The sequence below is a fragment of the Ambystoma mexicanum genome, chromosome 2p, assembly GCF_040938575.1.
Source record: "Ambystoma mexicanum isolate Mex_15411 chromosome 2p, UKY_AmexF1_1, whole genome shotgun sequence".
Classification (NCBI taxonomy): domain Eukaryota; kingdom Metazoa; phylum Chordata; class Amphibia; order Caudata; family Ambystomatidae; genus Ambystoma; species Ambystoma mexicanum.
Genome location: NC_090923.1, coordinates 906,001,891 through 906,290,248, shown reverse-complemented (window position 1 = coordinate 906,290,248; position 288,358 = coordinate 906,001,891). Strand labels below are relative to the sequence as shown.

General features: G+C 46.2%; 1 protein-coding gene across 1 annotated transcript; it reads right to left on the bottom strand.

Moving 5' to 3' along the window:
• Nucleotides 1–53,325: 53,325 nt before the first annotated feature.
• On the bottom strand, nt 53,326–271,905 carry LOC138566895 (NTPase KAP family P-loop domain-containing protein 1-like). Its single transcript, XM_069644622.1, has 5 exons — nt 271,528–271,905; nt 153,610–153,681; nt 115,348–115,482; nt 100,531–102,251; nt 53,326–53,987 (listed from the first exon to the last, which is right to left on the bottom strand). The coding sequence occupies exons 2-5, from the start codon at nt 153,644–153,646 to the stop codon at nt 53,670–53,672; spliced, it is 2,211 nt and encodes a 736-aa protein (XP_069500723.1). The 5' UTR covers nt 153,647–153,681; nt 271,528–271,905; the 3' UTR covers nt 53,326–53,669.
• Nucleotides 271,906–288,358: the final 16,453 nt, after the last annotated feature.

Genomic DNA, 288,358 nt, shown 5'->3' with positions numbered 1-288,358 from the left:
AGCAAAATAACTAAATGTCGCTTTCCGTCATGTAATGAGCCCATGGAAACTATGAAGCATTTGATTCTTGAATGTCCTCATTTTAAAGTAATTAGAACGAATCGTTTGATGAAATTTGTTAATATTAAATTTGAGGAGTGCTTGGAATTCCTTTGGGCTCGCATGATGCAAGGCACTCATAAACCGTTGGTCTTTGAGTTTGTTACCTTGTGCAACTACATAGAAAATGAACTGCTTAGTTTTAATAATTAGATGTCTGCTTTTATTTGATATGATTCCTTTTATCTGTAAATGTAAATAGATGAAATTGAATAATTTCACCTACCTAAATGGAAAAAAATGTAAATTGTGAATGCAAAATCTGTAAATTTTATATGTTGTTTTTAAATTATTTTGTAAAGGTTCTACTCTTTTGTAATTGAACCAAAAACAAATAAAAAAATAAAAAATAAAAAAAAGAAGCGTTTGTCACTGCTTGATGGGCAGGTTGGGCTAACAAAATAGGGTTTGAAATTGCCAAAGAAGGATACAGTGCTAGATGGGGTGGTGGAAGAGTCTAGGCCTTTAGAGGGAGCCATCCAAGGAGTCCTTCTGCCAGGGGTGGTGGAAGGTGCAGGTAAGGTTTCTGTTGAACGGGGTGGCCCCCACTGACTTAATGCAAAAGGACATTATAGCTGTGGGTAAACTAAAGTTTTTGGGTGGAAATTACCAAGTCAGTTTAGCAGCTGGAGATGCAACTCAGCAGGAAGAGGGTACAGCAGAGGTGTGCAGCTGAAGAGAATAGAGATGGACAAGGAGAGGGTGCAGTTGCATGAGATGGAATAACAACAGATGGAGGAGACAGACGTGATCCTGCAGCAGATGTCCCAGGAAGAGGAAGGGACAGAGGCCAATGCACTGTGCCTAGCTTTGGAAATGGGGTTGGGTTTCTATTGGAAAGTTTCAGGTGGCGCAGAGGATATCTCAAACCCTGGGCCCCGGCAGTAAAATACTCGACATGGGTCTGGGCCCATTTTATTTTGCTGGGGGCGGAATTGTGAAGAGGGGAGGCACTATGATATTTCCATTATGCAAGGTGCCAGTGAAGCAGGGTGAACCAAAGAAGTATTGCTCCTTGGGAATTACAGCATTGCATAAGGAGACAGGAAGCTGCAGGGGATGCCCAGGAGGCTGGACAAAGGTAAACCTTGGAAGTGGGGAATTAAGAGATGCAGAGGAATGGGAAACCATTAAATAGGAGACTGCGGAGAGACAAGCTCAGAATGTCAGGAGAAGAGAGGGCTGGAAGTACACCGATCCCGACGTTGGGAGGAAAAAGTCCAAAGATCTGGGAGGAGAAATATCCAGAGGGCTGGGAGGACAAGCCCCAGTGAGCTAGGATGAGAAAGACCTAGAGCACTTGGGAAAGAAAGATCCTGAGAAACCAGGGTAAGAAAGATCAAAGATCTACAAAGAGAAAGACCCAGACGGCTGCCATGAGTTATCTCACTATGAGGGGTGAACAAGAAAACATAAGGAGACCGAGGAAAGAGATAAGAAGTTGGTAGAAGTGTTGTTAAAAGAAGGGAGGAATGGAGAAATAAGGCCAAGGAGGAGGTACTTGCGAGAAGTACAGGGAAAACATGGAGGGAGTAAAGGAGGAGATATAGAAACTAATAAGGGAAAAAGAAAATCCATCGAGGAGGTGAAGAAGGTGGTTACAGAAATAAATGCAGAGTGGGAGTGAAATATTCCTAAGGTGGTGGAGGGGGACATTACACCAGTAGAGAGCAGAAGAACTGTATTGTAGAGGAGAATCCAAGGCGTAGAACTAGGATGGACCGATGACTAATTTTGTGTCGCGGCATCCTCCAGGAGCAAGAGAATCTCAGAACAAAGAGAGAGGAAGGCCTTGGGCAGGACTCTGTCAAAATAGGACTTCTGGAGCAATTCCCAGGGCAGGAGAGGGACTGGAGAAGGGGGCAGCAGAACCAAGACCCTGAAGGGAGGGAGGTGTGAAGGTGCATAAGGAGTACCTTCTGAGGAGTTTAGGATGGCCTCCAGTCTCTCTGTAACATGGGGGTTGGTGGAAGGCCACCGTCACCACAGCACATCAGCCAGAGCTGGCCAACAGGCTCCCATCCGAAGATGGGACTCGGGAGGAGGCCCCTCCTCCTGGAAGCCATGAGAAGGTTACTGCAACACCTTAAACCTCAGATTAAGAATTCAGGAAGAGACCCCAAGAGGTAGATAAAAATAAGTGTGCCTGAACCCATGAAACCATAGACTACAAACGCACTGGTTATTGGGTAAATGTACTGACAGAAACCAGGCCCCACATGCACTGAGAACAGATAAAACATTTTCTTTGGACAATCTTTACTTCCTTGGGAGACACTTTCCTTTTCTAAGTTGTCCCAAAGTACTACCCACAACCTGAACAATAAACACCCTGACAACTTTGCTTTAGCTTAATTCCCCGTGTTTATTATTTTGGCCCCAATTCATACCAGGTCCCTAATAAGCAGTTATTTGTTTCTGAAACTTTGGGTCCGGCTGTGATTATCCCTGACACTGAAGTGACAACATTCAATGTTAATGAGAAATATTGTGCAAAAGATTATGAAATATTATTGATTATTGGATAGTATGAGATGATAATCAGGGCTTGGTAAATGGATGTAATATTTCCAGGAAAAGTTCACAGCAATTGATCCCAAGCTTTAGGAGAACATGTACAATGATCACTGAATGTATTCTTGAAATAATCAAACGAAATTACTAATTTTATTTATCTACTTGTGTCTTCTGATACACTTTTAATTCTATGCCAATCTGGCAAATATAAAGTTGTTTTGTTTTGTTTTATTAGTTATTTACCTCCAGGCTAGCCCGTAGGCATCGGGGTGCTAACAAAACATAATAGACAATAAATGATAACAGAGGTACAAAAGCAATGTAAAGCATATGCAAAAAGCAAAACATGTGCATTATTAGGCAATGTTTAACATGATAAACCAAAGACAATGCGCTGATCCAAAAAACGTGTTGTACCCAATTGTAATGTAGCCATCCAGTTGGTGTCAGTATTATATCACTAGTCTAACAGAGTAGATCAATGCTCTAGCCAAGCCTATCACTCAATTTTAATATGACTAATCAATTGGTATCAATATTTTATCATGAGTCTAACAAAGTAGAGCTGTGCCATAGCGAAGCCGACACATGTTTCGACCATTTCTGGTCTTTTTCAAGGCTGTATAGTGACAAAGGGGTAAATACAAAAATGTTCACAGATTCATCAATTTCAAATCTTTAGTATAGCCATCAAAAGAACATACAAAGTATCATATTCATCATGAAACAAATAGAGGGGAGTAGTACAAAATACCAAGCCATCATGAGAGAATTCCGGTGAAATTGAACAGTTTGGAGAAAAAAAATGAAATAAGGTAGAGAAACAAGAAAAGTTACAAGATTAATAGTATGCACTTAAACATTACTGAGTCTATACATTTGTCAAAACTAAACTAGATTGGTGATGACTGAGTGCAACAGCGCAAAGTGCATCTTGCTTAATAAAACTGCAATTTATTAGGTGATAGCCACCTCTATGTCATTTGATGGTGTGCTGCCATGGTGTATATTTAATGTGTCCGTGTTATGGTGGTCTGGTGAGTGTAATTAGTTGAAGGCCGGTTGTTGTCTGAATACCGAGTCGGTGTGAGTACCAATCATAATCTGGTTGATGCAGTTATATTCAGAATTAGATAGACTTGACAATTGTCTCCAGTTCTATCTTACCAGTGCCAAATCTGTCTTCCAGTTTGTGCAATTCTTATGCTGGCGATTATATTAAAGGTCATTAAGACCAAAACCTGTGAAGCCAGTTTTGAATATTGCTAATGTTCTCTGTAAGGAAAAAATAATAATTTGTGAATTGCTAGTAATTAGCAAGATTCTCACCTGTTAGGTTTCTGGATGTTGAAAATAGTTCTGTGGTTGTATATTAGAATGGCAGTTCTGTTGTCATGAGTCTAAATAAAGACCGTTACATTGTACATTTTTATGAAGCTACTTCCATAGTTTATCTACGTCATCAGAAATGTATGAGCAGATTGGTATCTTGCTATGTACAAAATCTAATTTGTGTGTCCTGTAAAGTCCACTGCGCCGTATTCGGCGTCGCGGGTGTAGGCACAGCGGACACCATCTTGTGTATGTTTATAAATAAGGACCTAACCCCTTTGTTCAGATGATGAGGGTAGGAAGACAAAGTCTGGATAGCAGCCGGAAAATGACAATGTTTCTTCTGAATGTATATGGGACTGTGAATGTGTGTCAGGCAGAAGTTTTTATTGATTCAATAATGGCATTGTTGGAAGTGGCACTTACCTCTGTGGAGAACCCCCACATTATTATATGTGGAGATTTGAACATGTATCTCCTGAATAGGGAGGGAGAGCTGTTTATCGATTCACTGCTGGAAAATAGGGCTCTGCCATGGCTACATGAGGCAAGAGCTGGAGAACTGGCTATGTCAAATGGTCAGACCCTGGGGGATATTCTGGGACGGTGCACATGATCTAGGGGAGCCCAGAGGGCTTGTTTGGATCACAGTTTCATTTCAGCAAATGTCTCAAGGGCAGTTGGGTAGTTTGAGGTTATAGAGATGCCAACAAGTGATCACGACGTCCTGGCAATAAGCTGGATAGTGACTCAACAAGCGAGAAATATGGCTGTCCTGAAACCAGTGGAACCTTCCTGGGGAAAAAATAGGCTGAGAATTAAACCAGCAGAGGTCCCTAAAATAACATCCCAGCTGGAGCGTTTTATAGATGATAATCCGGGCAAAACAGATTACGCTTGGATCCTATTGGGAAGAGAGTGACAGGAGACAAACTTCGCACTGGTTCACTCCGATAACCATGATGTAATATTGGCGAGGAAATTATTTAGCGCTGACATCAGGAAATTTAAAAGGATATAGAGACAATCTAGCTGATATAAAAATAAGAAAAAGGAAGCAGACATACCGCAATTGGCTGTGAGCAACCAAAGCAGCAAGGTTACAACAAGATGCAGAACTAATGCTGAGGGCAGTCTGTAAAAGTAATACAAAGAATTTATGGGAACTAATTAATAATGGGGGTAGTTTCCAGCCTGCACGTATAGTTGGCCAAGTGTCAGAGGAAAGATGGGTGGACCACTATACGAAACTGTTTGCACTCGGTGGAGAAGTTACAAACAAGTGGAATTTGAAGGTGGGGGATAGGTGGTCATTTGCGTTTGATAAAGAGAAAAGTGGAATAATGATAGTGAAACTAAGCTCATCGAGGGCAGCCGGACCAGATGGTCTAGCGAACCATATCCTGAAGGGAAATGCAGATGTCTGGGGGTATTTTGTGATTAAGCTTTTTAATCAGGTCATGGTGACAAAGCAGATTACTGCTACATGGCGTGAGGTGGTCTTGCTTCCAATTTTCAAGAGAGATGATCGTGGCAATCCAGAAAACTATCGCCCAATCACCCTTTTAGATACCTCGGTCAAGCTATTAGCATCAGTTCTGCTAAGAGATCTAAACTCATGGGTGGTGGGATCCGGTCGGTTAGGCCCAGGGCAGACAGGTTTTGTGAAGGGAGTCAGCACTTCCCTAAACCTCTCTCTGCTGTATCTTCTGACGCGGAGGGCCTTGGAGTCCAAGACCAGTATCTACTTGGCTTTCATGGACCTGGAACAGGCTTTTGATGTGGTTAATAGGGAATGGCTATGGTCCTAATTGGTGGAGTGGAATTTCCCCCATGAACTGATTGAGGCAATCCAAGCATTATATTCTAGTACATCGATCCAGATAAAATTATCAGCAAATTGGATGTTATCAAGGAAAATGTATACGTATGGAGGGCAGAAGCAGGGGCGTTCCTTGGCCCCTTTTCTATTTAATCTCTATATGTCTGATTTGGGGGAGTCTCAAAGAATGACACAAGCCTCCCCTCCTAAAATCAATTCCACCGACTTGCCTTAGGTCCTGTATGCTGATGACCTGGTCTTTATTGACCAGACACTGATCGGACTGTAGCGCAGGCTAAGTGCCTTTATGATATATCTGAAGGAGAATGCCATGCGAGTAAACGTTAAAAAATCTAAAGTCCTCATTATGTCATCGGCTCACCGGAAACACAAAGATATCCATTCATGGAGGGTGGAGGATAAAAGATTGGAGACGGTGGAATCTATAACCTACTTAGGCATTAGAGTTAATAAAAATCTGGATGACAATGCTCACCTCACAATGTTGCGAGTTAAGGTGGAAGATTAGCAGCTCCAGGAACAGCTTTGCATCAGATGTATGGGGTCTTTTCAGCTCTACCCCTTATTAAGTTCTACATGCAGTAGGTGGTGGAGATTCTAACTTATGGTGCAGAATCGCTGTTGAATTTGACATGGAAAGTATGGGGACTGCTGGAGGGGCTATTTTGGAGGAAGGTTCTGAGACTCCCCAATTCATTGCCAGTGGGTTCTATCCGATTTGAGCTGTGATTGCAGTCCATGCAGTCGATAGCAATATGGAAAACCATATCTTTATTTAGGATATGTATTGCACCGGATACATCCTTTTGATATTCTGAAACAAAGTGAAGGAAATTCCATAGATAAAGGTTTGAAGATCTAGAAGGATAAATTTGAGAACTAGCTGAAAGGAAATTATATCATAATAGACCTGCTCATCACAAATCCAGCAAAAGTGAAAACAAAACTGCAATATTTAGATTGGATTGCTACAATGGAGATGAGTAATGACAGATTGAGGCTAACTTCGGGATGGGACATAAGAGGTTTAAATGAAACACCCATATATGTGCAAAGGTTTCCTTCAGCCCAGTATAGAGATTTGTTTATGCACTGTTGATTAAATATACTCCCCACAAGAGAAGTGCAATTGGCAAGGAGGCAGATTGCGGAGGCTGACTCACAGTGCAGATATTGTGGGAATGATAAGAACAAAGAGTCTTTATTTCATTAATCTAGAACTAGATATTTGGAGGGGCATTTGGAGCAAATACACTCATTAACAACAGTGGAATGGTGGGATAGATTCCTAATTGGAGGGAAAATAAGTCTGGTTTTAGCGGTAATGACATTTGTGGAATATTTTTGAAAGGAGGGTGAATAACCTGATGTTTAATGAAATGAAAGGGAATTGGTTAGTTGTTTTTCTTTTTTTTCTTTTTTACTATGAACGGGTTTATTGGGCTTCTTTTGTATTTTAAATGGTATGAAATGTGGAGTAATAAATGATGATGTAATTAGGAGTGAATATGTAAAAGGTTTATCTGATAAACCAAAAACATAAATAAAAAATAAATAAAAAAATAATGACGTGACGTCACACGTTCTCCGCGTGTGATGTCACGGTCGCGATCGGCATGTCCCTGCTCTTATAGTTTAACCTCCTTTGCTTGGAGTGCGGAACTTGCATCCGCTGAAAGCACTTGTGTGTGTTGATCCTCAAATTCTTACATATATGAGGTTCTGTAGTGTTGAATACATTGTTAGGTTCCTCAATCATACTGTTCTGTACATAAATGCAATATTTGTGACCCACAATATTCAGAAGGCTACTGGTAATTGAACATTGATTGTTGAACAGTGCTGTCTCACATTTGCAAATTAGGCACACAATACTGGTTATTAGTGGTAACATAATAAACAATATAAGTGTGTGCACATAATTATGCACACAGTAAAATGGATAATATATTGCATAGTGTTGTTCTAGTTATCTCGGATAAAAAGATTAATATCAAGGAGTGTATAACCAGAACGATTATTGGCTGTTGCGATAAGAATTATTCTGAAACAATTACATAAATCCTATACTCAGTCACGTTGTGCCTTCACATATAAGCACTGGCTTCTTATTAACAGTTAAGATTGATCTAATAGACCAAATTGAAGAGAAATTGTCAGTCAATATCAGCCCTAACTTTGCCAAGCAAATGCTAAAACAAGAAATGGTATAGCTAAAAAAGGTAGAATATCCATCATTGTATCCTATATTTCTGCCCTTTGACACGATAGAAGAAATAATAAGCTGCATTGTGACTTTATGGCATTCTTGTTAAATGTATACATCTCGTCAGTCAAAACAGCCTCAAGATAAATCTTTTTTTCAACACTTGTACACATATAACATAAGCTAGTAGTGTTGCATCATTATTACGAACCAGTATGTTCGATATATTCTAGCTACATTGTACAGCTTGTCAAAACCGTAAATCTTCAGAGATATTATAAGAATCTACAGAAACACATTAATCTCATGTTCTTTGTTTAAACCGGTGTAAGTACTTTGTAGTTTACAAATCAACCTGCATTCCATTTGGCATAACATCAATCTGCGGTCCCCTCCCCTTTTGCTGCAATCCAATGAATCTGTTGTCCTTTTCATCCAGCTGATGACTTTCCTGCCAGTGTTGAGCAAGTGGTAATGTCGGGTCAGACTGTCGAGGGAGGAGAGATGTTCTCGAATACGAATCCTCAACTCACAGATTGTGCTCCCAATGTATATTTTCTTGCAGACACATACAATTGCATATACTACAAATTATGTGTGACAGTTGATAATCGTATTATTGTGCACTTGATCTTGAAAGGATTATCAAATACTTCAGTATTGCTGTGAACATATCTACACATACTGCAAAATCTGCATTTATGAAACCCTTTACACAGCTGTTTAACTATTCTTTTCCAGTTGCTACCTTCTCATTAATATATTTGTGAAAATAAAACCCAGTTTTAGCTCTAAAACTTCCCAAAGTCCTGGTTTCATCAATAAAAGGAGAACAATGTTTGCACACCAATTGGTACAGGACATTGGTATCTTCAGTGTATCGTGTAATGATTCTAATATTTGGTTTGGTTGTTGTTTTGTTCTTCATAATAAGTGTTGCTTGCCTGCTTATGTTACTAATCGTATTCCGTGCTTTGGTGACTGATTGCATGGGGTACCCTCTGTCTCTAAATCGCACACCCCTGTTTGAATACTCTATCATCACTACAATTCCTTCTGGTCCTGTGGAACTCAACCACAGGAATGTTGCCTATTGATGATTTTGTGTGACAGCTTGTTCCAAATAGAGTGGAGTTCAGCTCTGTAGGCTTCCTGAATGCCTGAGTTTGCAGCTTCCCTTTTTCCACATTAATGAGGAGATCCAAAAAATGAATGGCTGCACCATCGCTCTACCGTTTCAGTTCCAGACAAAAAGAGTTACTGTTAAGAAAGTTCACATATTGGTCAAAACGTTGTACAGTGCTTTTCCAAACCATTATCACATCATCAATAAATCTACGCCATGTGATGACATTTGAAGTGAATTCATTGTTGGTCAAGGCAAAGGACTCCTCAGACTGACCCATAAAATATTAGACAAAACTAATTAAGAAAAGTATTAAGAAAAGCAACTATATATTGCAGAAGGGCAAAGAGTTCAAATGTAAAGAATAGATCACATCTACTCATCCAAGAACCTAATATCATTGCAAAAACCTGAATAACTTATAAAAAAATCAAAAATAAAAGACAACCAGGTGCAAAAGGAACAGCCTACCAATAATCAGCATAAGGCCACCCCAAATAATGATAATCAATCATAAAAACGATAGGGACAATAAACAACTAAGAGACAGCACAAGCAGATGATCTATGCATTCTCAAACATCATCCAGCACAATGAATAGATTTGAGTTAGCTGAACCCTTAGCCAACCTTTCACAAATATTAAGAAACCTGGGCAAGTTGCTTCTCCCTCAACCTCCAACAATACAATCTGTGTTTTCATTAAGACTCCATTCTGCAATCTGAGTTCTGAAAACATGTTTCCAATCTTGCGGTCTAAGATAGCGTGGGCCTGTTTTGTGATGAAGGCACAGTAGCACTTTATTTCTCAATGCGTCTTTAGGCTCTCTCCTCTTGGGTTTATCAACATTGCAGATGACAAAGTTCCTCTTGTCTTGAATTAGATTGTTAGTTCTACTTTTGCAATTGTTAGCATTTGGTTTTTCTTTATGCAAAGCAGTTCTCTGGGGACCTGAGATGATGTAACATTATTTTCCTTTGCCCAGTTATTATTAGTTGAGCTTTGCAAGGGCTTTAGGCCACTGCCTGGGGGGCTTCTGTGATTACCCATCTCCTTATGGACCCCAATGGATCTGTCTGGAAATATTTATCCACAGTAACTAGCTCAGACTTGTCCATACTCTCATTCGATAATTGGGTAGTGACCTCAGTCCAAATCGATTTCAAGGATATGCCACTCAAAGGATCTGCTGATGCTGAAGATGAGACAGGGCCAGCAACAAAACCTGTCAGCTGAGTCTGGAGTTTTTCCTTATTAAAAACCACCACCATTTGTTGCATTCTGATCTGTTTGGCAAGATTGTTCCACACGCTCAACATTCCAGGAAGTTTGGGGAGTTGAAAAGTGGGAAGTTTGACAAAACTTGTCAGCCTTATCCGGGCAAAACTGCAGTGCACATTTATCTAAAGATTCTACCCGTAAGCAGAAGTCAACAAATTGAGTGCATTGCTTGAGATCCTGCATGATGTTTTCTTTCACACAATACTATTGTTCAGGACTGATTCGCTCAAATTGCTTCTCTTGCAACCCTGCATGTTCTAAGGGTTCTCTTGTAACTTATTTTCATTAACTTGTTTATGAATCATCAGGCTTCAGCTATAGGCAATGATGTGATGTTACTTTTCCCCAGCAGCTGGACATCATCAGGCCTGTTCCCTCGAGGAACAGGCCTGATGATGTACAAAGCTGAGCATCTGGGTGTGGAAACAGAGAAATAATATGAGGCCGGGAAGCCCAAAAAGAAACACACCAACACAGCTTACAAAGAACATACAAGTGCTTTATTTAAAAGCTACAACAGTTACCAAAGTCAATTGACAAACGGATAGCTATTCGGCTCTCAGAGTAACATAACGAACTTCAACGAGGGTTCGATGCGTCAGTGAGAGAGAGAGCACATTGGAATACCTGGGTCTTTTATACAGTTTATCCAGCCCTTGGCCAACCCTCTCGCGGGTTAACCATTCTGTGAGCCGGGCCTATGGGTTCCTTGCCAGGTCAATCCTTTAATATATGCATTTTGATTAGTTTCACTGATATAGTTGTACATTTACATATAGGTCAACGGTAGGACAAGGTCTCAGTTCGCGACCCCGACAAGTGGCCTGCAGGCATATTAATTATTCATGTGTACGGAGGTCACAACGGCCAGAATCTTACTCAGAATGTCATTCGGCCTCCATTTTGATGTTCAGGGTGACTTCCATATAACAAGAGAACCTAAAAATGGCGGCTTAATCTAAGATGGCGACTTACATTACTTTCTCTAAGGTCAAGACCTTGCCGTGGAGTTTGGCATATGATGTTTAGACAACTTGGCGTAGGCCAATACACATATAATTGTGGCGATAGGAGGCATAATATTGTTTCAATTCCGATATGGGTACTGAGAGTTTTGAGAACAAAATATGTGGAACTAGGAGGGTGGTGAAACCCAGAGAGTTCTCCCTACAGGTTCCTTAGCATTAATATTGGCTAAAAGTTGGCAAAGCCATCAATGTCAGCGAAAGTAGTCCTACGTTATGTTATGCTAATTATACCACATGCCACCACCAGTTGCATGGTCTCCAGACACTCTGGTAGATCTGAAAGATAGAGGGAAAATGCAGGATAGCTTTGTGGTGTTGATATGCACAGACCCAGAAGTAACCCGAGGTCTGTGTGTGTGTGTCTGTTTCTAAGTTCCTGTGTCATGAGCATAGAAGCACTTGTGTCCAGAGGGGAGGCTTCCATGCTCACTGTGGTAGGATTAATTGGCTTGGGCTTTGATGTGTAAGTTGATTGTAGACCTGTAACATTTTTTTGTTTGATGTTTGTTGGAAAGGTTATTGAATTGCTGTGTGTGAGTGGCTTGGTTGGCATCCATACAGTATATTTTAGTGTAGAAATGATAGTGCAGCGAAGTTAGTGAAGAGGCAGATGGGCAACTTGGATCATCCACCTGTTTCCCCCATGGCAATGTCTCGTTAGTGGAGCTCTTTGGGTAAGGAACCAGTGAGGAGATGACCTGGGGCACCCTAGAGTGGGCTGCTATCTCTGCCAGTGGACAGTGGACAGTGGCAGGTCCTTTAAGAAGCAGAGTAACACCAGAAGGAGTGGAAGACACAGAGAACATGTAGCAGTCTGTGCCAAGTAGACAGAGGGGGAGATTAATTCCTGAGGGAAGTTCTGAGTAGGCATTCCAGAGAAGGGAAAGTCCTAGTGGGGTTCTTAGGAACTTCTCAGCATGCTATGAGGTTAAGGTGCAATGTCCAACAGCCTGTAACATGAATGGTATTGGGCTTCAAAGAGCAAAACACAGTAGGGCACTCGCTGCATTAGGGAACAGGGGGGTCAAATCAGTGGGATATCAGGAAGAAAAACTCAGATGGGCAAAATCACTGTAGGACACAAAGGAGCTAAACTAAAATGAGACACATGGGAACATACCTTTGCGTGTCTAATCACACTGGAGCACCTGGAAGCAGTATATTATAAGGTAGAAGTAAAATGGTGAGCCCTTCCCTGCACTCCTAGCACTGGTGTATGCAGGCAGCTGCCATTTGCATTTATCACTTTTCCACTGTCGACCTTACTCTCAATCTCTGTCTGTCTACGGGCTTTCACATTTTTTAAAGATACAAAGTGGTTTGTCTTGCTGTTTCCTTTATAGTATGCATCAAATCAAGTTTCTGCCCGACCCTTCCCTGACAATGTCAGGCACACTCTGATTGGATGAATACTCTTCTCGCATCATGTCTAAAACTGCCTCTGGTCCCTCCTCCACGTAGACATTTTTCTAAAGTTTGATGACAATCAAATATACAATATTTTGTTGCGGAGGAACAGCTCCATTAGTATTCCAAATATATATTTTGTTACCAAATGAGTTTAGCCGTGCACCCGGAGAGATGTCGACTAGCCCACTCTCTGTATGCACAGCTTGGAGCTATCCTTTTGGCCCTTCGTCCTACCCTTGGATGACATTTCTCAGGGGCCAGCGTAGGCTCTCTGATATCGGTGTGAGGAGATTGCCACAATAGCTGAGGAGTTGTCCTCTGGCTTTTGGTGACCAACGTCCAGGTGAGGATGATGCAGCAGTTGGTCGCTGTGGGTGGTAGGTCTGGACTCCCCTGGGCTCCTTGGATCCAGGCTTGATATCCAGTTGGAGAGAGGATGCCAATGGAATGCATGTCACCAGGTTTGAATGTAAGGTTTTAAAAAATAAAGTGAATGTATGGTATTCTGAATAGTTTGCAGAGTGTGTGTTGTGTGTGTGTGTATGTGTGTGTGTGTGTGTGTGTGCGCGCACACAAGAGAGTAGGAATGAGTATGCCTGCATGTGGTTGAAAGTTTGAATGAGTGTGGGTGTGTGTGTGAGTTTGAATGAGTTTGCGTACGACAGGGGTTGGAGTTTGTATGAGTGTGTGCATGTGTGAGTGAGGCTGTGAGTGCAATATGTATGTGTATATGAATTAGTGTTTTTCTTTGTGTAAGTGTGACACATGCATGAGTATGATCGTGTGTTTTACAGGGGCTAGGTCACCCCTAATAATATGAATGTTTATGTTCAGTTGCTTTGTAAATTCGAATTCTGCAGCTCTGCTCAAGGGCGCCGGCTTGTGATGACAACTGTTCCTTTTAATTATGGGGCTAATGACTATACAATTACACTATGATAGCAAGCTATCTTTAAAGTGGTGGTTTTAAAAATAAAGTGTATGTATGCATAGCTGTGTATTCTGAATAGTTTGTAGTGTGTGTGTGTGTGTATGTGTGTATGTGTGTTTTTGCCCACAGGACAGTGTGAATGAGTGTGCCTGCATGTGGGTGAAAGTTTGAATGAGTGTGTGTGTGTGTGTGTGTGTGCGTGTGCGTGTGGTGTGTGTGTGGGTGTGTGTGAGAGAGTTTTAATGAGTTTGTGTAGGCCAGGTTATATGAATGTGTGCATGTTTGAGTGAGGCTATGAGTGCGATATGTATGTGTATATGAATGAGTGTTTTTCTTTGCGTGAGTGTGACAAATGCATGAGCATGATTGTGTGTTTTACAGTAGCCAGGACCCCCTTGAGAATGTGAATGCTTATGTTCATTTGCTTTGTAAATTTTATTTATGCAGCTATGCTCACAGTGCAGGCTTCTGATGACAACTGTTGCTTTTAATTATATGGCAAATGAATATGCAATTACACTATTATAGGAAGCTATCTTTAAAGTGATGGTCCTCCGCGTATCCCCCTCTAAAGCTAAAAGAATACTCACTCCACCCGACATTGTAACCTGGGACCTGCAGACAACAACAGAGATCAACCCAGGGACCTATGCCCCGCCCACAGTATCTGCACATGAGCATTCTGTGGTTCTAGCGTTTTCCAATAAAGGGCCCAGCACGTACTTCTCTTTTGTGATGGGCAGTGTGGGCTACTGAAAGCAACAGGGCTTGCAGGCATACATAGTGTCAGTCAGGAAAAACCTTTTCGGGGGAGTTATCAGTAAATCACTGCAGACACCTGGTACATCATCTACTATTGAAGTGACTTTCTGATATGTGTGGCTACTCCTTTCTGGCATATGACCTGCAACTAATGTAGAGATGTTTGGCCAGACACTAACAGGGTAATTCATAGAATCCAGCGCACAAGTGTCGCACGCGGCTGGCGCACAGCGTGCGCGTGCGACAGTCTGCGCCAGCCGCGTGCTCTAAAATCCATTTCCATGCACAGCGTATTCATGGATTTCAACATCCAAAACCAGCCGTGTCGCAGAGTGGCGCAGCGACCCTGCAGCAGTGCTAGTTATGCCCCCAAGCCCTCCCCATGCGCCATGCACAGCGCACAAATCCCGTACATGGCGCACAGGCCCCCAACCACGAAAACGCCTGTAAAACTCCCCGCGCACCCCTCCGAATACATGTACACCCCGTCGCAGGAAGTTTCACACGTGATTGGCCCTGTGCGAGTGGGGTACGTGTATAACTTGGGTTCGAAGGAAATTTCACACACGATTGGCCCTGTGCAAGCGGGTTACGTGTATTACTGGGGTTCGCGGGAAGTTTCACACGCGATTGGCCCTGTGCGAGCGGGTTACGTGTATTACTGGGATTCGCGGGACGTTTCACACACGAATGGCCCTGTGCGAGCGGGTTACGTGTATTACTGGGGTTCGCGGGAAGTTTCACACGCGATTGGCCCTGTGCGAGCGGGTTACGTGTATTACTGGGGTTCGCGGGAAGTTTCACACGCGATTGGCCGTGTGCGAGCGGGTTAGTGTATTACTGTGGTTCGCGGGAAGTTTCACACGCGATTGGCCCTGTGCGAGCGGGTTACGTGTATTACTGGGTTCGCGGGAGGTTTTACACGCGATTGGCCCTGTGCGAGCAGGTTACGTGTATTACTGGGGTTTGCGGGAAGTTTCCCACGCGATTGGCCCTGTGCGAGCGGGTTACGTGTATTACTGGGGTTCGCGGGAAGTTTCACACGCGATTTCGCTGTCAGAAGTTTCACACGCGATTTCGCGGTCAGAGCGGTGTACGTGTATCCAGTGGGGTGCGCTGGGAGTCCCACACGTGAATTGGCAGTGTGGGTCCTCCCAGGTGTCCCCTCTACCCCCTCCACATCCCCTGCAGGCAGCCCACACCACAGGGGACTACCCTGCACCCCTGGCCATGTCCCGCAGGCAGCCCATCCACCATGGGCATGCCCCCCAGCCAAGCCACATGTCACGTTGCAATATGATCACCAACCTATGTCCCCCAGCACCCCCACCCCCCAGCAGTGAGGGGCACCTGCCAGCAGGCCCCCACTCATGTCCCCCAGCACCCCCACCCCCCAGCAGGCCCCCACTCAAGTCTCACTCATGTCCCCCTGCACCCCCACCCTCCAGCAGTGAGGGGCACCTGCCAGCAGGCCCCCACTCATGTCCCCCAGCACCCCCACCCCCCAGCAGTGAGGGGCACCTGTCAGCAGGCCCCCACTCATGTCCCCCTGCACCCCCACCCCCCAGCAGTGAGGGGCACCTGCCAACAGGCCCCCACTCATGTCCCCCTGTACCCCCATGCCCCAGCAGTGAGGGGCACCTGCCAGCAGGCCCCCACTCATGTCCCACTCATGTCCCCCTGCACCCCCACCCCCCAGCAGTGAGGGGCACCTGCCAGCAGGCCCCCTCTCATGTCCCACTCATGACCCCCTGCACCCCCATGCCCCAGCAGTGAGGGGCACCTGCCAGCAGGCCCCCATTCATGTCCCCCTGCACCCCCACCCCTCAGCAGTGAGGGGCACCTGCCAGCAGGCCCCCATTCATGTCCCCCCCTACATGAAATAAAGATGCACAATCATGGCCCACTTCCACACCAAAATACCACAGCATGCCACCCCATTCTTGAGACGCAATGATTTCCCAATCCACCACACACTGACATGCCTATCTCAAGACACAAACCAAAAGTCAACTATGGACATCAACACATGTCCGTCACACACACACACTGGTTGCCATTGATTGAGTAAACCCACATGTCGGCATGCATGAACCCAATGAGAGAATCCCACACATTGAAGTAAAACATCAAAATGTATTAACATGAAAATCAATGTAAAGTAATTAAAGCATGAAATAATTGCAAACATGAAATGAAATGCATGTCCAAATGAAAAAAAAAAAATCCTCAAGAAATCCCAAGTAATCCAAAAGAAAAATGGCCAAAACTCTCTGTCCACCAAACCAAATTCAAATGAAACGCAAAAAGGTAAATCCATTGATCCATGGTGAAATGAAATTAAAATGTCCAAATAAATCCAACGTCCAACTATGTACAATCCAATTTTGAAGGGTCCATGAGCCCAACAAAATAAATGAAACCTATCTAATAACCTACCCAACAAAAAAACTATATACAAAAGTGTGGGGCATAGACCAAAAAAAAGAAAAGGAAACCTAACACTATAAACTATTTACAATGGCGGCGGGCAAGTCCTGCGGCTCACTCAGTGATGTTGTCGGCCAGGGCATCATCGAACTCCATGTCTATTTGCTGGAGGCGGGCCTCTGTCCTGGCCCCGAGGTCTTGCAGAGAGGCACTCATGGCCTGTTCCAACTCCCTGCGAGTTGCCTCGAGGCACTCTGCCAGCCTCAACGCCCGACGCATGGAGAACTCCGCCCTGACCATGGTGAGCCACGCCTCTTCCGCCCGCCGCCGCACCTCACCTATACGCTGGCCCAACCACAGCCACATGGAAGACACACCCATTCCAGGGTCCTCCTGCCCTCTGGCCGATGCCTGCCCCCCTGATGTCGATGGCCCCAAGCCATCATTGCTCCCACCTAGAGCCTGCTCCTGCTGCTGCTGTCCATGTGCCCTGTCCGATGGTGCCTGCACATCCTCCATCATCTGGTCTCCAGTTGTGGTGTCCTCCCCTGCTGGACCGCGGACTCCCGACTGTGGCAGCGATGGGATCTCCACCAAGCTGGCTGTGTTGGTCAGGCCAAGTCCACAGGGGGCCCTGATGGAATCTGGGCCGGAAGACGGCAGGGAGAATGACTGGTGCATAGTCTCCACAGAGGAGGAGAGGTCCACCAGAGTGCGCGTCACATGTAGGAACCCACGGACCAGGGCCCCTCCCAACAGTGCCACGTCGCAACGCTGCTGTTTGTGATGGCGTGCGTTGTCCACCCAGGAAGAACGCACGTCATCACGAATGTCACGCGTGCGCAACGCGACACCAATCAGGACAGAGCCCATACGTTCATGGGACCCCTCGTCCGCAGGTAGTGGAGAGGCAGATAACATGGCACTCTCCCCTACCTGCGGACGTGCCTGGGACGGGGCATCCCTGCTGGTGCATGGTGGTGCAGTCACAGGGTCAAGGACAGCGACCTGCACAGGCCCCTCCGTGGTGACCTGTGATGCCTCCTGACCCTGGCCCTGGACTGCACCACTTGCACCAGTGGTACTACCCCCACCAGCCCCCACGTGCGGCTCAGTAGCGGGCTCCTCCTCCTCTGTGGAGACCACCAACCTGGATGTCTCTGCACCGTCTTCTGCTATTGCAAGCCCCTGTGGAGGTTCACCCGGCCCTTCCGCCACAGCCGTAGTGGCAGACGTGGCACCAGCCCCCTCGCTCCCGGATGATGGCAAGTCCTGGAAGGGTTGCTGGGCCTTGCGTTGCCGCCCGGTGGAGGCATCCCCACCGCTTGGCTCCACAGCGCTGTCTCCGCCCTCTTCTTCACTTGACGCTGCGTAGAGGGAGACATAGAACACAAACATCAGGGTACAGTACAATATTCCCCTGGACAAGAAGCAATAACACATGAGCGGCAGTGTCAAACGTCACTTCCATCCTGTCCCTCCAAAACACATGGGTGAATGCACGCAACACACATGCAGAAACAGGCACGGCGCCTGCAATCAACATCAGCATCCATGTACAAGGGCCTCTATTAACCAAAATGTTGCCTTCAAACTCACATGCATCATGGCTCACACTGATCCCATGCACACACATTACCGGAGGGTCATGCATCATGGCTTGTACACCACAGACACAGTGGATAGACACAGTGCATACAACGGTGACCGCACTGCATGAGTGAATCTGCACATCATCACGGACATGTGTCATGCATCCATGGCGTTTCAAAGTCACACACACACTTCTCAGACACACACACATGTGCACCATACATGTACATGACAGCAGCACCCATCCCTCACACCCCCTCCATGTCCAAGAACAGAGACTGGCATGCTTTCATGTATGCATTTGGCATAGAGCTCCCCATGTTGCGTTGTAACACATGCACCAACTATGTGGTTCACGCATTACTGGTCTCACATGCATGACCATGATGTCCCTGCACACACACATCCATACATGGCCTATGTCACACATACAGGCAAGTATCAGACTACCAGCACACTGCAACATGCCCTGTCTCACACACCAATGCTTGGCCAATCACCGCTCAACTCCAGACGGGTCTTCCTCCGAAGGATCTGGGCATGGAGCGCTGGGCATACGTGTTCCAGGACCATCATCTGGATGTCACTCATGCTGACCCGGCCCCCCTCCGCGAGGCGCTGGGTCTTGTAGAGGGTCCTGGACCTGAAGTCCTCCCAGCGCTTCTTGACGTGCTTGATGTCGCGGGTTGCCACCACCTCCGTGTTGAAGGCAACCACTACGTTGTCCCAGATCCTCTCCCGTCCTTCCTTGTTGGCACATGATGTTCCGAAGAGGGCATCAAAATGCCCCAGGACATGCTCCACCAGGACACCAACTTCCTTCACACTGAAGCTGGTGGCCCTCTGCCTCTCTGGCTGGGGGTCGCCAGTGGTCTCAGATGGTGTTTGCCCTGACATGGCGACCCCCGAGGCAGGCGTGGGTGGGCAACTGGGTCCTGGGGCTGGGCTGTGGAGCGATGGTATCCCAGTCAGGAGTCTTCTGTTCCAGCAGGGGTGGACACAGCAACTGGAACCCTGGCTGACGTGCAGGCACCAAATACCAGGGCCTGTGGGCAGCAGGCAGGCAGGCAGCAGCAGATGGCAGGGGGGAGCATGCTCGGGGCTCTGCGGGGCAGTAATTCGGCCTTCTGGGCAGGAGCGTGGTCTTCCATGTGTTGTTGCGTGGCCAGCTTGATACGGAGTGATTTGGCACGTGAAAATCTTGCACGTCTGCGTGTAATTCGAGGAAAGGACCTTAGCGCGTAAGCTCGTCTGTGACGTTATGTGCACGGGTGTTTCCCTCGTGACGTGGGCATAGTGGTTCAGCGCGCGTGAAAAAACTGCACATCCGCGTGTGAATGTGTGTAATCCGAGGAAAGGGCCTACGCGTAAGTGACGTGACGCGCGCGTGCGTTTCCCTCAGCACGGGTTGAAGGTGAATGGGGCCAGCAGTTCGCTGTACGTGCCTTTCGTGGAGACCGACGTGTGTTGCTGCTTCATGTTGTTTCGCGCGCCATCACAACTTCACAGCAGATCGAGGACGTATCTCTTCTTTTGGCGGGGTTTTTGGATACGCGTGTTTTTCATTATCACGCTAGTCAGACGGTGAGTCGCACATGCTATTTTTCCCCCTGCGGGTGCCCCTGTATATCGCACCCATTTTCAAGGTCATAGTAGCCTGCGTGTCCCACGCGTACGCGTTTTGTGTGTTACTGGGTGCCACTGCGTACTGCGAGAGGTTGATTCCACGCACGTAGGCTGCAGGGTTGCGTGCACGGTTTTACTGCAGTTTTGGGGTGCCGGAGCGTTGCGTGACCCATCACTACATCACCGGGGTCACATACAGCCTTGCAGTTGCAGGGGGGCTGTTAACATCTTGCATCCCACCCCCTTCACCCCATTTACCCAGGACAATTGTGGTCTACACCTCCCATTGGCACTCCTCCATCTGTGCCGGCACTACTCCATCTGTGCCATGGTTGGGAGGCCACCAAAGGTGAGGGGCGCCTCAGCTGGGCGTCCTCGTCGTGGAAGGCGAGGTCAGGGACATGGACGGGGTAACCAGGGAGTAGGGGGACTCCAGGGTGTCCAAGGTGGCCGCAGAGGGGGAAGAGGCAGGGGTACGCCACTTGAGCACGATGTTGTGCCATGTGTCGGTGCAGTCTTGCCACCACCCCCTGTGGTTCCGCGAGATGCAGCTTCTGCATCTGACACTTGTGCCTGTGTGACCTGGCAGTCTGTTTCATCGACTGCCACGGGCTCAAGGGTAGTGGTAGCTGCAGGTGCAGCTGTGGACACCACCACCCACCCTCATGGTTTGACAGCGCAGGCTGCGTTGGCACTTGAAGAGCCCTTGGACGATTTCCAACAGGCCAGGAGGGAAACCGTAGGTGCACGCAGGGCTGCCTTGACTAAGACACGTGTCCCTGGGGCAGTAATGTCATCTGCTGCCTCGACCAGCCAGGTGTTGGCAAGTGCAGGGGCAGCTGCAGCCAACAACACCCCGGTTGTGAGTCTGCCAACCAGGACAGTAGCAGTCAATGACCCTGCCACAGCGGGTGTTGCTGCGCAGGGCCCATTAGAGGGCACCCAGCTGCCACTGACGCAAGCCAGGCCTTTGGTCGACCCTCCACCTGCCACTCCCTTGGCTCAATCCACCAGTGCTACTGGCCATAGTGATCAGGGCGGCATTTGCCAGACAGGGTCTGCACCACAATCCAAAAGGAGGAAGGTTGCACCTGCAGCACAGGCTGGCACCCCACAGACAGCCACGACCTCTAGCACGTCGAGGAAGAAGCCTTTCTGCAACCAGGAACTGGACTGCCTCGTGGACTACATTCTGGGCCACAGCCGTGACATGCTAGTGCGTCCTAATTGTCAGACTACGGCTGCCCACCGTGATACCCGCTGGAAGCAAGTTGCGGAACATGTGAGTGCATTCGGCCAAGAGGTGCGCACGGCGCAAGAGTGCAAAAAGCATTGGAATGACCTCAAACGCAGCGCTAAGGCTAAACGTGCATCAAATTACAACTTGAGTCTCGTGACTGGCAGTGGGCCTGCACCTGAGGAGGAAGACCTCACTCCGCATGAGTCTCTTGTTGCAGAGTTCATTCCATCCTAATCGGTCGAAGGAGTGGGAGAGATGTCGGACTTTGATGCCCAGTCCAGTGAGTGTTGCTGCGTGTCTGTTGTGGACATGTGTGTTTCACTTGTGTGATGTGTTGTGCATGACTGCCACTACATGTCACGTGTACATGGTTCTGATGTGCAAGTAATGCAATGCTTCCCTGATGCATGTCTGCTCTGCTTTATGATGGACATGTGGAGTGGATGGGAAGTGTCCGCATCACCACTATTGCACCCTACTCACATGCTGGTCACCAGGATGCCCCTCAAGTCCATGTTCCAGCTCACTGGCCCTTCATCATGTAGCGTCGGGTGACGTTCCTCTCTGCCCAGGGACTATGTCATAGCATGACTGATGTGCATGTGTCCTGTGCCTGCATGCGGGTACTCCATGTAGGCATGCTCCCTTGCCCCTCCACCCCCCCTCTGCACCCCAATTCCACCTTAACACTGGTATGCTTCAATTTTGTCGTTGAGTACTTCCCTGTTCATGCGTCCTGTGTACATGCTGACTTCCAGCAGCCAATCTGTCAGACATATGCTGTGTGGTACATCCTTTGTACTTGATGAAGGGTGTCTCACTTGGACTGTGCAGAGGTCAGATGCCCAGCAGGGACATGAGTGCCCATTCATGCTCCATGTGTATTCCACTCATGCCCCTATGTGTCCTTGACTGGATGATCATTGTGGTAGGAGTCCAGGGCATTTCATCAGCCTTCCCATTTCCACTGTGGCTCAGTCCTGCGTCACACACATGTTTAGGGTGTGACGGTCTGTGTGGGTCACAGGCCTCAGCCTGTTTAATGGCCAATAACTCTGTCCAACTGGTGTAGTGTCTTCTTCACACGTGGGTGTACTCCAAAGGTTTCATCATGTGTCCTGCTTAGTGCCCCATCATCATTTGCTCTGTTGTCACTTGACTCACATGATTCAGTTGATGCTAGTCAACACTGTCTGTCAATACACAGGCCTATGTTCAGCCTTTTGATACCATGCTAGGCATCCCTGCATTTGCACTTGGGGGGAGGGATGGTTTACTTGTAAACATGCTACCCATTGAATGCTCATTGCACGTGATGCCTGAAGTTGACCTTGCACTGCCTTCACATTTTCTGACACACATCATGAAGTTCTTGTACATGTAGATAGTGAGTAACGTACATATTTTCTGCACTGCATCGACCCACTTCAGTGCAAACTGACACCTTTCGACATGCCTAATCACAGAAGCAATTTCAAGTTGACCCAGCATGCATGGCAGGTTCTATTTTGTGTGTGACATGTCTGCTTGATGTGTTTGGTGTCTGTGTGTGTGTTGTGTGCTTCTAACATGTGTAGTGACCTTTTTTCTCTCTACTTTTCAGAGGATGACGCAATGGAGCCAGAGGATGGTGTTGTCATGCCAGGCACAGGGTTGTCATCACTACAGCAACCAGACACAAGTGAGGGTCGTGAGGTGGTAGGCCACGAAAACCCACATGTGCTACAGTCCATCTTGTCTCTGGCTGGCAATGTGTCCAGCCCTGATGACCACTCTGACGTCCATGTCGAGTTGGATGAGCATCAGGTCCATATGTCAGGGGTGAGTGATTCTGATGTGGACACTCCTCTGTCTGCGACACATGCACTGAGGGGTCAGACAGTCTTCGAACCTCTGCCTGTGGTGGATCGGGATGCAGGGTCACCCTCCACACCAGTCACTGATGTGCCTGGGCCATCACGTCGACGGGGGCATGTAGTCGTGCAGCCGCAGGCGGTGCCAACACAATGAGGATACCCAGTCCTTGGGTCCCGCAGGGGTCAAGCCCAGCAACGCGGTCGCCGCGCGCAACCGCTGTATACTGAGTGAGAGCAAGACATGACTGCCAATTCTGAACGGCAGGGGGCAGCAATGGAGAACATCGCTGAGAGCATGGAGCGTGTAGCCCAATCCGTGCTCCCCCCTGCTAGGCAGGTGCTTCTCCAGCAGCAGGCGGCACGGTCCACGGCCCGCTCGCTCAGGCTGGGCATGGCGGCCTCAGACAGGGCACGCCAGGCTGAAATGTCGTCTCTGCGTAAAGCAATTGCTGCTCACGCAGAGGCACACATGGAGGCCCTGAGGCAAGAGTATGCTTCCCTCAGACCCACTCTGGGTGTCCTTCTGATGTCCCAGAGGGAGCGGGCAGAGGAGAGGTTTGCGCAGCTTGAGTTTACCATCTCGGCTGAGCTACATGCTTGCCGGGAGGTGCAGCAGCTGTCCAGCCAGGCCTTGCAGGATGAACTCCGTGTTACACGTGCTACCTTGCAAGAGGAAGCACGTGTATCACGGGAGGTTCTGCATGCAGACCTACGTGTGATCGCCGCACAGAACCAGGCTCACCCGTCCGGCAGACTTGCTGCCGATGAGGGGCAAGCTGCGTCTAGGCGTGGTCAAGCTCCTGTGCCACGTCCTCCTTTCCAGGAAGAGACTCGGACAACAATCTATCTCTCACATAGGTCGGGCTGTGCAGGCGTTGAGCCCATGGAGGTTTTTTTTTTTCCTCAACATCATCGCATGTGGGTGTTGAACAGCACCCTATATCTCCACCCTCCTGAGTGCCTCCCCCCCCCCCGGGTCCTATGTGGCCATTTTTTATTTTTATTTTAGTTGAGTTAGTTTAGTTTCATTTTGATAGTTAGTTTAAATAGGTAATGTAGGTTTTTCATAGTTAGTGTAATTAGTTAATATAGTTTGAAATTGTTTGTCTATTGTGCTTTCATGTGACAGTGTGGTGCTTTGTGTCTTTTGAGAGCATACACTGCTGTTCCAGCTGGGCCCTTCAAGCTTGTCTTGTGTATGTGTTTGCAGCTTGGGGTCCTTGACTCACATATGCCGCTCCTGCTTCCCTTATCCATGGGCTCGCAAGGATGTTTCGGTGTAACAACCTATTACACAAGGGCTCTGGACTGTCATATCTGTGGCCTGTCTGATGCTGTGAAACTTGTGTTAACACCCCTAGTGGGGATGATAGGGGTGTTATTGACCACTGTTCTTCATTCGCTAGATGGGGGTTTCATGATTGATGTGTACATTCATTGATACTCATTGAGTAGTATGTTTATTATCTACACTGTTCATGTGCTTGTTGCAATTCATGGCGTAGATGGTGTGTTCAACAGTTTGCCTGTGAAAGACGGACTGATGGTGTGATTTGTGTTGTACGTCTCTGACATGGTCCAGTCATGTAATGCCTGAAGAGACACACACAGATGATATTAAAGCATTAATCATGTGTTTCACGCCCTTTCTGCAGGGGGATGAGCCTCCAGACCCTCTTTGCCAGCAGAAATGGGCCATTGGATGTCTGGAAGCTGGACACGTTTGGTGGTGCCGACATGCGCATGTGTGCGCAAGCGGAGGCACAGGGATTGCGCTCATACATCCGAAAACAGCTGGCGTATTTCAAGGGACTCCAGGCAAGGTGAGCAGGACAAGGGGGCCACAACGCAGCAGACCTTCCACCTGGCCAGTTGCACATGCATGCTTAGTAGCAGCACTGACGGTGAGCTTGGACAAATATTGGTGTTGAAGCACACAATACAGCTGAGATGCGTTGGTGGACTAATGGCTAGTTGATGGGAAAGTTGTCTGGGGCACCTGCAGGGCCAGTGGCACATACCCTCCCGTCCACCATGGTCCATTGAGGCACTTGTATTAGCCATGTAGCATTCCGAGACATGGAAAGAAGCAGCTCACAGGGACAGAAAGCAAGGGGCAGACTCATGCTCAGTGCATTTCATTACCATGTAGAATTTGACACATGCATTACCTACTTTTTTGGGTCATGGTGGAACACGACTTGTTCTGAAGTCATTCCTTGCTATATGCGTCTGGCTGCTTACCCACAGAACATTGCATGTTGTGTGATTCGTGACACATTGGTCTTCCATTTGCAATGCACACAGCGGCGCATGACTTACCGCATTGACTGTGTATGAACCATCACAGGGGTAATGTTACGTATGGGTGCAAAGCATCCACACCAGATTGTTTGTTTGTAGAGTATTTTGTTACTTTGGGGCATATATGGTGGTGTGTTTGTGTGTTATAGGCACGCACAGATTAGTAACTGTGGCTCTCTTTGCAGCATTAAACTGCTCCTGTTACCGGACCTGAGAGTGCGCAGGCAGGAGGCCAGCACTCACCCCAGAGATAAGTTTCTGTTTGTCTTCCATTTGAGTAATTTGTTACTATGTGCATGATGATCAGGTTTGGTGTACTTGTGTATGTGTTAATGTGAGTGGTACAGTTTTGTGCATTTCCTACTTTCCCATGTGAATCCTACTCCCCTCTCCTGGACTTCATTCCGGTTATCCAGTATAGCAATGCCTGTCCCGACTGCATATCCCTAACCCTCCTTCCCCACCAGGGTCTTTGAGGCCTGTGTGAGTTTGACCTTGCAGGCACCCAGCCACGGTGGGGGTGGTTGGTTCGTGCCACTCCTGCACCTGTACACGGGAGCAGTGAAAGTACACATCAGTTCATGGTGCATTATTCTGTTATGTACCACACATGGTACACATCCTGTTGTGAAATTGTTTTACTGTGCTACCTTGGTTGTTACGTCATTGTGGTAGTACTTTGGCTTTGTGATGTACTGCTATTTCAAGTCATCTACTGGAGGGTCTTCTGGTTTGTTTTGCTGCCTGCAGGCTTTTTGCTTGGCTTCTGTGTTGGCCTGCTTTTAGTTCTCTTTGATGTGGTGTTTTTGCAAGTCAAGGTGGCCTCTGAGGGTGCTGGACACTTTTTGCACACAAGGTGGGAGATGGTGACAAAGGGGAAGGGTAATCCGGTGGCCAGGTGAACTTCAAGGATGAAGGCTAGATAACCCAGGTGCAGTTGTTCAGTGGGTCATGGTGATTTGTGAGGGGGGGGGTTTGTTGTTGACAGTTGCCTTGCCCTACAGTGTGATGCACACCCTGACATTGTAATTGCAGTATCCTATGTACATGATGTATTCTGCTGATCAATGCCTGTTCATGTGTTGTGTTTACCTTTCAGGGGTGAGGGAATAGTTGTGGCTTGACATGCTGGGGTGTACACATGGTGAATGTTCACATGTGATGTGTAGAGGAAACTGATGGTCACTTGATTGTACATGCATATATTGAGTGCATGTCCATACTGACCCACACACTCGCTTTATGATCCACTACATGTACAACCACCCTTCCATGTCCACATGTACACTCTGTTTGCCTTCTGGTGCCCACTGTGGCCCTGCAGCACATGATCTATGACCAATTGTGGAACCTGTAAATGCGTAATTTGCTTTTTGATGTATTTTGTCGCTTGGATGTGATGCTCAGGGTGTGCGTCACATACAATGGCTGTTCACTATGCTGTGCGCTGAGCAGTGTGTTGCATGAGGTGGGCATGGCACACAGAGCTGCAGTGTTGATTTTGCAATGCACAATCATGCAATTCATTGTTATGTTACAACTACAACTGTTGGAATGTATTTTGGTATGACTTCTTTTGGGTGGGAGGTTGTTGGTCAGTCATTTCATCTGATTCCATGTCAGGCATCATTGTGTGATGCCACTTTACATTTTTCACATGTCAATGTGTACCTTATTGGTACTGTGTTGGTGTATAGCTATTGCTTGCCATGTCATGTTGTGGTTTGGGAGGGTTTAGGTGACATAGCAGTGATAGTCATGGCCTGTTTTGCAGGTCTGTGTGATTCACACCTTGCATGTGTGCCTTTTGGTCACACAGGATTGCTTATGTTTAAGGAGCTAGGGATGCACACAATGTGGCACTTGCATGGCAACATTCTCAGGGTGGTAAGGTTGTGACAGTTCACTGTCTCTTTGTCATCATCGATTGTCACCTGTTATGTGCCAGGCCTGTGTGCACTCTGCAGGGGTGGGAGTTTAGGTGAAAAATGTGGCCACAAGCTGGGTCCGGGCTGCCTCGCCATGTGCCCTGTCCCCTCCCATGGGCAGCGCCTGTGCCTGTGGTTGGGCATGTGAGGGCACCACCATGTCCACCGGTACGCCCTGCCGTGTTGCAACATTGTGCAGGACACATGCTGCCACAATGATCCTGCACACTACTGGGGGTGCATAGAGTAGCTGCCCGCCAGAGCGGTCAAGGGAGCGGAAGCGTGACTTGAGCACTCTGAATGTGCGCTCCACTATGGCCCTGGTTGCAATATGGGCAACGTATCTTACCTGGGGTGGTGTGGTGGGGTTCCGGATTGGCGTCATCATGTGGTTGCACAGAGGCACTGTCCCCTGTAGAGGTGATGATGGTTGTGATTATTGGGCTTTGTGTATTTGTGTGTGTGTGTGACATGCATGCATGTGCACAGGCATTTGTACTCACCTAGGAGCCATGTGTCGCCATGCTGCCCAGCTTCCAGGGCCCGGCTCAGGGTGGACATTCTGTATATGAAACTGTCATGGGTGGAGTCAGGGTAGTTTGCATAGACAGAGGTGATGATTCCCTTTGCATCGCATACCACCTGCACGTTGATGGAATGCCAGTGTTTGCGGTTTTGGTAGATGTGCTCAGTGGCCCTAGGTGGACGTAGGGCCACATGGGTGCAATCTATGCCACTGAGCACTTTGGGGAAGTGTGCCACCCTGCAAAAGTCCTGGACAACGGCCTGCCTTTCTGCGGGTGTTCTGGGCATGTATATGTGCCTGCGGACTGAGGGGCGTGCTGTCATGATTGCCAAGACCTGGTGTAGGCAGCGTGACTGCGTGGCCTGTGAGACCTCTCCCCACTATGGCAGTAGTCCGACGAAATGACCCAGTGGCCAAAAAATGCAGGACATTGAGCACCTTCTCCAAGGGGCTCAATGCTTGGGAGCAGAGGGTGGGGGATGTAAGGTCATCTTCCCACTCCCTGACCAGATCTAGGATGATACGAGGTGGAAACCTATACCTGCCGTAGACCTGGTCATCAGGCATCCCTAAAAGGCTTGTCCGGGGTGAAAAAATGCGTGCCCTGGCTATTCTCCTCCTCCTGCTGTGTCCCACGATCAGTGCTGCGACAAATGGGTCATTCATCGTAGCGGTATATACGTGTTTGTTGTTTGCGCACACGTTTATACTGTGCGCTGGGACGCTTCCGCCTGCCTTCCTGTGGCGGATGCGTTGACGCCTGTGCGCGTCTTTTGCCGTGCGCAGGTTGCCCGTATTCGCATCCATGAATACGGGTTGTTCGTGTGCGTGTGTGCGTTCCGTGTAGTTCCCTGCAGTACTTCCCCAGTGACGCCTTCTTTTTCACATGTTATTCCCCATTCCGCGTGTTACGCCCACTGTTCCACCCACTTTTGTTGTGTGCGCCGCGCAATGTGCACTTTCGCTGTGCACGTAGCGCATGCCGTTTGATGGCGTGTGGGCCCGCGTGCGCCACGCACGGATTTGGCGCACAACCAGTGGTATACACGTGCAGCGCCTTGCTTGAATCGCACGCGTGCGCATGCGCTTGCTTTCTCACGCTTGCGCCACCTTGCGCATGCTTGCGCTGGGATTTTCGGCACACGTTTGTTCCATGAATCGGCCTCTATGTCTTTTGGGGGTTACGTGTCATCCACAAAGATTGCCCTCATTCTTGTGCACATCACCTGAAATGAGAAGAAGTACATTTGACAGTTAGCAGACTTTACAGTTATGTTAAGTTTCATACTTTGGTGTGGTCATATGCTACATACGGTGGGTGCTTGAGCAAATGATAAACATTACTTTTTCCACTCCAGGCATTCAACACATCTAAAAAGACACAGCTCTGTCACCACGTTCACCTTTGTTTGCTACAGAAACTGAATTCTACTGCTAGACTAAATTCAAAGACATTGGGCCTCATTATGACATCGGCAGTAGCCAGACAGGTAATAGCCCATTTGCGGGCCCCGGAAAAAGGATGCTCCCCATTCCCTTTCGGCCCCCTAGGGCTGAATGGGAATGGGGAGGTCGGATACACCGGCAACGTTTATAATGGTGCCGGTTCATCCGACATGCTGTGCTCGCAGGTGCCTTTCTGCCCGCCAGAAAGGCACCCACGAGCACAACTCGTAGTTTGCCGGTCTGGGAACTACGGTACCGTCATGCTTACTGGTACCGTAGTTCCCAGACCGGCAAACTTATAATGAGGCTCATTCTCTCACTCAGGATTTACCCAATGTTGTACATTCCGACCTACTGTGCTCCATCACTTCTTCAAATGTTTAGAAAACAGTTTAACAATGTTTTCACAAAATGAAAAGTGCCACCAGTTATTCGTTAAGTGTCTCCCACGTCCCAATCATTGGCTGAAGGATACACTGGTGCAGAGTTGCCAGCCAGACCATTGCCCTACTGATGAGCAAGTCCTGGCTTTTTAGCCAGCTACATTTGAGTTTCTCCAGGATAAATGTTGGCCTCCAAGCATCAGCAGCCACTGTTCAGCTGGCTTAAAATAAAACAGGACTGCCTGAAGGTGACACACATGAGTGCCAAGCAATAACTGGGTGCATGTTTCATACACATATTGTAAAATGCTCCTGTGTACTGTTGATGACATGGCATCTATTGGATGTTTTTAATGTGTCACCCTCCTGAACCAATTGTAAATTGGGTGGCTTTTTGGCCCATTTTTCAAACATATTGTGCTATAAAGTGCACTATTTCAGCCCTCTATTTGTACTCCCTAAAACCCGCCATATTATTGGTACTTGCTCGATGAGTCACTCTGTGTTGGACACATGTCGGGCATGAGCTATAATGAAAAATAAGAAGTGAAGAGACACACACGCTGAACCAGGCTGAGTGATGAACAAGTGTATTCTTAGGCACACATGACAGCTGAGATTTGGAGAGAGTGTCATAGCAAGTCTCTCAGCATTGCCAGAACCATCTCTGCAGATTACACAGAGGGATCAGTTTATATGAACAGATCAAAAATATGAAATGCCATTGACCCGATTCCAGGTATTGCTTTGCATAATGGCAACGGTTCCTTACAACAAATGGCGTCAGAAGGGCAGTTAGCCTTGCAGTTGCTGCCTTTTCGTAGCTGTGTGGTTGGCTGGCATAGCATCTGCATCACTTCTCTGCAAAATAACATACTAGCAGCGGTACACCAAATAAGGTAACGGTAGAAGAAGAAGAAGAGTGAAGTGTGACGTCAGGCTGCTGGGGCTTCAGAAAGGTCTGCCAGGGCTGCAGTTTTGTGTGCATTGTGTAAAGATGGTTATACATGGCTACACAGAATGGGCCTAGTAAAAGCAATTGGCAGAATGTGGATATTCTGCCACAAAATAAATTCAGGAGAAATATGAAGGCCCCTCCACTGAAAATGTTCACCAGCCGCCAATGACATGGAATCATCTAAAATTCTCCTGCCTACCAAGGAGCCACCTCCCGCCTCGGGTGACCAGACGTCCGGGTTTTCGACCCGGGAGTTTTTTCATTTTTAAAACCCTGACCGGGGTTTGCATGTTTGGGGGGCTATGGTAATTAAAACCATAATTATTTTTCACAACACTTTCAGAATTTTGAAGGTGGAGGTTTGGCTCGAACCCCAACCTCTCAGGTACAAGTCAGAACACTTACTGACTGTGCCACAGAGACTGGCTTGGAAAGTATTGTACGGCAAGCCATGTAATATCAATTAGTACTCACGATCATTTTGAATTAACATGCCACGATTCACAGACAAAACTGCACAAATGAGATTATATACAGTTTATAGAAAGGAGAGGTGCTGGAAATATGGTTGGGGGGTGGTTGTGGGGGCGTGTTGGGGGAGGGGTGGTAATTGGTGGGCTGCAATGGGGTAGTCCCTCTTTTATGTTGTTGGCCGTCCCGGTTTTTTGTTTTGAAAATCTGGTCTCCCTACTCCCGCCCCATCACTCACCACTAAAAGTTGCCTCTGCCCCTGTTTGGGTAGGATACAGGAGTGTCATACAACTTTAATTCATCTTCTAATACTTCTATGCCTCCATCACCAGACCCTTACGTATTCAAATTCATTCATCCACATCCCCTGCACATTCTCTCCACTCAGTCTACGTTCCCCTTGGCATATTCCTCATCTGCCTAAGTGCGTCTATGTGCAAGAACTCAGAACATGTTTTTAACCACACAACAGCAACATCTATTGGCTTGTAAATATCTGTTCCTATAGTGGCAACATTATGTTTCAAGTGAACAATTTGTTTATTTTGCTTTTTCTAAGGAACTGTGAAGGGAATCATTCTTAGGCCTTCCATTACATCCAACTTCTTCACACTCCCCGCTTCACGGGAAGCACAAAGCTCACAATTCGATTTTTCTCCCTGTTCAGGACATCAAAATCACCCTTCATTGGGGCTGAGGAAATAGAATGGTGTTTATTCTGGATGACAAAAGCAGTTTTGCACAGCTGGGCGCAGCACTGTTGCCCTGCTGCCCTGTAACTTGTGTTAAATCAACAAGCAGTGGCATTCAGGTTGGTGGTCTCAAAATTATCCAAGGGAGGTTTTGAAAACGTGCTTAACAAGTATCATATGATATGACATGATATGATATGTCATTTATAACCCACCTGTACACAAGTGGTTCTAGGTGCGACAAGACAAGGGAGGGAAGACAGAGGGAGGACAACACAAACAATCTTACTAGGCCTTGTGTCATTCAAATTGTGCAAGTGCGACAACGCAAAGTGCAGGGGGAAGGGAGAGGGGGAGTGCCAGGGAAAGGGGAGTGTAATCAGGGCAGCGTTGCTCAGAGTAAGTGCAGCCAGGACAACAGAGCTCTGGGTAATTGCAGGGAGGCAGGGGACTGTAGAGGTTACAGTTACAGCCCCTAAGTGCGCGGTAGGCCCGGAGACAGTGCAGAGGAGACTGATCATGGAGGAGCCTGGTACCCAGTGAGACTCTGAGGGTAGCCAAGCAACCAGTCGGTGCAGCAGGCAGGATGGTCAGCAGGGGAGGGAGAGATAGAAAACAGAGGAGAAAAGGAAGGTCTTGAGCTGCTTCCTGAACTTCTGGTGGTCCAGCTCAAGTTTGAGAGGGGCATGGCGGCCATTCCAGAGGGAGGCAGCTGCAGAAGAGAGAGATCTACTCCCCACTCTCTGCCTGGGGAAGCGTCTGAACCTTAGTGAGTTAGAGGTCGCTGAACGAAGGGCTCGAGAAGGAAGGTATTTAGGAAGAGAGAGTTGGACGTATTGGCAAAGCCAGCAGTTTAAGCTCCTGTATAGGTATTAGATAGGCATTTTCCAAGCACTGAGATCATATGCCCAGGTAAAAACACAATTTTTCAGGCGTTTCCATCTTATGAACAGGTAGCACTGATAGGCAGTGCCTGGCAAATGTTTAGCCAATGCCTACAGAAAAGCTAAAACTGTTGTTTTTCGCAAATCTTGTTTTTCATTTTATGTCTGCTTCACAATTACCCCAAATGCAGGGAAACTGCATTTCAAAGGTCTCAAGAGAAAAAAGACCTTTACAATGCTGGTTTTCCGATCAAAAGAAAATCGGTCAAAGAGAATCGGCCTTTTTCTCTTGAGATATAACCGCTGCCCCAGCACATATCCATTGAAAATATTAGATGCTTGCATTGACAATACAGGCCCTTCACTTTTGGAGCCTCACAAGGCCTTCCAAGTACATTGCCTTTGCCCTGATCAGGAGTTGTGTACAATTTTAAAACATGCTAGCAATTAGAAGCTGCCTTTATTAGCTGTAAACACTATACAAATAGGAACTTGTCTGTATACCACAATTGTTAACAAAAAAGAAGCACGAAGATATCAGTTTCCTGTTGCGGTGCTCACTGCATGATTAGTAAAACCAGGATTCTGTCCCAGGTGATGTAATAAACTTGACCACATATCTTCCCAGGTATACTTCATATCAGTATTTATAAGACGTGGTAATCAAAACGGTAAATCATTATTTGTCCAGCAATGCCTTGGAAAGTGCACAAATCACATAATAAATTAACCTGACAATATATATACATTATAAAAACAGGATAATCAAAACAATTTGATTATACATTTATTTATTTGCATTTTTAAAGTGCACACACATCCCGGGGACAATGTTTCTTAGTTGCATATTTAAAACGCACATAATACCGAGAGGTTTCTAAGCACAGACTGGAAATCAAACCTGTGTTGCTTCATGTCATCTTGTTTCCAAGGCAAGCACGTTGCCGCTGAGCTACCCTCCAGGGACATTATTTTCCCCATCCGGGATGCCAGGTTTTCCTGTGTAAATCAAGAGAATTTTGTGGTGTGCAATATATGAAAGGACACTTTATTATTGACGTCTTCTCATTGCATTATTTTATGAAGCTTAGCTGTCAATTGTGTTTTTACTTCATTTATTGCACAAGAATGTCTATAAAGGAACTGTTTTTATTTTTTGCGCAATACTGAATTTAATACACTGTGACGTGTACTTTTTAAATACATCTTTCGACAAGATTTTGTACTTTTGTTAAGCATTTCCACAGTTGTAATTACAAACATTGGATCCAACTAGCTTTCTTGGAGACATTTTTCTAGGAAATTGTGTAGTCTTCATAAGCTTTCATTCTCTTTCGCCCTTAGCCTTGAAACATGTTCATTTCCAACACTGGTTTCAGGTTTGATCCTCCAATATTAACATTGATAGCAAAGCCTGCAGAGGAGGCCCAGCTGTTTCCAGTTAGTCAGACCCTTAGACACAGGTAACTGTAATAAAGACAACTTTATAAAAAATTGCTTTTGTCCCTAAAGTTCGCCATTGTGCACTCGTGACCACAATTGACTACGCCCACCCTAAGCTCCACCTCCTTGACCCGCCCACCTAGGGCCCTGTGTCAGGTGCTGCCCACGGGGCCCTTTGCCTTAAATCTGCCACTGAGTTACGCCTATGTAGTATTGAGAGATATCACAGCTGTTTTCTTTAACGATTCGCAGCTCGCGCTCCAAAAGGCTCCCTTTAACTTCAGTGCGTGTCCCTTGCAGAATTCGCTTTAATATACAAGCCATTCTACTACATATAAATGATGATTCCAGGGCTGGAAAACAGTTCATTTCAGCACTGACTGATGGAAAGTAATTATTTGGAAAGATATACGTTTATGTTAAAGCGACATTAACACAGCCTTTTCACAGCGACCTTTGTCATGGCCACTTTATTTCAGGGACATTTTAACATAGAACCATCAGATGTCATCTTTCTCATAGCTGTACAGCAACTAATAGTTAAAGCATATAGGTGGCACTTTATTTTGCCACCTAATAGCCAAAACTAAAAATAAATGTATCTTGCCCTGAATCAAATTCAAAAACCTTCCATTTAGTATTTCAGATATGTGATTTGCATATGTAAGTCCCCTGGACCAGCGCCTCGATGCCTCTGGGCTGCTAGTGTCAATTTGCATAATTAAGTAACTTTGGGTCTCACCCTAAGTTACTAGGGGAATCCAGACGTGGACCCCTTGCTCACTATTCTTAGAGAGGCACAGCTCCTCCCTACTGATGTGGTCCAACCAGACTGAAATACGTGTCTTGGGATGCTGTTGGTACTCTTGTTCAGAGGAGAATTGCCTAGTATTTCGGTGATGGACTACCCCAGGGCAGGACAAAGACTGATATGTTTGGGATATTTCTTCTCTGTGAAAGATAGTGAGCTAAAGACTCTGGGTAAGTCCCTCGTAACCAGGACTAATGTCTGGCAGAGGGACTCCCAGGACCCCCTTGTCAATTTGCATAATTAAGTAACTTTGGATCTCACCCTAAGTTATTAGGGGAATCCAAACGTGGACCCCATGCTCACTATTCTTAGAGAGGCACAGCTGCTCCCTACTGATGAGGTCCAACCAGACCGAAACACGTGTCTGTGGATGCTGTTGGTACTCTTGTTCAGAGGAGAATTGCCTAGCATTTCGGTGATGGACTGAACCAGGGCAGAAAAAAGACTGATATGTTTGGGATATTTCTTCTCTGTGAAAGATAGTGAGCTAAAGACTCTGGGTAAGTCGCTCGTAACCAGGACTAATGTCTGGCAGAGGGACTCCCAGGATCCCCCTTGTCAATTAGTGTTTTTATACATTCACATAAATAAATAAATACATTTTACTTGGCTTCAACACCACAGGGAAAAACAATTCTCCCAACGCCCACTTGTACCCCTACCACAGCAATGTTTTCCTGAGGTTTCACAGATATTGTTACCGTTTTTCCAAGCGCCTGAACACACCATGTCTTGCCTATTCTTCCGCTGGCACTTCAAGGTTTACCTTACAAGGTCAGTAGCTTCCCAAAATCAGCTAAAAATGTAGTATTTAAATTAGCCCAGTGCTCATCAGTGTGTCATTCGGACCAACAGGAGATTTTCTGCTGCATCTTGGTCCTCTTGGACTTCGTACCAGATTCCACCTCAGGAGCTGGCAATTTGAATGTGTCGCCGCACAGGGACTGGCCATTTACAGGGTTGCGTGGGCATCATTGTAAAGACTGGTAGGGGGTGTCTGTACTTGCGCTCTCTATATGGTAGAGGAGAGGCACAGGAGACCCCAGCCAAGATTCTCTATTACGGTAGCAATGGACGAGCAATCAAGGCCTAGCTTCTCAGGAGGTGATGCAGGCTGGTTCTTAAGTACAGTGTAGTCCCCGAACCCCCACAAAGGAATGTCCACACACTGTATCACTGAAAACACAGTCTATATATAATTAATATTCAAAGGTATGTACACATTCACAATAATGCACTTTGTACTCGGAAGTCAATAATGATAAATATATACAATTCTAAAGTGGTACCACCAATGTTATCGAATCTCATTAAAGTGCATCAACTGTACAGTTAAAATGTCACACAGATCAATAACGAGTAAACCAGCAATAGAGATAGGAAGTAATGCAAGATGGTTGAAACAATAGGCAGAATGCTGACCCCTACCACTAGGCACAGTTCTGTGTGGAGATCCCCCCCACCTGGGCAACCTGTAAAATAAGGATATATCGCACAAGCCCAGTCCATATGTTCAATAGTCTCACTTCTTCCTATTAAGGTTTTACCCCCCCAATGTACCTGGTGGAGTAGAGTTCTCCGACGATGCGTCGACCGATCCTTCTTGAGTGCCTCCCTTTCAGGCGGGAGCCACGGATGGTCGAGAGGTGTCGGGGAACTTGGCGTTCGGTGTCGGGGAATCGACGGCCCTTCTTGAGTGCCCTCCCTTTAAGGCGGGAGTCACGGGTCGTCGAACATGCGACGGTGAACAGGTTGAACTACGGCAGGGAAGTGGCAGCTTCGTTCCTAGCGGTGCTCGTCGACGACAGAGCGTTGGTGTCCTGCAAGGAAGAGGCGTGCGGGGCACCTCAGTGACGATAGTTCTGGACCGCAAAGAGATGATGAAGAACTGTGGCCCAGCAAGGGCGTCGAGTCGTCGGCGTCTTTGTGGTCTTTAGGTGGCGGGAAACCCACCGATGGATGCTCCTCGGCGTGCCGACGGTCGGGCCTTCTCCAGCGGGAGACAAGTGGGTGACGATGCAGAAGAGAGCGTCCGATGATCAATTGAAGTTCTCAGGCAAACGGGAGAACAGCGGCTCCGGTCGACGACGGCGGTCATCGACAGTGGCAGACAACAGTCCGAGTGCTTCCCCTTGGAGTTCCGCAGCAGTCCCCGTATCGGGTCGGCAACCTGTCGGAGGTCTGTCTACCAGGGAGTGTTGGCAAAGATCAGCAGTGCACGATGGTCCCTCGTAGCTCGGGAAGAGGGCGCCTTACCAGGTCCTCTCTGGGTCAGTCCTTGGAGGCACAGCAGCTTTCAGATTGTGAAGAAGAGCCACAGCAATTCTTCTCGTCCAGCAGGGCTTCAAGGTCAAGCGTCAGTTACTCCAGTTACTCGTCGTAGTGGACTTCAGCTTCTGAACACGATTCCTAGCAGTGAGAGGTCCCCAGATATACTGTTGATCTCCCATTCATTCCGGTGGGTCACACTCAAGCATCCAATCACGACTACGGGCATTCATGCAGGCAGGCCGCCAATCAGGCACACGAGGTATTCAGGCCATTCACTTCTCTCCAGACACTCACAACAAGTTATGTGTATTGGGACAAGTACCGAGCCATTCAACACTCCAAGCTGCATTCAAACCGGTTTCGGGCAGGGTTGTCTCAGTCATTGTGTCAACCACCAGATACTAGACACCCACAACACAGAATGCATATTCGTCACACACTCTATTCACCCAGGTCCCACCCACAGGAGGTACCCACAACATACATCACCGGGAAGGCTCCAGCTAGTCTGGCCGGGCCTTCACAACAACACCATATATGGCATTTCCACCCAACAGCCAGTCAGGGGGAAGGGACAGAGTCAGGGCTTCCCAGGACTTTGGGAAAACAAGGTAATGGGTAATAGAAAGCAAGAGGCCACCGGGGCCATCTTGTTTTCCATCAGGAATCAACGGATCCCAATGGCAGGGCCGGGGTATCCCAAAATGGAGGATACTCCGTGCACCTGTCAATTTCAGCATGGAGCTGCCATCAGCCCATACCCTGCTCTGCGGGCCACCCACAGGTGCCCAAAAACATACACTAGGGGCACAGGGTTGCACCCCCACCCATGAGTGCCATAAGGGTATCCCACGGGTCAGTTCACCAAACCAAAAGAGAGAGAGCTGCACCGCCAGGAGTCCCACATGAACTCCTGCGCGGAAAACACAACAGAACACACGATAAAAAGCAGTAAAGGACAAGGATACGGAGGCCCTGTCCCTCCGATGCATTTCCAGCATCACAGTCGCCCCCCAGACTGAGGTGGAGGGTGCCTAATCTCCCACGGGATAGACACCCTTATCCAGACGGTCAACATACCTTCTGGAAAGGCCATCTGCATTATCGTGACTCTTCCCTGGTCTGTGCTCTATGGTGAAGTCTAGCCCTTGCAGGCTAATGGACCAACTGAGCAGTTTCGGGTTTTCACCCTTCATCTGCATAAACCACTTCAGGGGCTTATGATCTGTTTGGACCTTAAAGGTAGACCCCGTAAGGTAGGGCCTAAAACGCCTAAGGCTCCAAACTATACTAAAACATTCCTTTTCAACAGTAGCCCACAGAAGTTCTCTACCCTTGAGTTGTCTACTGATGAATATGATAGGATGTTCGCTCCCTTTGTCATCTAACTGGGACAAGACAGCTCCAATTCCGGTGTCGCAGGCATCCGTCTGGACGATAAAGGGTCGGCTGTAGTCAGGCGCACACAACACGGGTGCCCGACACAGACTTTCTTTCAAGCCATCAAAGGCCCTCTGACAGTCTTCAGTCCAATTAACCTTCCTAGGCTGCTTGGGTGAAGTCAGAGCTGTCAGTGGTGCAGCTATGGTTCCATAGTCCGCCATGAAATTGCGATAGTACCCGGTGAGGCCCAAAAAGGCTCTCACCTGGGTTTGAGTAGTGGGAGTCTCCCAGTCCTGTACATCCTGTACCTTACTGGGGAGAGGTTGGATTTGACCCCCTCCTACCTCATGACCAAGATACGTGACTTTCCCCTGAGCTATCTGGCACTTGGTGGCCTTGATAGAGAGGTTAGCCTTTTTTAAGGCCTGCAACACTCTACCCAGATGTGTCAAGTGCTCTTCCCAGGTGGAACTGTGGACGGCAATGTCGTCTAGATAAGCCACACAAAAGGCTTCCAGCCCACTGAGAGCATGATTGACCAATCACTGGAAGGTGGCAGGGGCATTCTTCAACCCAAAAGGCATGACCCTAAACTGGTAGAGTCCCTCTGGTGTTGAGAACGCCGTCTTTTTCTTGGCATGGTCCGTCAGAGCTATTTGCCAATAGCCTGAGGTGAGGTCAAAGGAGCTCACAAATTTGGCAGCACCTATGGTGTCCACAAGCTCATCAGCCCGTGGCAATGGGTGCGCGTCAGTTTTGGTGACGGCATTGACTCCTCGGTAGTCCACACAGAACCTCCAATCCTTGGTACCTACCTGGGAACTTGCCTTGGTGACAAGGACCACGGGACTGGACCAGGGACTGGTTGAGGGTTCAATAACACCCAGATCCAACATCTTGGCGACCTCAGCCGGGATGTGGTTCTTAACCGTATCTGCCATTCGGTAGCTCCTGCTCTTGAGAGGCACGCTGTCACCAGTGTCAATCTCGTGTTTACACCACGGTGTAAGGCCTGGCGTCAGCGAAAACAGAGAGGCATACTGCTGGTGCAAAGTCCTGCAGGCCCTCTGCTGCTCGGTTGTCAAATCTGGAGAGAGATGCACTCCCTCCACTGAGCCATCCTGAGGGTTGCTATGCAGCAAATCAGGAAGGGGCTCGCTCTCATCCTCTTCTTGCTCTGAAGCTAGCAAGAGACATGAGACTTCTGCTCGCCTGTGAAAGGCTTGAGCCTATTAACATGGAATACCTGAGGTGCTACCCCTGGGATTCCCATGTCAACCAGGTAATTGACCTCGCCCATCTTGGAGATTATCCTGAAGGGTCCAGTCCATTTATCTGCTAATGCCCGAGGCTTGGTAGGCTCTATCACGAGGACCTCCTGTCCCGGTGTCCAATCCACTTGCAACGCTTTAAGGTCATGCCAGTATTTGTTCAATTCCTGGCTGGCCTTGAGATTCGCCGTTGCTTGACCCATCATCTGTGTCATCCTCCGTCTGAGGCCTAACACATAGTCCCCCACTTGCTTGGCGGGCCCGGGAGGTGTGGCTTCTAAACCTTCTCAGATCAAGGCGAGGGGCCCCCTCACGGGGTTCCAAAGAGTAACTCAAAGGGGCTGAAACCAATGCCTTCTTGAGGTACCTCTCTGTAAGCAAACAGCAGGCATGGCAGGAGGAGATCCCATTTCCTCCTTAGGGGCTCTTCCAAAGCACCTAGCATGCCCTTGAGAGTTTTATTAAATCTCTCAACCAGACCATTGGTCTGGGGGTGGTAAGAAGTGGAGAACTTGTAGGTTACCCTGCACTCTTTCCACATGGTTTTCATGTAACTAGACATGAAGTTGGATCCTCGGTCAGAGACAACCTCCTTGGGGAATCCAACACGGGTGAAAAGGCCCAGGAGAGCCCGGGCAACCACTTTGGCCGTAACAGTCCGAAGGGGTATAGCCTCAGGGTACCTGGTGGCATGATCTACCAAAACCAGGATGAACCGATGTCCACCTGACGTGGGAGGGTCAAGGGGACCGACGATGTTGATGCCCACCCTCTCAAACAGTGTGCCAACCACTGGCAATGGCTCCAGTGGGGCAATGACACTGCCTCCAGTCTTGCCAGACAACTGACAAGTTGGGCAGGTCCTGCAGTGGGACTCCACTTCTACTCCCATCCGAGGCCAGTAGAAATGGGCAGAGAGCCTCTGCTTAGTCTTCTTGGTACCAAGATGACCAGCCAAGGGCACCTCATGCGCCAACTGCAGTAGGAAGGGCCTGTAAACCTGGGGTACCACCAACCTCTTGAGGGCACCAGGTTCAGGCTTAGTGGGCTCACTAACAAGGAGCTCACCCTCCCAATAAATCCGGAAAGTCCTAGGCACTTCTCCTTGTGCCTGGGACAGGGCCTGTTTCCTCAGACCTTCGAGAGAGGGACACTCTCTCTGTCCTTTACAGAAGTCTGCCCGGGAGGGTCCCCCTTCAGCTAACAAGCATTGAAGATCGGGATGATCCTCTGGGTTGAGAACCTCTCCCACAGGAGAGTCTTCTGGCTCTTCTCTCACAGGAGTTGAGACAGGGTTTACCACTGGACCCAGCCCGTCCGGAGCATGGATCCCAATGGGTGCTGTAGGAACAGCAGGAAGAGAAGGAGCTCTCTCCACAGAGGTGGCCTTCTTGCTCTTCCTTCGTCGTGCCTTAGGCCGCGCCTTCGGCTCGGGTACCTGACTTCCAGCCAGACCCGGTGTCACCTGTGATCTAGTTACCGCGGCAGCAGTCATGGGAAGACCATCCGCGATCAATCCCAACTCGACTAGATCGTTACCTAACAGAATGTTAGCAGGGACATTGCCCTGAACCAGGACAGGAAGCTTTGCTGTCTTGTCTCCAATTACGAGTGTGACTCGGGCTACAGGCGGTAATTTGGGAAGCCCACCAGCTAACCTGGTGGTTCTCAGAGGAGCATCTACATAGTCCTCTGGCTTGAGCAGGGTCCTGTCCACCACTGTCATGCTTGCCCCAGAGTCTCTCAAACCAGTAGAAGGCTGGTCATTCAGGAGGACACTTCTCAAAAATCTACGGGTGTTCTGTGGGATAGTCGCCAGTACTTCCACGTACTGGTAACAGGCCCCAAAGGACACTAAGAAAATCTCTACGGGAGCACCAAAGGTGATCCCTGTAGAGGAGGGGAGGACAGTGGCCTCCACCTCAGACATGGGGTAAGGGTAGGTCAGGCTGACAGCCTGTACTCCAAGTGCCTTACCTTTACACTTGGAGTCACCCTTTTTGTGATCCAGAGCCCCACAGTCCCAACAAGTGCCGGGAGTGCGGGGTACGGTACTGGAACCACCGGGAGCCTGCTTTGCAGCAGGTGGACCACTACTCTTATTCCCGCCCACAGATGACTTATCCCCACTAGATTTTTGGGTCTTAAGAGAGGAGGGTTTAGGTGTATTCGACTGTGACTGCTTTTGGGACTCCTCTGCTTTCTGAGAGGCCCCTTTTTCTTTGTCCTTGTCCTTCACACTGGAGTCCTTAGGGGACACCCGGCGGGAGACCCACTTGTCAGCCAACCTAGCCAGCTTAAAGGGATCCAAAATGTTCTGGTTAGCAACATACTTACGCAGCTCCGGTGAACAGGCTTCAGAAAAATGCTCAAAAAACAATAGGTGGGACAATTCAACTAAAGTTTTCACCTTGTAACCATCAATCCACCCCATCATATTCATGTGCGCAGCACTCACCCAGTCAACCCAAGACACATTCTCTCTTTTCTTAAAATCGCTGAACCTTTTAAGGTATTGGGTAGGCGTCTTGCCAAACTTGGCAATCAAAGCAGATTTCATACACTCATACTGACCCCTTTCTTCCACACTCAGCTTCAGAATACAGTCATATCCAGTTTGAGGCACTCTGCTTAGCAAACACTTAGCCCAATCTCTTTTGTCAACATCATGAATTGCACAAACCATTTCAAACGCTTCAATCCATTGGAGGATATCAGAACCCTCCGAAAACACACCAACCAAATCCTTCATAAATTTAGTTGCTGGGGACTTGACACTCTCACTGGATTTCGCTGAAGTCTCCACTGGAGCTTTCTCTAGCTGGATTCTCTGACATTCAGTGTCCTTGTCTTTGAGTTCAAGACCCCTATTCTTGAGTTCAACTTGTTGAGCCAGCTCCTCCTTCTTAAGCTCAACATCTATTTCCAACTTGCGATATTCAAAGACCAATTTCATCCTTAATAACTCAAGTTCCAAGGAATTGCTGGGGTTCGGAACAGAGGCAGCAGGAATGGCGGCATTCCCAGAAACAGATTCAGTAGAACCCCCAGGGGCAGAGTCCTCATTGGTTGCATTCCCCCCCTCATCAAGAGTTTCACCATCGGTCTGGTAGTCCACCAGGGCAGCTATCAGCTCAGCCCTAGACTTATCCACAAAGTCTAACTCCCTGGCTTCACAAGCACTCTGGAGAGCCTCTAAGCTCATCCAAGTCAATTTACCATCCGCAATAGACTCCATTGCTTGTAATGCAGTTATTTTGTACACACCCAAACCTTAATCTAATAAAGTGCAGATATTTTGTAAGTGGCACGGTTATACACTGATTCTTAAAACCATAAGCATCCCACCGCTGCCACCAGTGTAAAGACTGGTAGGGGGTGTCTGTACTTCCGCTCTCTATATGGTAGAGGAGAGGCACAGGAGACCCCAGCCAAGATTCTCTATAACGGTAGCAATGGACGAGCAATCAAGGCCTAGCTTCTCAGGAGGTGATGCAGGCTGGTTCTTAAGTACAGATTAGCCCTCGAACCCTCACAAAGGAATGTCCACACACTGTATTACTGAAAACACAGTCTTTATATAATTAATAATTCAAAGGTATGTACACGATCACTATAAAGCACTTTGTACTCGGAAGTCAATAATGATAAATATATACAATTCTAAAGTTGTACCACCAATGTTATCGAATCTCATTAAAGTGCATCAACTGTACGGTTAAAATGTCACACAGATCAATAACGAGTAAACCAGCAATAGAAATAGGAAGGAATGCAAGATGGTTGAAACAATAGGCAGAATGCTGACCCCTACCACTAGGCACAGTTCTGTGTGGAGATCCCCCCACCTGGGCAACCTGTAAAATAAGGATATATCGCACAAGCCCAGTCCATATGTTCAATAGTCTCACTTCTTCCTATTAAGGTTTTACCCCCCCAATGTACCTGGTGGAGTAGAGTTCTCCGATGATGCGTCGACTGATCCTTCTTGAGTGCCTCCCTTTCAGGCGGGAGCCACGGATCGTCGAGAGGTGTCGGGGAACTTGGCGTTCGGTGTCGGGGAATCGACGGCCCTTCTTGAGTGCCCTCCCTTTAAGGCGGGAGTCACGGGTCGTCGAACGTCCGACGGTGAACAGGTTGAACTATGGCAGGGAAGTGGCAGCTTCGTTCCGAGCGGTGCTCGTAAACGACAGAGCGTTGGCATCCTGCAAGGAAGAGGCGTGCGGGGCACCTCGGTGACGATAGTTCTGGACCGCAAAGAGATGATGAAGAACTGTGGCCCAGCAAAGGAGTCGAGTCGTCGGCGTCAATGTGGTCTTTAGGTGGCGGGAAACCCACCGGTGGATGCTCCTCAGTGCGTCGACGGTCAGGCCTTCTCCAGCGGGAGACAAGCGGGTGACGATGCAAACGAGAGTGTCCGATGATCAATTGAAGTTCTTAGGCAAACGGGAGCACGGCGGCTCCGGTCGGCGATGGCAGTCGTCGACAGTGGCAGACAACAGTCCGAGTGCTTCTCCTTGGAGTTCCACAGCAGTCCCCGTATCGGGTCGGCAGCCTGTCGAAGGTCTGTCTACCAGGGAGCGTTGGCAAAGATCAGCGGTGCACAATGGTCCCTCTTAGCTCGGGAAGAGGGCGCCTTACCAGGTCCTCCCTGGGTCAGTCCTTGGAGGGACAGCAGCTTTCAGATTGTGAAGAAGAGCCACAGCAATTCTTCTCGTCCAGCAGGGCTTCAAGGTCAAGCGTCAGTTACTCCAGTTACTCGTCGTAGTGGACTTCAGCTTCTGAACACGATTCCTAGCAGTGAGAGGTCCCCAGATATACTGTTGATCTCCCATTCATTCCGCTGGGTCACACTCAAGCATCCAATCACGACTACGGGCATTCATGCAGGCAGGCCGCCAATCAGGCACACAAGGTATTCAGGCCATTCACTTCTCTCCAGACACTCACAACAAGTTATGTGTATTGGGACAAGTACCGAGCCATTCAACACTCCAAGCTGCATTCATACCGGTTTCGGGCAGGGTTGTCTCAGTCATTGTGTCAACCACCAGATACTAGACACCCACAACACAAAATGCATATTCGTCACACACTCTATTCACCCAGGTCCCACCCACAGGAGGTACCCACAACATACATCACCGGGAAGGCTCCAGCTAGTCTGGCCGGGCCTTCACAATAACACCATATATGGCATTTCCACCCAACAGCCAGTCAGGGGGAAGGTACAGAGCCAGGGCTTCCCAGGACTTTGGGAAAACAAGGTAATGGGTAATAGAAGGCAAGAGGGCACCGGGGCCATCTTGTTTTCCATCAGGAATCAACGAATCCCAATGGCAGGGCCGGGGTATCCCAAAATGGAGGATGCTCCGTGCACCTGTCAAGTTCAGCATGGAGCTGCCACCAGCCCATACCCTGCTCTGCGGGCCACCCACAGGTGCCCAAAAACATACACTAGGGGCACAGGGTTGTACCCCCACCCATGGGTGCCATAAGGGTATCCCACGGGTCAGTTCACCAAACCAAAAGAGAGAGAGCTGCACCGCCAGGAGTCCTACATGAACTCCTGCGCGGAAAACACACGATAATAATCAGTAAAGGACAAGGATACGGAGGCCCTGTCCCTCCGATGCATTTCCAGCATCACAATCATCCATTTTGTTTCTTTTTCCTCTAGGACGGCCACTGAGAAAGTATAAAAACACAGAGGTTCCCTCAATCATCCTTATGCTAAAGAGCAGCTGGCTCCTTTATTTCTCACCCCACAAGCTAGTGTGTGTGTAAATGAAGCAGGCATGGAAGCACTTCTCACAATTAGGAGTAATGTACGACAAGGATGCTCCACTAGCTTGGGCCAGCCCCCGTTGGTCCCGCCTTCCTGCCTATGTTCAGCTGTTTTCGGGGGAGAGATCGGAGGAGGTTCCCCACTGATACGTCCCCAAGGGGAGCACAAACACCTACTAAAGTTCCATGAATGTCTGTGGAACACGGTTTCCCCCCTGACGATCTATCATCGCCCTTTTACTCCTTCTTCGACATCCCACGAGGGTCTTTTAACGCCATCCCACCAGGTGAGGCAAAGGTCACTAGTGCCCAGGAATTTTTCCTGTAAACAACATTGCAGAAAGCAACTGGTGTTACCGGAAAACAGCCACAACTGAAAAATGTGAATGCACTGGGAAGAACTCGATTTGTTTTCATGGATTTTGGAAAGCCCATATGAGGTCAGATTTAACAATGGATATGTTTTGTTAAAGCTATTTACAGGAAAACACTAGACACTTTTTTTTTACACTTTTGTTTTACTTTTTCAAAAATAAATAATGCTGCCATACGTTGATCATATTCTTGCACTCCTCAAAAGAAAATCACCAGTCTCGGGTATCAATGGAAGAGTCATCTAATGGTAGGAAAGGGTGCAGGTTCGGCCTGGTTATCATTTATAATTAAAAGTTATGAATGCTTGAAGAAGGACATGCCTAAATGCAAACAAGCATTGCCAGTGGCAGTAGTTTTGGCGTTTTTTACTGCTGTTCTTTGAATTTTGCATTTATAGGCACCAGGGTGCAAGGGGGAGATTGAAAAGTTTCAAAGGATGCAAAAAAGGGTGCAGGTGTGCAATAACACGACACGGGAGTAGACCAAGGGAGGAAGCCATTGATTGAGGGTGCCCATTGATAGAGGGTCCCATTGACGATTACCAAGAGGAAATATGAGCGAGAAAGCGTCAGAGTGAGATTGTGAGAAAGTGAGAGCGTGAGAGGAAAGATGAGAGGGGGATTAGAGGGGGTAAGGTGGGTGGGTGAGAAAACAGAGGGGGTTTGGTGGGGTAGGGTGAGTGAGTGGAGGAGTAAAGGGCGTATCATAGGTGGGGGTAAAGATATAGGGGGTAGGGTTGTATAGAGAAAGAGGGGGTAGGATGCGTGGTGGTAGAGAGAGGTTGTAGGGTGGGTGTATGGGGTAGAGGGAGACAGGAGTGGACTGGGGACCAAAAAGTGTCTCTGGAAATAATTTTCAAAGTGGCCCCATTTTCAGCAAGCCCAACACATTTCCTATGAGAACACATGGAAATAAAATAGATTACCACACCAAAGGGACCCAGGGTGCAGAAGCCTACCTGGAAGTCTCCAGAGTTTCCTATAGACCAGTCCACCCCTGGGGAGAGAGGGAGTAGGGTGGGTAGAGAGAGAGGGGGTTGGGTAGGTTGGTGGGGTAGAGAGGCTGAGTGTAAGGTAGGGTCGGGGGTGGTAGAGAGAGTTGGTAGAGTGGGTGGACTGGGGTAGAGAGTGTTGGTAAGGCGGATGGATAGGGTAGAGAGAGTTGGTGGGCCTGGTGGGTGAGGGTAGAGAGAGTTGAGTAAGGTGCCTGAGGTCGAGATAGTGTGTGTAGGGTGGGTGGGGGTAGAGACAGTATGAGTAGGTTGGGTGGGTGGGGCTAGACATAGGGGCTAGGGTGGGTGGACAGTGGAGCTAGGTTGGGTGAGGGTAGGGAAAGTGGGGGTAGGTTGGATGGGTGGGTGTAGACAGAGTGGGGTTGGGTTGGTTGAGATATAGAGTGTCTGGGTAGGGCAGGGTGGGTGGGGTAGAGAGCATGGGGATAGGGTGGTTGAGGGTAGAGAGAGTGGAGGTAAGATGGGGGTTGTGAATGTGGGGCTAGGTTTGGTTGGTGGTGGTAGACAGAGTGGGGGTATGGTTTGGTGGGAATTAGAGAGAGTGGGGATAGGGTGGGTGGGGTAGAGAGAGTGGGGGGATTGGTGGGTGGGATAGAGAGAGTGGGGTTAATGTGGTAGGGTAAAGAGAGTGCGAGTTGGGTGGGTGGGTGTAGAGAGAGTGGCAGTAGGTTGGGTGGGTGACAGTAGAGAGATTGAGGGTAGGGTGGGTGGGGGTAGAATGAGTAGGGATACGGTGGGTGAGTGGGTGGGGTATAGGGAGTAGGGTGGGTGAGTAGGGGTAGAGAGAGTGGGGGTAGGGTTGGTAGGTAGGGATATAGAGAGTGGGTGGGTGGGGATAGAGAGACTGTGGATGGGGTAAAGAAAGCGGGGGTAGGGAGGGTGGGGTTGAGAGAGCAGTGTTGGGTGGGTAAGGGCATGTGGGTTGACAGAGTGTGGGTCGGGTAGGTGTGGCTATGGTTGGTGGGTATAGAGAGAGTGGAGGGTGGGTTGCCTGAGTGTATGAGGGTGGAAAGTGGGGCGGTGGGGTGGCTGAGGAGTAGTAGGTCGTTGGGGCAGGAAACATGAACAACAAAGAAGCCTCAGGAGGACTTACCAAATGTAGCCCGAAATAGCCCAGTGGGGTAGAGAGAGTGGGGAAGGGGGTAGAGAGAGTGGGCATAGGGTGGGTGGGGTGATAGTAGAGAGACAGTCTCGGGGGGAATTAAATAGATTGCTGCCAAAAGTAGCCCAAAATAACCCAATTGAACCAGAAACAGCCCAAATTAGCCCAGCAAGGCAAATCACTACGCAGCTGGGAAATGGAAAGGCTGGCTGACTTGCTTCTTACAGTGCTGCTAATTGGAGCAAAATAGTGTTAGGGAGCTCCGCAAAGGGTCAAACCGCAGAGTAGTTTGAATAAATAAATGGTATTCTGTTGCTATGCCATTCAGATATTCTCAGTTCAGAACCTCAATTCCCTCTCGCTCTCTTTTGTAACAATGGTTTGGGAAAATTTGTGGCTTCCGCCACAAAAATTCGCAAAAACCAAAAAGGGCTTTGGATTGGGGCTGTTAAGTAAGTACCTCAAGAAAAAACACCAAACAAGATCTACAGATGTGTATCATTTTTCAAATCAAAGAAAGCCACTTCACTGGTCAAGCTGCAAATACGACCATATTTAAAAAAAAATGCTCAACCAGCGCAATTCTAAATGAAACCTGTTTCTGATGCGATACTGCATTGCTTCTTTTTGTGCATCACATAACATATTTCGGTCCTTTAGAAGTAGATCAATTCCATAGAATCCACAGAAAACGTGGTCCTTCAAGCATCCCCTATGGGCGGTGATTTATGGCCTTTTCACCTAAAAGGGCTGCAATGGTTTCACCTCCACCATTTTTAAAGTGGACTGTGTGATCCTGGCAATTATATTGCCAGGCATGATAGACCTATACTTTGATAGTGAGTTGGTTTTATACAGGGGTGAGACAAAGTGGGGAGTGGATGGGAACCCACATAAACCAAGGCATTGGCACCAGTTAAAAATGAAATGTGTTATTTAGTGCCCTAACTGCCTATGTTATGGTCACTTGTCCCCTTGCTACTTATTGCTCTTCGTCGGCTAAACCAAATGTTTGGTCGTGTTACCCGTGAGTGTCGGGAGGATAGCTCAGGGGAAACGTGCTCTCCTTGGAAACAAGACGACACAGAGCAAACGTGCTCTCCTTGGAAACAAGACGACACAGAGCAACACAGGTTTGATCCCCGTGTCCGCGCTTAGAAACCTCTGGGTATTAAGCGCGTGATAAATAACCTATCATATCATACCCCTACACTTGGGCCACATCACTTTGCAAAAAGGGCAGTAAATGAGAAAATGTAATGATAGCAAGAAAAGCACCATGCCACAATTGATTTTTTTACATGTGGAAATGCCACTGAGAAAATAGGCAGAAACTGGCATCTCATGTCCGCTACATCATAGAGGTGAACCCCAAACAAGACAAAACGTACCTGTGATTACAATATCATATGTGAATGCACCGCAGTGCTTGTCTGCGGTCCCCGGCGCCCCCACGTCTGCCTCCATTTGCTCTCTGCTCGACCTATTCAACGAGAGTCAGGGAGCCATGTCTAGCTGCAGTTCACCCCATTTTCCAGATGTGTGCCATGCTCACTTATGTGGTCATTTTTTGAACACAACCTTTATTTCCATACTACTTTACCAGTTCCTTCCGAAGACACTAGCGTAGTGGGGGGCGGGGGGGCTGCAACTCTTGCAGTCTGGGGTCCCGCCACTAAATGTCCTGGAGGGGCTTAATTATTCCTAGTCCTACTTTTCCTCGACCCAGTACTTGTGTATCGGGCACCTCGTCACATCCACAAGTACTGGGACGAGAAAAGTGGACGTGGGGGTAATAACTGGCTTAGTTGCTGGTAATCTTCATTACTCCTGGTCCTACTCTTCCTTGTCCCAGTACTCACATATGAGGCAAGTGCACCAACCGCGGCCCCGCCCACCCCACTGATCCCCTCACCCTATCACCCACCTACCGCAACCCCCAAAATCAGCTCCTCAGCCAGGCACTACCTCCACCTGCCTCTTCCTCATCCTAGTTCTTATCTCTTGTTGGCTTTGCCACTACTGCCAGTAAAAATCTCCTGCCAGAGGAAGAAAGCATGCTATTGCTGGCTGCACCAATGCCTGCTCAACTCCCACACCACCATGTAAGGATGCTTTTCAAGTTGAATTTGCCCGCAACAATAGTAAAACCTGCAATGCTACAGTAAGGAAACATTTTGCTATACACTATTAACCTATTAACTATTATCTAAGATAAGAACTAGGATGAGGAAGAGGCAGGTGGAGGTAGTGCCTGGCTGAGGAGCTGATTTTGGGGGTTGCGGTAGGTGGGTGATAGGGTGAGGGGATCAGTGGGGTGGGCGGGGCCGCGGTTGGTGCGTTAAATTGTAATGGACATCCATGATAAAGCAGGCATGATATTTGTTATTAGTGGCTGGACTGGCATTTGGGTGCAGCCAGTCTAGGTATGTCTTACTGTGGTGACTTACATATATTGGATTTTTGGTTTGGAGTTACCCTACAAAAACAATTGCAAACAGTCTGGCTTTTTACCAAATTTTGCCAGAAAGTGTGCTGAATAATGCATCATTTTAAACCATTATTCAAACATTTATCTTTGGAGGATTAGGGGTACGCCCTGCCCCTCCCTTGCATGGTATGGGCTCCTTGCTATGCTTGGTTCCTCTGGTCACTGTGGTATATTTATGGGAAATATTTATGCCCCTTCAATTAAAGAATTCACCAGCCACCACTGGGTGAGTGACTGAATTATGGGTGAATGGGTATAAATGTGAACATGCAAGCTTGGGGCCTGTGCAAGGGGCATTGGACCATGTTTTACTGGAATTTTTGGGCAGTCAAATGTATAAATGTTATTAAATGGAGTGGTTAATAGTGTATAGCAAAATGTTTCCTTACTGTAGCATTGCAGGTTTTACTATTGTTGCGGGCAAATTCAACTTGAAAAGCATCCTTACATGGTGGTGTGGGAGTTGAGCAGGCATTGGTGCAGCCAGCAATAGCATGCTTTCTTCCTCTGGCAGGAGATTATTACTGGCAGTAGTGGCAAAGCCAACAAGAGAATGTTTGTATATGGGGATCCTGGCAGAGGCAGCATAAACATATTTACTTATTATATCAATATTTTGCGTAATATTACTGGACAAGCACAGAGTTGACTGGTAGATTTGGGTGCCCGGAGCCAGGCACAGCCCCCTTGTTTCTACACTAGGTGAAAGATTTAAGATTTGATTAAAACACAGATTTATATATCTCCCCTAGTGCAGCGCACAGCGTACCCCTGCAGCAGCATGATCATCCTGCGTATTGCGCATGCGTGTAGGTTCAGTCATGGCCAGATTGTGGCATTATCCATGCTTTGTTGCTGAGCTTGGAGCACCCCCTCAGCATGGCTTGCAGGAGGCCCATGCATTGTGTTCTATGCCATTGTCTTAAGAATCTACAGTTCTCGAAGCAAACTCCCTATCACAGCCACCATGCTTGAAACAAGGCAGATGTGGGGGATGCTATGGTCAAGTTTCCTGTTTCACTTCTTGGCATTGTGGTCTCCTCTGCTCTACGCCATTGCCCCTCATCACGGCCAATGTTGCAAGATGGAAGGGACAGTATGGGTGGCAGTGGTGACAAAGGAGCCTGGGAAGGCATGTCCCACTCTTGCCAGAGCAGTTGCTTTCAGTGGTGCACACAGCATCCCTGCACCGACAGTTCACATGTGCGGGAGGAGAAGCGCACATGTAAGAGGCCACTCTATATAAGGTGCAGGCCCTAACATCTCGCAATTCGGGGCTGCATCATAGAATGCGGTATGATGACGTGTAAGCAGGCAAAGTCAGAATACTGAGGTGAGCCCTTTCTTCTCACAGGGGCAATGTGAAGAGAAAGGCTTGACCAGGCCTGTGCACAATGGCGAGAGTAGGCCAAAGACATGGCGTGTGAACAATTAGAGGGAAAGACTGTTTTAGGAACAGCTACAATTTAAATTGCCCATTGAAATGCATTAGACTGCAGAAATAATGTAGCAGGTCAAATTAGACATTTCTCGAATTAAACTGTATCTAACATGCTAGTCAGTCCCTACAAATGACACTTACTCGAGAATGCCATTATAAAATGCAAGGTCACAGCAGAAAAAAGGTCATTATTGACTGTAAAAACAAAGAGAAAACTGCTGTCCAGACCCACCAAACAAGGGTCACTTGACAGCATGTCTTTTGGGGAGACCAATCTCTGAGGTTGAAGGTAAACTGGAGAAAGTCCAGAATGCCCAGGAGGAGGGCCTAGGTGATAAAAGGCAGCAATGGAGATTATGGAAATGAAGTAATGGCAGCCACCAAAATAAAGGCAAAAAGGACATGGACATTCGGGGGAAATTTAAGGCAATGAAGAGGAATGGATTTGGTAACAGGATGTAGGTGAGAAGATAGGAGCGTTGAGTCAGTAGCACTACACATGGAGGGGACAGGTCATACGGCTGCCCACTCCCCTGCAGAGATAAGAGTAATGTCTGGTAGAATGGAATCTAGAGTCCCTCCCCCAGAAGTGCATCCAATTTCAGTAGAAAGCTTGCACGCTGGGCTTGGTATGGCACTGCCATCCCGGTCAATGGAAGAAGCATAGGGGAATAATTATTATTGATTGATTAGAGGAGAATGTGAACAAGAATGCCAGGAAGCCAACCATGCATTTGTTTCACAGGGTTGACTGGGGAGTGGTCAATCAGGAAATATGGCTGTGAGGTCAACATGAGTGTGACCTTGAGTCTTGATGGAGGATGGAGGAGGATTGTGAGGTTAACGAGCAGGACTTTCGTCCTGATGCTTGGCTGGGTACTGTGTGCTCCGGTAGTGGGAAAATAGGGAGGAAGACCATGAGGCCAGAAGGAAGAGGTTGTGAAGTCAATGAGGGATGGTTGATGTTGTTCTTAGGGGGGTTGAGCTGGTGAAGGAATCTTTAGGTTTGAAGGCTCTTTCACAAGTATACAGTAATAATGGCAACATCTTTACAGTATATGCTACGGACACTTTAGAAAAATCTTTTAATATTGGCCATCCTTGGCTAGAAAAATCACACGTGCCACTGCATTTAGAGTATTATCACCATTGCTTTGAGTCATCAGTGTTCTATACTGAGGGTGTTTTCTTCATGTGGCGTGCTAGAGTGAAAGTGTATTCCTCAAGTAATTGTTGCCATTATGATGAAATTGCAAAATAAAAAACAGATCTTAATCAATGTGTTTAACATAAAAAAAAACGCAATACTTCTTTCAAACTTGTTGCTTCAGAAAGTTCTAGTGGATTTGTAATGGGTGGATTTCTGTATGATGAAATGTGTTTGCCATTCTTTCAGAGTCGGTAACTTGTTCATTCGTTCCTATCGAGGACTTCCATTGAGCGTGTCAGGGACATGCTCCTTTTCAGAAGATTCTCTCTTGAGCAAGCTCCAGACATCAAGTTCTCTGGCCTTCCATGGGGGATGGAAGCTGTGGCTGAGGAGCCCACTTGGGGTGTAACCCCCAGGAAGTAAATGCTGAAGATGGTCCATTCTCCAAGTCCCATGCCCAAAACCTCCTTAATTTCACAGTTGTCGCTGTAGACAAGAGCCCGACCATTCAAGTTATGTTGCCTTAACTTGTCCTTGTAAGCGGGCACATTTTCTTTTATGAAGTCCAGCTTGTCCATCTGAAAAAAGAAAAGAACTTGTTTATGCCACCACAGTCCTCCAGCACCATCATTAACATGCATAGACAAATCCAATAACTGTGGCTTTCTTATAAGTGTTTGCCAGTAAATCAACAATTGGCCGAGTATTGGTAAACTGGGATGGGAAGTAAAAAAACAAATGTACAGTACAGCTGCAGCACACCTCCATCTTAAGTGTTGTACAACCATTCCTGCTCTCCCCATGCATTTGGGAACACGTACTCCTCAGCAATCCATTCTGCTTAGTATGCGTTTGCAGCACATTACTGTGGGCGTGGAATGAAATGTTTTGCATGTAGTGGATTTCCTACGCCCTCTACCAAGTACATAAACACTGTTGGAAATTGGTGGTTGTGCCACCAAAACGCCATAAATTGACCAACTGTAAAAAATCAAGGACAGGTTGACTTTCAGACACTTTGCAAAGTTAAGAGCTTGCCTCTCTGAAGGTCCCTCGGAAATGCCAGAGAAAGATTCACTAGAATGTAGGATTGCAACAGAGCATCCCCAAAAGCCTGGAGACATTGCTGCTTGGTCACATGGCTCTGCCATAAAGGACATCAAGGACTGGATGGGTTTTACAAGATATTTCTTGAAACAAAGAAGGACAAACATCGGTTTAAAGACTGAGGATTGTATTCAATCTTTATAAGACACTAAAACGCGTAGTATGTCGGGGGGGGCTCTCATCCACCCCCAAATATGGTTTGCCAAAACGTGATTCTGAGATTTGAAAGTACGTGTAGCACAAATGTTTTATTAGAATATTAAGGTAACCGTTATGGGACACTGGTTTTTACAAACTGAAGGCAAAACATTGAATGATGCAAGCACCTAGTTTTTTGGTGGAAACAGAATATCATGTTTTTCTTTGAGCTGTTTCATGTATTACTGCATTCCGCGTCGGAGCACTGGCAGAGCACTGGCAGTGCCATAGCTGGAATGTAAGAGAAAGTCACGAGCTGCAGGAAAGCGTCATTTAAATAAAGGAGCAGGTGCATAGGAAGCAAATCAAATGCAACTGGGTTGCATATTCAGTGGAATAAGGGCAAGGATTTGAAAGTGTGATTGATGCCATGTGCAACACAGGCAAAGCTAATTCCTGGAAAAGGAGTAGCATTTACATCTGTAACACTGCATCCCAATACTGTAGCATTTCATACCTACACATTTGGAGGGCATGCAAAAAACAATATGTTCAAGTGTTGTTTGATTTCACTTTCTCTAAAGCCTGCTCTTTCCTACAAACATGTTGACATGATCCCTCCAATGGCTGCATTGTCCTATTAATACTAGGCCGGGTGCCAGTTGATCAATGATGTGGAAGTTGGGTAGGCCTGTAGATAAGGGAGATGCATAAGAGAATGTCAGTAGCCCCCCCAAGTGAGGGATGTGTGGGGGCACACCTACATTTCCCTTGCCTTCCGTAAGTCTCAAAACCGCCCTGAGACGGGCCACCTATGCAGGCGTGATAGAAAGGAAATGTGCATAACGTATCCATTAGCCACTCAGCTAGATTGACGTGATTCGCAAAAATAAGTACTGGAAAAAACCATGAGATGCATGTGAGTATCTAAAATGTGCACCGCATGTGAGTTTATACCCAATTCTCAATGCCGAAAAGTGGAGCAAATATGGAGCTGTCTGGAGCATTGCTCAGGTATCCTTGAGCAACTCTATGGGACTCACATTTGCATGGTATCACCTCAAAGAGGTTCCAGACATATCCAGATTTCCTCCTGGTAGAGGTTTTAAGAAGCACCCCCTCATTTGCACCATGGACATTTTATTTCAGAAAATTCACCATGAGTGAATCATTCCGAATTTATGTACGTGGAGATGTCGACACTTAAACCTAGGAATGTTTTTCCTGATCGACCCCATACGCTTTACAATTACCTTAAAGACAATGGGCCTTATTATAAGTGTGCGGGTCTGGAAACAACAGTGCCGGTACACCTACCGGTACCGTTGTTTCCCAACCGGCACACTAAGACTCTGGTCAGACCTGGCGGGCAGAACAGCACCCACGGAAACACCATCACCGTTGTTAATGGTGCCGGTGTTTCCATGGGAATGGGGACTTACAAAATTACCGGGACTCAGGCACCGGTAATTCATTACGGGTCTGGCGGCAACCTGCTGGTTTTACCAGCATGGTTACCGTCAGATCCGTAATGAGGCCCAATGTTATAGGAGTTAGAATTTGCCACAAAGAAGGCTTAAACATTTATATTAAAATAGACTTCAGCCGTGATTCACAAACGTTTGCACTGGAGCAAATCAGCGATGCATGTGAGGATCTATGATCTGCTCCTGCCCTCTTTTACCAACTCACAAAGCCTACAACTGAAGCACATCTGCAGATGCCTGGGCATCTCTGAGGTGCCATAGGGACAATCCTAGTGAAACCCATTTGTACGTGAACATCACATAGATGTTTCCAGGCACATCAAGATATGCTCCGGTGGTAGCCTTTGTGTATCAGGTATGAGGTATCAGGTGCAAACCAGTGATGCTCATGGGCATCGTTGTTTTGCCCCAGTGCAAAGCTTTGAGCATCCGCCCCGTAGGTTTAGCGCTTCTCTGGCTTAGACAATTGGCCTCTTTAGTTAAAAATGATGAAAGGTAGTGCAAGAGTGGTGAGGGAGCAGTCTTCAAAAAAGAGGAATATTGGCATATACAGTCCAGATATTCGAAATTAAGAACCAAAATGACAATTAAATAAAGTACATTTTCATTTTTTTTTTTTACGAGGTAGTTTATTTATAAACTTTTTCATTTATTTTACAGTAAGCATAATAGATTTAAAAGCATTTAGGTTTTTTTCAGTGAGACTGAAGTTCAAGGATGTTTTGAAGAAACAGGGCAATTGTATAGATGTATTTGTTATTTTGCCCATTCAATAAAGTAGTCCATCTTTCTTCAGGGTCTATTTGTCGGGATGAAAGATCGAAAAAGGCACCGAAGCATTCTCTTTGGTTTGAGAGTAGGGTGCATTCCAAGACGAGATGGTATAAAGTTTCCGATTTATCTTTGTCTTTGCAGAATCGACAGAACTGTTCGGTTGAAGGTTGTGATGCTGGAAATGCATCGGAGGGACAGGGCCTCCGTATCCTTGTCCTTTACTGCTTTTTATCGTGTGTTCTGTCGTGTGTTCCACGCAGGAGTTCATGTGGGACTCCTGGCGGTGCAGCTCTCTCTCTTTTGGTTTGGTGAATGGACCCGTGGGATACCCTTATGGCACCCATGGGTGGGGGTACAACCCTGTGCCCCTAGTGTATGTTTTTGGGCACCTGTGGGTGGCCCACAGAGCAGGATATGGGCTGGTGGCAGCTCCATGCTGAAATTGACAGGTGCGCGGAGTATCCTCCATTTTGGGATACCCCGGCCCTGCCATTGGGATCAGTTGATTCCTGATGGAAAACAAGATGGCCCCTGTGGCCTCTTGGTTTCTATTATCCATTACCTTGTTTTCCCAAGCCCTGACTCTGTCTCTTCCCCCTGTCTGGCTGTTGGGTGGAAATGCCATATATGGTGTTGTTGTGAAGGCCCGGCCAGACTAGCTGGAGCCTTCCCAGCGATGTATGTTGTAGGTACCTCCTGTGGGTGGGACCTGGGTGAATAGAGTGTGTGACGAATATGCATTCTGTGTTGTGGATGTCTCGTATCTGGTGGTTGACACAATGACTGAGACAGCCCTGCCCGAAACCGGTATGAATGCAGCTTGGAGTGTTGAATGGCTTGGTACTTGTCCCAATACACATAACTTGTTGTGAGTGTCTGAGAGAAGTAAATGGCCTGAATACCTCGTGTGCCTGATTGGCTGCCTGCCTGCATTAATGCCCTTAGTCGTGATTGGATGCTTGAGTGTGACCCAGCGGAATGGGAGATCAACAGTATATCTGGGGACCTCTCACTGCTAGGAATCGTGTTCAGAATCTGAAGTCCACTACGACGAGTAACTGGTGTAACTGAAGCTTGACCTTGAAGCCCCGCTGGACGAGAAGAAGTGCTGTTGCTCTCCTTCTCAATCTGAAAGCTGCTGTGCCTCCAAGGACTGACCCAGAGAGGACCTGGTAAGGCGCCCTCTTCCCAAGCTATGAGGGACCATCATGCACAGCTGATCTTTGCCAAAGCTCCCTGGTAGACAGACCTTCGACAGGCTGCCGACCCGAGACGGGGACTGCCGCGGAATCTCAAAGAGAAGCACTCAGACTGTTGTCCGCTACTGTCGACGACCGCCGTCGCTGACCGGAGCCGCCGTGCTCCTGTTTGCCTAAGAACTTCAATTGATCATCGGACGCTCTCGTCTGCATCATCGCCTGCTTTTCTCCCGCTGGAGAAGGCCCGACCGTCGACGCACCGAGGAGCATCCGCCGGTGGGTTTCCCGCCACCTAAAGACCACAGAGACGCCGACGACTCGACGCCCTTGCTGGGCCACAGTTCTTCATCATCTCTTTGCGGTCCAGAACTATCATCACCGAGGTGCCTGGCACGCCTCTTCCTTGCAGGACACCAACGCTCTGTCGTCGACGAGCACCGCTAGGAACGAAGCTGCCACTTCACGGCCGTAGTTCAACCTGTTCGCCGTCAGACGTTCGACGACCCGTGACTCCTGCCTTAAAGGGAGGGCACTCAAGAAGGGCTGTCGATTCCCCGACACCGAACGCCGAGTTCCTTGACGCCTCTCGACGATCCGTGGCTCCTGCCTTAAAGGGAGTCACTCAAGAGGGATCGGTCGACACATCTTCGGAGAACTCTACTCCACCAGGTACATTGGGGGGTTAAAACCTTAATAGGAGGAAATAAGACTACTGTTTCAACCATTTTACGTTCCTGCCTATCTCTATTGCTGGTTTCCTCGTTATTGATCTGTGTGACATTTTAACCGTACAGTTGATGCACTTTAATGAGATTCAATAACATTGGTGGTACCACTTTAGAATTGTATATATTTATCATTATTGACGTCCGAGTACAAAGTGCGTTATTGTGATCGTGTACATACCTTTGAATATTAATTATATAAAGACTGTGTTTTCAGTAATATAGTGTGTGGACATTCCTTTGTGGGGGTTCGGGGACTACACTGTACTTAAGAACCAGCCTGCATCACCTCCTGAGAAGCTAGACCTTGATTGCTCGTCCATTGCTACCGTAATAGAGAATCTTGGCTGGGGTCTTCTGTGCCTCTCCTCTACCATATAGAGAGCGGAAGTACAGACACCCCCTACCAGTCTTTACAAAGGTATCAATCTGGCAGTGGCGGGATTAACTCTAGTTGGAATTCTATTTAGTCGTATTTTTAAGAAAATTGTCCTGATGTTGGTATCAGGAAAGGTGCTCAAATATTTGGGTAGTTCATTATTTGCTTGGATGTCTGTGATGCAATCGAGATTCTGTCGATAGGTTTTTTTGAGTTGGATCGTCTTTAGCCATCGTTGCACATTAGTTTGATTTTGGCGTGCTGCGGACGCAGACTTAAGAGTTCCTCTGAGATGTCTACTTTGACCATTTCTTGTAGAAGTTCGAGATTCCAGTCTTGCAAAACAGCATTGTTAAATGTGTCTGTATGGGCCCTCAGGATTTGTATGGCCGGAGTTCTGTGATCTGTAAGAATTTTGCAAAATATGTCCAGTCGCTTCCACAGTACAATGGACTCCAGTGATTGTGTAGCCATCTCATGTCTTATTCTCAGCATGGGGTATGATGGAGGCAGATGTAGAATTTTGCGCCAAAATAGTGTCTCGTACTTTGCCCCGTTTAGAGTTGCTGCATTGATCATTGCCTCTGTTCCATAGGTAACAATGAATTTGGGTATGAATTTGTGTCTGTAGTAGTCTATGATAGATTTGAAAGAGAATTTTCCATATTTTCGATGGAGTACACAGCCTTGCCTGGCCAGGGTTTGTGATTTCTGTAGGATTTTTTCGAGCCATTGGGTTTCCGGCTTAGACTGGTTTATTGGGATTCCAAGATATTTGAAGGTTGCAACAATTTCTAGTGGAGTACCATCGAGGCTGAGTGCTAGATCTTTTTCCTTTTTGAATGGAATCTTATTAAGTGACATTACCTTCGTTTTGTTGATGTTAATGGACAGTTCATTTATTTTTATGTATCCACTTAAAGAAGCAAGGCTGGATTGTAGTCCTGTTGTTGTCTTGTCTAGGAGGATAATCTCATCTGCGTAGAGCATCACTTGAAGAGAAATGGAATTGATCTTGTAAGGGTTTGTTGCAGTGCTAAATAGATGTTCATCGATGTCAGCCGTGAATAGGTTATACAAGGCTGTGTTGAGAGGGCAGCCTTGTTTTAGACCATTTGTTGTCTGGATGGGTGAAGTTGTTGCACCTGCTTTTGTTAGTCTGACTGCAATCGATGTTCTGGAGTAGAGAAGTTGATTGGTTCTAAGATGTTTTTTGGACATTTCCATGCCTGTAATTTCATCCACAGTTTGTGCCTTGATATGGCATCAAAGGCCATGTGTAGGTCAATGAAAGCCGCATGGACTGTGGTATGGTTTCTGATGGCTTTGTGTTTGATTAAGTTAGTTAGGAGGAGATTGATGTTAGTTCCAATGTTTGGCATAAATCCTGTTTGTCTGACGGAAAATCTGCTGGCTATTGTTGCCCAATTTGTTAGTTGTTTGAGTAGATTTGAGGCAAATAGTTTTCCAAGAGGGTCTAGGAGAGCGATGGGCCGGAAGTTGGCTGGATCGTCGCGGGGGCCTTGTTTGTATATAGGCACTATGATGTATGTCCGCCATAAGTTTGGAATCTGTTTTAAGGTGTTAATCAGATGGAGGAGATTGCACATGATTGTTGCCCAGGTTGGAGGGTCCTGCTTGATAGTTGCATTGGAGGTTCCGTCAGGACCGGGGGCCCTTGAGGCATTTAGTTGTTGGATTATCAGGATTATGTCGTCGTAGTTTGCCTTTACTTGCCTTTTTTTTTTGTTTCCTGTGAGTTTGTGGCTGGTGGATCAGTAATGCACGCTTTGTAAATGTCGGAGAAGTGGAGGATCCATCTTTCTTGCGTTACATTGGCAGTGAGTTTATTTTGGGTCTCAGCATTATTGTTTAATAGATTCCATAGTTCTCTCGTATTGTGAGATTTGTAACTTTTCATGATATCTTTGGCGTCAAACTGCTGGATTATTTTTTGTTGGGATTTTCTCCAGTTTGAGTAGTTTTGTTTTATGTTCCTTGCTTTCATATCATTCTCTGTGTTTTTTGTTTTTCCTAGTTGGCAAAGTGTTTTCCGTAGTTGTTGTTTTCATTACATTTGTTACATTTTCATTTGACATATTACTGATGTACATTGTGAATTTTCCAAGACCCTTGAAAGAGCATGAAAAACATATATCAATTCTATAAGGGCCTGCAATGTTTTTTATTTTCAAATTGTACGCACATTTCAACAGAATTAAAAAAGATTTCGGTCTTTGTCACTACGTGTAATGAACATGGGTACACACAGTACCTGTCCAGATATGCTCAGGGATTCTTTCCCCTGAAATTTCCTTTTCATTCTTTTTTTTTTAATACAAATAATCTACAGTGTTTTCTTGCATTTCAGGAAGGTTTCCGGTTCATCGGATGGTTTCCTGGATTTCAGAAGCGCAAAATATTTCCAGTTTCAAAGTAAGAGAGGAATGGAGGTGAGCGAGTAAGGGCCATTATAGGACACTGGAGTTGCACTCTACTAAATGTTATTTCATCCCTTTGCACTTCATAAAACAAATAGGACATTGCAAATCACACACATCTACCATTTCATCCACATTCTGTGCTTCATTTAATCACCATTTTTCATTGACAATTACAAACAAGCATTCTTCTGTTTATAAAAACCTGCCGTAGTCGTGCACGTTCTCCCACAATGTTAGATCTTTAATGTCAAGGTGGACTAATTTGATAAGACCATATCCTCCTTCCATTTGCTCAGAATACATCATACATTCATCAGGGAATACTTAAAATATCGCTTTTCGTAATAGAATTTGAATCCCACATGATGAAACACTGATGCGCCTTAGTTATGCTATAAATGGGAGTTTCCCCAGACAATGAAATACCCATTCACCTCTCCTGGCAGAGGAAGCAAGTAACACCTGCTCTTCTGATGATAGGATCTGGCCTCAAAGTCTACACGCCCCCTCAATCTATTGTATTGTGCACCCAAGCCTCCCTCCAAAATCTTGCTTTCAATTATCCTCACCCAGATTCAGAGACATGCTTATTTTGATTTTTAGAGGGATAATCTATTGTATAGATGTGTAAACAATCACCCCATTACACCCAATAGAAAGCGTGATCACCCTTACATAAGCACTCGGCTGCAATTCAGACTTTGCACTCCATTATCCTTGCACATGTTTCCATGTTTTCTTCAAGCAGAGCTTAAACATCAGGGATCAAGAGAGCAAATTCTACAGCCCAGGGATTGTGGACACTCTTAGGATCATCTAAATAAACTAGCCTTCTCTTGGTCAGGCACACCTAATACCCCATCGCAGAGATCCCACACGAGAGATCCATCTATGGTTTGAATCAAAAGAGAAGTGTTATCCTTGTAACCATGATTTAAAAAAAGCATTTCTTTTTATGAAAGACAGGTCAATTTCTAACCTGATGGAGTCAATGCTGGAGGTTCTACCAAGTTCGATGTGATTTGGTCGAGGTTTTTTTGTCAAATTTGATTTTATCAATGTTTTCGTTTTTGTTTTACATTTGGCTGCAAATATATGCAGGGGGAGACCACCCGCCCCGCGGCCCGACCTCCTCCTTTCTTTATTATCACTATTACCCACAGCCTGACATATTTTTGCTGCCAAATTCATCTAATAAAATTAGACGAATTCGATTAATTCTGCCGCAATGTAATCTCCCTATCGCGTTGTCTAATGCGCTAGGCATCTTTATATCTCTAGTACAACAGTAAATCATTCCTGCTTGGTTCATCCGTCTCCAGCCTGCTTTTTCTTTTAGTTCTACAGTAATATACACCTGATCAATTCTTAATTTATTTATGAAAAAGCTTCACCTTTGCCAAGATCTCAGGTAAATCCTCTGTGTAGAGAATAAATAAACATGGGGCCAACATGCATCCCCTTTGCGTAACCCATTTGTCTCCATTTTGATTAATCGGTCCCCATTTTTCCCCAACTTGGTGCTCACCTCAATTGGTGAGTGAAATTCAATTAGAATATTGAGTATAACACAGTCTGGGTTTTCTTCACAGAGTGTCGCTCTTAACCGAGTCAAACATGGATCAGTCTTCAGAGTCCAAAATAATGTCGATGTTTTCCTGCCAATTACTTCACTCTTGTTATATCTAATATCAATCAAACATAACTGGTGGAGTATCACTTTCAAAAGTGAAATTAATGCCACGGAATAGGTGAACCACTCTTTGCCCATTTTTTTTAACAAATATCCAAATATGATTTAAGCAAATATTGAATAGCACATAAGCCTATAGTTTTCAGTTGCATCCCCTGGGCCATTTTTAGTTTGGGGTATTAAGAGGTGCTTTAGCGCCACTTATAAGCCAAAACGATTGCATTAGAGTACAGATAGAGAGAAATGGCATATGAAGAGGGTCACAAAGCGTGCAGGTGTTGTTTGGTTATTTGCCCACCCATTGACAGCCCATGCGCAATGCTCATCCCTATGGCAATTCCCACCCAGTTCCTGCCCCTCCCTGCCCAACCCACCTCCTCATGGGAACTCTTTGAACTTGCTTTATTCAAGCCTTACCATCAAACGGTGCACTCAAAGTGCCTGCCAAGTGTTTTTTGTTTAAATAAAGCAGTCTTCTGAGGGTTAATTACGTAATTGGAGTTGTAAATGCGCTACTGGTATATTAAAATGTCTTAACCACGGCTGCCTTTAACCACTCAATTTATAAGACACCTGAAGTCCTGCTAAAATCAAGCATTGGCAAAAGCCAACCGTTTTGGCTTGTGTATAAGTATTAGGTATTTGCCAGGCACTGCAATTACATGCCCAGGTGCTTGCACCATTTTGCAGCTCCCACCATTGATGACTAGTTAATACCACTACAGCAGTGCCTGGTAAGTGCCTTTCCTGTCCCTGCACAAAAACCCAAACTGTTGGCATTGCCAATGCTTGTTGTATATTAGTACTGCTATAAGGCCCTTCAAGATAGTGGTAAGGGAGCTATCTTCCCTCCCTAAAATAGCCTTTATGGTAGGTGCACTTGATGTGGCTACAAAATAAGGCTTTGCAAGTATTTTACCCATACCTGTTCTTCAATTGTCCTGTCAGAATTCTTTTGTTAATCATAGTCCAGATCCTATAGTTTTCCAAAACTTCTTTTAATTATGTTTCTTTGCTGCCCGATACAGGTTTTCCTAATAGGGGTTTCAAGTTCTCTCTGTGATTGGTGTGCGGGTATTGACCACGTGCACCACACACCGCTGTGATTACGCACTGCAGACCCATTACACCACAGGCTGAGCTTATAAAATGAGGAGGCACACTGCTGAAGTCTGGCAGCGCAGTCATGCCGGTCACCTGACTACGCCATGGCTCTCCTGTCCTCGTGTACATGTGTGCCAGTCCACCTGCACCTCCTTCATTGTTAGCATGCAGTTTTCCTTCTACCTCCTCCTGCCCAGGAAACCTGCTAAGTCTGTGAGAGGACCCCCAGTCCTGTCTGTGGATCTTGCGCACCTGCGTCGGTCTCACGTCATGATCCTTACTGTGTTCCCACGCTTGCCCCCATGAGCAGCTAAGTCTGTATAGACTGTGTGTGTATGTGTACTGTGTCAGCAGGTTGGGCAGAGACAGAGGCAGAGGCTGGGCTGGATCCCCCCTGTACCAACTCCAGGGGCAGCATTACAGAGTGGGCGGCCTCCCCACTGCCCAGGGTCTCTCCTACAGCTTTCCCCTGTTGGTCCGACCGCATCAAACTCAAATACGCCTGACTTCTTTAAGCTTAATACTTGGACTAGGTACCCTGAGGAGTTCATCAGTATTATCAGAATACCGAAAAGTTGCATCCAACCATCCTTTCCAAGGGCAATGCTCATCTGGGGCAAATATGCCCACGAATCCATAAAACAGCATCTTATCAAAAATCAAAATGATGGGGTGTGTGTGTTTGTGTGTCCTGAAAATAATTTATTCCCAATCAAGTCAACTTTAATCAATGATAACAAAAATTAAAAAAACATATTTTCACTCATTTTTGATATTTGTGTACTTCGGCGTGTCCTTTTCGAGAAAAGCACTTAGAACAAAATATGGTGCATTGTTAAAGGACTTTGGACCAGAACGTTGATGAAAATAGTCCAACGTGAAATACCGCTCCATAATGTACACTCATAGCCAGAAGCTGACGCTATACCGGATTTAAAAGGGTACAGGTGTGAGTCAATGACCTTAGGGAAGTGAGGGTGGCTAACAAGGACTCGAGAAACTAAACACGCCAGTATAAACCGCAGCTGCAGACTGCAAGGCCTACCCGCGTACCAAATGCCCAGAAGGGGGCACGCAAGCATGTTTCCTGGAATCTAACAAACTATGTTTTATACAAAGGCCAAATACTGAACCAATAACAAGATGTCTGTCATCAAAAAAAGAGGGAAAAGTAAGTGTTCACGAAGATCTCACTTTCCGTTTCCTGAAAGCGAAAGAAGCGTGAGAGTTGTGGCACGTGAGGGAGACAGGAAGGACAGCAACACTGGGACTGGCACGGAAGAGCCACCGCCCGAAGAGGAGAAGCAGCTGCACACCACCGAGAGTGAGGAGTGAAAGTAGCTCTATCGCCGGAGTGCTCTCACCACCCCCCCTCAACCCCCCCCTACAGAGGAAAAACAGCAGTAAACACCCTCAAATTGGTAGGTCAGAACCGGCCGTTGGTGTTCACATTCCGAGCAATCTGATTGGTCAAGACGCTGGCCCTCCTGCCAGTTTACATTAATTGATTCTCGAAATACTTGTTACATTTCTGTAAAAGTAGAATAAATTGGCCATTCATGTTATGACAGGACCCAGGGCACAGGGTTCAGGCACTCGGTTGGTGGAGGCACCCAACCGACAACGCTGCCGGAGTTGCTCAGCAGGGATGCCGGCACGCAGCCGCAGGGTTGCCCAGCAGGAGCCCTGCAACCCACAGTGGGCATCGAGGACAGCGTTGCCGAGCAGGGGCACTGTCCTATTGGAGGGCCATGCAGGAAAGGCCCACCTGCTCATGCACTGCATACAAAATGACACAGCAGGCAGGAGTCAGTTGGTCTCCACGACTAGCTGAAAACCGCCCGTCCTTTTATTGGTTTAGTCACATGGTGCACAGACATGTGACACCAGCACGAGCCCTTAGAGAGGACTAGTTATTACTTAAAGGGGAAGCACACCACACTCCTCCTTTTCCATAACAAAATGAAACAATGACAAACATCACTGGATACAAAATGAATTGACAGTCACGAACAGGAATACTTGGAAACATTGGTGCAAACAATAATCACCTACATTGAGACTATGGTGGGACAATCACTACCTACAAGCATACTTCCATAGTTTCACACACAGCACATATAGTGAACCTTGGTACACATTTGAGGGTGACAGTCAGAGTTGGAAGACTGTTGGTGGTTCCACAACATTATAAAAGGACCCTTTATTAACCTGGGTGAGTGGAACCTAAACCACTGAATGACACGACTGTAAGCTGCTGGCAACATATAAAGCATGTCGACATCTGCAGGAGCACAGCTTCACATAATCATTTTAACTGGGACCACTTTCAGCATATATGTGACATGCATATATGCCTGTCGGCGACACCACCCTGATGCTCCGTTGCTAACGCTCCATTACTCATTCCTTATGCTCCCTTTCATCCTCTCTCGATACTGGCCTGCTTTGAGTGACGTCTCCACAGTTGCTCATATCTAGTCGAATGTACTGCCCGGACCTCCCCCTCCCTGAAACCCCAGGAGTCTACACCATCGATCACCAGTTCTCCAACCACAGACCACCGCGCAGTCTCGAATGTCACCTCCTCCGTCTGGTCAATGTCCAGATACCACGACAGGTCTCTCGATGCACGGCACTCTCCTTTTTCAACAACCATTCACGTTCCCGACCGAGCGTGACACTATGGAGGCCTCTATCCGCACGGATGACAATAAACAGTACACTCTTATCCACTACTTCTCGCATCATCCGTTAAGATTTCCTCACATGATTATTGTGTTGTATCATCTTATAATGCAAGCCGCCGCTATAATTTCTATGCCCCGCTTACCTGCGGCACTATATCTATCTATGTACACTTGTCCACTGTAGCTGTCTCTATCCCAGAGGGTGCACCTCTCCATTCTATGTACTGCATGTATCTTATGTACTTCGCCTTATAACGTAACGAGTCCGCAAAAATATTCACTTCATGCACATGCTATATATCCCTCATACATACTATGATGCAGTTCCCCGCACCAAGAGGTGAGCTTTCCAAAGTATGTTTCCGTTGTACCTCATATGACCTGATTTGTACTATGATGCAGCTCCCCGTAGCAAGAGGCAAGCTTTCCTAAATATGTATCTCATGCACATTTCCAGGCACCATGTCTGCCTGTTCTGTAATTTTGTATTTGTATGCTACTAGCACTTTCTGTAACCATATCATTAAGCTAAAGCGCCTAGTTACCCCAGGACTTTGTGCGCTATACAAGAACCATAAATAAATGCAGGCGCACAGCAACAAAATGTATGTTACTGAGTCCACTTTAAGCACTTGCGGGGCTGCAGGAAACCAGTTCATAGTTGCACGAGCATCAGTTTAAGACATTCAACACCACAGTTCAGGGGCCGGCAAAGCCGCACCGGAGGCCACATTAGCCTGGTCCATTTATGGTGGGGCAAACAACGGCACAAGTGGCAGGGTGACAGGCCACTAATTTCACATCCCCTTCCAGGCAGGGGCTGTTGGTACAGCAAGGGGCACAAGCCCTTGTGGGAGCTGCAACCCTCATTGCTATTCCCTTTTCTCAAAAGTTCTTCTGGCAAGGCACACACCTTTTTCTTCCCTCTTCGTGCGAATGGGGATGATGAAAAATAAAATTGTGGCTAATGCCATGACGTAGCTCTCCTCTAGTCAGGAGCTTTATGAAGGGCAATGCAGCAGCAGCATGGGCTGTGCCACGTGTGCATTCTGGCGTCCGTTGGCGCATACCTCATCTGTCCTCCATATTTCACTCACCACCAGCTGGACTGGGATTTTCGGAGGACCCATACATTTTATTGTCCTGGTGCGGACATGGAGCGCAACATTTTATTTCATCACCGGGCGGCCCGGGATGTCCTCTGTACAGCGGGTCCTTTACTTTCAAAGGCTCCAACATGGATCGCTATACTTTTCCCAATTGCTCCGACACCTGCCCGTCTGATTACTTTCATCGCTGGTGGGCCGGGCTATGCCGCAGGCGGCCACTTTCCTTTTTCCCTTAGCTCCAACACATAGCACATTGGGCAATCACTACGTCAGCGAGGGATCGGCCACTTCCTTATCCTTTTATTTTTCATCCCGCCGAGCAGGGGCAGCCGCATCACGGCCCGCAGCGGCATCACCCACCTAGTGGGAGGCTGCTGACACGGCACACCTTCCTCATGTTCCTTTCTTCTGCAGGTGGAAACATGCCATCCACTATGTGGCATCGAACGCCACGCCACCCACTCTCCTCCAGGCGGGAGTTTATTCTCCCTGATGGTGGCAGAGGATGTCTTGCTTAGCCTTTTCGCTCAGCACAGAGCACTTTCCTTCATCTAGCACATGGGTGCACAACATGCGGCCCGCCATGCCTTTTTGACAGGCCCGCGAGGCACAAAGACTTTCCTAATGGAGGGGCGGCCCATTAGGAAAGTCTTTGTTGTCTTCCGGGCCGGTGAAAACACTGGCCCTCATTGGCTCAGCACACACACGCATCACGTCGCTCCTACGAACCACGTAATGCGTGTGTGCTGCACCAATGGAGGGCCAGCACTACAGCTGGCGTGGCCCATAAGGCTTGATGTCGGAAGGCATTTCAGCCTTGGACCAGGCCAGCCGTAGTGCGATTCCAGCGACTTCCAGTTTACCTGCCTGCCTGCCTTCCAGCACGTCTCCGGTAAGTGGTCTGTTTGTGTTTGTGTGTCGGGTTTGTTTTGCTTTATGTTTGTGTGTATGAATGTTTGTGTTTGAATGTATTTTGAGTGTATGTTGAGATGCGGGGGTGGGGGGGTGTGTCGGATGTGTATGAATGTTTGTGTTTGAATGTATTTTGAGTGTATGTTGAGATGCGGGGGTGGGGGGGGTGTCGGATGTGTATGAATGTTTGTGTTTGAATGTATTTGAGTGTATGTTGAGATGCGGGGGTGAGGGGGTGTGTCGGATGTGTATGAATGTTTGTGTTTGAATGTATTTGAGTGTATGTTGAGATGCGGGGGTGAGGGGGTGTGTCGGATGTGTATGAATGTTTGTGTTTGAATGTATTTTGAGTGTATGTTGAGATGCGGGGGTGGGGGGGGGTGTCGGATGTGTATGAATGTTTGTGTTTGAATGTATTTTGTGTATATGTTGAGATGCGGGGGTGAGGGGGTGTGTCGGATGTGTATGAATGTTTGTGTTTGAATGTATTTTGTGTATATGTTGAGATGCGGGGGTGAGGGGGTGTGTCGGATGTGTATGAATGTTTGTGTTTGAATGTATTTTGAGTGTATGTTGAGATGCAGGGGTGGGGGGGTGTGTCGGATGTGTATGAATGTTTGTATTTGAATGTATTTTGTGTGTATGTTGAGATGCGGGGGTCGGGGGGTGTCGGATGTGTATGAATGTATTTGAATGTATTTTGAGTATGTTGAGATGCGGGGGTGGGGGGTGTGTCGGATGTGTATGAATGTATTTGAATGTATTTTGTGTGTATGTTGAGATGCGGGGGTGGGGGGGTGTCGGATGTGTATGAATGTTTGTGTTTGAATGTATTTTGAGTGTATGTTGAGATGCGGGGGTGGGGGGGTGTGTCGGATGTGTATGAATGTTTGTGTTTGAATGTATTTTGTGTGTATGTTGAGATGTGGGGGGTGTGAATGTTTGTATTTGAATGTATTTTGTGTGTATGTTGAGATGCGGGGGTCGGGGGGTGTCGGATGTGTATGAATGTTTTGATTTGAATGTTTTTTGTGTGCTGAGTTGGGGGGTGGGGGTTCGGGTCTGTATGGGTGCTTGTTTGAGAGTTTGCTGATTTGGGGGGTGGGGGGTTCGGGTCTGTATGGGTGCATGTTTGTGTGTGTGTGCTGAGTTGGGGGGTGGGGGTTCGGGTCTGTATGGGTGCTTGTTTGAGAGTTTGCTGATTTGGGGGGGTGGGGGGTTTGGGTCTGTATGGGTGCATGTTTGTGTGTGTGTGCTGAGTTGGGGGGGTGGGGGGTTCGGGTCTGTATGGGTGCATGCTTGAGTGTGTGTGTGTGCTGAGTTGGGGGTGGGGGGTTCAGGTCTGTATGGGTGCATGTTTGTGTGTTGATTTGGGGGTTGGGGGGTTCGGGTCTGTACGGGTGCATGTTTGTGTGTGTGCTGATTTGGGGGGGTGGGGGGTTCAGGTCTGTATGGGTGCATGCTTGAGTGTGTTTGTGGCAAAGTGTTTGGTTGGGGGTGAGGGGGCCATGTGGCATAGTGTTTGGTTGGGGGTGAGGGGGCCATGGGGCATAGTGTTTGGTTGGGGGTGAGGGGGCCATGGGGCATAGTGTTTGGTTGGCGGTGAGGGACAGGGGGCATAGTGTTTGGTTGGGGGTGAGGGGGCCATGGGGCATAGTGTTTGGTTGGGGGTGAGGGGGCCATGGGGCATAGTGTTTGGTTGGGGGTGAGGGACAGGGGGCATAGTGTTTGGTTTGGGGTTGGGGGCCATGGGGCATAGTGTTTGGTTGGGGTGGGAGCCATGGGGCATAGTGTTTGGTTGGGGGTGAGGGGGCCATGGGGCATAGTGTTTGTTTGGGGTTGGGAGCCATGGGGCATAGTGTTTGGGTGGGGTGGGAGCCATGGGGCATAGTGTTTCGTTGGGGGTGAGGGGGCCATGGGGCATAGTGTTTGTTTGGGGTTGGGAGCCATGGGGCATAGTGTTTGGTTGGCGGTGAGGGACAGGGGGCATAGTGTTTGGTTGGGGGTGGGGGGGCCATGGGGCATAGTGTTTGGTTGGGGGTGAGGGGGCCATGGGGCATAGTGTTTGGTTGGGGGTGAGGGGGCCATGGGGCATAGTGTTTGGTTGGGGGTGAGGGGGCCATGGGGCATAGTGTTTGGTTGGGGGTGAGTGGGCCACGGGGCATAGTGTTTGTTTGGGGTTGGGATCCATGGGGCATAGTGTTTGGGTGGGGTGGGAGCCATGGGGCATAGTGTTTGGTTGAGGGTGAGGGGGCCATGGGGCATAGTGTTTGTTTGGGGTTGGGAGCCATGGGGAATAGTGTTTGGTTGGCGGTGAGGGACAGGGGGCATAGTATTTGGTTGGGGGTGAGGGGGCTATGGGGCATAGTGTTTGGTTGGGGGTGAGGGGGCCATGGGGCATAGTGTTTGGTTGGGGGTGAGGGACAGGGGGCATAGTGTTTGCTTGGGGGGTGAGGGACAGGGGGCATAGTGTTTGGTTGGGGGTGGGGGCCATGGGGCATAGTGTTTGGTTGGGGTGGGAGCCATGGGGCATAGTGTTTGGTTGGGGGTGAGGGGCCCATGGGGCATAGTGGTTGGTTGGAGGTGAGGGGGCCATGGGGCATAGTGTTTGGTTGGGGGTGAGGGGGCCATGGGGCATAGTGTTTGGTTGGGGATGGGAGCCATGGGGCATAGTGTTTGGTTGGGGGTGAGGGGACCATGGGGCATAGTGTTTGGTTGGGGATGGGAGCCATGGGGCATAGTGTTGCACTCCAAGAGTGAACTCAATAATAAAGCTAAAACAGGCACAGTTAGGAGATGTACATCCTTTGCTTTTTGAGTAAACCTGACTCAACGAAGGCCATACTCCTCTTGGGTAACCCAAACAGCAAACTATAGCAGTCCAAAATAACGGAATGTCCAATCAAGGGTCAATAAAATATATATAATTTAATTAAACAGACGGTATACAATAACTAAATCGAAAAATAAATGATAGCAATGGAAAATGTGTAGTACAAAATGTAAGTTTGAAATGCAATAAAAATCGTTACCCCTCAAAAACATATCTTTTTCCATGTGTTTAATACAAATTGGGGGTTGAAAAAGCCTCCTGACATGTCCCGCCTACCGTCCCGCCCACTTTTACTTTTCGGCTCACTATAGCCCTCATGTAAGGTACTTTCGGCCCTCTGTCAAAATCAGTTGTGCACCCCTGATCTAGCACACTGTGTCGGGATTGGAACCCGGGCAGCTGCACTCACATCGTGTGGGTGTCTGCTTTCCTTCATCGCCAAAGGTGTGACTGGCACTCGGTTACTCGGGGCGACCAGCCGACACACAAGGGCAGGGAGGACCCTGTCAACCCGTGGTCATACATGCACTTCCATGGCCTGGGGGCACCCAGGCCGGCACGGCCAACGCCGTCAGAGTTGCCAAGCAGGGGCACCAGCACACAGCCGCAGGGTTGCCCAGCAGGGGCCCTGTGACACACAGGGAAAATCACGGACAGAGATGCCAGGCCGGGGCACTGTCCTATTGGAGGGCCATGCAGGGAAGGCCCATCTGCCCACTACGCAGCGCCATCATCGCGGCATACAAAATGACACAGCAGGCAAGAGTCAGTTGGTCTCGACCGACTAGCGGGAACCACCCTGTCCCTTTTATTGGTTTAGTCACATAGTGCACAGACATGTGACACCAGCACGAGCCCATAGCAGGGACTTGTTCTTTCTTAAAGGAGAAGCACACAATTCATACAAAAATAAATATCTGCAGTTGGCTTGATTCTTCTATTTTGTGGATTGCTTTGTGTTGTCCACGGCTTCCACTTAAGGGCTAGGTGCATACAAAATAAACCTTTCACATTTTTGTTGCAGCACCAACACCACATATCTAAATCTCAGGTCGCAAAGTGGCTGTTGGATGCCAAATCCTGAGTGTGGATCAGCCAGTCGCATTCATGGATCGAGATTTGAATTGGGCCTTCAAACTTAAAAAAAAAAAAAAATGAACTTCCTAATGAAAGATAGTTTTCATACTTGCTGTATCTATAGGTCAGCTGCAGTCACTAAGCTTCAATGTGAAATCAGCAACAGCCGGAAGTGCTCCAAAACTGAATGTGGTCCTTTGGCCATGACTAATATAGATTAATCACTAACAGTGTGATTGAATTACTTGTCCATAAAGTGAATGACAAGAAGTGTACATGCTTGATTGGTGGGACGGGTGGCATTGACACTTTCTTCCGCCATATATCAACCTGTTTGATTTACATAAGACCGTACCTGGTTGGGGCTAGACTAAAGAATAGACCAGCTGATCAGCGATGTTCCTCCCGAAAGTGAGTAATCTCAAATGTACATATTCAAAAATGTCTTTCAAGAGCAGGTGAAATTGTGCTGCTCTTTCCGAAAGCCTTCTAATGTGCACATAGGTCATATGCCTGGACTGCCGCTTTGGGGGTGGGACCAAGCCTGATTTGCATATTGTCTTTCCCCTTTCTGTAACGGCTTGGATGGCTGAAGAGTGATGGTCTGAAGGGTTGCCCAGAGCTACACTATAGGTTAAGATAAATTCTATTTCAAGACCAGAGGCTCGGATTATGCTTTCTCCAAACTTTACTTCTCGAGCAGCAATTTAAAAGAGTTTGGTAGTCCATTTATCATTGGTGTGCATAAAAACATGTGACTTCATTAACCAGACCCTGTTCATCCAGTCCCATAAACTGTGTATTTCCTGTAACCATGTCCTCTTTCTTTGCTGCCCGAGTAGCAGATAAGTATTCAATTTTGTTATCCGATGTGTGTTTGGGTTCACAGTTCAACATTTATATTGTAAGCACTGCGCTCGTGTTAGGATGTTATTTTGTTAAGGGTGCAAGCGCAGAAAAGGCAGAACGTTTCCACAGTGGGACACGGTGTGGCTGCAACACTAGTGCCCGCGAGAGTCAAGCTCCCAGTAGGGGGCAGATCGGATCACAAAGCGTTTCTCTCAGAGTGACGGGATACAGAGTTTCTGGCTCTGAGCAGAAATGTTTCTGTGGAGAGTGAAAGCGGCCTGAATGATATATTTATATTGACAATCCGCCTATTATAACAACGGAGCATTAAACGCAGTGCACAGAGATCTTACTATCAGATCTGGGAGCTGGAAACTGCTGAATATTACGACCCCTGCTGGTGGAAAGTGATATTTATTTTGACAGGCACAGTCCCAGGTAAAAACTGTGAAGCTGATAAAACAATGTTACCCTGACCCATTGTGTACATTCTGACTGAACTAATCTGATGGGAACAGGCCCACAATTCCTGTGAATTGTACCTCCAGAGATCACTGAGTGCATTGCGAGATGAGCAGCTCCAGTGAGGAGGGAAGAGCACATGTAAGCCACAAATGGTTGCAGCCCAGTATTGGGCAGGTCATTCAAAAGGCATTCGGTGCTAGCCTGGGGCATGGATCACAGTATCAATGCGTCATGGAGGATTGGTTGAGATTCTCCTGAGGCATGGCTGAGATGTTGGGTGTCCTGACCCACGTTTGGACTATTATGCTGCAATATTTTGGTGCTGTGGGCTTAGAAAATCCAAGATGGCCGAAAAATCCCACATTGTGCCAGAATCCAGGAAAACCGCGCAGTTTTGGCACACACCAAAATGTTCCCCTGACATGACACCCACTAGTGCGAGCGTGATGGGCCAGGAGTGCCATGAGTGAAATGTGTGCCAAAGGAAAAACAGCAGTGCCGGTTGGCTCAAAAAACGCTTTGAAATCACCTTTGTTTCTCTGAAATGCAAGCTAAAAATGCCTATTTGAAACAATCCAAGATATTCAAAAATCTCACTGAACACCAGCAGACATTTGGCAGAATGTATTCTTGTGTGCATACAAAATCTGGAAAGATGAAGAGCCCAAAACAATGTTTATAACAAAACTGGCTGAGCTGTGGATGTCAGCAGCTGAAGTGAAATTGGACTGAAAGACACTAAAATCTAAATGTTTAAAATAAATGAGTGACCTACTGTTGAGTGTCACATAGTTTGCAACTGTTAAATGTCATAGTTTTGAACTTAGAATCAGCGTTCTAGCTGCATGTGTAAAAATTGTAAGTTTGATTTGGATGAAGAAAAACTGGGAACAAAAGTGACATTTGGCTGAAGCCTGGCTTGAAGAGAGTGAATTCTGCCCGGCAACTACCCCCGACAGGAGTTGAAACTTGCTCAGCCACTCTTCCCAGGCCTGGCTGCATTCTGCTGCCCCCACCAAAAGGAGATGACACCTCCCTGATTGGATTAGGGGGGGAGCAGCTGGGGACTGCAGGAAACTGAACAATGAGCCTTCCTTGGCTCAGGCAAATGTTAAATTAGGGGGGGGTCATAAATAGCTTCCTCTTGAGAGAAACGGGGAGGGGCAGTGCCTCTGTGAGCAACTTGAGTTGGAGGAAGTGGACAAACCAGAAATTCCACCATGTGCTTTGGAATACCACACCCCTGTGGGCCAGAGCATAATTTTAAAAAGATGGATAATTCATAGTACGGACTTGTCAAAATTATATAATTAATATAATTATTCTTGTGATTTTTCGGTGCACATTTTAAGAGGTGTTAGAACTCTGTAACACGTTCTGAGGCAAAACCCCATGAATTATGGAGATTGCAGACACGGAGTTCACGCTAGAAAAATGAAAATTTACTGGAGTATGTGTAGAAAGGCGGTGTACATTTGTGTAATTTTTGGTAAAAATCCAATATTGGAAAACCAACTAAAAAGCGCAAAATGTTGTCATTTCTTAATCCAAGCTCTTAGAAACATCAGAGTTGGAACAGAGACTACCTTATGTGATATGATATGTACATGTAATGTCAACGAGGTGTGTATCTGGGAAACCTGTTAGTTATGAAAAATTCATTTTCTAAGTAAAAGCAAAGGGGCGTTTCTTCAATAGACTGTAAGATGCTGACTCACTCTGACTCACTGCTCCCTTCTCAAATCAGGTCAAAGAGAAATCCTTGACCTATCAAATCGTGAGTGGGTTAGGCATAGAAAGATAGCCTTCACACCCACTTCCCAAAAGACATAAAAAGAGCCACTGGAAGCCAGACAGGAACATTAATTTTCCAACCTTCAACTGAATTCCTGCGCAGCACTCTGACGGAGAACTCCAGAATCCAGAACTCCAGAGATCCAGACTAACTCCAGAACAAAAACTCCAAAGGGCTGAACTCTTCAGCAGGCCTCAAAATCTTTTGCAAACTATTCAACCGCCGGGCTGTGCGGTTTGCTGTTTGCTAAGAGTCCGGTGTATCCAGAACAGAACCAGTACCCAGAACGCAGTGCGGTATCCAGAATCCACTTGATCCAGACCAGCAGACCAGACCCAGACCGCTGTGAGCAGAACCGGTGCCTGATTGACCCGCCGAGCAGAGCGAACCGCAGCTAAACCTATTGACCAGATCCGTGACAAGGCCATTCCGTTTAAATTTATAGTGTGAGTATCTCGCCAGAACTGTGCAGAACCATCTGTTAGTTTAAAAAAATCTAATTCAAACTATTGTAACCTATTGAGAACTGCATCATAGGAATCGTATGCGAATTCTGTCATTACAAAGCTGCAAAACTGTCATCTGTCATTCTGAGCTTGACTTTTATTTTGAGGATCTATCTTCACAAAATCGTCCGTATCTCTTGAACCGTTTGTGCTAGAAGCGAGATTTAACTTTCATTTTAAAAATAAGATTCTAGGCTTTCAGAACCGACTTCCTATTCATTATACTTTTTCCGTAATCGCGTTCGTCGCACTCGGAAAAAGTGCCACAATTTGGCTCAAATTTCTTCACTTGTCAAAATAGCAGCTTCTTGCTTTCCTTTGCTGAAATTCGTTTGCAACCTGACAATCATTCATAGAGCATTGCTAAAGTGATCCTGAACTAATTTAAAGTAGCTGTCACCCACCCTGAATCTCTTATAGGGAATTAGCATATTTTTCCCTTCTTTGCATACCACATTTAAAGTACTTTGCCTGTGTTTAAAATCATCCCTGTTTCTCTAAGCTTGCTGGGGGGAACGGGAACTGAATTGCATGTTGATTGTATTCCTGAAAACTGTGTGCTTGACTTCCATCTCCTTATATTGCATAAAGGGGGGGAGTGAATTGCCACAAGGGGAAAAGTGAACATATTAGCTCTTGTTGAACCCATATCAGTTTATTCCTGTTCTGCATTTTTCCATCACTGCATTCCTTGAAATCATAAAAGCATTCTCAGTTACCTTTTCCTCCCTATACTAACTCTTAAGTAATTAAATCAGTGTGCTAGTGTAACATCACCCAGTGTTGATCACTGTCATATTCTTAAGTGTGATATCAAATATTAATTTATTATAAAAGTGTAATATATACATATATTGTTTAATTTTTCCAATACATCTTTTAAATTGCAAAACAAACCTACTTCTCGGCTCAGTGAGGTCAGGGGGATTCAAAGAGAGGGGCGTTATATAAGGGTTTATCATCCAGAGTATAACTTGTCATAAAAATATATAAATAAGGGCTTCCCTTGGGCATCCCAGACGAGGCACTGACTTAGTGGGATTGCTGAATTGAAGTCATTTAACAGAGATCAGAGGTACAGGTGAGCCTGGGAGAGAGAAAGTGGGAAGAAAGAAAGCCCATAGGTCATATGATGCCCAGATCCCCACCCCCCTCCCGGGCATGCCTCAGAAGGAGAAAGGTGGTAAGAGAAAGACAGTCAGGTTGAGGGTGAAAGAAAGCAGGTGGCTGGACAATCTCCTCAGACAGCTCTGACAAGGAAGACAAGAGCTGGTGGGAGCAGTCCAGTGAAGAGGAGATGGAAATGCTTTCATCTTCCAGTGAGGATAAAAATGAAAGAGCTCCCAAGAAAAGCAAGACCAAGGAGAATCGGGAGGATAATGGGGACGACCTTGACCCAGATTCTCTCATTGACCCCGGTCTTCAGAATGGGAACCGCCAGCTAAAATAGTAGCGTACCTGATGAAGAGATTGAGAACACTACTGGCCAAAGAAGACAGAAACAAACTAAGGGCTGAGTGTCCCAGACCACATCTGCCAGAAGGAATTGCTGAAATGCCTGAAATAGACGAAAGAATGCTCACCTTCATGGGCAGATACACTAAAGAAATCTTGAAAGGGCTTGATAGACCTTGGAGATCATGCCAAGATAAATTGCTGGATGTGTTGGGACCCATTGCGAAGATAATCCAGCTGGCAGATGAGGCAAAAGGGGAGAGAATAGATCCTTTGGTACTAACGGCCCAAAGAGCCATATGCCTGCTTGTTAATGCCAACAGTACGATCACAACGGAAAGGAGGAGGTCCATACTGGTACAAATTGATCCCAAACTGAGCAAGCTAGCAACATCTGAAGCAGCAGTGGCAGCCAAAGGCAAATTATTTGGCGATTCATTAATTAAGGAAATGTCCAGGTTCGCTAATACTTACGCTACTTTAGACAAGGCCCAATCATCCCTTAAGAGGGTATTCGGCAGACAGGTTTTTGGATGGGCTGGCAGAGTGTGGTGCCGCTCAGCCAGCCGCTATGCTTATGGCCGGTCCTATGGCAACAGAGGCCAATGGAAGGAGCAAGACGACCAAAAGCCAAACCCATTCTTCCCCTCAAGGGGAAGAGGCAGAGGAAGGGGCTGGCATCACATGGAGCATCAGCAGCATGCTAACACAGGCTTCATCGGACCTATATTTAACCAGGGTCACACTTATTTATTGTCTTCATGCCTGATGGTATTTTTCTACCTTCTCATGTATCTAACCTTAAGCTTTCAAGCGCCCAGCTACCTCAGGGTTTGGTACGCAATATAAATATTAAACAAATACAAATCATGCACAGTATAGCGCATGCCAGCAAAAAGCAAAGACATTGCCGCAGTAGGCGGGAAAGTAGCTCGTCACATAGAAAGTTGGAGGGTGATATCCGTCGATGCTTGGGTCCTGGATATAGTCCAAGATTTCCATTTAGAGTTTTATCACCATCCAGTACAAGCAGGATTCTGAGGCCTATTATAGTCAGAGAAGGAGACCAGCAATTACTGGACACTGAGATAAGAAATCTAGCGTGAAAGTCAGCTATTATTCAATTAACAAACAATGAAGATAAGTTCATAAGCAACATGTTTCTGGTGAAAGGCAAGCACAAGCTGAGGCCACTGGCCAACCTCAGGGAGTTGAGCACTTCAAAATGGAGGGTATACACCTTCTAATAGGCATTTTACAACAGAAGTATTGGCTTGCCAGGATAGATCTCAGGATGCATATATAACATTGCAGCGAATTATCGGAAGTTCTTGCAGTTCCGCTGGAGAGGGCAGACTTGGGAATGAACCTGCCTGCCCTTTGGTCTGGTGTCTGCGCCTTGGTGCTTCACCAAACTGATGGACCCTGTGGTAAACTGACTATGAGAACGGGGCATCTGTTTGATTATTTACCTGGGTGACATAAGTATATTGTGGCAGGATAAGGAACTGCTTCAGGAGCAGGTGGCATTTACAATCGACCTGCCTTGGCGTCTATGCTTCCTAGTGAATTGGGTGAAATCTCAGATTCAGCCAGAACAATCCATGGAGTTTTTAGGGAACATGGTAGACATGACCCACGGAACCCTACTTTTACTGCTTGAGAAGGTAAACAGCATCAAACAACAGATAAAGGCCACACTGGCGAAAGAGACGATATCACTGAGGGATTCAGTCAGAATAGTGAGGCGTCTGGCATCATCCATTCAGGCTATTTTCCTGGGTCCACTCCACTACAGGGCCATGCAGAGAATGAAGTATCAGCATCTCATGAAAGGGCTATCAAACAAACAGAAAGTTCCAATATTGCAGGAAGTGAGAGTGGAATTAGAGTGGTGGTTCCATCATATGGGGTCCTGGAATGGGAGAGCAATATTTGGCTCCTCCCTGGACCTTGTAATAGAGTCTGATGCCAGCCAATGGGGTTGGGGCCTGTTGCAGAGAAATGGCGACGGGGTGGATGGTCGAGTAGGGCTCTCAATCTATGCATCAACTGTCTACAGTTGCCAGCGCGGTCCTTTGAAGTGAGGCATTGGACCCAGGAGAGGGTGCAATGCTGTGTTCTACTCAAGATGGACACCGTATCTATGGTCAGGTATATCTACCGTCTGAGCGGAACGAAATCCAGAAAGCTAGCAGAATTGGCAAAGAACCATGACAGCAGAGTATTTGCCAGCCCGGCAGAACGAAGTTGCAGACTGGAACTCCAGATACAGTGTTTTGGAATCTGAATGTGAATGTGTTTCGGGATCTAATGGCACAATGAGGTCCGTGTCGATGCAATTTGTTTGCTATGAGAGTGAACAACCAGTTACCTCGATTTTTAAGTTGGAGACCGGATCCAGAAGCGCTAGTGACGGATGTGTTTCTCCAGTCTGGAAGCCCAGCCAGGGAGTATGCATTCCCACCATTCTCAATGATTTCGAGGACTCTAGCACAAGCAAAGAGGCACAAGGCCTTGTTAGTGTTAGTAACTTCAGATGTAAAGGGACAAGCGTGGTACCCCACAATACTCGGCATGGATTTTGACACTCCTATAGTAATCCTGAGATGGTACACAATTATACGAGGATGCACAGGAAACAGTCACCCGTTGGTACAAGGGGGCAACCTCAATCTGAGAGCATGGGCAATTTCTGGGGATCCTGGGCTAGGCCAGGGCTTTCGTGAGAGGCTGAACGCATCAGCGAGGAGTCATGGGCCCTAGGAAGAAGGAAGGCTTATAGATCAGCATGGACACAGTGGCATAGCTGGTGTATGGAGAGGAACATGCATTCCTCTGGATCAGATGTGGTACACGTAGCAAACTTCATTGCCCAATTGGCAGCGCAAGGGAAAGGCTGTAGTTCAATCAATACAGCTCATTCGGCAATTTCAGCGCGTCATCTGCATGTCGAAGGGATAGCTTTAGGGGAACATCCATTAATATGTAGATTGTTGAGAGGTTTAAAGTTGATGAAGCCTCCAACTCCAAAGCACACCCAACTATGGGATGTCGATAGAGTGTTGAGGATGTTTGTAGAATGGCCGGACAATGCCAAACTATGCAGAAAAGCACTTGCTGCCAAGGTGACAATTCTATTACGCCGCATATCTTGCAAGAGGGTGTCAGATGTGAGAGCATTAGAGGTTACCAGAAAGTCAGTGTCTCCGATGGGAGTGACCTCTGCTATCACAAGAAGAACTAAGACAGGTTTGAGGTCAGTTCATATGACGCTTTTCCAGACCAGCCGAAGCTTTGTCCGGTTCGATGCCTGACAGTTTATGAGAACAAGACAGAGAAACTGAGGCCCGCAGGAGTGACACAATTGCTCGTAGCGTTGTGTAAGCCTTTTAGGGCGGTAACCCCAGCAACCCAGTCGAGATTGGTGAGATGGGTGACGCAACAGTTGGATATTGACGTGGTGTATGACGTTGCACACGGTGAGGGGGGCAATGGTCTCTAAAGTGTTCAATGTAAAAGCACGGCTGGAGGATATCCTTTAGGCAGCAGATTGATCAAATTAATCAACTTTTAAAAGTTTCTATTTTTAACCTATTGAAAAGATTGTGACATTGGTGGTAGGTAAGCTTTCAACAAGCATAATCAGAGCCTCCGGTCTTGACATAGAATTCAGATTTTCAACACTGACGTTATAGACAGTCATAATTCTATTAAAGACACAGAGGCAAAGGATTGTCCCACCCTATGTATCGTGACTGTATAGATCTCATATGCAATGATGACATATGTTAATAAAATGTATGTATCAATGGTGTATAATATTTATATTCAATGTGATGTCACAATTGCCCACCCCAAGTAGATCCGAATTTTGCGATGTGTAGCATTTTGTAGGTTCTATTGTGGATAGCAAGCCATAAGGTACCTGAGGCAGTGCATGGAAGTCAGTCAGTTAGCGTCAACATGTTGGGGCACGAAAGTTGAGAGTTATGTCCAGTGAAAGAAAGAGGACGAAGTTCCAGGAAATACACAGTTTATGGGACTGGATGAGCTGGGATTGGTTAATGAAGTCACATGTTTTTATACGCACAAATGATATATGGACGACCAAAGACTCAAACTATATTGGGATTTGTAGTTTTTCACTTTGTTATACATATTTATTATTGTTCTTTTAAATTGCTGCTCGAGAAGTAAAGTTTGGAGAAAGCATAATCCTTCTCCTCCGTGTCTTTAACAGAATTCTGACTTTCTATAACGTTAGTGTTGAAAATCTGAATTCTACACCTTCCAGCCATCTCCTTTTTTGTTGTCCTGAGGCGAACTACAAGATCACACCTGTGGTGGTTTAGTGCTTTTCATATACCTGAGCAGCATAACATGTCATATAATGGTCTATTGTGTCTTTAATATTGTCATTAATATCCAATGGATTATTCTGCTCATATTGTTCTTTTCTCATTTGAAAGATAGCTGTGGGCTAGGAGCCCAAAGCTGTGCTGATCACATATTCACAACAAGTCCAGCTCTGCCTTTACTCACCCACAGATCTATAAAATATGGACCATTGAATTTGGTAGCGATTAATATGTTTATATGAGCCCCTACAGACATTTCTTTTTGAGGAAAATGCAATGTAAATGGTGACTGAGTAAGGAACAAGTTACTTACCTGTAACTGTTGTTCTCCAGCATGGGTCTGGCATGGATTCACATGCTCATGAATATTCCCCGTCGTCAGGCCGGGAATCCTCGGTATAGAAAAAAATCAGTATCAGTTTCGTTTCTGATCTGTCTTTCTTAGTAGTAACCAATCACTGGTCTCTGGGTCATACTGCCCCCAGCCAATGACTGCCCTCTCCCTAAGCCCCGCCTCTGGCAGCCATCCTCAGATTTGGTAGCACGTAAAGTGGCAGTATGACCAAGTGAAGAGCCGCAGAGGGGTAGGCTGGAGGGTTCGCATGTGAATCCAGGCCAGACCCATGCTGGAGAACAACAGTTACAGGTAAGCAACTTGTTCCTTCTCCAGCATGGGGTCTAGCATGGATTCACATGCTCATGAATAAGAGAATACATAGCAGTACAAACATGCACAACCACGGGAGGTGGCAACAGGCTCAACATTAAGCAATACAACAACTCAACATTAAGCATCTCTTACCTCCTCACCAGGCTCACCTTAAGCGCACAGGTGGCGCAGCACTGCTTGGCCGACCCTGGACTCCTCCCTGGAGTCCCGATCGACGCAGTAGAATCTTGTGAAGGTGTGCGTCGACCTCCACGTCGCAGCCCTGCAGATGTCCAGCAGGGGCACACCAGACAGGAACGCCGTGGTAGCAGCGATCGCTCTGGTCGAATGGGCTCTCGGACGGCCGGGCAGCGATCAGTTTGCCAACCGGTGACAGTGCATGATGCAGCCGGAGAGCCATCTGGAAATGGAAGTCTTCGAGAGAGCCTTCCCTTGATTCACAGTCCCAACGTTCACAAACAGCTGTGATGTCTTCCGAAAACTCTTCGTGCGGTCCACGTAGAACTTCAGCGCTCTGGCTACGTCCAGCGAGTGCAGAGTCCTTTCAGCCGGCGACGAAGGAGACGGGAAGAAAACTGGCAATACCAAGGGTTCGTTGAGGTGGAAGTCTGACGGCACCTTGGGCTTGAAGGAGGGATGCGTCCTCAGCACCACCCTCGTGTTGTGAAACGTCAAGTATGGCGGCTTGCAAGATAGGGCCTGGATCTCTCCCACTCGTCGTGCGGAGGTGATGGCCACGAGAAACGCTGTCTTCCACGACAGAAACTTCAACGGTGCTGAATGCATAGGCTCAAATGGGGCCCCCATGAGCCTGGTCAGCACCACGTTGTGCTCCCACGCCGGGGCAGGGGCCTTCACCGGCGGGAATGATCGGAACAATCCTTTCATAAATTTCTTCACCAGTCGATGAGACCACAAGGACGCCCGTCCTGTAGTTCTGGTGTATCGTGAGATGGCGGCCAGATGTATCTTGATGGAAGCGTGAGCTAGTCCAGCCTTGGCCAATGACAGTAGGTACGGCAATACTTGAGGGGCCGTAATCCGCAGAGGGTTAATCTTCTGTGCACGGCACCAGACAGAGAACCTCTTCCATTTATGTCCGTAGCACTTGAGAGTTGAGGACGCCCTGTTCTTTGCAAGAACCTCTCTGCAGTCCGCCGGGATGTCGTACCCTCCAAACTCTAGTGCTGCAGGAGCCAGGCTTGCAAGTTCAGCAACTACGGGTTGTGGTGAAGAATGGCGCCTCCTTCTCTGGAGAGAAGATCTGCGTCCGTCGGCAGCTTGACTGGTGTGGACGTTGACAAGTCCAGAAGGTCCGGGAACCAGATCTGTCTCAGCCACGCCGGTGCGACTTGGATCATCCTGCACCGGGACCTCTTGTGCTGGTTGATGAGCCGGAGCAGCAATGGCAGCGGAGGGAACGCATAAAGAAATAGGCCGTCCCAGGGGAACGAGAAAGCATCGCCCATGCTCCTCAGCTGGGGGAACCTGCTGGCGAACCTCGGACACTTGGGATTCATCGCCGTCGCAAAGAGATCGATTTGGGGTTCGCCCCATCGTCGGAAGAGTCGATCCACTTGATCCTGGTGTAGTTCCCACTCGTGGCACGAGCGCAGCTCTCTGCTGAGTGAGTCGGCGATGGTGTTTTGTATTCCTGCCAGATGAAAAGGCACCAGAAACATCCCTTGGGCGACGGCCCAATGCCACAGATCCTGGGCTTCCTTGGATAGGGCAGGGGATCTGGTTCCGCCCTGCTTCCAGATGTAGAACATCGTGGTGGTGTTGTCGGTGAAGATCCTCACCACCTTGCCCTTGAGGGACGGAAGAAAAGGCCTGAGGGCCCAGAACTCTGCGCGGAGCTCCAAGATGTTGATGTGGAGTGACTTCTCCTCCGGGAGCCAAAGGCCTCTCGCGTGAAGATCTCCGGAGTGCGCTCCCCAACCTTCCAGGGAGGCATCCGTCGTCACCGTCACCTGGTGAGCTGGGGTCTGAAAGTCCGTGCCCGCTGACAGATGAGAGCGGGTACCCCACCACCGGATCGCCTGACGGAACGTCTCGTTGAGAGGGATCCTGTCCTCGAAGCTGCCCGTCGACTGGACCCAGCGGCCGTCGAGGAACTCTTGTAAGGGGCGCATCCGAAGCCTGCAAAGGCGCACCAGATAAATGCAGGAGGACATCATCCCGAGGAGGGACTTGATAGATCTTACCCTGGCCATGTCCGTGGCCAGCAGATGCTGCACCTTTCCCATAATGGTCCTGGTCCTTTCCTCCGACGGCGAGGCCAGCCGCGCCACTGTGTTGAGCTTGGCTCCCAGAAACAGGGTGACTAGCGACAGAACCAGGTGGGATTTTGGAAAGTTGATGGAGAATCCCAGGTCCGTGAGCAGCTGGACGGTCTTCGCAGTGTGCTCCACGGCGAGCTCCTTTGTCCTTGCCCGGATGAGCCAGTCGTCCAGGTAGGGGTAGATGTGGATCCCCTGTAGACGCAGCCACACCGCCACCGGTGCGAGGCACTTGGTGGACACCCTGGGTGCCGACTTCAATCCGAACGGGAGGGCATTGAACTGGTAGTGCCGCCCCTGGACCACGAACCTGAGGACCTTTCGGTGTCTTTTTAGAATGGGGATGTGGAAGTACGCATCCTCCAAGTCCAACGATGACAGGAAATCGCCCTCCTCCAGCTGTCCCAGCACGTGCTGGAGGGTGACCATCCAGAACTTCTGTGCCTTGATGTACTTGTTCAGTCGTCGCAGGTCCAGGATGGGGCGCCATCCTCCTGTCTTCTTTTTTACGAGGAAGTACCTTGAGTCAACTCCGGAGCCCCGAAGCCTCTTTGGGACGACCTCGATGGCACCTTTCTTGAGCATCGCCCTTACTTCCAACAGTAGTTGAGGGACGTGATTTTCTTTCCTGGCCACGGGTGGAACGCGAGGGCACTTCTTCTGAAACTCAAGGGCGTACCCTTGGGCCAGGGCGTCCAGCACCCAATGGTCGGTGGAGATGGACTCCCACACGTTGACGAACCTCGCCAGCCGGCCTCCCACCGGGTTGCTTGGGCGGGGGTCCGACCCCACGGTCGGTTCAATCTTGTTTGGAGGCCGCTTTGCCTCCTTGACCTCCCTGTCGATGACGACGGGCACCACCTGACTTGCCGCGTCCCCTGTAGGCTTCCTGGGACGAAGATCTTGCCGCTTGGCGGTACGTGGAGGAACCTCTGCCGGATCCCTTGGAGGCACCTTGTCTGCCTCCGGTGCTCCGAAAGGACGGCCGTCGTCGTTGGAGCACTCCCAGTGCCCGGCAGTCTCCGTGTCTGTCTTGATGGCCTGAAGGGACTCATCAACAGCCTTCCCAAACAGGTTGTTCCTGTCGAAGGGCATGTCCAAAACCTTGGTTTGTACGTCCTGGCGGAAATCCGTCGCCTTGAGCCATCCTCGTCGTCTCAGGCAAACGCTGTGCCCAACTGACGGAAACCGGTGTCGGCGATGTCCGTTGCCACCGTGATGGCGTGGTCTGAAGCAATCTCACCTTCCTGCAGGATTTCAAGGGCCTCAGCCCTTTTGGCGTCCGGAAGGAAGTCCAACAGTGGGGCGATTTTGAACCACAACTCCCTGTCGTAGCGGGCTACGATAGCCAGGGCATTGGCCGTCTTGATTGTCATCGCTGCGGATGAGATAACCCGTCGTCCCATCGTGTCCAGCTTCCTGCCCTCGCCGTCCGGCGGGGAAGTTGATGTCGAGGCCGATGCACCCCCAGCTTTCTTCTTTGCCGCCGCCGAGACGACCGAATCTGGGGTAGGTTGCGCCCGAAGGTACTTCTTCTCGTACCGGTCCCTCTTTGCCGGCGCCATTGCAGGGTTCTTGAGGAGGGCGAGCCCCTCATCCCAGATGTCATCAAGAAGTGGTACGGCGAGGACCGTCTTCCTTTTAGCCTCGTGCCGTTGGTAAAGGAACCCTTCCTTCTTCTTCTCTTCTGGGCAGAGCTGGAAGAGCTTGGATGCCCTAGAAATCATGGCATGAAAGGATCCAATCTCGTTGGGCGGGGACGCCCGAGCAGGGGGCGACGGGGGACACGTCCCGTCATCGCCTCCGTCGTCATCTGTACCTGTCGTAGCCGTGTCCGTGCCTGTATCATCCCCGTGGGTAGTAGACCGGGGGCAAGGCAGAGCAGGCCGCAGAGGTGGGAGAAGTGGCGTAGGATGTGTCCTCCTCTTCTTATGCAGTGGACTTTCCGAAGGTCCCGGCTCCGGTTCCCCCATCGGCTCTGGCTCAGGTACCTCCATCGGGGGGAGGGGCAACCTTGTCCTTATCTCTGAGCATAAGGACTGAATCGCTGACAAAATGGCCGCCGAAGTGTCCTGCGGCACTGGAAACGACGGGCGCGAGGGCTCTTGAGGAACCTCGTTGGCGACACTGTTGCTCTCGTCGCCCTCGTCGGGATCCCTCCCAATGGGCTGGGCTTCTTCCACGACTTCGATGAGCTCTTCTTCAGAGGTCGTGTCCGTATCCACAATGGCCACATGCCCCTCCCCCACCTTTTCCAACGAGGACTTCGTGGGGGTCTTCTCAATGGGCCTGAAAGACGACTCCCTCTGCGGTGGCAGGGAGACTCTGGGTCCGGAGGTCGCCTCCACTGGCGTAGCCTCCACAGGCTGAGCCAGGGCCGCTGCGACATCCTCAATCGAGGTCTTAGCAGGGTGAATTAAGGCCATCGTCACCTTCTGTACGCCTGGGGCCTTCACCTTGGGGGGAGGGTCCGAGCCTCGCTCCCCCTCTGCCGGAATCTTCGAGATCGACCGGGGCCTCTCCAGAAGCTTCGCCGGGTTCTCGGACTTCCTCTTACCCGAGCCAGAGCGTTGGCTCGTGGTTGATGGCGCCGGGGAGGATGCGCCCTGCCTGGCAGCCAAGGAGCCTGACCGTTCCGCGCTCCCGGTGCCCGCGGACTTGCGGTGCTTGGCCTTTTGTTGGGCCCCTGTCACCGGGGCGCCCTCACAGGACTTAGAAGACCGCTCGGACTTCTTTTTCTTCTTCCAGCCAGTTGGCGAGACGTATGGTGGCGATCCTTCATGGTCCGCTCCGACATGTTCCCACAAAACGCACAGTCCTTCTTCGTGTGCGTCTTGTCCTCATGGAGACAGTAGAGGCATAACGAATGCTCGTCCTCCTTGAAAACATTCTGAAGCTGGCATCCAGGGCAGGTCCTGAACAGCTTCCCGGGTGTCGAGCTTCCTTTCTCCTGGGCCATGTCCGGGGTAGGCCTCGGAACTTCTGGAATCCTCCAAAAGCGTACCTCGACGAAATCTTTACCCTTGAGGGGCGTAGAAAACTCCGAAACGGATCCCTGTTGATCGGATGTAGAAACGGTGGAGCTTGAGGCTCTATTTACCCAAAAAAAGAGAAAAATCTCCTGAAAAAGCGCGAAAACGCAGCAAAAGCTCGAGAGCTACAGCACGAGGACTCCCAACACTTGAACGTGCGGTAAAAATCTGAGGATGGCTGCCAGAGGCGGGGCTTAGGGAGAGGGCAGTCATTGGCTGGGGGCAGAATGACCCAGAGACCAGTGATTGGTTACTACTAAGAAAGACAGATCAGAAACGAAACTGATACTGATTTTTTTCTATACCGAGGATTCCCGGCCTGACGACGGGAATATTCATGAGCATGTGAATCCATGCCAGACCCCATGCTGGAGAACAATAGGTATTCAAATGATTTGCAAGTGCCAAAACAATTCCGGAAACACCTTTTGCTGTATATGTGCATTCTAAATTATATGACGGCATCAGAAAGTAGACACAAACAACTGAGGAAAGTTTGGGTTACACACTTTTATTAAAATCACAAAGGGGTTGGAATAAGGCCTATCTAGCCTTATGCTAAGGTGGGATTTCCCTACCTAACTGAAACTAATGATAGTCTGTGTCAGGAAGTCCAAAGTAAATGTCTGTCTGTGTCCAAAACTTATACTAACCCTCACATCTATTTGTTCAAACTGTGTAGGGATGTCAGCATCAAATGAAAAAGTGTTCAAACAAACGTTCACAGCTTCTTCCAGCTCTTGGTCGGGGTTCTCCCTTCCCCAAGATTCCAACTAGTTCACTTTCAATCAAAAGGGGTTCCCTTCCCCATGCTTTCAATTCTCTCACTTTTTTCACAACATAATTCCTCTGGATTCTTCCCAGCTTTCAGGATTTTTGGCTCTTTCATCGATATCATAAAGTTCAAACTTTTAAAGTTCACAATGTACCAGCTTCTCTGAATATTCAACCATAAACTTACAGATCAGTTAAGTGGCTTCTCTTTAGTGGGGTTTATTCGGTCTAGGCACAGTTGTCAGACCAGACGGTCCACCCACGGTCCACCCACGGTCATGCAAACCGACACACCTGATTGGCTTCTTTTCCACAGTTACACCACCACTGCTTTAGCTCAACAGTGGTATTGGACTTATATTCTTGCAGTCCTTTTCAACACTTGTTGTGCCACCATTGACTTGTTGGATTATTCAGCCTTCTCATAGTATTGCTACAATTTCAACTTTCAATTTGTACTGTTCCTATATTCCTTATGGCTCTTGACAATGCCTGTTCTTTCTCAGCTTGTACAATTCACAGTTCTTTATATTCAGTATCAATGCTTTCTTTAGTTTCCAAGATTCACAGTTCCTTTGTATCACGGAACACTTTTTTCTGCTTTTGCACTCATGTGGCATTCACTCATTATTACTTTCCTTTGGTTGGGTATTCAAATTTTCAATACATTCATATCACAACAACATAACTGTAAATTCCCAGTTCACTCTCCTGCTGAGAATTTGCACACTGCTCGCAGGCTTCTCATTCAATTTAAAGTTGACTACTTTTCTGGCCTTTCCACGGCTTTCCCAATTGCAATACAGTTCATTATTCACAAACCGCTCCGTTCATCAACCTTCACATCATGGTTGTCATCAAGCATCTGTGATTTACATTTGAACCGGCAATCCTATTGTCTCCACTATCCTCCACTTACTCGCCAGTGCTACAACCAGCATTCACAGTGCGGCTCACACCACAGCATCCCAGAGTCATTCAGCCTTACTTGGCTCACCGGGTACACTGTCCTCGTGTGCCCTTCTCCACTTTGGTCAGTTCTTTGAGGCTGCTGCTGTTGTCGACTCTGCAGGCCCCTCTTCCTGGGTCTCCGACACCTCAGGCTACCGGAGAGGGAGTCCTCTTGACTCCAGTAGGTCAGCAGCCTAACCCTTCCACCGGAGACCTTCCGACAACGCTCCCTACAAATTGCTTCTGCTTCAACGACTCTGCAGCACCTCAACGCCTCGGACACGCATCTCCCTGCCTTCACCTCCGGGACCTCCATCTGCAAGCATTCCACAGGTGATCTCCTTAGCCTCACCTGAGCGGGCCATTTATACCGCCCCTTCGGCTACAGGTGCTGGCCATTCACAATGATTTCACAACAGTATTGATACTCAGCATCCCTCTTCCTCGTCCCAGTACCAGAGTGGTGTTTGTGTATGTCTGCATTAATAAAGGATGAATGTACGTCCTATGTGGTCTCTTCCTCGTCTCAGTACAACAGTGGTACATATTGGCAGATGGTTTTCTATCACAATAGGGAAGGGATTGGAACTATCCCATAAAAGCCTGGGGGATATTTGATTCCTGATTAAAGGGAAATGGGGGAGACTGTGTCTCACCCAAGGGTGTCTTGTCCCCTCTGCCCAATTCTCCTTCTCCCTGGTTCTCCTCCCTTGCATGTCCACCACCAGGGTCAGGATCCGAAAGTGACAGCCTTTCCCTGGCCCCCTGGGGGTGGGGGGTATTTTGGGGAAAGAAGTGAGAAAGCCCTGGGATTCCTCACAATGACCAATCAATAAAATAATTTTAAAAATAAATAAATGCATATCTTGAAAGAGAAGAACACCAACATCAGAAGCTGATGGTTATGAAACAATGCAAGTCTTCTACCTCTCTGAGATGTAAAACTGTAATGAGATATAAAACTGGAATCGATGATAATCAGGTCAGCATAGTGTGTGATTTTCCAGCAAAGCACTACAGAAACAAAGTCAATGCAGGAATTAGGGATATGTTCTCTCACTGTCAGTCCACAATAACAGTCTGCTACTTAACTTCATTATGCAACAGTTAATGCCAGTCCATCCTGATCGCTTTTCCAGTCAGAATTAGGCTGTCAGAGGAACGGCGCATACTGGATTGTTGATATGGAATTTATACAACTCTGATTTATTTACTTGGAAAAAGTCTGCTGCCCCCTCTTCTCACCATGCTGACTTTTTCCATGAGAAATGTACCTTTTGTGTACATAACACTGCTGTGCTTGTGCACTATGCTTGCCTTCCCTGCTTAGGGCAGCATCCATTTGTCCCACATGCACGCGTCTCAGAGCTGGGGATGGTCAATCCAATTTTAACAAGAGCTTTTACAGCTCTGTTTCTCCCGATTCTCTTTATTTTGAAGCATCCCTTTAAAAAAAACTAATTTACATGTATGTCTCAGATTAGATTTACAGCATGTCCTCTGGAGCAAACATCAGAGGTTCCCAAGCATTGACCATGAGTTTAATCACTCAGTAAAGTCATGTTTCTGTGATGTTTTGGTGGTCTTTCACTTAAAAGGATACATTTCTTAGCAGGTATTTAGTTGATTTCATGCTTGCATATTACTATCAGTCATGAGAACAAATCCTCTGTTAATTAAGATCCTGGAACTGGATCATTTTGTGGTCCCAAAGTACACCAAGGGTTTGTAAGAACTGTAGTTTTGTGTGCCATAAAATAGAAGATTGTGTTAGACAAGGGTTGTCCAACTCCAGGCCTCGATGGCCGGAATCCTGATGGGTTTTAAGCATATCCCTCATTAATATTTAAGTTAAAAAAAATCGATGCCCTTAGAATCTCTAATGGAAATGAAAAATCGGCCTAATCTGTGTACTTTGAATTCTGTATTTTGGACCTTGTATTTAATTAATCTAATTGTGGTTTTATTGGTTACTCTGTTTTTAAAATGCATAATGTATTATTTCTGTTTCTTTTAATGGCGATGTCTGGCCTCATCACGACTTTGGCGGTAACCCTTAAATCCGTCGGTCGTGCTATTAACGCCGGATTTAAGGGTCCACCAAATCAGGACTTCAGCGGATTTTGCCCCAGCTCTTGAGCCCAATGGGCAATGGGGCATTCCCGAATGGGCTCAATGGGGAATTACATTACCGCCAATCTCATGATCCGGCGCTATTAGCGCCGGGGAGTTCGGCGGTAGGGCTAATACCTACATTGGGAAATAAGCATGTGCATAGATATCCTTACCCTAAGACTCGGCTAAAATTCTGCACAGGCATTGGCGGCCTGTGGACCCCAATAGAGTGACTGGTGCCGCAGCCATTTTATATTCACATTCACTGTCTGAATCAGTGTTTCAGTGTTACAAGCATTTTATTGTTAAGGTGTGTGGCAGACTCAATCTTAGAAGGATAACATTCTATCAGAAAATAAGGAATAGGATTTTGCTAGGTCATTATAATGTGTTTGCTCGGTAAAACAAGTGTAACATTCTTATTCAAACTACAAAATATAACGGAAGTGATCATTAGACAGAAGAAAGTACAACTTTAAAAAGAGACAGTTTACAATGTTAGCACAGTTAAATAATGTCCTTTTGAGTTAATCAATAGCTACTTTTGCAAAAGATATCCCTTTTATTCCACTTGTAGCACAGCTGTCAGAAACAGATAGGATGACTTCAGCAAATGTGTTCCCCCCAACGAGACTCACTCCCTCAGAGACATGATGTGAGAAAGAGATGGACAGAGAGAGAGGGAAGTGCAATAGAAATAGAGAAAGCCAGCACAGAGAGAGACTGAGAGAGAGAGTGTAACAGAGAGCGGGCACACGAAAGAGAGGAGAGAGAGCACCAGCGCAGCATATCATACACGGGGTACAGATAGTGTGCAATATTTATTAACATTTGCAAATGCATTTCCCGCATACATCTGCACGATTAACTTACCCGAGACATCTAGCTGTAAGTAATTGTGGAAATGTGCAAAATTGATCACAAATAGGCAGCATGTTGTGTAGGGAGTGACAACAGGCAACAGGAAAATATTTGCATCCAGGAAGTTATTCAAATATTGGGACTATTAAATGTCGATTTGTACACCTGCCTATTATATACTGTGCAATTTCATAACCCCACATTTTCAGTGGAAAGTGTATTCCCTATGTATAAATGCACAATTTACACATGTAGTTATAAAGATTTTGACTTGGTTGTTCATGAATACCACTGCCAGTCATAATGTATGAGCACACATACCGTATCTAAAAGACTCTATCGGTACACAACACTCTGCTAGAGGTAGTACCCGTTCAAGCGACTCGATGCTCCTGGCATGCCCCAGGAGCAAACGCGTCAAAAGTAATGGGCCTCATTACACGTTGTGCGCTAAAAATCGCAAATTACCGGCATGGTGCCCTTAACGTGTCCGCCCTCGGAGGAGGGCGCTAATAGCGTTTCATTACGAGTTCGCGGACACAAGCATTGCGCCATGCCGGTAATGCCCCCACTACCATGCCGATAAACTCCCCCAAAAGTCTCTTACCGGCTTCGACGACAGTGCAGATAGCAACTCCGCCTTGACGCAGCATGCAAATAGCGGTCACCGCTAATAGCGGTGACCGTTAAATAGCGGAACCGGAAACAGCGTCATCGCACAGGAACGGGAAAGAGCACGGCGGCCATCTTTAAAAACACAATCCATTGCCATCCTCTGCCCCTGGACCTGTTTGTAGTACTTTGCTGTTGGAGATTTCCTGGAACACCCTTACCATGCCCAAGGCACTTAAAAAAAACAACTGACCGCCAGCGGAAAGAAAAGTTTTCCAATGAGGAGCTACTTATGCTGACCCAGACCTTATCTGACAATGCTGCGGTGGTCTTCACAAACGACATGCAGCGGGAGACACTCCTTAAAAAAAAGGCTATCTGGGCCGAGGTGGCACTGAAAGTAAGTGCTGTGGGCACCAGCACCCGCACTGTACGTGAGTGCTGGAAAAGATGGGATGACCTGAGACTCAGGGTCAGAATGATCCTGGCAGAAAATCATAACATTGCCACCGCAGGTGGATCAGGGTCGCCAATTAAACTAAAGGAATGGGAGGAGACATGCGCCAACCTCATAGGAGTTGAATGCATCGAGGGAGCTGGAAAGATGGAGCATGGCGTGGCAAACACTTCGGATGGAGGTAAGTCTACTGATGAAAGCATGCAATTTGAATCTACTGGTCCCCACAAATGTCAGCCCAGAATCACCTCATGGATGGCCAAACATCCACACATGCATCCCACCCTGCCCATGTCAGTGCCAGACCCAAACACACACACATGTACACATCAACAGAGCCAAGTGCCACACACAACACTGCATGGATGAGCCACTGATCTGACACATCACCTGCATCCTTCACAATGAAGTCCAAATGCCCACGACTGTATTGATGATGTATCCTGCATTAAGTACATTGAACCATAACCAATGCCATCCCCCTTCTTGTCCCCGACAGGGTCACATACAGACAGTGAGGATGCATCCCAGGCACCCCCTGCGCAGAAGAAAAAAAGGCCACAGCCGATCGAGGACACCCCCACGACATCAAGGGGAAAAGGCACAAGGCTCCATTTTCAGAGTCTCAAACATCGGTCGAGCGCCACTGCCAAGGCCACACCAAACCCAACTGCCCCACCTCCGGAGGTTCACTCACCACCACCAATCACAGCCACCGAGGGACCACCCTCAGCTGCAGCTAGTTCGGCAGGAGAGGCGGCAGCCACTGCACCATTATCTGATGTGGAGGACCCAACAGAATTCGACCTGGGCATGCACACCCCAAGCCCCCCTGGAACCCCAGAGCCATCACCCCAGCACACACCTGGCTCCAACGTCACTGGTGACGAGACCATGGGAGCCTTCAGTAGCCCCCCAGTGCCTCCATCTGTACACCTGCCAGCATCACAATGCACAGCAGCCACACCACCACAGCCCGACACTGCCCTTGACCTGGCCAGCATCATCCAACGGCAACAGGGTCTCACTGTGCTGGTTGGTCAGCATGTGGAGGAAGCTGCCCGTCTCAGGGCGGAGATTGGGGAGACATCCAGGCACTCCAGGGAGGGGATGGAGGCATGCACAGACAGACTGTGTGGGGAGCTCATCCGAGTTCGGGAGGTGCTCACACAAATTGCGGACGCAATGGACCGCCAATTCCCACCACCACCAGCACCAGGACAGTCTGCCACTTCTTCGTCTGCCAGTTCGCAGCAGACAAGCCCACTCTGACGCTCCGCACGCACCACCAGGCAGCCTCCAAATGCTGGTTTTGGCAATGACCAATAGGGAGTGAATGTCCATGCTTCCGCGTGCATGCCTAGACGCAAACATTGTGGAAGACACATGAGGGACTGTTGTGGGGGGTGGGGGGAAGGGTGTGATGGGACTGTTGTGGGGGTGGGGGGAAGGGTGTGATGGGACTGTTGTGGGGGGTGGGGGGAAGGGTGTGATGGGACTGTTGTGGGGGGTGAGGGGAAGGGTGTGATGGGACTGTTGTGGGGGGTGGGGGGTAGGGTGGTGGGATGTTCGGGGACATGCTGTCATGATGCCCGCTCCCGGGGAGCCGGTTCAAGCCCTGCGTCCTCGAAAGCGGACATCCAGTCCCCAAGGAGCGACCCAGCAACCCCATATAGGGGCCCTTTGGACAGTGTCCTGGCGCCTATGGCGCCAGGCTCCTAAAAGACATCAGTCCTGGCGCCGTAGGCGCCAGGCTCATTATGGGAGTGCTTGGGTGCACTTACCTGATGCAGACCATGCTGCAGGATCCCGGCCTCCTTGAGGCCTGAAAGGAACTACTTTACCTGTGGGACTAATTTACCATCCGGGCGTGGTCGGGGAAGGATACATACCTGATTGGAGGAAGGATACATACCTGGAACTTCTTCCAAGGCTATTTAAACCCCACCCGAACAGCCACATGTGCTTCGCGTTGTTCTGCATCTAGCAGCTGGACGCTCACTGTGTCTGCTCCTGCATCCTGACTTCTGCCACACCTGCCAGCATCCTGGATCACCTGCAAAGGAAGAGAAGAAGAGAACAGAAGAAGGAAAAGTCCTTACCTGCTAAATCCGCATCCCGGAGACATCTCGCCGACAATCCTGAAAAGGAAGACTTTAATTTAAAAGCTCATTGCGTCGATCGCTGCAGCGCCGCATTCCACTCACCTTTACAGGGCGCCTCCATGTTCAGCAGCAATCATCCGGATTCGCAGTCACGCCCCAGCGCCTAGGGAGAAAAAGACCAGAACAAAAGGTGAGAGAGAGAAGGGAATAAGGAAACCTAAATCTCCATGTTAAGACTTACCTGTTGATTCATTCCCTCTTCATTTCAGGTCCGCACGCATCCTGGCATTTCCGGACCCCGGCCCCTAGGGGAAAAAGAGACATCAGCGTTAATGAGCGAATGAAAAGACATTACCAAAAAACGCTCATTAAAGACTTACCTGATTTCTACAAGGATTTCACCTCTCATCTCGGGTCGGTGCCTGTTCCCCGGCATTCCGTACCCCGGCCCCTATGGGGAAAAAGACACTAGCATTAGTACATTAATGCATGGACACAAGGAGAACCTCTTATCAAAAAACTTACCTGGAAGCCAAGCAAGTTTGGTTCTCACCAATCCGAAAATCCAGTGAAGTAACTGGATACCAACGCGCCCCTGCATCAGAAGCAGGATGGAGAGCTTGTCCTTCCAGACCCTAAGGTGAGACGCTACGAGAAATCACAGAAGGGTTTCGAGGAGGGTGAGAGGGGAAAGTGGGAGGCAGATTGCATTACCCCGCAGACAGTTAATCCCCTATTTTCGCCTACAGAAGGATACTTCTGCGAGCCAGGCAAGCCAGATTTGGGGGCCCGGTCCAGTCCGTCTTCCGAACCCTGCGCATCACCTTAGAAGAGGTCACAGCAGCGCAAACCAGGCCAGCGCCTCCGTGGGAGTCAGGTGAGCGTAACACATGCACATTTTCCTGTTTAAGTTCATAAATACACTGGTGTTTGAGCAAAACACAGGCCTGGACTTCCTCATCGTGTATGTGTAATTTATTGACGCCAGGGTCCATTGTGAGCTAACAAACAGACACCAGTGCATCACTAGCCATATCCAGGTGACAGTACGAGAACATGTTACTCAGAAGATTTGGTTGATCAGATGCTGTCTCACAGCACGTCCCTCCTGGCCATCCCCTCTTGCATGACCTGCATCCCCTTAACCTCCATCCTCATCACCATCATCATCCTCATCAGGTGCTTCTATTTCAACGTCAGGGGGCAGTGGCACATTCCGTCTGATACACATATTGTGCAGCATGACACATGCCATGGTGATCTTGGCCACCTTCACATGGCCATATAGGGGAGCGCCACCAGACCTGCTAATACACCTAAACCGTGACTTCAAAAGTCCAAAAGTCTGCTCGATCACGATGCGGGTACGGGTATGTGCACGATTGTATTCCTCTTTGTGCCTGTTCTGTGGGTTCTGTACAGGTGTGAGGAGCCACCTCTTCAGGGGATAGCCGGCATCACCTATATGGGGGAAGTAATGGGGTCCTGTTACTTTTCACCACAAGTGTGGCCGGTTCATATCACAAACATTGACTTGGCATTGAGATTCAAGTACACACTTAACAGCATACATGCAAATGGTCTGTGTAACTGCAATGTGCAAAGGTGAGCTCAACCCTGCAAGTAGACATGCCCCATTGATGCCTCCAACAGTAATTGACATGTCCTGGGTGAGGCCAGGTCTTAGGTGTCCCTGTGCCCAGGCAAATTTGGTACCACACTAGTGGTGTACTGCCCTTCCAACATTGATGTTGCCATGCTGAGAGGCATCACTTCAGTGGTGCTATGGGTTCGTGGTGCATTGCTATGACTAGGGGGTATCCCTTAGCATGCATTGAAGGGCACAATGCATTATTGATGTCGTGCTGGACGAATTCTGCATGACTATGTTGACGGCATGGATGAAATTTGTGTATTTTGTGGTGTGGAATGTTGTGCAATGTGGATTGATGTTTGATGTTTCTAGACTTGTATTGTCATCTGTGTTGTGTAGCATATACTTGCATGTCCGTTCATCTCAAGTACGTTGCGGCCCTCCCAGATGGACATTGGCGTACATCTGTATGTGCATTTTGATGACGGACTACAGGCTACACCCAGTTGGAGTATCTATCTCCCCCCCAAGCACACCCAGTTGGAGTATCTATCTCCCCCCCCCCAAGCACACCCAGTTGGAGTATCTATCTCTCCCCCCCCCAAGCACACCCAGTTGGAGTATCTATCTCTCCCCCCCCCCCAAGAACACCCAGTTGGAGTATCTATCTCTCCCCCCCCAATCTCACTGCCATGTGCTTGGCCTGCTACTCACAAAGTAGCCACGAACGTTGTCCCGTTTCTCGCTCCATGTAGCGGGGGATAGTTGAGTTCTGCAGGACCATGGAATCATGGGTAGATCCGGGAAATCGGGCACAGCAATGTGTGATTATCTTATTGGCGTCACATACCATTTGGACATTGATGGAGTGGAATTGCTTCCTGTTTCGGTAGACTACTTCATTGTGATGTGGGACGACCAATTCCACATGTGTGCAGTCGATGGCCCCGATGCAACTTGGGATGCCTGCCAGTGAATAGAAGCCAACTTTGGTGTTTGCAATCTCCTGGCCAGTCCGTGGCATGAATATGTGTTCAGGTGCATGCTTCAGGAGGGCATCGAGTACCTGGTTCAGTGTGCGTGAGAATACTGGTTGGGAGATGCCATGCATCTGCCCCACTGTATGCTGGTAGGTGCCTGTGGCCAGGAAGTGGAGCACAGTCACCACCTTGAGTAGAGGGGGGATGGCAGTTCTGATGTCTATGAGGCTCACAATGTCGTCATGTATCATGTCCACGATGCTGGTGATGGTATCCTGGTCCAGACGGTACAGGGTGTGTATCTGCTCAGGTGTTAGGTTAAATGGACTGGCTCAGATCCTGGGAATTGGTGGGTGCCTCTGTGGTATGATTAGGTGCAGTGGTGGTGCTTGCTGTGCCTGTCTTGCCCTCCTCCTCCTGCGCCTCCTCTGTGCTGCCTGTTGTTGCAGCTGCGCTGCAATCTGGTCCTCCAGGCCATGTAATGCTGCCAGTATTGGAACCATCTTGGTGTGGGAAGGGGTGTGGTGTGCTTCTTTTGAGCAGCCACAGTCTCCATTGCCTCCACCTGTGCTGATTTTGGCCACCGGTGGCAGGTGGTAACATTGCGCAGTTCTTTTAACGGGTGGTTCGCGATGGCGGTATTAGCGCCATGCCGGTAAGGGGTTTTGGGGGATTTACCTTGCTGCTATTGGCATGTAAACTTGCCTTGTGATGATGTGCTATTGGCGGCATGTAGTTATTTACGGGATGGAGGGTCGCGCGCACGCGGACTGACCGCTATTAGTGGCACCGTACTTAGCGGTGCCGCTAATGGCGGTGAGCCGGGTCGTAATCCGCATGGACATTTATCGTTACCGGTATTCCATTACCGGTAACGTTAAATCCCTAACGCCTACCGTGTAATGAGGCCCAATGTTTGCTCTTTTTCGGTACAGGCGGCTCCGGCCAGGAACAGGCTGCCTGTGGACCATCGTGTTGACAGAAATCTGTCTTCCTTTCTGAACGTCTCAAGACCTTATTATTTAAATAACTACAATCTAGGTTCCTTCTGGTCTTCCTTCTACACTTTTCGTGCCCTGATGCCTGCGGGCTCTGGCGCGTAATAAATAAACAAATAAATAAATACCCAAGACTTAAGCAAGGGGTAATATATGCTCATAGATGACTCGTTTTGCAAGTCAGCCAGCAGTCTTTGTCTTCCATTACTACCAGGAAGGAATCCCCAACTTCAGGGGCAGAAACAGAATTGAGTGCGCCGCAGAGAACTCGTTATGGTCAACAACCGAAATCTACCTGGCACATTTAGCAAGTGCTTCTCCCTGCCTTGAAGACTCACTCAGTTCATACTTTCAGAGCATAACGGTTTTGTGGACTGAGAAAGAAAAGAGTTTTCTGAAAGATGGATTCGTAAAATATCATAGCGTAAAGGGACACATGCTTAAGAGCAGAAGTGTATTAAAAAGGAACTGCCACTCGTGCATGTACATCAAGTCACATTACCACAGGTGCATATTCGTTTATGGACTGATAAAAAAAAAACACAAAATGATATTGCGTGCAAGAAAATTGGCATTCATGCCACCTACCACTTTGCAGACATCCTCCACTGTCATTCTCACCACAGACAGCGCTGTGAGCCGGTTTATGTTTTTGGTCCCCTGTAAGCTGTTGCTTCCCCGAAGCAGCTCCATGCGCCTTTTCAATGAGAAATCCAGATTGACAGTGAATGGCAAATGAAAGTTGGCGTCCTTCACGGTGAAGCCGCGTTGCAGGAATTTGTGGAAGAGCTCTGGATCTCCATCCAACTCTAGAAGATTTTTAAGGTCAGATTTGATCAAGTTGAGTTCTTCCAGGGAGTTTTCAAACACATCCAGCAGCGACGTGTCATCGAAAGAAGGGTCTCCTCTCCCTTTCCCGCCCGCTGGCAAACTTCTCTTCTGCTGCTCATCTTCGATGCACTGTAAAATCCAACTCAGACGACACGGCCACTGGTTGGCAAGCAGGACCCAGGACGCCACTTTCTTTGGATCAACCAGGGTGTTGGGCACTTTCCTGACCATAAGCCGGATGGTGATGGATATTGTATTTACAATCCTCTTAATGTGGATTACATTGTCTGATATATATTCATGCATAGAGGATTTCAGTAGGCACTTCAATGCATCTTGTATGAGCATGTATGTTATATGACCTTTTTCATGATTTGAGAACATTAAAGGAATGCAGCTCTCAGCTTCATCTTGATTGGCAGAGTTGTTGTTAATGTGAGTTTGTGCTGGAGGTTCCCTTGCCACACTGTCATCGGATAGATCTACTTCGCCGTCTATGAGGCGTTGGAGCTCAAGGTGCTTGGTTTTCCAGTCCATCTTGGGCACTGAAAAGGGCAAAGTAATGATTCGGTTGAGGAAATCGTAGCCATTGTTGGCCATGCCTCTCATAAACCTGGAACTCTCTACACAGTCCACAATGATGTGTGGGTCAACGGCCAAGATGGAAATGAAGGGGGCATCTTGGTCTGAGAGGAGGATGTTCATGGCATTCAAAACACCAACCACTTTGTCAGGGGCACACTTATCTAGGTTGGTGATCTGCAGGACCACTCGGATCTTCTTCCGCTGAAAGATTTCCATGAGTTTAATGAAGCGAGTGATGACCACCACTTCCTTTTTGACAGCACTCATGAAGCCTAGTTGGGCACTGACATCTGACCGGTTCATCTTCCTCTCCACTTGGCCCCTTTGGGTGATGACCATGTTCCTTATTACTGGCGCGGCTCCTCGGATGGCAGCAACTGCAGACACCCCCACCACAGCTGCCCCAACACTTTCAAAAACAGCTAATGGATCAAGTTCGCCATCTCCAGTAGGAAATCCTACCACAATTAATAGGATGATGATGCCGACGGCTAGCACTATCACCAGAATTGTTGCCAGCCACAGAGGAAGGCAGATGATCATTTTGCTCTTCCATTCTCTTTCCGATGGTTCTTCTTTCGTGCCTTTTTTCTTTCTTCTAACCACCCTGTAAATGCTTATCAGCAAGATTCCAAATTGTCTCTCAATGCTGTCGCAGAGCGTGGTGATGAGCCCTGCCCAGATCTGGTCACTGCCTGTGAACTCCCACGCACTGAATGCAATGAATATGTACTCAGAGTACTTCCTCTCTTTAGGCTTCTTTTTCAGGACTGGGTCAAAGAAAACCATGAGTAGGAGGAGCCATATCAGATGCCAACCAGAGATATTTCGTGTTTTTTCACCCGTATTCGCCAACTTCTCATTCCTTTTACTTGCCTCACTTTTCAAATATTCTGAAAAAAGAAAAAGGGAAAGTTTGGTGATTATCCATAACCCAGGTAATCCATATCTCTGCTCCCTACTATGTACCACTCCCTCTATTGTATAGCACTCCTTTGCTTTCTAGCTAGGTTCACACTATATAATCACCATTATAGATATACGTAGAAATTGCTGTTAAAATACATTTATCATGGTGCAAACAAACATATAAAGAGTGTCAGTCTGTGTCCTTGTTCAAGAAGAGGGTGCGCTCAACCCATGCTCTATGAAGTACACAAAATGCTCAATTGTGCAATTAGGATCACACATGTGTTGATAACAAGGAAGTCAACAGAGCTATCCATGGACTGTTTGTTTGTTTGTTTGTTTGTTTGTTTATTTATTTATATTGCGCACCAGACCCTTAGGTTACCGGGCGCAGCAACAAGTATATGCGAAGCTTACAATGTTACAATGTTGTATAAATGAATTTACAGTATTACACAATATTACACAAATTACTAGAATGTACAAATAAACAATTGTCGTATTTACATGAATGTACAGTTAACAATATACAGGATTAGCAATAATAAACATAAGGGTTAATGTCACGTCAGGGTGCATTAGGTAGGACTACACTTGTGAGTGTTCAGGTGTCAAGTCGTTGTTGGCGATAATGTGTTTGATAAGGTTCCTTCTGAAGTGAGGGAAGGGTTGGTCAGCTCTTAGGTTAGGTGGCAGGGCGTTCCACAGGTTAGCAGCTTTCACAGGGAAGCTGACGCCACCAATTTTGGCAAGTCTGAATCTGGGTACTGCCAAACAATTGGAATTGGCGAGTCTCATGGGTCTATTAGAGGTTTTTCTTTTTATTTTGTCCATCAGGTAGCTAGGAGCAGCATTATTTAAGGCCTTATGGGTTAGTGAGATCATTTTTAGCTGGATTTTGTTCTCAGTGGAGAGCCATTTATGTTGCCGCCTAGTCGAGGAGATATGCTCCCTCTTTTTTATTCCTAATGCAGCTCTAAGAGCATTATTTTGTAGAGTTTGAAGTCTTTGGGTATTGGCTTTATTAGCACTACTGTATAGGGCATTACAGTAGTCAAGTCGGGAAAGAATTAAGGCTCTAGCCAAGATTAGGCAGCTGGTATTGGACAGGAAGGGCTTGCCTGCTCTAATCAATTTACAGGTGTAAGCAGTGGTGGAGGCTAGGGAGTTTACCTGTTTGGTGAAGGACAGGGTAGAGTCGAGATAAAAACCAAGTGTTTTTACTTCCGTCGAGACTTTGATGACATTTCCGTCTATGCTGAAGGCTGAGTAATCCGGGCCCAATTTGTTAATATTGGCTTGTGTGCCCAGAATGATCAACTCTGTCTTATCATCATTCAGGCAAAGACCGTGAGTAGCCATCCATGCCTGAATGATGAGATACACTCTATTCACCAACTCCCCATCCTCGCTATGATCCCCAGAAAGTGGGAAGAGAATCTGTGTATCATCCGCATAGTTAGTGTAGGTGATATCGAGATTGTCCAAATCATCGAACAGAGGTTTGGTGAATATATTGTAAAGGGTCGGAGAGACGCAGGATCCCTGAGGGACTCCACAAGTAATGGGTATAGGGTCAGCTGCTGCCGATGGGGAAAAGACTCTCATAGTTCTCTCACTCAGAAAGGATTCTATCCAGCTGATAGCTTGGGTGGAGAAGTGAGCGGCAACGTCCAGGTGTTTACAGAGGACTTTGTGGTCCACAAGATCGAACGCAGCTGAGAGATCTAGTAGGAGGAGGAGGGCTGTCTTACCCTGATCTCTCAGTTCGTCTATTTGGGCCTTTAAGTCAATCAGGGCTGTTTCCGTCCCGTGTAATGGGCGGAAGCCAGATTGTCTAGATCCTAGTAGTTTGTGCAGTTCGAGGTAGTTTTGAATCTGTATGTAGGCCACTTTGTCCAGGATCTTCAGCAGAAACGGAACTGTGGTGATTGGGCGGTAATTGGTAGGGATGAGAGGATCTAAAGTTTGCTTTTTAAGCAACGGGAGCACCCAGGATTGTTTTAGGTTAGCTGGGATGATGCCTGTGGAGAAGGATGCATTGACAAGTTTGGAGATAAATGGTGATAAGTCTCTGGCAGCGTCTTTTATTAGCTGTGCTGGGCAGATGTCACCTTTGCAATTAGATGGTTTGAGGGTGAGGATGATTTTTTCAATCTCAAGTGTGGATGTTTTGGTGAAGGAAAATTTGGTAGGTTGAGGCATGAGGGTAGCCTTAGGTGGTGACAGGGTAGGTAGTTTAAGCGAGTCTTTTTTCAGTTGAATTTTATTTTGGAGGGTAGTAATTTTATTAGTTAGAGCATATTGGATGTCAGAACACCAGGTCTGATCTTTAGTGCAAGTGTCTGGTATGGCAATAGGTGACTCAAGTTCCTTTAGGATGGAAAAGAGTTCCTTCACACTTGATTTAGAGTTAGCGATACGATCGTTATATGAATTTCTCTTAGCCAGACAAACTGCATTTTTGTATTGACGGGAGATAGATATTAGGTTGGCCTTGTTCTCAGCAGTTGCACATATTTTCCAGTTGGATTCATATTTTCTCTTGGTGAGACGTAAAGCCTTGAGTTCCGGCGTAAACCATTTATTTAGATGGGCTTTAGGTTTGCTTGTGCGCATTTTGAGTGGGGCAATTTTGTCCAAAGTATCAGTCATGATTTTGTTATACTCATGAACTAATGTGCCGGGGTCTGAATTGTCAGGCAAGGCGTTTAAAGTTGGAAGAATAGCGGGTATGACATTTTCCATTGTCATATTCTTTTTGTTTCTTGTAGGGCATGAGAGTGCCATGGGGACGACTGTAGAGGATGGTTGGGAGGTTAGGAGGTCAAAGGACACTAATGAGTGGTCAGACCATGATAATGCCGAGATAGATGAGATAACTGTAGTACAGTTAGAGTCAGCGACCCAGTCTAATATTCTACCTTTCGTATGGGTAGGGTTGTTGACTTTTTGGGAGAAGCCTAGGGAGTTAATAGCGTGGGCAATAGTCGCGGCATGCGCATCTGTTTTGTCATTAAATCCTAAGTTGAAATCCCCTAATACCAGCAGTTGAGAAGTAGTTTTAGCATTGAGGGTTAGAAGTTTGTGTAGATCCTCTTCAAAGGTCCCAAGCGGACCTGGAGGTCTATAGATTAGGTGAATGGTTAGGGATTGATTATTATTTATAAGGAGTTTAGCAGTGAGGGCTTCACAGGATTGTAGCGTTTGTGCAGGGGCTAGTCTTAGTGAGAGGCTTGATTTAGAGATAATGGCAATTCCGCCTCCGCGGGAGCCCTCTCGGTCTTGTCTGCATATAGTGTAGCCGTCAGGTATGGCTAACATGAGTGAGGGGCCTGCTGCCTGGTGTAGCCAGGTTTCAGTTATGGCAATGAAGTCCAGATTATTCTCAGTGATTAGATCAGCTATCTCAAGGGCATGTGCAACTAGTGACCTGGCATTGAGAAGTGCTCCTTTATAGGAGTGATCCTTAGTTTCCTCTTTAGTATGTGTAGGATTAGGAGTGTTTTTCGCACTGGATTTTGTCTTGGACACAGATATTTGGGTGAGCGATGAAGCTAGGGTGTGGTTGGAGGCGTAGCCTGTATTGCCAATTTGATGTTTCATTTCAGATTTTGTAGTAAGGAGGAGTCGTCTGGGTGTCTCATGGAGTTTGTTAAGTCTGGCACGTAGTTTACTATTTCTATCGTGAGTGGAGCTAGGCTTGGAAGTGTAAGCTAGTGGTTCTAACAGAGCTTGGTGTATAGAGTCAGTGTAGGCATGAGTATTAGTAATAATATCTGGCGATATATGTGATAGAGGTGCAGGTGAGTATAGTGGGGTCTCTGTGTAGCTGCCCTGCTTGCTAGTAACTGGAAGTGTAACAATAGCCATGATGCAATAGAAGCTAAGTAGGCTGGACATTGTGCGTAGCTAGTACTTAGTTTGGTGGGAAATAGTTTACAGGGTTATGCAGGGAGGATGTAGCCTGTGGTAGGTGAGATGATCTGGCACAGCTTAGGAGTGTCACATTAGCTAGAAGCACAGCGCCTAGAATAAGCATATCACAGTGGTCGGGGGCACAGCAACTAGAATTGTAGTATCACAGTGGCTAGGACCACCACACTTAGGATTGAGACTCTCATAATAAGTGATGAGCATAGCGCCTAGAATTGAGTGCGCCGTGGCTATGAAGCAAAGTACCTAAATTTACCTAGTGCCTAGAATAGGAGTATCACAATGGCTAAGAAGTTACAGTGCAGGTTTAGGAGTGTCAAGATGTCAAGCATGCACAGCGCCTAGAGTGAAGTATCGCAGTGGCTAGGAAAGCACAGCACTAGGTTTAAAATATCACAATATATAATGATATCACAGTATCACAATGTCAAGCATGTACAGTTTTAGTAGCAGATACAGGCTAAAGGTAACTGTTCGGGGCACGGCATATAAGTCTAGGTGCAACCGACACTGATAGGTCACACGAGTCTCAGTGAGTCATTCAATTGCAGAGTACAGTTCAGGAGTGGAAGATGGCATTAGGACAAAGGCGTGGAAGCAACTGAGGGATCCATGGTGCAAATGAAGAACATTAGACAATATAACTTCCGATTTATAGGGTGTATAGATGAAGGTAAAGGGGTCAGAGGACAGACCTTACCGAGGATTGACCGGAACGCCCAGAGCCCATCCAGCTCCAGACAGGCTCCCGACAGGCAGTAGCCTTCGTGTGTTGCCTTAGTGGGACTGTATGGGTGGAGGGTTGGTTTAAGAAAGGTTTATGGAAGTAGTGAAAGAAGTCCAAAAGAAAATTCCTAATTCCATTTTGAAAGAGGTTATGATCAATTGGAATGTTGGCAGCTCCACTGGCAGAGGGCAAAAACAGCCATTAGAACCCTTGGCGGGTGCGCCAGCCAATCAGGGAGCTCAGAAAATAGGTTGACATTGCTAGTGTCAGCCCACATTCCAAGCCTCCAGATGGCCATTTCCCAACCGCCATCTTCCCCCCATCCACCCTGCTCTTTTTTCCCCTCTTGCTCCCCCATCCCCCTTACCTGATTGCGGTGGTCCCCACTGCAGTTCCTGTCAGCTCCTGTGTCACGCATTCTCAGTCTACTGGCCTCAGTCATAATTATGCTTCACACCGCGAATCATCACTTTAGGCACAGGCACACTGACAAGGACAAACAAGTTGGCGGACAGGCACACCAGGACTTGTGTGCTCCACGATCCTTTAGCAAGCGGTTGTCATGGCGACTGGATCCCCTTTGGCGTTTACCTTGGAGAATCAGAGAGCGCTCCTCCATGACGCTGCTCCGCTCACATTGAGCGCTGGTACTGATGCATCCGCGTCAACATGCTTCCATGGCAACAATATAAATGACGTCCTCGCCTCGCATTCAATGCTTCTCAGCTGTTGTTGTTTGCGGCGAGTGGCGTTTCTTTTTTCTTTGATTCACGGATATATCAGGAACTTTGCTTACAGACGGATCCCGTGGCTGCTTTCGTGCAGGCCATCACGGTATTGAGAACCGACATGGCCACTGCTACTACTGCCATACATCAAAGACTGGACGCAATCCAGGATGAGCATCATGCACTACCAGCAGACCCTGAATTCGGGGACCCCCAACCTCCGCCAAACTCTTTGGGTAATGCCCCCAACCTGGTTTATGTCCCCACTCCTTTCCCTTTGGCAGCCCCGGAGAAATTTCAAGGCGAACCTCGGAAGTTCCAGACTTTCCTGAATCAGTGTAAACTACACCTCTTGTGTCGCCCGCAAGCATTTCCTGACTCTACCACCAAGGCAGCCTTCACACTGTCCCATTTAAGCGGCAATGCACTCTAAGAGGGTGATAGCCCTGTTCTCTACGATTTTGACCTTCTAGTGGCAGAAATGACATGGGTTTTTGAAACTCGGCATAAGGCCCAAAACCAAGACCTTGAACTTCTGGATTTAACACAGGGTAAGAATTCCCTAGTTGATTACATTACCCATTTCAATCCACTGGCTAGGGAAACAGCCTGGCCCGATAACAAGAAGGCAGTCGTTTTCTACAGGGGTTTAAATGATTTCATGAAAGACGCATTAGAAGTGGTCCCTCCTTTGCCCGCCCAATACCCTGAGTTAATATACCTGGCTCTTCAAGTGGATGTCCGATGCTCAGAACGCAAACTTGAGACAGTTTTAGGACAAATTATACCTGCCTACAATTGACATCCAGAAGCGTGCTATGGAATTGTCTCATGATGCCCCTATCCATGGCCACCCAGGACAAAACAGAGAACCTTATCGTTGCTCCAGAGGTGGTGCTGGTGGACTTCCATGCTCAGAGATGTCTACAATTATGTTAGTAATTGTTCGATTTGTGCTCAATGCAAGACGCGCAAAGGGCGCCCTTTAGGTTTACTCCAGCCACTACCTACACCTCCCAGACTCTGGCACACGATTACTATGGATGTCGTCACTGATTTACCACGGATCCAGTGATTTGACACTATATGGGTGGTGGTGGACTCTTTCTCCAAAATGGCCTGTTTCATACCATGCTTAGATGTTCCTTCTGCCCCTGCTTTGGCATATCTGTTTATTAATTCTGTTTTCTGTCTCTTTGGCCTCCCTAATGTTCTCATCTCAGACCGGTGTTCTCAATTCACCTCTAAATTCTGGCGTGCCCTCACAACTCTTTTAGGGATTGAGGCTCGGTTCTCCTCTGCATATCATCCTGAAACAGACGGTCAGACCGAGCGTGTGAACCATACCCTTGAGCAGTACATTCGATGTCTATCACTCCAACGCCAACACTCCTGGGTTAAGGTCCTACATCTTGCTAAATTTGCCTACAACAACGCTCCCCATGCCTCCACTGGGTTTTGCCCATTCTATGTCCTCTGTGGCCAACATCCCCAGGTCCTGCCCTTCCCTACTTTGCCTGCCTCGTCAACACCTGCGGCCAATTCCTGTCTTAGGACTTACACCAGATTTATGGGCAGACTATCACACACCTCCATGAAGCCCAGACATCTATGCGCCTGGCTGCTGACAGGACACATACCTCGGCACCCCCTCATGCTGTCGGTGATAGGGTTTGGCTCTCCAACTGACACCTCCGTATCCCTGGTTGCAGGTAGTTGTTGCCCCGTTTCGTGGGTCCTTATAGGGTGTCCAGGGTGATCAATGCCATTGCCTATTGTTTGTCCTTACCAAGCACTTGTGGTATCCATCCCGTTTTCCACACCTCGCTTCTGAAGGCTTGCCATTCCTCCACTCGGTTATATTGCCCCCTGCACCCATTTTGAGTTGTTCCCCTGATGAATACGAAGTCAACGAGATCCTCAGGTCTCATTTCGTCGGGGGACATTTGTATTATACAGGATTCTGCCCACAGGTGACTCCACTTGCAGTGCCTTCAGACTCCTGCCAAAACTTGTGTCCTTCCACGCACTGCTACACCATCCTAAGGGGGACAGGCTAGCACCAAGTAAGAGGGATTCCTAACAACACATCACCCCTAAGGTATATATTTACCAGTCAACCCACGGGTAAGTGCTGCATTATTATATCTATATCCCTTGCTCGTATCTTTAAGTTTTGCCACTGCATACTTATTACATAACCTGCTTTTTCCTTGCAGCCAGGTGGAATTCGGGTGCTTCCAGTTCCGGTCACCTGTGGCCCTAATAACTGGTCAGCGAGTATACACTATATCTCTGACCGGTGCTTAGGGATGGAGGTATTCTTAGTCTACGTGGATCTCGAGTCGTGACATCCTGTGACAGGCCTGTCCCAGTGTGGCTGCCATGGAAATTGAAGCGGGGTTCCATACAGAGCCTTGCCTTCCAATTCCATGCCGCCCACATTAGTGTAGTATTTTCTCTTATAAACGGGACGCTGCAAGGCATCCCGTTAGTGGAGAGAAAATACTTTTAAAAAAATGACACAGGTGCTAACGGCGATATGCCCCTCGGTGGCAGGCCCACCCTGTAGGTAACGGCCCACCAGCCTCGTTAAGGGACCCTTGCTGCGCTCGGGCCCTTAACTTGGCTGCCGGGCCGTTACCTACAGGGTGGGCCTGCCACTGCGGGGCATATCACCTCAGTATAAGTATTCTGTCTCAACATTCCAAAGGTTCTTCTTTATCTTTCGTTGTTTTAAACATGCCATTCGCCCCTCAGTGGGTGGCATTTTCTAAAAGCATTAATGCCCCCCTCCTCAGGCCATTACAAGCAGGCTCGTACTGGCCTATAGTGTAATAGGCCCATGGCCGAACCAAAAATGCAAAATGCTGGTGTGTGTCAGTTTTTTTGGGTCAAAATGGGCCACTTTTATGGCCAATGTGGGTCGGTTTGATGAGTAACTTCACCATGCAGCTAGTAGTTTTGACGAGAATAGCTGAATAAATATTCTTTAAAATGCACAATTTGCATCACATTATATCAAAAAACTCCTCTTTAGGTACTATTCAAACAGTGTCACAAAAGAAATTAATAGTCATTTGCAACCGTGGGCCACTTTTTCATTGGTGATCAGACAATTTTATGGCCCATTCCGACCCTGATTACAAGATAGTAACGTTAAGGCATTTGCTTCACTCAAGCATGTTAACTTGGACTTGTAAAATTACAGTATTTTTTTAAATGTATGTTTTATTGGTTACAAGTTAATCATATAGTTAAAAAACACATGTCAACTAAACAAACCTTTAACATTCACGTCATTACATTTAATTAAATTGCCTCATAAAATCTCACATCCTCCAAATAATCTATAATCCTTGACCTTCACGGATCTTCATGTATGAACAAAACTGTAGCCAACATTTTCATAACAGCAATGATCAATCTAGTCTGATCGCCTATCAGCACCCAATCCCACCATTCACTTTTAGTCAAGGTTTTCCCCAGATGTCTAAATTCCTCTAAGAAGAAGGATCTAATCTCTGATAGGGCATCACAATGTATTATTAAATGCTCCGGGGTCTTAATCGAAAGAGACAATCTGCAATACCGAAAAACTGCAGTCTCCACCCCAGGCATTTTCCTTCTGCATTGTACTTCTCTGGTCTTTAAAATATTTAGGTGACATCTAAGCAGGATGTCCCAGTATTTTGGCGAGAGAAATTGCTTCAAATGTATTGGAAATACATTAACCATCCCTGTATGTTGAAGAGTTTCAATTGCAATCAATGGAGCAAATAGACTGACTGTAATTGCGTAGAGAGCTGCTTAAAACACAACTGAGACTGTGACGTCGATGCATTAGACATGAAGCATATATGCATTCCTGCACAAAGCTACGCTAGGTCACACTAGGCCACACTGTTTTTAGACACGAAGAATATGCTTAAAACTAATTTAGCTAGAGGAAGGACCCGCCTTTGCTATGCAGTAACCGCAAGTTGCACAAGAATACATATGAACTGCTTGCTAATGCTAAAATCAACTAACATGGACAGCCATGGAAACAAAGATGGACGTCAATCTACAGTGCAACCAAAGTTGAGTGAGACAGATATCCCTGTTGTCCCCCTTAAATTATGACCATATGTGCAGCTGCTGCCTTTCTTTGGTTGCATGACCTGTGTGTTCTTTACATGAGGAATAACTGTTACTTACGGCCTTGAAGGACACCATTCGGAGAGCTGAATGGAAGCTGGATGCATATTGTAAGATGCCAGTGGGGATGGGGAGGGGGGTGAGAATGACATTCTTCTAGATCAAATTGATGACATCACAAAGAGAGAGAGAGAGAGAGAGAGAGAGTTAGTCTGACATAAGAGAGGGTTTCAAGCTTCTCTCTTTCAGTTTGTGTCTTTGAAGGGAAGAAAAGTCCCAGTGATAGAAACGCTGTTGAAGCACTAGGCCAACTAGGCTGCTGCCTAGGGTTGTGCCTAGTAGGGTGTTTCCCCTTCTACGGTCACACATGACAAAGCTGACCCCCCAGTGTCAGCATAGTGTTTTATTAAGGCAATGTGTCTTTCAATTAATCTTACATCCGTACAATTTACATAGGATAATTACAATTGTCTGTTCCTGTAAAAACATACCTGTCCACCTTGTGGTATCACCAGCAAGATATGTCATAATAACTATGTACCTCAGAAGACCCCTTGCTCTACACACAAACGTTTCTTGACCCTATTTATAAAACACTTTTTGGTACTTTATGTTTGAGAGCACCAACCCTCTAGGGAAGGGAAGATGAATATGCACCTGCTGCGCTAGACGGTGTCAATGTACGAAGCAAACATTCTACCTGTTCATTTTAATTGTATTTTTCAAAGTTTTAGTTTCTGCATTTTAACATCAAATCTATTGCAGAATAGTTTGGGCTTAGGAACGACCCTGAGAAGCTTTTACTGATGCTATTCTTAGCAGGCTGCCTCCATGATTACTGTTAATGTAATGAGGTACTCTGAGAAATGTAGACATCACATGACAGAAATGCAGGAACCACATCCCTTATACTCAAGTCCCATGCGAAGGAAATGGCATGCATGACAGGAATACAACCGTCACATGCCAGCAATGCTGCGGACATATGCCAGGCATGCAGCTATCACAACCCAGCACACTTCCTTTACATGCCAAGGAACCACCACCATCGTGTGACAGGGGTGCACTGAAAGTTGTGAGGGGAAGCACACATGCCTCTGGTGCAGGCCCCGCAACCCAGCAGTGCACTGATATCGCATTTCAGGTTATACATACACTCAAAGCCAGGAATGTGGTCATCAAATATGTAGCTATCACATGGCACGGCTGTGATGCCATCACGTGACAGATGCAATGCTATCAGATTGGAAGCGTGAGATTCCATCACCTGCCATTGGTGTACTGTCAACATTATATTTCAGGGATCAAGTCTTCACATATAAGGATTGAAAGCATTCCATTTCATGGTTCTGTTGCCATGTCATTACAGGAGTGTAACCTTTACATGCCAGTGGGGTGGGGTAGCAATGACTTTTACCATAGGGTGACTTTTACCATACCATTACCGAAACTTGGTCTGGTGGATTTACCGCCAGATTACAACTGGTGGTATGGTGGTGTTAGGCCCATTTATTGAGTCCATAGGATTCCATGGGGATTTTGGTGGAATTACCACTGGCGATAATTCCATGATCAGTAATTCCGCCAATGTGGCTTTTTTGTGCGGTAATGTGGAAGATTTAAGCCCAGCATTTTGCTGGAGGTTTTTCCTCGACTCACCACCAAAGTTGTAGTACGGCGGTGTGGTAATGCGGTGGTAATGCATTACCACCGTTTTTCACCACACCACCATGCTCGTAATAAGGCCCAATGAACGTGCAACATGCAACTGAATTCAAAAATAAATCACACTGACATTTTTGTCACAACTGTGCATAGTCAAAGTGGATTACAAAGAATATGAATGCCAATACCGCTTCCTGGGCTAAACAATGCCTGATAAGGATTGACTGAGAGTTGGGCACCAAGGCCACGGCTCCTAATAAGATTTTGAAGTGAGAGTATTTTACTCCCTATTTTTTAAAGCTGAGAGTAAAATGATTTTTTTACGTAGTAAAAGCCCCATTCACTATGAGAGTATTTTATAAGTGAGTACATATTTTTTAACTGTGAAACATAAATGCGTTTGTAACATTTCTTCATACCTAGCTATTTCACGCACATTGAAACATAACATGTTACCTCTTCAGCTAGGGCAATATTAAGTTCCTTTCTGTGGCACTATGTGTGCTACTGATCCAAAAGTATCCATGGAGCTGTGCTGGTGAAAACAGAACCACAGACTCCTTATATTTTTTTTGTTGGGGGTATTATTATTTCCTGTTTTTCTTTGTTGGATGTGTTTGCCTATTTTTAGGGAGTAGAAAGTGGCTGATACGCCGGCTGCCATGGACAAAAGATTGTCACTGAGCCTTAGTACAGTTTAGGCTCTGGAAGGGCTGCTCTCAGGGCACGGCAATGGCACGGCAATGGCAGCAAGAGATGTCTTCGTGAGAGACACGTGAGCAGTGGAGAAGATACACATACAGGTCTTTAGTGGATCTTCTGTTAATGCTTCTCTATTATTTGAGCTCCTAAGCACACTGCTTGCCGAAACAGCCAAAAGCAGGCCCATGGATAGCGTGTTCCTCCCAATTATTTTTCGCCACATTGTGTGAATGTGAAATGAGCAGGAATCCTCAATCTTTCTTTATCCTCCCTTCGCCCCTTTCAAATAATCCAGAATAGGACTGCAAGACTTATCCTTGGCCTCAAGCTCCAGCCCTAAGATCACTCCACTAGCTCCCGGTCACTGCTAGAATCACGTTCAAGACCCTCTGCATCATCCACAAGGCTTTCTGAGCTTGGAACCCCGCTACATCCAACTCTCTCACCCTAAATATCTCCGTGCTAAAGCCCTTCGGTCTTCCGGCTCCACTTCTCTAAGCAGAGAGTGGGGGTAGATCTCTCTCCTCCGCAGGAGCCTCCCTCTGAAATGGTCTCCCTACCCCTCTCAGGCTTGAGCCAGATCTCTTTATGTTCTGGATGCTCCTCAAGACCCTCCTTTTCTCTTCTTCCTTCCCTCTTCCCCTCCCCTGCTAACGCCCCCATCTGCCACAGTGACTGGCTGCCTGGTTTCCCACTGAGTTCTACAGGGAACTAGGCACCCTACCCAGTCCACCCCCTTCCGCGCACTTTGTATGTGTACCCTAACCCCCTTCCTTAATCATTGGCACTTGCCAACCTGGCTTCCCCTTAGCACTTCTCTAGCCCTGTGGCCCTCCCCCCGCACCCGCACCTCCACCTTCCCCTTTCACTTGCCCTCTCTTCTCTTGCCTTGCACTCCCCTTCCCACTCTAGCACTTCACATTCATGCACCGGCACTTCCCAACCCCTCTCCCTCATGCACCAGCACTTCTTGTTACTGCACTTGCACGATCCAAATGTCACAAGGCCTAGTATGATCGTTTTTGTTATCTTCTCCCTTGTCCCCCACTTTTTGTCCTGTAGCACCTTGAAACATCATTTGTTGTTTAGGCACATTACAAATGATACAATCCAATATGAACAGGCATGTGTTGTTAGCAGATCCTTGAGCATAGGTCACTATGTGCACTTGGTGATACTCACGCTGTACTTTGTCCAACAGTGTATTTTCATGCCGCCCCCATGGGGCATAGAAGCCGACAGTCACTGGGGTTGCCACATAATATAAGGAATTGGCAAGGGCTTGGCAATAAACATCCTCATCTGTTTCCAAACTCCCTGCAAAACCAGGTAAAAGTGTGTTTAATTTCCAAGGAAAACACAATGGAGGCAATTAGCGAAGAATATCATTTACATTATCAGTTTACACTGTGTACTATGTAAAACCAATGTTTGGTTTATTACAAGTGAATATCAAATTCAGAAAGAACAATGGGCATCATTACTTGTTTGTCGGTATTCCGATGGTAAATCTGCTGGAAAACAGCCAAATGAAATTACCATTACTGCCACTTGGTCTGGTGGATTTACCGCTGGGCTACAAATGGTGGTATGTTGGTGCTAATCCCCATTTAGGAGTCCATATGATTCCATGTGGATTTTGCCAGAATTACCACTAGCGGTAATTCTGGCAGCAGTAATTCCACTGATTTGGCTGTTGTTTGGCAGTATGGCGGCAGATTTACCTCCAGCATTTTGCTTGAGTTTTTTTTTCCACCTCACTGCCAAAGTTGTAGTATAGAAGTGCGGTAATGTGGCGGTAATGCATTACCGCCATTTTTCTCCACACCACCGTATTCGTAATCAGGCCCAGTATGCCAACTGTGCATAACTGATACCTGTGGAGAATGAACCCGTAACATGCGACTGAATTCACAAATAAATCACACTGACATTCTTTTCACTACTGTACATTTTCACACTGCATTAAAAAGTATATGACTACCATTAATTTGCCAATGTTCAATGAATGCTTTTTTAGGTCATATTACAGAGGGTGTTAGCGCTCTGCCAGAGCTCTTGAATCAGTGTTGCAACAAAGTCTCTGACACTAAGGACATCTGATGGGGAGAACAAAGGGGCCAGATACCTCCCCAACCCAGAGGATTATGGGCCCGGACAAGGGACATCGGTGGTAACCTGGTAACCCTCACAGAGTCCCCACCAAAAGGACCAGTTTAGGAAGGCCACTGTCCCATTAGGAGAGATTGGAAAGCCCGTGGACTGGCCTCAACTCACATGCCCACAGACCCACCAGCCCTGTTCCCTGTAGGATAATTATGAGAGAAATGTCTTGAGACCCCTGCACTTTGTAAGAGTACGTAAAGCACTCACTAGATATAGCAAAATCCGCAGAGAGGAACATCGAAAATTCTGAAGAGAGACTTATGAATGTGGCCCTCGTTGCGCCGGACGCGCTCTCCTCTCAATGTCATAGAAATGAAAGGTGTACATTGTTCATGGACCCCTCCTCCCTATCAACAATGTACAGCAACCATATAGACCCTATCCTGATGACGTTGTGGAAAAGATACACCTGCAGTCGATGGAGCAGGTGGACTGACTATGACTGCGTAAGATCCAATAATGTCATGACTAAAACCATGACATAGACGTGTTAGACATGAAGCACATATGCATCCCTGCACGAAGCTCTGCAGACACTTAGGTTAAACTGCTTTTAGACATGAAGAACATACTTTTGACCCATTTAGATACAAAATGTATACACTTTTGCTATGTAGAAATGCAAGCCGCACAAGAATATTTATAAACTGCTTGCTGACGCTGAATGCCATTAACATGAGAAGCCATGAAAATCAAAATGTAAGATGCGGCCACATTGAAGTGATTGGAAGCATCAAGGAAAGTTTGAGAGTGCAGGGAGAGGACTGACTAGCTGAATTAGCAGGAAAGCGCAAACCAAACTGTTAGTGTAGCCGGTGTGCATATTTCCGCCACGGACACCAAGTGAGGGAAAGTTTCACAGTTGCAAGGAGAGATGGGACATCTGCACAAATAAAAGCTAAAATCCTAATAAATGTGAGCAGGGAAATTAAGTTTGTAGTCTCCACAAAAGTGATCCGAAACTGGTTGACAAAGCCTATTAATTTGAGCCTGACAGAGACCATTGTTCCCATCCAGCTTGGGACAGACGATTCAAAAGTAATACTAGGTTAAAAGCTAAATGTCTGTCTCAATGCCTCGAGGATCGGAGATGGTAACCTTATTGGTACAGACAGCACCTTTGGGGCTGTTCTCATCACCTTGAATTGTTACTCATGAGCTATTAACTGTCCAAAGCACCAAGTCTGAGAAGACACTGAGTGACCAATCTCTACCCGCCTTCCACACTAGTTCACACTTTGTTGCACTGTCCTATTATAATGTGATAACCTGACATGCCTTTATTTGCAACATTTAGGAGGTGGTCACAGGTGGAGTCACCATATAGTGCATAGCCAATGAAAGCAGAGATTGATTGACCCCATATAGTTTCGATATGTAGTTCACCTCGCTAACCGATCCCAGTGTACCTTAGGTTTTATGACAGAACATCTAATCTTTAATGTCATCAGCCCTTCAAGCCTGTGAACAAGCATGTAACCTGTTGAGAGCATTGGAAATCTTGACATGTCCATGTTTTATCCCTGTTTGTGTGATCTCTTAATAAACACTGATTTGCCACATTCCTGGACTTTCCATTTCTTGGGTGTGGGGATTTCCCCAGAAGCCAGTTCATCTTGCTTGTAATGGTGAGGGCTTTCCCACCCCTCCACTTTAGGTGGTAGCAGAGGATGGTTCGGAAAGATCCCTGGCAGATGCCATTTTTTCTTGCGGTGAGCTTGAAAGGAGGCATTGCGACCCACGAAGACCAGGTTGTTAATCACGTGTGAAAACTGAGACGGTCGTCAAGGGAGTCCCCTTGGTGAAATTCATGCCTGCTCCCTGTGGGACACCCAGCAAAGCGGAAGGCAGAGTGGAAGATTGTGGGAGGGACTGTGTTCAAGGACTTCCGCGAATCCACAGAGGGTAAGTATGAGTCCAGCAATCTGACAAATACAGGCAGGAGGGAACTGTGGGAAAATTATGTGTTCTTCTTGTTGTTATATATGAGAGTATACCTGTTTCCAAGTGTTAGTGAGGTTACGGATGAAGAAGTATACCTGTTTCCAGGAGTTAGCAAGGTTACGGATGAAAATAAGCGTACCTGTATCCAGGCATTAGCCTAGGTTACAGATGAAAAGAAGTGTACCCGGTGAATGAAAAGCAGGATGACGGCCATGGGGTATTTGTGTTGGGGTATTTTTGATTATTGTGATAGTCTGAGAGGGCAATCAATTGTTTTGCATGCATAGTGTGTGATGACGTCACACAGAGGTTGTGAATAGGACATAACACATTGGCAGAAGGTTTTTGGCCCGTATGGGGGCACAGAGCTCTGCTGGTGAAGAAAAGTGGGAAAAGGCATTGTTTTGTAGAAGAGCAAAGTGGTTTGTATGTTGGAAAATGAAAATATTGTGGTGTCATTGGGTTGAGCTCTGGGAGAGTAGGTGGAGATTTGGTTTGGCCTTTAAGGGTGGAGGTCAGAGGGTGGTGGTGCGTGGAACACACCCTTCATAGTGTTGGTGAAGCCGGAGAAGCATAAGATTGGCATTATTTGAAGTAGACAAAAAAATCCAGATTTGAGGTTGCGTAAATATCGGCAGTCAGAAGATGACGTGCCATCATGGGGGACACTCCCCTCAGACATTTGTGCAAGTCCCTTCTGTGATATAAGGATAGAACATGCAAGTATAGCAATGAAATGGACTCGCAATACCAAGGGTAAAATGGTGAGGCCACGGCCCTGGGAGGGCCGTCTTTCTAAATCTGTGCTGCAACACATGACCACATATTTGCATGCTGCATACAAAGAAAATAAATTGAGTAGGAGATTAGCATTATTAGAATTATGGAAGATGTTTGAGTACGAGGAGGTGGATCCACCCCAAAAGAGAGTGGATGCTTAACCAGCATGATGTGGGGAGCGAAGCTCCCACATCTCCTCCTCCTCCCCTCCTCCTTCTCAGACAACTGACCCACCGACAGGAGGTAAGGGATTTTACCCCCTGAGGGAATTATAAGCAGCGGCAGGTTACACTAACCCTGCGTATGCACTTCCAGCGTACAGTAACAAAGACGGACTTAACAGAGCTAAGCTAACAAATAAGAAATTAAGGACTATGACCGATGAATGCAAAGAATGCAGCGAGCTACAGGTGAAGTTGAAGGAGGGCGAGGAAGTGACCCAAACCCGTAAGAAATGTGAAGAGACGATAGTCCGATTGAAAGAGTGGGTGGAAGGACAAATATTACTTAAACTGGATGGAAGGGGGAGTAATGGAAACTGGGACCCAGAAGGGGAGGATAAAACACAAAGATAGAAAGAGGAAGACAAGAGAGAGTGGGTTGAACTAATGGAAGAAGTTAAGAGAAGAGAAACAGAGGAGAAGGCAGCAAAGGAACAGATAAGGAGGGAATTAGAGAAAATAGAGAAAGAAAGAAAAGGAAGAGAGGGAAAGAAGGGGAAAACAGAAGGAACTACAGGAAAGGGCGATAAGAGAGGCAAAGGGGGAAAAAAGAGGTGTAATTGGGATGAGAGAAGAGGAAAGTGGAAATCGAGAGAATTGTCAAAGAGCAACGGCACAGAGGGAAGGAGGTAAGGGACAAAAGACAGGAGCGGGAAAGAGAGAGAAGCAGGGAGATATGCCTTAATAGCTGGAGGATACAATGACGGCTTCCAGACTTTCAGACCAAGATGGGGAATCAGGAATAACACAGGAGGATTGGGGCGCTATATCAAAGTAGGAGAGATAGCGCTGCTGCCCTTAAGGCAAGCAGAAGCATAGTGGGATCCCTGCCAAAAACGGGAATTAGACTCACAGGACAGAGCAGTGAGGTTACGACAGGGGAAAATATGCTGAGACAACTTAACTTTGAGGACAAAGGGAATGAAGAGAGTGAAGACAGTTTAAAGCCAATGGGGTCAGACTAGGAACTAAGGGAGAGTGATGACAAAGAAGGGAGTCTGCCCCATTGCCCCTCCGAGGGAGCCCACAGTGGGAGACAGTATGGGACAAAGGGGGGGGTATAGAAAGAGGGAAACCAGAACCTGAAGGGCACATCAAGCGCCTAGAGAGCAGATCACATTGAGCAGACAGGGTCACCCTGTACACGGAAAGGCTGAGGGCGTTACCAGGATGCAAGAGAGCTGGCATGAGAGGAGCATTTACAATAACCAAAGACGTAAGAAAACTTGAGAGAAGTGTGGGGCTGACACAATTTCAGCTGGTAGAAAAGGGTGGAGGACAAGCACAATATATATCTTGGCAACAAATGGACAAGGATAATTTGAGATGTAAATTGCCCTCGTTGACTGCAGGGGTATATGAGTTAGAAAGGTTGACAGCAGGCACAACATTAGCAGTGGGTTCATGAAGAGCTTGCTCTCTGACATTCTTGGGGAGGTAGCTGATGATGTTAGGAAGTGAGAAGAGGACGGACAGCACAAAACACAGCGCATGACGGGGTGCATTTCAATAATTGAAGAGCCCAGAGAGTACAATACCCAGATACGTCTGACATAAGCGTGATCATGGCACGCAAAATGTGTGAGGACGAAGACTCAATTCAATATATTCAGGAGATACAAGAACGCTTGCGTCTTGAGACTCGTAAACCACGGGACAAAACAGTGGGCCTGTTTTACCATATACTAACTCAGGGACTACCAGAGCAAGTACAGAAGCAATTAAAGAAACTAGTGGGGATGGTGGCAAAGCCATGGTCAGAAAGTACATTAATGTCGACTAATGCAGGAAAACACGAGAAAGAAACGCAAGGAAAGGAAACAAGAAGAAGCAAAGCTAGTTCAGAAAAAATTGTCAAAGTACTCAATGAGAGGGGCAATGTTGACAAGTGGAGAGTGAGTGGTTACCCAGAATGCACAATACCAACAGCAAATTGCAGGGGGAAGTTTGGCAGGAAGATGGGACACTAACTATTGGCCACGGGGAAGAGGAGGCAGCCCAGAGGGCGAGGAGCGAGATACCCCACCCACCAATCAGGGGACAACCAATTCCCATGGGACCCCCACCACAATTTTGGACTTGCAGAAGACTGGTCACATAGCGGTAACGAAGTCACAGACGCGCAAGCAAAAAAGGCAGCAAACTTTCCAGAGGTAATTGAGTTTGATATGCCTCTCAATAAGCACATACAAGTGCGCAGCATGGTACTATGAGAAGGGTATAGTTCATTGCCCATTACCCAAATAATGGAATTGCAGGGACGAGCACCAGCATCTCATCACGGATGATCTCCATTACCCAACCCACATAAGTAAAGAAGGTCTTGCAGCACATATAGCGGAAGACTGGTTCTGCCCAAACTTGGCAGAGCATGTTGCCACCTTCATGAATAATTGCATTATTTGTCAAGTATTGACCGCCGGACAGACGTTGTGAGTTGTGAGAGGAGCAATACCCCAGCCTGATGGGCCCTTCCAACATCTACACATAGAGTATGTGGATATGATTCAAAATGTCAACAGCTACAGGTACATGATAATTGTTGTGTGCCCATTTTCTCAATGGATCAAGGCCAGTCCATGCTCCCACCCGATTCCATCTGTGCAGCGAAAGTCCTTGTCAGAGAAGTGTACCCATGGTGGGAGGTGTGCAAGGTCCTACAGTCTGACAATGGACCTCACTTCGTCAAACGAAGTGTTCAAACATAGCACGATCCTGCTGGGGATTAAGCATATGCTTTCCTGTGCTTATCACCCACAAGTGAATGGTATTTGCTTCACGGCCTGCTCAAAGAAAAGATAGCAAATGGGAGAATGACTCTGAAAAAGGGATGGCTTCATTGCCTACCCATAGCCCTGTTCGCATTACACAACAAGCCTGCCTCTGACCACTATTTAACTCCCCATGAGGTTGTGACAGGGCAACCCATGCACCTTCCACTTGCTCCTCCCACTAGAGCGCTGGCGGATACCCAGAATGCTGCTACTGTTTTGGGTAATGAAATGTATGAGTATCTCGCTTCGATGATGGCTAGTGCTTCTTTTATACATCAACAGCTACAGGCACGTCAGGGGAGGTCAAAGAAGAATGATGAAGATAACGCATCAATAGAACCACAAGATTTACTCAAAGCCCCACCCCTTTACCTGGGAGATTTTATCTTATTACGAAACTGTAATAGAAACGGGCACAACCCGCATTATGATGGGTTCTTTACTGTATAGACAGCTACCGATAAAGCTGTGAAATTGGTAGGGAAGAAAGCTTGGAACTACTTGGGAGACATCAAGCCCTGCAGAGGTGAGACCCCCCTTGCCCAAGATGCAGACGGCGCAGCGCAAGAAGAAGAGCGACATAATCAGCCACGTTCCTGGACCAGAACTAGGCAGGAGCATACAGAAAGCCAGTTTAGGCACACTGGGGTCATTACAAATTGGGCAGTATCCGAGCGGTAAATCTGTCAGAATAATACTGCCCAATGCAATTAGCATTACTGCAACTTTGTCCGGATCCCAAGTTGCGGTGGTGTGGTAAATCCCCATTTTTTCTTGAGTCCATAGGACTCAATGGGGCATTGTCGGTGCAATTACAGTCTCAGAATTACCCCCAGTTGAGAGCTGGGGGTGAATCCTCCGAGTCTCCCCAGACCTGGGATTTAGCAGAGTGGTAATGCGGTGGTAATAGCATTAATGTTGCATTTTCGCCCCTCCACCCAAAAACCTGAAGAGGCGCAATGTCTTTTCTTACATACAGTAATCATTGCACCTATATGAACTGAGTTCTTACACGCATTTTCATACCTACACAATAAAACAAAGAAGCATTTAATTTCTGAATTTACAGGGACACTGAACAAATGCTACCAGAAAACTGTTTGTTTATGCTTTCCTTATCTACGTTGCAAACAGCTATTCTATACTTCCTATAGAACTGAAGTGCCTAATACAATTTTGCCTAGGAACCATAAAGTTCAGTTCTTTTTTGAGAGACTTTTTGCTGCCATATTTGTACAATACTTCCACAGGAAAGGTTGACCACGTGTAGTAATGATGATGCAGAAGGTTGTGCATTTTGGTAAGTATTTATTTCTAACTCATGAAGAACACTAAGAGCGTACATATCTACAACAAAAGCCACTGTATCAACATTTATTGCATTCTGCTGTCACTACCTCTTTACCCTCTTTGCTCAACAGAGAGCTGCATTGTATTACACACACACTGACACATATGCTTACACAACCGCTGTTGCACTGACAACCAAGGCTGTAACTGGGCTGGCCACTAGCGCTGCCCAGGAAGTAAAAAGCCTTAAGAGAAGCGCTAACACTAATTTTGAACATGCAAATGCTTATATGACCAGTTCGGCGCACATCACAAATAACATGTGGTGCCAGTACATGACCAAGGTGGGGAGAGAGACCTCAAGGGAGAGCTGCTATGTGTGCTCTCTCATCCCCTGTGCCATGAGTGCCTCCAGGACATTCATAGCGACAGATGTTCCAGCAGCCAGAGCACAGTCCCTTATGCACTTGGCGCTGTGCACCACAAGGGAAATGGGCCACACTGTGGTAGATGTCACAAAAAACGTTCCTATATGAAGACAGCTATATAAAGACTCATGTAATGATGGAAGACTATTGGAGCTCAATTAAAATGTTCCAATATAAACTGGATGTCGAGGGGAAGCTACAGTAGTAACACAAAAGGAATTGCAATGCCCAAAAACAATGGAAAGGGAAATAGGGGGCATGCCAGGGTGCTGGGGAAGACCTCAACTGTTGGTGTATGGACATGTATTCACAGGAGAAAAGTAGGAAGAAGGAATGATAGGATGTAGAGTACAATCACTCCTGACAGTTCCAGTGGAATAGGTTTCATAAAAACAACGATGATTGCCACAAGGAATGGGCAGGAAGTGCCAAATAGCTCACGTGGGTTGAAAATGAAGCAGGCCCACTACTAATAATACCGCTCAAGAATGCTTCGAGAATGCTCGAGAATGCTTCATTGCGTTTCCAGAACGACAGTCCAGAAAGAGTTGAGGTAAACAAGGGATGCAAGCAAACACTGAAACTTCCTGGTCTGAAGGTTGGCACAGCAGTGATAATGGACCACTATTGGGCCTGTGGCTCCAAGGCATACATGCAGTTACCACCAAACTGGGGAGGAATATGCTCTCTAGTACAGCTGAATACACCAGACTTGGTAGTGCCTCAGAAAGACATAAAGATAGATGGATTTCCCAAGATTGATACCCACCAAAGGAAAAGAAGATCAGTGGAAATTACTAGAGAAAAGAGAGGGAATTACGTGTCGAGCAAGATGGAAGATGCCCTTGATGCAATACAACAGGAGCATAGACTTTTCAGCAGGAATTAAATGTTATTTGCCTGAATTGTTCCCGCGGCACAAGCAAACGTGAATGGCAAGTGGATCCAGATAACCAGATGGGAGCTGTTGCAGACAATACATTCTACGGTTAAAGGGTTGAACGCTATAAAAGAAGAATTCGGAGCCATGAAATTCATGACCCTTCAAAATAGATATGTCTTAGATCTCCTTAGAGCTTTGGAGGGTGGTGTGTGCACAAAGATCGGCCCATTATTACATTGGTCGTACAATAGAGTTACATATGTTGCTTATTGTTACATTCATAACATAATTGACAGTGGATCTCTTAGGGTGCGTGGAGACATCAGTATCAGGTTCCCTTGATTGTACAGCCATGTTTTGAGTTTTTTGCAGAATGACCAGTGGGAGGGGTCAGATCTCAACTCTAGAGGCATGGCATTCCAATGTTCAGCTGCAACTACTGTGAAGCTGCTGCCTCCTGTTTTTTGTCGCTTGAAGCAAGGGATGTCCAGGCAGAAGGAGTAAGCAGCTCTGGTCGGCCTAGAGTTTTGGGTCTTATAGGTATGCTGGGGGTGCTATTAGCTAGGCATTTGTGAGTGAGGGATATGGTTTTAAATGTAATGCGTCCCCGAATTGGCAGCCAGTGGAATTTGCGTCTAGCTGCAGAGATGTGAGCACTTTGTGGCATTTTGAGAGCTGCTCTTATTGCATTATTTTGAATTGTTTGGAGTTTTTAAATATTTTTGGTATTGGAACCTGCAAATAGGGAGTTGCAGTAGTTGATCCTGGATAGTATTAATGCTCTGGTGAGTGTGACACAGTTGTCCTTGGTCAGGAATGGTCTACTGGCATTAATCAGTTTGGCGGTGTAGGCTGCCGCCGATGCAATGGCATTCACCTGCCTAGTCATGGTGAAAGAAGAGTTGAGGTACATTCCTAGTGTTTTTACCTCTTTGGAGGTGGTAATGGTATTGCCGTTGATAGTGAAGGCTTTGTAGTCGTTAGATAGGTTGTTGATCTGAGATTGGTTGCCGATGAGGAGTATCTCAGTTTTGTCGTCATTTAGGCAAAGCTCGTTATGAGGCATCCATGCCTGTATGGTTAAGTAGATTTTGTTTAGGATGTTGGAGTCATGGAAGTGATTGCCCGTGATAGGCAGGAGTATCTGAGTATCATCTGCATAGTTGGTGTAGATGACTCCCATAAATATATTGTCAAACATTTTATTTGAGCCAAAGAAACAATACAGCGTTCACCCTTCTTTCTCCTGGAGATAGAGCATCTGCTCAAGTTAAAGAGGGAGACCTGCAATACAGAGGCGATCCATTTAACCTCAGTGGGAAAGAGCAATTTTGGACAAGCTAGTTCAACTGTCTACATTGGAAAGACTGTTGTAAAGCATGGCTTTTAAGAGCCTCGTGTGTTCTCATTCTGTGTTTTGCATTCATGTGTCATGGTATATTTATTACATTGTTTACACTGCCATTGTTCTTATTTATGCTGCTTAATACACTGACGTTTTAATCATTTTTAGTATTAGAACTTGCCTTTTATTTTTCTATTTTTTGTCCCTGTTAGTGTGGTTAAAGAACATAATGACAAAGTTCCCAATACAGAACAATTAGCTGCTCCATAGTGAGGGGAATGTATTTTATTTGTTCGGTACAACCTAACTATATCTCAACTAACTGGTGCCATTTTTGAATGAGAGGAGAAGCTTAATAATGTAAGTGTGTGTTTGCATGTGTGTCTGCGTCTGCTCCATGATAATATTTCTATTCACTGTGTGTTTTCTTTGTGGTTGATGACTTTAAGCTGCAGCATGTAATGTTGCCACATATTGCAATGAATGAATCTGCACAATATATTAAAGGAGAATATTTTCCCTTACAGATGTTTTTTGGAAGGTAGTGTCATTGTTTTACAAAAGTGCTGGGTGGAGGGGGTTTTGTGTGCATTGATTTTTGTTGAAGCATCATGGGATATTTCCTGTCAGGAAGAAAGAAAGCAGCAAAATCCAACGCACCCAACAGGTGTTCATAAGTATGAAAATAAGACCTGGCTGATTTGTGAAACAAAACAAAAGAGGTGATGGCCGGAAGGTTTCGAATTAATCTTAACCTCTGGCATTGCTCTGGGCAAACGTCCAGACACTCTTCTTCGCCTGCCAAGACATTTCAAAAGGGGAAAGACTATACTCAAATCAGGCTTGGTCCCACCCTAAAAGGGGTAGTCCGGCCCGAACTGCTTGGTCACATCCCTTCTGCACGAGACCACAAGTATCCCCAGACATGTTTTGGCCTTCTTGGGCCTCATCAATGAGGAGTGGCTTGGGTCTCTAGGCCCAGCAGGCACTGGACAAACGTCTGGGCATACTCGTCCCACTCAGGGTGACAAAGCAAAACAAAAGAGGTGATGGCTGGAAGGTTTCGAATTAATCTTAACCTTTGTCAGTGGTCGAAGTGAGTGGGAGCGGTCAAGAGCGATGCTCCTCTACCTTTTTAAATTACGTTTTACAGCTCTTATACTTTTATTTTAAAAAGAAACCATTCTGGAATGCTTTCGTTTTAAAATAAAAGTGTAGGAAGAAGTTGAAAAGTGCACTTTCAGTGCTCTGCACTGAACGTTCGCTTAAACAGCAGATGCAAGTGTTTGGGGGTTTGTATTGTGTGTGGGAGGGATGTGGTGATGGGGTCTGTAGGCAGTGGGGGCAGGCCAGCAGGGAACATAGTTCCACTACTTCTTTTCGTACACTTCGACCACTGACCTTTGGCATTGCTCTGAGCAACCCTCCAAACCATCGTTCTTCGTCTGCCAAGCCATTACAAAAGGGGAAAGACCATATGCATATCCGGCTTGGTCCTACGCCAAAAGGTGTAGTCCAGCCCAAACTGCTTGGTCATATCCTTTCTGGACATTTCCACAAGCATCCCCAGACATGTTTCGGCCTTGTTGGGCCTCAACAGTGAGCAGCAGCTTGGGTCTCTAGGGCCAGCAGGCACAGGACCCACGTCTGGGAATACCCGTCCCACTCAGGGTGACAAAGCAAAACAAAAGCGGTGATGGCCTGAAAGTTTGGAATTAATCTTAACCACTAGCATTACTCTGGGCAACCCTCCAGACCATCATTCTTCACTTGCCAAGCCATTACAAAAGGGGAAAGACCATATGCAACTCAGACTTGGTCCCACCCCAAAAGGGGTAGTCCATCCCAAACTGATTGGCCCCATCCCTTCTGCACGAGACCATGAGCATACTCAGACATGTTTCGGCCTTGTTGGGACTCTTCAGTGAGGAGTAGCTTGGGTCTCTATGCCCAGGAGGCATGCGACACACATCTGGGGATACCCGTCCCACTCGGGGTGACAAAGTAAAACAAAAGAGGTGATGGCTGGAAGGTTTTAAATTAATCTAAACCTCTGACATTGCTCTGGGCAACCCTCCAGACCATCGTTCTTCGTCTGCCAAGCCATTACAAAAGGGGGATTACCATATGCATATCTGGCTTGGTCCCACCCCAAAAGGCGTAGTAATGTACCTTAATTAGTTGTATATATAACACAAATCGCATACAATATGATTAATGCATAGTACGCACAGGCAATGCACATGAGCGCATCCACCATGCTATTCCACACACACAGCAAATACTCATAAAACCCTTAAACATAAAAACCCAGTATGATGATCAAAACGTGCATATTAGTGATGGTTGTCATTGGCTTGGAAATAAAAAGTCCCTTTGCACTGAGTTGAAATCTGCAAACTTACTCATGAAAGTACTGCCTACAGCAAGGTTAGCCTTAGAGAGGTCTGTCTTTGTGTATAACACCAAATGAGTGTGCATCAGGCATGAAAGACTGAAACAGTGTTTAACAGAGTCCACGGTCCTTGAACGAGGGTGGCGAGCGAGGGTCCCTTAATGAGGACGGCGGGCCGTTGCCCACAGGGTGGGCCCAGCCACCAAGGTGTATAACGCCATGAGAACCTGTGTAGTGCGCTATACTGGTGCAATTGGTTTTAAAAGAAAAAAGAAAAGGACACATTTTTCTCTCTGTCAATGGGCTGGCTTGTGGCGTCCCGTTCTGGTCTGGGAACTGACAGCCGCCGCAATCAGGTAAGTGAGATGAGGGTAAGGAAAGTGGAAAAAATCACACAGGGTTGGCGAGGGAAGATGGTGAGCGGAGGAACCAGCCATCAGGCAGCTTGGAAAGCAAGCTGAAACGTCTAGTGTCGGCCAGCGTTCTGAGCTCCCTGGTTGGCTGGCACCCCGCCCAGGGTGCTAATGACACGTGTGATTTCAGTAAGGTGGTGTATTCGTTTGCAGGGATCATACATTTCTGATTGTTCACCAACACATCATGTTTGTGTGCTTGTTTTTGTGAGACCATTGGCACAGACTGCTCATGTGGAAGGCAGGAATGTTTCCCGGTAGGCTGCCGAGGGTGGTAGTTGGTTGGGGCTGTTCCCTATGTCAAGGGTTATGGAGGCAGCAGTCCCCAGAAGAATTAACGTCAACCTTCAGTTCTGAAGTTGATTTTTCTTTACAGTGTTTGTCAAACGGAGCGGGCCACCTAGGCATCCTGCCTGCTGTGGTGGAGATTGTGAGGTGGCTTGGTTACAAGGGCCTCATTCTACCTTTGGTGGTTTGGTAAAAAAGTGGCGTTCAACTATGAGTTTGAACTTGAAATGGAAGATTTACCTCTATCATGATGCTGGAGATTAATTCTCAACTTTAAAGACCACAATAGTACTTTAGAGGAGCAAAATGACGGCTCATGGTAATCCACCAAAATCGCCATGGAGTCCAATGGACTCCAAAAATGGGGACTAACTCCACCATAACACCACTCAGAATCCTGTGGTTAGTCCATGGGAGCAAGAGGTGGTAACGCTAACCAATTTTGCTGGTAACTCAGCACTATATCCACTGAATTACTGCCAAGCTCAGAAAGAGGCAAATTTTGTTTTTTTTGTTAATATGTAGGCTTTAATCATAGTAAACAAACAAAATGGAATGCATAACGATACCTTTCATTTAGACTGCTCCAGAGTTATCAAGGACCTCGAAGTCCAGGGAGTACGGGCGAGGGGGAGGGAGAGTAGTATGTGCATGATCATTACCGTTCCTGCGACAAATACATGCTCACAACAACAGACTTTAAGATGAAGCCTGGCACCATGTACCAGTGCTGCAAAGAGTTTGGAACGCAGCCCTGATTTATCACCCGGCGATAGACCATGTGTATTAATAATGACAAATGTACCCCACTCTGATAGAGAGGACAAAACCTATGACCATAAAACACTTGTTAATCAAGCTTGTCACTGCTTGAATACCACCTATCCGATGGCAGACCTGAATCCTCAAAAACGTTTCATGGATCGACGCACCCCTCGGATTAGACCTACACAAAAATCGTTTGCGAGCGACTGTATTCTTTTGTCATCTGCCTCTGCTCAAGTGATACCCTATCTCTTGTCAATAGCAGCAAGGCCATGTCGACCAACCAACATCAGGCTGCTCCATTTGGGCTTTTATTACCCACCCATGGTCGCCAGAATGTGGAGGTTGCAGGGCTCTTGATGGGATCATGATCAAATGACTTATGGCCTCTAAGCTGGCCACTGCATTAAGCCCTAACATTGGCGGAAGAAAGTAAAATTGACAATTTCAACATGGCCCAATTCGAATAATCGATTGCTTTGGAGCCATTAGAAGATGTTGATTGATTTAAACAGCCCTCTTCAGACCCCGGTCAACTTTTAACATTGAACCCTCCCTACCATCAACTCTGGGGATCAATCAGCCTACAACAACTATGCTGCCTGGTGTTAACGGTAACATGGGGGTACACTGTCCCAGGCCATGGTACATCACCCTCCCCACACTGACGGGAAGGATTTTAGGTGTCCTGTGTGCAATGAGATCCGAGACTGATGTGGGCACCTTTAAGGCCATGTTTTGGAATGTAGCGGGGGTTTTTCATAAACTCTTTAATGAGAGCTGAATCAGTTTATGTGTAATCATGATGTTCTACTCTTACAGGGCACATGGCAAACTGAGGACATTATTCTGGAGGGCTATCATTCTTGTATGTTACCTGCCCTGAAAAGCAAGATGGATGGAAATGCAGGCGGTCTAGCCATCTTTGTATCTTCTTCACTAATAGGGATGCCCGAATTGGTATGCAATGTGAATGGGATTTTACAGTGTCTGAAGCTGAGAAACGGTGGGCAAAATCCCCCAGTTAGTTTTGTGAATTTCTATAATGCAAGCAGGGCTCCCAAAATATCTTCCCTAAATGTTGTTTTATGAAGCTATGTTAGACCTGTTGGCATCTATGCCTGATTTCATTATCTGGGTAATTGGTGGCAATTTTAATGTCCGCATGGGAAAAGGCCAGGAACAGGGCATATATGATAAGGTGCGTGACCAGCGTATTGGTGTTGATGTCCCTATGTTAATTATAATTGTTCTTTTCAGACTGATACTGGTGGTCTACACTTAGGGATTTGGTTGATCGAACATGGGATAAGAGTAGTAATGGTAGCTTTACATCTGATCAACCTGGAAGACAGGATTTTGCAGGCCATCAGAGCAAGAGTTCAGTCGATTACATCTTTATCTATATTTCCAGTTGGCCCAGTATTGTGGAGCAACCATCTCCCTCTAATCCGAATAATGGAAATGTGTGGCATGCTTCATAACAGTATCACACAAGACCCTGATCGAAGGCCTTATTAACTCATTAGCATCCTCTGTGGTCCATTCAGTGGCATCCTGGGAATGTTTGTAGAATTGTTAACCAGGTGTTAACTGATTAACACAATTTTATAATTACATTCTTAAATACAGATTTTTTAATATCTAATGATGATCAGACATTATATCGTGAGGTGGATAGTTTTTTCAATTCACTGACAACCTACTTTGAGACACCAAGTAAGCCTAATTAAAAAAGTGCATACAAAGGGCTGGTTTGATTCCCACTGTAGGCGAGCGAGAAATAACCTATTTGTCGCTTTAAAAAATAATATAGATTGTAAAGAGTTTGGGCTGAGAAGTGCTGCATACAAGAAAGCTATTAAGAATAGGAAATATGAGCTGGTGGATATCTCTTGGAATAGGCTTCTAGTGGCATCATGAAACTTTTTTGGGAGGTAGCGAATCAGCCCTATCTACCATTTATGGGCATACGATGAGTAATGGAGTCTTTGTGTAAGTGACATGGTGGTATCATATGTTTCAGTAGCCATATTTCTGATATAGAGCAGTGTTCACTCTATATGGCCATCTTTGTTTAAAGCAAGCTAGAATATCAAACAAGGGACATGTTAATGCCAAAGCATGAGCATCTCTCTGGTAATCCCTAAAGAATGAATAATTGTGTCTAATTCTCAGAAATGTAATGTAAGGTAAATTCTCTTTCAATACCTTTGGATGTGGACTTGACAACAATAAAGTCATATTCCCGTCTGTTACTTTTCTATACAATGGTATTGTATTTTACCTTCATAAATGAAAACATTGAAATCCAAAAATGATTTTTCGACTCACTAAAGCTCTATTTTAACATTGAATTAGCATGTACATTATTCAACTGAGCCATAAAATAGTTGAGCTTATTTACAGAACCATGCCATACTGCCGCGGGCTGAATGTTATGCATGATATAGCACTGCCCTATAGACAATGACATTTTACTAGACAAAAGGTTTTACATGTTAGGTAATGTGCATACCCACAGATACATCTGGCTCTGAAGTGGAGGTGAACTTCCAGTGATGGCTACTCGGTGGTGGCACTGTGCATGACTGGGCTAATTCTGCTTTCACATGTCAGGTGGCAGGCTTTTTTAAAGCCTTTTAAACCCTTTGTTTGCTACTTCTCTCTCCATATCTAGGTCATTCTATTGGAATGCCTATTGGAATACTTTTGAATTTGAACCTGATCATGAACAACCAGGGCAGGAAGAGAAAGATCAACTCCTGCGCGACCTTGGACCCCAATGGACTGGCTGATGTTACAGCCATGCTATTTTCATATGCACACTCTAATGCTCTCTCAATCAGTATAACTGGTTAAATGCGACAAACATTTTAATGATAGGATGGATGTTGGGACCAATGATATGAGCACCAAGCCAAGTGTGATTATGTACCAAGTGTTTAAGGCAAACAGCTCCTTTTCATCATGGAACCGGCACTGGTGCTATTTGTCTACTTCTACTTTCTGGTAGGGTTATTTCGAAAGAATACAATCAGAGTGTACCAGTCTGTTCATCTTGGAATGAGAGCCTTTGATAAAAAAAATAAAAAAAACATGCATATGGTTATTTTAGGTTTTGATGGTATGCTTTGTTCAGTAAGACATGTGTAACATTCTTATTATGACTAAATATATAGTGAAAGTGAGCATTAGAAATTAACATTGTAAAGATGTAAAAAAGGTACAGTGCATATTGTAAGCACATTTTTTAATAGCTGCTTTCGCAACAACAACAACAAATACACCCACCCCCTCAAGGTATCTTTTTTTTCCCCACTGGTCAAGCAGTGATCAGCAACAGCTGGAGTAGCTTGAGAAATGTGCAGCTGACAATGCAACTTCTACACACATATAAACACACACTGAGAAGAAGAGACAGAAAGAGAAAGAGAACAAAGTCTGTGAGAGAGAGTCAGAAAGAGAGAGAAAGAGAGAGACATTAGGGGAGAGAGTGGTAGGTAGGTGTCTGATACGCTGGGTATAACCAGTGTTTCTACAATCGCATGAAGTGGTGGTAGTATGAATTGGCGCATTAGCCAGGCTGCAAATGCAGTGTAAGTGTGTTTTCCCCTTCGCTAATTCCATTATGTATATGCATTCACAATGCACCTCTGTATCCCCTCAGGTTCTATTCTACTGACATGATAGACCACAAGGCCAAAGAGACACTATGATAAAATTGCAAAGTTTAAAGTCCTTTATTGGGTTGTGGTTAGCTACTCAACCATAACCATAAAATCAATAGTTGATGGTTTTAAAAGGATTGGTAGAAGAGATTTCAACAAACTATGAGTTGGGCGGTAAGTCGCCCAGCTTTACTTCAGCTTTTAGCGCTGGAGGTAAATCTAGTGAGTTACCACCCATCTGCGGAGCTATTACAGCTGCGCTATTAGTGCCGCCGGTAATAACGCCCACAAGCCCCATTGGGTCCAATGGACCCAATGGGAATGGGGACTTTCCCGCATCCCCCTGCAACTCCGGATACAGGGCTAATTGAGCTGGCCCGAGTTGTGGTAACGCTATTAGCGTTGGGTGGTATCCCAGTGCATTTACCACTGGGATACTGCCGAACCTATGATAAGGCCCTAAGTCTCGAGTGGTCACTGTGATTATTATGAGTTTTCTCAAACATATCACTCACTTCCAAAAGTTCTTGCCTTACAAAAATAAAATCAAAGGTAGATCTACTGTCTCCCCTCTGCCATGTATATTCTTCAGTATTGTTATGTGTCATATATTCATAGACTGTTGAGAATCCCCAAGTAATGAGGAAATCCACCCAAATTTCCTCTCTAGGATCCACCACTGATGGACATCCCTTCTTGTTCACCAAGGGTTTCCCGGCTATCTCATGACACCATGCATGATGTAAATCATGGCAGTTCCAATCCCCCGCTAATAACACATTTGGTAGATAACCATCCATAAGCCATTCCGAAATTATTTCAGCGATTTCCACCATCAAACTGCTTCATCTGAATTGCGATAGTTGTTGTAGATATTAATATCTAGTAAGTCATTTACTCCCTCCCCATTCAGCCAATACACGATATTACCAGCATGTTCTCAGTTGTTTTTTGGGGCAGATACTGAAATGTTTTTGTTATCAAAGAGGTCAAGAAGATAGCTCCGGTTCAAAAAAGGGCTGCTGTTTGTGAGGCACAGCTCTTCTAATTTCACCCACTTGGCAAGGAGCCAGGAGTTCCCACCTTTAATGAGTTTAGAGGTGGTGTTTGGTGTGTTATTTTGCCAGTCTTGCACAGAAGCCGAGATGGCTCGAGTATTTCTGATGCCACGTACAGGGGAAGGAGGCAAAGATTAATTTATTTGTTTATTTTTTTATGTATTGTTCTTTTATAACATGCTTAATACCAGCAAGTGGTTTCTGCCACGTTGTCTTGCTTCCAAGACAAACGTGTTGCCCCTGAGCTATCCTTCCTCCCATTAATGTCCATAATACGCTCTATCCTTGCTTCCAATAATGTCAATAATACACTCACGAGTGTTCTGGTATGCTTCATTCTTTGCCATCTGTGGCGCTGACTGCACCTACTTGTCCATTGGCCCTTGTAGGAGCGCCTGTCTGAGAGTGCCATCTGTCAGTGTTGTTGGCACTAGTACTGGTTCAGGTACGGCACACAGTAAGTTTATGGGCTCTACTAAAGATCTATAGCCCCCAAGATTGGCTGGCAGCAATCCTGATTTGACATGATTTCATTTGAGGTGCCTTCGTTTTTTTTTTTTTTTTACCATCGATACGCTTACTCATTGGCACAGACTGACTGCACGCCTGCCTTAATCAACCACCGCTACCTCAGGGGGCACAGCCTTCACTAGTGTCGGGCTATGAACCAGAGTCTGCGCCTTAGATGGGAAATTGCCTTCAACGACGATGTCTTGTTGTTGTAGGATAGAAAATAAAGGCCTGGTCGTGGGCAGCGGATCTAAAGTAGGTGCGTCAATATTACAAGCCATTGCAGAACAAGAGTTTGCAAGAATAATGTCCACAACCCGTACTAAAATGTGTTTCATGTCATGTTGCTCATTTGCAATCTTAGAGCATAACGATAACAGAGCGTCAACAGAGGCAGCCACTTCCTTCAAGGTGGAAGGTGAGAAAGTGGGGTCCTCAGGAGAAGAACTTGAAGGACGAGGATGGACAGAATAAATAGAGCCCCAATCGCTGTCACTTGAAAAGAGCCTGAAGAGCTCGATAAGAGGCATTCCAGATCCTAGGTTGCCGACAGTTGCGTGCCAATAACGTCATTATACTTGAGGCCGGAAGTCGATGTCATCCTGCACTCGCCAGCTAGTTCCTGTAATCCCAAATAAGAGTTCAGTGAGGAGTTGTTGGCAGTGGGACGGGAGTTCAACATACTCTCATCCAGTTCACCTCCCGTGTCAGGTAACAGGCTTACAGGAGGTTCAGGAGCAATTGCCAACTTTATTACTGTTAAGAGACTGGCCGCAATGGTCGTTTTAGAAATATCTGTAATTTTTGTTGTACTTTCACCTATATTATTGTCTAGCGCTGCCATGTTGGTTGACAAATGAATTAGTGCAGTTTCAACTGTGTTATTAGCTGGTGCTTCTTTCCTAGATATCTAGTTATCCTTTATTGGCGACGACTGAGTCACCAAGCTAGTTTGCTGTTTAAGTGCCTTTGCCAAGGCGCTGCCTGAGCCATACATATATATATTATTTTTAATTCGCTTTTATTAAAGTTTTCAAAACAGATCATAACAAATACAGGTACATTGCTAGAGAGATAACACATTCAATAACCATCAGTGTTAAGCCCGCCTCCCAACTACTCCTGATTACTAAGTTCACAACAACAGTCTTTGCCTCCCTGTCCCTCCTCCCTTTGGAACGATGATTCCTCTAGCTTCTGGGTGTTATACATAGTTCTCTTAATTGTGATTTGTGTGTGGTGGTCTCAATTATAGATCAATGGTGGGTACAGCGGCCTCTTTAGGGTCAAGTTTAAACAGCCGCTTTGGTCTCCTCTGATGAGGCAACTGTCTTATTTGTTATGGCTAGGCAAGGCAGAGTCGTCTCTTCTTTTCAGGTACTATTTATTCAGTCCCAGGCATGTATCTTTTCACAAAGTCTCCCCATAAAAGTTCATATTGAGTGGATTTCCCATGAAGGGCTGCAGTGATTCTCTCCATTATGCAAATATTGGTGGCCATATTTACTCATTCATTCTTCCCCAGTTCCCGGTTCATTTTCCACCTCATCGCCAGGGTGGCCCGAACAGCCAATAACAGTGGGGCTGCCAGCCCTGTCACCTTATTGCATTTCTCCTCACACTCGTCAAAGCCAAACATTATGAGTAGGGGCTCTGCATTTCCTTGGATCCCGTCCAGATCCCTGATCCGTCCCAGGACCTCATCCCAAAAGACCCTGATATGGGGACATCCCCATCACATATGCCAGTAGTTGGCCCTCTCCCCGCAATCACGCAAGCACAGCCGGCTCATGATTGGAACATTTGAGGCTATCTATGCGGGTCGTACTGCCATCTATGTAACAGTGTAATGGCTTGCAGTTTATACTGGCTTGCTATAGAGACCTGTGAGGCCGCTTTGCACAATTTCCCCCACATGCTAGGGTTAATTTCACCTCAAAGGTCTCTCTCACACCTTCGCTTCAGGTCCAGAGTTGTTCGCTTCCCAGCTTCTATCAACTCTCTATACATGGCAGAGATTAGACCTTTAGACTCCGTTCTGGTATCTAATAATGTTTCAAATGGGGTGAGGTCCCTCTGTATCTTCTCCCTCCATTTGTCCCTTGTGAAGATCCCCTTGAGTTGCAGCAAGGGAAAAACTGGGAGAGGGCCCAACCCAAGTGCCTCCTTCAATTCCAGAATTGTTATAAAAGTGCCGTCCCTCCAGAGCTGGCCCACCCTCTCCAACCCAGCTTCATACCAGGTCTGACATTTTTCATGATTGGGGATATCCTCTCTGATCCCGGGTGCCCAAATGTGGCTCAGAGGGGAAGGCACAAAGTGATCCCCCGCATGTTGTTCCTACCTCTCCATATGTCCCATATGGTCCCCAGTATTGGGTGTTCTCTTAGTCTACGTATTAGTTTATTCCTCGGAACCCATAGCCATTCGGCTAACGGTGGCTGGTGCCAGATGGGAATTGTCCAATTCGACCCATTGGAGTCCTTTTTGGCTTCTCAGATGAGGGACGAGAATTCTTAACTGAGCAGCCTCATAATACTTCTTGAGATCTGGTAGGCCCACACCACCCATATCTTTGGATAGCATCAAGGTCTCATAAGCTATCCTGGGCTTCTTCCCCTGCCATAGAAACCGTAAAGTTGCCCTTTTTACCTCATCAAAGAAAGATTTTGGCATTCGGATCAGGAGCATTTGAAAGGGATAGAGGAACCTGGGCAGACATACCATTTTCACCACATTTAATCTTCTTAGCCATGATACAGTTAGTTTCTTCCACTTTATCAGGTCCATGTGGAATCTCAAATGGAGAGGAGGGAAATGGGCTTTGTATAACATGTTTAAAATAAGCTAGAATCCTGCTTTTGGAGGCAAGTATTACATCTACCAAACTGCACTCCACTACCCCTAATACATTTGAGATGGGATTGCTATCACTATACTCCCAAGTAGTGTGGAAAATGTGCACTTTGCTTAGAAAATGTCTAATGGGACTTACAACGCCCAATATTTTGGGTGTAGCAGCTCATCATTTATTGTCAGCAAATCATATGTTTCCTAAAGCTTGGTGTAAATTAATTTTGAAAGCATTAGCTGATGCTTCAGTCACCCTAGAGTTACTTTTAGAGAACCCAGTACATTTGAAAACAAAAATATATCAGTATGACTGAATTACTAATCAGACTAGCTGCACTTCCTATAAGGATTTCGATATTCATAAAAACATTGAATGATGGCGACTATTTGATTAAGTGTCCTTCACCTTAAATACGCAAACAATATCTGTGTTTTAGATTAAACTTGTGGCCCACTCAGGATGTGTTGGCTAGAAGAAAGCAAATTCCACAAGGTGATAACTACTGTTGATTCTGTAAAGATACCTTACAAAAAGAAGCACTCCAACAATGTATAGTAGTGTGTCCTATGTTAAACTATAAACAACAACAATTTAAAAAAAATCTAATTGTTATACACTGTCCAAGGGACTCATCTCAGATCTGGCAACATATCTTCACTAGCACAAAATTGGCTAAAACCGTAAAGTTGCCCTTTTTACCTCGTCAAAGAAAGATTTTGGCATTCGGATCAGGAGCATTTGAAAGGGATAGAGGAACCTGGGCAGACATACCATTTTCACCACATTTAATCTTCTTAGCCATGAGACAGTTAGTTTCTTCCACTTTATCAGGTCCATGTGGAATCTCAAATGGAGAGGAGGGAAATTGGCTTTGTATAACATGTTTAAATCTCTCGTAATGTTTATTCCCAGATGTTTGAGAGTGCCGCCCCCGATCGTTAGACCAAGCGGGGAGAATTTTTCGGTGTCTCCTAGCGTAGGTTCATGGAGCAGGAATAGGATGGACTTGGCTCTGTTTATTTTGAAACCGGCGAGCTCCCCATATTCTTCGATTAGGTGTACCTCTCTGGGTATGGACGTCAGGGGATTCCAAATGTGTAGAAGTAAATCATCTGCATATAGGGCCACCTTGTGTTCTTCCCACCTATTCTGAGTCCCTGACCCTGTCTATCTTCTCTAAGTCTCTGTGCCAGGGGCTCCAAAGAGAGGGCAAACAATATCGCAGAGAGAGGGCACCCCTGTCGCGTACCCCTGCCCATGCCGAACCAGCGAGAGTATTCCCCATTGACAAACACTGAGGCTTTGTGGGACGTGTATACTGCCTGGATCCCGTTTCTGAATTTAGGGCCAATTCCGACCCTGCCCAAGACCGCCATCAGAAATCCCCATTCGACCCTATCAAAGGCCTTTTCTGCATCAACCGAGAGGAGAGCTGGGTCGTCAGTCATCTTCCTTGATTCGTAAATCAGGTGTAGGGTCTTACGCATAGTGTCTGCCCACTGTCTCCCCTATGAATCCAACCTGATCATTGTGTATCAGGCTGGGCATGAGAGTTTCCAAACTCGCGGCGAGGGCCCTAGTGTAGATCTTTGCGTCAATGTTTAACAAAGATATGGGGTAGTACGGTCCACACTGTTTGGGGTCTCGGCCTTCTTTGGGAATCACAGTGATGAGCGCCCTCCAAAAAGAGTTGGGGGCAATACCTGTCTGTCAGCAAAATACTCTAGCTGACACAATGACTAATGTATGAGCAAGAACTAAAATGTAAACTGCAGACTTTAATTTCACAAGCAAGAGTGCTAACATGCAAATATGCAAAATACTCTCTCAAACATATTGCCATTTTCTATCAACAAAAGGTGATACCAATATTAATTTACGGCTCAGAAACCAAAATCTCAAGAGATCATAAATGTTGGGATAAGCTAGAATCCTGCTTTTGGAGGCAAGTATTACATCTACCAAACTGCACTCCACTACCCCTAATACATTTGAGATGGGATTGCTATCACTATACTCCCAAGTAGTGTGGAAAATGTGCACTTTGCTTGGAAAATGTCTAATGGGACTTACAACGCCCAATATTTTGGGTGTAGCAGCTCATCATTTATTGTCAGCTAATCATATGTTTCCTAAAGCTTGGTGTAAATTAATTTTGAAAGCATTAGCTGATGCTTCAGTCACCCTAGAGTTACTTTTACAGAACCCAGTACATTTGAAAACAAAAATATATCAGTATGACTGAATTACTAATCAGACTAGCTGCACTTCCTATAAGGATTTCGATATTCATAAAAACATTGAATGATGGCGACTATTTGATTAAGTGTCCTTCACCTTAAATACGCAAACAATATCTGTGTTTTAGATTAAACTTGTGGCCCACTCAGGATGTGTTGGCTAGAAGAAAGCAAATTCCACAAGGTGATAACTACTGTTGATTCTGTAAAGATACCTTACAAAAAGAAGCACTCCAACAATGTATAGTAGTGTGTCCTATGTTAAACTATAAACAACAACAATTTAAAAAAAATCTAATTGTTATACACTGTCCAAGGGACTCATCTCAGATCTGGCAACATATCTTCACTAGCACAAAATTGGCAGTTAGAGTTGCAATAGTTCATTATTTAGACTCAGTCTTTCCACAATTAGAAAGCTAAGTCTCAAAGTATATTAAACTTGAATCTGTATTAATTTGTTATTTATCAAATAGTTGAGAAGGGTTTAAATGTTGTTGAAATTTATGTTGAGAGTAATTTCTAAGATGTATTTAAGATATTTTAAGATTTATTTGTTACATTTTTCTTTTTATGTATTGTGGTTTAACCTATTTGGTCCTTTGTTTAATATTTGAAAGGTTGATTGTATCAACCAACCAAATTTTAAAAAATTTAAAAATTTTAAAAAAGAGGTCCACCATGAGGGGAAGAAGTGGGGAGAGGAAGGATTTGTAAAACCCAGTGGTATACCCATCTTCCCCTGGATCTTACCCAGCGAGAGCCTCTTCACTGCCCTCTTAATTTCCTCTGCCGTTATGGGGGCTTCAAGATTAAGAGTTCCATCATGTGTGAGCTTCGACATCCCCGTTCTTTCTATATATTTATCTATTCCTAATTGTGTAGGGTCTGCCTCTGATGTATATAGGACCTCATAAAAAGTGGCAAAGGCCTCTAGAATAGTTCCCTCCATTGCACTCTAGACATGTCCACCTTCCTCTATGGACGTCACCCTCCTCTCAGCACGTTGACCTGGAAAACTGGCAGCCAACAAAGCGTCTGCCTTGTCTACCTTTTCTTAAAACTTCTGCTTAAGAAGTTGAAGCTTCGGACCACCAGCCCTTCTTCCAGACGTCATAGCTCCTCCCTCTTCTGTTTTGGCTTCAGAACCTTGGCTTCCCTATCCTCTCCGGCCATCCTCAGCTCCTCGTCAAGCTGGGCTATCTCTTTTCTCAATCTGCTTTCAATCAGGGTTCTTTCCATCTTTTTGTTGGCTCCCTCCCTAATCAGGATTCCTCGCCAATTTGCTTTGCTTGCCTCCCATACCGTCATCTTTGAGACTTCTGCTGTGTTATTTGTTTTCAAATATTCCTTGATTCCATTCTCCATTTCGGTCATAAAGACTGTGTCCCCCCAGAGTGTTTCATTACATCTCCACCTTGAACCCTTGTGTGGGAGGCTGTCCCAGTTTAGGTCTACCATGACCATATCATGATCAGACCACGTAACCGGGACTATCTCTGATCCCATCGCTGTCTCCCTCAATTCCACAGTAAGATATATATATAATCGATCCTGGGAAATGTGTCATGTGGAGCAGAGTAGGAGGTGTGACATGTCTCCTCTGGGTGGAATCCCAGCCACGCGTCCTGCAGCTTGTAAAGGTCTAACATCTCAATAACCCCCTGCCCGACATCCTTCCACTGGTTCACGTGTACTGGGGTTCCCCACCCTCCTGTCTAGTCCATGGTCCGCCCACATGTTAAAATCTCCTCCGAGGATTACATGTCCCATGGCCTCCAACATAATTTTGGGACGCGTTGTTGTGAGAAATCGAGACTGCCCAGAGTTGGGGGAGTACACCGTTGAAAAAGTGATAGTTACTTTCTGTACCGTGCCTACTACCAGTAAAGATCTGCCTTCCACATCACCCCATATCTTGGTGACCTCAAATTCCAACCCCTTTCGAATAAGCATCCCGACTCCTGCCCTCCGCAGGGGGCCAGAGCCCAGATTTTCAGTCCCCGTTCTCGGATTCAACACCCTCCATTCCTCACCCTGTGCATACGTAGTTTCCTGTAGGAACATCACATTAAGTCGCGCTCTCTAAAAATCCTTGCCCAACAGAGACCACTTGGTCAGCGCATTCAGACCCTTGACATTTAGCATGCCTGCCCTGAGGTGACCTCCCTTCCCAAATTCTAGATCAACGCCATTTGTTTTGGTGCACATTTGATGACCCCCCAATGGGGATCGGCTGCCAGGCACATAAAGGAACACCAACATAATCACAAATTCGTAGCTTAAGGCGGATCCTGTTCCTAGTCTTCCCCCAAGCCCCCCTTCATCCCCCATCCCACCATCCCACCCCCTAACGCCGTCTGATCCGACCCAGCTAAAGTCGCTGAGTCAAGTACAGACCACCAATGGAGCCCGATACCTCACGGTCCTGCATAGATAACAACCAAAATGACATTGAGCCCCCCTGTTTCAACCCCCCTCCATCTAACTAGAAACATAAACTTCTTATTCAAATCAACATTTCTCATATTACTCAAACCTCCTTGGCCAACACGCCTCGCTGGTCGGGGACGTCAAGACTTGCATAGTTATACATGTGTCAAATGCTTTGCACCCCGAGAGGTAGTGATGTGTAACCTCATGGTGACGTGTTGTTTGCCATTGGATGTGATCAGTCCTCTTCATCTGGGGAGGCATTCCCCCTTTGATACTTCCTGGAGCCCGGTATGCGCTTTCTCCTCAGGCCTTTCATGCGTCACTGTCTCTCATCCATTTTCTTCTCTTCCCGGTCTCGCCCCTCCTCAAGGCAGCCTAGTAAGTCGGCTATACAACTCTTAATCTCTTTTTCATACCTAAGCCTCTCTTTCTTGCCCTCCAGTTCAAATGAAAGGGAGAATGGGTAACCCCATATATAACGGACTCCCCATTCCTTCAAACATTTTGTGAGGGGGATGCACATCCGCCTGAGGGCAAGGGTCAGAGAGGACAGGTCCTGGAAGATCGTTACTCTTGCTGCCTCTAGAGTGACCGGTCCGCTGCATTTAGCCTTCTCCAGGATCCTGGCCTTATCTTGAAAATCGTGGAAACGAACTAGGACTGACCTCGGTCCGCCTGCAGCCCCCCCCCTGCTCTCTGTATCCTTTCAGTCTTTGGTTCATCAATGGCATCATCTTCAAATAGGAGTTTCATTATGTCGTGGAGTGTCTTTTTCAGGTCCCGGTCAGATTCCCCCTCCTTCTCCAGAATTCCAAAGAAGCGTAGGTTGTTCCGCCTCTTTCAATTTTCAAAAATGTCCATCTTGAGACGGAATACTTCTTCCCGTTGTTCTATTTCGGCAATCCTGTGGTCCATCTGAGGCTCTAAGTGTTCAGGGAGGTTCAGTTATTTTTCAACTCTTTCGAGTCTCTCCTCAACCTTGTCCATTCTTTGAGTGATTCTGTTGATTCTTCTGCCGATATTGGCTCGAATGTTTTTTATTTCATCCAATATTGCTGAGACGTCTCCCTTAGTAGCTGCAGCCTCTGCCCCACGAGGTCGCCATATCTGGTCCTTGGCGGGTTTCCGATGCTAGGCGAGGTGGGGGGTATTTATACGGTATCAGTTTATGTCGTATGTTCATGGACACTGTGATAGAGACATGAGTAGGGGTGTGTAGTTGCAGAAGCGTTGATGGTTGCGGGACTCTCCTTCCTTTTCTACGGTGGGGGAAGTTTGAACTGGTGTAATTGCAGTGGGTCACTCCCTGGAGGAGGGCACACGCCCCATACGATTATGGGGGCCCAACCCTCACAGGTTCAAGTGGACCGGGTCCAGGCCAAGGTCCTGAGCTGCTTATCAAGAGTTGTGTCGGAGGGGAGTGGTGCTCAATACAGGGGGGATCAAGCAGCGGCAGACTGGGGCGGATTCATATCCACTGGCTGGTAGTCTTGTGCTTTGTGTATTCTCGACGGGTCTTTATCACTGTTGAAACCCTGGTAGGTGAGGCCTGGTGAAGGGTTTATCGTATGAAGGATATCAGTCTGTCGTCCTCCTTGGCCCCAATACATTGTGCTGGATAGGAGTTCGGCCAGGGCCTTCCTGTCTTGGCTCTGGCGTAGTTTTGCTCCTATTTGTTAGCCTTGTGTCTTCACGGGGAGCGCAGTTGTGTAGGCATAAACTTTAATGTCTCTTTCCCCTTCCTTGACCTCGACGGGGGGCTGCTTTGGTAGGACTCAGACTATGGGGTCTGGAAGGAGGGCACACACACCCGAACCTGGGGGCCCAACCCTTCATTTTTCTGGGATCTCGTGTCTGCCCTGGTCCGGTACAGTGCAACTCAAACAAGGGGCAACATACTCTTCCAGGAAAGGTCCTGGGGTAGCCTTGTTTAATGTGCAAGCATATGACTCAGAGCCTGTTGACCCCGATCTTTCCTGGCGGATGGGTAGGGCCTTCAATGGGTGCACATACTTCTCTCTTCGGGCTTGTTATGCGGGGCCCGATCTTCTGATCTCTGGAGTCGCTGGTGTGTGTGGGCGGGTAGGACGGTGACCCCTGACCCCCTTTACGTGAAATTGGGGGTTTTAAGATGGTCTCCCAGGAACCGCGGCTGGTCGGGATCAGGTGTTGCCTCCCGACTGGTTTCCGACCCACAGCATCCTGGAGACCAATAGTGATTGTGTACAGTAGTGGACCTTTATGAGGTTAAGACCCTAACAGACCAGGGAAGGACTGGCCATCTCTTGTATGGATTTCTGGGTGGAGCTGTCAGCCGCTCATATCCCTTGTGAGCACTGGCGTGCCTGTCTAATCTCACCAGGCCCTCAATGACAGTCGAAGGAGGATGTGCAGGTAACCCCTCCTTGTGATGGGTGGTGAGGCTGGTGTAGGGGTTTACTGTCTTCTTCTGGCCCCCGTTTTCGTGACCGCAGCTCAATTACGTAAAAGACCCTGGGAACTGGGGCCGCTGCCGGGTTCAACCCATGTAAGGGCTGGCCACTCCCATAATGGGGATGCGGGCTGCGGGAAGGAAGAACAGGCCCTGCAGGGAAGCTCTCACCTCCAGGAGCAGGGCGCACTGGTAATCTCCTAAATGAGCCCATAGGCTCTCCCTGGCGAGCCCCTCAGCTCCTCCAGTAGCGGGTGACGAAATCAGAGGGAGGACTCAATATGATCTCCCCATGCAGGTGACCGGATTCGGAGCCCACGTCAAGATCAGGCCCGAGGGCTAAGGCTGTTGCCAGGGCTGCCTCCGGGGGGACGCGGTCCACCCTGAGAGTGAGGGTGAGCCGTGCGGTGTGCGGTTGGGCCTGTGGGCCAGACACTGAGCTTGCGGCACCGCACCTACAACTGGGAGCGGGGCCCGCTGGGGTACATATGAATGGACCGAGGTGGTCTCTATGTGGTCAAACGTTCAGCTCCCACTGCTGTTCGGGGGGGGCAATCCATCTCTTTTGATGCCTCGCCGCAATCACCCTCGGCGGGGAAGGCGGAGCGCCAACCCCAGCGGTCGCCTCAGTCCGCAGGTACTATCAGCTGGCCCAGCCCCGATGCCTGGCGTGTACGGGTCCCTCTCGGCTCCTCAGTGCAGGGCGATCGGATGGGCAATTTCCTCAATGAGTTTCGTATTCCGGGCCGGAGTGGTCAGATGGAGGGTCCACCTTCCCTTCAGTATCTACCAGCAGCCGTGTACAGTTCCAAGGGGCTGCAACATTAGATCATGCAGAGGCTCCTTATCCGTCATACATGGAGCTCGGGCTACTTTCACTTTTAGTTGCCGGCTTTGGATTATCTCATTAGAGCGCTGTCGTTTAGATTTACATTTCGACATGAAAGCACGTCCGTTTTCCTTCGTTCTTTCAATCAGGCTGTGGGGGTCATGTTCACACACCGTTGGGCACCGTTTTTCTGGGCTGGGGGGTCTCCTGGTGGGGGCTCAGACCATATTCAGGACCGCGTGTTGAGGAGCTCAAACAGAGGTGAACTTCATCTGTGCGCCCCATGGTGGCCGATCTCCCGAGCCATATTTTGACGTTTTCTGCTTTTTCATTTCAAGGCTTATGCAAATTCAAAAAGTCCAAAGTATTCAAAGGGATTAGGTACTAGGCATCAAACTAAAGCAAACTTGAGCAGACTCACTATTATTTGAATCATCAGTACTACACCAATGATCACAACGCACTTGTTAGGCTGTGCCTTGTACTGCACCACCAGCAGTGTGCTATTTTCAAGGGGTTTCAAGAGGGGACCAACCTGGTCTGCAGTCAGTAAGCCACACACCCTGTTACCTGCCGCCCAGTCGCTCAATCAGTGAAGAGGTAAAGAGGTAAAGCACCACAATTTTACAATTCTCGCTCTTCCCGAATCACTGGCGCGGCATCCACATATGCAGCACGACCCAACACCCCTGCACCCCGCATAGCTCTCAGGGGCCCATCCCAGCTCCTTTCAATGTTCAGCGAACTGGGCACACCACATATCACACGTCTTCTTTGACTCCGATTTCTGAGATCGCCAAGATCACCAAGGAGAAACTCGAGGAAAGGACCCAGAGTGCACATCAAGCCATGCTGTTTAAAACGTGTCAAAGACGCTACACACGTTACATCCGCTCCGACATCCTTAAGGCCGATTAATGTCTTTGGCAGAGGAAAAATCGCATCCCCACTGCTAAATAAACATTTTTGTTCCATTCTAACTATTTTTTTTACAGTTCATACATTTATCAGCGCTCTACCTTTTTAGCCAAGTGTACATTTGTGTAGTCTTGTTGCTGTAATTGCAAGCAAAAAGTCCAATGGACTATAAATGGGGAAACAAACATTTAGCCTCTTCCCATATAAAGCCTACGATTCATAACTAAACTTTCCAATTACAAATAAGAGGAGAAAAAACTATTTGGTATTGCAAAGCTGTTTGCAGATTTATCGAACAAAGCCAAAGTTATCAGCATATCAAGACATGCTCTTCATATGCAAGTGCAAATGGATCCATACCTACCGAGGACCTATCAATGACTGCAAACATGTATTAAATCATTCCCTTTTTGGACATGAATGTATATGTCACCATACAACCCTCGATGAGGTAAACAGTTTATGCACTGCAATGAATTAAAACTGTTGCTTAGTGATACTGTGCAATGGCTCGGTGCATGGGGTCCACTGGTCCATTAGAGAGGAGGCTAGGGAACCTTGGGTGAGAGCACTTGGTTTTGGTCATCAAGTGTGGGCTAAAGCGGCGTGGAGCTTTTTCTTTTTATTTTTGGTAGCAGGAGAAGTAATGACACTTGTTGGGCTTGTGGAAAGATTGTATGTGAATGCGTAATAGTTATTTAGTTTAAGTACATTAGACACTGGTTTCAAATTCCATTACTTATAGTACCAGCAACAGATCTACATCAAATCAATATGTTATACTTATTAATACATTCTATGCATTTGTATTAACTACAGCGAGAATTGGGAGTTCATTTTCAAAGTCGAGTCATAGATGAGCCCAATCAGTTACTGGTCAGTAGACATATTTTGTAGTGGCTAGATTTTGTTGACAAAGCCTAATACAATTTTAATGTGTGTTTTGCTGCTGGTGTTGTTCTGAATCTAAAATATTGGTGTTCCTTGGTTAAGGTGCACACACCCACACAGCCTATTATATGGTTCTGTGGTGATAGCCCCTGATAAAAGTGTAGAGCAAAGGCAAGGGTGGGGGAGAAGGAACTGTGCCTGACATTGGTCACTATTTCAGGTTGCTACAAGCAGCAGTTCACCACTGGGGAAGCAGGCATCACCTGTTTCATCAATTATAAAGTCAATGGTATTAATGAGTCAAATATTTGGACTGGACAGTTCACCACTGACTAAGAAAGTGGAAACTAAATCTGTACAACCTTTGACCAAGGAGTCTGATCCCCTTGTGCTGTCCATGCCCTTGCAAGTAATGCCACTATTCTCAAAAGAATAATCTAAACAATGGGCCTCATTACGAGGTTGGAGGTAGTCATGGCGCTGTTAGCGCCATAACTACCTCCAATACCGGTACCGAGTCCACCCTCGTTCAATGGGGACTTACCGGTCTATTCCGACCTTTGCGGGACCGGTAAATCCCCATTGAAAAAGCCATTCCCCATTCCCATTTCAGCCCCCATAGGGCTCAATGGGAAGGCGCTAATAACTGTACCGCAAATTGCGGTACCGTTATTAGCTCTGAAGTCCCTTAACGGGCCCTGTCCATAATGCCTGGTAAAATCAGGCGTTAAGGAAAGGACCCGCTAAGGGACCTCGGAATAGGGCGCAAAGGGATTACCGGCACCGATGTCTGTAACAGCGCCCGGTATCCCTTTGCGCCCACCTCGTAATGAGGCCCAATGTCAATGTTCTTCTGTAAAATACACATTTCAATCACGAGACGAAATGGAAGAAAACATGAGTCTCCAATGCATTTTCGGACCATAGAGTGTCCTTCATCATGGACCGCATCTATGACAATAAAACAAAACAGAAACAAAAAAACTAATGTAAGTGTCATGATGAATCTGAAAAACAACTTGTAGTAATATTCGAAGATCAAGCAGCACTACTTTAGCCATCTCCTTTTAAACATCGATCACAGATTCGCATGTTGAAACCTCGATCTCCCTATAAAGATAGAACGTAAGTACCTGCATAATGGCCTACACTGGAATCTAGGTAGTCATAGCAAGAAATTAAAAAGTTTGTCTATAATGTTCATGATGTATCTTCATACATATGAAACCAAAATCCCTGGTGTCAACACGACGAGATGTGAGTTACTATCTGAATGCAAACTCATGTCTGCAAGCAGCAGAGCATGCTCTAGCTGATGGCAAGGTGTCCAGAAGATTGGGAAGGAAAGGACAGTTGGCAAGAACACCCATTCGCACCCGGGGAAGACCCTTTATCCAACGAGAAACTGTCTTTCCTGGGCGTGAATCAATAATCACAGCCTGCTCCCATTTCAACACATTCCAAGCTTGAATGTGGGGAGGCAGCAGGGCTCACCCTGTTGGCTCCCCGGATCCCCTGCCCCAGCTCCCAAAAATAAACTACTCGGGCATACCTGGGCAACAGGGAGACTCACCTTGTTGCCTTCCCTGTCCCCCCTGCCCCCAGCTCCCAAAAACAAACTGCTTGGGCATACCTGGACTCAGACTGGTGGTCGTTAAAGGCCATGTCCGCCCCACACAGCTGAGGTGAAGGCCATATGAACACCCAGCACGTCAGAAATGTAGACAGTAAACGAGGAGGCCGCATGCAGTAGACAAGGATAATAGACCCTGGAAAGTGGACAGCAGGCAGAAGGAAATGACAGTAGAAAACGATAGTAAACAGCAGACAGAGTGTATGATGTTGACAAGGACAGTAATGAATGATGGTAGAAAGTAAAGAGATGGCACGGCAGATGGTAAACGAGTATGGCAGACAAGGATAATCATCAAGGATAGTACGTAGTGAAATCAAGGAATATCCTGCAAAGCAAGATCTGCCAAAACAAAATACCTCGTTTTTGGCAAGAGCAATTTGTGTGTTAGAATTCAGAAATCTTAACTTCCACTAAGCAATTTTAAACTTTACACGTTTTCCATTGGAAACCATGGCAGTTCGATCTGTAACCCAGTCCTGATTCAATCTAAATGGGCAAACAACAGATCAGATCTAACACTAGGGTGTTTAGGGTCTTCTGTGTGTGTTGGGAGAAGTATAATTATTAATTAGAGGATACTCCCTTTGAAAAAGGCACAAAACCAATCAATGGCAGGAGTATAGAGCTTAGGCCACCATGGATGCTGCCTTTCTGCAAGCAGGGAGTGCAGTGTTGAGTCTGTCTAGATATAGCTGTATATAACAACCCAAAACCTCACATTTTCACAGATACATGGATTTTGCCTAAATAAGTCACTAGAACAGATTAGAAATGGAGATGATGCTGCTTAGCCTGTTGATTGTTGATTCACTTGAATACAAGGTCCAAAAATGGCTGTGCAAACAGAATTCATAACATACCAAAGAACCCTAACATACAGAAGAACCCTAACAAAATAAAATGAGCATGTGCGTTGCATTGTACAAATGTGGAGTATTATCTATACAAAGCTAAGGGATCACAAAATGGGAATTGAGAAACATTGTGGTACCATTTCCTAGTCCGATTTTCATCCCATTTCAAAATGGTTCCCAGAATAATGCAGTACAAAAGTATTTAGTTACAATGATGTATCTGCCTTAACCAATGAATGGATATCATATTTAGTGGCATGGTGAGTACAATAGGAATTAACAGTAATGAGTTTACGTTTCGCAACATAACTTTATTGTCTATTATCATTTAAAGTTGGTAAAATGCCAAGGACTTCTTGATACTACATCAAGAATGCCACATTCCTCTATATTGATAATCAGTACAATTAATAGTCATAATTGTTAGCCTGGGGTTCCCCTTTTGGGGTTTCTTTAAATACATGCATTAAGCACATATTCACAAATATGTTTTTTTCAGTGTGTATTGATTTTTTAATCATCCTTTCTTTTTTTTAAAAAACAAAGATGACTCAAGGGGCTTAATTTGGCATCCCATATTGCTCCAAGGATTGGAAGTCCAAATTGAATTTCATGAACCTGGTGTTAAACAGAGAATTGGTGGTTGTTGGCATTAATGTAGCTTGCCCATATTTGTAGGAGCTTTAACAGTTGGCTTGTCCTTCTGTGTTGAATATTCGTTGGTGGTAAAATAACTTTTAAATCATGTTCTCCAAGACCCTAGTAAAATTACATTTGTGGAGAATTACATTAGTGTGCATTTTAATGAATACTCACAGATTTGCATGCAATATGACCTAATAGGTGGTGTCCTGAGGAGGGTATAGTGTCAATTTCTTAGAGGTGTGTGCATTACAGTACAGAATCTGTTGTACGATGCCAGCGGAAAAGCAAATAGACCCATTGTTTACCAGCATCCTGTGCCTACCCCAGCAGGAAGAAGAGTACTACCTTCTGGCAATAATACCAAGGTGAATGGTACCTCATGTGGTTACAGGCATTGGTTCTTGTAGTGAGTGGAGGTCCTGAAAGCCAAGAGTTGTGATTGACTGGCATCTCAACAAGAAGATTCTCTCCTTGGATTCCAGAATGAGAAGATCCTGCTGAAATCCTTGGGAGACAACAGAAAACTGTACAGCAGGCAACATCGGAACCACAGCTTCACATTCAACATGAAGGAATCTGTTGCAAAGCAAGGATATTATGTTACCAGCTCCATTTAGGAAGGTGGGCTGCGTCATGATGATTGCGGGATCTTCCTGTACCATGCAAGTGCCTTGGGGATCCACCAATCCTTGCTCATGCGTTCTGCTCTTCGAGGGACACTGGCCACATGTGGCTGGATCCATCTAGCCTATGCTATTGTGTAGATGTCTTTGTCCCTGACAACAGAATGCCTGCGGCACCCATCCAGGACCCCCCAGGCAGACCTCTCATGACCACGAGTCTCAACTCCACATCAGTGGAGTCCCATCCTCTCGCCACAAGGTCAACTGTATTTAGTTACAATGATGTATCTGCCTTAACCAATGAATGGATATCATATTTAGTGGCATGGTGAGTACAATAGGAATTAACAGTAATGTTATCATTTTGGATAATGGTATAGAATTTTGCAAACCAGCTTTGTACCATGTGTAAGCCTTGAAAACGACTGATGCAGTTACTGTGTTGTGCAATAGTGGGGTCTGGAAATGCTGTTGCGTGTCAGGCCAATCACTCTTCAAACTTATGGATAGTGCGTCTGCGCTATTTGCTGTCACAGTAGCCTCTGCCTTCCGAAGCCTGTGTGAGAAGCAATAACCTATATAAGGTAAAACTTTGACCTTGTCATTGGAGCAAGCAAAAATATATGCTCTAATTGAATAAATCGATCTCCCTTACACTATGAGGCTTCTGGCTTAGGCTTGCCGGGAGTGTGAAGGACTCTCTTGTAGAGACATTCTAGCCACACTCTTCCCAGCACAGCAGGAAAGAGTTATTATTAGACACCCTCCCTCTTCAAAACATTCTGCACAAGACACAGGAAACAGAAGATGAACCCCAACTGCTCACACATCATCAAGATATGCGCAGGTTGAATAATGAGTGTCAAACCATTGCTGATACAACGTTTGTATTTACCTTAAGCCACCAATCAACACTGAGAACCGTCCTGTCGAAAGAAATACCATCAACCCCCCTAACTCTCTGCACATGAAAATTCTCCAAAACTGCCACTGGGCACCCCTTTAGCAACACCGATCTCCCTAACTATAGAGCACACACATATGATATGATATGATATGATATGGCATTCATAACGCGCCTATACACAAGTGTTTCAAGATGCGATAAGGCAAGGGAGGGGGAACAAGGGAAAGACAGACAATGATCCTACTAGGCCAGGTGTCATTCAGATCACGCAAGTGCATGGGAAGGGGGAAAAGGAAAAGTAAGAGGGGGAAGGGAGAGGGGAAAGTGCAGTACATTGGATAGTAGAATAAATAAGATAAATAAACGGCCAGCGAGTGGCAAGTGCAAGGTAAGTGCAGACATAAGTGCTGGCAGGGGGACTGTAGGGATACAGAAACTGTTCCCAGTTGCAGGGGTTGCCAGGGAGGCAGTGCAGGTGTGCAACTGGCGGGGCCTGGACCCGAGATCAGAAAGGGTCATAGCAGGCAGCTGTGGCTTCGATCAGCCCCATATCTCTGGTGAGTCTTGACACAGCCAATGAATAAAGAATGATGCTGTGGGATGTTCATGTTCTCTCCCCTCCTTCTGATTAATTTAATATTCAAAACTTTGAATTCATGAATTGTCCACAGAATATGGTGTTCCAGATTAATTCCAATGGGAATAATGTGTGATCCTTCGTCAATGTACTATCATGATTCATTTACAAACTTTGCACTCCGAGATTCCTTACCCATGATATGATATAAGGCATTTATAACGCGCCTGTACGCACATGGGTTTCTAGGTACAACAAGACACGGGTGTGTACGGAGTGTACGTAGGGAGGACAAGAACAAATGATTTTACTAGGCCTTATGTCATTCAGATCATGCAAGTGCGGTACGCAAAGTGCAGGGGAGGGGGGCGGAGGAAGTGCAGCCAGGACAGCACAGCTCTGGGTAAGTGCAAGGAGGCGGGGGAGTGTAGAGGTTACAATGTCTATACTTCTATTCCAGGGAATATGCCATTCAGGTTTAGAAACATCAGTCATGTTTCTGCTTTCATCTTCAGATATTGTGCCTCGCTCTTCCAAATCATCTCTGAGCTTTGTATGGCCAACTCACAGCACAGCCAACTTGGTACATGTATGACCTGTCTTGTTTTCACACTAAATAGTTTCTAAAGTACATTTTAACCTCCCATAACATATGTAGCATAAATATATTACCTGGACAGTTCATTTGCACTTGTGTTTCAGCTTTCATTTCTATGCGTTAATGGTTTCCCAACTGTTTTAATTCTAAAAAAGAAAACAAAGAATGTAGAAAACAATTAAAAAGAGAATATTTAGTAGCAGGTAAATTCTAACATTTGTTCACATGCTTATTGGAAACAGACTGCATGCTGACCATTGCCAAATTTGTAGGTAACCACCTTTTTACACAAAGTGTCATGAGAAGCATAAGGTAGGACTAGTAATAGACCCCTTCTGTCCACATTATAACACATGGATTAAAGAAAGATGCACGTTTTCACTCCCACTAATGTCCCCCAGTGAGTGGCAACAGAGTAGAATACTTAGAGGTACTCTGCCTTTCCTCTCCTTCCCTCAGAAGCTCACTGTATGCCAATCTCTGGTTCTCTCCAGATTGGACTACTGTAACAGCCTCTTTCTAAATCTACCTGTCTCCACTCTCTGCCCTTTACAACTAATCCAGAACAGAACTGCAAGACTTGTCCTTGGCCTCAAGCCCTGAGATCGTATCTCTCCAGCTCTGGAATCCCTCCATTGGCTCCCAGTGGATGCAAGGATTAAATTGAAACCCCTCTGCATTGTCCACAAGGCTTTCTGGCGCCTGTGTCCAAAATATCTTCAACTATCCCTCCGTAAGTACCTCCCCTCTTCAGCCCTTCGCTCCTCTACTTCTAACATCCTCAGGGTCAGTCGTTTTTCAAAGAAACGTGCCAGGGGTAAATCTCTGTCCTCAGCTGGGGCCTCATTTTGGAACAGCCTCCCTGCCACCTTGAAACTTGAGGAGAACTATCTCCGGTTCCGGAAGCACCTCAAGACATCCCTCTTGAGCTCTGCCTTTTCCCCTTCTCCCCTGCTGATCTGTACTCTCTCTCTGCACCATTGCACCTGGCCACCCTCTGTCCTTCGGGCCCAGGTACCTGCTCACCCTGCCAACCACCTGCACTGCCTCCAGGCCACCACTTGCACTGGGGTCGGTATATGTACCCATACAGTCCCCCACCCACTTTTCTTCTGCACTATCAGATGTGCCCTATCTGACTAACCTAGCACTTGCCACTTGCTGGCTGCTCTAACACTGTTTATCGCTATTTATTTATTTATTCATTTATTTATTTATTTGTTTATTTATTTATTTATTGTACTCATTAATATGTATTCTGTTCTCTCCTTTGTTCCACACTTTCCACTTCTCCCCCCTTGTATGCACTTTCCCTCTTTTACCTTTCCCATGCACTTGCACGCTCTTAATGTCACTGGGCCTAGTAAGATAGTTGTTTTTGTTCTCCTCTGTTCCCCTTCATCAATTTCAAAGGTATTGCACACTCTTCTCAGCTGATTACTTCCCAGATATTTATTTATTTTTTGCATTTATACAGCGCACACAAGCCCTCAGCATCAGGCTGCTACAATCCAGTTACATGAGGCCCATTGGCTAAGAATATTGTTAGTTAAAGATTGGACAGTGGTACATAGGTATTGACAAGTACAAAGAGTAGGTGTTTAAGCATAATGGTACAGCTATGGCAGTGTGTATCCATAAATTGCTGAGACAGTACAATTGCCATGATGAAACTGCTGGTGTGGGCGGTGATGTCTATGGCCAAATAGTTTAGACAAACAACCAGGTTTTTAGGGCTTTTCGAAAAAGCCCAGTAAGGATTTTTCAGCCCTTAGGAGCTGAGGGAGGGGGTTCCACTGTTTCGCAACAATGGCAGGGAAACTTGCTTCCCTGCTCTGGTCCATTTGAATATGTTTGGGGCAAAACAGCATTATTTCACCAAAGATGCCCAAGATGAGGAAATATTTTAATTTAAACTCATGGTAGCACAGCCCTCCTACAGTATGTGTCTCATGCCACCATTGGCCATGTCTGAGGCATCTAACTAGGGATATTCTTAATGGCACCTAATGATGGCATTCTTGGGGCTGCGCCTGTTCCACTCAACCAACAGTGACCTGCTAAAAAATGCACAAATGTTTTCAAATACCCACATTCTACTAATTTGTCGCATTTTTATATCAGCTGAGTGTTAACGGGTTATATTTAGAGCTATATTCACAGGCATGTTCTTTGTTTTTATTTCGAGTTTCCGAGGTGATAGGGGAAGGGACTGCCAGTGCTTGAGATGGGGGATGTTGGCATCGGTCAGGGTTTTGTGTTGATCAGGGGATGCGGATGATGCCCAGCTCATTTTCAGGCTACCCACGGCCTCCTCCTCTCCTTCCCTCATCTCTGACTGTCTGTCTGCTATACAGGAGTGATGTGCCGCCAATGACCTCTGCCTTAATGCCAGTAAGACTGAGATTCTACTCATCGGCACACCCACTCACTCATTCCCTGCAGCTCTCTGGCCGGCCTCTCTTGGCCCTCTTCCTGCTCCCACCTGCAAGGCTAAAACCCTTGGGGTCATCTTCGACTCCACACTCTCCTTCTCTCCTCACATCTCTGACGTCTCGAAGAAGTCACACTACCAGCTGCACCTCCTCAGACGTATTCCTCCTTTCCTCTCCTTCCCCCAGAAGCTCACTGTCACCAGAGCCCTGGTTCTCTCTAGGCTGGACTATTGTAACGGTTGTATACGAATTGTTCGTTTTACAACTGTTCGAATTACAATTGACCTTTTCACAATTGACCGTATTGTGAAGGTCAATTGTAACATATACAATTTGAGTAATACCATTGTAACAGCCTCTATCTAAATCTGCCTGCCTCTACTCTCCGCCCTCTGTAACTTATCCAGAACAGGACTGCAAGACTTGTCCTAGGCCTCAAGCCCAGGAATCGTATCTCTCCAGGACTAAAATCTCTGCACTGTCTCCCGGTGGCTGCAAGGATTACATTCAAAACCCTCTGCATTGTCCACAAGGCCTTCTGTGGCCTGGGGCCGCAATACCTTCAACTCTCTCTTCCTAAATATCTTCCTTCTCGAGTTCTTCGCTCATCCGCCTCCAACTCCCTCAGGGTCAGTAGCTTCTCCAATCAACGAGTTGGTGGTAGATCTCTCTCTTCAGCAGGGGCCTCCTTCTGGAACAGCCTTCCTGCCTCCCAAAACTTGAGGAGAACCATCTCTGGTTCCGGAAGCACCTCAAAACCTTCCTCTTTGCGTCTGCTTTCTCTCCCCCACTCCCCTGCTGAATTCCTGGCTGAAACTGCACTGGTTACCTGGCCACCCTTTCTGATCTCGGGTCCAGGCCCCGCCAGTTGCACACCTGCACTGCCTCCCTGGCAACCCCTGCAACTGGGGACAGTTTCTGTATCCCTACAGTCCCCCTGCCAGCACTTATGTCTGCACTTACCTTGCACTTGCCACTCGCTGGCCGTTTATTTATCTTATTTATTCTACTATCCAATGTACTGCACTTTCCCCTCTCCCTTCCCCCTCGCACTTTTCCTTTTCCCCCTTCCCATGCACTTGTGTGATCTGAATGACACCTGGCCTAGTAGGATCATTGTCTGTCTTTCCCTTGTTCCCCCTCCCTTGCCTTATCGCATCTTGAAACACTTGTGTATAGGCGCGTTATGAATGCCATATCATATCATATCATATCATATGTGTGTGCTCTATAGTTAGGGAGATCGGTGTTGCTAAAGGGGTGCCCAGTGGCAGTTTTGGAGAATTTTCATGTGCAGAGAGTTAGGGGGGTTGATGGTATTTCTTTCGACAGGACGGTTCTCAGTGTTGATTGGTGGCTTAAGGTAAATACAAACGTTGTATCAGCAATGGTTTGACACTCATTATTCAACCTGCGCATATCTTGATGATGTGTGAGCAGTTGGGGTTCATCTTCTGTTTCCTGTGCCTTGTGGAGAATGTTTTGAAGAGGGAGGGTGTCTAATAATAATTCTTTCCTGCTGTGCTGGGAAGAGTGTGGCTAGAATGTCTCTACAAGAGAGTCCTTCACACTCCCGGCAAGCCTAAGCCAGAAGCCTCATAGTGTAAGGGAGATCGATTTATTCAATTAGAGCATATACTTTTGTTTGCTCCAATGACAAGGTCAAAGTTTTACCTTATATAGGTTATAGCTTCTCACACAGGCTTCGGAAGGCAGAGGCTGCTGTGACAGCAAGTAGCACAGACGCACTATCCATAAGTTTGAAGAGTGATTGGCCTGACACGCGACAGCATTTCCAGACCCCACTATTGCACAACTCAGTAACTGCATCAGTCGCTTTCAAGGCTTACACATGGTACAAAGCTGGTTTGCAAAATTCTATACCATTATCCAAAATTATAACATTTTCAGTTACCAGGACATATATGCACATTGTATAAAGAATTAGGGAAATATATCATACCATCTTGTCATCATTGCATATATAACAGGGGGACTAACCAAGTTACTCACCGTAGTGACTACCTTACTCCATAGTCCTCTTTCCTCCATACTTGTGGGACATTCCGTCCGTCAGGACGGGACTGGAGCACTTTTAAAGTATCAAAAATGAAATTTTTTTTAGCAGGGCTACCGCATGTGACCATAGCTCCGCCCTCCTGAACTCCGCCCACGCATCACCCTTCAGTCCTTTTCTATCGCCAGGTCCAGGACCATTTAGGAATAATAGAGGACACTTATTAGATGGGAAGGCAGGCGGGTGTATGCAGGAAAGGGGACTATGGACTAGGAGCAGGGCAGTCACTATGGTGAGTACCTTTGTTACACGTCCCGTCCCCTTTCCTCCATACTTGTGAGAGATTCCCAAGCACTGATCATAGATACAACGGGCGGATGGAAAAACTCCTACTGAAATAAAGTCTTGAGAACTGCCTGGCCAAATTGGGCATCAGCCCGGGAGCTCAGGTCGAGACAGTAATGTTTGCAAAAAGCTGATGAAGAGGCCCACGTAGCCGCCCTGTCAATGGATTCCCATTGGAAGTACTTCTGGAAAGCAACCGCTGCTGCTTTGCCACAGACCAGATGTGCATGGACGCCCTTTGGTGGCAGAAGGCCCTGAAAATTGTAGGCCTCAGAAATACATGACGCAATCCAGGGAGAAATGGACGCTTTCGAGGCTGGCTTCCCTTTCGGTTCGCCGAACGTGACAATGAGTTGCGAGGAGCTTCTAAGTTCACTAGTTCAACACAGGTAGAACTTCAGAGATCTTTTTAGATCATGCAGAACTCTCTCAGCATCAGAGGCTGGGTTTGGGAAGAAAACCGGTAAAGAGATTGACTGGTTCAGTTGAAAATCGGTCACCATCTTAGGAAGAAAGGAAGGATGAGTGCGGAGCACAACTTTATCCTTGTGGAAATTGAGAAATAGATGTTCCACAGAAAGAGTTTGGAGCTTGCTTACTCGCCTTGCGGATGTTACTGCAATCAGAAAAGCAATCTTCCAAGAAAGGTACTTGAGGTCAGTAGTGACCATGGGTTTAAAAGGCTTATGTCATGATGCCTACCCCCGGAGCACCAGGGCAGGCCCAGCACCCCCGGGAGCAGGCATCATGCCCCCGGGTAAAAGGCCATTGGCCCCTTATAGGGGCTCTTTGGACTCTGTCCTGGCGCCGTTGGGGCCAGGCTCATGTTGGACATCAGTCCTGGCGCCATAGGCACCAGGCTCATAAAGGAAGGTGTTTTGTGCACTTAACTGATGCAGACCATGCTGCAAGATTCAGGCCTCCCTGAGACCTGAAAGGGACTATTTTTTCATTGGGACTATTTTGCCACTCGGGCGTGGCCAGGGAAGGATACTTACCTGGAACTACTTTGGGGGCTATTTAATCCACGCCCAGACAGTAGCTCACGCTTCGCGTTGTTCTGCATCCAAGCAGCTGAACGCTCACCGTGTCTGCTCCTGCATCTGGTCTCCAGCCACGCCTGCCTCGATCCTAGAACACCTGTAAGGAAAGAAGAGAAGAGAAAGGTGAAAACCAAGAATTTTATCAAACTTCTTACCTGCATCCGGAACCTTCACGCCAGCGTTCCTGAGAAAAGACTTTCATTTAAAGGCACCGCATTGCTCGCTGGAGCGCCGCGTTTCACTCACCTGTCCTCGGGAGTTCTTCTTGCTCCACCGCGACTGTCTGCACCGGTCGCCACATCTCTGCGCCTAGGGGAGAGAAGAAGAGACAAAAGGTGAGCAGAAGGAACATATGAGGAAAGCCTAATTTTCCGCCATAACAATTACTGGTCTTCTGTTGGTGGACCATTCCTCATTTCGGGTCGGCGCCGCTTCGTTGGCAGGTACCGCACGCCGGCCCCTAAGGGGAAAGGACAAAAGACATTACTGGAGGAATATAAAGACATTAAGAGGGATCGCTCCCATCGCTAACTCACCTGAGTTTACCATCGGCAATTCAATCCCTCAACGCATCGCCTTCATTCTGCACCTGAAATAAAGGACAGATCACAGGTTAGGAAGGCAACAGAAAAGGAGGCTCTACACTTGAACTTTTGTAATCTTCATACTTACGGCGTTCCGCTCGGAAAAGTCAAGTGGATTTTGCCAGCGCCATTCTGAAAACCAGTGAAGTAACTGGAAAAACACGCGCCCCTGCACCAGAAGCAGGATGGAGAGTTCATCCTTTCAAACCATAAGGTGAGCTTCAACCGGAAATTTCGGAGGAAGTTAGAGAAGAACGAAGGGGGGACGGGGGGAGCAAGCACACTGTTCTGCAGACTGTTAATCCCCTTTCTCATCTGCAGAAGGATATTCCTAAGGGCCAGATAAGTAAGATTTGAGGGTACTGTTCAGTCGGTGTTCCGAGTTCTGCGCATCACGCTCGAAGAGGCCACAGCAACCCAGACTAGACCAGCGCCTCCGTGGGAGTCAGGTGAGCATTACAGCTTATGCCATAAAGCGGTGAGGACTACATTCAAATCCCATTTGGGATGAGGAGCCCAAACTGGCCGAAAAAGATGTAGAAGACCCACAAAGTGTCTTTTGATGATCAGGTTAGTCAATGAAAATGAGTAGCTGTCCATGGACACGCCAAAACCAGTGACAAAAAGTGTATTGTGTTCTCGTAGAGGGCTTTCGCGCCGCTTGTATTATTAGCATGTTGTCTTCAGAGACGTTAAACTGCGCTAACGACTGGAACTCAGGCACTAGGCCACCAAGCTGAGCGATTGTGGGAACGGTACCACAACTGGTGATTGCTCTGGTGAAGAAGGGCGGGTATCTGCGGCAGTCTGATCAGAGGAAACCTCGACAGGTGTTGCAGATCTGAAAACCAGAACATGGCTGGCCAGCACGGCGCTATGAAGAGGTGAGTGCAGTTGGATAAACTCCTAAACTGCCATAGTGACTGATGTACTAGAGGCAGAGGAGGGAATGCATACGCATTTATGTTGTCCCACAGGATCTCGAGGGCGTCCCTGAGTCCATCCCTGGAAGCGTAAAGAGGAAGTTTCCTGTTCGATGATGTCGCAAAGAGGTCCACCTCTGGGGTACCCCAATGCCGTAAAATCTTGGTGAGAACATGGGTGTTCAACTCTCATTCGTAACTCGTCACAGACTGGCGGCTGAGCGAGTCTGCAATCACATTGATGTGGCACGGAATGTGCACAGCGATGAGCCAGACATTGTGCTGGATGGGCCAATCCCAGATTTGGATAGCCAGGTCCACCAGGAGGGGAGACTTGGTGCCCCCCTACTTGTTGATGTAAAACATTGCAACAGAATTGTGTCATGATGCCTACCTCCAAGGAGCCAGGCCGGGCCCAGCAACCCCAGAGGCAGACATCATTTTCCCCAGGGAAGTCTCAGCGGGCCAAGTCGGGGCCCTTTGGACTCAGTCCTGGCACCTTAGGCGCCAGGCTCATAGCGGACCCCAGTCCTGGCGCCTTAGGCGCCAGGCTCATAGAAGAGGATATGTGTTTAAGTGCTTGGGTGCACACTTACCTGATGCAGACCTTGCTGCTTCATCCAGGCCCTCTTGAGGCCTGAATGGGACTACTTTACCTGTAGGACTACTTCACCACCCGGGTGTGGTCGGGGAAGGATACATACCTGATTGGTGGAAGGATACATACCAGGAACTTCTTCCAAGGCTATTTAAACCCCACCCGAACAGCCACACGTGCTTCGCGTTATTCTGCACCTAGCAGCTGTCAGCTCCTGCATCCTGACTTCAGCCACGCCTGCCAGCACCCTGGAACACCTGCAAGGGGAGAAAGGAAGAGAATAGGAGAAGAAAAGCCCTTACCTGCTAAATCTGCATCCCGGAGTCATTTCTCCAACGGCCCTGAAAAGGAAGACATCATTTTAAAGGCATTTTGTTTCGATCGCTGCAGCGCTGCATTTTACTCACCTTTGCAAGGCCCTTCCATCTTCAGCAGCGATCTTCCGGATTCAGCTACGCCCCGGCGCCTAGAGGAAAAAAGACAAGAACAAAGGTGAGAGGGAGAAAAGGAATAAGGAAAGCTCAGTTTCCTTTTAAGTCTTACCTGTTGGATTATTCCCACTGCATTTCGGGTCCTGCCGCTTCCTGGCATCTCCGGACCCCGGCCCCTATGGGGAAAAAAGACAAAGACATTGAATGAGCGAATGCAAAGAAATTACCTGAGCGCTCATCCAGAACTGTTTCACTTCGGGTCGGCGCCATATCTCCGGCACTCCGAACCCCGGCCCCTAAGGGGGAAAAGACATAAGCATTAGCGCTTGCTGCAATTAGACAACGAACATTATTATTAAGCTTGAACTTTTGAACAGAACTTTTACAGCGCCCTACCTGAACAGTCAAGCTTACCTGAACTCCCATCAATCCTCAATCCAGTGAAGTAACTGGGTTTCAACGCACCCCTGCATCAGAAGCAGGATGGAGAGCTCATCCTTCCAAACCCTAAGGTGAGGCTTCACGGGGAATCGTGGAGGAGGTATCGTGGAGGGTTGGAAGGGAGTGGGAGGCTTGAGCATTGTTCCACAGTTGGTAATACTCCCTTTTCACGCACAGGAGGGTATCCAACGAGCCAGGGAAGCCAGAATAGAGGGGCCCTTCCTGTCCATCTTCAGAGTTCTGCGCCTTCGACGCCGCGCCTCCGTGGGAACCAGGTGAGCGTTACAGAACGCGAAGCCTTACCACAATTTCCCACCTGGGCGCTATGGAGACTTCCGAGACAGATCAGCTGGCCCATCTTTTAGGGGAATTACGGGCAGAAGTGCACTCAGCCCGCCAGGAGACTAATGCTCTCAGAAGGGAACTAATCCTATCCAAGGAAAGAACTGATGATCTGGCCAAAAGGTTATTGCAGGGCCAGGCAGAGCACACTCCTTTACCTGTTTCAAGAGATATTTCTACAACAATGGGTTCGAATAACCCGGTACAAATCAATCTACCTGGACACATGCCTTTGGCCCTGCCGGAACGTTTTGTGGGGGATCCCAAGAAATATGCCGTTTTTATGAACCAATGCCGTTTACACTTTTTATGCAGGCCCGGGGCCTTCCCCAACGACCAGACCAAAGTAGCCTTTGTACTGTCTTACCTCAGTGGCTGTGCTGCCGATTGGTCTATTCCATTGGTAAATCAGGATGATCCCATTCTCCGGGATTTCCAGGGCTTCCAGGCCAGCATGGAAAGATTGTTTGCTCGACACTCGCAGGGACAGGCCCTTGACAACGAACTGCTATCCTTACGACAAGGTAATCAGGATCTTTTGTCCTATATCGCCACCTTTAATAGACTAGTTGTGGAAACCGGATGGCCTGAAAATAAAAGGATCACATTGTTTCATCGAGGCCTGCGCGGAGAGCTTAAAGATGTTATAGCTCAGATAGTAGATCCACCCCAGGCCTGCGCAGACTACATAGACTTAGTGGTTCAACTTGATTACAGACTTCAAAATAGAAAAGCAGATCGGCTCAAGTATGAAACCAGAGTACCTATCAAGACCCACGTTAACTCCAAGAGTACTAACGTTTCCGAACCTATGCAAATTGGCAGTGTTAAAGGACCATTAACGCAGAAGGAACGAGAGAGAAGGCGACAAATGCAACTTTGTCTGTATTGCGGAACTTCCGGTCACTTTCTTCAAAGTTGTCCAGTTAAACCACCCAAGAAGGTGGTTGGAGCCACTGATAACGAGTTATTGACACCTGGTTCGGGAAACGACCTAGCCCGACAAGCGTAGGGGTCCGCTTGCCGCGCTTGAAAACAAACTCTTTGACCTCGCATTTTGTCATGCCAATGGAGCTTGTGAACCCAAAACAGCCTCAGCAGTTGCATGCTATAAAAGCATACATAGACAGTGGAGCTATTGGAAATTACATAGACCGTGAATTGGCTTCCAGGATTAAGCTTCCTCTCCGCCCGAAAGTAATCCAAGATGTAATTACTACAGTTGATGGAACCGAAATAGCCTCAGGGCCTGTAACGCATTCCACAGTTGAAATCACTCTGGTGGGTCAGGACGGACATCGGGAAGCAATCGTGTTTGATGTGATCAAGGCCCCACAATTTCAAGTACTTCTTGGTATCCCTTGGTTAGAAACACATAATCCTAGAATAGACTGGCGAGCAAAGAAGATAACTTTTCCTGATTGTGAACCAACCTGTTACCCAAGGAATCCAGCTATGGGTCTAGCCTCTGTAACTTCCACCCCTGTACAGCTACCATCTGAATACCAAGAATTCCAAGACGTTTTTCAGAAAGAGCAGGCTAACACCTTACCTCCCCATCGATCTTACGATTGCCAAATCGACTTGGTACCCAATGCACAACTACCTTGTAGTAGGATTTATGCTCTTACTGAACCTGAGAACCTGCATTTGCGCCAGTATTTGGATCAATACCTGGCCAATGGCTTCATTCGCCCATCAAAGTCACCAGTCTCTTCCGCTTTGTTCTTCGTACCTAAAAAGGAAGGAGACCTTAGGGCCTGTATTGACTACCGCGCCCTAAATCAGATAACGATTAAGACTCGTTACCCTTTGCCCCTGATACCTGAGCTTATCGACCAAGTAAAAGATGCTTGTGTGTTCCCCAAGCTAGATCTCCGAGGAGCTTACCACCTGGTACGTATAAAAGAGGGCGACGAGTGGAAGACTGCATTCCGCACCAAATTTGGGCTCTTCGAATATCAAGTAATGCCCTTCGGTTTGTGCAACACACCTGCCGCCTTTCAGTACTTCATGAATGATGTTCTTCGGGAACTTATCGATGTTTGTGTCATCGTTTATATTGACGACATCCTGGTGTATTCCTCCTCAGAATCTGATCACAGAAACCATGTTAGGGCAGTTCTTGAGAAATTGCGCCAGCACAAATTATTTGCCAAGCTCGAAAAATGCGTTTTTCATACCACAGAAGTGGAGTTTCTCGGATTCATCCTGACACCTCAAGGAATCCGAATGGACTCGCGGAAAGTGGACGCCATTCTCAAATGGCCGTCTCCTAGCTCTGTGAAGGGAGTGCAAAGCATGCTTGGCTTTGCCAATTTCTATCGAAGGTTCATCCCGGAATTTTCTCGAACTGTTCAACCCATCACAGCTCTCCTAAAGAAAAATAAACGCTTTGAATGGACTCTTGAGGCTGAACAAGCCTTTCAGGACCTGAAAACCAAATTCACCTCTGCACCTGTATTGAAGCACCCGCGCCCAGATCTCCCTTACATCGTGGAAACCGATGCATCCAGTTCGGCCATGGGAGCTGTCCTGTCGCAAAGAGACCCAGAAACTAACCAACTACACCCTGTAGCCTTTTGGTCCAGAAAATTCTCTCCACCTGAACTCAATTACGCAATTACCGACAAAGAACTACTGGCTATTAAATCACCTTTCAAGGCTTGGCGTCACTATCTTCTCGGTGCAAGACACACCATCACCGTAATTACGGACCACAGAAATTTGCAGTATTTAAAGACGGCCAAAGCTCAATCTTCGCGACAACTCCGATGGGCTTTATTCTTTGCGGAATTTGATTTTGTAATTACCTATCGCCCTGGCTGCAAGAATGGTAAGGCAGATGCCTTATCCCGGATAGGCATGGAAGAACCCAATTCGAGTTTAGAACCTGTGCCAATCATACCGGAACAAAGAATTCTGGGCTTGACTTCATTGCAAACCATTGAGGACATCCAAGCTCAAGTAAAACAGCTTTTTGACTCTTCTGCCTTACTGGAATGGAGTCAAAAGGGTCCTCACTACACCGTTAAGGATGATTTACCCTACTTCCAAGAGCGGTTATTTCTGCCAAGTAAAGAAATGCAGGAACTTGTCATTACCCGTCATCATGAATCATTAATGGAAGGACACCCCGGTATCGCGAAAACAGAAGAAAAGATCAAACGCCACTTCTGGTGGCCTTCTTGGAGAAAAGACATAAAGTCATTTGTGTTGTCTTGCGGAATCTGTACCCAAAATAAGAGTCAAAAGAAAAGGCCAGCCGGCCTACTTCAACCTTTGGACATTCCACCAGCACCTTGGCACACCTTGTCAATGGACTTTATAACGGACCTGCCTCCTTGTGGTGGTTACAACACGATTCTCGTAATAGTGGATCTATTCTCCAAAATGGCCCATTTTATCCCTTTAAAAGGATTGCCGTCAGCTTCCACCTTGGCCAAGGAATTTATGGAAAATATAGTGCGGTTACATGGTTTCCCTTCCATATTAGTCTCAGACCGTGGAAGTCAATTTATCTCCCACTTTTGGAAGAAATGTTGCCAACTAGCACAAATAGACGTGCGGTTATCCACCAGCCACCACCCCCAGACCGACGGACAAACCGAGAGAACCAATCAGACTCTCGAGCAATATCTGCGGTGCATGTTACACCAATCCGAGTTAAATTGGAAAGACATCCTTTGGATTGCAGAATATGCATACAACAATTCAGTGCATTCTGGAACCGGACAGACTCCTTTTTATACCCTGTATGGTCACCATCCTCGGACCTCTGACCTAGATCCACCTCTGACCCTGGAGATGCCTGCAGTAAATCACCTACATTCCACAATAACCCAAGCCTTCAAAGAAGCTACAACCCACTTACAGCAAGCCAAGAAAAAGTATAAAGAAAACGCTGATTTGCACCGAAGTAAAACTCCTCCTTACCAAGTAGGAGATCAGGTATGTCTAGCAACTAAACATCTACCCCTCAAGGGTCAGCGAACTTTTAATCCCAGATTCATTGGGCCTTACCGCATCAAAGCTATTATCAACCCAGTGGCCTTTAAGCTCGATTTACCATCCAACATGCGGATTCATCCCGTTTTTCACGCATCTCTTCTAAAACTAGTACAACCTGGAACCAGACTGTCTGAGCCCCCAGGCCCTGTCCAAATTGATGGAGAATTAGAATTCGAAGTGAAAGACATTTTAGATTCCAAGATAGTTAAGTCGAAACTCTTCTATCTTGTTGATTGGAAAGGATATGGACCTCAGGAAAGATCTTGGGAACCCAGTAACTATGTTCACGCACCACGATTAATTCAACGATTCCATCGAAGATTCCCGCACAAACCAAAACCCCCGGAGGAAAAGACCTTGGGAGGGGCCTTGAGGGGGGGTACTGTCATGATGCCTACCTCCAAGGAGCCAGGCCGGGCCCAGCAACCCCAGAGGCAGACATCATTTTCCCCAGGGAAGTCTCAGCGGGCCCAAGTCGGGGCCCTTTGGACTCAGTCCTGGCGCCTTAGGTGCCAGGCTCATAGCGGACCCCAGTCCTGGCGCCTTAGGCGCCAGGCTCATAGAAGAGGATATGTGTTTAAGTGCTTGGGTGCACACTTACCTGATGCAGACCTTGCTGCTTCATCCAGGCCCTCTTGAGGCCTGAATGGGACTACTTTACCTGTAGGACTACTTCACCACCCGGGTGTGGTCGGGGAAGGATACATACCTGATTGGTGGAAGGATACATACCAGGAACTTCTTCCAAGGCTATTTAAACCCCACCCGAACAGCCACACGTGCTTCGCGTTGTTCTGCACCTAGCAGCTGGACGCTCACCGTGTCAGCTCCTGCATCCTGACTTCAGCCACGCCTGCCAGCACCCTGGAACACCTGCAAGGGGAGAAAGGAAGAGAATAGGAGAAGAAAAGCCCTTACCTGCTAAATCTGCATCCCGGAGTCATTTCTCCAACGGCCCTGAAAAGGAAGACATCATTTTAAAGGCATTTTGTTTCGATCGCTGCAGCGCTGCATTTTACTCACCTTTGCAAGGCGCTTCCATCTTCAGCAGCGATCTTCCGGATTCAGCTACGCCCCGGCGCCTAGAGGAAAAAAGACAAGAACAAAGGTGAGAGGGAGAAAAGGAATAAGGAAAGCTCAGTTTCCTTTTAAGTCTTACCTGTTGGATTATTCCCACTGCATTTCGGGTCCTGCCGCTTCCTGGCATCTCCGGACCCCGGCCCCTATGGGGAAAAAAGACAAAGACATTGAATGAGCGAATGCAAAGAAATTACCTGAGCGCTCATCCAGAACTGTTTCACTTCGGGTCGGCGCCATATCTCCGGCACTCCGAACCCCGGCCCCTAAGGGGGAAAAGACATAAGCATTAGCGCTTGCTGCAATTAGACAACGAACATTATTATTAAGCGTGAACTTTTGAACAGAACTTTTACAGCGCCTTACCTGAACAGTCAAGCTTACCTGAACTCCCATCAATCCTCAATCCAGTGAAGTAACTGGGTTTCAACGCGCCCCTGCATCAGAAGCAGGATGGAGAGCTCATCCTTCCAAACCCTAAGGTGAGGCTTCACGGGGAATCGTGGAGGAGGTATCGTGGAGGGTTGGAAGGGAGTGGGAGGCTTGAGCATTGTTCCACAGTTGGTAATACTCCCTTTTCACGCACAGGAGGGTATCCAACGAGCCAGGGAAGCCAGAATAGAGGGGCCCTTCCTGTCCATCTTCAGAGTTCTGCGCCTTCGACGCCGCGCCTCCGTGGGAACCAGGTGAGCGTTACAATTGTCTGTGCCTATCTGCACTACCTTGTTGGTGATCGAAGGCTGAAAAGCCATGAGCACCAGAAAAAATTTCAGGATTCCAGGTTATTGATATGGAAACGCCTTTCCTGGGGCATCCAGAAATCGGCTACTTCGAGGTGGAGTAGAGTTGCACCCCACCCCAAGAGGGAGGAGGAGTCCGTGGTAACCGTTACTTGTGGGCAGGGCTCCAGGAAGCAGGTTCCCACTGCGTGGTTGTTGGTGGATGACCACCATTGAAGATCCGCCCTCATGCAGGATGGGACTGGAATAATCTTGGAATCAAGGTCCATGGCTTGGGACCAGCAACTCCGAAGAGCAAGCTGAGTGTGTCTCATTTTCAAGCGTGCCAGAGGAAGAGCTAATGCACAAGAGACCATGAGGCCCAGAAGTCTCTGGAACAAACAGGCCGACATATGGGAGGACTGCTGGAAGAGCTGGCACATGGCCGAAAGGTCTGCAATCCTGTCCTCCAACAGGAAGACTTTGGAACTGCGGTGTCCCAAAAGAACCCCAGAAAGATGAGGTCTTGAGAGACCATTGTTAGGGGTGAACCCCCATGCAGGCAGGTGGGCTGCAAGGAGTTTGCGGATTCCAAACTCATGGAAAGCCTAACTTCTTCCCTTTCCCAAAAGGAACGCAGATTGAGACAGCAGGCCAGTTTTGAGGCACATTCACTTCACAATGGCGTCACACCCTGGGCCCTTCTCCAGCAAACCTAACCCCGCTGAGGATTGGGTGTTGAGTAGTAGTTCCCTTATTGCAGCCCCTATAGGAACAATTTGATTGGTTCTTCCCATGTCAGGTGTTAGGCCGGGACCACCCCTGAAAAATGCTACTCTAAGATGTTGCAGTTTGTGAATCCAATGATTGGTTAGTGACCCCCGCTCTCCACCCCTAAGACTACGAGCTATGATTGGTCGAGCTGTGAACCCCCAGGCCTGGGACCCAAGTCGATTCTCAGCTCTGAGTGCACCTATTCAAGGTATAATGTGCAACTATTTGTCTGTGCTATACCCGCATCAGAACCACCTTTACTGTGCAAGTGCTCCGTTACCACCGTGTGACTTCGGGTTTGGTTGTAACAACTTTGTTGCCAGTCGCTGTCCATCTGGTGGGATCTCTGCTCTTCCCAGCCATCAAAGTTTTGGCTCGCTATCAGCTTGGTGGGGTCACGTGTTCAGAGACCGCATTCGTGAGCTGCTTGATGCTTGAATTAAGTTGAATTTGAGGAGATTTACTCAAGTCCGTTGCTCTGGTGTTACTTAAGTTCAAGAAAAGGAATGCCGCTTGCAACGATGCGACCTTGGCAATGGTCTTGCTCCACACATGGCAGCTCCCTGGTTTGCTCTGTACTCAGATATAGCCTTGGCTGCCTTGGATCGTTGAGGCCTATTGCGACTTCCCAAGCCGCAGTCTGGTTTCTATTATCTATGCTTCCTTTAGTATCGATGGGTTAGTGTATCCCTGCTCGATGGGTCTCATGTGTGTCTTGGCAGTCTATAGGGTTAATGGCATATATGCACTGGCAAGCATTTTCATGAAGGCTTCTGGCTTCTTTCAGGTTCTGTGTTATCGCGATATACTACTGGCAAAATAATAAACGTGCAGGCAGTATGCACATGTTAACGTCATCTTGCTCATAGGACTGTATGCTTATGTTCTTCATGTTCTTGGGTGTGTGATTATGTCCCAATGTGCGGGTGGCACATGTGCTTTGTGTTTAACGCAGCTATGTCATGTTGCCTCTAATGACTAGATACAGACGTTTTGGTCCTTTAAGTCGAGGCTGTCAATCGAGTTGTCTTTGATGTCTTCCTGCAGGTCTTCATCCATCTTGCCTAATGTTTGTGCCGCTCTTGAATTGTGAGGTTGATTGAGGGGATATCTTTCATTGTACTTGTCCATTGTGGGCGCAGTGGGGGTCGCCGTAGATTTGTGTTACCGGCGGCCATACTGCTTCTGGGCTTTCTTCCGGTTCAAGTTTTTTGTGGATGGGGGAACAGAACCAGATTTCGACCTTCCCTCTTCACCGTCATCAAAGTTTTCCGCCTGTTCACTGACAGCCTGAGCCGGAACAAGAGCTTAAAAAGTGACTTTAGATCGGTTGCAGAGGCTTGTGGGCAAGGACTGCACGGAAGCCAATCGTCCAAATATGGATACATGAATCCCCTGTAGTCTGCAATAACTGGCATCATCTTCGTAAAGACAAGCATTGCGGAGCTGAAACCAAAAGGAAGCACACGATACTGGAAGTGGTCCATTCCCACAGAGAACCGCAGACGTTTCCGATGTGGACTCCAGATCAGAATATGCATGTATGCACCCCGAAGGTCTAACATGCTGAGCTACTAGCCCTTCCGGAGAGAGGACTTTATCTGGCAGGGGGTAATCATCTTTAATCTCTCTTGGGGTAGAAAGAGATTGAACTTGGAGTGGCCGAGGATAGTGCGCAGGCCAGCCTGGTTGGGTTTGGGCACTGTGAACAGACGGGAGTAAAACCCCTCCCCGAGAGGAACAGGTTACACTGCTCTGAGTTCTAGAAGCTTCTGTACCTCGGCTCTGTGGGAGGGTCACCCAGTCTGTTGGAGCGGAGGGTGGGAAGGTGAGGTCAGGGGAAGGGGCAAGTGAAAGCCCACTGTAGCGACTGACAAAACCCATCGGTCTTCAGTGATTGTCTGCCACGCCTCCAGATGAGAGAAAATCTGTCCTCCCACCGGAGTATGGTGCGACCGATTGAAAATGTCATTCAGCTGTTTTGTCAGTGGAGAGACCACCCATTATTGAGGAGGAGGCCGCTGGCTGAGTGAAAAAACCAGCCTCCCTGCCATTTGCTGTTTACCGCACGGCGGTCCTGAAATCCTGAAGCCAGGGAACGACCTTGACTGAGACCCCAACCTCTGACAGTAAGGTGCCTTAGCAGTAGTATTAGCAAGGACTGACAATGACTTTGCAGTTTGGTTACTGGCCTTAGTCTTTGTAAGTTCCTCGCCAGTGGTGGCTTGGCACATTTCCTTACCCTCGAAATGGAGGTCAAGCACCTTGTCCTGGACTTCCTTTGAGAACATTGTAACAAGGAGCCACGTTTGGCGGAAGATGTCAACCCTGGCCATAAGGCTTCGAGCTGAAGTGTCTATGTGATGGGCTGCAGCATCAAGTAGAATTCTGGTGTCGGATAAGCCACCCTTGAAGTCATTGGGCCTATCCAGAGGAATGCATTCCTGGAACTTGGCTAGCTCTTTCCAAAGTTTCATATTGACAGCGGCCAGGATAAGCCCAGTATTAGCTTGATGAAGCTGAAGAGCTGAATTGGAAAAATCCTTTTTCCCAATGGCGTCCAGAAGTTTGTCCTCCTTGGACAGGGTCTGGGACGCTGCAGTAGAAGATGTTGAGGCCGGTTCTGACTGGAGCGTAGCTTCTGCCAGCACTCTCAATGAAGGGAGAGGGCATGAAGACAAAGACAACTCCTCAGATGCTTGAAGCTTGTAGAAAGCGTCTATTTTTTTGTTTATGTGCTGCCCGGTATGAGGTTTCTCCCATACCTTACAGGTGTCCTTTAAGGAACAGGCCAGTGCACTCCTGTGCCAAAAAGGGGAAGGTTCCAGAAAGTACCCCCTCCTGTGGAGCTCGGGGCTCGGGTATTGGAATGTCTAACAGTGCCATCATATCCAGCACCCGGTTCTGAAAGGCTCAGATAGAGTGGGGCGTGTCGTCACCGTCTTGGTCCGCCTGGTCCTCATCCAGCAAAGTGGGAGCAGATGACTGGTCCGCTGCATGTGACGCCTCAGGTCCTGAAGTAGTGTTTGGCAGAGCCACCGGAGTCTTTTCCATGGGACAAAGAGGAGGCAGTGGAGTAAGTGGGGGAGGAGGCCCCACGGGAAGAGGTGGAGGAGGTGGCGTTACCGGAATCAGCATAGGAACTGCTGGAACAGAGGCCAGTTCAGGCGGTTTAGGATAAATATCCTGAAAATCCTTAAAGTATCCCTTCATGGGTTCAGAATGCATAAACATCTGAAACTCCCCAAAAAAAAGCATCCTCAGGTGAGGGGCTGGGCACTGGAGTGGGCAGAGTCCGCTCAGAAGGGGCATATCCCCAGGAATGCAAAGAGGATGGTTGCCAGGATGGTCCTCCACCAGCCGAATCCACATAGGTCAAAGGCGCGGACGCAGGATGGAGCGAGACTGATTGCAGCAGCAGAGTCTGAGCATGCCTATCCTTTGGAGGGTGGAACGGGTTCTTATTGTCCACAACACATGGAAAAGGCTGCTCCACCCCAAAAACAGACCCCTCAGCACCAGCCGTGTTGAACGTGGGTGTAAGAGAGGTAGTGAAAATGGCGGCCGTTTACCGCAGGGTTTGGGCCGCTGGCTTATCAACACCTGAGGCAAACTGCATCACAGTTGTGAGTGAGGCAGCGATCACCACAGGGGAGTCAGGGGTCTTATGTGCCATCTTAGCATTGTGACAAGGAACCTCGGCAGAGCCGGGGCTAGCAGATCTAGAGTGTTTCTGGGACACCTTAGGACTTGCTTGCTGATACGTTAGCCCCAAAAAGGGGAGCCTCAGCAGAGCCGGTACGAGAAGACTTATGGTATGTGGCCGGCTTATGTGCCCCCTCAGCAGGATTGGTTCCACCACAGATCTGAGTGTTGGGAGGCTTGGAGTCACACCGCGAAACCAGGATCCTTGAAGCAGGTCCCTCAATCCTGCCGGTTTCAGAAATAGCCCCAAGAAGGGGAACTTCGGGGGTAACCCCAGTACGTTTAGTCACCTTGAGAGGGACCTCGAGCCGAGACTCGGTACACTTAGTTCCAGGAGCGGAAACCTCGGGGCTGAACTCGGGGATGACATCAGTGAAAATGGCACAAGAAGAACTGGGCCAAACTTTAGCCCCCAACGGGGGAACCTCGGATGAAGATCCGGTCTTGGCAGCCCCCCTTTACAGTGGTCCTCGGAGGATACTCCGGTGCACCTGTTTGATCCCTTGTGGGACACCTCAGGGATATCCCCGGTAATAGAGCCGCTTGAGCCCCTTCCAAACCCAGAAGACCCCGGGGAGGAGTCCCCCAACCGTGGTGCCCTGAAAAGGAATGAACTTACCGGCTGTCTCCTTTTTTCTTCAACGAAGAATTGTAAATGTGGAAGATGAAAGTGTTGGAAAACACCATGCCACCTGACTAGCAGACGTTGGAGTGCCCGGGCACAGAGGGAGTCGCAGTAGAAGCACGCGTCCCAGCAGTGTTTGGGGCCTAGGCACTGCAGGAAAACAGAATGGGTATCCACCCTCACGAGGCGATGTTCACAGGATGAACAGGACACAAATCACAGCCACTCCAGCATAGATGGAAGAAGAGATGACTGTGGAACCGGAGCAGGATTGAAGGACAAGGGAACAAAAGAAAAGTATTCTCTGTGATGCTAGTGTGTCTGACCCGGACCGCGAGGAGAAAAGGACTGAAGGGCGATGAACGGGGCAGAGCTCAGGAGGGCATGGCTATGGTCACATGCGTTAGCCCAGTGGAAAAATAAAAGAAGGACAAAAATGAGAATTTTTTATGCTTTAAAAGTGCTCCGGTCATGTCCCAAAGGACGGAATGTCGCACAAGTATGGAGGAAAGGGGACGGGACGTAGGAGTAAGAAGGGTAGAGAATGAAAAAATATAATGAATAATAAAAAATTGTAGGAAATAGAAGGGAAACATATATATTCACACATGCTTTTACTCCTGCAGTGGATCATTCCTGTCTCACATACACACCGTCCTCAATGAGCTTTCCTCACCAAAATGAAGTGTGCTGTTTACTGTGACAATTAAGAAAGTTTAGTGAAGCTGTGCGTCTACACTACCCTGTAAATGATGCATAATTGAGCGGGTGATATTAGAGTTGGTGCCTTGGGATCACCCCTTCACTAATTTTGCCTTGGGAATCATCCCTTCACTAATGTTACCGACTTCTTTCTCATTTGAGTGTAGCATGCATTTTCCTCTACATGTGATAAACCCCCTGAAGAATTTCCGAGAGAAAAACTAAGATATCGTACGGAATGAAACATGTTGGGTCTAGTCCAGCTTTATTTAGGGTAGCTGTGCAACCAGCCACATAGGAGAAAGTTATCCACCACATTCGAGCAACAACAGAACATTATTGTTCAGACTTAGCGGATTTGTAACACTGATACATCATGTGCTACTACGAGTCGTCAGAAGACTTGTTAGCACACAACACTGATGCCAGATTTGTTATTATGATTTGACTTAGTATCGTGTATAAGTCAACCGTAATACTTATGTCATCACACTAATCACTTCACCCATCACTGAATTGGGGAATACGTATCACATTTTTTATGGTCAGAATACATATGTTTAACACAAAACTTCAGTTCCAGTGTCAAGGTTTTCCTTGTCTTTAGTCCATTCAGTATAAGAGGTGCACTACTTAGAGTACCTATAGAAAGACATAACATAATGAATGAGGATAAGACTACTCTGGTACAAATGAGGCAGGAGCCACTCTGCAGTTAATACCTTTACCTAAGTTGAGGGTACATGTATAGGACAGGTACAAGTTAGATAGTGTGAGAATATCCACTAGCCCCCTCACTCTAGGCCAGGCTAACTTCAACTGTCATAATCAGAATATCAAGGGGCATCCACCCACAACATTCTATCAAGCAAGCATTCATGCAGGACCAAGGCAGGGGAACACAAGACCTAACATATGACTTCTAGTTTCCTAACCTGTATAGTATTAAGTAGGATGGGTATATTGTGTTTATATCTTTGGGTAGTATGTATACCTCCTCAACACCTAGGACATTGCGCCACCCCTTGTGCCATCCGACTAACTAGACGGCAATCGCCCCTCGCCTTCCCGCCACCCCGAGTACAGCTGTACCCTCAGTATCATATACCCCGCTGTTTATCTGTTCTGTTGTTACCTTGGAAAAGCGCTCCATTATGCATCTGTAATGTGTATACCTCTGTAAAGCACTCAGTTATGTATCTGTATTGTTGTATACTTCTAAAGCCCTGTGTTGCTCCTCGAAGCTTAGTCTGTCTCCAATTAATACCATAGTAATAATAATAATAATATCTTCACTGCATTGAAACAACAGATGTTAGTATAACCCCAACTAAATTCTACTCATTTCATTAACTGTATAAGGATAAAAAGATAGACATTAATACGCTATTCTAGACATGGTATGCTCAATTATACATTTATGAAACCTCAGCTTTATTTGGTGAAGTGTCCTTCTGGTCTGGTGAAAAGGTTTTATCTATAACTCCGAATTGATTTTTTACCAACATTGTCTACTTTGGGCCCTCAGTTGGGGTCTCTTATAAGAGGGCCGCTATTGCCATCTGTGTCGCATAACTCACATCCCCAAAATGGCTCAACACTTGCTGGCCTCATGTGCATCAATAATTCGCCTGTACATGCATAGCTTGACAGGGTTTGTACATAATGTTGCTTCTATGCAGACTGCCTTAATTCCGGGTACCGTCATCTCATACTTGTCCTATATGGTCTTTGGAGGGTGATTGGAGAGAAATTAAGGACGCTGGAATTCTTTTCTCTCTATTATTCCCTGTTTTATTTGTTTATTAACTGAAATGCCTCTAATTGCTGTGCATATTTTTTCATTTATGATGTTTTTGTATTATTGTGAAGGTTTATATTTGTATGATTTTATATAATGTATGTGTGTGGAAAGGTTTTTTGACATATTCTTTTTATTAAATAAAGAAATAAGGATAAAAGGCAGAAAACACCCGACAAGTATTTGATCGTTTGCATCCAGGTTCCAAAGAGATCAACCCTCTGAATGGGCCTCCTATTCCCTGGAAAGTGTTCTCTCACTGTATTCTGCCCCTCTCCCCAGACTTTTTGTACAGTGCAAATATGCCAAAATTAGCCATTCCACTTTGGAGACACCTTTTACACTCCTAGTTTTAAATTTGAATTCTTGTGCTGGGTTTATGTTGGGAAATCTAGGACTGCAAGTCGAAGAATACATAGTCAAAACCAGGAATGAACTAGTGTCTCTCGAATGGAATGGATAATGTTGGCATGCATGGCAGTGCTTCATTGCTTGGTAGCTAGGTTTGCAAAAATGAAATCCTATTCAGGGGTACGAAATACAGAGGTCAATGTGTTCTCTACTGCTGTACAATGGTAATCTCTATGCAATATAACTGGTGGTTTGCCGCATTCTAAAGCTATTAACGCAATTAAGCCACTTTCCTCGTGGAATTACTTTATGCACACTCCAGTTTCGTACCTTTTTACTTTCATTTTGAACATTTCAAAGCTACAAAAGCGTATTATTGAAATGTAGCCCTAGAAAAGAGAAATGTTATACTCATCAGAGAACCAAATCCCCATTTTCTGTATTTTGCCAAACGAGCTTAATGTGTTAGGGAAACAGTCCTGAATATTTTCACACCACTATGCTCAGAAAGCTGCTTTCCAGGATTGCCCCTTCTTCACCTCAGTATCAGCAGGAAAAGAGAGCAGGAAAATCCAGTACTTGGGCCTTCTTGGTCTCCCTGTCCATCAACAGCGTAACAACAACTTCCATTACTCTCACCCTGGAGTGTAGCCTGCCTGGCGTTGTAGCCAACCTCTTGAATCTGTAACCGAACTAACAGAGCAGCCTAATGTGGTTTCCAGACTCTCAGCGAATTCCAAAAACAAGAAAGGGACTCACCTCGATAGGGCAGCTAAGATAATTATTGAGGGTTATACTCGCTCACAAACATAAACAGTGACCCAAGGTACACCTCTCATAAGCCCACCTCCATTAATTGGGTCACCCCCTTCTTTTTTTCCCCTTAACTGACTACAGATGGCCTTTTCTGTGTTAAACTCGGACTGTGATCTTAGTCGAAGTGTTGTTTCTTTATATTTCGAGGATTTGCAATCGCCTTAAGAAGTAACTCCTCAATCTTATCTGTCGAAACAGACACATTTAGTTTGTTTGAACCCCCAGCTATTCTATGGGCTGCCCCAAACACTCTGGCCAAAACACCCGTGCGGATTGCTTTCATATCATGTATTCTTTCCATAGATGACATATACTGGCATGTTTTGTCTGCATGGTTGAGCAGGGATAGGATCTTCTCCTCCACAGAGGTAATGTGCTTTCTTCCTCCTCCCAATCTTGGAAGTGGTGCTAAACCATATATATCATATAAGCGCAAATCCGGAGAGAGTTCCTCTATGCCGAGCAAAGCTTAAGATGTCATTGCCACTTGCTGCCTGCACACAGTGCTGATGGTCACATTCTCTTTCATTTGCAATCATTTTGATAACATTTCGATCCTCTGTTTCCGGTGGCAAAGCCCTCTACACAGCTTGGTGAGATGTTAAATGTGCCACAGACACAGGCATCATTCGCAGAGCTGCTTGCTTGTCACCACGCCACAGACCAGTCCCTCCACTAAGCATATTGTAGGACCGGTTTCCAAATAATTGTGTGAAGGAAGAGGCTTTAACCTGAAAGAGATTCCTTCGGGTTTTGGTGCTCTCTAACGCTGAGGCTCAGCCAGGTGCACACCATGGCTACCCAGTGATCTCCTGAGGCCTCTACACCGTTGCTTTGGCAGCGTGACATCATCTACATGCATTCCTCAAAGCAAGTATGCATTTTAATTTGTCTACTGTATTTATTTGAAGAACAGGGATGTCAGGTTTGATCAGAAATGACTAACAATAGCACAAACTTACCAATGATGGTGGAGGAATTCCCCAAATAAGTGCATGTACAATAGCACAAAGGTGAGAACAAGTGGTTAAACAGTTAATGAGGGTGTGAACAAAGTGGGTCATAGACCAGGGACAAAACAAAAAACAGGTGACTTTCAAAGGTAACATTAAAATGGGAGGCAAGTGTTACAAACTAAAGAGGCAGTCAGTACTAACATTCGCAAATACATTGTAGAGGAGCAGCCGAAAGCCTCTACCGGAAGTTCCGCCCCCCCCCTATTGCCTGTATGTTGGGAGCCTGAAACTGCACCATGCTTGACACCAGTAGTTGTGACCATACCGCGACAAGTGTTTGAGAAAAGGTATCCGTTAAGAAAGCCATACCAGATGTATGCTCGAAGAGATGACAATCTAAGGGATGAACTCCCCAAAGGAATCTGAGAAAGAGTGAAAGAGGAGCTACTGACGTCACGAGGGAGGAGAAGTGACCCACTAAGAAGGTCAACTGAAGAGATTGTATGGATCCTATCGAAACTGATGACAAAATAAGGAATCTAGTGAATGTTTTTATACGGAAAGAAGATTGTATATGTGTAATGCACTACAGAGAATGCAAGCCGTTCAATAATTGTGCAGATGCAGCAATGCAAGTAAACTGAGTGATCATAGAAGCTGGCTATATGTAGTGTATAGACTGCAGGCAAAGCCACCATTGTATACATAGAAACTGGACATCAGTGTCACAATTTTAGTGAACTCATACCCACGGAGAAAGAAGGATGAAAACTGTGTCAACTCAAAGAAATAGCTGGGAGCATGGAAGAAGCAAGATGTGCTGCCTGGCCTGGTGTCAAGACTGAAGGCAGCCAAGAACTGGTTATCTATCCTCAAAGAACAGAGAATGTGAGAAGCTGGGTCATCCCTTATTAAGGTGCAAGTATAGAATCCCATGAGTGACAAGTTCTATTAATTTGAAACAATTAAATGATGCAAAATGGGCCGAATTGTGGTCTCCTGTCAATGAACCCAGGATGAAAACAGTTTTGAAGACGTAGTCCCAGAACTATGATAAGTGTGTGCCCATACTACCTTTTATTCCCAAGAGAAGAGAATCTATTGCAAGGCCAAGTTCAAAGACTATTGTCATGGCAGAAGGCATGGGTGCTGAGAGATATGGGGCTAATTGGGTGGGAAGGTGAAGTTAAGTTCACCCCCCGTCACCTGCGGTATAGATTACATGCTGCTAGTGAACTGAATATTCCAGACATGGCACGAGCGTGCCAACCAATTGTAGAGGGCAGTATAATAAAGGGCCTTATAGTTTAAAAGACAACAGAATACTGTGTTTCTAATAACTGATGAAGATGACTTGCACTAGGGGTGGGCATGAGTTGTCCACTTGACTGTAGAGACCCAATCACAATCCCAGTCCCCATAGAAAGTATATTTAGATGTTCCCCTTAGCCAATCCCGACCCTTGATAGGTTTTTCTTGTTTGCCACGTAGCATGACGTCAGATGTGGCAAATCTTTGTTATATAAATGTATTTTTATGTGATTTGCATTGAGAGCACGAACAAATGTCCGTTCATGTCGGTTGTAACTCAATGTTTTAGACAAGTGATATTAAAACAGTAAAATTGGATTTTACCAACTTCCTGAGTCAGTCTGATTATTTGTTTTTTTTTCATGTTTTATTTTCATTTTACTTATAACAAAACATGAAATAACAAAGAAATTCGTAGCAAAAACTATATACATAATTACAAACACATAAATACCCCCTTGCCCCCCCTTACAGATGCCAGGTACACATCATATAATATGAAATTGTCAGAATCAATACAATGGGCCTCATTACAACCCTGGCATTAAGGGGTTAACGGCACCGTAAAAGGCTGCGGCGCTGTTAAATCCTTAACGCCAGATTCACACTTTAACGCCTGTTTTTTGCAGGCGTTAAAGTCCAACCCGCTAAGGGACCTTGGTGCTAATTACGGCACCGTAATTTACGGTGCCGTAATTAGCGCCTTCCCCATTCCCATTGAGCCCTATGGGCCAAAAATGGGAATGGGGAAGGGGCCATGGTGAATGGGGATTTACTGCCCCGCCAACCTTGGAATGGGGCGGTAAATCCTCCATCCACCATGGCGGAATCTGGCATGGACCATGGTGCTAATAGAATAATAATAATACAACGCCAGGGTTGTAATGAGGCCCAATGTCAGAAATGTGCCCCAAATTTTCATAAACAACCCATTCCTGCCTTGTTTCCTATATATACATTTTTCCACATCCGCCAGATCAAGCATTTCTTTCCTCTTGTAATGAGTCCTCTTTTTTTAAAGAAATGTCGGATTTCCAATTCCTAAGGATGATTTTTTTCCCCATCATGGCTCCCCTAAATAACCACTTCTTTTGGCTTTAAGTGAGTATATCTAAGGTAGCATCATTTCCCAGTATTAATGTCTCAAAATCAAGACCTATCGGTTCATCCAAGACCTTTTCCATCACCACACCAATCTCATTCCAAAATTCACGCACCTTCCTACAATCCCACATCACATGTTCCAGTGTACCAGTTTCACTAATACAAGCCCAACACTCAGAGTCATCTTTCAAACCTCGCATCCATAATCTTTCAGGTGTCCAATAAACCCTGTTTAATATCTTTATTTGTCTCCTTCTCTCAGTCAAACCCAGGGTACAAAATTTGACATTTGCACACATCCCTGTCCATGTCTCCACTGTAATTTCAGAGCCAGTCTGATTATTTGGTATAAGAGTTACTCTGCATCCCATACGTTGTATGACATGTTACTTATTAAAGACCTTATGTTCATGTGGTAGCAGGAGATGGTTCTGACCCATTGACATGTTATCTCAAGATTTTCAGACAATCTGACATCTTCCACCATTTAGCTGGAAGATCGCTGGATTTTCTGTGGAGAGCAACCAAATAGAAATCTTGAAAGAAAATCGAGACGGTGGGCAGGGTCCCTATTTGACGAAATCCCTACCTTGTTCCCAAAGGTGCTTTGCGGACGGAAGGCGAAAGTGGTCGGCTGGAGGAGGAGACGATACCGAGTGGCTTGAGTCAAATGATCGAATGGTGAATAGATTGAGGGGAATGACAAATTAAGGGGACGGGATTGTGGTAATTTTAAAGTAACGGGAAATATTGTGTGAGGAGATAGAGATAGCACTTAACAAGTCCTGGCTCAAGGGAGTTTCAGAAGAAGTCATCTCACACTGCAGTCATAGGGCCTCATTACGAGTCCGGCGGTAACCACAGCGGTAAAACCGCCTGGTTACCGCCGGACTCGTATTACCATTCCGCCTCTATGATTCCCGGAATTACCGGGGCATTACAACCCCGGTTTTCCGGGAATCACAGAGGTGGAATGGTGTTAATCCCCATTCCCATCGAGTTCTATGGGACTCGATGGGAATGGGGATCATGGAAACACCGGCAGCATCTTGTAATGCTGCCGGTGTTTCCTCGTCCGCCTGCAGGCGGGCGGTGTTAAACCCGCCAGGTCAGACCTGGCGGGAACATCACCTCCCGCCTGCAGGAATCGGGATCAGGCGGTCCGGAAACAACAGTGGCGGCGGGTTTACCGCCATCGTTATTTCCGGACCGCCAGAGTTATAATGAGGCCCATAGTCTTTAGGCTACGTGTGAACAGGTTCACATAAGGAGACAATTAAAACCTGTGACAGGATATTGATTAGAGGCAGAGAGAAACAATGGTGATCATGGGATATCTTTAGTATATGTGAAAAGTCGACTAGTTTGTCTTGTTTGTCTGTTGAGGTAGAAACATTGAGGAGGCAGTAGAAGCTGTGAAATTATTTTTGAGAAGAATTGGGAAGCTATAAGTAGATACTCTAGTGGAGACATTGGTACTAATCTAGAGACAGACAGAGATAATTGGAAAGGGCAGAGGTTTGAGCAGCGATTGTTAGAGGGCGCTCATAGTTGTTGTTTTAAAAAATATTGAAAAGTGGTGAAAGCCACGTTTTGTGATAACTGGTAAGTATTGACAGGCCATTGAGACCCGTCATAATGGGAGATATCAGTCCTCTGATGCATTTATGCAAGGCATTGCCAAAGCACATGCCCAAGCTGAAACAGTATAGTGCGGAATGGGTGAAAGGCACAGCAGATAAAATGTTCATGCCATGGCCACAAGGGGGATCACTGTCAAAAGTGGTATTGCAACACATGACCACATACTTGCATGTTGCATACAAGGGGAAGAAATTACAGAAAAGGTTAGCTATTTTAGAGCTTTGGAAAATGTACCAGGAAGAGAGGGAAGATCCGCCACCGAAGGAGTGGATGCTTAGCCAGCGTAAGGAAGAAGGTGTCAATCCTTTGGCTCCCCTTACCTTACCTGAAGTGAAAGGCGTTCATATAGAAGATGTAGGATTGTATCCATTAAAGGAACTGAAGGCAGCGGCTGGGTATAGTAATCTGATATACGAACCGCCCGTGTATAGCAGTGACGATAGTCCAGAGGAGAATAAGAAAAAAGAGGAGATCTTTAGAATCATACAAGATAACGAAGAGAAGAGTGAGCGATCAAATATCTCAACAGAGATAGAAAGAGATATAAAGATATGGAAAGGAGAAAAAGATAAGGCTGATGAGGTAACGCTGTTACAGAACGAATGGATGGGAGGACAGGTATTAATCGAGTTACATGGGAAAAGCATTGAGGAAGTGAGGCAAAGAGAATATAAATATGAACAGGATAGAAAAGACGGGGAACACAACAAAAGCTTAAAAGAAGATGAACGCAAAACAAAGAGTATAGAATGGCAAAAACAGAGCTACCAGGAGGAGCAAAAAAAGAAAGAGCAGAAGAACAAAGAAAATATGATAATAGACAGAGAGCAATGGAAGATAAGGATAGAAGAGAAAGGAAGAGAGAAGAAGCACATACATTAAGGGACAATGGATACAGAGACAAAGGGAAGAGGAAGAAAAGATTGCAGGAGTTAGGAGAGAAGAGATAAGACAAGAGGAGGAGAGAATCAGAAGGGAGGTGAGAAAACAAAGGGAATTAGATTAAGAAACAGAGCAAAAAGGAGACAGCGGGATTCTGAAGCTAGTCTTGCTTAAAGGGTGCCAGTAGGGTCGAGTTCAACAATACGATGTGACAGAATAGAAGAGTTTCTTCTAATAAAGAAAGCAATGCCAGGTGCATCTAGAGTAGCGTTAGAAGAGCAAAATGTCGACATAGGAAGTATCACAGATAGGATTGATAAGGCCTATCAGGAATTAAAGGGAGGTAGCAGCTATGAAAGTTGAGTGAAAGGGGATGCGCACCCAGTATGCAAACTGTGAAACGAAGATGAAAATCTGTTTCGTTTTGAGCATAGAGCCTTGTCTGTAGACTGAACCTAGTCCAGGGTGAAGGGGAGGGTAGTCATAATTCTTGAGGACAAGATATGTCAGATGAAGGAAGAGAATCTTTCCTTGGGGGGGGGAGGAAGTGCATGCCCCCCACACCCCCTGAAGACAGCCTGCAGACAGACAAGGAAGTAAGATTGTCGAATCTGGAACAACCTAAGGAAAGAACGCCAGATCCCATACCATATCCAGAACATCCGGGAGGACGATTGTATAGTGAGAGGGGAGAATCACAGGGATATGTGAGCAGGTTAAGATCATTACCAGCAAGTAGACAGTCAGGAATGGTCGTCCCTGCCATAAATAGACAGATGATGAGAGCCAACTGCAAGCTAGGGTTTACGCAGTTTCCCTTACTGGAAAAAGGGGAGTAAGACCACAGTGTATTCCATGGCCACAGATGGACAAGGATAATTTAAGGTGTAAGCTCCTGAGTTTGACATCGGGCACTGGGAAATGGATATATGAACTGGAAAAGATGACAGGCGAAACACGCTGGCCATAGAGGATATTAAGGGACTCCTGGCAGCTATAACTGGAGAGAGAGCTGATGACATATGGAGGAGAGCAGGATATGCAAGTGTGACAGCACAAAACAAAGCACGTGATGGAGCGCCGTTGAATAATTGCAGAGCAGACGTTTGGATGGCTCTCAGGGTGCAGTATCCCGACACTTCAGATATGGGTACAATTATGACACGTAAGATGAAAGAAGATGAAGACCCTATTGCTTACATTTCCAGAAATTCAAGAGAGTTGGCAACTTGAAACAAAGGCGCTGAGGGAAAAAACGGTGGCATTAATTTATCACATTTATTGTCAGTGGTTGCCCGAGCCGGTACAGAAGCAGCTGAAGAAACAGGTGGGAAAGGAAGCCAAACAGTGGGCTGAGCTACAGTTGACAATAGTGTGTCAATGTTGGCTATTGCAGGAGAAAAACAAGAAGAAAGATGAGGCTAGGAAAACTGAAGAAGCCAAATTAGTTCAGAGAAAATTGTCAAAATACGCCATAGAAGGGGTGTATGGACAAGCTCAAAAGGATTCGGGTGCAGCAAACAGTGGGTGCATCGCAGGTAATTAATCAGCACCCGATGGACCAAAGAGGGAATGGGTTCATGCCACGAGGTAGAGGTATGGGATATAGAGGAAGAGGTGGATTTCAAAACAATCAAGGTTGGTTTGCAATTGCACATAATGAGAATCAGAATGTGCAAGGAGGATTTAACCAAGGAGGACTAGTCAGGCGGTATCACCGGGATGACAAGACACATTGTGCGCTTATGTGGGAGCCAAGGGAATGTACAGAATGGGCAATTTACAAGAGCGAGACAGCTTATCCTCCACCATATAGCACAAAACCTGGGGAAGGGTATGCCCAAGATCAGACAGTGTATCAGATGCAAACACCCCAAATACAGCAGGCACCACAACCAGACCAGGTACAAGTGAATCCACTGCAAGGGCAATTGCAACATGCCCCCATACAGACGCAGCAGTATGCAACACAGGACAATTATTGACACCTATAACAGGAGGTGCCACTGTGGTGGGAGGGAATCTCTTCACATGTGCAGGGGTATGTATGTACCCGCAATAGGACAGCTCACATGGTGACTTGATGTGTTCAGTACTATCAGTAACACCAAACCCCCAAGAGGAACCAAGTGTCTATGTGACAATAGGAGAGAAATCTTCTTCTTTTTTAGTAGACACTGGGGCTACTTGTTCATGTATACGAGAGGGAAAGTATCCAATATCGGGAATTGGCATGAATGCCCAAGGGTTCTCTGGAGCTACAAGTCGAGTTCCTTTGACTGATGGATTACCAGTCTCTATAGGAGAGTGTGACATGTCTGTTCCATTGTTGTATTCATGACAGACACCAGTTAACATTTTGGGAAGAGATTCGATGACAAAACGTAATATGACAATTTCATTTACTGACGATGTAATAATGTGTTCCACTCCTGCAATACACTACATGACTGTGGGCGAGTTTATACTGGCGTTCACAGGGCAAGTGGCTCTATGAGGTGGTCCAGTAGAGCCAGAAGTTTTCCTTTATGGAGTGAGCATTCTATTAACATGTCTTCCTGGTTTAGTGGGGAATACTGTGAGGATACCTGATGTATTCTTGTTCAGACCACAGATACCTATGGACGAGGAGGGGACAGATTATCCCTATAGAGTTAGAAGCAGCCATAGTACGAAGGGAAATGGCAATGCTCGAAAGAACGGTTGATGAGGGTAGACCATGGAGGACAGTGATAGCTCTCGAAGAAGGGTATAGGTTGACTGGCATTACTGAAGATGACATGTTTAGAGATGAACAAACATACAATGAATTAGTGTTCTTTATGAACATCACATACTGGATAAGAATAGAGAAAAGGGAAGTCCCACAGCGGATGGCAAACAAACATACAATGAATTAGTGTTCTTTATGAACATCACATACTGGATAAGAATAGAGAAAAGGGAAGTCCCACAGCGGATGGCAATAATACGGCAGCGTCCAGCATTTTTTTAAGAAGACTTGGAGAAAGTGCCCAGTGTCCTATAGACTACAGGCCCTTATGAGGTGGAATTGTTAAAGGGAGTAGGGCAAGTTAAAATAAAGCTGAAGCCAGGAGCAATTTTACTTCGAGCAAAACAGTACCCAATGTCTTGAGAGGCTGATGAGGGTATATTTAAGACTATTTCAGCACTAATGGAACAAGGCATTCTGGTGCCATCAGAATCGTTGTGAAACACTGCGGTGTATCCTGTCAAAAAATCAAAGGGAGTGTCGTGGAGAATTATACAGGATATGAGACCTATTAACCGGATTGTAGATGCAGAGTTTCATTTAGTTCTTAACCCAGCGAAGATACTATGCAGTATCCCAGTAGAAGAGCATATTTCATGATGATTGATTTAAAGAATCACAAGACTTTACTTCATTTACATTCCGCCAAACTCGACTGAAACTTATGAGACCGCTTCAAGGGTACTGTGAGTCCCTATCAATCTTTAACAGGGTCCTCCAGATGGACCTAGACATTGTCGATTTGAAAAGTACAGTGATACAGTACGTAGATGACATTTTAATTTGTAGCACTACAGAAGATGAGTGCAGATAATTCGATTCAGTTGATGACTATCCTAGCAGACAAGGGATACAAGGTAGACAAGGAAAAATTGCAGTATTGCCAAGAAGAGGTGTTATACATAGGACAGTAGATTTCACATGAGGGAAAGAAGGTGATACCTGAAAGGGCTGAGGCAGTTATGAAAACCACAAAGCCACACATGGTAAAACAGATGCAACCATTTTTGGGGCTATGTAATTATGTTAGGGCCTGGGTATAAGATTATAGTTCATATACACAAACCCTTTTGCAAGCTTTAAAGAAAGCACCTGTGAACAAAGTTGCAATAGAATGTAATGAGGAGATGGAGGAAAGATTTGATTAGTTGAAAAAAGCAATATGCCAAGCTCCTGTTTTGGGGATCCTCAATTATGCTGAGCAATTTTATTTATTCTCGCATACAAATGGGCCAGTCATGACTGCAGTACTTGCACAGAGGACCACACTGGGGTATAAACCTTTAGTGTATTACAATGGGACCTTAGACCCAGTTATGGAAGGACACGTTCCATGGGAACAGTCATTGGCAGCTGCCGCATTCGCAATTAACAAGACTATAAGTATTGTGATGGGCTGCTCTATTACCTTTTTTGTGGAAAATGCTCTGTTTGCCATTTTAGAGAAACCCAAAGGCACATTGACATCTCAGAGAGCCTCAGTCTATCAAGTAATAATTTTGAACCGAGCAATTAAAACTCCCAGGTGTAAAATAGTGAAACCTGCTACGTTTGTAGCCGAGCCAGTGACAGAGGACGAATATGTGCATGACTGTGCAAATTATGTTGAATTTTATGATGATATCCGGTGTGTGAAAGAAAATGCTTTGCAGGAGGGGAAATTCCCTTTATTGATTGCTCTTCCAAAAATTAATAAGACAAGTGGCGAAAAGGCATTGTGGCCCAGTAGTAATTAGACATAGAGCCAATAGCGAGTTTGAAGTGGTAGCAAATGTAGAGCTACCGTCTCACTTTTCAGCGCAAGCAGCAGAATTCATAGCGCTCATTGTCGCGCTTGAGAAACATGAATGGCAGGAAGTGACGCGTACAGTTACTCGGCCTACGTGACATCAACTGTACATGCAGGGTTAGGTCGTTGGAAAAAGAGGGGCTACCTCTGTGAGGACGGCACTCCAGTGGAGAACGCATCCTTATTGGACAGGCTTATTAAAGCACTACAATTTCCATTAGCAATAGTGGTCATTAAATGTGCAGCTCACACTAAGCGAACAGACTTCATTTCTTGTGGGAACGAAGCCACAGATGCACAAGCCAAGAGGGTTGCATATTCTCCAGATATTTCAAGTTTTGATATGCCAAATATCAAAGAGAAAGTAGTCGCAGTTATGGTGATGTAGGAAGGGTTTTATAAATTACTGATGACCCAATTAATGGAGATTCAAGGAAGTGCACCACAGGAAGAACAAGAATTATGGAAATGAAGGGGGTGTTCTGTATCCCCTGTAGAGGCATTATGGTGACAGGATAACACTGGAAAGCCAGTGATGCCAGTAGCATTATTAAAGGTTGCTCTTGAGCAGCTGCATTACTCTGCGCATGTAACTAGGGAAAGTCTAGCTGCAACAATTGCGGAAGACTGGTTTATACCAAATTTGTTAGAACACATTGCATTTTATGTAATAAACTGCATCGTATGTCAAAAGTTTATCATACACTAAGAACGACTAGAGGAGTAATTCCTCGACCGAATGGTCCTTTTCAGCATTTACATATTGACTATATTGATATGCTGCAAATATGTAGTGGATATAGGTATCTGAGAGTGGTCTTGTGTCCCTTCTCCAGGTGGATCGAGGCAGGTTCGTGTACACACCCTGATGCCACTTGCGCAGTGAAGTTTCTAGTGTGCAAAGTCTTTCCAAGATGGGGTGTGTGTGAAGTGCTGATAACCAATAATGGGCCACATTTTTGTCAATGAAGTATATGAACAGATAGGGCTTTTATTGAACATTAAGCATACATTTTCTTCTGCTCATCACCCACAAGTGAACAGGTTATGTGAGTGAATCAACAGCCTCCTTAAAGAAAGGATTTCCAAGATCTAGCTAACTTCAAAGAAGGGATGGCTATATTCCTGCCCTTAGCATTATATGTCCTACCAAATCAGCCTGGTTCGGACCACCACCTCACCCCCCATGAACTAGTAACAGGGAGGCGAATGAGACCTCTTACACCTACATCGACGAATAGAAGTGATGCCCAGAGCACAGCAAAAATGTTAGGAAATGAATTAAAGGACTATTTGACATATATGACGTCTAGCATCTCTCTCATTACAGATCAACTCAAGCACCAAGGGGGTCGGTCTCAGAACACAGATGAAATCAAGTTCAAGTCAGGCAAGCTTGGCTTCATATAAGTGACAGACACTAAACCGTACAAAGGTGAGACCATACCTCCCACCGTTGTCGATCCGGAAGCAAGGCAAGAAGAAGAATTTCAGCATGTGGAGACTCGATCGAAGGCAACGAAGAAGGACGATAAATCTACTAGCAGATAAATGCAGATTTTGCATTTGGACTGTGACTCAATCGGACACTCTTAATAGATATTATAGCAGGAGTGCAAACCTTTGGCGGGAGTCACAGAAATCTTTTGAAAATGAACTTTAGAGAAATATAATGTATTGCCTAAACGCAACACCTATTTAAGAACTGGAAATGGGAACAATATCCCGACTGGTTTCTTACTGAGTATCTATTTGGTCAGCCACATGGTCTTAATCAGTGTGGATATGCATAAGTTTGTACTTGCTGTTTTTGTGTTTATCCTTCAGGTTTATCCTGCTCTTGTCAGAAAAACTTTGATGTTCGCACTTTTTTACAGGATCCTAAAAATGGGCCAGTGATGAGAAGATTGCGGATCGCGATTATTGAACAAGTATTACAACTGCAGGAGTAAAAGTGTTTATTTTTCTTTAATTGATTACAATAAAAATGAGAAATAATGAGGTAAATACGATTTTAGGGAATGAGCAAGTCCAACCAATTCCAGAATGGCAGAAGTGGTGGGTCTTAATATATTGTGATTCGTGATATACTTATGTACAATTATGCTTTGTGTCAATTTGTTACTTTTGGTTCACACTTTCTATATCGTTGGTACAAATAAGGCAGATTTTCCTTTGATCCTCCCCACTCCAGGCTATGTCATTTATCCAAATAAGTCACATCTCCCTTTGATCCTCCCCACTCCAGGAACTATTGTTGATTTGCCCATTACCGATGAGCCAAAACCACTTATGTTGTCTCGCCAGAGTAAAGCTGCTTTAGAGTTGTTTTCATCGGCTGCAAACATTCTGATAGGGAGACAAAGGAGAAGCGTAGAGGAAGATAATGAAGGGATGAATAAATACTTGGATAATGCAGCACACTTAGGACACAACATGTGGTATCAGCAAATGAGAAGTGCAGGGGAGAGAATGTCTAAGGAGAGTTGTAACGTTTGCACTCTCATACCCTATGCCATGAATGCTGCCCGAACTTTCATCTCCAGAGAAGTTCCAGGAGACAATACCAGATGTCTTATTCACCTTGCAGTGTGCATGACTCGAGGACAGTTTCAAGGAAATTGGGCCATTCTGCGACGTAGATCGAAATGGTAATTTCCATTCCATGATTATTATATCAAGACTACACAGATGAAAAGGAGCCTGCATGGAAGAGCAAGATGCTCACGTATCCTAGGGCAGGACAGGATAAAGTGGTCAATGAAGAAATGAAGAGAATGGACTCTCCTGATAGAAAAGAAGTAGTTTGGACACCTGGATGCTGGTAACACTCTCAGTTGCTAGTCTATGGACAAGTAAAGTCCAAGAAAGGATGGGATGAAGGATTGATGTCCTGTGCAGCTCATCTATTGAATCCAGAATACGTGCGAGAATTACAAAGAGTAAATGATTGGTGTTTGAAGTCATGGGTCAAACATGCCAAACTGCTGACATGGGTAGAAGATGAATCAGGTACAATGGTTGTGATTCCACTGGCAAATGCAACATTGTGCTTTTGAAGAGAAGAAAAGAAGCATGTGGGAGGTAATATAGGTTGCAAGACTATAGTTGATGTCTCCAGGGTGGGAGCAGGGACAGCCATCCGGATAGAACGATATTGGACCTACAGGTCTAGAGCCTACATGAAGCTGCCCAAAGATTGGAGAGGAAAGTGTTCCTTAGTGCTTATTCATGTTCCAGCATTAGTGATTCCTCATAGTGACCTGCACATTGGAGAATTTCCAAAAGCAGATGTCCATTTGGGAAGGAGAAGATTGCTTGACTTTCTTAATCGAACCAAGAGAGAGAATAACTTTTTAGCAAAATCAATAGATGCATATGAGGCTATCCCGTATGATCATAGGCTATTCAGCAAAACTGCTTCAATCTTCAACACTATCTTTATGCCTGGGATTCAGACAATGGCCAATGCCAAATGGCTGAAAATTACCAGATGGGAGCTTCTGCAGACAATCAACACTCCCATAAAAGGATTCAATGCTGTCAAGGAAGAATTGAGGGCCATACGGCTAATGACCCTCCAGAACAGATGGTCCTAGATATGATTACAGCGATGGAAGGAGAAGTTTGCACCAAAACTGGGCCATCATGTTGCACATTCATACCTTCTCACGATGATGAGAATGGGACCTTGACAGAGACCATAACATTGATGACGAACCTTCATAATAAGATGGAAGACGAGACAGAGGATGTTGCAGTCGATAGTTGGTTTGCATCTATCTTCTCATGGGTTCCACAGTGGGTGGCAAGTATCTTCAGGTTTCTTGGAGCAATCACAGTGATGGTGATGTTTGAATTCTGTGTGATCAGGATGATAATTATACAGTGCAAGAAGACTGCAAAAAAGGCAGTAGGAATGAAAATCATGATTGATGTTGAAGCAGTCTTTGGACTCAAGGAATTGACTGATGAAGAAATCTGAGGATACATAAAAGCCAGCATCGTAGCATCTGAGGGAACGTAATTCCTGTATCCAAAAAATCACAAGAAGTATGTGGGATGATGGGTCTATTGTAACCCAAATGGACAGTGCGGTTACATGACCTGGAGTGTGGATGAACATGTCAAATCAGTTGGGTCCCTGAAGGGAGTGATGAAGACTGGACACCGAAGAAGCACCTCTTCAAGAGAAAGTACCAAGATGTGGAGACTAAAGAAGGTGTGGTCAATGACTCAACCAGAGAGGGAGTGTAGAGGAGCAGCCAAAAGCCTCTACCGGAAGTTCCACCCCCCTATTGCCTGTATGTTGGGAGCCAGAAACTGCACCATGCTTGACACCAGTAGCTGTGACCATACCACGAAAAGTTTTAGAGAAAAGGTATCTGTTAAGAAAGCCATACCAGATGTATGCTCGAAGAGATGACAATCTAAGTGAGGAACTCACAGAAGGAATCTGAGAAAGAGTGAAAGATGAGCTAGTGATGTCACGAGGGATGAGAAGGGACACACTAAGAAGGTCGACTGAAGAGAATGTATGCATCATATCGAAACTGATGATGAAATAAGGAATTGAGTGAATGTTCCTATGTGGAAAGAGGATTGCATAAGTGTGATGCACTACAGAGAATGCAAGCCGTTCCATAATTGTACAGATGCAGCAACGCAAGTAGACTGAGTGATCATAGAAGCTGGCTATATGTAGTGAATAGACTGCAGGTGAAGCCGCATTGTATATATAGAAACTGGAAATCAGTCTCACAATTTTAGTAAACTCATACCCACAGAGAAAGAAGGATCGAAAACTGTGTCGCAGTAAAGAAAAAGCTGGGAGCATGGAAGAAGTGAGAAGGGCTGTCTAGCCTCATGTCAAGAATAAAGGCAGCCAAGAACTGGTTATCTATCCTCAAAGAACAGAGTACGTGAGAAGCGGGGTCATTCCTTATTAAGTGCAAGGAAAGAACACCATGAGTACCAAGTTCTATTAATTTGAGACAATAAAATGCTACAAAATGGGCTGAATTGTGGTCTCCTGTCACGTGAATGCATGGTGAAAACAGAGTTTGGCATGCAGTCCTAGAACTATTCCCAAGAAAAGAGAATCTATTGCAAGGCCAAGTTCAAAGACTATCGTCATGGCAAAAGGTACGGGGGCTGAGAAATATGGAGCTAATTGGGTGGGAAGGTGAAGGGGTGGGCATGAGTTGTTCACCTGACTGTAGAGACTCAATTACAATCCTAGTCCCTATAAAAAGTATATTTAGATGTTCCCCTTAGCCAATCCTGACCCTTGATAGGTTTTTCCTTTTCACCAGGTAGTATGACATCAGATATTATACATTTTTGTTATATAAACGTATTTTTATGTGATTTGCGTTGAGAGCACGAACAAACGTCCGTCGATGTCGGTTGTAACTCCCTGTTTTAGACAATTGATATTAAAACAGTCAAATTGGACTTTGCCAATTTCCTGAGTCGGTCTGATTATTTGGTGTAAGAGTTACTCTGCATTCCACCCATTCTTTGCATTACATGTTACAATTAAGGACCTTATTTTCAACATTAATACACAGAACTGGAGGAAGTGGTGAGATCAGGTAGAGGGGATGGGGGAGCTGGTGTTGGGGGTGGTGGGCTTCCTCTTTGGCCAGTAGGAGAAGCTTAACCCGAGCTTAGAATGTGAGGAGTGGTGGGTTCCAGGGAGTAGAGAAGGAGAGGAAGCAAGAGAAGGCACATGGGGAGGATGTTGAATAATGAAGTTGAGTGCAGAGGTTGAGCGGAGGCGACAAGATGGTGAGCAGACAAAGATGGAGGCACTGAGGAGCAAGACTTCTGATAGCTTTGAGATTTGGAGAAAGAACTTGAAAAGGAAGCAGATGCACAAGGAGAGCCATTTACAATGTGCCTGTATGTTGTGGGCTCGTGCATGTTTGCTTTTGCATATTATGTTTGCAAATGTAGACATGGTTTCACAAGAAATACAGCCCCTCTAGCTATACGGTTCACAGTTCTTTGGAGGCTGTAGAAATAATATAGAAGAAATACATTCTTTGATATATCAGATCTGTAGCATAATTAAGTTGCACATTATTTGAATTACCAATATGGTTAATGCATCATTTTGCGAACCATCAGGTCCCTGAATCGAACCAAACAGCCAGTTAGGCTAATCTCCTTAAAGCTAGTAGGGGAGATGTTGAGCTCCCAAAAGCAAATGCGCTTCGATTTCTTCCCTACCTCACACATAAAGTATATATAACCATTCTGCACCCAGCACATCTACACAGATATTTGAATCATACATGAAGCATTCCTCTAATCTAGCTCTGGGTAAAAATGGGCAAAACTGAAGGTTGATGGCTTGAATGTTTGAATTTATCCTAACCTCTGGCATACCTCTGGGCTCCCCACCATACAATCTTTTTGTTCGGTATTCTATGCCTTCACAGAAGGGGAAAGACCGTATTCAAATCTGTCTTAGTCCCACCCACAAAAAAGGCAATCCATTACGAATTGCTAGGTCACATCCCTTCTGCATGAGACCACAAAGAACCCCAGATATGCATCATCTTCTTTGGGTGGCATCATTGAGGTGTAGCTTGGGGCTCTAGCCTCAGCAGGCTCTGGACCCATGTCTGAACATAGCTGCACCATTCGGTTTGACATTTGCAAAACTGAAGGTTGATAACACGAAGGCTTGGTATAAGATAAGAATGGGTGCAGGTGGGGGTGCTAGCAGGCCCACAGCAAGATGGCCCCTGAGGTCTGAGCTCCAGCAGAGCACCAGCAAATCATTTTGCATCCTGCATTAAAATCCTCCTAAATTACCCTAACTGGGGTAGGCATCTGTCCTTGTGACAACCCCACACCTGAGGGTCCACATCTGGAAGTTGAAGCAGCAGTGATTCTGGAGCCCCTGGTTCCTGTTATGTGGGGGAAGGGCAGTTCCCAAATGGACCCTGTGGAAGACCCCTGACTACAGGTGTCAGCGAAGAGCTTGCAGGCCTGCAGGTTCAGGCAGATATTGGTGGAGGGGACCAGCCTACCATCCTTGCACTGAGAGCCTGTACTGATGTTTGTCCCAAATCCTGTTAATCGGAGAGCTCAGTTGGACTAAGTCTGTTGACATGTAGAAGACAGTGGTGGTCTACCACTCTCCTGCGTTGTAGTGGACAGCTCTCCATTCAGCCGGTGAGGAGGGAGCCTACAACGTGGCTCGGCCATTCAGTCATCTTGGAAGGTGGGAGATAGGAGGGACAGGCCAGGACGGGGGTGTGCACACAGGTCTGGTCGAGGGTGTAATGAGACATTTTGACCCCTCCTGTCAACAGGAGTCATTCTTTTGTGCTCCAGAGTGGAGTCGGTTCTGGGGTCTCTGAGCAATGTGTTGTGTGAGAAGAGCAGACTGCACCTGTACCCTGTGGATGCCCGCCAAAGTCATGGGTCAGCAGCATGTGTGTAGACATGCAGATTTGGGAGAAATCCTGATGGTTGCAGAGTGCTTGGGCTGCACACTTAGTGGGGAGTTGGCCTGCAGTCCTGGAGTGCAGACCAAGAAGGAAAATGTCACTCATTCTAAGTTTTGGGGGGCTGTGCCAGAGTCCTTACTGGAGCATGATCCTGGTGGCCTGGGAAGGCCTGTACAGCCTTGCACTAAAATTTGGGGTATGGAGAGGTTGACTGAGCCCCTTGGGATGTAGGTCGTTCTCATTTGGGGGAAAAAGAGGTAGTTGGAAAACATTAGAAAACAGAGTGGGGGAAGATTCCATGCCCCATCCCCTTGGTGTATGGAGGACAAGCCTCAACAGCCCACTGATTAATCTTGCAACATCCAAATCTGCCTTTTTAGACCAGGTGGGACAAAAGCACATGCACAGTCTGCAATGAGATGATGCTTAGGGCCGCCTAGCAGGCTCTGTGCAGAGCCACCAGGTGTTTTGGATCTGGAGGCACAAATGATGTTCGCCGACTTTAAACCCAGTATTGATAGGATGGGCTGAAAAATTGATTCACTTTCATGCAAAGTGGATTTTATGCAGGGAATACTGAGCCAGGATGGGCAGCGCCTGGATGAGGCTGAGCAGCGCATTTCAAAAGTGGAGGATGCTAACTCATCAGTGACTAAGTGGGAAACGGAAATTAGATTTCTGCTGAAAATTATAGTGGTCAAGAATGAGGTACTAAATGGTTGCTCCAGTAAAAATAATATACGGATCCTTGAAATTGCAGAATCCTCAGTGATAGTGAACAGCGGGGTATATGTTTAGAACATGCTAAATCACATCTTCGGTAAGGATACCTTCTCCCTGGTCTTCATTGTGGAAATAGATCATTGCATGCTGGCGCAGAAGCCTTTGGCTGACGCTCCTCCCCGTGCGATCATTGCTAAACTTCTGAACTACAGAGACAGGGACAAGATTCTACAAATGGCAAGCGAGAGGCATGCATATCAATGTACTCAGACTTCACCAAAGTGGTCCTTCATGGGGGTGAGACAGTAATTGCAAAAAATGCTATTGCAATACTCAATGATATACTCCTCTAAATTGAGAGTGATCCAAGGAGGCAAAACTCACTTTTGTACTAACCCATCATAAGTTAAAGACTTTTTGAAGGGACTGTATAGAAGCTCTCATCAGAGGGGATGGCCTGCTGGCCCAGAAGACAGCAAAGAGGAAGGGAATGGCTGAGCCTGATGCTATTATGTTGGTGAAGTTTGGGGGGTGGTAGGTGGTAGGAGATAGGGTGGTTTCTCCCGATGAAGATCCAACATAGAATAAGGGGATAATAAGGGTCTCGTTCACAAAAGCCCCTTATGTTATTTTGCTTGGCAAGATTGGATGTAATACTAATATTATCCAGTCTAGTTTTCAGGGTAAAGGTACACTGGCAGTCTCCCTGTCTGCTCCAACATTTTTTGTCTGTTACATACCCCTAGTTAAAGGACGGGCCTCATTATACATTTTTTCGGTCTGGGCAAAAAGTGCCAGTAATAACGTTTACCAGCACTTTTCCGCACAAGCAAACTACAGGTTTGCCTGTGGGGGTTACATGACTTACCGCCAGGCAAGAGCTGTAGGTAACTCAGGCCCCCACCGGCATTTAAAATCCGGTATTTCCAGCACCAGTATTATTCTGAAAGTAACCTGAAACTATACGTCCATAAAATGATTATTTTGCTAAATGTGGATAATGCTCTGTTATTTGTAAAGAACACCAATATAAACCATGACCCTATAATGGGGGACACACAGAAATATGGAGATTACTCTGGTTTCTGGATACATTGGGCCAAGTCTGAGTTATTTCCACTAACATCTAGGACTCACCCGTAGGCTGGTCTATCTAATTTGACATGGCGATGAAACCACATAAAATATCTGGGGGTTGTGGTCGCTAAGGACAGGAGCTAGCTGATGAAGCTGAGCTGCAGCCCTGTACTGCCACAAATCAAGGCAGCAGTGGAGCAATGGAGCCATTTCCCTTTATCCTTGGTTGAAAGCATGTCTTTCTTGAAAATGATGGTACTGCGTGAACTTTTATACTTGTTCATGAATGTCCTGATTTCTCTGCCAAAAACATTATTTTGGAGTCTACAGGGTTTATGTTTAAGGTTGTGTGGGTCGGTAAAGGGGCCCGGGTGAAATGGAAGGTTTTGATGGCACCATTGGAGATGAAGGGCTAGGCAACCTGGATATGTTGAGGTACAACCTAGTGGCAAAGGTGTACTTTTTGTCTCACTGGTATGCCGAGGACCTCATCCGACCGCATGTTCCTCTGGAGGGGGATATAATGGCTCCTCCTCTTTTGTTGTCGGTTATTGTTGCAAAAGCACTGGGAAAAAGTTTGGATATAGACATGGTGGTATGAACACACAAGGCATAGCCGCGACTCGGGAAACAGTCCGGGGTGCATCACATTCCTGGAATGCTGCATACTGCAGAGGGACAAATTGTGGAGCTAACTGAGAGACTTCATGCACATTCAGGGATGTCTTCGAAATGGGGAGCTTTCAGTTGGCACAGAAATTTAGGGAGAGGAGAGGGTGCTCTGGGGTAGATGTTTTTATGTACCTCTGTTTGCATTATATGCTAAGGGGGGGGCGTTCCCTTCCACTCTCTGAGCGCCTTGCATGCTTTCCCCTTTGTCGGATATTACCATTCGGCAAGGAGAGGGGAGAGTGGTTTCATGTTTGTATCTCAGTGTTGGAGAATGATCGGAGGAGTTGTTTGTGAGGGCTCTGGTCAGATGGGTGCAGGAGCTTGGAGCACCACTTTCAGATCAGCAGTGGAAGTATATAAGTGTTGATCAGTTACAGAGTGAAATTGATTCACTTCAGGTTTGTGCATCAGGCATACAGGACCCCAAAATATACCAGCGGGGGTGAGGAGGTACTTGGGATGTTAGCCAGAGAAAATGTTGCCAACAAAATTGAAGTCAGTGGAAAAATCGTGGTGAAAATACCTGTGCAGTGAAAAGATCCCCAAGCAAAATTTAGTCACAAATGTAGCTGAAAAGTAGCCAAAAATGCAGTGCTGTTAGGGTTTAGTGGGCTTGTGATTGCCTGGTTTAGGGCTAAGGTAGAGGCTATGGTAAGTCTAGGGCTAACAGAATACAAATTTTGGGTACGTTTTAAAGAAAGGTATAGCGAGGTTGACGAGGGCTGGTGATGTTGGAGTAGGATAGGGGTTAGAATAGACCTAGTTGTTAGTGCGGTGTAGAGTAAGCTTTAAAATAATATTAATAACTTGTCATTTATATATCGTTTTTATCCAAAGTGCTTAACATACATTTTTATAAAAGGATCATTCTCCAATCTACTCATTGGGCCTCATTAGGACTCGGCGCTAAACCATGGTGCTATTAGCACCATGGTCCATGCCGGAGTGCGCCATGGCGGAATGGGGAATTACCACCCCATTCCGAGGTTGGTGGGGCGGTAATTCCCCATGCCGCCATGGCCCTACCCCTTTCCCATTTTTGCCCCATAGGGCTCAATGGGAATAGGGAAGGCGCTAATTATGGTACCGCAAATTGCGGTACTGTAATTAGCACCAAGGTCCCTTTGCGGGTCCCTACTTTAACGGCTGGTAAAACCAGCCGTTAAGGTCGGGTCCCGCAAAGGGACCTCGTAATTAGGCGCTAGGTGTTTAACGGCGCCACAGCCTTTTACGGCGCCGTTAAACACTTAGCGCCTGGGTCATAATATTGACATTGGGCGGATGAAAGTCTGTGTCGACCTTGCTGGGATTCGAATGTGCAGCCTACAGATCACACACAGATCACAGCAGCGACTGCTAGGCCTATGGGTAGGATTTGAGCAAGCGTTTGGGTTCGGGCAAGGGCTATGGAATTATTGGCATACTGGTGTCGGAGTTCGGTTCACTGTTCATTTTCTAATAATTTGGTGTTTTATACTGAGTGTCAATAAAATAAAATACTTTATGGCACTGAGGGGTTGGAAATACTTAAGGGTTTGGGGTAGAATAAGGATTAAGTAGTGTATGGGTAAGGTTTAGGAATGAAGTTAGGGTGATTGTGCAGGTGTTATTAGTGGTTTGGCTCATTGTTAGGGTTTCAGCCTTGTACTTTTCTATATTTAATAATACCTTTTTTGGCGACCTTATCACTGGCAACGTTTTCACACTTTACATTCCTTGCAGTGAAAAACGATTTTTTTTAAAAAAACTTTTTTGCCGACTACTTTTTCACATGACTACATTCTCCTGGGGACAATTCCACATAGAACCTTTGGGATAGGTGATGGCCTTAGCGAACAGGTGTGTAGCACAGCCATGGATGACGGCAACCTCCAACTTTCAAGGGGTGGCCGAAGGAGATAGCAACATATTTTGACTGTAAATCTGGAATGGAAACTCACTCTGACCATCATGCAAGCCCAAAGACACTTGGGGGCCATACACACTTTGCAAGATGCTGGTGGGGGGCGGCAACTGAGGTGAATTATGAACCATTAGAGTGCACTTCCAGGTGCATGTCCCGCAGGTTGGTTAAATGAATCCCGGGAGGATCCTGACCTCTGAGTAAATGAGAAGAAGATGAACCTCCGAACGGCTTCTGTTGATTTAATGGAGAACTGATTGGCCCACTGTACAGTATAAGGGTGTGTTTTCCTGCTACTTTGTTGATGCATGAACATATTCAAAATTCAATAAATAAGAAAAAGCTGCCAATGCTCGCAAGAATTACAAAAAAATGAATTAACAGAGGCTGTGCACATCGTGCACATCGCCTGTGATAATGAGTACTCACGCTGCAGATCTTCAAGCAATCAGAGGCACACATGGATACTGTTGTTCAACACATGACATTAATAGCCACCCACCAGGGCCCAGGAGATGATGCAAGATGCAGGCTGCATCTGTGGCCTCCACCGCGGAGAGGTCGTGAGTGTCTGATGCTGAAGCACGACCGTGGATCAAAACTGTACAGACACTGCTGCAGAGACTTCCCGCAGACCAGACAGTGCTATACAGGCTGCCGGATTCTACAGCTCTGGGATAAAAACGGAACGACTTTACAATACAAATCTTTGCAATACAGACTGCCCGACTGCGCAAAGCAGATCTCTGGGCTGTCCAACGCAGACCAGCCATATTGAGAAATGTAGAACAGCCATATTGAGCAATATAGCCCACCTCGAGTAGACACACAGATTGTGAAAGGTGGATAGCACAGCACAAAGCCCACACGCAAAGCCCACGCCGAGGAACAGAGGTTCGAATCCCGGATCCGCGCTTAGGAACTGTTATGTTCCGCCCTGCGTCCCGCTACGTGGTGACGCAGGGCGCGCTGAATAAAAGCCCCGCCCCCGCGCTCGGGAGGCAGTTCCGGGGCATACCATCCACCCATGTGCATGTCGCTTATTGGAGCTCCTGCCGGAGCTGCGCCACAGGCCGCGCGGCCTTGCCTCACTCCTCCAGCCCTCGTGCGCGCACGCCGAGGGCTGGAACTTAACAATGGCGACGAGGTGGAACGAGGACAAACATGCGCTCGGCGTTCACGGCGCCTAGATGGCCTGCAGCCATCGCGGCCAAATTTTTGGACACCCGGTGGGGGGGATCGCACACGTGACCCACCCCCAAAAAAAAAAACATTTTTTTTTTCTCTCATTCTATCTTCTTATCGTCACTCGCCCTGCAAGTGATGGCTGGGCAGTGTGGAGCCATCTGACATCTGGCCTCCCACACCAGGGGCCCCAACACGACGTGGCATCGGAACCACAGGGGAACACCAGCACCTGAATTCTCCGCCACAGCGTTTGGACACCACAGCAACTCCAGGGAAGGCCCAATTTCACTGCGCTAGTGGTTGCCTGAAGAGATCACGCCAGCACTGCACAGGTACACGACGACATGGCGGCCGGCACATCCACCCCTGGGCCCACCATGCCGTCCAGAATTGCGGCAAACCTATCGCTGACGTCCCCACAGCCTCGCACACAAGGAGGCTCATCGACACTGGTTCAGCCTTTTGACCCCTTTACCGACCCATCTTCGAGTGGACCCAGATGGCAGCTGTGGATCCAGAAATTCGAGATGGCGATGGAGTGCAAAGATGTGACGTCGGCCAGGAAGATGAAGGTGCACCTACTACTCAGTGTGGGTGACGAGGTACTGCGCATTTTCAACTCCTTGGATGTGGCCGATGGCCAAGATGCGTACCAAAGCGCAAAAGATGCCCTCACAGCTCATTTTCTCCCCCAACTGAGCCCGGACTATGAGACTTTAATTTTCTGCACCACCATACAGGCAGCAGACGAGACCCTGGATGCCTACCACACTCGGTTAAGAAAATTGACCATGTCCTGCGAGTTCACCAATGTTGAGAGGGAGATCAGGAGGCAGATCATTAACGGCGTACACTCAGAAAAACTAAGGCGCCTAATACTCAGCGAGAGAGGCATCCCCCTGCAGCGAATCCTTGAATTAGGACGACAAAGGGAACTAGCCCACACCAGAGCGGCCAACATGGAGGCCACTCTGCACAGACTGCAACCTGTCCTCAACACAGCCATGGTCGCCCAGATCACCAACAAACAATCCTCGAGGGATGAATACAGTGGGGGCTATGGCCAGAACAGGTGGCAACCACGCATTCCTGGGCCCGCAGAGTGTTGCTGGTGTGGTGGCCCACGACATGGCCGCTGCAACTGCCCGGCGCAAGGCACCACCTGCGGCGCCTGCGGCAGGAAGGATCATTATGCAAAGGTGTGCAGATCATCGGGCGCCTCCACGCAGCCCACACAGAACATTTCAGACAAAAACGCGGCCAAGAAAAAGAAGCAGGCCAGTGCAAGGAGGGTCGCAGTGGCCAACTCTTCCACGGAGGAGGAAGGGGATGATATCTCGACAGGGCAGCAGGATCCCGGCAAGGACAACGAGAGGAAAGGAAGAAAGATATACCTGGTGTCCGCATTAAGCCAAGGTCAAGAAACACAAAGAAAATCTGTCCGAAGGCGCAAGTGCCTGGTCACTGTCCAAGGCCAGCGCATTCTCATGACCATTGACACCGGCGCTTCGGTGAATGTGATGCCCACAAGCATATTCCAGATTCTAAAGCCTCAACCAGTCCCGAAAAGCACAGACACGCTGTTGTATGCCTACGGAAGCCCCTACCAGTCATGGGCAGGTTCCGCACCACGCTGGAGCACGGCGAAAACAGACTGTGGTCGAAGGTCTATGTTGTGAAGGCAGGAATCGAAAGCCTCCTGAGTGGGGACGCTGCAGAAGATCCGGGAGTGGTCAAATTCATCTGCCACATTGATGAGGCCGAAGAGGTGGAGAAAATGCTAAGTCAATACCCTAAGCTGCAAGATGGAATAGGCTGCTTGAAGGGCAAAACCATCTGGCTGCACATTGACGAAACAGTAGAGCCGAAGGCCGTACGGCATCGGAGGACACCTTTCCACATGAGAGAACAAGTGGAGCAGGAACTCAAGGCTCTGGAGGAAGCTGGCATCATAGAGGCAGTGACAGGGCCCACACCATGGGTCTCCCCGATGGTCGTCACACGGAAGCCTACACAGCCCAGAAAGGTCCGGATTTGCATTGATATGCGTCTACCTAACACTGCCATCAAACGAGAACGCCACATCACCCCAACGATCGACGAAATCGTGGCAGACCTCACAGGGTTTTGTGTTTTCTCGAAAGTTGACTTGAAAGCGGGGTATCATCAACTCAAACTCCACAGAGACTCGCGCTACATCACAACATTCTCGACGCACTTGGGGTTAAGGAGATACAAACGCCTGAGCTTCGGGATCTCGTCTGCTGCTGAAGTGTTCCAGCAAGCTATCCAGGAGGTCATCAGGGGCATCCCTGGGGTCCTCAACGTGAGCGACGACATTCTGATTCACGCCCCCGACAAGAAGGAGCACCTCAAGAGGCTTCATACCCTACTGGGCAGACTACAAGAGGCTGGACTGACCATACACAGGGAGAAGTGTGAGTTCCTCAGATCGGAAATCACTTTTTTTGGCTACAAGTTTGGCAGCACGGGCATCTCCCCTGATCCCCAGAAGGTCGCAGACATCCAGGCGGCAAGCCCACCGATGACCCCCACAGAAGTACACAGTTTCCTAGGGATGGCAACCTACTGCGGGAGGTTCATACGAAACCTGGCCACCCTATCTGAGCCACTAAGGGAACTGACGAAGGCAAACGTCAAGTGGGACTGGGGGCAGAAGTGCCAAGACTCGTTTGAAAGTATTAAAGAATCCTTGTCCGTCGACACCAAGATGGCGTATTATAACACCGAACTGCCCACAGAACTGTTCGTGGATGCAAGCCCTGTTGGGCTCGGTGCCATCCTAATGCAGGTGACGAGAGAAGGGGAGAAAAGACCGATAGCATATGCCTCGAGAGCCCTCACGGAAACCGAACAGAGGTACTCCCACATTGAGAAAGAGGCCATCGCAGTGCTGTGGGGGTGCAGGCATTTTCATCTGTACCTATATGGGCGGCGTTTCACGGCAGTCACCGACCACAAACCCCTACTACCCATCTTCATGGGAACGTCATCACACCCTCCGGCACGGATCACCAAATGGCTACTACATCTCCAGCAATACGACTTTGATCTCATCTACCAACCAGGCAGTGGAAACCCCGCGGACTTCCTCTCGAGGCACCCGCGAGCGGCAACCCAACAAGAGATCCAAGTGGCCGAAGAGACAGAGGAACATATATGCCAAGTGGTTCGCGCAATGAGACCAAAGGCGGTGAGCATCGAAGACATCGAGGCAGAAACCAACAAGGATCCCTGCTGCAATCTAGTGAAAGATGCCATAATCTCAGGGGACTGGAAAACCTTCATGAGACACACACACAACAGAACAGCGGAGGCAAAAGGATTTCTGTCCGGCATGTTCACCGTCCGGCAAGACTTGTCAATCACAGAAGGCGGAGTGATACTAAGGGGTAACCGCATCGTAATCCCTCTCAGAATACAAGACAGGATAGTGGCCCTAGCGCATGAAGGACACCAAGGGCTGGCAAGGACAAAGGCCCGCATACGGCGCAGGGTATGGTTTCCCCAGATCGAGGAACGGGTCGAGACACTCATCAGTACGTGCCTAGCCTGTCAGATAACAGGAGCCCTGCCAGAACCAGAACCAATTCTATCAGCGGCACGCGGCCGCACTCAGTGGTAGGCCATCAGTATTGACTTCTACAAGCTACGGGAAGGCCTCCACCTCTTGGTAGCCGTTGATGACCACTCCCGATATCCGGAAGTTGAAATAGTCGAATCCACAGCAGCGGAAGTGGTCATTCCAGCCATAGAAAAAATGTTCGCAACTCACGGACTACCAACCTCCATCAAAAGTGACAATGGGCCACCGTTCACCGGGGAGGAATTCAAAAACTATCTACAGGACCTTAATATAAAGTATCACCACATCATGCTGAGGTGGCCCCAGGCCAATGGGGACACCGAACGCTTAATGAGAACCATTAACAAGCTGCTAAGGGTATCCAAGGCGAACGCCAGCCCATGGAAGGTCGACCTCTACCGATTCCTCAGGAACTATCGGGTTACCCCCCACAGCACAACCGGCATACCGCCGGCAGATCTCATGTTCGGCACCGTCATCCGATCCTCGATTCCGCATCATCCAAGCAGGACCCCGGACGAGGTCAATGAAGGATGCACGGAAATGAGAAGAAGGAGTGCCAATGCCCACATGAGTGGCAAGAGGAGAGCGAGGCAGTCCGATCACCAGGTGGGGGACCAAGTCGTCATGCTACGAAACTCCACCAAATCAAAACTCGACACCAGATACGAGGAACTGCCATGGACCGCCAGCGATCGGCACGGAACCATGGTGACTGTGACCCGAGGACACCGTCAAGTGACGAGGAACTCATCGCGGTTCAAGGCAGTGCCTCGCAACCTGTGGACTGACAGTGAGTGCCATCTGGAAGAGGAGGACGCTCAGCCCAACGAAGACGAGCCCATGTCCATCCCGGATGAGACAGGAGTGGCGGATGGAACCTGGGAACTGCTGGAGGCCCCCGGCCTCGAGGACTTGACCAGTGAAGGTGAGTCAGATCAGGAGCCGGAGGGATGCAGGCCCCGAGAAGGGCGGTACGGTCTGAGAGCGGCCACGAGACCGCCGGCCAAGTTAAATGACTATGTGTGGTAGTGTAAAGTACCTGGACCACGGACATTATGGCCTGGCACTTATTGGTTAGGAGCGTGAGCAGATGCTTGCACTCACAGTTGATATAAGTGAGTGTTATGTTTGTTTGTTTTATGATAAAGGAGGAATGTTATGTTCCGCCCTGCGTCCCGCTACGCGGTGACGCAGGGCGCGCTGAATAAAAGCCCCGCCCCCACGCTCGGGAGGATGTTCCGGGGCATACCATCCACCCGTGTGCGTGTCGCTTATTGGAGCTCCTGCCGGAGCTGCGCCACAGGCCGCGCGGCTTTGCCTAACTCCTCCAGCCCTCGTGCGCGCACGCCGAGGGCTGGAACTTAACAGGAACTGAACTCAGATGTTTAGCGGGTTATAAAAAAAAAAACAATTAAATTAAAAACATTACCCACAATTACCCAGTCTGTGCGCCTGTGCGCACGTGCAACTAGCACCAAATTAAAGACAGTACTGTTGGTGGAATTTTCTGGCACGTTGCGTTGACAACATCTAATTAGTGCCTAATTGCATGGTAAGCGGATCTTCAGGATAAGCAAACGTATGCCTCAGCTGTCTAATACACACATGCTATACGTAGTCAATGAGAATCCGCTGAAGCCGTTTCCTTTCTAACCCCTCAGACATTCCTTCAAATTCTTTATACTGAAGAGAATTTCAATGCCCAGAAAACAGTTCATGTAAGGGTGGCTTTCTTTAAAAGTGGAGGGGTCAGTTTACAGATGGGTGACTTTAGAATCGTTGGAGTGCAAGGGAAGGGCGTGAGAACAAGGGTGGGCGAATTAAGCACACTCGCAAGATCTAACAAAATACTGTGTTCAGTTTCTAGCATTGAGCTTATTACTGGCGGATTCTGAGTGATCTGTGATAAGGGAAACAGGGGTGAGGGAGACAAAGCAAAGTATTTTCCCAATAGCTCACAATTTGGACAGACTGGGCGACTGGAATTGGGACTCATATCATTTGGATCCAACTTTGACAGAAATATTATCCAAAGATGATAATATCCCCTGGTTCAGCGAGTAACAGAAAAGTGAAAAGGCTAGTTTGGTTGTGCACCTGCTGCATAGATGTGCATGTAACATGCAACTCAGAGGATCAGATCTTAGCAGGGTTGACTACCATTTCATCCTTTGTAAATCAATAAAAATATTGATAAGAGCAGCACCCATTGTTGAAGCAAGACAATATTGAATTGATGTTTTATTTCTATCGCGCTCGTACACAAGTGTTTCAGAGTGTGACAAGGCAATGGAGGTGATCAGCGAGAGAACAAAACAACGATCTTACTAGGCCCAGAGACATTGAGAATGTGCAAGTGCATGGGAGAGGGAGAGGGTGAGGGAAAGGGGACAAGTGCATGGAAGGGGGAGAAGTGGAAAGAGTGGAGCAAAGGCGAAAAAGACAAATAATAATAAATAAATAAACAATAAAGGCAACAAACAGTGGTAGTGCAGCAAGTGGCAAGGGCTGGGTTTAAGGCAACAGACATGGTAGGTCTGACAAGTGCAGGAAGAAAAAAAAGGGAGGGTGGCAGGGTGAGCAGGTACCTGGACACAGTGGACAGAGGGTGGCCAGGTGCACGGTGCAGAGAGAGAACAGATCCGCAGGGGAGAGGTGGGGTCCAAGGCAGAAACAAAGAGGAAGGTCTTGAGGTGCTTCCTGAACCAGAGATGGTTATCCTCAAGTTTCAGAGTAGCAGGGAGGCTGTTCCAGAGGGAGGCCCAGCCGAAGACAGAGATATGCCCCCAGCTCGTTTCTTTGAAGAACGACTGACCCTGAGGGAGTTAGAGGTAGTGGAGTGAAGAGCTCGAGGGGGGAGGTATTTGCGGAGGGATAGCTGAAGGTATTTTAGATCAAGGCACCAGAAAGCCTTGTGGACAATGCAGAGGATTTTGAATTTAATCCTTGCATTCACTGGAAGCCAATGGAGAGATTTCAGAGCTCGAGAGATATGATCCCAGGGCTTGAGGACAAGGACAAAGATGTGGGCGGAAAAGGAAAGTGTGGAGTCAAAGATAACCCTGAGGTTCTTAGCCTCGCAGGTGGGGGTAAGAGGAGGCCCAAGGGAGGTCGGCCAGAGAGTGAGGGGAAAGGATGGTGAAGGTGAGCCGATGAGGAGGATCTCCGTCTTGCTGGCATTCAGACAAAGATTGTTGGTGGCACACCAATCTTGAATGGCAGTTACGCAATCAAGGAGATGAGAGAAGGAGAGGGGGTGGCAGAGAGCAGCCTGAAAATGAGTTGAGCACTGGAAATTTGAGCAGAAAATGGCAATGCAGTGGGCGAGAGTTGCTAGGTATTGGTTGCAAAGCCAGAGCGAGAGGTTAGACCCCTGGGAACATCACACGTAGAGAGGGAGATAGATGATAGGAAGGACCCCAGTTGGACCTGGGAGGGTCGATCAGAGAGAAAAGAGGTCAGCAAGGCCAGAGCCTAATCAGTGATACCCAGGTTATCACGGAGACGGTTGAGCAGGATGGTATGGTTCACCGTGTCGAAGGCAGAAGAGAGATCAAGTAGGATGAGGACAGAGGGAATGTTAGAGTCAAGGTTGGAGAGCAGATCTTCACGGATGTTCAGGAGAGCAGTTCCTGTGCTTCTGGCAGCTCTGAAGCCAGACTGGTGGTCATGGAGACAGCCAACAGAATCAGAATGAAGGTTAAGCTGAGAGATGGCTAGCTTTTCCAGGAGTTTGCCCAGAAAGGGATTAATGGAAATTGGGCTATAGTTAGCTGGATGAGAACGATCAGCTGTGGGTTTCTTGAGAAGAGGATGTACTTAAGAGGGGAGGGGAAGGATCCTGAGGCAAAGGAGAGGTTGCACACATCGGCAAGGGCCGGAGCGAGGGTATCAATGTGACCTCATCAGGGGAGAAAAGAGGAAAGGACGAGAAAGAGGGTGGGGGTGTGGCTCAAGGAGGGTCAGCAAGCATAGACATAGAGGGGAGAGGAAGGGGAGGGGAGGAGTGGTATATATTCCACTTCCACAATTGTGCTGGCGAAATGCAATGGGTTTTCAAGCCTAAACACTACACTAGGTCATTTGGAACATTCTGATTATGAGATCTCCAAAAATGTAGCACAGAACAACCAGACATCATAGGTGATTTCTGCAGCCACTCGTTTATTTTTGGTCCAAAGGTTGATCATTCTAGTCTGACTGGCACATCATTTATTAATTCTTCTGAGTTAAATACAATATAAAACTGATTTTGATAATAGTACAATCCAGTTTGTATACAAAACTGCAAAGTCTGGGACAGCAAGCACTAATTAAAACTATAACTATAGTCAGCATTGTGTTTGCTTAGGAGAGTAACAAAGAGTTCAAAGGCAAGTTATTTTTTTCTTTTCAATATTGTACTATTTTTCATTTCTTTTTTGATTGGAGAGGAAATTTAAGATTTTGTTCAGTGTCATTTTTGCCTTAGATGCACAAGTGCCTCAAGCTGCTGAATGTGACAAAAGTATAGGTGCAGTATTTTAGAGGGAGAAGGATGTGACGCAATGCCATCTGTGATGTTATGTTTGCCTGAGCTTCCGTTAATATTGCTCCGCTGTTAAAAAAGTATAGTGTAAACATGTAACTCTGCTGGGCCTGTCTACAGACAAGACCATCACTCACTCTTTTGAAGTGTGGCAACATGGCATTTACAGGGTAACATGTACAATCCTGCAACAGCCTGCTGGAACCTAAAGTCCCAAAAGCCCAGGGCGGCCCTTATCCATGAGCATCCGTGATCCATCAAGTTGAATACAGTAGTCTATGGGAATATCCAATTATGCTGGCCCAAACCCTTTTGATGTAATTATATTGTTAGATTGGTTTCTAGTGCCTCGTTCAACCGTAATGGTTTTATGTATCACTGTCTGGGACTGTGTTTTATCCAAAACAAAACATTTATGTACAGTCCTAGAAATCCTTGTGTTTTTTCTGGGAAGACATGTCTCCTTCCCAAGAGGACAGTATATATTGCTGGGGAATAAGGAGGAAGCCAGTGCTGCGAAGGAAAGCCCTGCCATAACAAGGGAGCGACCACACCAGGTTGGTAATTACTGTAGTCTCTTTAATGCAAGGCAGACAGGGAAGACAGGGGCGTTAGTGTAGCTCATGAGGGAAATTACAGCTAGGAGCAGGCTCACACCACACCAACGCAGACTTCCTGTTGTCTTGCAGACAAAGCAATGTGGATCGAACATCAGAAGGCAAAGACTTTCGTCACAGAAGCCTGGAAGGGCACCTTACAGAAGACTTGAAATGGACCAATTTGCTATGGTAAAGTGACTATACAAAGGGGTCAACCCCCATTTTAGGGGAATCATCAACAGCCACCAAAACAAGAAGGTTTATACCGGAGGCTTATTAGGATATCAGTCAACCCAGAGTACTCAGCAACTGAGGTAAATATAAGGACTTCCAGGGAAGGAAAAAGACTTCTCTGCACCCATCCCAGAAAACCATATGGGGTTACTTGCTGTTTCGACAAGGTCTGCCTGATTGCTTGTACACATGTAAACATGATCCTACTTAATGGAGATGGCAGACCCTGAAAGTGCTCTCTGGTAACCTTCCGGGCTGTGAAGGCTAAAAGAAGGACTCCCCTTATTCCTGGAGACCCTGGTCCCCCGGGGACAAAAAGTCAAGGAGCGTAGGCCTTGAACCACTTTTAGGCTGACTCAGCCACTTTTAAGTCATTTATTAGCTACTGCAGGAACCCCTGAGCTATCTTTGACACTCACCACTTTTTTTATCCGCTTCCTCAACCATTGCGTTCCTCAGCTCTAGCTCTAGCTGCTGCAGCTCGTTAAACCAAATCTAATGCTGCAAGCGGCTGATACGACCATCGCCTGTTTGTTCTTTAGCCGATTCAAGTCACTCACTGCTGCAGGACCACGCAATATAGCTCGAGCATATCAAACTGGCTTGACTTTCTCAAAGCCAGCCTAACCCATTGGGAGCACCTGACTTGACCATTTTAATGATCACACGCCCTAGTAGAAAGCGCTAAGAAATCTAGCTCATTGACGTTGAGCCACCCAAGAAGGAAGCAAAGATTTTAACAGTGGTTCTGTCCTCCTGGCCGGTGGTTAAGGGCCACAGTGGCCATTTAAGACCCCAAACCATAACTTAAAAAAAATATCCTTCAACTTGAACATTGCTGCTGAGACTATTGCCTGTACACCTCTGTCTTGAAACACTGAGTGCCCCTTTTCATTCAATGGTTTGCATATTCTTTGTCTTCTGTTACAATGGGGGATTGTTAGTGTTTTTATTAGTTACTTGTATTTTTCATTTGATTAAAAGTTCATATTTTTCTAGAACCTTGATTGGACATTTCTTTTTTCTGGCTTCACAGTACTATTGTTGTTTGGATTGTTATTTGCTATCTCATATCCCCTATGAAGGGTATGGCCTCCCACCGGGCCACGTCCCACAAAAAGGCAAAGGAGGTGTACCTGTCAGGTTATGCCTGTTTCACCTTAACGATTGGGATCAATACTGTTTAGTGGAGGTGTGGTGCTGAGTAGAAGTTCCAGTTCTCTCTGAAGATCTCAAATGACTCTCTTTTCTCTTGTGTCCTGCTGTTTCTCCCTTCTCCCTTAGTTTCTTGCCTCCCCTCGTTCACCAACCAGTTCTCTGTGCCTCTTCTCCTTGGAGGTCCAGAACATCGTCACCCTCGTACAGTGCTTGCACTGTCCCAGTTGCATGTAAAACCGTGGGTGACTCCCCTGTACGTGATGCTGGGAGAGAGTCCTGACTGCCAGCACTGAGTTGCACTACCTCTGGTTGTACAATGCCACCTGCTCCACAGACCAGACCATCACCCCGGCATCAGCGTGGAGATGCCAGATCACCACCAGACCCAACCCTCAGGTAACAAAGCACAGCAGAGTGCACAACTTGTCAAGTACCCATAAGGTTTAGGGCAAATTTGCAGCACAAAGAGTGAAAACTTTACAAGTGATCACAACCTCTGGCATTTGCTCTGGACAGACTTCCAGAGCATCCTTCAGTGGAGCTCCTCACCATTAAGATCACTCGCAAGGCTACCCTTAAGATTGTTTGTCTACATTTGCGGGTTCAGCAGCATATATTTAATGTCAAGTATCTAATTAAGAATAACTACATTTTTGGTACGATTTCAGTGCACGAGTTCGACTGAGCCTTAGCTAACGCAATGTGGCGGGGTGCACCTGTAGGCTGCTATTGGGGCATATTAGGAAATAGGCGGCAGAACCGGTCTGGCAAGCAGAAGACTGGTTTCTGGGGTCCCACTGACTCCCCTACTGATTAAGTGAGGTGTGGCTTTAAATGTCTGATGTGCCATACATGTGGGCAGTGTGTTACCTGGGTATCATTTAACGTGCCTCCATCTGAGGGGTTAGGGCAACGTTGGGGTTCCCTTCTGCAGACAAAGGAATGACCACCTGAAAAGTAAAATACTTCTCTTCATAAACTGTTATAAACAGCCATACTGCAGATTAAATGAACTCCAAGATAAAAATAAGGCTATCCTCAAGTTCGTACATATATATATGAACGTGGGACCAGAGAGAGATTAATAACAGAAAAGGGTCCCCTTTACTTATTTAATTTAATTTATTTATTTTATCGCACCTTCCAATGGACAAGATTTCCCTTCACTGTACATTTACACTCCTGACTCCACGAGGAAGGCCGCTTGCCATATGGGATTTTACATTGAGAGAGAAATGATTCAAAGGAAACAGACAAGGAAGGGACAGTCACTTAAAAAACTTTAAGCTAGGAGGCTGCAGCATCCCAAAGAACTACCAATAGGGCCCGCAGAATACATAGGCCAGCCAACCACAGATTGGCCTAGTTGCTGTGTGTTAATTTACTTTGATGCCACGGAGCACAGCCATCTCTGCGAGGAACTTTCTTTGAGGCAACAAGGTGGCTGGGCCAGTAGGAAGGACTATTACAGCCTCTGAGCAAGTGTGTACTGGCACAGTGGGAACTCAGGGGATTTCCTGGTGGGTCTCTGCACCATGGGCGTCTTCTTTGTGGTTACCCATTTTATTTCACCATTTTCTCATAGCCAAATTAGTTGACCGCGAGGCTTACTCACAACTATGCCTCTTTTCAGAATCCAACAAGATCCTAGACACTGCTCAATCAGGCTTCAGAACATTACAAAGAACAGAGTCCTGCTTAGTCTCCATCTGGGACGATCTTAAAAGACACACAGACTCAGATGGTTGCGCTGCCCTTATCCTGCTCGACCTCGCAGCAGCATTCGACACATAAACTACTCCATCCTCACCAAAAGACTACACACTCTAGACATCGGGGATCTAGCTCTGAAATGGATATCCTCCTTCCTCTCCAACAGATCTCAAATCGTACACTTGCCTCTGCTGTCCTTGGCTCTCCTTACAGTCCTCCACGGAATGCTACAAGAGGCCTCTCTCTCCCCTTTCCTCTTCAACCTCTACCTCAGGCCGCTGCCTGCCCTCATTCGATTTCATGACTGATCATGCTACAACTACGCCAACGCCACCCAATTCACCTCCAAAATCTCAAATAGTCCTTCCCCTTTCTCACCCGATCTCGCAACCTGCCTCTCCAAGATCAAACGCTGGATGATGGCCAATCATATTCTACTCAACCCAGGCAAAACTGAGATCATGCTATGTTGGAACACTGTCCTCTTCCCTCAACCAAGCCCCTGGCCCTACGCTCTTCCCCACCCTCTACCACCTCCAACACAGTAGAGAATCTGGGGCACATTTTGGGCTCGGATTTGACTCTGTCGCATCACATCAACTCTGTGGTAAAAAGCTGTTTACTCCACATACGCATTCTTTGCCGCATGTTTCCTTTTCTGACCTTCCCACACAGAGTCACCACTATTGTTGAAATCATCCTTTCATGACTAGGCTATGTCAATGCACTTTACCTAGGAGCTCCCGCCTCACAGCTGAGAAAACTCCAACAAGTGCAAAACACTGCTGCAAGAGTCCTTCTAGCTTTAGGTCCCAGTGAACACATTTCCCCCACTCTCTGAATTCTTCACTGGCTTCCGATCAGTTGGCAAGCTTCCTTCAATGTGATGCGTATCACCCGCTGAGCCGGTTACACCAAAGGACCTGAATGCCTGCAGCACACATTTACACGCTACAGGCCAAACAGAAATCTCATATCTGGGTCAGCACGTCTTTTTGTCATTCCAGTGACCAAATCAACTCATATGGGTGTTCCTACTTCTGGGTCTAAGCACCCACAGTTTGGAACTGTACCCCAGTAACCATCTGCCACATAGAGGACCACCTAGCCTTTAGTGAGGTACTCAAAACCTGGCTCTTCCCATCTGCACCCTTGCAGAAGTAATCCAGGCCTCTTTGCCCAACACAGCATCATCCCCCCTCGCCAGCCTCCCATGTGGGAAATACGACAGCCAGGGGACTCAGGTAGGTGGATGATCGAGGGGGGTTTAGCATGTGTTCCTCTCTTGAGGACCAGGTACTTTAATAAGACTGGCAATGGCATGGACGACGAGCTGTATGTTCCATAGTTGATGATGCAATATCACCTCCTTGCTTAACGCCTGTTTACTATTTACTGCTAAAAATAAAAGACGGTAAAGGAAATTGGACATACTCTGATGGTATCGATGTCGCACTCTACATTTGTGCATGTGATTTGCATGTCAACTCCATGTTTGCCATAGAGGCAGGTGTCTTGCATACAACGCAACGCAGAGCCCTGAACTGTAGACAGTTGCTTTGGCGATTGATAGGATTCTTTCTTCACCTGCATTCTCACTCGCGCTGCAACCAATAGGATAGAGTTGAGTCCCACCAAAAATTGGGTTCAGCTGTCATATAGCTTTCTGACACAGCACTCTTCTTTATACCTTTGCAATATGCGCTGCATGTCTACAACTACTCCTTTAGACCGAGTCATTCTCCGCTATTCAACAATTTGGCAATAAATCGATGCAAGCAATGTAACGCTCTTTCCATTTACAGACTACAGTCTTCCGAAGGGCATTCACCTACCACAGCGCTTTGAGGCCATACAATTGGCAGCAGGCTCTATACAAATATCAAATAACATAAAATAACATAACATGTATGTATCGCAGTTTAAAATACATGTATATATGTACATAATTTACACATCTCAATATATGATACAATATACGATGCATCTCAGTATTTAAAGCATACATTTCAATATGCATTACATACATTTATGAATCTTGAATTATGTCCCAATTGGTCCCCCATAGTTCTCATAGTATACATATTGCATATAGTATTGTCCCACTAAGCGTTACTTCTGCTTCTGTTTGCTTTGCTATTGTTATTATACAGCCCCTGTTGTTCTATGGACTACTCCTGAAATTACATGCAGTTCCTATTCTTCTTGGATTTGCAGTGTAAAAAGTACTTCTTTATTTCTTCCTGCCCTTCAAAGCTCTACCCAGGTGTTGTACTGTTTCAACCCTTCTGTTATTTGCAGTGAAAAAGTAACTTCTATTTGATATACTTAAGATAAGGTATATAAAAGTGTTAATATATTGATCTTGCTGTTTCTACTACTTGCAGTGAATATTGAAGTACTATGTGCTTGTCACACGTCAAGCCCTATGCAGGTGTTCATATACTGATACTGCTGTTTCTATGCGCTTTGCCAGTCCGTCTTTGACTTACAGTACACATTCCATGTATGCATCCTTCTTACTTCTAAGTGCTACCTATGTGTGTATTTCCTGCTATTCGTGTGAGGTGTGCATTTCACTGCTATATAATAAGATATGTGACAGCAGGTTTGGATGGTTTGGGAAGATGGGTATAGGATGTCAATCAGTTCAGATTCCACTGTATTATGAGGATGGGCACAAGTCCTTTAACAGTGGTATATGTTTGGTTTCCTCTGATGATTTGATAACAGATGACTGGACTGTAGGTTTTGATGGAAGGCCCTAAGGTGACCAGTGTGATGTTGATGGTGACTGAGTGTCGCATTACGAGAGTGGTGGTGCAGTAAAAAATGTGGTGTTAGGGGAACTGCTGCCACCTGTATAGCACTACCACAGTATGAGTTGGGCAGTAATGTGGAGGAGATACCTCGAGCATTTGGCTGAAGGTAGTTCCTCTGCAAGCTCATTGTGGAACCCAAGGGAGACACACACATCAGCCGCCTGGGAGTAATTACCAAAAGAGGACTGTGTCTGCAGCGAGTGAAACGTTCCTTCATTAAGGGATCAACAAACGCGCCCCCGTACAGCGTACAACATTCAGTTTGGGTCTATTTGACCTAAAACATTTGACCTAATCACATTTGGTCTAATTTATTTGACCTTTTTTTGGTGAAATTGCAGGGGGAGATCACCGTAACCTCTCTCACTTCCCCTAAAACTAATCTATACCCTTACCCAGCCCCATACATATCTATTTAATTAGATTTGACTGAAAAAAAAGGTCAAACAAATTCGATCAATTGTTTTAGGTCAAATGATTTTAGGTCAATTATGCTAATATCGAGCATTCAGCAGTCATCAGAGGGAAAACGCAGTTTGGGGACTGAGCACAAGTAGAGAAACATTAGAAAGCGGTCACCCACTAGGTGTAGAGGGAGACAGAATGACACGCACCACACACACAGGTAGCAATCAGCATAAGGAACAGATACCGGCAGAGATGTGGAGCGATCCCAAGAGCCACCCGGTCGCTATGGCCTGCTCATTTAAACACTTAATTGCAAGAGTTGGAGGGGCTTTCAGTGACTTATTATGAAATTGAGGATGAAAATATATGACCTTAACACAAAATAGGTTCGCCCGGAAGAGCATGGTATTAGTGAAAACACCAAACCGGAAGATGTAAACACATTGGGATGTGAAAGGGATAAAGGAAACACCTGAAGGAGAGGTGGGATCTCAGTGCCCTGGCCAGAAATGTACTCCAGAGTTTAAGGGGAGAGATCCAACTAATTTCAACCTTTATTGGACACTTAAGCTTATGACGACAATATAAAAGGAGGAAGCAAGAGATCAATACTGAGGAGTTAAGGTGGCATGCCAGAGATTTTGTATATTAGCTGACAGCGGGACGATGCATGAGAAATAGGTGATGGGGGCAGCTACCCAAGCCATTGCATGAAATCCAACGGCAGGGAGCTATTTGTGTGTAGTAGGAGACTGTAGCCTAGAAACGGGCAAGGACCAGCATACATTAAGAAGACAGGGAATGACCAGCCTGCTGGGGGGCTTAATCCAGCCCAAGGCGGGCCCAGAGACCACCAGAACTTGTGAAGGAGTATTATCACCTTACAGGGACTGGAGCCCGGCAGGGGCTGGAGATCTAGAGAATCCACAAAGAGCCTGTCACATGCTTAAGACGAGGATTGTCGACCCTTGGCTGATGGGTGAGAATAACAAGTCTAAAAAGCATCTAAGCAGGTGGCGACTAATTACTGTTTTTAATTGTTTTGGGTGTCCCCTAAGGCAAGGGATAATCATTTGTTCTGTCTGGTAGGCATACTGACTGCTGTGTCTACATATAAAGAGCTCTGGAGGACATATACAGGGCACTGGTCAGCCCTAGCTACACCTGAAGCCGCCAACAAAGTCAAGAAAGAATCCTGCTTAGCTCCTTTATACATCCTGAGACAGTGTGTGAACTGAAGGAAGATCCCAAGGTGCGACAACCCCGAATTCCTGTTCTCCAGATTAAAGACAGAACAGCAGTGCGACACTAGATCCTCTCATTAAGAAACCTGGCACATGCTTTTGTTAATCGTACATCCTGCACTGTTCACCTTTTGTGTTTTAGGTATCTCCCTCATTGCTACGATAGGAGTCCCTCAATCCCACCTGCCCCAGAAAATTGAAGCCAAGGGTTAAGTCAAAATTTAGGGGAAATATCAGGTACCTCAACCTAGTTGTTGATTCATTTATTTCCCTCCTACTCACAGTGTGTGCAGTGCAGCTGTGAAGCATAACCTCTTTTGTTGGATACCCTTGTTTCCTCTGGTAGGCATTTGTTTAACCCTCCCTTGGAAGAGAATAAAAGCTATTGAAAATGTTGTGGTGATTTTTCTGTTCGTCCTCCACAATAACAAGATGCACTGACACGTGTGATTTTTGTAAGGCCTCAACCCAACCTCCTCCTCTTTGACAGGCGTCTGCCGTCCTACATTAACTTCATTCCCTCGCCTGCCTCTCCCCCATCACTCTCTCTGACCCTCCCCCTCTGACTAGACTAGCACAACCCTGTACTCCGCCTCAGAAAACCTTCAAAGTCGGAGACCTCCTTATCCTGGCTACTCTTAATGCCAGCTCAGCCAACAAATACTCCGCTGGCATCTGCCTTTTTCTTGAAGACACTGACCTCGACATTCTCACTCTTAACGAGACATGGTTCAGTGCCAGATCAGTCACTGCGTTTGACTCTCTTCTCCCTGATGGCTTCAATATAATTTCCAAGCCACAACCTCACTGTACTGGCGGTGGGATTGCCTTAATCTTCCCTCAGTGGGTTCCTTCCTCCATCATACCCACCCTGCTTTACTCATCCGTTGAGAGCCTGGTCTGCAGTTTGGTTATCTCTCCCTCCTCCTCTGTGACCATTGCCACCATCTACAGGCTCCCAGCACTACCATCCAGTTCCTCAGTGAATGGGCTGATTTCTGTTCCTCTCTCCTCTCAACCACCTCCAATCTCCTTTTGGGTAATTTCAACATCCATTTGGACTCCCCTGCCAGAGCATCCACTCTCTTCCTTGACCTCTTCTCTATTCCTTTCCATTCTCCCTTCTGATCCAACCCACTCAGCTGGACACACTCTGGATGCCCTCATACATTCTGACCTCTCCCCCCCTCCTCTGGTCACAACACTCTCTTAGTCCGACCACTCTCGCCTCTCTTTCTACCTGGGTCCCCTCTACCTTCTAACTGCACCTCCTCCAACCCTGCCAACTTCATTCAGGAGCATCCATCCAATGAAACCAGTGTCAACTGCTGACTTTGCATCCACCTTCATCCCCCCTCTCCTTCCACCGCTGACTCTACTTCTGACTCTGCTCTTAGCAACCTCCATCTTGGCATTACTAACACTCTGGACACTCTTGCCCCAGTCATGAGGATCCGTCTGAAAGCTGCCTCTAACCATAATACCTGGTAAGACACTGAACTTGCATCCCTGAAACGCAAGTGCAGAGCTGCAGAACGGAAGTGGCAAACCTCAGGAACTGTCATGATCTCTGCTTCCAAAAGGTCAGGGTTTTCCCAACTCCCTTGGAAGCAGATCCATAACCCAGGTTCCGAGTGCCAACCAGTCCCAATTGGGACCTTTTGGACCCAGTCCTGGCGCCAGTGGCACCAGGCTCATAAATATGCCCAGTCCCAGCGCTGGAAGCGCCGGGCTCATAATGCTTGGGTGGACTTACCTGCAGCAGACCATGCTGCTTACTTGCCTGCCAGTTGAGCCTCTGATCCTCTTCTGTTTGGAACTACTTTTCCTGTTGGGTGGGGCAGGAGCCACTCCCTAGATTCAGAACACTGGAACTCTTCTGGAAAACAGGAACTCTTTTCTTGCCTAGGCGTGGCTGTGGAAGGAGACTCCTAAGCACTACTGGAGGCTATTTAAACCACACCCGATGGATGAATCTTGCTTTGCGTTATTCTGCATCCTCAGCAGCAGGACGCTCATCGTGTCTTCTGCATCTGATCCTGGGCCTAAGGAAAAAGGGCTTACCATCCTGAATCCAGTCTTCAGCAACACCTATAAAGACAAGAAAGAACAGGTTAGCATTACGGTCTTCAGTGACAGCTCTTCACTTACCCGGTCCATCGGCTGTCACCAACGCCTCGTGCTGCATTTCGGCATCTGAAAGACAAAGGCTTACCTACTCTTCGTGCGCTCCGGAGGTCTTCACACTGCATTCCGGCATCTGAAAGACAAAAGCTTACCAACTCTTTGCACGCTCCGGAGGCCTCGGCGCTGCATCCCGCATCTGAAAGACAAAACAAGGTGCGTTTAAAGACATTGGGGAACTTTAATACTCACGTGCCATTACTCCTTTCCATATCTAACCCAGTGGGTATTCCGGCACCCTGCAGCCGCCCCGAACTTGTACCTGCAAAATAAAAAGACAGTTAGAGCGCATCGTGAAGCAGGCAACAAGCGCTTACTTACGTGCTTCCAGGCGCTTCTATTCATCACACGGGCTCCATCTTCAACTCACTTCAGCCCGCCATCCGCCATCGCCGGAACCCTTCAAAACAAGAGACATCATTACTAAAGACTTTAAAGACATTAGAATTACTCGAAACTTACCGTTCGTGCAGTAAACGACGGACAGCAGTCCTCTGAAGTCAAGAGGCCTGCTCCCCTTATCCAGTGAAGAAACTGGTTACAGCACCCTGCCTCGAGGCAGATGGAGAGCACGGCGTTCACTTACCTAAGGTGAGAGCGTTAACCTTTGGGGTTCTACAGGAGAAGAGAAAGGGAAGAAGAGAGAGACATTCAATAACCCAGTTCATTAATCCCACATTTTCTATCTGCAGACATCTTACCCTTCGAGCCAGACATACAGTGCACAGAGGTCCAGCCCAAAGAGCCAGCCGTGTGTTACACATCACCTTTGAAGATACGGTATACGCCCAGTCAAGACCGGCGCCTCTACGGGAATCAGGTGAGCGTTACAGAACGCAAAGCCTACCACAAAACTCCCGTCCAGGCGCTATGGAATCCTCGGATACCGACCAACTAGCCCAGTTACTTGGGGAACTAAGGGCAGAAGTGCATGCAGCCCGTCAGGAAACGAACGCTCTAAGAAGGGAACTGATTATTTCCAAGGAGCGAACAGATGATCTCGCTAGACAATTGCTACAGTCACAAGCCGGACAGACCCCGTTACCCGCATCTGGGGGAAATCTTCCTTCTACATCCTCTATGAATCCATTGCAGATCAACCTACCTGGGAATGTACCTCTGGCTCCGCCCGAACGATTTTCTGGTGACCCAAAGAGGTTTGCAGTATTTATCAATCAGTGCCGGTTGCATTTCTTATGCCGGCCAGCAGCCTTTCCAACTGATCAAGCTAAAGTAGCTTTCGTGCTTTCGTACCTTAGTGGCAATGCGGCAGACTGGTCGATCCCTCTAGTAAATCAAGATGATCCGGTCCTCCATGATTTTCAAGCTTTTCAGCTCAGTATGGAAAAACTGTTCGCAAGACATTCACAGGGGCAGGCCTTGGACAATGAGCTTCTTTCGTTGCGACAAGGTAATCAAGACCTTTTGGCTTATATTGCGTCTTTCAACAGACTGATAGTGGAAACTCACTGGCCTGAGGACAAAAGGATTACGCTGTTTTATAGAGGTCTACGCGGAGAGCTCAAAGATGTGTTAGCCCAAGTAGTGAATCCCCCACAAGATTGTTCGGACTATATAGACTTAGTCGTTCAAATAGATCACAGACTGCAGAACAGGAAGGCCGATCGTTCCAAGTTTGATGCTCGAGTATTTTCCAAACCTCCAACTCCTTCCAAAGGAGTAGACTCAGGGGAACCCATGCAAAAAGGGGGTCTGAAAGGTCCTCTAACACAAAAGGAGCGGGAAAGGAGAAAACAGTTGCAATTATGCCTCTATTGCGGAAACTCAGGGCACTTTCTTCGAGACTGTCCGGTGAAACCTGCCAAGAAGGCAGTAGGAGCTGCAGTTACCAAAGTTACAAACTCTGATCAGGGAAACGACCTCGCCCGACAAGAATAGAGGTCCTCTTGCCGAGCGTGAAAACCAGTTCTGTGACCTCGCATTTCGTGATACCTATGGTCCTCATTAGCCCTGATAATCCGGATCGATTACATGCAATTGAAGCTTACGTCGACAGCGGTGCCATCGGCAATTATGTGGATCATGAAATGGTTTTGAGGATGAATCTAACTCTTTGTCCCAAGGCTGTAAAGGACGTCATTACTACGGTGGATGGTACGGAGATAGCCTCCGGGCCAGTAACGCATACCACTCAAGAAGTGACGCTAGTAAGTCAAGATGGACACCATGAGAAGATCGTGTTCGATGTGATCAAGGCCCCTCAGTTTCAGATTATTCTAGGAATACCTTGGTTAGAGAAACACAATCCTCTGATCGATTGGCGAGCAAGAACGGTCCAGTTTCCAGAATGTGTCTCTACTTGTCACCCTCCACCTGGTGTTGCACTGGCAGCAATTTCTTCAGAGATTCCCCAGTTACCTCCCGAATACCTAGAATACCAAGATGTTTTCCGGAAGGATCAGGCTAACTCTCTACCTCCTCATAGGTCTTATGACTGCCAGATCGACCTGATACCTGGATCTACTCCTCCTTGTAGTAGAATTTATGCCCTCACCGAGCCTGAGAACCTTCACCTTCGACAATACCTGGATCAATACCTTGCAAATGGGTTTATTCGTCCTTCCAAGTCCCCTGCTTCTTCAGCTTTGTTCTTCGTTCCAAAAAAGGAAGGAGACCTTAGAACTTGTATAGATTATCGCTCCCTGAACCAGATCACCGTTAAGAATAGATATCCGTTACCTTTGATCCCTGAACTCCTGGACCAAGTCAGAAAAGCATGCATATATACAAAGCTGGATCTTAGAGGAGCTTACCACTTGGTACGAGTAAAAGAGGGCGATGAATGGAAGACGGCCTTCCGCACCAAGTATGGGCTATTTGAATATCAGGTCATGCCCTTCGGACTTTGTAATGCCCCGGCCGCCTTTCAATATTTTATGAACGATGTCCTCAGAGAGCTCATAGATGTGTGTGTTGTTGTTTACATTGACGACATCCTCGTTTATTCTTCATCGGAATCTGAACATCGGAAACACGTGAAAATGGTCCTCGAAAGATTGCGTCAACACAAACTTTTCCATAAGTTGGAAAAATGTGTTTTCAACGTGACTGAAGTTGAATTCTTGGGATTCATATTATCACCTGGCGGAGTGCGTATGGATTCAAAGAAGGTCGATGCAGTTCTCAAATGGCCATCACCATCCTCAGTAAAAGGTGTGCAAAGCATGTTAGGCTTCGCTAACTTTTACCGCAGGTTTATCCCCAAATTCTCTCGAATAGTCCAGCCCATCACTGCCTTGTTAAAGAAAAACAAACGTTTTGAATGGTCTACCGAGGCGGAACAAGCTTTCCAGGATTTGAAGACTAAATTTATCTCTGCACCAATCTTAAAACACCCTCGCCCCGAACTCCCCTACATCATGGAAACTGATGCTTCAAGCCTTGCCATGGGGGCAGTTCTATCACAAAAGGACCCGGTAACCAATCAGTTGCATCCCGTGGCATTTTGGTCCCGCAAATTCTCGCCTCCTGAAATCAATTACACGATTACTGACAAGGAACTTCTGGCTATCAAGTCTGCCTTTAAGGCTTGGCGGCATTATCTGCTGGGGGCCCGACACACCGTTACTGTGATTACGGATCACCGAAACCTGCAATATTTGAAAACCGCAAAAGCCCAATCCTCTAGACAACTCCGTTGGGCATTATTCTTTGCCGAGTTTGACTTCATAATTACCTATCGACCTGGTACAAAAAACGGTAAAGCTGATGCCCTTTCTCGGATGGGAGTGGAAGAACACTTGATCAACCCTAAACCTGTACCAATCATTCCCGAACAAAGAATTCTGGGTGTAATCGCCACAGAATCCATAGAGGAAGTTAAGGATAAAGCCAGGCAACTTGTAACTCCAGCAGACATACAGAATTGGCATCTGCAGGGAAAGGACTTTTCAGTAAAGGACAACTTATTGTATTTCCAAGAACGATTATACCTACCCAGCACAGATTTACAGAAAAAAGTAATCTCTTGTTATCACGATTCCTTAATGGAAGGACATCCCGGTATAGCCAAGACCTCAGAAAAGATCAAGCGCTACTTCTGGTGGCCGTCTTGGAAAAAAGATATCAGAGACTTTATAATGTCCTGTGGAGTATGCGCCCAAAACAAGAGTCAAAAGGAAAGACCAGCAGGCCTCTTATGCCCTATTGACATCCCACCTCGCCCTTGGCATACGCTTTCTATGGACTTCATCACCGATCTACCTCCATGCTCCGGATACAATACGATTCTAGTAATCGTGGACTTATTCTCCAAGATGGCGCATTTCATTCCGCTCAAAGGCTTGCCAACAGCAGCAACTCTGGCCCGAGAATTTCTCGAAAACATCGTCCGACTGCACGTTTTTCCTTCAGTTCTAATTTCGGATAGAGGTAGTCAATTTATTTCTCATTTTTGGCGAAGTTGCTGTCGGTCGGCTCAAATTGATGTGAGACTATCGACCAGTCACCACCCTCAGACCGACGGACAAACCAAGAGGACCAATCAAACTCTGGAACAGTATTTACGCTGCATGCTGCAACAAACTGAAAAAACTTGGAAAGACATCCCTTGTATAGCCGAATATGCCTACAATAACTCTGTCCATTCGGGAACTGGGAAAACCCCGTTTTTTCTTTTGTACGGCAGTCACCCTCGAACCTCGGAGTTGGATCCCCTCCAAGATCTTGAAACACCAGCAGTAGACTACCTGCATTCTACAATCACCCAAGCCTTTAAGGAAGCTGTTTCTCACCTTCAAAGGGCTAAAGAACAATACAAGAAAGGAGCAGATCAACATCGGAAGGAAGCCCCTCAATATCAAGTAGGGGATCAAGTCTGGTTATCCACCAAATATCTACCTCTAAAAGGGTCACGCACATTCAACCCAAGATACCTTGGTACTTATTCCATCACTACCATAGTAAACCCAGTAGCGGTCAAGTTGGACTTGCCCCCGCACATGAAGATACATCCGGTCTTCCACGTCTCTCTATTAAAACCCGTGCAACCTCAAACCCGACTAACCAAATCTCCAAAACCTATCCTAGTTGATGGAGAACTCGAGTTTGAAGTCAAAAGCATTCTGGACTCCAAGATCTCCAAATCTAAACTATTTTACCTAATTGACTGGAAAGGCTACGGCCCCCAAGAGAGATCCTGGGAACCTGCTGAATATGTCCACGCTCCTCGCCTAATCAAAAGATTTCACCGAACATTTCCTGACAAGCCAAAACCCCCGGAGAAGCCCGGTTTGGGAGGGGCCTTGAGGGGGGGGTACTGTCATGATCTCTGCTTCCAAAAGGTCAGGGTTTTCCCAACTCCCTTGGAAGCAGATCCATAACCCAGGTTCCGAGTGCCAACCAGTCCCAATTGGGACCTTTTGGACCCAGTCCTGGCGCCAGTGGCACCAGGCTCATAAATATGCCCAGTCCCAGCACTGGAAGCGCCGGGCTCATAATGCTTGGGTGGACTTACCTGCAGCAGACCATGCTGCTTACTTGCCTGCCAGTTGAGCCTCTGATCCTCTTCTGTTTGGAACTACTTTTCCTGTTGGGTGGGGCAGGAGCCACTCCCTAGATTCAGAACACTGGAACTCTTCTGGAAAACAGGAACTCTTTTCTTGCCTAGGCGTGGCTGTGGAAGGAGACACCCAAGCACTACTGGAGGCTATTTAAACCACACCCGATGGATGAATCTTGCTTTGCGTTATTCTGCATCCTCAGCAGCAGGACGCTCATCGTGTCTTCTGCATCTGATCCTGGGCCTAAGGAAAAAGGGCTTACCATCCTGAATCCAGTCTTCAGCAACACCTATAAAGACAAGAAAGAACAGGTTAGCATTACGGTCTTCAGTGACAGCTCTTCACTTACCCGGTCCATCGGATGTCACCAACGCCTCGTGCTGCATTTCGGCATCTGAAAGACAAAGGCTTACCTACTCTTCGTGCGCTCCGCAGGTCTTCACACTGCATTCCGGCATCTGAAAGACAAAAGCTTACCAACTCTTTGCACACTCCGGAGGCCTTCGGCGCTGCATCCCGCATCTGAAAGACAAAACAAGGTGCGTTTAAAGACATTGGGGAACTTTAATACTCACGTGCCAATACCCCTTTCCACATCTAACCCAGTGGGTATTCCGGCACCCGGCAGCCGCCCCGAACTTGTACCTGCAAAATAAAAGACAGTTAGAGCGCTTCGTGAAGCAGGCAACAAGCGCTTACTTACGTGCTTCCAGGCGCTTCTATTCATCACACGGGCTCCATCTTCAACTCACTGCAGCCCGTCATCCGCCATTGCCGGAACCCTGCAAAACAAGAGACATCATTACTAAAGACTTTAAAGACATTAGAATTACTCTAAACTTACCGTTCGTGCAGTAAACGACGGACAGCAGTCCTCTGAAGTCAAGAGGCCTGCTCCCCTTATCCAGTGAAGAAACTGGTTACAGCACCCTGCCTCGAGGCAGATGGAGAGCACGGCGTTCACTTACCTAAGGTGAGAGCGTTAACCTTTGGGGTTCTACAGGAGAAGAGAAAGGGAAGAAGAGAGAGACATTCAACAACCCAGTTCATTAATCCCATATTTTCTATCTGCAGACATCTTACCCTCCGAGCAGTGCACAGAGGTCCAGCCCAAAGAGCCAGCCGTGTGTTACACATCACCTTTGAAGATACGGTATACGCCCAGTCAAGACCGGCGCCTCCACGGGAATCAGTTGAGCGTTACAGGAACACCCTCTGACAAACTGGCCTGCTGCCTGCTCCAAAGGCAATACAGGCTCTCCATCCGTGCCAAGAAAAGGGCGCACATCCAGGCTTGGGTATCGGGTGCTTACAACAACATGGCTGAACTCTTTAAAATCTACAGGGAACTAGCCAACTCTTCCGCAGTCTCCTCCTCCCCTTCCCACGCCCTCTGCAATGCACCGGCCACACACTTCACCACTAACACTATGGACATCATGAGCACCCTTGCTACCCACTCCCCCAACCCCTCTCCCACTCCCATGCCTCCTATGGTCTCTCACCCTCCTCCTTCTACCTCTCTCTCCTCCATCGCCCCTTTCACACCTGATGAGGTTAGCACTCTATGGAAGTGTCCTCCAAACAGGTTTCCCCATGCTCTTCCAAAACCATCAAGTACAACATTGGCTCTCTTGCCTCAGCTCTTGCTGATTTCTGCAACCACTATTTTGCTACATGATCCTTCCCCTCCTCCCTCAAGCACCCCCTCTAGAAAAAACCTTCAGCAGATCCTACTTGTCCAGCTAACTACTGCCCTATTTCTATCACCCCCTTCCTTGCGAAACTCCAGGAGAAGCTGGACTTCCAACAACTTACCTCAAACACTGAACTCCACGACCATCAATCTGGATTCCGAGCATCCTGGGGCACAGAAATGGCTCTTCTGAACACCCGTGAAGAACTGCTTACATCCCTTGTTGCCAATGCTCCAGCTGTCCTCATTCTGATGGATCTCTCATCTGCCTTTGACACGGGCAACCACTCTATCCGCATAAAATGTCTCCATGATACCCTGATTATCTCCGAGCGGGCACTGGACTGGCTGACCTCTTTCCTAACTGATCATCCATCCCAGGTTATTCTGGGCATATTCTCCTCACCAACCTCCTTCTCCACCTGTGGGTCCCCGAGGGCTCCAACTTTCCCGCCTGGCTCTCTAACACTTACCATGCTCCGCTGGCACACATCATTTCCTCCTTCTCCCCCAATTTCCAGTGCTACGCAGATGACACTCAACTCTTCTTCAAACTTCCTGCTCACTCTCTTGCTTCTTCCATCATCCCAGAGTTCCTATCTGCCATTCAGTCCTGGTGCACTTCAAATGATCTCTGCATCAAAGCCAACAACACTGATGTCCTTCCTATTGGGACCCCTGCTCCCTCCTTCTTCCCCTCACTCTGGCCATCCTCTATGGGCTCTCCCCATTCTCCTTCATCTGAAGCCAGATACGTTGGAGTCATCTTCGACTCCTCTCTATCCTTCCTCCCTCACATGCAGGACATTTCCAAGAAGTTCAACTTTCAACTCTCATTCTCCCTTTTCTCCCTTTACCCCAGAAGCTCAATGTTACCAAAGCTCTGGTTCTCTCCAGACTTGACTATTGCAACATCCTTCTCTTGAATCTGCCCGCTTCCTCTCTACGACCCCTCCAGCTAATCCAGAATAGGGCAGTGAGACTTATCCTTGGCTTCAAGCCGAGGGACCACATCTTTCCTGCCCTAAAAACTCTTCACTGGCTCCCGGTTGCTGCACTGATTAAATCCAAATCCTTGTAATCATCCACAATGCTTTCTAGAGCCGGGGACCACACTATCTGCAACTTGCTATTACTAAATATTCTCCCTGTAGACTGTTACGTTCCTCTGAAACCAACTCTCTGTGTGTGAAGCTCTTCGCTAAACAGAGGGCCGAAGGCCGATCTCTTGCTTCTGCTGGCTCCCTCTTGTGGAGCAACCTCCCCCTTCCTCTTCGTCTTGAACCAGACCTCCTCAAATTCAGGAAGATCTTCAAGACTTTGTTTTCCATTTCCCCCTTCCCTTCTTACCTCCTCTGCTAACCTCACAGTCACTGTGATTGGTTGCCAGGTCCCTTATGTGTCCTCAGAGCCCTGGCTTCCCACACCCAATCTCCTTAGCTTCTGCTAACACACAGCCCTTGCCTCAGCACCCACTGGCCTATGTCACTGTAGACCTGCACTTACCCGCTTATTGCAGCTAAACGCTCCCTAGCACTTACTATATTTGGCACTTACATCTGCTGCTCACCCAAGAGCATGGACTCCATCACCTACCCCCACTCCCTCTTCCCCTTCTTTTCTCTCTGCACCTGTACGTTCTGAATACTTACAAGGCATAGTAGGTTTGTCTTTATCCTCCAGTGTATACATTGTTTTTGAATACTTGAGGAGCAGGCTCGGTCTGGGCTACAAAGCAAAAGGCCCATGGCCGAACCAAAAACACAAAATTCTGGTGTGTGCCAATTTTATTGGTCACGGTGGGTGCCTTTTGTGGCCAATTTGGGCCAGTTTGATCAGTACTTCACCATGCAGCTAATAGGATTGACCAGTGTTGCTGAATACATATTCTTTAAAATGGACAATTTGCATCACATTTTATCAAAAAACTCCCCCTTGCGTACTATTCAAACAGTGTCATAAAAGGAATGAATAGCCATTTGCAACTGTGGGCCACTTTTTCATTGGTGCCCGAGACAGTTTTATGGCCCCGTCTGACCCTGTTGAGGAGGTCGAGTTAATGTGACTTAGGGGTGCCCAAAAAGGGTTGTGGGTTGTGCCATGCGGGTCTTGGGTGCTGTTTGAGTCTTGGAATGCCTGGGACTGAGTCAAACTGTGAGAAAAGGTCCAGTCAGGTGAGCAACGGTCTCCAGCCTCGAGACGTTGATGGACGAAACAAAGGTAGTTTTCTTTTTTTTTTTGTTTGCGTTCTGCCTTAAGCCTTCCTCGTTGGTTGGGTAACATCACCTTTTGGAAACCATTCTCGGCTGCTGGCAGCCTCCCCTGGGTCCTAGACTGTGGGGGCTGGGGCAGCGCTTTGGGTGGCCTGGGAGCACGCCAAACTGAGAGAAAAGGTGCTCTGTTCATCGCGTGTCCCCTTCTCGAGGCCCTAGATAACAACGGATATAAAAGGTACCATCTGTTTGATTACAAACTGTTTTCCTGCAGTGAATTTCATAGGAGCTGCAGTGCATTCATAAACCATACTTACATGTCCACATATTTCCTACTGAAACGAATTGCCTACAGTGAATGACGTGCTTTTCTAAATTCCCACTTCCGCCAGGCTCATTGCCCAAGGGTGCAGTGCTCCAAGGGCAACCAAACAACAACAAACATACATCAACAAATACAGTGTTTAATCTAAACATGGGAACCTTGTGCTGATTTCGGAAAATATTCCTTATAGCACATAAAGGGGCCACACTAGATCTGGACGTCCCTGCTGTATTCTCTCGCTTATTTTCGCACTGTTCTCATACTCGGTGTGACAATCTCAAGGGACCACAGGATATGGAAATGCCAGCCCTATTAATTGTGGCTCCAGTGAAATAATGCCATCTGAATTAAAGGGCGTTTTGCTGTGTTCCCTCAAAGGTGAACGCATGAGCTTGCCACGCATACAGAGGCCATTGGCAAGCCCCTACATACCAGTAAAGGACATCCGCTAAGCACTCGTGAATACAGAGCAACTGATGTGTTAATTTCCTGCCTTCCATTTAGTGCGTGTGTGTTTGTGTGTGTGCGCGTGTGTTTGCTCGCGTGCGTGTCTGTGTTTTCTCTGAGTGGGGGATTTTGAACTGATGCTGGCCATGCTTGAATATGGGAAAAGTGCTTACTGCTTCTAGTCAAGAAGAACATGCTTTGTGTCTGAAGGAAGCTGGTATTAATTCTACTAGCGCTGTATCCCATCTTAGTATACATGTGCTGCCTGTGATAATCATTTTGCGTGATGGAGGCTTGCGCTGCGTTTATCCATTCCGTGCCTGTTCTGTGTATGGTGCGAGGAAGGATTGTACTTCTACTAGCCATGCTTTGTTTGTGAGTGGCATTTGCAATGCTGCTTGTTTGCAGTAACGTTGTATGATTGATGTCTGTGCGGTTAGGGAAGTGTGCACTACTTTTGTCTATGTTTTATCTTTTAACTTAATGTACTTTCTTTTACTTTATTGTGTAAAACGCAGAGGTTTTTATGACGTGCTCCTGCAGGAGGGTACATGTTGTAGTGTGTAGTTCATGTTATATGTTGAGCACTCCTGGTTGTGGAATCCTCAGGTTATGGAATTTGGGAGTGGAATGGTTATCTTGGAATCCAGTCAGTTGGTGGTTGGAGCTGAATCTGACCGGAGCTGGGGGTTGCTTTGATGTATCTTGTTTCATACAAATAAACAAGAAAACAGTTATCTGAGCGTGTAAGCCTCCTCATTTCACTGGTGACGAGTGAACCCAGTGCCAGTGACCCCAGCTGTACTTTTGTGTTTGACATCCGTTTTGCTGATCCAAGGGCTGTGTCGTGGTGTGGCCACCAAGGAATGTGTGTAGAATCCCAGATTGCTCTTTGCACCTGCAAGGCTGCCCTGTAAAACAACGCCACCATTGCGCCGTGAGGAAAGCTAGGTCACATCACTGCAGAACGGAAGGAAAATGTTGTGGCGATAGCAGAAGACCGTTTTACTCCGCTACTGAGTAGTGGGCAGGAGCAACAACAACCTTCGATTCTAAAAATAAAGAGTTAAAGAAAGAAGGAAGGTAAAGATTTGATATATCTGCACGCGTGATCTGCATCACAAGGTAAGGGCTGCGTGACTTGCGTTAAGCACGTGAAGACTGTGTCCCGGCATGAGCACTGCTGCTCGGCAACCCAGCAAGCCACCAACAAACGAAAAGAAAGGAAAGTACAGCCATGCGTAAGAAACGTGCAGCGGAATATTTTGTTATTCACGTTGCCTTGACAACCATTATTAAGGAGCTTGTAAAGATGGTGTTCCCACCTGCGCAGTGCTGCTAAGCAACTCAGCGAGCGACAAAGAAAAAGAAAGGAAAGTAAGTGGGCACAATGGAAGAAGGGATTTGTTCACTACGTGCGAGCTGCTTGTAACAATACCATATTGACAGATCGCAAAGTGTCATTATTCATGCATTTTGTAGGATATGAGGGGCAGCGTATATATGAGGCTTTGCCAGATCTGGATCAGACTAGCGAGGAGTCCGTTTCTAATTAATCTGATGCTGCCCTACTGAAATTGGATTTGCATTTCAATCCCAAAACCAGCACTATTTTAGAGAGATACAAATTGAGTTAGATTTCAGGAAGATGGGGAGTCAGTGCAGGAATATATGGCAGCTCTTCATCATTTATCACAGTCCTGCAAATTTGGCCACAAATTAGATGAACATACACAAAATCAATTTATAATTAATTGTAGCAACAACAAAATAAGAGAGGAATTGTGGCTTAAAGATGAACCAAGTTTGGATGAGGATATAAGTTTTGGGAAAAGGGTTGAGCAGTCAATGGCTTGTGTGCTAAATTGGCAAAAAAGGAAAGCAAGACACCTGTCTCTGAAGTGCTAAGAGTGGGTAAAGTAGCTAAAGGGAAAAAGAAGAAACAGAAGGGAAGTGGGCAACATGTCTAAGAAACTCATGACTCCAATAGTGATAAAGTTAAATGGAAGAAAACAGAGCAGAGATTGTGTTTCAGGTGGGCCAGTGCTAATCATTTTTGCAAGAACCCCAGCATGTCCAGGAAGGAAGGTGTTCTGCTTAATTTATGTTTGGTTCAAAATGGTGCGGGCGCGCAATGCATTCTGGGAGCGCTCGGAGCCATGTTGGATATTTACTTCACTCCGCAGTGAAAGGCTGCACACATTTTGCTGAAGTGTTAGATTCACAGTGCTGAGACAAACATGCTTTTTCAAACTTGGTATGCAGTCAAGGCCATTTCTGCTGGGAAAAGCTAACGTTGTTATGGCTTGCTACTGTTCTCCGTGGAGCATGTTTTTAGAGCAGGGAGACCCTGCGTTCCTTGGGGGGAGCTCTCGATTGACCCAGCTGGCAACCGACGGCTGTTCCTGAACTGCGCAGGTGCAATTCCAGAAGGGTGGAGAATGAACTCCCCTTTTGTGGAGTTCCTATAAATGCAGAAACCCGGAGGGGTCAGGTGAGACTTCAGCCAGAGAAGGACGCTCCGTATGGCCTTCCTGTGAGCTGTAGCACTCTCTTCCTGGCTGCCCCCGGAGTCTTCAGCCGCTTCTGGACAAGATGAGGAAAAGAATTACGCTCATGCACTGGGGTGGAGGCCTCTTTGAGTCATGGTAATCCGACACGATTTAAAGGCAAACAGTTCACGATCACAGGTTTAGGGGGAAAGGAGACCCCCGCAGTGCAAACGCGAGTGGAGATGAAAATAGGCAATTTAAAGAGGCAGAAATACCAAGTGTTGATTGTCCCAATACCTGAGTATATAATTGGCTTTGACATTTTGGAAGGGCTAACCTTGGGACTTGGCGGTAAAACTTACCAGTTTGGGGTGAGTGCATTGATTTGTACCCCCATTACTGTAGGCAAATTGAAGATGCCCCCAGTGCAAGTGCCAGTTGCAACCAAGCAGGTAACAATTAAACAATACCGCATTCCCGGGGGGCACAAGGAAATTTCAGACACCATCAAAGAGTATGTGGAGGCGGGTGTATTACGCCCTATTACCACCGCGTGGAACAATCCGCTCTGGACCATTAAAAAGGGGGATGGGTCGTGGAGGATGACGGTGGATTACAGGGAGTTGAATAAACATACTCCTCCCTTAGTGCCGCAGTCCCAGATGCCATTACCTTGATTGAGAATGTCCAAAAGTTCGAGGGGACTTGGTATGCAGTGATAGATTTAGCTAATGCATTTTTTCCCGTGCCAATTGCTGATGAGTGTCAAGAGCAGTTTGCATTTACGTGGGGTGGACGTCAGTACACTTTCATGAGACTACCCATGGGGTACATGCACAGTCCGACTGTCTGTCACCGGCTGGTGGCAGAGCACTTAGACAAGATACCGTGTAAACCTGACATACAAATCTCTCATTACATGGATGACATTTTGATTCAGGGCAAGGATGAGCACAGCGTGCAAAGTCAGTTAGATTTCTTTATGGAAGGATTAAAAAGGAAGAGTGGGAGATTAATCAGAGTAAAATTCAAGGTCCAGCTGAAACAGTGACATTTCTAGGGATTCAATGGCATCATGGACATCGAGAGATGGTGCCTAAAGCTCGACAGAAAATACTTGAATTCACCACTCCAACGAACAAAAGCAAGCTCAGCAGTTTATAGGACTGTTTGGGTTTTGGAGACAGCACTTTCCCCATTTAGGGCAGATATTGCCCCCCCTCTACAAGGTGACACGAAAGAAATATGAGTTTCAGTGGGGGGAAGAGCAGCAGAGAGCCTTTGAGAGGGCGAAAGACACAGTGCAGCAGGTGCTTGATTTATGGCCCTTGAAGGAAGGCGAAGTGGAATTAGATGTGTCTGTGCAAGACAATTATGCTAACTGGAGTGTGTGGCAGAAACAAGACAGGAAACGTGTGCCATTAGGGTTCTGGAGTCATAAGTTGCCCGATGCTGGTAACTCATATACTCCGTTTGAGAAACAATTGCTGGCATGTTATTGGGCTCTTGTTGATACTGAGCAAATGACGGTGGGCCATGATGTATTGATGAGGCCAGAAATACCAATCATGGAATGGGTACTGAGCTCTCCTAAAACACATAGAATAGGACATGCTCAAGAGGCCAGCATAATTAAATGGAAATGGTACATTCAAGACAGAGCCAAATCAGGAAAGGGTAGGGTGGCAAAATTACATGAGCAAGTAGCCAGCATACCGCCCTCAGATTACATACCACCAGAAGTGCCTGAAAAACATGAGTCTCCCGTGAAATGGGGAGTACCTTACAGCGATTTGACCGTGGAACAAACAGAGCATGCTTGGTTCACGGATGGTTCAGCCCGATACTTGGGAACTGAGCGGTACTGGAAAGCAGTGTCGTACAATCCCAAAACCAAAAAGATGTTGACAACAACAGGGAAAGGAAAGAGCAGTCAGTTGGCAGAACTTTACGCAGTTTACCAAGCATTGAAACAAGAGACCCCTGGTCAATGTTATGTGTACACAGATTCATGGTCATTGGCGAATGTATTGGCAGTGTGGTTGCCAACTTGGCAAAATAATGGATGGAAGATTCATTCAAAAGAGTTGTGGGGAAAGGAACTGTGGCAAGATATTGCAGAAATGTTGTTACAAAGTGAAGTCACTGTATATCATGTGGACGCGCATTGTGCCACAGATTCATTAGAACGTTGGTTTAATTCTGTTGCACATGAACACACCAAGATTGCCTCAGTGGATGTTGAGGCTCGGGAAGATGATATGGAGGGTTTGGCCAAATGGGCCCATCAGAAATGTGGACACCTTGGAGAAAAGGCTACTATCAGGTGGGCACAAGCTCGAGGCATCAGTCTTCCATTAGAAGTAGTGAAAACCATTATTTTGCAGTGTCCCGTGTGCCAACACCAATTGCATAGACCTATACCTCAAATTGTTCAAGGCACAGTGAGAAGAGGAAAATTACCAGGTCTAATTTGGCAGATTGATTATTTCGGTCCTATGCCAATCAGCCGAGGTTGTCAGTATGCATGCACTATTGTAGATACATACTCGGGATATTTGATGGTTTTGCCGTGCAAACGTGCAACCCAATTGAACATCATCAGATTGTTAGATCAGATCATATTACATTATGGAGTGCCTTTGCAGATTCAAAGTGACAATGGGTCACATTTCAAAGGCAAATTAGTCCAGGAATTTTGTTGGGAAAAGAGCATTGAGTGGGTATATCATATTCCCTACCACTCAGCTGCAGCAGGGCTAATTGAACGAATGAATGGGTTACTGAAAGAACAGTTGCGCAAATCTGGAGACAGCAGTTTGGCAGGCTGGCGTGATCGTGTGTTTGATGCGGTGCAAGTGTTGAACAATAGGCCTGTGTATGAACGTGAAACTCCTTTGATGCGATTAATGACTGCTACTTTGCAGGTTGTACCCAATTGAGTAAGAGAAACACTGTTATACTGGGAAATTACACCAGGTTCTTTAGCTCCCTATCGAGCAACTCCAGAGTCAGCAGGGGTAGACTTGCAGTCTAATGAAGAAATCAGATTAGACCCAAGAGGAATAGTTGTAATTGAAACAGGGATTGGAGTACAGATTCCCCCAGAGCATATGGGATGGATTGCCCCTAGATCTGGCCTAGCATTGAAGGGAGTTCAAGTGTTGGGAGGGGTAATTGATGCTGATTACCAAGGTGAGATTAAAGTCATCCTAATGAATAGTGGGGATCAGTTGTTATCAATCCACAAGGGTGATCGAGTGGCCCAATTGATAGTCATTCCTATTAAGTTGTCCATGATTAAGAAAGGGGAGCCTCCTACAGTGTTAACTACCCATGGGGATCGCGGTTTTGGCTCTTCAGACAGCATGGTACCGGGTGCAAAGGTGTGGGTGGAACAGCCAAGTGGTCCACCAGTGCCAGCAGATGTCATTGCATCAGGCAAAGATCAAGTGGTTTTAATAATGGAGCCTGGTAGAAGGAAATGGCAATATGTACCCGCAGACAAATGTTACCTAAGAGAGTGATGTACAACACTGATATCTCTTTTCTGGGTTTGCTTTGTAGATCCTGGGTCTGGTTGGTGTGAACGTGGCACTAAATGGACTCCATTTGGACGGGTTAAGAAGTCTTCTGTCACCAGCAACAAATGTCACATCTGTGCCAGTGATCAAGGGGATACTGATAGTGATGAATAATGTTGTCCCCAAGCAACCCTATGCCAGTGCGACAAGCCCGCCAGACCGAAGACATGGATCCGTGAATTGCGACAAACACATCAGAAGCAAGTGGAAACAACCTTGATGCCAGTTGTCCAGGAGCCCTTTGTAGGACGGAGGAAACACTCTACTATGATTACTCAAGAAGAAAATATGTGGATCTGTTTGGCACAGCAAGTACTGAATATATCACACTTTTGTTTATCTGATGTTCCCAATGCTGAAGCTTTATTGACTACATGTTTAGTAGCGGTGCCGACGCCTGTTCCGGTTTTAAAGCATATTTTCGGCGTCACACATAATGATTCTTTAGTTCCAGACTCAGACATTAGACAATCTTTTTCAGTCTATGAGTACTGCCGTTTCTGCCAAGAAACCGACAAGAAGTGGAGAAATTTGACACGTGTGATCACGTACAACGTAACCCAAGGTGATGTGTGTTATATTATGACGTGCAAAGCACAAGACATTGGTAGAGTTGACCGATCAATACAATCATACTACATTCGAGAGGAGACTGTGTTCAGGAATGTCACGCAAATGCACCAGTGTAAATAACACTATGTCTTGCAATCATACAGTGATAACTGCTAGTCATTTCAATCATGTGAAACTTCCAACAGGATGGCTCTTTTCATGTGGTAACATTACATATACTTATATTCCAGCTAACATTTCTGGAGGTCCATGTGCTTTGACTCGATTAGGACTAATGATGTTTCCTTTACACTCAGCGATAACTCGAGGTAAAAGGTCAACCTTTGAATCTGTAGGGCTATCTCCTGATTGTGATTCACATGTACATTTGCTATCAGAAGCTGAGGTTTTAGCATTAACCATTTCATTAGTAGGTGTTTGGGTTTAGCTGCTGGAGGTTACAAATCTTTGATGAAATTAGCGTGTTTAGTAGTTAAAAGTCTTAATCATACTTCGCAAGCTTTAGAAGAATTACTCCTTGATAGTCAAGTTATTAGAAAAGCAACTTTGCAGAACACAGCTGCTGTTGATTATCTATTGCTGAAACATAATTTAGGGTGTAATGCCTTTGAAGGTATGTGTTGCTTCAATTTGAGTGACCACTCACGATCCATTGAAAGTCATATTCGAGGTTTGAGGGATCTCATTTCTCAAGTGTCTCAAGATCGTAATAAGAACTGGTGGGATTGGTTATTTTCATGGATACCTGATATTGGGGGTACACTACCTTATATTTTTGCTTGCATTTTTATTATTCTGTCTATTATAATTGCTTGTTGTTGTTGCCTTCAATGTGTTCCCAATTTAGTTTTAACATTTCGTAAGTTTCAGAGACCAGTTCCAGTGCCACCTGGCTATGGAAGATAAATATCCAAAGGGTGGAAGTGTTCTGCTTAATTTATGTTTGGTTCAAAATGGCACGGGCGTGCAATGCATTCTGGGAGCGCTCAGAGCCATGTTGGATATTTATTTCACTCCGCAGTGAAAGGCTGCACACATTTTGCCTCAGTGGCTGGCATACATTGGCTGTACATGGCTGAAGATGCCATGCTTTTCTGAGTGTGCCCTTAGCTGCGTGCCCAGGCGCTCCAAATGTTCTGAAAGTGAAGTTCCATTTCTCATTTGCCCTAACCACCAACATTCAGCTTGGCTTCGGACATCCTGCACATAACCTAAAATGGTCGCTCTATGGTTATCCTGGGTACCTAGGTTCATATCACAGTGAACGTTTTATTCTAACAATGGACACTGACATTTTTGTAATTTAGTTCAATTCCTCATAACTAAAACCTATTTCTTGGAAATGCGCAAACATTTCTTATCGTTGAGTGTTCTTGCCGCACTCTATGGTGCAATGCTGTACTGTACAATAGGTGGTATCGAAAGGTCAAGGCCAAACAAAAAATAATGTGTATAAAGAACTAAAGGGGGACCAGAAGCACTCAGGGGCTGGGTAGAACATGCCATCACACATGTGTTTAGTGATGTCTGCCGAAGCCCTGGGACAGCTAGAAGGAGCTATTCAAAAGGGAGACGTTCATTGCTTTGAGTGAATGGAAAGGGGATATGACAGGGAGAATAGCTCAGGGGCAACGTGCTTGCCTTGGAAGCAAGACTACACGGAGCAACAAAAGTTCGATCCCCGGGTTCACACTACGAAACTTCGCGATGTTAAGCACGTTATAAATAACCAATTACAAACTTCGAAACTTTTCGGTGTTAACCACGTTATAAATAACCAATAACCAGCATAAGTGATCGAAGGGAGCAGTGTTCCGCAACTTTTATTTTTTTCTGTTTACCATTCCTCTACTTTTTACGACCATATTCACCGTTCTTTACAGAGGATTTGTCCATTCATGTCCTTATGCAAGCGTAAAGTTGTAGTAGGAGCCTTTAGACACTAGTCACTTAGGCTATTCAAGTGCCCCGGGTGCACCATCCTGTCACATGTTGCACTATGGTTCCACCTACCCTCTCCCCTGCCGAGACCACAGTTCCACTACTTTTTTCAGTACACTTCTACCACTGATTACAATTACTTTGTGGAGAAAAATGATATAGAGCATCTCACTTGACAGAAGTTTCCCAACAGAGGTCTAATCTATAGTTATGTTGTTTAAGGACACTAGAACTGAATTTGTCAAAGAAAAGTTCCATTTAAGTCGCTGTGGTTGGAGCTTCTGGCCAAATTATGATGGCAAAAATTGTACATTTCCTCTGTGGAAAGTTTCGAGGTAAACTGAAGAGCTAGGAAAAAGCACAGGTCCCTCCATGAAAGATATTCTGAAAGCCCAGCATTTCTCAGGCAGTATCAGTCATGTAATAGAGGACACAAGGGGAAACCAGGTTACCACTCCGTTTTGCACCAGCTTATGTCAAACATGGAAAAAGGTGCAAAAACCTTTGAAACAGACATTCTCTCCCCACCTATGAGAACATTACCCTCAGTCACGTAATAGGCCTGGGAGAGGGTGTGAAAAGTGTCATTAATACACCATAGCTTTGTTCATCTGCATAGATCTTTTCAAACATGGACCCCTTTGCGGAGATGTCAACAAGTGATGGCATTGCCCTAATAAATGCAGCGCAGCCATTCCGAGGAGCTGCGGTACTGTGCCACCATTAAATATGTCAGCTCCCTTCTGAGAGGTGTGGGTAAAGCTCAACGTCAAGTATAACAGACCTGCGGACAAACACTAATTCTTTCCCATCCCAATTGAAAGCCCTACAGAAAAGTGCTGGATCTGTCCAGATAAAGGTAAAGCAGAAAATACTGGTGGGGACCTGGGCAAGATGAATTTTGACCCAAGGAGTGGCCGTGAGTGGCAGCATGGATCCAGTGGCGCGCCGAGGGTCAGGCTCTAACATGGCAGTGATGGGGGCTTAAATGGTACCACACTAAGCGTAACCTCCAACGGTAAGGATGGAGCTGCTGTGTGAGACCTGGTCTGTGTTTTTTTTACAATAGTGTAACTTGTGTTACCCTTGTGGGGTAAGCCCCTGGGACATGGTCATCAGACATGGGTGGCAGACCATGTCTCCCATAGAAGGAGTACCCCTGTAATAAGAAAGCCCTGAATATCGCTGTGGAAGTTGTTAGGGGCGGGTCATCGAGTCAGTTGTTTCTCAAAGAGTGCCATATCTTTGAAGCAGGGCGAGCTTCTGCAGCCCGAACAGAGGCTTGAAGAATAACCACCAGTGGGCGTTTGCTGGTTAAGAATTAGGAAGTTGGTTCATAGCTAGAGGCAGGCCCTTTTCAGCCTGAAACCAAAACTTTGCTGATTTCAAAAGATTGCGATCAAGTTCATCTGGAGAAATGGCAGCACAGCAGATAAAGAAGCAGAAGTGGGTGACTTTTGGGGATATGGAGTGTTCACTAGTCAGGCCATTATGGGATGATGAAAGAATGCCTGTTTTGCAGATATCCTAGTCTGTGTTTCTGAACTGAGGGTAAAGTTGAAGGTCTGGAGGATAGGCTGGAAGAATGAAAGAACAATCTAGCCTATGTGGACATTATTGATATGAAACTGGAGTTGAGGCTAAGAGAGTTGGAGGTCCAGACAAGGGGACCAGCCTTATAATAGATGGTCATATGAATTTGCTAAAAAGAGGGTTAAGCCGAATAAGCTGGCGAGGATGGTGAAGCCCCTTAAGAACAACCTGCTCCACGATGAATGGAGCATGGACATTTCGATGGACAGGACTCACAGGGGTGAGGCTGCTTCACCCAAGCAGAAGTGGCCCAATGCCATTCCTATGGCGATAAAGTGCAGATGCTTACAAAAGTCAAAGACACTTTCTGGGTAAAATTTAGGAGCGAAGTGTTCTAGGATACAGTGTTAGGTACTCTTGCTAAGAGAAGGGAGGGCTGAAACCTCACACTCTGGCAGATGGAGTAAGTTTGTGAGTAAGATAACACTTATGGTTTCTCATTGGGCCTTTAAGTTGGATGGGGAGAGTTATAACCTAACTCATTTGGAAGAGCTCAAGAGAGTAACAGAATCCTGAATTAATGATTTGACAGAGCTTCGCATTGGCAATGTTGGGATAGTCTCAAACAGGGAAGGAAAGTTATTGATGCTCGAGGAGTGGGAAGGAAGCGATTTGAAACTGCAGAAAAAACATAATGTTAAGTACCCCATCACCTGTGAAAGGAAGTATGCTGATGAAGAATGGATGCACATGGGATATTAATGCCTGGGAATCTGAAAATATTAGAGAGTGTGGGTTCGAAATTATACCAGTATGCTATTAGCCACTGTTATTGCTTTGAGGGTTCTAGGCTGCGTCCGCCACTTCACAAAGCCCACCCAACTAGGGCTTTGAAAGATTTAAAGCATGAATTGAACTGGATTCCGGTGAGTCGCGTTCTATCTCCTCAAAGTTCATAAGCTACATAATAGTGAGCAGTTAATTCAGAGTCCCCCAGATAGGTTTTTAGATAGGTTTAATGCCTGATAAGGTCAGTCGACACGTGTTTCGACCTTGGTCGTCCTCAAGGCTGACAAAAGAAATTTGATTTCAAAAATAGAATTTACAGATAAATAAGTATGTGCAAGAATCCATACAGTAGTGATTTGCATACAAGACGATAAAACATTTGTTCTACTGACTTAAGCAATTTCTATTGCTTTATACAGGCAGACATATTGACATCCTTTTGACACAGGAAAATACCACCAAGTTCTTTTGAAAATTACCCAATGCTGATGTACACAAACGCGTATACTTAGGGTAAGAGACGTTTAAGATAAAGTTTTGTTTACAATTTCTCAAACATGGTGAGCAGCATGCTCACCTATTCTTTATGTCCTCTTTCAGATGCACCTGATATACAGGGTTCATCCAAACCAATCACTGTGCATTTTTTACAAAACCATATTGTTCTGTTCCAGCTTCGACAGAGATTTCATGATATGACATTTTTTCTTTAATTTTGCAACACGTCTTCACGATTTTAATGCCCAACAAATCACCCTATAAGGAATCTCAGGATTAGATGTGACAGTTTAATGCACTGGATGCATTTGTCTCAATCCACCAGAAACACCCATTGCAACAGTAGGAGAAAGGGTGAGTTATCACTTACCAGCAATAGCACACTCCCAATGGATGATCAAACACAATGGGTGAAATAGGTTTAACACGAATATGAGTGCACTATCAACTTAATGTTTCAGTTCCTATCTGTTGCTAACAGAAATCACCATTTAGGGGCAATATGGACAACACATGGATCATTCAAGACCACACAAGCAATTTTTACATCTTGTGACTTAATGGTTGGGTGTAAGTGAGGAGCATCACACTACTTTCTATTGCAATAATCATATGCTCATAATATCCATGTACCTTGATGGTAAAAATATGTGTTTTTGTTCTGTTTTTTCGCTTCTACGTGACCCTCCATCATTGAACTGATGTTGGGTATGTAACAACCTCACATAATTAGGTATCCCTACATATCCCCACCAAAAAAATTGCCGTACATATGGTTGTCTGTCTCGCCATAGGCGATATTTTTGGGGGGTAATTTGTGGGATCGGGGGTGTCCCGTGCACATTTTAAAATAATGTGGGGGTTGCATGGGTGTCCCCCGCATGGTCCATGGCTCAATATCGGCACAAAAATATGGTGATATTTTTGTATGGTGATATTTTTGCGGATATATTAACACATGGTACCTATAATTAATGTGATATTCCTCTATTTTGCAAAATATTATTCGTAAACATATATATAATCAAAAGAATGTACAGATGTACCACGAAACGTATTTATTTTTTGGCTTGCATGCAAATCACCACTGTATGGATTCTTGCACATACTTATTTATCTGTACGTTTTATTTTTGTAATCAAATTTCTTTTGTCAGCCTTGAGGACGACCAAGGGCAAAAAACGTATCAACTGACCTATCTAAAAACCTATCTGGAGGACTCTGAATTAACTGCAAACTATTATGTAGCTTCTGAACTTTGGGGAGACAGAGCGTGACTCACCGGAATCCAGTTCAATTCATGCTTGGGAATCTGTACATTTAATTTCAGCATTGTTTACTTTAATGATTAGTGAAATATTTGCATTTGGCTTGAGGATATGTATCACAGGAGCACATTTCTTATTCATTGAATATTATTTTACATGTGGAAAAGTATGTGTACACAAGCTAATGTGCGTAAAAGAAGACATTTTCAGAGGTTAAATAAATTATGTGGTGTATTTTAACATAATTTATGTTAATAGAAAAGATAATTTTGTAAAGGAACTTGCTCCTTTTATGTGGAGGAGTGGTAACCCCAAACAATATTTCACAGAATTCGTTGAAAGTTCAACATAGTACATATGGCCAATTGTTGTATCTGCTCCTCATTGTCTTGCATTTCCCTTATGGGTTTTGGACTCAAATATATAATGTTGAGGGGTGGCAGAGCAATACAATTCATGTGCAGCATGATTCGAAGTAGACATGAGATCATAAAATAAAGTAAATTGAAGTCAAATAAAGTTTAAAACGTTCATGAAGAACATTATTGATATAAGAATAAATACCAAGACGTACTACAATGAAAAATGACATAATGCATAAGTACATTGAAAAAAAAGTTCTTTCTTTTGTTAGAGAAATAGTGTGTAATCAAATGAATTTCTATTCATATGTGGTTTTTAAATGTATATGTTTTCTTAGTGTGTGCAAATTGAAGTATGAGGTTAAAGTGGTAGCCCAGCCTTTTTTGCAGCTAATTGTATGTTATCATTGTTGCAATACACATTTTGTTTGCCTGGAAGATGAACCTTAAGTTTTATTGTTGTATGCGTAAGGCCACGGCTCCCTCTAGTAGTAATAAGAGGCAAAGCGGGCAGGACGACTTTGGACAAATATAATTCTGGCCTTTCACTATACAGTATGATGATTGTTGGATTGAATTCCTGAAGATGGTAAAATAGGAGATTGAAGAGTAGGGTGTGTGGGGAGGATACCAAAGATGGGAGGCATGGCAAGCCATTTTGAGGGCCTCAGGTGAGTTGCTTGGTTTATGTTCTACCATGCCGCCAGGGTTTCACATACTTGCTGTTCCATGGGATGAGATGCAAAAGAGGAACCTTTGGCTCGAAAGGGCCCTATGCTGGTTTCTTTCAGTGATTGCCATTGATTGTTCAGATAGTGTGAGGGCAAGGATGTGCAAGTGAGGTAAGGAGATCAGTGGTTTGGGGGTTTCTCAGTAGGGTGACATTGTAGCTATATTGGCAGAAATGTTACAATGGATGGGGCAATGAATGGTGTTGAAAATAACACACAAAAAGAGGCTTAAAGAATGATCCAGGCTATGACATATGGCTAAGGTTGCCTTAGGTTTAAATCATACACTATAAGTATGCTTGCTGTCAAGGCTCTCCATTCCACTTTTAAGTGTCTGCTTCTTTTGAAAGAGTTCCGAAGACTAGATCAGTCAATTCTATTAATGATTGGGACTCATGAAAGATTATTAAGGGAGATGCATCTCAGGAGCAAGAGAGTGGGACAGGCGTTTGATGTATTGTAAACAGTGAGGAGGGCGGATCCCTGGATTGTGCTTAAGAAGGCCGAAGAAATAATTTAGGGAGGTGGTTAGGGGGATTGAAGGTTGCTTCCTATTGGGGTTGGAAGTTATAAATGGCTCAGTTGTTACTTCATGCCCTGTACAACTTTCTGTACTTAAGAGCGGCATTTGGCATACCCTTCTTTTGTATCACCAAAACCCCCATCTGTCAACATACCTCACCTCTATTTTGGCCCCAATAATATCCATGATAGACACTTATTCTGCCATATGTGACATTGTCTATCATTTCACCTTTATGGGTCTTCTTATTCAGCACCAGTCAACTCGCCTGAACATGGAAGCCATAACCACAACAAACACAGCCAAACCATTCTCAGGAAAATAAGCATTCAAAAGTATTACAACCGGTGCCCTAGCAGACTAGCAGGTTGGAACCCTTGCCAGGAACATCACTTCCAATTATTTCATAATTCTTACTGTCCTCCCTCCTTTTAAATGATAACAATTATTCACAAGATGATTGGCCAAGAAAAAACAATACACACACATAGCATACACTGACATCAAAAAATAAATAAATAGCATGATAGAAATGCACATTCTTTGTACTTTAGATGAAAAACTTCAATATCTGCTTCAGGTCAAAATGTAACCTCACATTTTTTCGCAGCCTCTACTTCAGATCTCCTGATATATTTTTTTTTAAATAAAAACTGACGGTTGAGGTCGGTGCTGTAGGCGTGAGCCAGGGGCATCAGATGCAAGCTTCTGTGAAGAATTTGGTTTTGACGGGCTTCTGCACTTGGTTTGGATACTATTGATGTCAGCAACTTCAATTAATAATACAATAATACAAGAATTCAATTAAAAATACAATCTATTAATAATTAAATAATGCAGATAATTATATCCCAGAAACCAGCCCCCCTGACAACCAGGCCCCCCTTTCAGTAAACTTTGTGCCAAAGATATAGTGTACACTTGTACCCTGCTGAATCAGTATCCTGATCTGCATTGCCTGGTCCCCAGTGGCACAGAGCCGGTTCAGGTCACAGATGCCCTCTTGAAAACTGCAGTGACAGCTAAGTCATATCAGCGCAGGGGCTGCATTTTTGATATGCACCTCTGTTACCAAACCACGTATCTATGAGAGTTACCATCCTGGTGGCATTTGAAAACTTTAAATATAAGCCATACTTGAGTTTAAGGTAGGATGGCTAGTACATCTCACACTTATTACAGCCACATTGATAGCCACAACATCCTGATATCACGGCTTGGGACACCTTGGGAATCACAGGTCTGGCTCTGGCTTTGTTAACCTCTTTTCTCTGTGACCGCCCATTCCAGGTCAAACTTGATGCCTTTCTCTCAACTATCACCCTCTCAATCTGCAGCGTTCCTCAGGGTTCTAACCTATCCCCCTGGTTCTTCAACGTCTGCATGGCTGCCCCGGGACGTGTGATTGCCACTCTCACCTCTAATTTCCAGTGTTATGCAGATGACACGCAGCTATCCTTCAGGCTACCCTCAGCCGCCCCCTCCTCCTCTCTGATACCTGTCTGTCTGCAATTCAAACATGGTGTGCTGCAAATGACCATTGTCTCAATGCCAGTAAAACTGAGATTGTTTGCATTGGGACACCTCCTCCAGCTTTCCTCCAGCTTTCCCCCTCTCACTCTGGCCAGCCTCCCTTGGCCCTGCACCTACCCCCTCCTGTGAGGCCAAAAACCTTAGGGTCACCTTCGACTCCACTCTCTCCTTCTCTAACATTTCTATACATTTCAAAAAAATCGAACTATCAACTATACCTCCTTAGAAACACTCTACCTTTTCTCACCTTCCCTCAGCGGCTCGCTGTCTCCAGAGCCCTAGTCCTCTCCAGGCTGGACTACTGCAACAGCCTCTTCCTCAACCTCCCTGCTTCCACCCTGCACCCCCTTCAACTCTTCCAGAACAGAACTGCAAGCCCTATCCTTGGCCTCAAGCCCAGGTACTGCATCTTTCCAGCACTGAAATCCCTTCACTGGCCCCCTGTGGCTGCAAGGATCAAATTCAAGACCATCTGCATTGTCCACAAGGCTTTCTGGGGCCTGGGACCCACCTACCTCCAACGTTGTCTTTATAATTACTGTCCCTCTCGAGCCCTCCGCTCATCTACATCCAAGCTTCTGCGGGTGAGCCGGTTCTCTAGGCAGAGATTTGCTGGGAGAAACCTTTCCTCAGCAGGTGCCTCCCTCTGGAACAACCTCCCTGCCACCTTCCGTCTTGAGCATGAAAATCTCAAGTTCTGTAAACTCCTCAACACCGTCCTCTTCTCCTCTTCCTTCTCTCCCACCCTACCGTGCTAACCTAGCTCTCAGCTCTTCCTTCTCTCCCTCCTTCCACACAGCTTATCGACTGGATGCATGGTGTACTTAAGTGTCTCACAGGTCCCAGACACCCCTGCCAGTCTTTCTGCACTTGCCGTAAGGCCCTACAGCCCACTGCACTTGAAATAAAAAGTCTTGAGAGCTTCTCTCTCCGCACTTCACCAGTCTCTATTGACTGGGCGCACTTGTTCCCCTGCCCTTCCCTTGTCCTCCCGCACTTGCACAATATGTATACAGCCCTGCCTGAAGATCGCACTGTCTGTTCTCCCTTGTCTTCACCCCCTAATGTGCACTTGGAAAAAAACGCAGAATCGCCATCAGGCCTATGTGCTGTATCTAAACTGTTAAATGTAATTCACGTAATCTGCCTGTGCAAACCGTTATTGTCTCTGAAATTCAAGGACTCTGAGCAACTGTTGTTTTTCCCCGTGTTCCTTTCCCTCCTTGAGTGCTTTGAAACACTTGCCTGTGTATAGGTGCCATATAAATAAACATTACAATACCATACCACAGGTGTCAGCAGTGTGAGCACAGCTAAGCTATGGAAGGGTTCTGTTTATTCTGCTCAGAGGGCTTGGCCATGCCAATTTACAGGGCAGGGGATTGGATAGTTATACTTCTCCTTTGATCCTTTGTGAAGTTGGATAAGACCTCTCTCCATCAAGACAGCTTCCCAGTAAGAGCTGTTGTCGGAAGTGGGACTCGAAGGGCACACACATACCAAAAGGACGAGCCCAACACCAGATGTTTGGCGCATTGTAAAACGTGAAGATGGTGGGTTCCTGGATTTTGCTTTAGAAGGCCAAACATATAATTTAGGGAGATGTTTAGGGGGAGTGAATGTTGCTTCCTATTGGCGTTGGTAGTTATAGATGGTTCAGTTGTTGCATCATACCCTGTCTAATACCTTTCTGTACTTAACAGCGCCATTTGGGCATACCCTTCTTTTCTATCATCCGAAACCCCCAGTGTGGTTGCACACCACAAGAGCCTTTAATGCTATAGAGATTTCAATATCGACACAGTGGATCACAAGATTTTATTATCTCATTTAGTGTTGGTGGCGAGCATCTCAGATCACACATTGGGCTGGTTTAGATCTTTCATGGCCAACCGTTTTGAACTGGTAAATTTGGTAGGCCACCTCTCAGATACACTACAACTGAAGTGCAGGGTTACTCAGGACTCGTCGATCTTGCCTCTTTTGTTTAACCTTCACCTACAACCAATGATGTCAATTTTAAAAAAAAGTTGACTTGAGTTTCCACTCCTACGCTGACTAAACCCAGATTTACGTTAGAGTCATCACGGCGGCAGAATCTCTTCAAAAGGTAGTAGTATGCTTAGAAGAGGTGGGGAAGAATCGGCTCCATTTGAATCCTGATAAAACAGAGGTTATCCTCTTTGGCCCCAAAAAATCTTCTAGCGGGGCAAGCTGACTGCCCGCCACCACCTTGCTTTTTGGGCTACAGGCTTAACTATGCCTCCAATAATAAGAATTTGGGATGTATTTGGCAGTCTAACCTTGGAAGCGAACAACAGGTTCGAGCTAAGGTGCAATAAGTGTTTTACTGCCTTAGTATTTAGAGCTTTGTTCTCCCATATGCTCCCCAGAAAGACCACGCAATCGTGATAGGGGTACTGATCAATTCCAGACTTAACTAGGGCAGCAGTACCTTAACATGTATTTCCGATAAACAACTGGTCTGACTCTAAAGGGCCCAAATGTGACTGTTCGATTTATCTTTAGATCATCCAAATCCGTTTTGATCGTGCCCTTGCACAGATCACTGCATTTGTTCCCTATTCAAGAAAAGATAGATTTTAAGATCCATTACCTGTTTTTCAAGTGTGTGCATAACCTGGTTGTCCATGAAATAATTGAATGAGAAATGTATTAGGGAGGCAAAAAGAAAGTTATTTTAATGAAAATGAGTTTTGTTTTTTTCTGCTTCAGACATTTCTGGCAACCCGCTCCACCTCCCACGCCCTTACCTAACTTTTTGCGGCACACCTCGCTCTGTGCCGCCAACTCCATTTCTCCCTGCAACACATGTTCCCTTCACTTCCGTCGATGGGAACCGGTGCCGCTGGGTCCTTCTTTTTCCTTCAAAACATTATTGTTACCATAATAGTGATCAAGGGTGCGGGGGACACCCCTCATCCCCCACTCTCCTCGTTTGCTATAATGGCACGGAATGGTATCTTTGTCCAAAATGTATGGCTGTTTGACATTTTTTAACAGCTGAAATCGAACGAAAATACCATTCTTTTTTTCCCCATTCATTTATGAGGATACCCATAACCTTGCACCAAGTTATCTTTCAGATAAATTGAAGCATTTGGAGCCGCATTCCTCCAATAAATCTTTACTGGTCATTCCCTGCCGCAGGTTTTTCTCTAGAGATGACCAATGCTTCTCTGTTTACTGCCCTAGATTGTGGAATGCTTTGTCGGCAGATATCCTGCAGCTGGCTCAATTCTGGAAGGCCTTACAAACCTTCCTTCTTAAATAACCAGCATCCCTGTTTACGATACTCAGGTCTCAACATTGCTTTTCAGTGGGGCATTCACGCCTATACTTGTTCTACCAGTGCTTAAATGCAGTTTAGTCTGTCAGTAGCATGTTATAAATGGTTCAAAATTCTAAATGCAGACAAGGGGTGGAGTAAGTGTAGATCGAGGGAGCACAGCATAGTTGGAAGAGTATTCCACCATCTTGTTTCTGTCTATACCTCTCTCTCCTCCATGTCCCCTCCACTTCCTCTTAGCACAAAGTATTAGGTTATGTTGTTAGAAGGCAAAGCCCACTTGTCTCAAGAACAAGGATTGGACCCCTTAAAGCAAGCTTGCTTCAGTCTAATCATCTATGAGCTTTTGTCTTCAGTCCAATCACCTGTGGAATTTCCCTATAAGAGAAGAGGTCTACCACTCCTTTGATTCACTCTTGAACCATCCCTTGACGAAGAATTAGGTTGGACTATTTTGGGAAAGTTTACCTTTCCAAAGTCCCAATCCATTAAGGTGAAGAAGGAGCTGTTCAAGGCAGTGGCACGCTCTGCTCCCTACCCACTCCCAGGGCACATTTGGGGTGACTCTTGCTGAGGGACAAGACCTGTCATTCTGCACCAACCCTGCTTAGTCGGGGAGAGTGGATCCTGAATGGACTCATCCTCTCCTAGAGCCCCTGGAGTGGGTCTCTCAGCATCTGGAGGACAGGATCAGCCAAAGCTTCTTGTTCTGCTGTAATGAACCACTCAAACCGCATTTGTACCATGTTCAAGACAACCGAAACAGAGGGACGTGCTGGGTTCTGCTTTTGACACTTCATCTAACTAAAACTGCTGCTGCATCACACCTGTCAAACTGGGTCGCCGCTGCACCATGCCAAGTGGAGCACATCACCTGTTTGGCTCGAGCAACCTGCTCACCACTGAGGACAAAACTCGAACTGCTGCCTCTTTGAACCCTGCATTAATGCACCAGGGTCACTGCATAGAACCGACAGGCCTCGACTCAAACCACTGGCGCATTGCCTCACATGATGACCCAAACTAACAGTTACCATTGTCTCGAACCACATGGACTCCCGATCCAACCCTGGTGAGCCATCTGATCAGCATGAACCAAATGCCATATTCAAACCGCATTAAGCTCCCAGTTTGAACCAACTAAATGCCAGTTCACTGATTGACGCAGCACAACTTGCCACACCTGAACCTGGTCCGACCAGCACTACAGCAAAGCTTGAAATCTGGCGCAATGCTGTTAGACTGCCTATGAACAGCAGAAAGGTACTATTGACCCATAACTGCCTGCCTGTTCCATGTTTGGGTCCTAAATACTGTTTAGGTTACTTTTGTAATGTTTTCCATTGAAGAATAAATCCATTTGAATTCCTTGGTTGCCTATTTCTTTTTCGCACCTATTTTCACTACACAGAGTGCTGCATCTTTTTAGCTTTGCATCTTCTGTGTTCTCTTTTACAGTGGTGGATTTTTATAGTGTTTCTAATAGGTATTTGTAAATCGTGTGTTTAATTAAAGTGTGTATACTTTTATAGAACCTTGATTGGACATTCCTTTATTTTGGACTGTTTACTTTGCTGTTTGGTTCCCTACTGCATAACATTAACATCCCTTCTGAGAATATAGCCTTCCCTCAGCCCACAGGTGTTGCTAGGTCTGGAAAAGATCTGTGGCTACGCTAATGTTGGGACTGTCGGGACTCTGGGCTAGCTAGCCTTTTGGTTGTAGCCCCTGAGATTCTATCTGGGGCTACAACCAAAACACCCAGGGCTATAGCCCCCTAACACCCCCCTAGCAACGCCTCTGCCTCAGCCTACTTTACCACAAAAGACGAAGAAGGTTAATCTCTTAGCTGTGCCTGTTTTACCTTTATGGTTGGGATCACTGTTGGTTTGCAGAAGGGTGGGGCTAAGTAGGCGGTTTAGTCACTACTTATTGCAATACTCCTGCAGAGAGCAAGTCACTTCCTCACAGCCACGCTATGGAGCCCAATGTCCAAGTAACTTGGCAGTGAGGATGATTACCTAGTTTTTGTGGAACAATCTCTCAAAACGTGGCTGCTCACTAGACAACAACAGTCAAACTAGCATGCCCCCCTCCAAAGACAGCACCAATCACAACTTTCAACCCCTAGCCACCCCCCGCTGGGACGGTAAGACTCACCAGAAGCACTCAAGTGAACCCGCATGGTCCTACAACATCCAAAGAATAAACAACTTGGATTTTAACATAATAGCCATCACAAATCTGGACAGGAAGACTAATCAGAGCACTTGCATTTAAATCCAGGACAAAACAATGACTGACCCATTCGGTTCAGCCTCACTGGCGTACATTACGGCTGTGCACATGACTTACCTGAAGAACACCTTGGAGATCAGAACCCTGTTAGATCAGTCTCCACAACTCCCCCAGGCCCTCCGCATCGGACATAAGACAATGACACAACCCCAAAATCACCAAAAAATGGCCCCCAGAACAGTAATACAATCACATCTCAATGGATAGCAATAGGACTTGAACTCTGTTGCTTTAGTCTAGCCCTCACATTCCAATAATAAGACTCCTCAGGAGCCCCAAACCACCTCCTCCTTCCCCAACTGAGTCATGTTTCACTCAAATAGCACCCTTAAATTACTCACACGGACCACACCACACCACACATGGCTGATTCACGCCTGCTAATACCACCCAAACCACAGGAATTGGGGGTAGGGGGTTACCAGCTCACAGCTAATCTCACGGCCTGCTACATCTTTGTCACTATGACATACTGTGGCTTAGTAGGGGCACTACCAGTGTCCCACAACTGTCATCTAATAGATTTCAAGTGTTTTTCCCTCGGCATGCCACACATACCCAAGAATCAATGGCACAAACAACATAGAACCATACCGGCACTCAGGACACAGTTACTTCCAGCCCAAAGTCATCAATGTTGCATGTGTCACACCTCACTTTGCGCACTTATAACCACTCCCGTCTTTTGTTGCAGACCCACACTCTGGAAGACCCCCACAGATTTCAGAAAGGCACTATCCTAGGCCACTTTACAATACATTACATCACTATTAACACCATTAAGTTGGGTAGTGCTAACACTTATTACAGCTCTTAGATAAGGGGGGTGTCTGACCATGAAGTTCTAGATAAAAATCAGATTTTATTAATAAACTTGAAACACTGCAGAAGTTTTAGATGTAACATTTTTATGGGCTACCCATTTAAAGCTCTAAGTGGACACTTTAAGGAAGACCACAGAACTGTCATATTGAGGTTGTGATATATAAGTGTGGCTGAGTTGCAATTCAGGGTGCTGTGAGTTGGACTTCATACATACCTGATGAGGGAGAAGGCTGGGGGGTGATTGCAAATTATTACATTTTGTTAAAAAAATTCAATTAATGTTAAGCCATTGCAACAGAGGATGATCAAATGTGTTCAAAGAAAATCCCACAGAAAAAAAATGTCTAAGATAAAATATCTTTTGAAGTCTTTTGAGGGCCTTTTTGCACCCGTTGAACATGTTACTTTTTAAAGATGTTCAGTAACTTCATGCAAACCTGAAACTGTATTAAAGGTATTCTAAACTTACATAATGTCCCCTTGTTAATGAATACAAGCAGCTTGATAAAATCTATGTTTACTTAAGCCTGTTTGCATGTGAAACATTATTTGTTTGTGCCCCCTCCTTCGCTACCCCAATAAAAATCTGGAGTAACACTAAAGAATGTTCCTAATAGCCCGTCTGTCATTTTGCCAGTAGCGCCAGTCTTTCCCCTTGCCCTGCCCACAGGGACGTCAATTCACCAAAATGCCAGGGGTATTGGAGGTGACATCACAGACATTATGATGTCACAGGAAGTGCTGTCACTTGACTTTTGACCCAGATTACACCAGTTCCTCTTTTACCCTGGTGGCATCACCGGAAGTTGCTTGCGGGTGTATAAATGTACATGTATGTAAACATTTTAAAATACCAAATAGGTACTTAAGCAGACAAGAATATTTTAGATACCAACCACATTTTAACAAGGGTGTTGGCTGCATATGCCATGGTTGGGGTCATGATATGACAGGGTTACGCCCAATAGAACATCACAGGCTGAGGCACTGCCATAAATATGCTACTTAGCATTCTATGGCCATTTACTTTCACATTATGCCAATTATAGCTTAATTTTAAGGATTGTCTTTATATGAAAAATAAAGACCATACATTGCCAGTTGCTGCGATAATACAATATCCAAAAATCAAATATATGTAAGTCACTACAGTGAATAGGCGCATTATTTGCTACTCATATAGTACTTTCGCCAAAGCAGTGTACATAGCACATATTGACATACAATTATCATCCCAACTGAAGTTGGCACTCATTTATCAACCTCGGAAGAATTGAAGGCTGAGTTGGCCTTGGCAGGATTTGAACCTGCAACCTGCAGATCGCATATAGATCACAGCAGTGAACTGTGGGATGTTTTTACCCATGCATCCAAGCCCTACCATAAAACTGTGCATTACTGGCATTGAAAACATCATGATGGCCAGAACTCCCCAGAGAGTGCACAGGGAAAACATTAAGAATAGGCTGCCACCCATTTTGCCTATGTTGTGAGCACAGGAGGGCACTGCCTAAAACCACCATTGGGCTACACACACAGTAGCCTGAAACCATTGGGAATGGCAATGCTGATTGCCAAAAGCAACCCAGAACTGTGGGGAATTCATTTTCTTAATGTCAAAAATGGATGCAATACTGGTGCTCACCACTATCAGAAAGCTGGTGTTTTAAAACCACCAGACTTTTGTGTAAAACTGAACAAATGAACCCAAACCAGGCCAAGGAAAGACTTGCTAAGAGGTGGATAAAATGTCAAACTATGTTCTGAAATGACTTGAAGGAAGTAATTATTTAATGTATATATAAAAAATAGCTGGGGATGTCAGCAGCTTAAGTGAATTTGGGTTTAAAGCCACTAAAATCGAAATGTTTAGAATAGATGAGTGACCTACTTGTGAGTAAATGTCATAGTTTGAACTTAGAATCAGCATTCTAGCTGCATGTGCAAAAGTTGTAAGTTGTATTTGAATGTAGAAAACTGGGAACTAAAGTGACATTTAGCTGAATTCTGCCTGACAACTACCCCCGACAGGAGTTGAACTGGCTCAACCACTCTTCCCAGGCCTGGCTGCATCCTGCTTCCCCCACCAAAAGGAGGTGACACCTCTCTGATTGAATTAGGGGAGTGGTACCTGCAGACTGCAGGAAGTTGAACAAAGCCCTGTCTTAGACTCAGGCAAATGTTATATTAGGGGGGGTCGTAAAATGGCTTCCTCTTGGGAGAAACTGGGAGGGGCAGTGCCTGTGAGAGCCAGTGGGGGAAGTGGATAAGCCAGAAATTCCACCATGTGCTTTGGAAAACCACACCCCTTTGGGGCCAGAGCATGATTTCAGAAAGATGGATAATTCACAGTGCGGACTTGTCAAAATTATATAAATAACACCATCATTGTTGTGATTTTTCTGTGCACATTTTAAGAGGTGTTAGGACCCTGTGGTATGTTCTTGGGGATAGTAGCGGAAAAAAAGGTTGTTACTCCAAATGTATGCATGTTAAAAATCTGACACTTTATCATCCGAAACCCATATCCCTGGTGCACATTTCTGTAAAATCTGGAAAGATTTAGAGGTCGCTATCTGGATGAAAAGGGGAGAATTCTGTCATAAGTGGACACGACATCGTACAAAGACAGGGATCAGATGGTTTGGTTCTACAGAAAATATGTTAACTGGACCTATAATATTAGAAAAATGGTACATAGATAAATATGTATTTGGGTCAGAAATAGATTTGTGTGCAATTTGACAAGGGGGGGTTCCTCTGACCATAAAACCTACAGCATCACTCTGACACTCCATTTCTTCCCTCAAATCAAGGGAGAGAGGAAAGCTTGTCCAATGATAAGTGAGAGGGTCAGGCTTAGCTAGGCCCAGGCACACACCCATTTTCAAAACACATAAAAGGAACATTGAAACCCAGGTAGAGACATTCACTTCCCACTTTCTTGCGGGACGCTTTGCCGGGAGACTTCATACTTCACATCCAGAGATCCAGACTTCAAATCCATCAATCTCCAGAGACCAGAAATTAACTCCAGAATTTGTAGCAGAGAGGCCTGAGTCCACAAGCTGAATTCTCTTCAGCAGGCCTCAAAACCAACCAAACTATTCAACAGCCGGGTGAGCTGTTTGAATTCTTTGCCAAGAACTTTTGCAAGAACCTGTAGCAGTATCCAGAAAGCAGTGCTGTATCCGGAACCAGAGAGAACCAGAGACCAGATTGCTGTGAAGAACTGCTAGCAGAAGTCCACCCAATCCTGACCCGATCGGTGACGAAGTCGCATTCCTGTCCAAAATCTAGTGTGAGTACCCAGCTAGCACAGTGCCAAAACCAATCTCTTAGTTTAATAATCTAATCCAAACTATTTTAGCCTATTAGAACTGCCTCCTAGAATCATGTCATTCTGTCATCTTTAAAACTGAAAACTGTCATCTGTCATTCTGAGCTTTAAAATTTCAAATCCGAAAAACTACCTTTACTAAATTGGCCGTATCTCCGGAACCGTTTGTGCTGTGAATGAGATGTATCTTAAAGCTAAGATTCTAGGCTTTCCAACGAACCTAGAACCGACTTCCTACTCCTTATAGTGCCTCCGTAATTGCGCTCGACGCACACAACTAAATTTGTCGCGATTTGACATTTTGCTTAATTTCAGCCACGTATAAAAATATTTGTCCTTGCTTTCCTTGCTGAAATTCGTGTGCAACCTGATAATCATTCACAGAGCATTGCTAAAGTGATCCTGAATTAATTTAAGTATCTCTCACTCACCCTGAACCTCCTATAGGGAATTAAACGCCTTTTTAGCATATTTTTCACTTATTGCAACCACATCAAAGTATCTTGCCTGTGTTTAAAACTCCTACCTGTTTTCATCTAAGCTTGCTAGGGGGGAACTGAATTATATTTGATTGCATTCCTGAGAACTGTGTGCTTTCCTCCCATCTCTTTACCTTGCATAAAGGGGGGGTGAATTGTCAAAGAAAAGTGATTACATTGTCTTTTGTTGAAGTCACATCAAGTTTATTTTCTGTACTGCACTTTCATTCATCATTGCATTGTCCTTGAAGCCATAAAAGCATTCTCAGCTACTTTATCCTCTCCATATCACTTCTAGGCCATCAAAAAGAGTGTACCACTGTAACATTATCCATTGTTGATCACTATCATCTTCACAAGTGTGCTATCAAACATTAATTTATTATAAAAGTGTGATATATATATATATATACTGTTTAATTTTCAAATAAACTTTTTTAATTTGCAAAACAAACCTACTTCTTGGCTCAGTGGGGTCAGGGGTATTCTCAGAGAGGGGTGTTATATAAGGGTTGTCATCCAGAGTAAACGAACTGGACATAAAAATATATCAATAAGGGTTTCCCTCAGCATCCCAGACTAGGCGTTGACTTAGCTGTAGTGTTGAATTGAAGTCGCTTACAAAGTGGGGGCTCGTAGCCGGAGATTCTGGATTAGATTTACCACTTGTGCAGCTTAATACAGTGTGCCAACTGACCGGATACACATATCCGGTTAGATCACCACGCTGTTTTACACTGTGAAAGCACTCCTCAAAGGAACGCTCTAAGGAAACGGTCTGTTTTGCAAAATAAAATACAAACTTCTGTAAGTCAGGAAGGAACTCAATTTCCAGAATGACGACACTGGTAGACATCAAAATAGCCAGAGAGCACTTCTTACATAAGCTATTTGTGAGAGGATAATGGACTGAGCAGGGCCAGGATGCGTGGTTGCAGGCAATCACACAACAGGTCACGGCAACTGGGTTAGATATCTGGAGAGATCAGGGTCCCTTACATGTGGCCCTGAGCGAACTATACATGGCTCCTAAAGCTAAAGATGAACACGACAAGATGGTTAGGATAGCGGCATATTTGTATCTATATATGGGAGCCATGCAGGACAAATGTGCTGAAGGCCAAGATCTGGCAGGTAGGCAACTGTTGGCATTAGAGAAGGCCCAATCTGACCTAGTCTCTTCTGAGCAGAGGCTGCAGAGGAGCCAGGAGTCAGAAAATGATAGTAGGCAGTATATCATTAAAATAAAAGAGGACATGGATATACTGCAACAGGAAAAGACAGATCAGGATACCAGAATTCTGGCTTTGCAGAAGGAGCACAAAGACAGTTTGGACTCCTTACTGCAGAGCCAGAAAAAGCTGGAGCAACAGATCAATTTCAACAGGGCATGCACAGAGCAGGTAGCCACCCTGCAAATCCTACTAGACAGAGAGAAAGAGGAAAGCAATAAATTGATTTTGAAAGACCTGGATACCCAGGCAGAGTTAGATGAAGAACGCCAGAAAGCTGGTGCCTTTCAAAGGCAGAGGGACGACCTGGCGTCACAAATGCAGGCTCTTGGTCAGGAAAGGGATACCTTAGGCCAGGAAGACTGCCATTTAAAAAGAAAAATTGAAGGAAATCACTTGGCCCTCCAGGGGCTGGGTGACCTCCAAAAAGAGCATCATGGCTTGCTAGACCACACCAGGAGGGTGGAGGAGGTTCTGGCAAGAAAGGAGCAGGCCAGTAGGGATGGGACTCAGGAGGTAACCCTCTTGCAGCAGAGACTGGCCCAGTACTCCAAGACCAATCAGGAGGCACAGAGAGAAAATGAGGCTCTCTGTCAGCACAATGATAAGCTGCAGCAACAAGTAGCCATGCAGGCGAGACTGATAGAGTCTAGTAAGGCCTTAACTGAGGAACTGAAAGCGCAGGTTCTTGCATTGCAACAGGGAGCAGGGGCTGACAGAGATGAAGTTCGCTGGGAAAGGGAAACACCTGATCATAACCTCAGAAGCCCTAGTACCAGAGGCCTTCATCTCTCTCAGTCCCTGGACTCTGCCACCCCCATGTCCCCTGGCGCGCATGAGCACAGGGCCACAGGAATGGCAGATTACTATCCAGCCAAAGGTAGGGGGCTCATAGGCCAGTACCACCCAGGAATGGATGGGCGGGCACCCGGGTATGGGCACCTAAGTACAGTGCACTTTAGTGGGGAACCCCAGGAAATGAGGCCCCCTAAGGGCATCCTAAAAACCTCTGCCCAGTTAGGTCACTGGGGGGGGTACCCATCAAATCCTGGTAGCAAGGAGGGATCTGAAGACTCCTCTGAGCATCACAGGGCACAGGAGACCAGATCCCCACATTCTGCCAGCTATTCCCAGACTCGCAGAATCCGGGGAAACCTGGAAGATCAGACGGGCACCTCTGGGAGCAGTGCTTCTGAATCAGAGGATGAATGGACCAGGGTTACCCTTGCTTAAGGACCCCTTAAAACAGATTAAGGCAATCAGGAGTGTCATCACGCCTTATCATAAGAACGCCAAGTATTCTGTTTGGGAACACTTGGAGCTCTATGAGCAAATGATGGAAACTTTCCATTTGAAGGACAGCAGTAGCTGCATCCAGTACATCAAATGGACATTCTCCCTTGAATACTCCAGTTTCTTTGCGGGGCTGGAGGACCAAAACCATTCAAGATGGTCCACATATAGGGCGGCCATCCTGAAACATTTTTCTGTATATAGAAATCCCCAAGAGGCTCGCAAGGCAGCCTACAATTTGCAATGTGGGGAGGGTCAGCCCCCACAAGAATTTGTGCAAGAATTGAAGCGTGCCTTTGCGCAGACCACCAGAAGGGTGCGCACGGACAGCAGAGAATTCATCAACACATTTTTCCATGCTCTTCCCAAGTACATAATGACCCAGCTCGTGAGAGATTTTCATGAGAAAAGATCTTTAGACTCAGTCATTGAGCAAGCCACCCGGCTCGATGAGGTGCAGAAGCCCATAGAAAATAAAAGTAATGCGCAGAAAAACCCCAAAACCAACAGCACCCCTGCTGCTGCCAAGGGGGCAGAGGTAAAGGTTGCCCCCGTTTTAGATTTGGAGATGGGGGGGGGGCTAAAAACCTGCCTGCGCAGAATAACTCTAACACCAGAAGGCCCATGGGCCAGTCACAGACAGGGAGTCAAGGAGGTAGTCCCACAAATGGGGTCCCTCGCTCCCCTGATTATGTAAGTCGCCGCTACAAGGGAAACCGACCCATCCTGGGTTATGTGTGGACTCCTCCAGCCCAAAGGGGGGGATCCAGCCAAGCGCCTAACCCGGGGAACTTCCCTCCTAACATCCCCCAGGAGGGCAGAAATTCACCAAATCCTGGGCAGAACTTTTTCCCCAGGTATCCACCCAATTTCCAACCCCAAAACCATCCATCCTTCTTTCCCCAATTCCCTGAGCCCAGAACACCTAATCCGGGAGAGGGGAGGCCAAGGGTGGAGGGGTACCCAAATCTTCCCAACCCAGGGTATTACCAGAGAAGGGATAGCTACCCTTCCCGGGATCAGCCCAGGGGAGAAAACAGAACCCCGTATCAACCTGAGCGGGTTTCCCAACTTGAGCGCCAGGTCCAAAATATGGCACGGGATCTGGGTCACATACTGAGGGCTCAACAGAACCCTCAGATGAGCATGCCACCGCAGAATGCCCCAAACTCTGGACCTGGTGCTCCAGAACAATGACGGGGCAGCACCCCGATAACCCACCGGTTCCCAGGGAGGAGACACAAGGGGAAAGGGGGTGTAAAGCCTTGGAGGAAGCTTCCTTCCCAACTTGTAAACAGCCCCTGGAAAACCAGGAACCGGAAACAAAATCTCCTACCCCTGAAAGCCTGCCTCCCAAGGAGCAGAGGGGGGGTAGGAGAAACAAAGGACCCAAACAGACCCACTTTGTGGAGGAGGTACAGGTCTTCCAATTTGAGGGAGAGGAATCCTCAGAGGATCCTGGGAAAAGGATCTTCTCCTTCAGAGATGGGGGAACTCCTCCCAAGGAAAAATGGGTCCCAAGAGATTCCAATCCAGACTGGGTGGATGTGGGGATTGAGCTGTCGCCGCCCATCATCCTATCCCAGAACCAACAAAACCAAACTTCCCTGGTTCAAACCCATCCTGGTGACTGCCTCCAAAAAGGCAGGGGCGGCCCAGAACCGGAACTAGGGGAACCTAAAACCGAATCAACAGACTGGGTAGATGTGGGGATTGAGCTGTCGCCGCCCATCATTCTATCCCAGAACCAACAATACCAAAATCCCATGGGTCAAACCCATCCTGATGACTGCCTCCAAAAAGGGGGGGGGGGCGGCCCAGAACCCGAAACCATTTCCAGTTGCCAACTTTTTCTTTCAGATTCCCCAGGCTCTCCACAGAATTCTGCCCAAATCTCTTCGCTAGCAATGTCCAAAACCAGAAAATTAGCCCACCAGTTGTCCAAAAATGTGCATTATCTTTAACCCCTTGAGGAGAAGGCGGGAAGATACTATGCCCGGGTACAAGTATAGGGGCAGGGTACAATTTTGGCACTGGTGGACACTGGATCCCAAGCTACCCTTCTGTCCAAAAGGGCCTTTGATGAACTAAATGCAGGAAGGGGGGAGAATTACCATATTCCTCTCACCTCTCTTCCTGGACAACTGCAGAACTTTGACGGGAAGGAAATCCCTGTCGAGGGGACTGCAGATTTGGACATAAAAATTGGGCGACACAAAGTGAAACACCCGGTCATAGTAGTGACTCCAGAGGGCACCCCTTGTTTACTAGGGAATGACCTCCTGAGAAGGTTGTCACCCCTAATAGATTGTGTAAACAAGGTCCTCTGGACCCAGACTAGCCGACCAATAAAATTAAAACAGAGTGTCAACCATTTTAGTTTAAACGGCACCTGCCACATGGTTGAACAAAAATCTGACCAAGTAGAATTTCACTTCCAGAACAACCAAATTCCAGACGTGACAGTAATAGCAGTAGGACAACAGACTGGTGATGGGGGGTCCTCTCTATTTCTGAAAATCAACCTTCCTTCCAGTTTAAGGTGGTATTCCACACTGGAAGGAAACACTCTGAAATTCTTTACCAATCCACAATCAGACACTCCCACTCCTTTAGTCCAGAAAGATGTGAAATCAGCTCAGAGCCTGGCTGATATTCAGCAAATTGGAGAGCAGTTGTTCATCCCTGTTCAGTTAAATGATGGGAAGGACTCTGTTCTCGCTCAAGTGTGTGTGAACAACGGTAAGAGCTTCATCAGCGGAGGCATGTTCCGCCAACTCCCAAAAGATCCAGCCATTCCCACATTCAAACTGATGGACAAATGGGAAATGGATCTGGGAACACCCAATTCCAAACATCTCCTGCCAAGCATGTGTATGCTCAAAATCTCCATTGGCAACAAGAGCATAGTCCATAATTGTTGGGTCGTGCGAGACGTCACTGCCGCCTTTTACTTAGGCAGTGACATTCTCAATCGCTTCGCCATTAGTTTGGACCTAATAAACTTCAAAGCTTGGTCCCGATTAGCGGATAATCCCATGGGCTTTGATGATCAAGAAAAAGCATTTAAGTCAGCTCAATTGCTACCTTATGCAGTTGAAATTCAGCTTAAAGAGGAAATCACCATCCCAGAAAGGACCCGACAATTCTCCCTGGAAGTGAAAGTTAAAAGAGGACAAAAATTGAAAAACCCTGATGCTTATATTCATCTAAATGCTTCTCTCCAACAGCAAGGGTTAGGGGTAAACCCAACACTATTAGTCAACATAGAACACGACACCATTCCAATAGAGGTGGATAACAGCGACTTAAAGAGTATTACTCTAGCCGCAGGCACCATCATTGGAATGGCGGTTGATGACCGACATTTCTCCATTGATTTAGGAAATGAACTGTTAGGACAAATCCCCAAGGACTGTTTTGACAGTGACAGTGATGACAATACAACACCAGACAGGATTTTCACCCGTCATGGGGGGAACTTCCTGGTGTACACTTCTTGCCCTTATGGTAAGGAAGATGTGACTTGTGACTTCAGGAGGGATGAGGTGATTTTCCAGGTCCATGAGGGCTGCCTTTCCCACCTGAAGCCTCCAGTCCAAATCAGCGCTCTGACCAGGGACTTCTCCACCCAGCTGGAGGAGGCCGCTGAGATAGCCAAACCAGAAGTCTTTCCAGGCTTCAGACAGATGGTGGAAGAGAGAGTCAACCTAGCTGATGCCTGTGTGACTCTGGAACAGAAGCAAAAGTTGAAACAAGTTTTCTTGGATTTCCAAGATCTCTTTGCGGTAGACTCATATGACTATGGTCGCACCGACATCCACTCCACAACAATTCCCACGGACCCTGGAATGACTCCAGTGTTTGTGAAGCAATATCGTTTGCCTCTCGCATCCATGGAGTCCCTTACTGAAATAATTAAGAACCTTGAGTCTCGGGGAATAATCCGTCCAGTACACAGCACCTTAAATAATCCGGTGCTGGGAATATTGAAGCCAAACGGCCAGTGGATACTCTGCGCCGACCTTAGGGAGCTCAACAAACGGGTCCATACTTCCCGATGGCCTCTGCCCTACATTGACCAAGGGCTGGCCCAGATTCAGGGGTCACAGGTATTCACTGCAATAGACCTGACCAATGGATACTGGACCGTGCCTGTCAGTAGGGAGGACCAATACAAACTGGCTTTTACCTTTGGGGGCCAGCAGTACACATGGACCCGGACTCCCTTCGGATACCTCAACTCTGGCAATGAATTCAACATTTTCCTACATAAGGCCATGCCCGACCTGGGTGCGAGGGGTAACCTGCTTTATGTAGATGATGTCCTCATCAAAAGTTCATCTGTGGAAGAACACATAGCGGAGATCCGTTATGTTCTGACACAGTTGAGGGCCGCCGGAGCAAAACTTTCCTTTCAGAAAGCACAGTGGTGTAGAACCCGTGTTAATTTCTTGGGGCATGTGATTACTCCTCAGGGTCTCTGTCCCCGGGAAAAGAAAGTGGAAGCACTTCAGAAACTGAAAGACCCCACAACTCTGCGGGAACTAAGGAGCCTCCTTGGACTGACTAATTACAGCAGAAAGTTCATTGAGGGCTACGCAGAGATCACTAGACCCCTGATTCATCTCCTGAAGGGTGGGGGTCAAGTGGGAATGGGGTCCAGAACAAGCCGAGGCAGTAAGACGACTCAAAAGAAGCCTCTCACAAGCGCCTTGCCTAGCTTCCCCTGTCAGAAACAAGGAGTTCTTCCTGGAGACAGGGTTCTCTAATACGTGCTTGACGGCAGTATTATACCAAAAGCATGACAAGGTCAATAAAGTAATCTCCTATGCGAGCAAAACTTTATCCTCTGTGGAGGAAAAATTCAACGATTGTGAGAAAGCACTCCTGGCAACGGTGTGGGCATTGAAGAATTACCGCCCGTTTATCCAGGGGGAACACATCATAGTGGATACTCCACACCAGCCTCTGCAATACCTCCAAAGTGACAGAATCCGGGCCGGAAATGTGAGTAATTCCCGAATTACTTCCTGGATTCTGTCAATGCAAGGCTTTCCTGTGGAGGTCAGATATGGCCAAAACAAGAAGAGTCCCCTCGCACAAGGTCTGGCTGACTTGCATGATTGTGCCAGAGAAAACTGTCTCAAGGACGAAAGTCTAAAAATCAAGGACAACATGGAGGCATACCTTAATTCCCCACACAAAGTCTTTGAAGAAGACAAGTGTGAGGGAATGTCCACTGTCTATGTGGATGGATGCCTCTTACCATGTTGACAACAACAGGGAGTAAGAACTGGTGGCCGGCGTAGGGAATGCATGGGTGAAGGAGTTTACAGAACCCTCCGCTGGATACAAAATTGGTCCCCGAAGTAGTCAGGTGGCAGAATTGATGGCTGTGCATCAAGCCATCCTCACTGCTGTCCAAAATCAACTCCACGAACTGGTCATAATCACAGATTCGGATTATGTACGGAACGGGTTCGTGGAGCACCTGGTTAATTGGAAAACCAGAGGCATGTTATGTGCTAATAACAAACCCCTGAAACATGGGAAGTTAATCCAAAACATTGATGATCTGGTCACCTCGAATGGGATGACCATCTACTGGAAAAAGATCAAGGGACATTCCAAAGTAGAGGGACCAGACAAAACTGGAAATGACTTAGCTGATCAGCTGGCCAAAACCGGGGCCATCCAAGGGGATCTAATAGAGATTGAGTCCCTGTTGGCGGAAATCCAGGTCACTGCTATCACTAGGTCCCAGACAAATGCTCACAATGATCTTTCAACTGCACAATGGAGTAAGGAGACCCATGATGCTGATTTGATTACAGCTCAGAAGGGGGATCCAATAATTGGTAAGTTTTACCAACACATTGAGGACCCTGCGAACTTTCCCCTGATGGATACCGATTACATTGGGAAGGAGGACCTTAGAGTGTTGATGAAATGTCCAAAGATGTTCCGAATCCAAGACGGGTTGTTGGTAAGGAAATCCCAAGCTGGCCATGATCAGTGGGTGGTCCCTACCTCATTCCGAAGCCTGATGTTAAGTCACGCCCATGATGAGGCCACCACCGGTCATAGGGGGTTTCACACAACACTTGAGATCTTAAGAGAGATTGCATACTGGCCACATATGGGCCAGGACCTAAACCAATACTTGAAGGGGTGTCTGGTGTGTGCACAATTTCAGCCATCATCCCTCACACACCGTGCACCTCTCCAAAAGAGGGGGATGGCACTGCCATGGTCAGATTTGCAAATCGACTTCGTAGGCCCTGAAATTCGCTCGTCTAGAGGAAACAAGTACATGTTGACCGTCACATGCTTGTTTACCAAGTGGGTGGAATGTCTCCCGGCCCCAAACTGCAAGGCAGAAACAGCAGCTGCCCTGATGATTAACCACATCTTTTCCCGTTTTGGTCTACCTCAAAGGATTGAGTCAGACAGAGGTAGCCATTTCACCAGCGAGGTAATGGCAAAGATGTGGGAGATACTGGGGGTTAAAAGGAAGCTACACATTGCTTACAGGCCAGCTTCTTCTGGAGCAGTAGAACGCTACAACCGAACCATTGTGAGCATCTTAAAAAAGTTTGTGGCAGATTCTGGGCCACGTTGGGATATCCGACTACCTCTGGTCCTAATGGCCATCAGATCTACCCCTTCATCTGCAACTAAAATGTCACAATTTGAGTTGATGACTGGACGCAAGATGGTGCTTCCCCAGCATTTGCTCTACAGGACCCAAGAGCAGACACTGATAAATGCCTCCACAACTCATGAGTATGTGGAGAATTTAAGGAAACACCTTCAGCATGCTTTTGCCTATGCTCAGCGGAATCTAGAAAGATCAGCTGATAGCATGAAGACCCACTACGACCTGAAAACCACCAGGAAAGTATACGAGGTGGGGGACCGGGTCTATCTATACAATTTCCAAAGGAACCAGGCCAAACAGCGAAAATGTTTGCCTACATGGAAGGGACCGTTTGAAATTATAGATGTAGCCTATAAGATCTGCATCCCCAAAGGTAGTCTGGCGGAAGGGGAAGACAAGTGGGTCCATATTAATCAGCTAAAGTGTTGCCATCCCAGGCACACTCTGCAACAACTGGAGGAGTCCTCGGCAATACCAGAGGGGACCGCTCCAGATTAATTCAGTTCCAACCCTAAAATATCCCACATATAGTCGCTAAAATATGATGACTCTGGAAAAAAAATGTTTCATGTTATATCTTGTTTTAAAATAAGACTGCAAAATGTATCCTGGTGTATAACATGTATATGACGCCCCACTATATCAATAGTGGTGGAAAAATGTCTATGAATAGGTATTGCCGCTTTTGCTTTATCATCCTAGGAGAGATGAAACCATGGAGACTGACCAAGGAGAACGACCCGGAGACCGGGAGCAAAGATCCCAGGGGCCCGGGGTACCGCCCAATATTCCCATCAGGACCGGCGAGGAGAACCGATCAATCCAACTGGATGGAGGAAAAGATGCTGAACTGTGCCATCTACGGAATTGGAAGAAGATGAGGCGAACATCCCAGATCTTGCGAGTTCCATCAGTGAAAGATCAGAATGGCCATCGCAAGAGGGGGGGCTTGTGGGATGTTTTTACCCATGCATCCAAGCCCTACCATAAAACTGTGCATTACTGGCATTGAAAACATCATGATGGCCAGAACTCCCCAGAGAGTGCACAGGAAAACATGAAGAATAGGCTGCCACCCATTTTGCCTATGTTGTGAGCACAGGAGGGCACTGCCTAAAACCACCATTGGGCTACACACACAGTAGCCTGAAACCATTGGGAATGGCAATGCTGATTGCCAAAAGCAATCCAGAACTTTGGGGAATTAATTTTCTTAATGTCAAAAATGGATGCAATACTGGTGCTCATCACTATCAGAAAGCCGGCGTTTTAAAACCACCAGACTTTTGTGTAAAACTGAACAAATGAACCCAAACCAGGCCAAGGAAAGACTTGCTAAGAGGTGGATACAATGTAAAACTATATTCTGAAATGACTTGAAGGAAGTAATTATTTAATCTATATATAAAAAATAGCTGAGGATGTCAGCAGCTTAAGTGAATTTGGGTTTAAAGCCACTAAAATCGAAAAGTTTAGAATAAATGAGTGACCTACTTGTGAGTGTCACATAGGATGCAATTGTTTAAATGTCATAGTTTGAACTTAGAATCAGCATTCTAGCTGCATGTGCAAAAATTGTAAGTTGGATTTGAATGTAGAAAACTGGGAACTAAAGTGACATTTAGCTGAATTCTGCCTGACAACTACCCCCGACAGGAGTTGAACTGGCTCAACCACTCTTCCCAGGCCTGGCTGCATCCTGCTGCCCCCACCAAAAGTAGGTGACACCTCTCTGTTTTAATTAGGGGAGTGGTACCTGCAGACTGCAGGAAGTTGAACAAAGCCCTGTCCTGGACTGAGGCAAATGTTATATTAGGGGGGTCGTAAAATGGCTTCCTCTTGGGAGAAACTGGGAGGGGCAGTGCCTGTGAGAGCCAGCTGAGCTTGGGGGAAGTGGATAAACCAGAAATTCCACCATGTGCTTTGGAAAACCACACCCCTTTGGGGCCAGAGCTTGATTTTAAAAAGATGGATAATTCACAGTGCATACTTGTCAAAATTATATAAATAACACCATCATTCGTGTGATTTTTCTGTACACATTTTAAGAGGTGTTAGGACCCTGTGGTATGTTCTTGGGGATAGTAGCGGAAAAAAAGGTTGTTACTCCAAATGTATGCATGTTAAAAATCTGACACCTTATCATCCGAAACCCATATCCCTGGTGCACATTTTTGTAAAATCTGGAAAGATTTAGAGGTCGTTATCTGGATGAAAAGGGGAGAATTCTGTCATAAGTGGACACGACATCGTACAAAGACAGGGATCGGATGGTTTGGTTCTACAGAAAATATGTTAACTGGACCTATAATATTAGAAAAATGGTACATAGATAAATATGTATTTGGGTCAGAAATAGATTTGTGTGCAATTTGACAAGGGGAGGTTCCTCTGACCATAAAACCTACAGCATCACTCTGACACTCCATTTCTTTCCCCCAATCAAGGGAGAGAGGAAAGCTTGGCCAATGATAAGTGAGAGGGGCAGGCTTAGCTAGGCCCAGGCACACACCCATTTTCAAAACACATAAAAGGAACATTGAAACCCAGGTAGAGACATTCACTTTCCACTTTCATGCGGGCCGCTTTGACGGGAGACTTCAGACTTCACATCCAGAGATCCAGGCTTCAAATCCATCAATCTCCAGAGACCAGAAATTAACTCCAGAATTTGTAGCAGAGAGGCCTGAATCCACGAGCTGTTTGAATTCTTTGCCAAGAACTTTTGCAAGAACCTGTAGCAGTATCCAGAAGGCAGTGCTGTATCCGGAACCAGAGAGAACCAGAGACCAGATCGCTGTGAAGAACTGCTAGCAGAAGTCCAGCCAATCCTGACCCGATCGGTGACGAAGTCGCATTCCTGTCCAAAATCTAGTGTGAGTACCCAGCTAGCACGGTGCCAAAACCAATCTCTTAGTTTAAAATAGTCTAATCCAAACTATTTTAGCCTATTAGAACTGCCTCCTAGAATCGTGTCATTCTGTCATCTTTAAAACTGAAAACTGTCATCTGTCATTCTGAGCTTTAAAATTTCAAATCCGAAAAAATACCTTTACTAAATCGGCCGTATCTCCGGAACCCTTTGTGCTATGAACGAGATTTAACTTTCATCTTAAAGCTAAGATTCTAGGCTTTCCTAGAACTGACTTCCTACTCCTTATAGTGCCTCCCTAATTGCGCTCGACGCACACGACTAAATTTGCCGCGATTTGACATTTTGCTTAATTTCAGCCACGTGTAAAAATATTTGTCCTTGCTTTCCTTGCTGAAATTCGTGTGCAACCTGACAATCATTCATAGAGCATTGCTAAAGTGATCCTGAATTAATTTAAGTATCTCTCACTCACCCTGAACCTCCTATAGGGAATTAAAAGCCTTTTTAGCATATTTTTCACTTAATTGCAACCACATCAAAGTATCTTGCCTGTGTTTAAAACTCCTACCTGTTTTCATCTAAGCTTGCTAGGGGGGAACTGAATTATATTTGATTGCATTCCTGAGAACTGTGTGCTTTCCTCCCATCTCTTTACCTTGCATAAAGGGGGGGTGAATTGTCAAAGAAAAGTGATTACATTGTCTTTTGTTGAAGTCACATCAGGTTTATTTTCTGTACTGCATTTTCATTCATCATTCATCATTGCATTGTCCTTGAAGCCATAAAAGCACTCTCAGCTACTTTATCCTCTCTATATCTCTTCTAAGCTATCAAAAAGAGCGTACCACTGTAACATTATCCATTGTTGATCACTATCATCTTCACAAGTGTGCTTAATTTATTATAAAAGTGTGATATATATATATATATATATATTGTTTAATTTTCAAATAAACTTTTTTAATTTGCAAAACAAACCTACTTCTTGGCTCAGTGGGGTCAGGGGGATTCTCAGAGAGGGGTGTTATATAAGGGTTGTCATCCAGAGTAAACGAACTGGCCATAAAAATATATCAATAAGGGTTTCCCTCAGCATCCCAGACTAGGCGTTGACTTAGCTGTAGTGTTGAATTGAAGTCGCTTACAGAACGCTCAACCCGCAGAGCTATCTTACTACTTTGCTATTAAACATCCAATGCTACCATAAGAAAACATGTACAAACTGGGCAGACACGGAACAACACTAATCATGTTTGCTGTAACCTTGTTGATGCAAAGTAAAAAATGCCAATGCCACAGTAAGACATACTTAGACTGGCTGCACCAAAATGCCAATTTAAGCAAGTAATAACACTTCTCATGCTTACTTTATCATAGATGTCCAGAAAAACATACAATGCAGCAGTAAGTACTGACTGCACCCAAATGCCAGTCTATCCAGGTAATTACAATGATCATGATTGCTTTATCAGAGATGCTCAGTACAAAATGTCAAGCAAGCCACAGTAAGAAATAGCTAGACTAGCTGCACCAAAAAGCTAGTCTAGACATGTAATAACACTTATGATGCTTCATTAAAGATGCCCAGAAAAATAGGCCATGACACAATCAGAAATGGCTATACTGGCTGCACTCAAATGATAGTCTAGACAGGTAATAACACTTATCATGCTTGCTTTATTATATATGCCCAGTAAAAATGTCATGCCACAGTAATACATGACTAAACTGGTTCCAGAATGCTGGTTTAGCCACTAATAACACATATAATGCCTGCTTTATCATGGATGCCCATTACGTTTTAGCGCAGCCCCCCCTACTGTCCCACCCAACCACACGTCCCCTTATCATTGCCTCCCGCTCTCCTCCTCCAACCCCAAAAATCAGCTCCTTGGTCCAGCATTAGCTCCATATTCCTCCTCATCTCCCCGGTACTTACATATGAGGCAAGGTGCTTTATATGCAAGTACTGGGACAAAGAAGAGTGGGACTAGGAGTAATGAAGATTACCAGTAAGTAATACAGTCATTGAACACAAGCACATACATTCACACAGCATTCGCATGCTCATTTACATGTGCACCCATTTGCTCACACATGCACACTCATCCACCCATACATCATGCACTTACATACATTACATAATATACATATACTTACACACACACAAACACGTTTATGCACGCACGCACACACATTTACAAAAAAAACATGTTCTTTCCTGAATCCATTGTTGCTCCGAGAATAACCTCTGCAGGTAGGCCTCGTTGCTCCCATGCTCCACAACTGCAAGGAACAAGCTCTGGTTCCTGTCATGCGCAGACAGAGGAGTCAGAGCCTTCCATGTCCTGTGGTGAAGGGGGGTGCCTCAGGACTAAGAAATATTTTCTTTTTTAATGAATCTAACTTCAAAAAGAAATGATTTCTATCACGGAAAACTGTAACGGAAATTATTTCTTTCTGAGGTCAGAGTGACTTCAAAAAGATATTAATGTGAAGAGGGGTCTCTTCTGAACACTCTTTACTGTTGGTTTCTCTCTGTCTCTGCAACCCTTAACCAAGGGTCATCGAGGCAGTGCCAGGGGTCGCACAGGAGCTGTCAAGAGTTGCAGTTGCGACTGCTGGCTAGCCTGAAATGGGGTCCCTTCCAGCCGGCTCTGTCTCCTTTCCTGTGCCTGCAATCCCAGGATGGCCCTATTATACTGTAATTACACACGAAAAAACTCCTTTTATGTTAGTGCAAATAGACATTTAGATCATGACAAGTTTCATAATATTCTACAACTCATCTCTGGGTAACTTTGCCAGACAATAGCAAATCATCATTAAAAAAACATTCAGCTTAAACACATGCAACCCAACATTCCACATAGGTACATCAATAAAAGCCACATTTGCAGTACCACAATTGTAAAGTGCAATGTACTACTAAAGTGTTACTGTGCATGTAAACATAGACTGTAAACACAGACTGTAAACTGTACACACCTAAACCCTGAGTGAATATTGCTATTAACACCAACTCTAGTCAGGAAAAAGAATTCTCTAATGAGACCGCCCTACATGCTTCATTCCTTCATACCAGAATACATCTAGGAACTTCTTCAGGGACTATGGGGTCATTCCGAGTATGGCGGTAGCCATGGAGCAATTAGCTCCATGGCTGCCTCCCATACCGGTACCGAGTCCAGTGTTGTTCAGTGGGGATTTACCGGTCCATTCCGACCCTGGAGGGACCGGTAAGTCCCCATTGCACAAACCATTCCCGATAGGGCTCAATGGGAATGGGAAGGGTGCAAATAACAGGCTTGCGAATGGCAAGCCCGTTATTTGCGCCCTGGTCACTTAGCGGGACCCGTAAAGTACGGTTCCTGCTAAGGGACCTCGGAATTGGGCGGTAGGGGATTACCGGCACCGGTCTCCTTACCGGTGCCCGGTATCCCCTACCGCCCATCTCGGAATGACCCCCTATATGTGTGTTTCTGGCACACCAACAAGAACCCTAATGGCACTGCAATTGAAGCCAACATTCAACAAAAAATCCAGGAAAGGATTGAAATCCACAACGTATGGGTAGATGCACTTAGGCGGGCATCACAATCTGGATCTATCACATAGCATATTGCTTGTCTACTGCGCCATTAAGGGTTTCACAATCTAGACCCTTATCCACATTCAATTATCTAGCCCTCTTATTTGGCCCTTAATTCAGTTTTGTGTTGAGACGACTTCCTTATAGCAGCCATAATATTCCCTGTAAAATATAAAACCAGCAACGCCAAATCAGGCACATGCTGCACTCTCTCTCTCTCTTAGTGCATATATCATAGTGTATGTATATATATATATAAAGTTGGCCACCCTAATTGGACTGCTGTGTCGGTGATGCCCCGTGCCCTAGCCTCTGTGTCCTACCTCTGTCCTCCAATGCTGCGCGGCTCCTGATTCCACGCCTGCCTCGTCGCTTCTGTCCTGCAGGTTCAGGCCTGCTTCACATCTGCCCTGCAACAGGCCTTCTTTGGAAACTGGCAGGTTTTGTTTAGTGGCTCACGCACAACCAAATGTCTTCAGGAAGTGTGCGGCGTACAGTATTAAAAAGACGTCTTCACCAAAACCAAAAAGGTAAGGTGTTAAACTGCCACGGCAATACAGTGGCCTGGATGCTGGCTGTCCTTGAACGTGCCTCTTTACGTGCTGCTAACACTTGGATACCGTGGCAATGACTCCGGTTGCTAGAAGGTCACCCGAAGCGGCGGAAGCGCTGCTAGCCGGGGACAGCCTCTGAGGTAAAGTGGTAACCTGCCTCGCTCGGATAGTCCCACCTAACCACTGCGCGGGCATGAGAGCGTGCGGTGGGGCGTCTACAGGCTACGTGAATCTTGCCTTCACGGGTTTACTTCTCTGAAGACGCAAGGGAATGCCCCGGGGGCCCTCAGACTGCAAATAACATGCGACGGAGTCGCATTACACTCTTTCAAGTTAAGTTTCAAAAGGTGGGAGTAGGGGGAGGGGTACGGAGCCAGCAAGGTGGACAATGCACATTCGAAGGGAACTATGCTGTTCCGAAATCGTGCCAAACAAAAGCTGACTTTTTTGTTATTGAAAAACCTAGATTGCAGCTACGTTGGAACACTGGTCGCAAATAGACTTCTTCGAAAGGTGCTCTTCTTTCAGCAGGGCGGGGCGTTCTGTTGCTACAGCAATTGTTCTCTCAGAGATCTGGTTTCCCAGGTTAGCTTTCTGTTTACTGTGTGCACTTAGATGACTCGAATAATCAACAAAAAGACTGAAAACAGGATGGAGTGCCTACGCCCCCCCCCCGCCCCACTCCCGCATTCAGATTTATTTATTTAATTAATTTTTGGGTGCATTTGTAAGGCGCTTATACATTAAGAAATTGTGTTTCCAAGCTCCCAAAAAGGCAGTGGAGAGAACATGGTACCAAAGGCAATAGGATACAATGATGAGCAGGATAGAGACGGTCCTACTAGGCCATGTGAATATTCAGCGCATGCAAGTGCAAAGAGAGAGAAGGGACAAGGGAAGGGGGTAAGTATTGGGATTTCCATGGAGGGGGGAAGTGCCAGAGAGTAAGTTGCAGGGAACCGGTAAGTGCCTGACAGAGGTCACATAGTAAAGAGTGGTCACCTGCCAAACAAATAAATGCAGTCCTGTGAGGGAGCACAGGCCAGTGGGTGCCCAAGGGCAAGTGCTGGGAGTCGGAGGAGGCTGAAGTATGATTGGGCGGAAGGCCAGGACCCAGAAGGACACAGAAGGGCCCATGCCACAAATCTCAGTGACTGTGGGGTTTAGCACGGGAGGGAGGAGGATGAGGTGAAGAGGAAAGTCTTGAGGCACTTTCTGAAATTTGAGAAGATCTGGCTCAAGACAGTGAAGGAGGGGGAGGCTGTTCCAGAGGAGGGAGGGAGCCAGCCGAAGAAAGAGATCGGCCTCCAGCTCGCTGCTTAGAGAAGCGGGTGACACGCAGAGAGTTGGAGCCGGCGGAACGTACAGATCTTGCAGGAGAGTATTTGGTGAGAGCAACATTTAGATAGCGTGGTCCACGGCCCCAGACAGACTTATGGATGATGCAGAGGTATTTGAAATTGATCCTTGCAGCAACCGGGAGCCAGTGGAGATATTTTAGGGCTGGAGAGATACAGTGCCTTGGCTTGAGGCAAAGGATAAGTCTTGCAGCCCTATTCTGGATAAACTGGAAGGGGTGGAGTGAGGAAGAGAGGTAGATTAAGGAAGAGGCTGTTGCAGTAGTCCAGCCTAGAGAGTACCAGGGGTCTAGAGACACTGAGCTTCTGGGGAAAGGTGAGGAAACGAAGGATGCCTCTGAGGAGGTGGAGTTGAAAATGGGTCTTATTGGCAAAGTTCAAGATGTGAGCGAGGAAAGAGAGAGAGGAGTGGAAGATGACTCTGTACACTAGCACCTTGAACCATCCTTGTGTTAGATAGGATAACCAATAAAATGTCTCAGACCAAATAACCAGACAGACTCAAAGAAGATGGTAAAATACTGCTTTTTTCTCAATGAAGGAAATTTTGTAGATTTTCATCCACATCCCAGGTCATCAGACGACAATCTCCTGCTGGTGCTCAGAATATCCATCGTCCCACATATTTCTTCCGATCCTTGGGGTAATAGAACTTAGTTCCTGGAGGTGCAAGGGAACTTTGCTTTATGTTCTCATGAATAGTGGCTTCACTTTGCACTTGTTCACCAGTTACAGTATCAATATCTATCATAATTTTCATTTCAATAACTTTCTTGGCTGTTTTTTTTTACATTGTCCAATGATGATTCTTATGAGACAGAATCCTAGCAATATGAACACTAGTATTGCTCGAAGCATTTTGAAAGCATTTGCCACCCAAGTTGGAATCCATGAGAACCAAGATGTAAACCAATCATAATTTTCAATTAGATCAACTTCCTTCACCATCTTCGTGTGCAGGTCTGTTAACGTAGTTATTGCTTCTGTCAGTGTTCCATTTTCTTCATCACGGGTAGGTGTAAATATACAGCAAGAAGGCCCGACCTTGGAGCACATGCCTCCCTCCATTGCTCTAATTAAGTCCAAGATGTAACTGTTCTGGAGAGCCATAAGCCTTATTGCCCTGAATTCTTCTCTGATTGCATTAAATATTTTTATTGTTGTATTAAACATCTGCAGTAGCTCCCATCTGGTAATCTGAAGCTACTTAGCATTTACCGCAGTTTGTATTCCTGTTATGAATATAGATGTAAAGATCACTGCCATTCTGCTGAATAATTTGTGCTAATCTGGAATGTAATAATAGGCTTTTACTGATTTTGCTGAGAAGTAGTTCTCTCTTTTTTGTTGTCTTCAATTTAGAACTCTTCTGTTCCTCAGGTGATCATCCATCTTCAGGAATTCTGTAATGTGTAGGTCACTGTGTGGAACTACCAAGGCTGGTACGCTGACCACGACCAATGAACAAATTCCTCCCCATTTTGGTGGTAGCTTTATATATGCTCTCGATCCACAGGCCCAATAATGATCCATCAGGACGGCAGTTCCTTCATCCATGCCTGGTACATCAAAGATTCGAGCACACATGTGATCTCCTCCAACCTTCACTGTGCCATTGTTTCTGAAACATAGAGATGCATTCTTCAGGGGGAGTATCTGCAATGGTCCCGCCTCATCATCGACCCAAGTCAACAGCATGACAATGTTAGGTCATTGGTCTTTACATTCCTTTTCTGAATTTATCACAACTATGTGCCATTGTCCTGTCATAGCTTTTGCTTTGCACACAGCCACTCCTTCGGCCCATCCATCAGGAATGAGCAGTATTCCTTTAATTTGTAATTGTCCTCTGTCCAAACATATCCATATCCCTTCTTCATTCTTGCCATGGCAATGTAGCATCCTATTTTCTTCGATCATGATTCCTGCTCCATTTACTAAGGTTGTTCATATTTTAGTATTAGATGCATCGTATCTTTATTTTCTCTCAACTTAATTGCTTACACATAATCACCTTCTCTTTCGGATGTTTTCGTGGTCATCCATATTAGGGATGCTGTTCTGCCCTGAAATTGTCCTCAGGTTAGGCAAAGTGCAAGGTGTGTCAAACAGTGTGCCTTTTTTACTAATAATTCTGTAGCTCTGAATATTTTAGACATCCCCAAAGCACAAGCTATTAGGGAACAGACATAACATGGTTTGTATCTATACATTCATAGTTTTCTTCAACATTTCTTTTAAAGCGAATAACCTTCTAGTTATACTATTTAAAAGGCTATCGGTGCTTATAGTCGGGACAATAGTAGATGTTTCATTCTCCCTCCCCATACTTGCATCATTTTTTATAATTGTTCGCAATTCCATAAAAATAGAGAGAAAAGTACAAATCATAATACCAAGTAACACTATCATCAATATGCCGTTGAAATAAAGTGATCTTCCGGATGGCAATACTTCTCTAAAACGTTGGAATCTCTCCATTGCATGAACTCATTCTGCTCTTGGGCATTGACCATATTATTTTGCTGTGGTAACTGTACTACTTGTGCCATGCTTCTTTCATTACTTGTCAACACCGCTCCCTCTATGGCAAACTTTGATCATTTCTTCTGCACCAACTTCGCCTCTTCTTGCTTTCTCACCCGCAGCTTTCTTCCTGTCTTTTTCTTTGAGCATTCTTCAATAGTGCATGATTGCCAATTGTATCTCTGGCCATGGCTTTTCTTCCATTCCCATCTGTTTCTTTAACTGCTTTTGTACTGACTCTGGCCCCTGACATAATATGTGATAAAATAATGCTACAGTTTGATCCCACGGTTCATGCATCTCCAAACGCAATCTGTCCTGAATATCCTGAATAAAAGCAATGGGGCCTTCATACACCCTCATCTTTCTAGTCATTATCACCCCAATATCTGATGTATCTGGATATTGTACTCCAAGCGCTCGCCATATATCTGCTCTACAATTATTGAATGGCGATCAATCATGCATTGTGTTTTGTGCAGTTACTTTTGGATGCCGTGCTCTTTTCCAAATGTCGTCACCTCTCTTCCCCGGGATAGCTGATAATAGGCCTTTTATATCACCATAGCTAACGTCATTCCAGGTGTCCTTTTCTCTAATTCGTTGATCCATTTTCCCACACTGGAAGTTAACCTCAGCAGTGTACACTTTACATTTTCCTTATCCATCTGGGCCATGATATATATTGTGGTCGACCCCCTCCTTTCTCTAATAGTGGGAAATAGGAAAGCCCTGGCACTTGGTCATACCTACCCACACTCATTGTTCCTAAGGCAGCATTATCATTGCCTGCTTGTTTTCCTCCTGGCAATGCCCTTAATCTGCTCATGTAGGGCGGGGATACAGCCCTTGTACTGTGTGATTATGCTTGCGGTCATTCAGTGTATGGTATTGGTTCTGGTGTTCTTCCTATATGGCCCTCTAAAATCTGACCATTTTACCCTTTTGTCTATACTTGATTATCTTGAAAATCCATATGCACCCTCTTTTTGCATGCTCTCGCCCTGTTTCCTTTCTTCGTCTGACATTATTACGCCCCAACTCGTATGACTATTGTCCTCTTCTGCGTCATCAAGATCTAACCTACTTAAAGATAATGTTCTGTGATCGCCCATTCTGATGTCATCTAAGCTTCCTCCTCTTTCTTTAAAGGAGGCTCCTGGTTCATCCTCTTGAGTTCTATATCCTTCCTTATCTCTCACTTGTCTATATAATTTCCCAAACCATGTACCTATGGTCTCTGTGTCTTCTTCTCTGAATGATGGTATTTCTAATAATCTTTGCATCCCTCCACGGGACGGTTGCGACCCCTTCTCCTCTTCGGTTTGCTCTTGCGTTTCTATAGGTATCATGCTTCTACGGCATAGATATTCAATCTCATCATCTTTAAATTCCATATTTATGCTCATCGCTTCCTCTCTTCTCTTTAGTTCCCTCAATTCCTCTTCCTCTCACCTTCTTTGCAACCTACATACTTTCAATCATTGGTCTACTGCTTCTTCTCATTTCTCTTCTTCTAGTTTCTCTTTTTCTCTTTTTGCCTCATACTTTCTTTGTTCTTCCCTTCGCTTACATTCCTTGCCCCTTTCTTATTGGTATAGTCTCTCTTCTTCCTTCTCTTTCTTTTTCTTATTTCACTCTTCCCGTTCCTCTCTTTCTCAGTCAAACAATACCTTTATCATCTAGTTTAATCAACATTTGTCCTCCCATCCATTCGTTCTGTACTATTGTTACACCTTTATCTGTATCTTTTATTCTTTTTTGTCTCTCTGCCTCTTCCTCTATCTCAATCTGTTTATTCTGTCCATCCTTTTCCTCATCACTCTGTTGACTTTCATTGCATGTCTGTATATATTTGTGTTCTCTGGTTTTACTCTCTTCCTCAGTCTCTCCACTGATATAGGCATAGGGTGTTTGTATGGTGGAACAACATGCCTCGCTGCTGCTTTCAATTCCTTTAGAGGGTAAAACCCCTTCTCTCCATCCTCTGTGTCTTGTTTCTTGGAGGAAAAAGAAGAGCTGAAGGTGTTACATCTTCCCCTTTATGCTGATTAAGCATCCACTCCCTATAGACTGGGTCTTCTTTCTCATTCTGGTACATTTTCCAAAGATCTAGTACTGCCAATCTTTCCTCTGGCTTCTTTCCCTTATGTTTGGCATGTAAATATATTGCCAGATTACGTAATATCGTATTTGACAACAAACCTCCTAGAGGCCAGCGCATAAATGTGTTATTGGTCGTGACCTTAATCCATTCGGAATGATGCTGCCTAATGTTGGCTGTATATCTTGGTAATGTTCTACAGAAATGTGTGAGAAGTGTTTCTTCCATGGAGACAAGTCAATTCAGACTGTCAATACTTACCCCATTTTTTCCTCTCCTTCAAAGATTATTAAATATATAATTTCAATATATTTGAGCAGGCAGCAACAATCGCTGCTCGTATTCCAGAAAATCATAATATTTTCCCTACCTTTGTTTATTATTAATTATTTATTTGTTTCAATTTATTGACACCGTTCTTCTTGCTCGTTCGTTTACACTTTCCGTTAAATATTTGTATATCGTTCTTTGGTTTTTAGTATCTTTAAGCTGTCTTCTTTATATTTTGGTTTCGTCTAATTCTGGCTATTTGATTGATATCAATCCTTTGTCCAAAAAATGTAATGAAAAAATTCTTTTTTATTAATTAATTAATTTATTTGTGCTATTGTTTGTTATTTTCTGTCGTTTGTTTTAAACATGTTATCCTTTATACAAACATATTATACCCTTTACATACGTGCACTTTCTATATACAGCTACTTCCTGGATTTCGGCGTGTCTTTTTCGTATTTATGGAGAGCGCCGCCATGAGCTGATGATTTTCAGTAACTTATATATATATATATATATATGTATATATATATATAAAACCATAACTACACGGCTGCAGGGGATCTGATCAGTACTTTTGTTGCAAATAAATCAAATGTACGGATCTAAAAATTAGTGATATCTGGGTCCGCTCCACTGACCCATTTCCCTGTTCGCGCCGTGGACAGAAGGGTTATTGGCTTGCGGTACGATGTGCTGTCGGAGAACTTTGGACGCAGCTGGTGGTTGGCTGGAGGGAAGCGTGCTCTGTGTCAACTTTTTGGGCAAAAGCCGCCATGGTGTATCGGAAGACAGTGCGCCGGCAGAAGGGTCTGCAAAATATACTGTACGCCATGTGTTGGCGGCCAGAAGGGAGGGCAAGAGTGGGGGAGTGAGGAGTGGTTCATGTGACATATGAAAATAGGTGGAAGGAGACGGAGGAGTGGCTGCAGTATTAGTGCGTATTGCGCCTATTCGCGGGTACCTAGACAGGCGACTACTTTGTGTGCTGATTGGAGGCAGGTGTCATAACGGCCCGATAGTTTCTGCAGTGACTTGTTTGCGGCAACCTCTTTCCGTGGTGAGTGGTGGCAGGTGAATTTCAGAAGGGGAGTGAATTGCACATGTCATAGGTTGGGTGGGAGCGTGGGTGCCTGTGCTATGCAGATGGGTAGCGGTAGTTGCGGTAGTTGGGTACATGGTGGAATGCATGGGTGCATGAAGTTACAATGGGTCTATTGAAGTATTAGACTATTGGGTGCATGGCCGAAGGCCGTAGGCTGTAGGCCATGCACTCAAGATCCTAGGGCTTCATCTCAACGACCACAGCAATGGATGCCTGACTCTGCATCCGGTAGAGGGGGGTGCTTGCATAGTGTGGTGTGTGAAGATTGGTTGGAGTAGGGCCAATGTTGCGAACAGTATGTGGGTAGGTTGGTAGTGACACAATACTTTGTGAATAGAAGTGGGTATGGCCGTAGTATGTGAATGAAAGTACACAGGGGTGCAGGAGACAGTGTTTTATTTCTACATTATGGTAACTGTTGAAAAGTTGTCCTGCATAGCTCCATGGCGGTGCACAGGTTGGGTAGGAGTTCTGGCGGCAGTGCTGTGCATGTGGGTTGTCGTAGTTGGTGCCATGGTGACATGTATGGTGCCATTACGTTGCGGTGCGTGTGTGCAAGGCCTAGACTATTGGGTGCAGGGCCGAAGGCTGTAGGCCGTAGGCCATGCACTCAAGAGCCTAGGGCTTGAGCACAGCCACGGCAGTAATGCATTTTTGACTCTGCATCAGTTAGAGGGTGGTGATTTGTTCAGAATGTGTGTGGAGCATATTTCAGATGCAATAGAGCAGCAGAAGTGGGCTGCCATGCATGCATGTTTGGTTTCGCAGGTCAGGTTGTGAAAACAAAAAGAAGATATCTAGGCTGAGTACCCCAAAAGGAAATACACCAAACACGGGTTACAAAGGAACATACAAAGATCTTTATTTTATACTGAACAGTTTCAAAGGACGAGGCATCAGATAGCTATCGGCCCTCAGTACAACACAGCGAACTCCAGCGTGGTTCGGTGTGCTCAGTGAGTGCAACAGTACATTAGAATAGTCGCGCTTTTTATACTTTCAAAATCATGATGTTCAACCCACCTAGGAGTTAATATTAGTTAATACATCACAGATCTAGGTTTCGTGCCGAGTTTGTGCATCTGTACATTTAGCGTTTACCTTTAATGTATTCACTAACAAGCCTCAATGGCAACAGTGTATTTTAGGATTTCATGTTAAGCCTTCTCAAACAGTTTTATACAATGTAGTCTAGCAAGTTTTCACATTTCAGTATTTGGATATATTGTGTTTAACATATGCTTATGGATTAGATTTGTTGGCGCAAGTAATCCTCTACACACAGGTCTGCGAAAGACAAGGTGTCAGTTCATGACCCCAACATGTAGCCTGCTGGCAAGTTATACATTGGTTTGTACACAGAGGTCAAGACGGCCATGTTGCATTCGGAATGACATTGTCCACCATCTAAGAACACAGGGTGACTTTACGGAGAGAACCTAAAATGGCAGATAGATCTAAAATGGCGGTTTACATTAACTCTAAGGTCAAGTCCTCGTAACGTGGATTTCTTCGCAAGTGGCTTATAAGCAGCTTGGCGTAGGCCAATATGCATGTATTCATCAAATAGGAGGCACGATATAATTTTCCGTTCGACAAACCCTCCTTTTGGCCTATGCCAAGTGCTAAAAACTACTGTGAAAACAAAATCAAAATATTGAGGCTGAGTACCCCAAAAGGAAACACACTGAACACAGGCTACAGAGGAACGTACAAAGTACTTTATTTTATACTGAATCCAGTTATAAAAACAGAGCAAAATCAGATAGCTATCGGCCCTCAGTACAATACAATGAACTCCAGCGTGGTTCAATGTGTTCAGTGAGAGACGCTGTACATTAGAATGCAATGGCTTTTTATACTTTTTGTGAGCACGATGTCCAGCCCCACTTTGGGTTAATATTCCACTAATACATCACCGATCTAGGGTTCATGCCAAGTCTCGCACATCCGCATATAACTGGTTTGCTTTTAATACATATATCAACAAGCCTATACGGCAACTGTGTATTCTGGGATTTTCCATGTCGGTCTTCTTAAACATTGATACAATGTTGTTAAACAAGTGTTCTACGTTCAGTATTTGAATACATTGTCTTTATCGTATACTCGTGGATTAGTTTCACGAGTAATCCCTTACACATCGGTCAACGAACGACAAGGTCTCAGTTCACAACCTCAACAAGTGGCCTGCAGGCAAGTTACATATTAGCTACGTACAGAAGTAAAGACGGCTATGTTGTATTTTGGAATGACATCGTCCACCATTTTAACTCACAAGGTGACTTTACAAAGCAAATCCCAAAATGGCGGATTTGACCTAAAATGGCGGCTTACTTTGATTTTAAGGTCAGGACCTTGCAACACGGATTCCTTCGTAAGAGACTTACGAGCAGCTTGGCGTAGGCCAATATACATATATTTATTGCATTAGGAGGCACAATATAATTTCTCTTTTGACAAACCCTCCTTTTGGCCTATGCCAAGTGCTAAAACTACTTTGGATCTCCTTGCAAATAACTCCATGCATCATCATCCATGCACCCTGAATCGCTGTCGGAAATATCTATTGCCGTTAGGTCATTCGCTAAAATTTCTTTCAACACATATTCTTTGGAAGTTTTATCTGGGGCATACACTTTATGTCCTATCAAACCTATCGCTTGTGCGCAACATCCCTCTAGCATCGAACATACACCAGGTAGACACTGAATACAGCAACAAAGAATCAACAGGATTCCCAAAATAATCAGCAAGACCGAAAGTACCTTCCAACCCCAAGATCGCAAGAAGTCCCAGAACCAAGCGCTAAGATCCCAGTTTCCCTCGGGAACATGCACTTCTGAACTAAGGATGTGCAGGTTCTGGATTGCCTTGAAGATGGTTGGGGAGGAATCTGGTACGAAAGCACAGCAAGCGGACCCCACTAATTTGCACACTCCACCACGTTCAGCCAGAATGAGATCTAATGCCATCAGGTTTTGAAGTGCTACTAGTCTTACCGCCTTCTGTTCTAACGTCATATTATAGAGTATGTCCGTGGTCCCGTTGATGGTTCTCTCCAGTACTCTCGCTAGTCTTCTGATATCCTCTGAATTCGCTATCTGCCCCCAAAATGGCACAACTGATTTTGCTATATCTCCCAAGATTTGTGCTGGGGTGTCACCATTCTCATCCTGCCATGGACGAGCCTTTGAAACTTCTTTTGTACTAGCTATAAACACCTCAGGTAACAGGATCCCTAAATAACAGGTTCCCTGCCAATCCCTGGGCAACCATGGGAATGCTACATTACCGCAGACAAAGTAGACAGGTCTGCCTACATACAAAGGTCTGTTTTCCCCAGTCAAATTTGCAACTTTGGCACAACCTAGAAAATCTCCCATTGACTGAGTTCCATTCCTCTGTATGCAAAAAGAAACTGAATCAGGGCTATGATTAACAGTGTAAGAAGGAGGCATGGCATCCTTATTGCCTATTGGAGCCATCTTAAAGGAAATCAAAGATTGGAAAGGACGAGACAGTTTATCAGAAGGTCTAATAGAAGCAACGTTAGGTTTACTCCTGTTTGCGAAAAAAAGAGCATCCCAGGGGAGTCAAAACACGTTTCTCAAAACTATTCAAATTGGTGCCATCAAAGTTACCTGAGATGCTATCATTCCAACGGCCAAAGAACAGTGCTCTAAGAGAGGCATAGCAAGCAGTTGTCAAAGGTAAAGGATGAATATACCAACCTAACCCCTTATCCCCGTGTTGCGGTAAATGTGAGCAGACCCAACAGTTAGATTTATTAAAAATGGCATGCGTAGCATTCATGATAAGTAGTCGAGTATTATTGTGGTACCTTTGTCTATGCTGGGAGTCCCTAGGGGACAGAGCATACAAATGTACAAAGGGAGTAGGAACAGCAGGTATACTTTCAGTGGGAAACAAGAATTCTAAAGGATGCATTTCCTCAAGGTACCACAATCCTAAGACAGTGACTATTATTAACCCAAATACCATTATAAAAACAGAGCAATACGTTTTCGGGGCCCAGGTATTTTGTCCATTATCCCGGTTTGTCACCCCCTCATTTACAAGTCCCATATGAGCGGTAGCGGTGGCAGACATTGTATTCTTCAAACGGATACCACCAATGTTCGTTGCTGGCGACCTCCCGGCCGCGCGACTTCTTAGTCCTTCCACAACCCTAGCCAACAGAATCCCCTTTCTCAAATTTGGGCAAAAACAAGCCCTCGATGATCCTTTTCTTCTTCGAATGCACAGCCGAACCGTGCCGTAGGTCTATCAGATGCACAGCAAACCCGTGCCGGAAGTCTAATTTCTTGGACGCAGATTGTACCTTGCTTTTCCCGGTACTGATTGATCCGGAAACAATATGTCGTCACTTCCTGTTGGAAGCAACGTGTCAGAGACAAGTGAAGATGCCGAATTTGAAACAGCAGTTTCCGGATGCAAAACTTTTGGAGAGTGTGGAGACAAAATGGCGGCTTCCCCAAGCCTCACAGGCTCAGAGAAATTCTCCGACACACTCTCGGCGCTACTTACTGCTTTGGGATCATTGGTTGCAGCATTAGTGAGGGGTTCTGTTTCTTCTGTAACGTGTGGCACTGGGTGAGGAAGTTTCTTGACGTGGGGCGCGTGGATCCAGTTCTTTCTTCCAGAGACCCGCACCGCTGTGTGGGTGACCAACAGGACTTGGAACGGCCCACGTCAGCGAGGCACAAGGCAGGAAGAGCACTCGAATGCCTTGACGAGCACCCAACTCCCAGACTGTATACTGTGGCCCAGGCCCTCGTATCGCACAGGTAAAGCTTCTCGCACCTGGTGATAAATCAAATACAGGTTTTTAGTCAACTGGCTGCAATAGTCTGAAAGTAATACATTTTCAACATTTCTCAATGAATTGCATTTAGGAAGGTTCCAAATATTGGCAGGTCTCCCCATTACCACCTCAAATTGAGAGAGCCCAGTCTTCGTTTGAGGGGTTGTATGCATAGATAATAAAACGATTGGTAAGGCGTCAGGCCATTTCAGTTTGGTGCCAGCACACGTCTTAGCGAGCTTGTTCTTGATGATACTTTCTACTAGTCCGGCGCTCTGAGCATGTCTGGCCAAATGGAACCGTTTGTCAATTTGTAACGCCGCACATATCTGCAGAATTACAGCAGCGACAAAATGTGGACCATTGTCTGACCAGATAACTCTTGGTAGCCCGAACCGCGGGAAGTATTCCCTTAACATGGTTTTTGCAGTAGTCATGGCTGTAGCATCCTTAACAGGGAAAGCCTCAACCCATTTACTAAAAGCATAGATGACCACCAGTACATATTTCTTATTGTCACATCGTTCCATTTCAATAAAGTCAAAGTGGATAACTTCAAAGGGGACAGAGGGTGGCCCAAAACGTCCCCTTGGAGTTACTGTCCCCTTTCCCACATTGTGTTGTAGGCAAATCATGCAATCCTGGAAGTAGCGCTGGGAAATTTTCGAAATTTTGTAATTTACCCAAAGTTTCTCTAACATTTTTGTCATCTTCTGGGCACATACATGCGTAGGACCATGGGCCATGATGACCATCATCATTACATACGCGTCAGGGAGTAGCCATTTCCCTTCCGCTATATCCACCCGACACCCACCTTGATGTCATCATCAAGTTTCCCCAAGCCTTCAGCCCACCTTTTGGATTCTTCTAACGTGGCATCAGCTTGGATATCCCGTACAGACCCAACACCCTCATCCATTGCATAAGCATTTACAGTCTCCCTCGAAACATACATCTCCGTAAGGGGATCGGTAGCAGTTTGTCTAGCTATCTGATCAGCGAAAGCATTCCATTTTCCTATGTCGTCTGTAATCTTTCGATGTGCTGCACATTTCATAACTTCTAACTGAGTAGGGAGAGCAATTACTGAGAGTAGTTGTACTATTAGGGAGCCATGTTGGATTTTGGTGCCATGTGAAGTTAGGAACCCTCTCTCTGACCAAAGTCTCCCAAAGTTGTGAACCACCCCAAAGGCATACATACTATCAGTATATATATTTACTGCAAGCCCTTCGGAAAGTTCACAAGCTCGGGTCAATGCTATAATCCCTGCGGCCTGCGCAGAATTATGCGTGATTCTCTTAGTTTCCACAACCGTGCTTAATGTAGTGATTGCATAAGCAGCTGCGGGTGTACCATCCGAAAGTTTGAAGCAAGAGCCATCACAGAACAGCTCTCCTTGCGGATTATCCAAAGGAGGGTCTTTCAAATCAATTTGACCCTTTGCCTCTTGTTTGGTAGTATACAGACAATCATGTTACTCTTCATCGCCGCAAGTAGTATCTTGTGTGAAAGGTAGGAGTTCAGCTGGATTAAGAACACAACACCTCTTAATTTGAATGTGAGGAGCAAACAAGATCAATTCATATCTTGTCAACCGTGCAGAAGTGAGGTGTTGCGTTTGGGTTCGGTTCAGTAGGACATCTACAGAGTGAGGCACCATCAGGGTTAGATCATGGCCTAGGACCATTCCCCCACTGTGTTTTACAGACGCAGCAGCAGCAGCGACAGCTCGCAAACATCTTGGCAAAGCGCATGCTACAGGATCAAGGGCGGAAGAAAAGTAACTGCACGGCCTATTCTTCCCTCCATGTTCCTGCGTTAATACAGCCAAAGCAAATCCATCACATTCATGCACAAACAACACAAAGGCCTTTTCATAGTTTGGTGTGCCCAAAACTGGTGCAGAGCATAATGCAGTCTTAAGCAAGTCAAAAGATTGCTGGTGTTCTGAGTTCCATGGCAATGGCGAAGAAATGCCCTTCCTTGTCGAAGCCAACATCAGTTTGATCACTAGTGAAAAATTTGGGATCCACAACCTACAGTAAGAAGCCATACCTATCAAGACTCTAACTTCCTTCTGTGTATTTGGGACAGACATGCCAGAAATGTTTTTTATTCTTTCAGGTGTCAATCTTCTTCCCTCCTTTGACAGGAGATTGCCTAAATAGGCGACCTCCTGGCAAAAATATAGCAATTTTTTAAGCGAAGCTTTGTGACCATGCTTAGCTAGATGGATAAGCAATAACACAGTGCCCTCCTTACAGGCGCTCTCAGAGTCAGCAGCTAAGAGCAAGTCATCAACATACTGAAGCAATGTACAAGTAGAGGGCAATTCAAGGGTATCAAGTTGTTCTTTCAAAGCCCTACTATAAATGCTAGGACTCTCTGTGTACCTTTGAGGTGCACGAGTAAATGTGAATGAGCGTCCCCCTAAGGTGAACGCGAACAAGTATCTACTATCCTTGTGTATAGGAATACTAAAGAAAGCATTATTTAGATCCACCACACTAAAGTAAGTAGCTGTAGCTGGAATCATGCTTAGGATTGTCGTTACATCAGGCACAATTGGAAATTGTGGAGCCACGACTTTATTAATGGCACTTAAATCAATTATGAAATGGAATGGAATTGCATTATCGCCTTTCTTGTACACAGGTAAAATCGGACTATTACACAAACTTCCTGAAATTTCCTCAATCACCCCGCAATGCACAAAATCGGAAACAATGCATTTCAAAGCCCTCAACTGAAATCTTATACTGGGGAATGCGTGGCAGCTCAATTCTGTGTTTCAAAACTATCTTAACAGGTTCAATCTGTAAAACACCAACATCATTGTCGTCAATAGCCCACAAGCTCTCTGGTACATTAGTGAATTCTGGCGGCACACGTCTAGTCAAGAATTGCGAGACAGAAAATTGGTGTGGTGAAATTGTCAAGCGCACTCCATCAGAAGAACAATAAATCACTGCATTTAATTCTTTTAACAGATTCAACCCCAGCAAGTTCTCTCCCTAATTCGAAATCAACAGAAATGGACAGTGGTCCGTAAAGGGACCCAAAGAAATAGGTACCAGCGAAGAAACCGGACAAACAACTGGTGTGCCATAAAACCCTACAGAAACATTGGTTTGCCCTGACAGTGGAATGTTTGGAACCCGTGAATGATCAATGGAACACTTCTGTGCTCCAGTGTCTATCAAAAACTGATGTTTCCTATTTCCCACCACCATTTCAACGTAGGGACCTTTCTGATTGACGGGAATAGGTGTAGGTTCCAAACCCTGCTTCGGGCAATCCTAACGAAATAGAATGTCATCAAAAGGAAGTTCTCCAGATAAATATGCAGCAGAAGGATGATCAAATATGTTCCTGGTGTCCACACTCGAAATCAGATTGTCCTGTGAAAAAGGCTGCTGAGGATCCTGTGTAAACTGACCTCTAACAGGGCCCCCTACACCCGGGCGACCTCTGGATCATCTATCCATATTCCCGAGTGTGTTATTCGACGTTTGTCGAAGGACGGGGCATTGTACACGCCAATGACCCTCTTGACGACAATAGGCGCACTGGTTAATGTTCACAGGACCCAAGGGCACATTCCCTTGCAGGACATACTGACCTCTAATCTGAGAACTACCCCCTCTGGGGCTTCTAACAATTTGTTGCAATAACACGTTAGTTTTCAAATCACCTTTTCGTTTTTCAACTCTTTCTTTTTCATTATTGACACAGTTCTCGTAGTACTGAGCCATGTGCAGTACTTCTGATTGCGATTTCGCCTGCCAAGCGCTCTCAGAAGGCATAATTTTTGACTGGATGTCAGGCAGCAATCCACGCACAAATTTGTCCACAAATAATCTTTTCCCAGACTCTGTGCCTAGGTCTTGTCCACTGAAATCCGAGAATACCTGTTCGAACCGATTAAAGAACTCGGTAGCACCCTCAGACTTTCCTTGGACACAGGCCGTAAGTTTGTCCCAAATAATTCTTTTCTCTGGAATTATGGTTTTCAATTTTGCAATGATTCTATCAGGCAAAGTTAATATCACCTGAGGCGGTCTTTCACCAGCTGGCCTTTCTCCATCGAGTCTAGTTATAGTCACCCATGTATCTCCCAACCCTGGCACGTCGTCTATATTTCTAACTTGTTTCCACAAATCTACGGGCAGGAGTACAGGGAATAACAAATCGATATCGCCTAAGGTGAACACTGAGGATTGCAAGACGGACTCTATTTCTTTATAGAATCCTGACAGATTTTTCCTAATATCAGGAATAGATTGCCTAATAGTATTCACTTCCTGTCTTGAAAACGGGACGTGAACGAACTGCGATACATAATGTGCAGGAATGTCCACAGCGAGTATATTTCGTGCAACATCGGTCGCAATGTCAAC

Excerpts from the sequence above, each read along its gene's own strand:
- LOC138566895 (XM_069644622.1), bottom strand. The coding sequence starts at position 153,646 with ATGAAAGCTGAAACACAAGTGCAAATGAACTGTCCAG. Across the intron at positions 115,483-153,609 it reads AGTGCAAATGAACTGTCCAG|GGAGTTTGGAAACAGATGAG; the intron begins GTAATATATTTA and ends CTGGTTTTGCAG. Across the intron at positions 53,988-100,530 it reads TGGAGGATGTCTGCAAAGTG|ATGGACAAGCTGGACTTCAT; the intron begins GTAGGTGGCATG and ends TTCTTTTTTCAG.